This window comes from Mangifera indica, chromosome 6 (genome assembly GCF_011075055.1).
Source record: "Mangifera indica cultivar Alphonso chromosome 6, CATAS_Mindica_2.1, whole genome shotgun sequence".
NCBI lineage: Eukaryota > Viridiplantae > Streptophyta > Magnoliopsida > Sapindales > Anacardiaceae > Mangifera > Mangifera indica.
Window position 1 is genome coordinate 14853435 of NC_058142.1, and position 245201 is coordinate 15098635.

At 31.4% G+C, this 245201-nt stretch overlaps 7 protein-coding genes and 3 pseudogenes across 27 annotated transcripts; 6 read left to right on the forward strand and 4 right to left on the reverse strand.

Moving 5' to 3' along the window:
* Positions 1 to 26011: 26011 nt before the first annotated feature.
* Positions 26012 to 27283, forward strand: LOC123219699. The gene is made up of 2 exons (XM_044641689.1): positions 26012 to 26130; positions 26380 to 27283. The coding sequence occupies exons 1-2, from the start codon at positions 26012 to 26014 to the stop codon at positions 27281 to 27283; spliced, it is 1023 nt and encodes a 340-aa protein (XP_044497624.1).
* A 15328-nt stretch (positions 27284 to 42611) lies between these two features.
* On the forward strand, positions 42612 to 190214 carry LOC123218328 (pentatricopeptide repeat-containing protein At1g30610, chloroplastic-like). Of its 2 annotated transcripts, none has more exons than XM_044639747.1 (9): positions 42612 to 44286; positions 45672 to 45863; positions 88934 to 89015; positions 89119 to 89310; positions 90419 to 90532; positions 91382 to 91547; positions 91626 to 91783; positions 188983 to 189414; positions 189732 to 190214. In XM_044639747.1, the coding sequence occupies exons 1-9, from the start codon at positions 43202 to 43204 to the stop codon at positions 189813 to 189815; spliced, it is 2505 nt and encodes an 834-aa protein (XP_044495682.1). In that variant the 5' UTR covers positions 42612 to 43201; the 3' UTR covers positions 189816 to 190214. The 2 variants fall into 2 exon arrangements, with proteins under 2 accessions (XP_044495682.1, XP_044495683.1); XM_044639748.1 differs by lacking the exons at positions 90419 to 90532; positions 91382 to 91547; positions 91626 to 91783 and adding exons at positions 104945 to 105058; positions 188029 to 188119; positions 188198 to 188355 and having other exon boundaries at positions 189175 to 189414.
* LOC123218323 (putative disease resistance protein At3g14460) lies at positions 60356 to 66414 on the reverse strand. Of its 2 annotated transcripts, none has more exons than XM_044639733.1 (5): positions 62065 to 66414; positions 61936 to 61975; positions 61655 to 61772; positions 60958 to 61005; positions 60356 to 60597 (listed from the first exon to the last, which is right to left on the reverse strand). In XM_044639733.1, exon 1 carries the CDS (start codon positions 66262 to 66264, stop codon positions 62134 to 62136), a length of 4131 nt encoding a protein of 1376 aa, XP_044495668.1. In that variant the 5' UTR covers positions 66265 to 66414; the 3' UTR covers positions 60356 to 60597; positions 60958 to 61005; positions 61655 to 61772; positions 61936 to 61975; positions 62065 to 62133. The 2 variants fall into 2 exon arrangements, with proteins under 2 accessions (XP_044495668.1, XP_044495669.1); XM_044639734.1 differs by having other exon boundaries at positions 61655 to 61775.
* LOC123218322 (putative disease resistance RPP13-like protein 1) lies at positions 60356 to 198253 on the reverse strand. Of its 19 annotated transcripts, none has more exons than XM_044639731.1 (7): positions 196689 to 198253; positions 111603 to 111642; positions 111389 to 111478; positions 111023 to 111118; positions 110754 to 110943; positions 110570 to 110651; positions 110107 to 110480 (listed from the first exon to the last, which is right to left on the reverse strand). In XM_044639731.1, the coding sequence occupies exons 1-3, from the start codon at positions 198097 to 198099 to the stop codon at positions 111460 to 111462; spliced, it is 1470 nt and encodes a 489-aa protein (XP_044495666.1). In that variant the 5' UTR covers positions 198100 to 198253; the 3' UTR covers positions 110107 to 110480; positions 110570 to 110651; positions 110754 to 110943; positions 111023 to 111118; positions 111389 to 111459. The 19 variants fall into 19 exon arrangements, 18 of the variants coding, with proteins under 18 accessions (XP_044495654.1, XP_044495666.1, XP_044495667.1 ...); XM_044639732.1 differs by having other exon boundaries at positions 111023 to 111084; positions 111361 to 111478; XM_044639727.1 differs by having other exon boundaries at positions 111389 to 111481.
* On the forward strand, positions 106868 to 107723 carry LOC123218334 (pentatricopeptide repeat-containing protein At1g30610, chloroplastic-like). The gene is made up of 2 exons (XM_044639758.1): positions 106868 to 107211; positions 107522 to 107723. The coding sequence occupies exons 1-2, from the start codon at positions 106987 to 106989 to the stop codon at positions 107603 to 107605; spliced, it is 309 nt and encodes a 102-aa protein (XP_044495693.1). The 5' UTR covers positions 106868 to 106986; the 3' UTR covers positions 107606 to 107723.
* On the forward strand, positions 144721 to 145683 carry LOC123218332. The gene is made up of 2 exons (XM_044639750.1): positions 144721 to 144912; positions 145021 to 145683. The coding sequence occupies exons 1-2, from the start codon at positions 144758 to 144760 to the stop codon at positions 145634 to 145636; spliced, it is 771 nt and encodes a 256-aa protein (XP_044495685.1). The 5' UTR covers positions 144721 to 144757; the 3' UTR covers positions 145637 to 145683.
* Positions 171887 to 175279, reverse strand: LOC123218329 (annotated as a pseudogene).
* LOC123218330 lies at positions 181015 to 184296 on the forward strand. The gene is made up of 2 exons (XM_044639749.1): positions 181015 to 182715; positions 184115 to 184296. The coding sequence occupies exon 1, from the start codon at positions 181276 to 181278 to the stop codon at positions 182146 to 182148; it is 873 nt and encodes a 290-aa protein (XP_044495684.1). The 5' UTR covers positions 181015 to 181275; the 3' UTR covers positions 182149 to 182715; positions 184115 to 184296.
* Positions 198254 to 226304: 28051 nt separating the features above from the next.
* LOC123219700 lies at positions 226305 to 228018 on the forward strand (annotated as a pseudogene).
* A 4721-nt stretch (positions 228019 to 232739) lies between these two features.
* LOC123217970 lies at positions 232740 to 239609 on the reverse strand (annotated as a pseudogene).
* Between the last annotated feature and the right edge of the window lie 5592 nt (positions 239610 to 245201).

Consider the following 245201-nt stretch of genomic DNA (forward strand, 5'->3'; position numbering starts at 1 on the left):
TTACACGTAAGTAATTAATCGATGAAATACTACGATAAATGTTGAGAAATTAAATAAGGGTATTTTTGGAATGAAAAAGTCAATTTGCTTAAAAAGGTAAAACGTATGAATTGCTGCCGAAAAATGTTTAAACGGGAAAGCGACTGCCTATTTTAATTAATATCCCCAAAGAACTGCATTATAATATTATATATAACACCAATAATTTTTTAAATTGGTACATAAATATTCAGTCTTGATTTTTCTAGAATCCTGACTCATTTCTTTATCCTGTAATATTGTTTGTCCTATTTATTCAGTTGACAATCCTTCAGTGATACTATATATTAGGTTGAATAAATTTGATAAAGTTATTTACTAGTCCATGGAAAAACCTAGGAGTGTGTATAATTTAATTTAAACTATAAAATCATATTAAACTATTTAAAAATTATAATTTAGTTTGATTTGATTTGATTTGTAGAATAGTTTGGTTTAAATTGATAATTTTTTTAAAAGTAGTTTTCAGTTTAGATTATAGTTTGAGTGATTTTTAAACTATAAACTGTATTTTTTTAAAATACATATATATGATAAAAATTTTCAGTAAACAATTAGGTATACAATGCATTTTTTCATATTTATTTTGTTATTTTATTTGCATATGTATTGTATGCATATTTCTTATGTTTATATTATATTATATAAAATTACAAATTTATTAAATAATATATATTTAGAAATGAATGATTTTAATAGGTTCAAACTGTAATTCAAACCAAACCAAACTACATTTTTTACTTTGACTTGGTTTAGTTTGAAATTTAAAACGGTTTGGTTTGAAAATTTTTCAAACCGTTTTTTCAATTTGATTTGAAAAAGCTTTTAAACTTAGAAAAACTTGAATAGATTTGACATGTGACTGCACAATCTTTGCTCTGCCAACTCTCAATTAAATACTCAGTTATACAATAACATACTATCTAGTATTTAAATGCACATAATTTTATTATATTAATAGAAGCTGTGTGGACTCCACAGCCACATGGTGGACATTAGTTGTTTGATCAATTGATGAGTGGATGTCACATTCATATGCATCATTTTATTTTAAAACAGAAATTAAGCGACCTAATATGATTCAACATCATACCATACGGCATAAATTCATTAATTAATATATGAGAAGACTACAGAAATGTCACCGGGTTAGTGGAAATTGAATTTTCAAACCTTTTGTGACCTGGTTTAATCTTAATCTTCCCATGGCCACTCCAACCACCAAATAAGAAGAATAATAAAACCATACATACAATTTTTTTTTTATATATTTTAAGCATATAAATAATATATATTATTATATGATTAAATAATTCAAAATTAAAAATAAAATAACATTTAATTCATTATGACATATTATAAATATATCCAAATTATATGCTAAAAGTAAACTCAACCCTCCATCTTTACTTGGTTTCTACCTTAATTTTTTCTTTTTTTTTCTTTTTATATATCTTTTTCCTAACACCAATATAGATTGCCTCCATTATTATTTTAATTTTATTTCTTCTCTAGTTTTTCTGTAATTATTGATTATTATTGTAATTATTTTGTTATCAAGTCTGTCTCCGACAAGTGATAAAAGTATTTATATAAATAAGATAATATATTCGTCTTGCATCGTCTTACATTCAAGATTCTCTATATAATAATGGAAAATAAGATTGATTTTCAACATGGGTGTTTTTATCTTAGTGATTTACATTTTCCGCCCAAAGTTTGACATCAAAACACTTCTTCATCTCTGGAATGCATAACTCACACATTTAACTTTTTTAAGGTTTTGAATGGAACATGTGATTTATATATTTTGTGGGTGGAAAAGTGCTTCAGGAGAAACTTTTAGTGAGAAATATAGATCACTCTTTTTTTCAAAAGAGAACAAATTATTTTTAGGTTCATAGAAAAACTTAAAGGAATTTGATTAGATAGTTGTAACCTTATAATCGGATAACAATATTTAGATATATCAAACTATTATTTTTTATTAAATAAATCAAATTTTTTTTTTATTGAATAGAGTAAATTTTTAAAATTTTCCCATTAGAGAGACCAAATTTTCAAATATATCTATTAAAAGAATTAAATTTTTATTTATTTTTATTGATTAATTAATTAATGATGTCATATTCATATGCATAATTTTGCTTTAAAATAGAAATTAAGCAACGTAATATGAATTGAACATTTTGTTATATATATTAATTAATTAATGGATGTAACATTAATATGCAGAATTGTGCTTTAAAATATAAAGTAAGCCACCTAATATGGTTGAACATTATATTTTATATATATATATATATATATATATATATATATATATATATATATATATATATATATATATATATAAATTAAGGCTAAATGACTGATTTGACCCATGTTTGATACATTAATAATTTCATCTGTTAACTTTTAAAAATTTTAAAGTTAAAAAAATTTAATAAAAAAAAGTAGTAAAATAAATTTAAATGTAAAACTTCTTTTTAAACGTATAAAAAACTTGTTTATTTTTACCAAACCTGCCAAATTTGGGCAGCTGAAAATTGTTGTAATGCTTATAGGAGAATGAAATAGTTAAGGTCAAAGGAGTTATTTCCACCCAAAGTTTCATGTTTTCTTAAAATTTTACTTATTAAGTTTCTTAAAATTTTATTTATTAAATTTTGAAAACCTAAAATCTTACCTATTAACAGTTTAAATTGACGAAAATAGCTAGTGTGAAGGGTAATAAAGGAAAACCGCTTCTTTGCTTCTTCTTTGTAAAACGCTTTTCGTTTATTAAAATGAAGCATTTAATATTCCTTTTAATAAACATTAGTTTATCAAAATGAAGCTAAAAAGGAAGGCTTTTTTACATTATTTCGTTGTTCCATCACACGTGGCACGATGTTTTACATCCTGCGATATTTTGGTGCGTTGGGCAAAATGAATTGGCAAGTCATGGGAGGAACGTTGACGTGAGAGATGACATCTTGGATAAATTAATTAATTTTATATAATATAAATTTTAATTTTTATACTTATAAATTTAATTTATATCTAAAGATAAGTTAAATACCGAGTGTAATATTTTAAATTATTTTTTAAATATAAATAATAATATATCCAATCAAAAAATTAGTTAAATTAAGTAATAAATCTAATAACTTAAATAATTATATTTGAGTAAGGTTATTAAAAATTTAAATTAAAAAGAGTATTATATTTAATAAATATATTGTAAATAAGTTATATATAAATATAAAAAATTAAATTTTAATATAAATTAATTAATTTAGTATAATATACATTTTAATATTTATTTTTTAAGATTAAATATATATTCCCATATCAACTCTTAATAATTAGCGAAGAGAAATTGGTTACTTTTCTCTAATAGCGCTGAAAAATTGAACTCAAGATAAAATATTTTAAAATGATCATGCGGGGACCGGTCAAATAATTAATTTATTTTCACTACTAATATCAACTCTTTCCTTTGACATTAAAATGTGAATATATTATTTTAATATTTTAATATTTTTATTTACTTAATACCTCATTTAATATTTTGATATATTATTTTATATTAAAATAATTTTATATATTTTTAATATTTTATTTAAAATTTTTATACATTGTTTAATATTAAAATACTTTTATATTTTTTTAACATTTCATTTAATTTCTTATATTTATCTAATTATTTATTTAACATTATCGTATATTATCTTGTAATAAAATGTCTCTAGATATTCTTAACATTTTATTTGAAATTTTTATACATTATTTAATATGCCCTTATATTAAAATTAAATTTTAATATAAATTAATTAATTTAGTATAATATAAATTTTAATATTTATTTTTTAAGATTAAATATATATTCCCATAAATAACACGTGTTTAATACGTGTGCTGTAGAACAAAATACGAACGACTTTTTTAAAAATCGGCAGAGTCCGTGTCAGTCCTCTTTAATGCGCTATAATTTTCACATCGACGGTTGGAATTCTTTTGAAAAACATCAACGGCTCAGAATCAGGTTTGAATGTTTTAACCAATAAAATTGCGACACCCGGAGGACTACTTTGCCATTTCATGCTCAAATTTGAAAAATCTAGAAAAAAAAACGTTGTTTATTCGTTTGATGACGAATGAGAAAACGCCACGTATTTTGATTTTAAACAAGGTTCAATGTAATGAAACGAAGGCTTTTGCCTTTTATTTTCCTTTTTCCATGGCCTTCTGAGAGAGAGTTTTACTCCGAAATTTTGTATTCCTAAAGTTGTGAAACAATTGGTGAACTGTTTACAATGACGGCTAAGGCGATGACTTCAAAAACACAAACAACATTATTTAATGACATTAAATTATTTAATTAGAGCATATCTACTTAATTTATATTGAATTATTTAATTAATACATTAAATTAATAATTTAAATTTAAAGGTTTTTTAGTCATTTATCTGAACATGGTAAAATAGTTAATTAAATTAAAAGATATTTTGATCATTTTACTACATATAAGATAAAACAGTCATTTAATTAAACCTTATATCAAGAGAAAGTGTTTAAGTTAATGATTGATGGGTGGGATTTTTAATATTAAAAGTTAATAGGTAGAACTTTAATTATAAAACATCAAACCTTCCACGGGAATAAGTACCTTATATCAAGAGAAAGTGTTTAAGTTAATGATTGACTGGTGGGATTTTTAATTTTATAAATTAATGAGTAGAACTTTAATAAAACATCAAACCTTCGGTGGGACCAAGTCCTTTGGCCGATAGTTAATGCTGGGCGGATAATGAAAAAAATCTGAAAAGAGGAAGAGAAAATACTGTTCCTGAGACTTCTGATGATGAGAAGACTGAGGCTTTTGAAAGTGAGTCTGAAGACGATGTGTAGAAACGCAAAAGAAATTCAGATACCCCAATTAAAAAGGAATCTACCGCAAAGCTAGGACCAAGAAAATTACAGTTGCTTGTAAGTCCAGTCCATCACCGAAAAGATCATCAATGAAAGCATTATCTAAAGAATCTAAGGCTGATGAAGTCAGTGATACTAGCCAAAACGTTTTCTCAAGAAAGAAGAAAAATGAAAAGGTCACCAAGGAAAGCACTATCTAAAGAATCTAAGGCTGATGAAGTCCAGTCCATCACCGAAAAGATAATGTTTATACATGTTTCATATTTATATTCATATTCATACATAATTCATACACAAATTCAAGTTTATGTTCATACATAAATTATTAATATCATCTTGTACCGACAAAATAATCATTTTGACCATTAACAACTAATGGATGAGATGAGAGGTCTCCATTCTTAATTCTTTTTTTGAAGAATAATTTTTATTTAAGAATCAAGTTAATCATCGGAAACAAATACATTAATTATATGATTAATAATTTGTAAACCTTAATTAATGCACACAAAACTCTAATAAAAAGTAATATTTCCTAAATAAAATCTGATTTTAATTATACTGACATTTTCCTTTGGCTTCACCGTCACCTTCCATAGAGAGAGACGGAGAAGGAGAGAGAATAATTGCACAAAGCATGCGACTTGATACAAATGTGGAAGGGGCCACCTTGTCTTTGCAATTTTGGTTTTAAATTGCGCCTGACTCATTATGCAGTCAGTCAGTCAGTAAGTTCTCTCCAATCTCCCCCATGGGAATCCCACCAACCTTGACAAATAATTTTTCTGTTTTATATTTCCCATTAATTCATATTTTATTTATTTATTATTTTATGGTAATTATTTCAATCCCAATTAATTATCTAAAATCACATGTTAATAGTAGTTTTCGTTATTTAATTATAATTTGAACAACACAGTCTCATTTGCATAGAATAAAATTTTTGATTAAGTATTATTTTATTTTTAATTTAAAATTATTTAATTATATGATAATATATTATTTATATATTTAAATTATATATAAAAAATATATACATATAATTTTATTGAGTTAAAAAAAATTGTCCAACTTAATCTAATATATTAATATTTCATTTTAATGTCTATAAATTAAACTGATTAAGAGGTGTCATGAGAATTTCCAAACTTAAATTTTCCGTAACTTGTTTAGCACGAGTTTTGACTAATTGGAGCAGCTCCAATTCATCATATATAGATTTCTTGATTCTATAATAAATATGTTAGAATTTACATTAAACGTAAATGGGTAATTAATTAAAAATATGATCAAAAGATTATAATTGGACGAAATCATCTATTTTTATAATATTTCTTTGACCATGTCAAAACTCACATACATCTCACAAATAGAGCATTTTATCTCAAATACCAACTTTTTGCTGTCAAATTTGACTTTTTTTTTTTTCAATTTGTCATAAAAAATATGAAAAAATGTTCATAAATCATTCATCTACATCTTTTATTGCTTATGATGTAGAGATTTACATGAGTCTGTATTGAAAATGGTTAGGAGAAACCATAAATGTCACCGGAGTAGTGGAAATTGAATTTTCAAACCTTTTGTGACCTGTTTTAACCTTTTATGCCCTGTTATTTGCATTGACGCTGCTTTCCTTAAAGGTCGATATCTGGGGCGTTTATTTATTGCGGTGGCTCTTGATGGTAATAATCAGATATATCCTATTGGTTTCGGTGTCGGCAAAAAAGAAGATCACGACACGTGGTGTTGGTTTCTTATGAGAATTAAAGAATGCATCCCTGACCTCTCTGAGCTTGTAATAATCTCAGATCGACATCATGTTATCTACTCGGCAATGGCTGAAGTCTTTCCAGATATCCACCATGGATGTTGTTGTCATCATCTTCTGTGTAACATGCGGACAAAGTATAAACGAGACTCAAAGGTATAGTGTAAACAAGTAATTAAATTTATAACAGTTTATCTTTTTCATACATTTTGCTTATACTGAGTTTTCATATTTTTTACCATTTTAAAGGTTGCAGATGCATATTGGAAAGCCGCAAAATCATACACAGAATTTGAATTTGGTTCGATGATGCAATCCCTTGCCTCAATGAACCCCCAAGCCGGAGCTTATCTACGGGATGTCAGATTTGAGCGTTGGAGTAGAGCATACTTTCCAGGACATCGATACAACATCATGACCACAAATATTGTTGAGTCATTTAATGCCCTTGTCAGACATGCACGGGACCTACCTATAACCATGCTCTTGGAGTTTATTCGTGGTACCATGCAACGATGGTTTTACGATAGGAGAACCCATGCAAGTAAGTATCAAATCGATATTAATTAAAAGTTGTCTCATGTACTTTTTTCCACTTTGTTAATCATATTACCAAATGTGTTCTTAATATTTTTTTCAAATTACAGATGAATGTCATAACTTTCTTATCCCTTGGGCAGAAGAGAAGATCAGCAATCGTCTATCAAAGTCTGCAAGTCTGGAGGTTCGATCGATTACACCTACTCAGTATCAGGTTGTTGGATTTGGTGAAATGTCTTACACGTGTAGAAAGTTTCAGCTTTCATGTATTCCGTGCAAGCATGCCATTGTCGTTGCATGACATATGAGACTCACGAATGTGCACGCATGGGTTCATCCATTCTTCCGCACCGACATTTACCGTGTAATATATCAGGAACCGATCAATCCTCTTGGAAATCAATCTGATTGGTTACACTCACCAGAAGACAGAGTTATATTACCCCCCGTCCTTGATAGTCGTCGTTCAGGTTATCCATCCAACAGAAATAGACGTCCATCGCAAGGAGAAATTGTTACACTGAGGATTTGCAGTCGTTGCCATAAACCGGGGCACACACGAACCCAATGTAAATCCCTAACACCGGTCCCGAGCTCTGCCCCGCAGCGTTCATCTACAAAAGGCAAAAGAACGAGATATTGACATGTTTATACTCAATTTTGTTTGTTATATGATTCTTCATTGTTGTACTTTGGTTTTATGTAACCGATGTATTTTTATTATTGTTTCAAACGTGTAATTGTATTGTCATTTGATGTAATAAATTTAGTGTTTCGTATGAGTTATTTCAGTATTACTTTATTTCCTCTAATTGTTTCAAGTGTTTAAATTTTTGACTAATCATACGTTTTTATTGTTTTTTCATGACAAGATTATTTAAAAAATGAAATCAAATACGATACATATCCATATATAACCACAGATAAAGTATATCATACACATATGCACATACAATAAATATATACATCTAAACATAGGAAGAACGATAAATATATATCCGTGAGCTACTCGATACAGTGAAAATACAACAGCGCCGCTAATCGTCGACGCATAGAGGTAGACGACTCTCGGGAAAAATCGTAGCTCCGTGACAACGCCAAACACTTAAAAAATCGTAACATAAACACACCATAGTCACCGGAGCCCAATCCCTGCTGAGGGACATCCGATGCTCGATGCAAAGTGAGGGGATCACATCGTGGAGTCCTCTTAGAAGCTGTCTAAAAACTCGTCGCCTCTAATAACGCGAGAATAAATGTCATATACGATCGCATGCGCTACTCAAGAGTCCCTATTAATTCATTATTTCATTCAACAAAATCATACACATTATTCGATTTATGCTACCTTCTCCATGTATGCGGGAGGAGGTTTAACTGGAGAATCCTGAATCAAGGTCAAGTCAACAGCGTGTGCTCCGTCGACAGACTGCATAATTATATATTAAAACATCTTAGTGACATATATTTATCAATTATATTTATTTAGTAATTATAATTGACAAACCTCAATGTGAATGGTCTCAGAAACATTTTCCTGGAAGTCCTCCTCCTGTGAACTAATATCCACAAGCTTTTTGGTCGAGCTCGGGATATCAGCAAGTAACCATAGTCGCTCGTCCTGAAAAAGAGACAAAACTAAATTTAAAAAAATATATAATATTAAAGACAAATTGATCAATGATATTTCTTAAATCCCCATAACCTGAACTTCCGGGGAAGGTGTTCGGAGATAACCCTCGATCGATGATATATCAATGTCGAGTCCCTATATGCATTAAAAGGAAAAAATGGTAAATGATATTTAATATAAAATATCATATGAATAATAATTTTCATACCTCCAGTGGACGATCTAAAGCGATAAGAGATCCGATCGGTTGGCCTTCATGACGAAGACCCTATACAAATATATACCATGAATTAATCGATAATAAAATAGTATTAAAAATTAAGTTATAATGATAAGTGACATACCTCAGATCAGATCGGTGAAGTCACTGAAGGGTCAACCGGTGTCTCATCATGTCGACTACCCTAAGATAAAAGTAATATTAAATCTATTCAGTGTCATTTTATATATAACGATATTGTAATATCATAACAACATTGGGCCATTAAATGTAAATTTGAAATTACATACGTACCTCATGTGACTGATGAGATGGCATTGCGATATCAATGAGGGAGGTCGTCCCAATAACGTCGTCCCTCTCCTGTACAAATGTAATAATAGTTGTCAGAATAATAACACTGTAGACATTTTATATAAGTAATAAATTAGAAGTAGTTTTACAACCTCAGCGACGGGGCTGGATATGTACGTGTGACAATGTCCTCCAAACGAGTCATACGATCCTCTAATCGAGTCATCTGGAAAGAGATATCATCACGTAATCGAGTCATCTGAGAAGAGATATCATCATGAAAACTCGATATCTCACGTAAAATCATAGCACCCCAATGCGCAAATGTAGCATCTAATATAAAAATATTAGGTGATATAAATGGGGGACACTGCTCGGTGGCATGATGGGTAGTGCAGTCCTCCACTCCAGGATGCTCTTCCACGCTAGGGTGGTCCTCTACTCCAGGATGGTCTGTCGTCCATGGGCTCTAAACAACAGGGAAACATATAGACTGCTCCATAACAAGAGGCTAAATAGGCTCCTCATGTGTCTCAAAAGTCTCGACGGGAACATCTGAAGGTCCCGAGGATGGAGAAGCCTCGTCTCTAGTCATGGTCAGAACCGAAGAAGGAATCAGCATCAGGTAAACCGGTGTACTCACGAATCTCAGCGTACCACAATAAACCCTCTTCGATCGCTGATGGACGAAAAGAGAATGTGACATCCTCCTAATGATGAAGATATATAAGTCAAAATAATTGTAACATATAATGAATTAATCGACTTATTAATTAACTAGTACATACTGGATTACCAGTGAAAATACGACCTATATGAGTCCAACCAGGGACATCTCGCGTACGCCACCTCAACATCCATGGGGACGAATAGGGATTGACAAGGTCAATCCAATCGTGTAACGTCTCTAGAGTCTCATATATCCAATACTGCAATATAATCATTTACGATATAAATAAATCAATTTATATTTTTGTCAATTAATATATAAAAATAATAATGTAAAACTTACCTGAAATGCAAAAGGAAATCCGTAAAGGTTGTATTTACGGTTTCAGGCATCCGTCTGGAACAGACTCTCTCACTCGCCTGTGACATAGAATCGTATGTCATCTGCCACATAGCAACGCCCCAAGGGTAGGAATTAAAACCGTCCAAATGATCAACTAATTGTAAGTAATCCGTGGACACCTTCTTTCGTCGATTATTCTCCAACAAAACCATGTGAAGAATATACAACAAGGCTATCTTGACAGCATCAATATCGTCATCCCCCCATGGCCTCGACAAGAAAACACGCTCTATGTCATGATATTACACCTTCGGACAACCACAAAAGTACGTATCCCTGATCCTATGTCAGGAGGAGCGAGGAATATATGAAGAAACATCAGTCTGTCGGCTAAACGAAAGCCCTGTCACCAACACAAGCTCAAACAGGCTAAATCTTACATCAACCCCGTTAACCCTAAACCAAAACTCATCTCTGGCAAAGGGTGGATGTAGCTGTCGTAGTAGAAATGCATGAACCAATATCCTAGAGAATTTGGTTTCAGGTAAACGATAGAGAGACCCGAAACATGTCCTCTCAAATAGTCGTAGTTGACCCAGGGTCAATGTAAAAGAAATCTGAGATAATGCGGTACGCTGTGCACGAGATATCGCATCTGCACGGAAGTGTCTGGACTCGTCAGGGATGCGTAGCTCGCTGTCAACCCGTCTTCTTTTGCGAGAAATATCCTGTAACAATTTTAAAAATTTGTTAGACATTCATAAAAATAAATATTTAAACAAATGTATTAGTGGAAAAAACATAAAAAGATGAAAAATACCAAATAATCAAAAAGGAAATGACAAAACTTAACAAATAAGAACTGAAATTCGAATTCTATACGTTCAAATACCCTAGAATGCTAACAATCGAAAAATCGATCGAAAATAAAAAAATATGAATCAAGATATCCTGAAATGATGAAAATCAGAAAAAACGAAACTGAAATTCGAATTCTATACTTTGAAATACCTTAATATGACAATAATCGAAAAATCGTTCGAAAATCTTGAAAATACGAGTCGATATATCATGAAATGGTGAAATTCAAAAAAACGGAACTGAAATTCAAATTCTATACGTTGAAATACCTTAAAGTGACGATAATCAAAAAATCATTCGAAAATCTTAAAAATACGAATCGATATATCCTGAAATGGTGAAATTCGGAAAAACGAAACTGAAATTCAAATTCTATACATTGAAATATCTTAAAGTGACGATAATCGAAAAATCGATCAAAAATCTTGAAAATACAAATTAATATATCCTGAAATGGTGAAATTCGAAAAAACTGAACTGAAATTCAAATTCTATACATTGAAATACCTTAAAGTGACGATAATTGAAAAATCGTTCGGAGATCTTGAAAATACGAATCGATATATCCTGAAATGATGAAATTCGAAAAAACGAAACTGAAATTCGAATTCTATACGTTAAAATACCTTAAAGTCATGATAATCGAAAAATCATTCGGAAATCTTGAAAATACGAATTGATATATCCTAAAATGGTGAAATTCGAAAAAACGGAACTGAAATTCGAATTTTATACGTTGAAATACCTTAAAGTGATGATAATCGAAAAATCGAATGAAAATCTTGAAAATACGAATCGATATATCCTGAAATGGTGAAATTTGAAAACATTGAACTGAAATTCGAATTCTATACGTTGAAATACCTTAAAGTGACGATAATAAAAAAATCGTTCGAAAATCTTAAAAATATGAATCGATATATCCTAAAATGGTGAAATTCGGTAAAATGGAACTGAAATTCAAATTCTATACGTTGAAATACCTTAAAGTGACGATAATCGAAAAATCGATCGAAAATCTTGAAAATAGGAATCGATATATCCTGAAATGGTGAAATTTGAAAAAATTGAACTGAAATTCGAATTCTATACGTTGAAATACCTTAAAGTGACGATAATAAAAAAATCGTTCGAAAATCTTAAAAATATGAATCGATATATCCTAAAATGGTGAAATTCGGTAAAACGGAACTGAAATTCAAATTCTATACATTGAAATACCTTAAAGTGACGATAATCGAAAAATCGATCGAAAATCTTGAAAATACGAATCGATATATCCTGAAATGGTGAAATTCGGAAAAACTAAACTGAAATTCGAATTCTATGCGTTGAAATACCTTAAAATGAAGATAATCGAGAAATCGTTCAGAGATCTTGAAAATACGAATCGATATATCCTGAAATGGTGAAATTCGAAAAAACGGAACTGAAATTTGAATTTTATACGTTGAAATACCTTAAAGTCACGATAATCGAAAAATCGTTCAGAAATCTTGAAAATACGAATTGATATATCCTAAAATGGTGAAATTTGAAAAAACGGAATTGAAATTCGAATTCTATACGTTTAAATACCTTAAAGTAACGATAATCGAAAAATCGAATGGAAATCTTGAAAATACGAATCGATATATCCTGAAATGGTGAAATTCGGAAAAATTGAACTGAAATTCTAATTCTATACGTTGAAATACCTTAAAGTGACGATAATCGAAAAATCGTTCGGAAATCTTAAAAATACGAATCGATATATCTTAAAATGGTAAAATTCGAAAAAACGGAACTGAAATTCGAATTCTAAAAGTTGAAATACCTTAAAGTGATGATAATCGAAAAATCGATCGGAAATCTTGAAAATACGAATCGATATATCCTGAAATGGTGAAATTCGAAAAAACAGAACTAAAATTCGAATTCTAAAAGTTGAAACGGCGAAATTTGAAAAAACGAAAATGAAATTCGAAATCTATACGATAAAATAACATAGAATGTGAACAGTCGAAAAATTGTTAGATAATTTGAAAAGAAGACTCGATTTATCCTAACACAGGAAAAATCGAAAAAACGGATTTGAAATTTGAACTCTATCAGTTGAAATACCTATGAATGTCGCTAACCGAAAAATCATTTGAAAATTTGAAAAAAACGAATCGATATATCATAAAAAGACAAAATACGGAAAAACGCAACTGAAATTCAAAAACACGAATCAATATATCCTATAAACGAAAAAATCGAAATATTAAGTTGAAATTACGTCATTACATCGTAAATTATGTCAAAAAATACCAAAATTCAAAAACTCGAATCTCAAATTTGAAAATTACATATGGAAAAACCCTAAAACAGAAAAAACAAATATAAAATTCGAAAACTACACGATCAAAAACCCTAGATAAGAAAATTCTCAATTTACCCCTCATGAAAATTCCTTAATTGAAAAAGTCCACTATTATATGACAAATTTCAAAAAAAAAAAACCGTTGTGTTCTAACGAATCTCATCCCGCTCCCCAACATTTTAAAAAAGCCACTTTACCCCCCACTAACCCATGGTCAATGCAGCTGTCGTGGGATAAATCGTTTGTCGTGGGAAACGTTGTTCCCACGGCAAGACTGCCGATCCTTTCGGCAGCCATTTTCGGCCAAATTTTGGTCGTTTCGACCTCCGATTTTCACATAAATCAAATCTATACGTTGTATAACACAAAACCCCTTAATCAATTCAACGAAAACAACCAAGAATCGAAACATTTTAAGCATTGTTCAAACCGTAAACCCTAAAATTTCAAACCCAAAAATCTCAATCAAATCTCAATAATATGAGCAATAACTTGATCCAAATAAGATTACGGGAGATATACTAACCTTCTTTGCCATTTGCGGTTGCCGGAAAGCAAGAAAATCGGCAGAAATGACGTTCGCCGTGGGATTGCCGTGGGACGTGGGAAGCTTTGGAATTTTCTTTGAATTACACAGTGAAAATCGAAAGATTGCCATGGGAAGAAATGAAATTTTTCTGTACTTATAAAGAGGGGCAGTTTCATAATTTTTCCTTTCCCACGATTACGTGGGAAATTTCATAAAAACCCGACATGGGCTAAGGATTTCCCCGACACCCCAATATTTTAAAAAAGCCACTTTACCCCCCCCCCCCCCAACCATGGTCAATGCAGCTGCCGTGGGATAAATCGTTTGCCATGGGAAACGTTGTTCCCACGGCAAGACTGCCGATCCTTTCGGTAGCCATTTTTGACCAAATTTTGGTCGTTTCGGCCTCCGATTTTCACATAAATCAAATCTACACGTTGTATAACACAAAACCCCTCAATCAATTCAACGAAAACAACCAAGAATCAAAACATTTTAAGCATTGTTCAAACCGTAAACCTTAAAATTTCAAACCCAAAATCTCAATCAAATCTCAATAATATGAGCAATAATTTGATCCAAACAAGATTACGGGAGATATACTAACCTTCTTTGCTATTTGCGATTGTCGGAAAGCAAGAAAATCGGCGAAAATGATGTTTGACCGTGAGATGACCGTGGGAAGTGATGAAATTTACTGTGTTTATATATGGGGGTAGTTTCGTCATTTCACAAAATCTAGGCATTTTTGCTTAAACCTGAATTTTTTGAGCAATTTCGCTTAGACCCCCTTAATTTTGCCTATTTTTAATAATTTCCCTTGTATTAATGGAAGCCATGTGGAATCCACAATCACGTGGACTTCACCCTACTTTTGTTTTTTTATAACTTTTTTTCCTAACACCAATAAAAGCTGTGGTTTTGTTTATGGCCAAATGACTATTTCCCACCTAAGGTTTGATGTTTTCTCAAGTTTTCACCCTTTAACTATAAAAACATCAAACACCCACCCATGGCCGATTAGATTTAACAAAACTCTAACGGTGGTAAGAATAAAATCGTCATTTTTACTATAATATTAAAAATAAACTAAAATAGAATCTAATTTTGCCCTCCTAAACTTTAAAAACTAAAATTTTCCCCCAACCTAAGTTTTAAAAAATCACAGTTTCACTCTAGGGTTTTGTTTTAAAATCTTCGGCTCTATTGCCGACGGCCTCTCCCTCCCGAAGCATCTTCTCCTTCCGGCGATCTCTTTCCTCTCATTTGGATGCTCGATTGGAGTCGAATAAGCCGTGAAAGACGAAGAACTTCGTCGGGGAAGACAAATCTTCATCTTCCCAGACGAAGACGAGACGACTCGTCGTCCTCTGGGAAGACGATTTCTCTTCCTAGACGACTTCTCTCTGTGTCGGATGCATAGTGCAAGAGTTGGGGGGGCCGTCGGTGAAAGAGAAACCGTCGGGAGGGGAAGACGGTCGGTGATGGCGCAGGAGAAAGCGAAAGGGTTTGGAAATAAACCCTAGGGGGGAAATGCGATATTTTCAAACTTAGCTTAGGGAAAAAAATGTTAGTTTTTAAACTTTTAGGGGGAAAAATACGATTAAATTTATCACCGTTAGGGTTTTATTAAATCTAACTGATTATAGGTAAGTATTTAGTATTTTCATAATTAAATGATGAAAACACGAGAAAACATCAACTTTGGGTGAGAAATAGTCGTTTGGCCTTTCTTTATCGATATATATATATATATATATATATATATATATATATATATATATATATATATATATATATATATATATATATATATATAACATCTCTCTCCAATTCATAACTCTACTCATCAAATAAAAAGAAACTCAAACATCTTATGTTAACTTGATCGTAATTCCAATTTCAATCTTTTATTTTATAGGATTTTATTAGACCAATTAGGATTGCCTTCCTTATTATTTTATTTTATTTTTACTCTATTTTTCCATAAATATTGAATATCATTGTCGTTATTTTGCCATCAATTCTTCTCCACGTATATAACTAGGTATTTTTATAAATAAAATAACATATTCATTGCATCATCTTATTTTCAACACTAAAATACACTGCATCAAATATTTAATTTAAAGACTAAATATTCAGAGATTATTTTAATTTTATCTTATAATATTACTTTTAAAGATAAAATATTTTATCCTGTAATAATTATTTTAGTGTTAAAGTTAAGATTTATTTTTAAAATATTTTTAGTTTCATTCTAAAATGATAATTTTAAGGATAATTTTATTTTTATCCCACAATATAGGATTTATCTTTAAGAACAATTTTAATTTCGCCTCAGAATGAGAATTTTAGTATATAAAATTTTAATTTCATCCCCAAAACTTAAAATTCATTTTTAGGGATATTTTTAGTTTCATCTTATATTATAATTTAAGGGTTTTGTCCTAAAAGACTTAGACTTTACTTTTGGTGACAATTTTAAATTTATCCTAAAATGATAATTTTATAGACATTTCTTTTTTGTCCTAAAATGATAATTTTAAGAAACAAAATTTTAATTTTGTCCCTGAAAACTTAGAATTCATTTTTAAAGACATTTTTAGTTTCGTCTTAAAATGATAATTTTAGGAAAAATTTTATTTTTCTCTCTGAACGATAATTTTACTTAGATTTTCTTTTTAAAGACATTTTCAGTTTCATTCTAGAATAATAATTTTAATAATGATTTTATTTTTACTCCAAAATGGTAAATAAATGATTTTATTATGATTTCAATATTGTCCCAAACTGATCATTTAGGGGATGAAACTTTAATTTCATCCAACAAAATTTAACATTTATATTTAGGGATGATTTTAGTTTTGTTTTGGAATGAACATTTTAGTGTTAATTTCATTCACCAAAATTAAGGGTGAAAATAAAAATCTCTAAATGATGGTTTTAGCTCTGACTATAATAATGAAAATTAACTGATGAATGAATATTTAGGTTTTCGAAAATTAGTAGGGTCACTTTGGATTTTCACTATATTTTGGGTGGTAATAAGTCTTTTGGCCAAAAACAAATGATTAAGATTAAAAGGAAGATGAAAACCCACTTTTGGAGTCCACAAGCCATGTGATTGTGGAGTCCACACGGTTTCCATTAATACATATCATTATCGTGTGGACTCTACAACCACATGGTGTGTGACACCAAAACTGGGTCTTCATCTTCCTTTTAATTTTAATCATTTGTTTTTGGCCAAAAGACTTATTCCCACCCAAGAAGTTCAAATTAAGAGGTTCGACTCATTTTAAACGAATTCAAATTAAACTCAAATCGAATTATTTTTTATTCAAGTCAAACTCGAGTCAGTCAGATAATACTATAGAGTTTTTGTAATTCTTTTGTAAAAATTATTTTTGTCAGTTCATCTGTGTGAACATTCTCCTAGGTCCTCATGTATGATCAACTTCTACGAGAATATGGAAGTTGCTATCGTGTATGAACTTGAAGATTTCCTAATCAATAAGTTGGTAGGTCTTCTTATTGCTCTATTGTAACTTTTATATGAGCTTCAAACTAGTTGGGGCATATTAGTCCTTTTTGTCTTATTTCTAAAAGACTTACATAACATAAGAATTTTCTTTGGAGAAATTTTCATACTTTGAATATGTGAATATTGAGTTTTTGATGGAGATAAAAGGTTGAGTTTTTCAAAAATTAGTAGGGTCACTTTGGATTTTCACTATACCTTGGGTGGGAATAAGTCTTTTGGCCAAAAACAAATAATTAAAATTAAAAGAAAGATGAAGACCCACTTTTGGAGTCCACACGCCATGTGATTGTGGAGTCCACACGGTTTCCATTAATACATATCATTATCGTGTGGACTCCACAACCACATGGTGTGTGACTTCAAAATTGGGTCTTCATTTTCGTCTTAATTTTAATGTTTTGTTTTTTTATCAAACAACTTATTTGTATTCTTTAACTAAAAAATTATAGTGAAATTTCAAAACTTTCAAAAATTTGATTTAAACATGTAGTTTATATATTTCTTAATTAATCCTCATATTTAAAGTTAGAAAATAAAAAATAAGACTTAAAACTCATACTTTATTTACATTTCTAGTGGTAATTAAAGTGTATGTACAAACTGATATATTAACATATGATTAAATAATTTAAATGTTTATCGTAAAAATTTTTTTTTAAATAAATAATTGTATTACATAATTAGAGAATGGATCAAAGGATTTATTCCCACCCAAGGTTGGTTGAATTTTCAAATTATTATTTGTTAAATATTAAAACCTCATTTTATGGTGTGGGGTGTACGGTGCACCTGCAACACAGCTGTGCATCGTTATTCACTTTCTGAAGGGTGTTAACAGGCCAGTCCGTACACCAGCCTGGCCTCCACCATCCATTAATGTGGATCAATCAACTGATCCAAATCTAATTTACCCATAAGCCCGCATGAGGTTGTCCAGTTTGCAACAATTGTACGTCTTTGTTACATGGGGCAATTGAGTTGTTTGTGTATTTACGGATTAGAATACGCTGGAACTTGATCATGATGTAATTTTGGGTTTTCTACTAAAATTACAGCGTCTTCTACTAAAACTATTAAGTTTGGGTTTATCCATGGCAGACTAACCCGATGTAATTTTGCTAATGATATGTTTTTTCTTTTAAATAAATATAGGGAATAAAATGACGACTCAAATCCGTTAATATCAAGTTTGATTAACTAAAATTAACTAAAAGTAGCCCAAATTCGATATAAATAAAAAAATAGTTTAGTTTGAATTTATAGTTCGAATCTATAGTTCGAATCTATAGCTCGAGCTCACAATTTATTAACAAAACGATATTATTTTATCCAATAATAGATAAAAAGATGTGATTTGACAATTATTTGACATAATCTGAATTGGGTTATGAACAAAATTTGAACCAAATTATAACATCTTTTGACTTATGAGTTGAACTCTCTCTAGCGTAAATTCAACTTGATTGTAAAAATGAGTTAACCTTTTCAACTTAAACAAATTTGAGTTAAGCTGAATAGAGTCGAGTTTATTTTCAAGATCGAGCTAGACCAATTTTGGTCAAATAAAAAAATTTGTATAATAATTATATTTTTTCTACATGCAATATTATGCGTATACACTTTTGAACACACAAGTGAATATATATGTGATGTATCATCATATGATTACATATTATTTTATATTTAATTCAAAGTTATTTAATCACGAAATAACACATTATATATGTTAACATTTAATACATAAGAAGCTTAGTGGATGGTTAATGTTTCAATCTTTCTACCTTGTGTAAGACCATATCTTTGTGGTTTATTATATTGCAACGAGTAATTTATATTTTTTCATCCAAAGTTTGATCTTAAAACACTTTTTCACCCCTAATTAACATAAATAACAATTTTCCATCCAAAAACAAACATAAATAACATTTTTGTATCCAAAATTAAACTCTGTTAATGAAATAACATATTTTAAGTAAAATTACCATTTTACACATACTATTTTAATTTTGAAAGTTATCATATAACCCTAAATTATATAAAAAGTGTCTTATTTTCATTTTTTTACCTTACAATTTCTTTTTCTTTTCCTATAAATAAAGATGACTTTATCGTAAAATCGTATAATAAAGAGTAAATTATAATTTTTTTTTAAAATATTAGGGATTTATCTTTAAGAAATAAAGATGACTTTAAGAATAATTTTATTAGGATTTATCTTTAAGAAAAATTTTAATTTCGTCTCAGAATAAGAATTTTAGTATACAAAATTTTAATTTCATTCTCCAAAACTTAGGATTCATTTTTAGAGATATTTTTAATTTCATCTTATATTATAATTTTAGAGTTTCGTCCTAAAAGACTTAGAATTTACTTTTGGTGACAATTTTAAATTCATCCCAAAATGATAATTTTAGAGACATTTCTTTTTTGTCCTAAAATTATAATTTTAAGAAACAAAATTTTAATTTTGTCCCTAGAAACTTAGAATTCATTTTTAAAGATATTTTTAGTTTCATCTTAAAATGATAATTTTAGGAAAAATTTTATTTTTCTCTCAAAATGATAATTTTACTTAGATTTTCTTTTTAAAGACATTTTTAGTTTCATTGTAGAATAATAATTTTAATGACAATTTTATTTTTACTCCAAAATGGTAAATAAATGGTTTTATTATGATTTCAATACTGTCCCAAATTGATCATTTAGGGGATGAAACTTTAATTTCATCCAACAAAATTTAATATTTATATTTAGGGATGATTTTAGTTTTGTTTTGATTTGAACATTTTAGTGCTAATTTCATCCACCAAAATTAAGGGTGAAAATAAAAATTTTTAAATAATGGTTTTACCCGGATTATAATAACCAAAATTAACTTGGGTTTTAAAAAATTAGTAGGGTCACTTAATATTTTCACTATACTTTGAGTGAGAATAAGTGTTTTGGCCAAAAACAAAATATTAAGATTAAAAGGAAGACGAAGACCCACTTTTGGAGTCCACACGCCATGTGATTGTGGAGTCCACACGATTTCCATTATTACATATCATTGTAGTGTGGACTCCACAACCACATGGTGTGACTCCAAAACTGGGTCTTCATTTTCGTCTTAATTTTAATGTTTTGTTTTTTTATCAAACAGCTTATTTGTATTCTTTAACTAAAAAATTATAGTGAAATTTCAAAACTTTCAAAAATCTAATGTAAACATGTAGTTTATATATTTCTTAATTAGTCCTCATATTTAAAGTTTAAAAACATGATTTGAAACTTGTACTTTATTTACATTTCTAGTGGTAATTAAAGTATATATACAAATTGATATATTAACATATGATTATATAATTTAAATGTTTATCGTAAAAATTCTCTTTTGAACAGATAATTGTATTACTTAATTAGAGAAGGGGTCAAATGACATATTCCCACCCAAGGTTTGTTGAATTCTCAAATTATTATCTGTTAAATATTAAAAACTCAAACTCTCTCGTAAACTATTAAAATTAATTCAATCAATTAGTTATAGGGGTAAAATAGTTATTTAACTAATATATTAAAATAATAAAAATTTATCTCATTTTCCTAATGGTTTAGAACACTAATAATTTCCCTTGGGATTAAGTTTTGAAAAATTGCATTTTCCTCTTAGGGTTTCATTTTCAACCTACTTTTCTCCGGTGACTAGAATTCGATCATGACCTCTCTTCTCTACTGATTAACTCCCTTCAATTATGTCTCCCATTGCCATCTTTGTCTCAACGCAAAAACAAATCATTCTGAATTTAAAAAGAGCTTGAGATTTTGAACTGGGACCATCGATCAATCTAATCAATTAGTGTCAAAGAGAGACAAGAAACTTAGACCACCGAGAAAAATGTTGGCACTAACGAAGAGAGTCAGACATTGTGCAAGAACTAAAAGGAAAAAATGGCACAAAATTGGACAAATAGAAGACACGACAACAACGAGATAGGAGGAAGTCGTATCATGAAGGTGTCAAAAGGGAGCTCGAATGCTGAAAAGAAAGAGAGGTTGATCTCGGTTGAATCTCAGGTAGAGAAAGACATCAAAGATGGAGGAAGAAGGCCATTGAAAAACAATAAGGAAACTGAACCAGATCAAGGGAAAACTGAAAATTCCAAAGGCTATGGGGTGAAGCAAAGAAGAAAAAAGAAGAGGGGGTCAATTGTAAAATTGCAAAACTATAAATAAGAAACCCTAAATGCCTCGGGGGAAATTGCAGGTTTTCAAACCTAAAAATAAATTAGGTTTTTTTTGGGGGGAAGTCGCCTTAGGAGATTGGCCAAATTTTAGACATTATATGACTTATCAATTGACCCCCTCTTCTTTTTTCTTAAACATACAATTGTACATCATTGAAATATATATTTATAAATTTACTCCCAAATATATGATTATACACTGTTAATATTTTTATTTATATTTGTATCAATAAAAAAATTAATTATTTTTAATTAAAACAAATATAAATTTAGTAAAAAATTATTTGATAAATTTAAGAGTCAAATTTAAAGATGGGACCTCGTTTGCAGTAATGTAAGTAGATTCTTTTATGACTTTATGTTGTTATAGTATTATATATATTAAATAATAAAATAATAAAATTGATGATTATATCAACAGTACTTTTAGTACATACCAATTAATTATTAATGTTTTAAATAAAATTGGATAGGTTAACTCTCATTGGTTTCTAGTAGTTTGATTGATTTATTCAGACAATCTATTGATTTATTATTAAAATGTTATATATTTTTTAAATAAAATTAAATATTTATTATATTTTTAAATATAAAACATATAAAATGTAAGAATCGTATTTTTAAATATATTAATTAAATAATTAATACTTCGTTATATAGATAAAACATTAATACTAAATTAATTATTAATTTAATTAAAATCTTATAAATTATAATTTTTTAAAATTTTAATAAGACAAAAATTATGTAAAATTATGTAAGCCTGATTTTGTTAGTTTTAAATAGTTTTTCTGGTTCAACAGATATATTGAACTTGATCGAATTTTTAATAAGATAATTTATATATATATTGATTAGATCGGATTATAGATTGTTCATGGTTTAATTGGTCAAACTAGCCATATCGGTCTAATTTAAAAAACACTATTAATTATAGTAATTGTCTTTAAGAGATCATTTAAGAGGGAAGAAAGAAATCTCTATGTATAAATGGTCATAAGTTCAAATTTTTTTCGGTGACATATTAAAAACAAATTCTTAACTTATTTGATTCAAATGGTTATAAAATTAATCATTAGACTTGAGATTTGACATATTTAGTATGATTAATCTAACTCTAATGGGATTTCTCAATTAAAAAAAAGTAATAATTATGGTAATTAGTTGATTATAATAAAAAATATTTAGAAACTATTTTATATTATTTTAAAAATAATTAAATATAAATTAATCTTATATTTAATTAAACTAATATAAAGAAAGTATGTATTCTTTTATTTTTTTACAATTTTTATTTTATTAATATATTAAATATTTTAATATTGTCTAATTATAAAATTAATTAATTAATTTTTAATTATTATTATTCTATATTTATTTATTATTTTAATTAAATATAGATTAATCATATCATAAAAATTAATAAATATAAAATTATAATAAAATTAAAATTGTAATAATAATTATTTAATATTTAAAACGAAAGTGGCGCATTTTCTTTATTTGTTTGTTATATTATTTTTTAATTAAAAATTAATAAAAAAATTTATTACCGGATAAATTGAATAAGATAAGGTAATTAATAAAAAAAAATGCTGCACCAGGGATTCCATTTCAATGCAAAACGCCATCTCCGAATGATATTGGATGCCTCAGAAGCTGGAAGGGTATGTTTATGATTTCCTCTCTAAAAATAATTTCATTTTGACCCATAACTTTTGTTGCGGCGTATTTAAAGCTGCTGCGACGGGTTTCACACACCGATATGCCCTACTTCAGCAACATTTGACTCACACGTGGGGCCATTGTGGCCAATATTTTTAACTGATTTACGGTTCGATTAATTCAATCGATTCAACCGATTTGTTTAACCTATTATTAAATTATAATAAATTTATTATATAATATCAAACATTTAACATATATTTTAAACATAAACCATATGAAAGTAATTAAAAAAAATTTGTACAATTATTAATAACATGAAAGAATATTTACTCTTTAAAACATAAAGTTCAATTCATTAAAAGAAAAAAAACTCAAAAAATAGAATAGAAAATAAAATTAAGGGTTAGGGTAATAAGACCTTGTTGAATCCGATTCTATCAGCTTTAACTAGTTCATCAGGTTTGATTGGGTTTTATATCAAACTAAGTTTTAGTGAAAACTGGATTGAACTATGGGTCGGTTCTAGGTTGAACCAATTGAACCAATTGATTTAGTCCAGTTTTGAAAACATTGATTAAGACGAATGTCTCTAACTTTGTGATATAATTGTCACGATGGCATTTGGTGTTACTAATTTTTCCCTACCAAGTAGGTTGAACAGATAAATCTTGGAACACAATGGTTTGACCTACAACCACCACACTAATTAACTCAGAGTTTTACTAATCATAATAAAAACTCAAATTCATTCATTCTCTTTGAAAGTTCTAACATTCCATCATTTTCACTAACTTCTGGGTCAGTGTTGCTGAAATTTGAAACCATAATACAATTCAGAAAATTTCTTTATTCTGGATTGTGAGTTTTCTGCATTTTTATTTTTTCCTTTTCGACCTCAAATAGAAGCAATGACATCATTGTTCTTGCTATTTCTGTTGGGAGGTAAAGCTATGGGAAACAACTTGGAACATCTTGCGTAGGCGAACTGGAACCCCAACCTCCCCTCATCAAAGAAAGGTTTTGCATCTCTATCGAGAAAGAAGACTACATTTCTGCTCTTTCTTGTATATCCACTAATCCAGTTTGTGATCTGTTGGGGTTTTCCAAGAGTGCATGGTTGAATTTATTCAAGGAAAATTCTCAAGGTTTTGAGGATGATTGTCACAGCCCGATTATTCACGCCAGCCCAATGGAGGTTCATTTGGCCCAATTCCCACATTTGGGTCAGCCCCATTCAAGCAGCCATGAGCCCAGCCAAAGTCAAGTGCCCGCACAGCCCACTTGCTCAAGCCATCTTACAACAGAAAGGGACTTAAGCCTACCATCCGCCAGCAGGGCAGTCATGCAGCAAAGGTGCAGCAGAGCAATGATGCAGACCTGTGAGCAGCAGACTCAGCAGGCATGCAGGCACCATGCAGCAGGCTTTGCAGATGGACTGCCATGATGCAGAAGACTCTGCAGCTAGACAGCCATGCAGGCAGGATACAACAGACTCTGCAGCTGGGCACCCATGCATGCAGTGGACAGAGCAGAATGCAGGAGCCTGCCCAAATAGGAAGAATAGCTTGTACTGCCATATATTGTACATACCAATGTAATTTGGCATCTTGTGTACCCCTTTGCCTATATAAAGGCCTCACTTGTACAACTCAAGACACTTAAGCAATACAAAGTATTTTCCAGCATATTGTGTTTCTCCTCTCCTACCTTTCTGAGTTCATTTGCTTGTACGTTTTGGGACTGATTTTGTGCTTCCGCACATCTGCATAATATTTCCGCACCTTGGGACATTAGGCTGACTTAGCGCACATAGCCGCTAAGTGCCGCACAGGACCTTTACGAAAATATAAGCCTGTGACAAGTGGTATCAGAGCTGCATCCGAAGATGATGAGTTCTGGAGAAATCGTTCACGAAGGCCGTGAGAAGGAAAGGAAGGCACCCGACACCAGAAAGCAACGCAAGGACAAGTCACGGGACACCTTTGCTGACATGAACGCCAGGCTCGCAAGGTTAGAGCTGGCTTTCGGAGACAAATTTGACCAAGTGGGGGAACTTGGTGAGCGCACTGAGAAACTCGAAGGCAACCAGGAGGAGTTACACGAGGAAATGTAAAGCGCGCTCAACGTCATTGCCGAATCATGTCTAACTCAAGGTAACCAACTAAAAGACTCTCTCCTTGCTACTATTGATGCTTTGCGTGGTGAGGTTGCAGCTTTAACGGAGAAAGTTGCAACACTGGAAACTGGGTTGGTGGAGGTGCAAGGCGACTGGGCAGTTTGCAAGATGGTTGTAGCACGTGGATAAGCCAGTACTGTGCAAATGACGCCAAAACTTTCCAAGGCCGACGTGCCCAAACCGAAGGCGTACAAAGGGACCAGAAACGCGAAGGAAATAGATAATTTCCTATGGGGCATGGAGCAGTTTTTCCGCGCTACCGGTGTTGAGGCGGACACCGATAAAGTTGACCACGCTGCACTTTACCTCGACGACACTGCTATGGTCTGGTGGCGTCGAAGGCATGCTGAAATGCAGTGAGGCGGCAACAGTATTGCAACTTGGGACGAGTTCAAGGGTGAACTAAAGCGGCAGTTCTACCCCGAAAATGCTGAACATGAGGCTAAAGCCAAACTCCGTCGACTCACGCACAGAGGTAACGTGAGAGAGTATATCAAAGAGTTTTCCGAATTATTGTTAGAGATCAATAACTTTCCCGACAGCGAAGCTCTGTTTTGCTTCATGGATGGACTACAACCGTGGGCCAAAGTCGAGATCCAATGAAGAGGAGCTCAAGATCTCAATGCTGCCATAGCCATTGCCGAGTCACTCGTAGAATACCGAAAACCAGAAAAGAGCAAAGACCCAAGGCATGGTAAGAGTAGAAGCGGAGACCGCCACCATTATAAGGAGGGACCCCGAGACCACAACAAGCACAAAGGCAAGGCCGTTCAAAAAGATCAAAGGGACCAACAGGACAAAGGACATTGGAGAGGACCACCAAAATGCTTCTTGTGTGACGGGGAGCACTTTGTCAGGGAGTGCCCAAAGAGGAGTAGACTAGCAGCCCTTGTGGAGGACCGTCCAGACCCGCAACCACAACAAGAAGCCCGTGTAGGTTCACTACAGATTTTGAGCGCCATCAAAGCCAAGGTAGATGTGCCAAAATCTGAGAAGTTGGGGCGACTTTACACGACAGCTCAGATCGGGGACCAAGAGGTGCGTGTCCTCGTGGACACGGGAGCATCCCACAACTTCATGGAACAAAAGAAAGATGACCAATTAGGCCTCCGATATGAGCAGGGACAAGGATGGCTTAAAGCAGTCAACTCCGCACCCAAGGCAACGTACGACATTGCACAGGGAGTGCGCGTGCGTTTGGGTGAATGGTCAGGTATACTTGATTTTTCTGTTGTTCCCATGGATGATCACTCCATTGTGCTTGGCATGGAGTTTATGGATCAGGTCAAGGCAGTGCCCGTTCCCTTCGCCAACACCATGATGATTCTGGACGCGGGAAACCCAGCATGGTGCCACTTTCACGCGAAGGAGCGCTCATGGCCAAGACCCTTTCAGCCTTACAATTCACGAAAGGACTCAAGAGAGCCGAGCCTACCTTCCTTACCACCCTCAAGGAGGAATCATATTCGGAACCAACAGACTTGCCTGCGGACATCCAAGACACTTTGAAAGAGTTCAAAGACGTCATGGCGCCAGAATTGCCTAAGCAATTGCCGCCGTAACGGGTGGTTGATCACCACATTGAGCTGGAGCCAGGGACCAAACCACCCGCTGTTGTACCTTACCGAATGGCACCTCCTGAGCTGGAGGAATTGAGGAAGCAACTCAAGGAGATGCTTGACGCCGGGTTCATTCAACCATCAAAGGCACCATATGGAGCACCAGTGCTGTTTCAAAAGAAGCACGACGGATCCCTCAGGTTATGTATTGACTATCGAGCTCTCAACCGCATCACCGTCAAGAACAAATATCCAATCCCCCTCATTGCTGACCTTTTCGACCAGCTTGGAGATGCCCGCTGGTTCACCAAGTTAGACTTACGGTCTGGATACTACCAAGTCAGAATAGCTCAAGAAGATGTGCCCAAAACGACGTGTGTTACCAGGTATGGGTCGTTCAAATTTTCTGTAATGCCCTTCGGCCTCACCAAATCCCCTGCAACCTTCTGCACTCTCATGAACAAAGTATTTCAGCCCTTTCTTGACCGTTTTGTTGTAGTATACTTGGATGATATTGTTGTGTACAGCAAGACACTGTCCGAGCACATCCAACATCTTAGACAGATTTTTCAAGTGCTACGGGACAATCAACTCTATGTCAAGAAGGAGGAATGCATCTTTGCGTAGAAGGAAGTGAGCTTTTTGGGACATATTATTGGCGCTGGGACATTACGCATGGACAAAGCCAAGATACAGGCCATTCATGACTGGGCAGCACCGAAAACCATACCTGAGCTGAGACGTTTTTGGGGCTTGTAAATTACTACCGCAAGTTCATCAAGAGCTATTCAGCCAAGACAGCACCCCTGACCGACCTACTGAAGAAGGGGCGTATATGAGACTGGAGTGATAAATGTCAGAGAGCATTTCACTCCTTGAAGCAAGCCGTGACTGAGGAACCCGTGCTTGCGCTTCCAGACCATTCGAAAGCTTTCGAAATACATACTGATGCTTCTGATTTTGCTATAAGTGGTGTTTTGATGCAGGAGGGACATACTTTGCCTTTGAAAACAGAAAATTGAATGAAACCGAGCACCGCTATACTGTCCAGGAAAAGGAGATGACAACCGTGGTGCACTGTCTACACACGTGGCGACACTACTTGTTGGGTTCCAAGTTCGCGGTCAAAACCGACAATATAGCCACAAGCTATTTCCTCAAGCAGAAAAAGCTCACGCCTAAACAGATTCGATGGCAAGCCTTGTCAGCCGAGTTCGATTTCGTGATGGAGTACAAACCGGGCAAGGCCAACTTGGTAGCAGATGCATTGAGCAGAAGAGCTGAGCTTGCTGCCTTCACAATGCCGCAATCCCCCATGGTGGACAGGATCAAGGAAGGAATCCAACATGACCCCCAAGCCAAGAGTTTGTGTGAATTGGCAAGCCAAGGGAAGACCCGAAGGTTTTGGCTACGGGACGGTCTATTGCACACCAAGGGACAGAGGTTGTACGTGCCAAGATGGGGCGGACTGAGGAAAGAGATCATCAAAGAGTGCCATGATTCTACATGGGCAGGACACCCAGGATCGCAACGCACCCGAGCACTTATTGAGCATTCGTATTATTGGCCACAGATGCGGGATGAAGTGGACCTTTACGTGAAGACTTGTCTTGTGTGCCAACAAGATAAAAATGAGCAGAACCATCCAGCCGGTTTACTACAGCCCTTAGCCATCCCCGAGAGACCATGGGAGAGTGTCTCAATGGACTTCATCATAGGTTTCCTGAAGGTGGAAGGATGCAGTAAGGTCCTAGTCGTGGTGGACAGGTTCAGTAAGTATGCCGTCTTCATCCCCGTACCATATAATATTGATGGGCACGACACTGCCCAACTTTTCTTCCGACACGTAGTGAAGTATTGGGGACTACCGAGGACCATCGTGAGCGACAGAGACACCCGATTTACAGGTCATTTCTGGACTGAATTGTTTAAAATTTTGGGGTCCACCCTCAACTTCTCTACTACCTTTCACCCTCAAAGTGACGGGCAAACCGAGCGCATCAACGCTTTGCTGGAAATGTATTTGTGCCACTACGTGAGCGCTAACCAGAAAGATTGGGTTAAGTTGTTGGACATTGCCCAATTTTCATACAATCTACAGAAGAGTGAATCCACGGGGACCAGCCCCTTTGAGCTTGCAACCGGGGGACAACCCGTAACACCACAAACGTGGGCTACCTCATATGAAGGCAAAGCTCCAAAAGCCTTCCAGTTCACCAAAGTATGGCAAGAAAAGGCAGAATTGGCAAGATCGTGCTTGACCCGAGCAGCCAAGAAAATGAAGAAGTGGGCAGACAAGAAGAGAAAGCCACGGGAGTTTGAAGCAGGAGACTTAGTGTTAGTAAAACTTCTTCCTCACTTGTCTAAACGCACTGAACATTTGCACAAGGGACTGCTTCGAAGGTATGAAGGGCCATTTCCCATTGAATCTCGAATTGCACCGAATGCTTACCGGGTGAAGCTTCCTCCCTACTTAGAGCTTCACCCCACTTTTCATGTTAGCTTCTTGAAGCCTTTCTATCCGGACAAGCAAGACCCCAATCGAAGTGAGTCAAGTCGAGCACCCACAGCCATCATCGCTTCCCATGAGCGGGAAGTTGAGGAAATCTTAGCCCACAGGTTCAAGCCAAGAAAAGGGACACACCCGGGGCATCGAGAGTACTTAATTAAATGGAAGGGACTTTCAGATGCCGAAGCAAGTTGGGAATCAGAACTTGACCTATGGCAATTTCGGGACACGATTGAAGAGTTCCATCGAGGGCTACTCCAACGCAATGAGGGCATTGCGGGATTGAGTGGGGGAGGGTGTCATAGCCCGATTATTCATGCCAGCCCAATGGAGGTTCATTTGGCCCAATTCCCACATTTGGGTCAGCCCCATTCAAGCAGCCATGAGCCTAGCCAAAGTCAAGTGCCAGCACAGCCCACTTGCTCAAGCCATCTTACAACAGAAAGGGACTTAAGCCTACCATCCGCCAGCAGGGCAGTCATGCAGCAAAGGTGCAGCAGAGCAATGATGCAGACCTGTGAGCAGCAGACTCAGCAGGCATGCATGCACCATGCAGCAGGCTTTGCAGATGGACTGCCATGATGCAGAAGACTCTGCAGCTGGACAGCCATGCAGGCAGGATACAACAGACTCTGCAGCTAGGCACCCATGCATGCAGTGGACAGAGCAGAATGCAGGAGCCTGCCCAAATAAGAAGAATAGCTTGTACTGCCATATATTGTACATACCAATGTAATTTGGCATCTTGTGTACCCCTTTGCCTATATAAAGGCCTCACTTGTACAGCTCAAGACACTTAAGCAATACAAAGTATTTTCCAACATATTGTGTTTCTCCTCTCCTACCTTTCTGAGTTCATTTGCTTGTACGTTTTGGGACTGATTTTGTGCTTCTGCACATCCGCATAACATTTCTGCACCTTGGGACATTAGGTTGACTTAGCGCACATAGCCGCTAAGTGCCGCATAGGACCTTTACGAAAATATAAGCCTGTGACATGATACTCTTGTTCACTTATTAAACGAGGCAAATATCCAAACCACTAGAATTAGGATTGGATTCAGTTCAAGTTTGAAATGAGTTTTACTTAAATGAGTCTGAGTAGGGAAAATGAACCTTGAATTCAAACTAAACAGAGGTTGTGTTCGACTCACATCATTGAAAAAAATTAAAGGGACCGACGTTATTTAAGGGAGCTGAGGCAAACATCTCATGCAAACCTAAGCCAAGTCCGACTTGTTCACAGGAACTAGAGCTAGGTGTAAGTTGATCACGAACTCTTAAATCGCTATGCTCAATGAGCTCGAGCCAAAAACAAACCGAGCCTACTTAAAAATGAGTTTCACTCTGTTTATGCTTGACTCAGTTAAAATACAACCCTAACTAGAATAGACTTAGCGGTATTGCATATCTAATATCCTCCTGTAAAAAATTTTTTAGGACTCACACCAAAGATCCTAAAATGATAGCTAGACAGACTCTTAATGTAGGTGGCTGAATTTTTTTTTTTTGATTGTGTGTTTCAATAAGAATATTGTATAAATATATTCAATTAGTTATTCAATCAGGAGAATGAATTGTATTGAAAAGCCTTCAAATAAGTCTAGAATTTATGAGCAATCAACATGAAATTTATGTTTATTTGTTTCAATAATGTTTTTGAAATGAGCACTAATGTTATGTGTATGACCCCAAGGGTTAACAAAACTGATAAAACATTAGAACTTCTAAGGTAAAGACCTAGGGCTCGAGCCTTTTTTACGCTTGTGAAACCTTGACTTACTTGGTGCAATAGTATCCGTCCAACAAATATAGGCCTCGATTATAAAAAAAAAGTTATGTGCACACACTTTTGAGTATACAATATATTATTATGTGACTAGATAACACTTAATTATATGATAACACATCTAATTATATACTCAAAAATAGGTACACATAGTTATATTATTTCAAAATATAAAAACTACGTTTATTGAATTAAAAAAAACACTTCTTCAAAAGTGTATGTATAGCATATGTTCTTTTGTGATGACTTATAAACTAACTTATTTTAAAGTAACTATATGTGATGTAATCGAGTTGAGTTGATTTGAATAATGTTTGGTTAAAGTTTGACTCTAAGATATTAAGGCAAAGCTTGAGTTCAATCAATTGAAAAGTTTTTAACTCAAGTTTGAAATAGAAACAATTGACTCAAATTTGGTTTGAGGTTGACTAAAAAATTATTGTTAAAATTCCAAAATTTTCAAAAAATATAATTTAAAATTTTTACTTTATATATTTACTAATTACCTATTATATTTAAAGTTAGAAAATATGAATTTAGAATTTTATTTGTGTACAAGATTTGATAATTTCAGTTTTTTATTACATTTTTAGTGGGTACTAAGATATTTTTACAAAATAATATATCATAATGTAATTAAATAATCTAGATATTTACTTTATTTTAATTTAATTTTACTTAACCATATAATAAAATATTAGTTTAAAATTTACAGATTATATATAAAATATTATCATAAAAAGTATTGCATTCTATAATTAGAGGAGGAATAAGCTAATGGGCTCAATAATGGGCCGGGCCTTCTGTCTCAGTGGTGTCCCTCTTAATCATGTCTTCTGTGTTTTAATCAAACTTTGATTTTTTTATCATTTTCTTAGGATTATATTTTTAAATTCATGGAAACAACAATCCTAGATATTCAAAATTTGAAAATTTCAAATTAATATTATGAAAAATATTGTTACATATTTCAGAAACGTATCATGAGTACATGATTTTAAGAATTAATGAGGGCCAAGAAACTACTGCAATGGAAAAGCTTGACTTATTAGAAAATTCACAAAAAATTCCATGCATTAAAATAGGTGGGGCAAGTATGGAGCAAAGTAACCATTCAATTAGGCAGGATTTCTATAAATGATGAATGCAGGACCTCATGATGGATGCACAAGACGATCATATATGCCTTTGATTAAGCACCTAAGAAGGCTCTGCCACTCTCCAAACAACATCAGTTTTATGAAGAATTTTAATTAGAATTGTAGAGGAGCTAGAAATGATAAGTTCATTTGTGTTTTAAAGAATTATCTAATGGAGTATTCACATTAATTTATTATTTACAATTTACACTTAAAGTATTATTGTAAAATTTGTCTTCTAAACAGATAATTGTATTATCTAATTAGAGGAGGAGGAATAAGCTAATGGGCCCAAGAATGGGTTGGGCCTTCTTTTCTCAGTGGTGTTCTTTTCTCAGTGGTGTTCTTTTCTCTACTTTAATCAAACTTTAATTTTCCTATCATTTTTCTAGGGTCATATTTGCAAATTCATGGAAACAATAATTTTGACAGTTTAAAATTCAAAATTTCCAAATTAATATTATCAAAAGTATATTATGAATACATGGTTTTGAGATAGGGTGGGATTTAATCCGATAGAGTTGGAATAAAATCCAGCTTTAGATTGACTTAAATATTAAAAAAATTAGCTTTGTATCAATTTAAGACTAACAATTTAAGACTTGAATTTGGTTTAAAAATAATTTAATTTTAGATTTAATTCAAATTTAATCAAAATCTAATATGATTCGAATTTGGTTATTTTATAAAAACAAACCCTAACTCGAAGTCAAGTAATTCCATCATTGATATTTCAAATCCTTGACTTGCCCTTGAAAGCAAGCCTTTGCATTGTCTTTCTACATGCAACAAACAAATACCTAAGTAACAATCAACTATGACTCACTCTCTTGTCATACTCAAAAATTTTTCTTCTTGCTCACCATACGTCTCCTCGAGGAGTAGTCATCAACAAAATTTAAAGCTCGTGTTTTGATGTGCAGGTAGATATTCCACAATTAGAGAATGTATTTTCCTATTTGGTATCCTTTTTATGTTATCTATCCACTATGAAAATATATAGTTTTTTACCTTATTAATCTTAAACATCTTTTAATATAACTGTTTAAAAAATTAATGTTTGAATTTTAATTTCAAATTATAATAATATTGTAACCATCCCATAAATATAAAAGATTACTAATTAAAAAAAGAGAAACATAAAAGAACATATATAGATACTAGACATTTTATCCATGTTTTGGATCCATTCTGCATTAACTCTAAATTAGGTGATGAAACCTTCAAACCCAATAATGTTTTGTTGTGGTTCTTCAACAAAAACTATATGTATAAGATTTTTATAAAAACTTTGTGCCCACATGTTACATGCTCTAAATATGTGTTGTTTTCTTGTTTAGTTTATGTATATATTTTAATATATTCAGTAATTCAATTTCGGGTGTACAAAATTATAATTGCTGCCAAATTTGGGTGTAAAAGTGATTTAGCTTTAATTGTTCGACAATTTTGTTGGACCAGAAACAAATCCACGATTGTTATCGTCTTAGTAATTTTGTATATTTATTTTGAAGTTTTTGTGTTTTCTTGTCTATTTGATTGAATAAAAAGTTTTGACAGGCATTTTCTTGAATCGGGGCTTTGGTTGCGTAATTGAATCTCGAATCATATCATCCTTCGGTCTGCATATCATTAAACTACTGCAGTTTCAAAGCTGATAAAATCAGTTTTTGAAATTGTTGTTTTATTGATTATGTTTAAATCACAAGGATGATTTGATTAAGGAAGGCACCCTCGTGCAAGCATAAGCTTAATAGTTTGTGGTTGCAAGTCAGTTACTAATCGTGGTGTTGTATTTACACATTGTTCTGGGTTTAGCTATGAGTGCCAGAGTTAGATCATGTCTATTTTTTGAATCAGTGCATAATTTTATGCTTAGATGTTTTTGGCTGTCGAGTAAATTTTAAACGAGAACTTCAAAATTTCTTGGCTGGCCCGAAGGGGGCCTGGGGCCTTGTATGTGCGTTTACCACTGCTACTTTTTAAGATTCTGTCTTTACTGAAAAGGAAAATTCATGGGCTGTGTCACTAGGAAGTCTTCTTTTTATGATTCCACTGAATTATTTATGGGATATAAAGTGTAGTACTTTCCCTCTTTACTTTTTTTCTATAAGCTTTTTGTTGGTAAGCATGCCAATTTTTCTGAAATATTCTAGGGGAGAATCTCATCTGTGATTTCTGGTTTTTAGGATCGAATGGCTAGAATTGTTTGATGAATTTGAGGAGTGGCACATGATGCAGTCAAGTAAATCTTTCATTTCTGTTTTGAAACTCAACCAACATTGCTCTTAGTTAATAGCACGATCTGATTTCACCATTTGTGGGCCTGCTTGGAAATTGGGAGGCTGGCTTACTGTTCATATGGACAATGGAATAGTGGTTGCATTCCCATGCAACCTCTTTTAAGTTATAGATCTATCATTATTTTAACCTTATTTTGTATAAATAATAACTGTTATTAACTAATTTCCAAACTGTCAATTTTCAGGAGCACTACTGTGTTGCTTATGCAATCAATGATGCCATGGAAAGTCCATTGTCATAAAATGAAATTTTAAGTATTGGCTAAAGGAATATAAACAATCTTCCCTGCAGCATACACCGTTTCATTTGTCTGGTCCACCTGTAAAACCTCTTTAGCCTTAATTTTAGCTATTTTATTTAGTGGGATTAATACAAAAGTTAACTTTCACCGGAAATAAAGTACCCTGAAGATCTAATAGCTGAAATCATTGAAGCATACACCGAAAATTATTGAAGCATACGGTGGAAGAAGGCTGTTCCTTCATCAACTTTTTTTTGGTAAATGCATAGAAGGTGGCAGTTTCTTTATGTATTCACTTTCAAGATCCAGGGTTTCCAGTTCAGAAATTCGGTTATTGTTTTGTCACGTGTCGAGGCAACATCACATGCGCCTCCACATGCTGAAGTAGTGCATGCATGTGTGCTCACGTGCCGAGATTGAGTCACACGAGTTGCCACTTGCTGAAAATATATTCTTACGTGCTTCCATGCGCTCACACACATCGATCAACATGATGGTTAGCCTTTGACTATTCATCAGTTAATTGACCCGGATAGGTGTTGACCGGTTTAGGTGGAACTTGGTTGACTAGTTGATGGACGGGGTTTTGACCAACAGGTTCGACAATCAGGTTTTTCCAACTTGATTTTGACTCGAATTATATGATGAACCTTAGAATTTTGTCCATCAAATCGACCATCTTCTGATGACGAGACCATAGGGCTTTTATAACCTATAAGTCGACCATCCTTCTCGCATCAATGGAGCTACAAAAGTTACCGAATTCCGACGATACGGTGCTTGAACGACGTTGCATGGGTCATAATTTTTTACTTTGAATTTGTCGATTTAGACAAAATTTGATGCATTTTTTCAATTCAAGACATGCAATACAATTTCTAACAACAATCCAACATGTTTCCCATTATTTGACTGAATTTAATTGGTGCCTAAAATTTGAATTTAAATATAATTCAATCACAAATTGAAATTTCAGATTATAAAAATCACATAATGCAAAATATAATTCATAGAAAACATGGTATATACGTAACCTAGGTTTTATACCAATGTTGGAAACACTTATGCTAAAAATCAATAGTCTATGAATTACAATAAATAGAAAGTTGCATACCTGAATTTGAGTTCCGACAAGGCCCCATTCAAATACAACGTGAGATGTTGACATTAGTCGTTTCCATGACACCATTTGCATCATGTGTTGCATTTCATCGGGAGATAGGATCTCTTTGCCATATGGTTTCTGGTTCTATGTTTTTGTTTTTCCCTGGAGAAGAAGCAAATATTATTCTATTAAAAAATAATAACGTGTCTTATCTTTGGGGAGGTAGTTTAGACTTTAAATAACAGTCTGACTATCAATAATTACTCTTGATAGTTAAAGTAAACCGGGTCAGATCGACCCATCATGGGTGGACTCAGACTCAATAATTACCTTTGTTGAACCCATCCAGACATACTCTTTGAAATAGCAACTCAAGCCATGGGAAATTGCATTTGAAATTTGAAGTTGAAACGGTGAAGGGGAATGCTTGTACAATGTGGCATATAGTCATGAAAGCTCAAATTTTGAGAAGAAGAGAGAGGGAGGGATTTGCTAGAAAAGTGGGAAGCAACTTTTTTCTTTATTAGTATTCTTCAGTAAATTTGAACGGGAAACTAAGTGGGCCAGAGGCCAATACAACAATCTGGTTTTGTGTTACAGGGTCCCACAAGGTTTTTCTTTGTTAAGAAAATTTTCTCTAAAAAGAGTATTAGTTAAAAGAGATTAAATAGTAATTTAATAAATTATCGTTTAATAGTTATATTATTTTATTTGATTTAAATATTTTTGAGTTTTATTATTCTAAAATTTTTTTAATGTTGTCTGTTATATTAATTAAAAATGAGATCATTTATACCAAAAAAAATTAATAAATAAAAATATAGTTATAATAAATTCAAGATTATCTTGATAATCTTTTAATATCTAAGATGAAAGTGGTAATTATTATCTTTTATATTATCTACCATATCACCATTGATAATAAAACATTACCGCAATATTTTATTACTTATAAACTAAACAAAGTAATGTAAGTAATAAAATATAGATTCTCATAGTAATCTTAATAAATTCAAAGTTATCTTGGTAATCTTTTAATACTTAAGATAGAGGTAGTAATCAGATTACTTTTTATATTACTTACCATATCACCATTGGTAATAAAAGATTATCACAATATTTTATTACTTATAATCTAAACAAAGTAATGTAAGTAATAAAAGATAAATTTTATAGTAATCTTAATAAATTCAAAGTTATCTTGGTAATCTTTTAATACCTAAGGTAGATGTAGTAATCAGATTACCTTTTATATTACCTACCATATCACCATTGGTAATAAAAGATTACCGTAATATTTTATTATTTATAAATTAAATAAAGTAATGTAAGTAATAAAAAATAGATTACCATAGTAATCTTTATAAACTTTTAACTAAACCCCCCCCCCCCCCCCCCCCCCAAGGAGTAATTTTATTATCATTTTCACCTTGGGTATTAAAAGATTATTAAGGTAATCTTGATTTTATTATAACTATATCTTTATTTATTAATTTTTTAAGACAAAAATAATCTCATTTGCAATTAATATCACATATAATATAAAAAATATTTTAGAATAATTAAACCCAAAGGGATTTAAATAAAATAATGTATTAATATTTTTTTATTACCTCTAACCAAATACAATAATTATTTATATCCACCAACTTTTGCCAAATTTTATTAAATAGAGTAATAATTTATACTCAGTAATCTTCAAGGTAATATATTTTTAAGGCAATTTTCAATTTCGATAATAAAACATTCTTCAAATCAAATGCTCCTAAATATGTTTTTTTTTCAAATTTAAATCTAATTTGGGTTAAAAATTTTAAAATGATATATTAATATTAATTTTTTTTTATAAAACTAATATTAATTACTTTGGTAATTTATAAAGGCCAAATGACTTATTCCCACTCAACGTTTATCGTATTTTCAAACTTTAATCTATAAAATTTTAAAAACTCAAATACTTATCCATCTGTTAAATTTTGTAGTTAGTGTCAAAAGTAAAATTGTTATTTATGAATTTTATTTAAAGATAGAAAAATTTATTCTTTTTATCCCCTTTATTTTTTAAAACCAATATTTTTTCTCTAGTTTAGTTTTAAAAAGTTAAATTGTAACCCTCACCATCTAGGTTTCCATATTTTAAAGTTAACAGTGGCCCCCTCGAAGTTTAAATATTGCATTTACACCTCAAAAAAATGCATTATCTCTTTCTAATGATCGTTCTTTCTGACAATTCACTCCAACATGTCCATTGGCAACCTTTCTCTCTCCCTAGCGGTTTCTCAGATTGAAAATCGCTTGTTGTTCAACCAAAATGGTTGGATGATATTGCATAGATTTGTGTAACGAATCTATCATCGGTTAATGCATAGATCTATTGAACAACATCGCATGAATCTGTTCATCATCTGACCATCTGTGTGTTGGTCTACACATAGATCCATTGCACAAATCTGTGCAACAGATCACACATATTTGTGTAATGTCGTCCAACCATTTTGGTTGAACAATAGGTTGTTTTTGTGTGAAAAAACCACTGGGGAGGGAGAGAGGTTGCCAACGGATGTGTCAGAGTGAATTACTAGGAAGAACGATCGTAAAAAAAAAAAAAAGAGAATGCTTTTTTTTGGGGCTATAAGTGCGATTTTTTGAACTTTGAGGAGGGCAACTGTTAGCCTTAAAATATGAAAACCTTAGATGGTGGGGTGAAAAAGTAACTTTATAAAATTAAGCTTAGGGAAAATTGTTTGTTTTCAAAATTGAGGTGGAAGATGGGAGTAAATTTTTCTTTTTTAAAATAAAACCCATAAATGATGATTCTACCCTTGATATTAACTACAAATTTAACAGATAGATAAACATTTGAATTTTTAAATCTTTGTGAGTTAAAGTTTGAATATACACTAAACTTTAGGTGGGAATAAATCTTTTAGCCATTTATAAGTTATGATACAATTTGGGCATAGATATCTTTTTAGAATTGTTTTGCGGTTAGATTTTTTCCTAGTAAAACTAGAGGAGTACCTCAAACAAACTAAAGAAACATCTAATTGTTTTATAGGGATTGACCAATTTGTTGACTCAAAAAGTCATTATGCTCTTATTTTGATGATAACAAAGTAATATATTTCTAAATATATTGACTAATGGCTTTACTTAAGTGTGAGTTTAGATTACAAGAATTTACCTAATACACTTAAAGGAGTTTAAAGATGGAAATAAAATGCAAGACTCAAGTGAAAAATTCTTGAAGATTTGAAGAAAAGCTCAACTTTATGTAGATATATTTGTAATTTGGAGCATTCGTTTTGATTAGAATATTTATTTGCATGTGATAGCTCACTTAAAAACTTATTTTCATATCTTTCACATTTTGAGTTAAAATGTTGTTTTTCAAATTTATTGGGTTAAGCCAACTTTTTAATGAAAATTTATTAACTCATTTAAAATGATGAAGTTTTGTGAACTACATTTTCATATTTCAAAGTTGGTTTTGAAAGAATTTTCAAATATGGGTTAAATTGTCACTTTTAAAAGGTTTAGTGCAAATTATAAGTTTTCAAAAATTCAGGGGGTAAAATGTAATATAATTTAGTTGACCGAATTTGACCAATCAAATTCTTCGATGGCAATTTCTGATTATCCAGAAGCCATACATTTTCATTTTCAAAAATTCGGTAGACTGAATTAAATTTGATCGACCAAATTTTGCTTTGCATTTTTTAATGGCTAGTGTTACGAAGACTCCACGAAAGTGCCTTGTTACATTCGGTTGATCGAATTATATCCGGTCGATAGAATTTTACGTTTTCTGAAAAAACTAAAACGACTAATTTTTGTGCACAATGATAACTTTCCTCATTTTCGCCTATATAAACCCAATCAAATTCATTTGTAAAAGATTTTTGCCATCAATAACTTTCATATATTTGAAAACAAATTAATTTTGAGCTATTCACTTATAAATTCTCTTCTCGATTCAAAACCCTTGTTCATGTACTTTGTATTTTCATTTGCATTGGGTTGTATTAAGCTTAAACTTTCATATATATTCTTTGAGAGAGATTATATTCCGAATCCATACTAAAATTCGCATTATAAAATAGTAAGGTTTACTCTTGGAAAGATTAAAATTTTTTTTTGTGAGAGAAATTGAGTTCTAGCATTTGTAAAGATTAATAACACCTTGGAAGCTATTTTATTGTGAAGAAAAGTTTAGTTGAATTTTTTGTCAACCAAGAATTAGTGGAATACTCTAAGTTAGATAGCTTGGAGTAATAAACGTAGATCGGGTTGTGTCAAACCACTATATATAACATGTTTGATTTTCTCTTCTCTTAAACTTTTATTTTATATTATGTTCTTTTGCTTATATTGATTATTTAAAATATTTTTGTCATTCTCATAAATTATATTAAAAATAGACAATATTCATTGATTTAAATAAATTGATTAAATTCTTTAATTTGGTAAATATTGTTTTAAATTGCTTAATTCATCTTTTCTCTTAGGCCATTTGATCTTTTACAAATATGATAACAATGATTATATATGTCACTTTACCTGTTAAATAATTTAAAAAATAGGTTAAAAAATAGCAAGAGCAAGTTTGATAATTTCAATTATTTTCATGATCTCCAACATAACTCTTTCATCTTCTATTTTCACAATAAAACCCGTTTTAATCCTGTCTCTTATTTTACAAGAAAACAATTATCTCCTATTATTGTAAGATGGTACAATGAATTGATTTTCTTAAATATCTAAATGCAATATAATTGTATAAGATTCTAACCATGCATTTGGTTCAAGTTTTTAATTGAAAAAAGTTAAAAATTACAACAAATATAAGTTATTTGAAAGAGTATTGGGTATTTAATTATGACTATATTCAATAAATTTGATATATACAAATAAATATTAGGGTTGTTCAAAACTGGTTAACCGAACCGTTTTGCCAATTTTTTGAACCAAATCAAATTTTCAGTTTGGAAAAAATCATGAACCGAAACTGAATCGATTTAAAGATTAACCGATTTTGAACCGAATTGAAAATATCAATTAACCGAACCGAAATTTTGGTTAACTGATTTTTGAACCGAATTTCAAAAAATTATCATATTTTATTATTTTTTTCTAATTTTTTGAAAATTATTCAATATTCTATTAATATTTTATTCAATTTTTATTCAATTTTTTAAAAACCGGTTCGGTTCGGTTAACCGGTTTTGAAAATTAAACAAACCAATAACCAAATCGAAAATTCAGTTTATATATATTTTTGAACTGGTATCCGAACAGACTTTTCAAATAACCTATTTTTTAGTTCGGTTTTTGGTTTAAAAATCGATTCAATTCAGATATCGGATAATTTTGAATACCCCTAATAAATATTATGTTTGATTGATAATAATAAAATAATATTGATGTATTATTTAACTTAAATTTCTTTAAAAGATTACTGACAGTAGTTAGTATTATTTACGGTTAAACTAACATATTTTATACAAAGGTATATATTTTAAGTATATTTTAAAATATTATCTATATTAATTATATATTAAGATCCTTTCATATTTATAAAATTTGAAATTAAATAATTAAATTATTTTTCAAATTATTATCTTATTGTGAATATATTTTTTTTCAAAGTATTTATGAAATTACTTATTACTTCAATTGAAAACTAGATATTTTTGTCTTAAAATTTTTTATGAGTAAAATATAAAATTAATATTATTTGATAATCTTTTACTAATTAAAATAGAATGATAATTAGATTACTCGTATAATTATTCACATTCTCTTATCATATGAGTAATGTAACATATATATATTTTGAGTATATAAAATAGATGTACAGATAATATATTATTATATAATTAAATTCAATTATATGATAATATATCATTTATATATTTATTTTATATATTTAAAATATATACATATAATTTTATTAATCCGATCAATATAAGACAATATAGAGATAAAGATATGAAATAATTCAACAAGAAAATTTTTCTTAAAATATTATAAGATTGTAACCCTCCAACGTCGTTAGTTCATAAATTGCATGGTTTCTAACAGTCCACTAATTCAGAAGGATTTATTACTTCCAAAATATCAGGGGGATTGTGATAGTGCAACAAGACCTAGGGGTATAACTGATATTAAAATTAATTTGGGAAAACAAAAAATCTGACGGATGGAGATCACTGAATTTCGCTCTCACACCAACATGCCTATCGGTCAATAAGCAGTCTAAAGAGTGGCTGCTCTAATCTCTCAAACCTGAGTAGAAATTCCGAGGCAAAGCTGGAAGCTGTGGAATTTATTCCCTGTAAGTTTCTTTGGAGACCAAAGTTTGAAATTTTTGTTGGGGTAGTTTGTGTAATTTGAATTTTGTTCAGATATGTGAAATCTAGTAAGTAGTAGTTGAAATTGACTTTAATTTGAGTGTTTTGTAGTTTAAACCGAAATGGGTTTGTTAATTATGATGAATGGCCAAATCGGTATTTCTCGTTTTGGAAAAAATGAGACTTTTACTTTAGATTATAGGTGTCAAGGGTTCCCATTATTGAAATCTTGCAAACCCCTTTTTGTTGCTCATTTGAAGAGTAAGAATGTGAAAAGGGCTTAAAGTGTTGTTGTGAGGAAGAGTTGTTGTGGGAGAATTTATGCTGTGGTGAAAGAAGATTCTGATAAGAGGGTGGTTGGAAGTGAAGGTGGGGCTCTTGAGAATGAGTTTGAGTTTAAGTCGTCTTTTAGTGAGTATTTGAAGGCTATGGAGTCAGTTAAAAGTAACCAAGGGATGCAACAAGCTAGTAAGTTTGGTAGAGATAGAATGAGGGATGCTTTAAAGGGAAAGTATATGTCAAAAACAGTGTCTTTGGGGAGAGATGATGAAAAGGTTAAATTGATGGATGAAAAAGCGATTTCGAAAAATGTTGGGTGTGAAGAGTTGGGTAAGTTTCATCATGACAGGAACATAATTAGAAAGACAAAGGATAAATTCAGTGGCAACGAGAGCTGGGTAGATGCGAAGGTGAAGAGGACATTGAAAGGGGAGATTGGAAGTAGAACATGGTTGCATTATCAAAATAATACTGTAGATCCAGAGTTAAAAGACTCTTATGCTTTGAAGGGAAAGTATATGTCAAAAACAACATCTTTGGGGAGAGATGATGAAAATGTTAAATTGATGGATGAAAAAGTGATTTCGGAAGATGTCAAGTGTGAAGAGTTGGGTAGAAATGGTGATGGAGTAGCTTGGGGTGAAGGTGCAGACAGAGGTAAGCTTCATTGTGAGGGGAGTGTAATTAGAAAGTCAAAGGATAAATTTAGTGGCAATGAGAGCTGGGTAGATGTGAAGGTGAAGAGGACATTGAAAGGAGAGACAGGAGGTACAAGATGGTCGCGTTATCAAAATAATACCGTAGAACCAGAGTTACAAGATTCTTATTCTGATGATGGTAAAAAGCTACAGAAAGCACAAGATAATCCTATGGTATTGCTCGATGATAACGAGAATGCTAGTAGTGGTAATATAACAGCAGGCCTAGTTCAGGGCAAAATTTCCTCAGAAATGTTTGGAACAAAAGGGGAAAACTTTGAAAATGACAAAGTTGTTGCTAGAAGCCATGTTGTGAGGAATCACATCCGAGTTCAGGAAACTATTGATGGTGAATATTGGCAGAGGAGTGAAAAATTAACTTATAGCAGAAGGTACATCCCTGAAAAAGATAATGACAGAAGTTGGGAGATGGAAAGAGCTACCTTCAAGTTTGTGGAAGAAGGAAATGATTTTATGGACAAGCCAAGAGTTGCACGGGTGGATATGGAGGAGAGAATTCAGAAACTAGCGAGGCAGTACGTAATCTAAGCACTTTGTCTTCTTTGTTATTTCATTTCTGAGCTTAATATCTCTTCATTCATTATGCTTCAACTTTTTTTAAGATGTGCAACATATTTGATAGTTCATCAATGTGACTTATGGCGTGGTTGTACCCTTTTGTTGGTGTAGATATGTGTTCTGAATAACAATGGTATGGTTAGCTGGTTTTTAGGTCCTATGGTAAGTCGGGTATTGGTCTTGTGCATCATGTGAACCTAGTCATCTCTATATGTTTAGATTACAAAGCATATGCCTAGGCCTTTAGTAAGAAACAAAATTACTTGGCTGTTTTACCAGGGTATACATCTGGTTAGGAAAGAAGTTTGTGACCTCTTCACGTTAGTCTTTTTAATGTTGTTGCCACTTGCCAGGCAGAGAAGATCCTTGGGACCATGGGATTTGCATTATGAAGCATATATTTATGGTTGAATAAGAAGTAATATTAGTAGATACAAAATAGGATCAAGTATAATGGAATTGTATCGAGTCAGAAAAGTGGAGGGAGACCTATCATTCTTGCAATTGAAGACACCTTCTTTTACTTCATAATCAGCTTTAACATCTGTGATTAAAGCCTTGAGTGCCATGAAAAAGTTGATGTTTACTCTTCACTCCATGCGTGGATCAATCATCTGTGTGTATAAAAAACTAATTAACTAGGGCAATATCCAACCCTTCCAGGCATCTTGAAGGAAGTACACAAAGATGGGGCACAGAGCACTAGAAATATGGTCTCTGGCTGGGTTCTAGCCTTGTGCGTAATGTACGGGGAATCTCTTAATGTTAGATTAAAAGAAAAGAATCTCGTAATGTTGGATTAATAGAAAAACAAAAGCTTCCTTTCATGTAGAAGTCCAATGTAGTGGGAATATGGTTGCATTTCTCTGTGGTATCTGCAATTGTATCATTTATGTCATACTAAATTGGGATGAAAGATTACAGTCCAAGAAATTTCACTCTATTCTTGTAACTAGTCTCTGTAGGTTACTTAAAACTGCATTAAAGGGAATCCATGTCACATTTATGTCAATCCTGAGAGATTGGCATGAAATTATGGGCTAATTAGTAAGAGTTTAAATGAATTTGCGACTAATACTGTACTATGTTTTAAGAAGCAAATTACTCTTTGAGGAATCAGAATGTCATAGAATCCATGTTACATTTACTATTCTAAAATGTCAACAAATGTTACATAGAAGACATTAAAACACCAGTAGTAAGGATACAATACCTCACTGAATGAATGTACAAGAAACCTCGGTTGACAATTTTTCTTGTAATTTACCTTTGTTGATATTTCTTTTCAATTGCAAATTTAACAAATTACTGTTGCTATTTAAGCTAAATTATTGTTTAACAGGTTAAATGGTGCAGATATTGATGTGCCGGAGTGGATGTTCTCTAAGATGATGCGGAGTGCAAGGATCAGGTTTTCAGATAATTCAATATTGAGGGTTATCCAGATATTGGGTAAATTGAGAAACTGGAGGCGGGTTCTTCAAGTAATTGAGTGGCTGCAGATGCGAGAACGCTTCAAATCCCACAGGCTCAAGTAATGACATTTTCCTATCGTCTTTCTTCTGCTCAATTTTAATAAATACTGGTTTAGTCTGCATTATAAACTCAGGTTTTTGGGTCTATATGGTCTTGCTGTGCTAAGTGTGTCAGAATTTTGAAAGAAGTTAGATCTCACGTTAGAAATTTCTGCCTAAGAACAATACTTTGATTTTTCGCCATCAGTCCTAGCTGATATTCATTGTACATTGCCTGACACTTCATGATCATTTTGTAAAAACATTTTTCTTGGTAGATTCATTTACACAACTACACTTAATGTACTTGGAAAGGCAAGGAGACCTGTGGAGGCACTCAATGTATTTCATGCAATGCAGGTAATGCCCGTTAATTGTATGTATGTGGCATGCACCTGCTCATGAAACTCTTTAACAATGAATGAAAGCTTTACCAACCCATTTAGTCTTTTCTTCTTTGCAGCAACAAATGTCCTCATATCCAGACTTGGTGGCTTATCACAGCATTGCTGTCACTCTGGGACAGGCTGGCCATATTAGGGAACTTTTTGATGTGATAGATACCATGCGATCTCTTCCCAAGAAAAAGTTCAGAACTGGAATACATGAGGGATGGGACCCACGACTGGAACCTGATATTGTTGTCTACAATGCGGTGAGTAATAATCAGACAACCATTACTAATCCTGTTGGTGAGATAGTGGGCTCTAACAACCGTACATGTTATTTTATGACCTATCTTCAAGATTGATGATGGTCTCATTCGATCAAATCTCAACTAATTTGGTTTCCTTACGTCATTTCCATGTGTATGCCAGCATTGTTTAACACAGTTTGTGAATGTGTAAGATAAATATCACAGCTATTTAAAAAATTGTTAAACCTACCAACTGATGATATTATTTTAATATTCCATAACTACCAAGGTTGTAGCAATTTATATATCCCCAATTTATTTGATGAATTCATAAGAATGATAGGAGAATCTCTGGATAATAGGAAAAAGGAAAAATAACAGAATAATATATGGTTCTTGTCAATGAAGAAATAATCATTTTGCACTCTTCAGATGTCAAATCTGAGTCAATTTGGAATCTGAAAGTTTTTCTACATAGATACTGAGTTGATTTTATGAAAATAAGAAGTGAATGTGATAATATTTCATAATGGTTAAGCCTGCATAGTAATAATACGAACATTATAGTTTTTGACATGATAAGCCTCTTCTCAAAAACTGCTGGATGAAAAGGTCCTTTCTTTACTACACTTTTCTTGGCTTGAAGTATCAAAAGTAAAGCTTGTTAACTTTACCATGCATATTAGAGACCAATATCTGAGGAAATTTTTTGCAAAGCTAGTTTGGGATTGGTTTTGTGCTCACTTGTCCCTGAAAGAAATCTATGGGAGACCTAAACTAAGCTGATATAATTTATGCACTATGTTAATAGTGCTTGCATATTTATTACGTCAGTCATTGCTGCTGTTCCTCCCAATGACTATTGATCATGTTATCAAGGATGGTTCTGTGCCTTGATAGTTGAAATGCTTATTCAAAGAGATGCAGATTGTAGTATTTCTATTTGGATACTCAGATATACTATATGTGAAAACTTTTAACGTAATGCTGAAATGTATATGTCTTGTGTATTTCAAGGTCTTAAATGCTTGTGTCAAGCGGAAAAACTGGGAAGGAGCATTTTGGGTTTTGCAGCAAATAAAAGAAAAAGGTCAGAAGCCTTCTGCTTCAACATATGGACTGGTTATGGAGGTAATAGTCTTCAGGTGTCTCTCTAACTGCTGTTGTTCTATTATCTCTTATTTATTTAAGTAGTTATATGCTCCAGTAATGGCTTAATGTATATGTTACATTGTAGTGAATAAAAACAGGTAATTAAGAGGGTTTTCTTTTAAAATATATTTTCAGCATGGAAATACAAATCCTTTTACAATCTTCATTCACGAGAGTACTTAATCACTGCTTCCCATAAGCGGGAAGTTGAGGAAATCTTAGCCCACAGGTTCAAGCCAAGAAAAGGGACACACCCAGGTCACGGAGAGTACTTAATCAAGTGGAAGGGACTTTCGGATGCCGAAGCAAGTTGGGAAGCAGAACTTGACCTATGGCAATTTCGGGACACGATTGAGGAATTCCATCGAGGGTTACTCCAACGCAATGAGGGCATTGCAGGATTGAGTGGGGGAGGGTGTCACAGCCCGATTATTCACGTCAGCCCAATGGAGGTTCATTTGGCCCAATTCCCACACTTGGGTCAGCCCCATTAACACAGCCATGAGTCCAGCCACAGTCATGTGCCAGCACAGCCCACTTGCTCAAGCCATCTTACAGCAGAAAGGGACATAAGCCTGCCATCCGCCAGCAGGGCAGTCATGCAGTCAAGGTGCAGCAGAGCAGTGATGCAGACCTGTGAGCAGCAGACTCAGCAGGCATGCAGGCACCATGCAGCAGGCTTTGCAGCTGGACAGCCTTGATGCAGAAGACTCTGCAGCTGGACAGCCATGCGGGCAGGATACAGCAGACCCTGCGGCTGAGCACCCATGCATGAAGTGGACAGAGCAGCATGCATGCAGAATGCAGAAGCCTGCCCTCCTAGGAAGAATAGCTTGTGCTGTCATATATTGTACATACCAATGTAATTTGGCATTTTGTGTACCCCTTTGCCTATATAAAGGCCTCACTTGTACAGCTCAAGACACTTAAGCAATACAAAGTATTTTTCCAGCATATTGTGTTTCTCCTCTCCTACCTTTCTGAGTTCTTTGCTTTGTACGTTTTGGGACTGATTTGGTGCTTCCGCACATCCTCATAACATTTCCACACCTTGGGACATTAGGCTGACTTAGCGCATATAGCCGCTAAATGCTGCACAAGACCTTTACGAAAATATAAGCCTGTGACAAATGGTATTAGAGCTAGACCATCACGATGCTGCAGAGCAAAAAGAGACCTTCACACAAACAACAGGCGGCAGTGCATGGGCATGTGAAAAGCCTGATGTTAAGAAGCAAATACCAAGAATACATCATGCCATAACGAGGGGGTGCACCAAGTGGAAGACAAGGGTCTTTCAGGGTATCAACCGCTCATGACACGACGAGGGGATGTCGCGCTTGATAGGGGGTCGAGTGTCCCTTTAGCCAATAATGGGGGACACTCATTGTGTGGTCTGATGCGGCCAGTAGCCACCAACTGGGGGTATTATGCTTGCTGAGTAGAGCACGAGGGCGTGCTCCATTTTTAGTGGGGGAGGGTTTGTCACGGGCTCAAGTTGGGAGCCGTGGCAGGGCTTTGGGCAGCTATGAGGTGATGGCGATCAAGGGAATGAGTATGTGCGATCATTGGGTTCGGAAGGCAATATCTGCTATTGGGAGTGCTCCAGCCACGTGGCATGCACAATGTTGTCTCACTCCAGCATTGAAGAGGGGACTAGGCCAACCCTGCACAAACCAGTCGGGAGCTGGAGCCGCTCTCCTAATGAGTCCAAGGCAGGACGAAACCAGTGATTCGATGCCATAATATGGGCGCATGCAAGGTTGATCCTCGAGACGGTCCATCGAGGATGCCGCACAGGCTAGTTAAGGGAATTAGCCCTGTGACATTAGCTGAAATTTCTGGTGGTCATAATTCTACAAATTTGGTTTAATTCTTGCATCTTAACTGTACTCTTATTATTCAACAATACCTTGAAACTCCAAACAATCACTCTTCACAAAGTGTATACATTTAAAGAGGAGAATATGAACAGATCCATTTTCTTTGGATAAAGAAACTGCTTCCGTTGTGGTGCCTTTGGAAGTTTGTGATATGGTTTTGGTTGTTCAGCTTAGACTGAGTAAGGGAAATTTGTCTCTCACTTCACTCTCAAACAAAGTCATCAAAACATAAATTAAAATATCCTATTTCTTATTTCCTTTTGTTGATTTTGAATATCTAATTTTGTAGATTGGAAATAACTCAAATTAAATCTTGAGTCAAATTTATGCGGGATTGCATCATCCCTCAATTTATAAATTAAATCAAATTGATTTTTTTTAATTTAGATTTAATTCAATTTCAAAAATAAATTAACTATTTTAATTTGTATTTAACTTAAATTTAAATTAAATCAAAATTAGTCAAATCAATTTTTCACATCAAAATAATTCAGTTCAAATCCAATTTAAGCGAGGCTACGTCTAGACTCTTTATGCTCGGAAAATAGTAGCAAGATTAATGGGTCTATTCTCCTCGCCCGAAGCCAGCAGGGTCAGAAAGAAAAAGCCCATTAGCAAGTTCACAGCTCGTAGCATCACTCTGACCGGAAGCTGTGGAATTCATTCCTTGTAAGTTTCTTTGGAGACCAAAGTTTTAAATTTTTGTTGGGGTAGTTTGTGTAATTTGAATTTTCTTCAGATATGTGAAAGCTAGTAGGTAGTAGTTGTAATTGACTTTAATTAATTTGAGTGTTTTGTAGTTTAAGCCAAAATGGGGTTGTTAATTAGGACAAATGGCCAAATGCGTATTTCTAGTTTCGGAAAAAATGAAACTTTTACCTTAGACTATAGGTGTCAAGGGTTTCCATCTTGTTTGAAGAGTAAGAATGTGAAGAGGGTTAGAATTGTTGTTGTGGGAGAATTTATGCTATGGTGAAAGAAGAGTTTGATAACAGGGTGGTTGGAAGTGAAGGTGGGGTTATTGAGAATGAGTTTGAGTTTAAGCCATCTTTTAGTGAGTATTTGAAGGCTATGGAGTCGGTTAAAAGTGACCGTGGGATCCAACAAGCTAGTAAGTTGGGTAGAGATAGAATGAGGGATGCTTTGAAGGGAAAGTATATGTCAAAAACAGTGTCTTTGGGGAGAGATGGTGAAAAGGTTATTTCTGAGGATGTTGGGTGTGAAGACTTGGGTGGAAATGGTGATGGAGTAGCTCGGGGTTAAGTTGCGGATAGAGGTGAGTTTCATCGTGAGGGGAGTGTAATTAGAAAATCAAAGGATAAATTTAGTCGCAATGAGAGCTGGGTAGATGGGAAGGTGAAGAGGACAATGAAAAGGGAGATAGAAGGTAGAAGATAGTCACGTTATCAAAATAATACTGTAGAGCCAAAGTTTAAAGACTCTTATGCTTTAAGGCGAAAGTATATGTCAAAAACAGCGTTTTTGGGGAGAGATGATGAAACGGTTAAACTGATGGATGAAAAAGTGATTTTGGAAGATGTTAGGTGTGAGGAGTTGGGTGGAAATGGTGATGGTGTAGCTCGAGTTGAAGGTGTAAACAGGGGTAAGTTTCATCGTGAGGGAAGTGTAATTAGAAAGTCAAAGGATAAATTTAGTGGCAGTGAGAGCTGGGTACATGCAAAAGTGAAGAGGACATGAAATGGGAGATGGAAGGTAGAAGATGGTTGTGTTATCAAAATAATACTGTAGAGTCAGAGTTAAAAGACTCATATTCTGATAAAGACAAAAAGTTTCAGAAGGCACGAGATAATCCTGTGGTATTGCTCGATGATAACTGGAGTGCCGGTACTGGTAATATAAAAGCAGGCCTACTTCATGGCAAAATTTCCTCAGAAATGTTTGGAACAAAGGGGAAAACTTTGGAAAGGACAAAATTGCTGCTAGAAGCCATGTCATGAGGAATCACATCCAAGTTCAGAAAACACTAATGGTGAATATTGATAGAGGAGTGAAAAATTAACTAATAGCAGAAAGTAACTTTCCTGAAAAATCGGTTCAAGCCTCTGTCACGCTTGTCAAACTTTAAAAAAATTACTTACAAAAAAAAAATTCCTTAAAAGAGACAATGACAGAAGTTGGGAGATGGAAAGTGCTGCCTTCAAGTTTGTGGAAGAAGGAAATGATTTTATGGACAAGCCAAGAGTTCCATGGGTGGATATGGAGGAGAGAATTCAGGAATCAGCAAGGCAGTATGTGATCTATGCACATTGTCTTCTTGTTTATTTCATTTCTAAGCTTAATATCTCTTTATTCATTATGCTTCAACTTTATTTAAGATTTGCAACATGTTTGATAGTTCATCAATGTGACTTATGGCGTGGTAGTACCCTTTTGTTGGTGTAGATTTGTGTTGAGAATAACAATGGTATAGTTAGCTTGTTCTCAGGTGTTATGGTCAGACAGACAATTTGCATTGGTGATATACTCATTCATGAGCACTTCCATTGGCCTTGTGCATCATGTGAACCTAAACATCTTTATACGTTTAGATTACAAAGCCTATGCTTAGGCCTTGAGTAAGAAATAAAATTACTTGGCTGTATTACCAGGGTATACATCTGATTAAGAAACAAGTTTGTGGCCTCTTCACATTAGTCTTTTTAATGTTGTTGCCACTTGCCAGGCAGAGAAGATCCTTGGAACCATGGGAACGTGGGACTTGCATTATGTAGCATATATTTATGGGTGAATAAGAAGTAAAATTACTAGATACAGAATAAGATCAAGTAGAATGGAATTGTCTCGAGGCAGGAAAGTGGAAGGAAACTTATCTTTCTTTCAATTGAAGACACCATCTTTTACTTAATAATCAGCTTTCACATCTGTGATTGAAGCCTTAAGTGCCATGAAAAAGTTGATGTTAACTGTTTACTTCATGCTCAGATCAATTATCTGGGTACATAAAAAGACTAATTAACTAGGGCCATACCCAACCCTTCCAGGCATCTTGAAGGAAGTACTAGAATATTGTCTACTAGCTGGGTTCTAGCCTTGTGAGTAATGTTCTAGGAATCCTTAATATTAGATTAATAGAAAAACAAAAGCTTCCTTTCGTGTAGAAGTCCAGTGTAGTGGAAATATGGTTGCAATCCTCTGTGGTATCTGCAACTGTCTTACTTATAGCATTCTAAATTGGGATGAAAGATCACGGTCCAAGAAATCTCCATTCTATCCTTATAACTGGTCTCTACAGGTTACTTAAAACTGCATTAAAAGGTGAAAGAAGAAAACTTATAGAAAATGGAGAAAAGTCGAAGGAAAGAAATGGGGAGGGAGAGAGGGTTAAAAAAATAAAGTTGTAACAGCTGACATTTATGAAATGGTTGTAACAGTTGGCTAAAAAAATTTTGAAAATAGGGATGGGTTAGGTAGTGGCAGGAGGCGGAGAAATGAAAACAGTACTTTGAAAAAAAAAAAAATATATATATATATATATTTAGTTAAAAATATATATATTAAAAAAATTCTCACATTAAGAAATAGGGGGCTTTCAAGGAAAGAGAAACGTTAAGATTAGGATATTTGTTCTCAAACTATAAAATAGTTTTATTATAAAAAGAGTGCTTAGGTTTCAAAGAGGGAAGGAAAAAAAATTAGGGTTTCTAGTTTTGAGGGCAGCCACTCTGACTGAATGTGGGAGGTTTTCGATGCCTCAAACAGTTGGAAAATAGGAGGCTTCAGACTTCTTGAATTGTTCGGATTGAGAGGCCTCAAATTCCTCAAATTATCTAAATTATCTTTGTAACCCCCTATTAATGAAATCATTTTCATTTCATTTTTTTTTAATTGAATAAGGGTTGGGTTCCTAACAAACAGGTTAAATGGTGCAGATATTGATGTGCCTGAGTGGATGTTCTCTAAGATAATGCGGAGTGCAAGGATCAAGTTTTCAGATCATTTTATATTGAGGGTTAGCCAGATGTTGGGTAAATTGGGAAACTGGAGGCGGGTTCTACAAGTAATTGAGTGGCTGCAGATGCGAGAATGCTGCAAATCCCACAGGCTCAAGTAATTACATTTTCCTATCTTCTTTCTTCTGCACAATTTTGCAACTCCTGCATAATTTTGCAAAGCAGAGGTTTAGTCTGCATTATAAACTCAGGTTTTTGGGTCTATATGGTCTTGCTGTGCCAAGTGTGTCAGAATTTTGAAAGAAGTAAGATCTCAAGTTAGAAACATCTGCCTATGAACAATACTTTGGTTTTGCACTATCAGTCCGAACTCATATTTATTGTATATTGCCTGAAACTCTTGTAGTACTTGAGAAATTCAAGATCATTGTGTATAAACATTTATTTACTATACTTACTCTTGATATAGATTCATTTACACAACTGCACGTAATCTACTTGGAGGCACTCAACTTATTTCATGCAATGCAGGTAATGCCCATTAATTGTATGCATGTGGCATGCACCTGCTCATGAAACTCAGTAATAAAGAATGAAAGCTTTACCAATCCATTTAGTCTTTTCTTCTTTGCAGCATCAAATGTCCTCTTATCCAAACTTGGTGGCTTATCACAGCATTGCTGTCACTCTGGGACAGGCTGGGCATATTAGGGAACTTTTTGATGTAGTAGATACCATGCAATCTCTTCTCAAGAAAAGTTCAGAACTGGAATACATAAGGGATGGGACCCACGACTGAAACCTGATATTGTTGTCTACAATGCGGTGAGTAATAATCAGACAGCCATTACAAATCCTGATGGCGAGATAGTGGGCTCTAACAACTATGCATGTTATTTTATGACCCATCTTCATGATTGATGATGGTCACTTGCTCAAACCTCAATTAATTTCTGGATAATAGGAAAAAGAAATGATAATAGAATAATATATGTTTATTGTCAATGATGAAATAAGCATTTTGCACTCTTCAGATGTCAAATCTGAATCAGTTTGGTTTCTGAAAGTTTTTCTGCATGGATACTGAGTTGATTTTATGAAAATACGAAGTGAACGTGATAATATTTCATAACTGTTAAAACCGCTTATTAATAATTTATTATTGTTTATGACATGATAAGCCTCTTCTCAAAACCTGCTGGATGAAAAGTCCTTTCTTTGCTACACTTCTCTTGACTTGAAACATCAAAAGTAAAGCTTTTTAACTTTCCCATGCATATTAGAGACCAATACCTGAGGAAAACTTTTGTAATGCTAGTTTGGGTTGGTTTTGTGCTCAGTTGTCCCCGAAAGAGATCTTTGGGAGACCTAAACCCAGCTGATATAATTTACATATTTTATGAACAGTGCTTTCAGGTTTTGCACTTGCATATTTTTAATGTCAGCCATTGCTGTAGTTATTCCCAACGACTATCGATTGCATTATCAAGGATGGTTCTGTGCCTTGATAGTTGAAATGCTTATTCAAAGAAATGCAGACTGTAGTATTTCTATTTGGATACACAGATATACTATATGTGAAAACTTTTAACATAACGCTGACATGTAGATGTCTTGTGTTTTTCAAGGTCTTAAATGCTTGTGTCAAGCGGAAAAATTGGGAAGGAGCATTTTGGGTTTTGCAGCAAATAAAAGAAAAAGGTCAGAAGCCTTCTGCTTCAACATATGGACTGGTTATGGAGGTTGCAGTCTTCTAGTATCTCTCTAACTGCTGTTTATTATCTCTTATTTATTTAAAGTAGTCATATGCTTTAGTGATAGTTTAATGTATTTGTTACAGTGTAGTGAATAAAAAAGGGTAATTAAGTGGGCTTTTTTTTTTTTAATTTTCAACTTGGAAATACATATCCTTTTATGACCTTCATTCTACATTTTTGTTTAGAAAATTGCAATGTAACGTATTTTAGTAATTTTCTTTTTTGAAGATGTAAAATGTAAGAATGTAACAGAAAGGAAAATTTTAGAGCCATTGTTTACTGTTCGCTTAAAACACACCCTCAAAATTTTTTAATCATGCTCAGCTTCATTATCCTAGCGAAAAGGCCTTTCTCATCTCTTTCATAGTCTTTGTTGAAATATATGCTTGTTCAGCATGGACTTTTACATTTTTATATTTACAAATTGATATTTTCTGTTGGAATTTTATTTATGAAGTTTTTCTGATTTACAAATATGTATCCAATCTTGCAGTTATGAAAGAATTAGGGATTTTGAACATTAATGATAACAGAAAAAGTGATTTAGGTTCGAGATGGGACTGTGTATCAAAACAATGTAGGCAAATAACAAGTCTTGGACAATTATTGTTATTTGTTCCTTCAAAACTCTTATTATAATGTTTCTTGGAGAATATTATTTGGTGATATAATCTTGGATCATGATATATTTATCTATGTCTCTGTGTGTATTTAATTGTGAATCATGCAATATGTTTCCACCTGTCAAAGCGTCTTTTTGAGCAGTTTTGTGACTTTTGTCTCATAGTAGTAACATAATTCGAGGAACTGATCATAGGCTAGCTTGGTTTTCTTCGGCTTTAGTCATTTCAATTGCATCAATCATCAGGAAAATGTGACAATTTATTACTGGCAATATTTTTGCATATGCAGGTGATGTTGGCATTTGGAAAGTACAACTTGGTGCATGATTTTTTCAGGGAAGTGCAGAAGTCTTTTATTCCAAATGCTTTAGTATATAAAGGTATTTCAGTGATCTGACCTGTTTCTGCATGCAATTACGTGCAATTTTTACAAATGGCTCTCCGTTATATGCCGTTCTTGTGAATACTCTTTGGAGAGAAGGTAAAATAGATGAGGCTGTTTTGGCTGTTCAAGGCATGGAAAGTAGAGGAACTGTGGGTTCAACAACTCTTTATTATGACCTTGCAAGATGTCTTTGTAGTGTGGAAGGTGGCAGGAAGCACTAACGTGGGTAGATATGTCACAGGCTAAAATTTCCGAGTTGCTTGTGCGGCATCCCTAATACTGTCTACTAGAGGATCAACTTTCCATATACCCATATTATAGTTTAGGATCATTGATTTCATCCTACCTTGGTCTTATGGGGGTAGCGGCTCTAGCTTCCAACTAACTTACAAGAATGGTCTAATCTCCCTTCAATGCACCCCCTGCTACATTGTGTATGTCTCGTGGCTAGAGTGTCCTGAACAAATAAAAACACACCCACGAAATCAACAACTATGCACACTTTTTCTTAAGTATGTCCATCAACAATGTCTACCCAAGCCCTTGTCATACTCACTAATCTTGAGCTGTGACATTAGGTTTCAATCTTTCTACCATGTGTAAGATTATATCTCTGTGGTTTATTATGTTACAACTATATAAGATCACGACACGAAGCTGATCTGCTGACCTTACAATGGAAATGTAGACATTTTTATTTTTTGATTTATGACTTAACTTGGTTCTTTCCTTTTAAGAATAGAAAATATATTAAGGTCGCAAACAAGCCTTTGGTGGTAACTTATACTGGATTAATTCAAGCTTGTCTGGACTCTGGGATCATTGAAAACGCTGCAGAGATCTTCAACCAAATGAAGGGCTTCCGCTTTCCCAATCTAGTTGCTTGCAACATAATGTTGAAAGCTTATCTGGAAAATGGTTTCTTTGAGGAAGCAAAGAAGCTCTTCCAGAAGGGGGCCTGATAACAGGGGTCTAGTGGTACCGGATATCTGCACATTCAACACCATGTTAGATGCATGCATTGCGGAGAAGAGATGGGATGACCTTGAGCATGTATATAAAAAAAGGTTGCAGCATGGATTCCATTTCAATGCAAAACGCCATATCCAAATGATATTGGATGCTTAAGAGCTGGAAGGGTATGTTCTGAGTTCTTCTCTTAAAATTAATTTCATTTCGAGTGCTTATTTATACCTGCTGCAATGGGTTTCACACACCAATATGCCATACTTGGACACTGTTTGACTAACTCATGTAGAGCCATTGAGACGAATGTCTCCGAATTTGTGATATAATTGTCTTGATGGCATCTGTTGTTGCTGATTTCTGTAATCATAATACAATTCAAAAAATTTCTTCATTCTGGATTGCGAGTTTTCTGTTTTTTTTTTTTTTTTCATTTTTGCCCTCCATCAAAGTTATGAAATCACTGTTTCGTGCTATTTCTGCTGGCAGGTAGAGCTACTGGAAACAACTTGGAAGCACCTTGTGCAGGTGAACCAGATACAAAAGCAATTTGATATATCATCAAGTTATTTAGTAATTTACTCTTTTGTAATTCAAAATTTTTTTATCATGTGATAATATATTAATTTATTTGTATCCGTCAATAATAACTGTTTGCATATGAAGTATTAGTATATAATATTGTCTTTTGAATGATAAAATGTATTAACCGAGTAATTAAAATGAAATTTATAAATAATTCTTTTTCAGCTTCTTAAGAAGTTGTTAAAATGAAAGTATACGTTAGTATTAAGATCTTCAAATATTATTGAGATTTTATTTTAAGAATTATAGTGATGAAAATGACAGAAATAAATCAATAAAATAAATTATAATTTTCATAAATCGTATCGAACCTATAGGTTGTGTGTGGAGGGTATTATGATCCAGCTTATGGGCTCATTGAAAAAATAAAAATAAATGTATAATCTTGAGGGTTGACCTTTTAAAAGCCTATGGAGGCATAGTCTAAAGGGTCATGGATAGTGTCTAAAGCCTTATCATATCGCATGTTGGCACAACATGACTAATGGATATAGCAAGCCACCCTAAATTCGGTTTGGGATGGCCATGACCATGTCTAGTTGTATTATATAATTAGAGAGGAATAAGTTAATGGGTTTAACAATGGGCCGCATCTAGTTGTATTCTATAATTAGAGAGGAATGAGGCAATAGACCCAACAATAGGTCGAGTCTACTTTCTCAGTGATGTCCCTTTCCCTCTTTTTTTCTCTTTAAGAATGTTTTTTTTGTCTTGTCACCTTCAACCATGCCATCTTGTGTTTTAATCAAACCTTAATTTTTCTATTGTTTTCTTAGGGCAACAATTTTAACTAATCAAAATTTTAAAAATTAAAATTATCACTATGTATTATTAAATATATTGTCGAATATTTTTAAAATATACTATATGCTTACGTGGTTATAATATGAGTACAACTTTTTTTCTATCTATAATGCAAGGTAGGGTAGGATATAATTCAGGTTGACCCAAATAATATCTAGCTCAAGATTAACTCAAATTTAAAATAATCAACTTCACCTTCCTTGCATTTTTATATGTTTAGGTCATTTGTTATTTCATGTTTCACTCTCCTGTACAATTCAAATTATAATTTTGATTTCGTCTCCTCTCTTTTTTTATGTCTAAAGCTTTTTTCCTCTTCAGAGTGTTTAAACTCATCTCTCCTCTATTTTCAGCTTCTCCAATATCGGAGAATGCTTGAAAAATCAATTTTGTCAAAATATACACGGTTTATTTAGTTATTGGTTGATTGATCAAATTTGTTGAATGTGCATCTTATTGTAGCTAAAAAGTTGTATTTTTACTATTTTCTTAAAGAAATATAGATTGTATTTTTTTTTTTAGAATTTATTATTTATGAAAAAACCTTTATATTTTTAAATTTATACGTTTTTTCATGTTTCTATTTCCTATATTTTTAAAAAAATAAGTTTTAGCATTTTCGTTTCTACATTATGGCATTTTTGTTCCCATGCTACCTAGCTTGCAGGATATTTACTTGAATCATATTTGGAGCACTAGTTGCAAAGCTTGTTATGCCATAGTGCTTTTAACACTATTAAAATGGTAATGACTCAATGACAAGTCAACTAGACATTGTTTATCCTACCAACAATATTAATTGTTTACCTTTCCAATGATAGAGCATTCACCTTGCTAGCAATACTCCAGTGTCACTGTGCATCAGCTCGAGCTCGAGCTACATATTATTGTTTCGATCAGAACTTGAGCAAACTTGAGCCACTCATAGGTTTGGTTCAGTTCAGATCAAATCCACCCCCCTACACATAAGATGTTTTCACAAGTATTTATTATCATTATGAATCCTCATAATTCATGTATATGGCTAGATGTTTTATACCATCGTGTCATGTGGGTCTATTACATTCTTGGTGCATGATCGTAATTTGCTTAATATATGTCTAGTATAGTGATGAGAATTTGTTCGACATTGAAATACTGATGACACAGTATAGAGGTTTTATTAGCTTCATTTTTAGGAAGATTGATTGAATTAACTTGCACCAATTTCTTTTCTGTAAATCATGTTGTTTGAGTTGTATGTTCCTGTGAAAAATGAAACCTGTAGTTGTGGATCGGTCAAATTGGGATTATTTTGTAAATTTAAATGCTTTTTTCTCCTTTGCCTTCCTAATTTTTGTTTGCAAAGGGAAGGTTCTCAATAGCTGAAGTGTGATCTGAACGCAGAGCATAACTTTTTATGAATACTTCATGTAAACTCATTCAAGTTATTGATACACTAGACCTTGAAATTTCTGATGGTCATAGTTCTACAAATTTGGTTTAACTCTTACATCTCTACTAGATTTTTATTTTTTAAAAATTAAGTTAGATTGATTATTTGAAGAGGATAATATGAACAGATCAATTTTCTTCGGATAAAGAAACTGCTTCTGTTGTGGTGCCTATGGAAGTCTGTGATATGGTTTTGGTTGTTCAGCTTTGATTAATTAAGGGAAATTTGTCTCTCACTTCACTCTCAAGCAAAGTCATCAAAACACAAATTAAGTGCAGAAAGTAAAGAAGACAGAAGGATTTTTACATGGTTCAGCTAAGATATATCTTAGCCTACATCCATGGGACCATGTCCGCCAAATCAAATCAAAAAGCTAAAATTCAATTATCAATTACAAAGTTGAAATCAAACACATAATGCAAAGACTTACCTTTTACTAAATTCCTTTTTAAAGTCACTTATTTCCAGTTGTTAATACCCATATCAAAAATACATCGAGTATCTTGTTCAGGTTGTTCAAACTCCTCTTGAACTTTAAGTTGAAATCCTTTCATTTGTTGGTCTTGAACTTCCTTCAAGTACCAACCATAGAGTTGTATCTCCCGATATGAACAATCTAGCCAACCAGTAAGAGATAGAGTAGAAAATTAGAGAACAAAAACACAAAACAAACTACCCAAAATAACAGATGACCTAAGTACAAAAAAAACTTACTCGAATTTAAGTAAGAGACAAATTGCATATTTAAGTCAAAAAGAATTCAAATGAACGCTTATATATAATTTCAACAATACACCTAGACAATAAATAACAATTTTGAATACAAATAAAGAAGATGAAAGTTGCACTTAAATGGAAAATCAACATCTAGATGATCACACAAAATGCAATCATGTCCATACATATGGCATAATAATTGTGTGCATATCAAAACAAGATGTGAACAACAAAAGTTCACAGTTTGTTAAATTCTTACAGCCTACATATGCCGCTCAGTTGCCACAATTTTTCAGCCTTCAAATTCCTGCTATCATCACAATACGCTTCTGGTGCAATGGTGTGACAATAAGATTTATTACATATCCAGGAAGCCCTCTATGAAATTTTGGAATTTTTGAACCATAATCACTTTCAATCCACCCCAACCACGAAGTGGACCGATCATCCTATGAAGGAATTTAAGCGAATATATGTATTAATAACTGCAAAATATTGGATTTTGAATTGAAAACTTTCTTCAATTACCTTTTTATGCAGAAAAATAAAAAAAGCTGAAAAATCCTTCGAGGTAAAAACATGAGCGAACTTCTGCCTCCAATTGTTTCTCCATCTCAATTACTTTTTTACCTTAAAGGAATTTAAAAAAGGAATTTTTTAAAACCAAGGTGCTATGGACGTGTATTATATTATTTACGTAAGAGAAAATAAAGATTGATGCAAAATTTCAAATCAAAAAATTGAATCTGCCTCTATATATATATATATATATATATATATATATATATATGTATGTATGTATAGCTAAGCAAATAAGCAAATGGAGGATATTTACCAAATTTGCTTACATGAAGTTGGAGAAGGAAAATTTACTAAGTTTATGAAGGAACTTTAGCAGATATATGTTTCAATAATTGCAAATATTGGAATTTGAATTGAGAACTTTCTTCAATTACCTTTTTGTGCACCAAAAAAAGCTGAAAATTCCTTTTAAGGTAAAAACATGAGCAAACATTTAGTATCCTAATAGACTACTCCTCCAACTTTGAATTCAATCAACGCTTCACTTGCTTCCTGCTATAGAAAACATAAAATTCAGGCAGAGCACTTGCTCCAAGAGACTAAACATGATCTTATCTATTTGGATATATATATATATCCATAATTACACATTATATGTATTAAAATCATTATTATTGAAGTTAATTTTTTAATAAATACAAGATGCTCAAACTACCTGCCCACTGTGGTTGTCTCCTTGATGTGACGATGATCATCTGGCAAGTTAAAATAAGAGTAACTTAACTTAAGACACTGGATAGAAAATACATTATCAATATAAAAAGCTATGGATAAAACCACACACCTTCAATTGAATGAAACAGAGATGATTATCTGACTTCATGCTTTGATTGAAATTAATTGAAACCAATTCTTACTCCTTTGAATTGAAGAGAAGTTCTCCGTCGATGCTAACTCTAGGGATGTGAGCAATCTTTGAGCAATACTTCCCTTTACCTCTCCTCCATTGTTTTTTTATCAATGGACAGTTGTAAATATCTAATTCCAGAAGTGAGGGTGGCAGGCTTGTGAGGGATTTGAGCTTTGAGCAATCGAAAATCCCCAAAGCTTGAAGAGAAGTATGATTTCTCAGGCATGCAATTGATTTGAGCTCTGGGCATTTAACAACATACAATCTTTCAAGGGTGTTTTGGCTTCCAAAACCTGGAATTGATTTGATCTTTGGGCAATTGTCAATACCGAAGTATTCAAGTGATACAAGGCTTAGTAGGTCTGGAATTGAGTTGAGATTTGAATTATGAATTCTCAAACTCTTAAGAGAGGTGAGTGTGCCCAAGTTTGAAATAGATTTGAACGGTGCCAAATTAGAGATGATCAAACATTCGAGAGAAAGGGGCATTCGCTGGTCCTCTGATAGAATCAACTCCGGATCTTCAAATCCACTTATCCTAAGTTCTTTAAGAGAGGTGAGTTTGTGCAATCCCCATCTAATTAGCGTCTTACCCATTTCGACATCTCCAAAGATATCGAAAGAGGTTAGACTAGTTGGAATAACTTCAATCGGCAAAGACATCGAACTACTTCTTATCACTAACCTTTCAAGACTAGTAAGATTTTGTATGCCGAACAAATCAAGATTTTGAAGATCATATAAATACATACTTTTAAGACACGATGTACTGTGAAATGCCTCTTCTATTGACTTCAGTCTTGGACAATTCCAAATATGGAGGTCTTCAAGTTTTTCATATACGCACCTACTTCTTGAAGATAATGTTGTCAGATTTATACAGTCTCTAACGACTAGGCTTTTGAGTGTGTTAGACAACAATCCTTGTGATGATAAATGCGTGAGAGATTCGCAACTGTCAATCTCTAAAGACTCAAGAAGAGTAAAATTGATACCTTCCAAATGTTGTAATTTCTTACACCTTGATATCTCCAGTTGTTTTAGTGACCAAGGCAGAGTGTTTCTAGCAATGAATAATAAAGAATCACATAGCCAAATTGCCAACCTTTTGATGTTGTTTTGCTTCAATCTTTTTGGTAAAGATTTTAGAGCCTCGCAATTGGTAATCTCAAGATCACTCAAATTAGGAAGAAAGATGGCGTTTAGAAATGAGACAGTACAACTTTTTATACTTAAGCTTGTAACATAGGTGAGGCTATGACTCGATTTTATCAACTTCTCTACACAATTGAAATTTTGACTCAACCAATTTTCATCCTCTAAATCTGCAATATTTTGAAGAGATTCAGACTTGAAGGACATGATCTCATCAGTACAACTACTAGTAGGCACCACTTCCTTACACTCATTGATTCTGAAACTAGCGAGCTTTGGAAAACTTGAGAATGAAACCATCAACTTTGCACACTTCTCAATCACAAGGTTTTCTAGTGAAGGAAAATCATCATGCAAATCTATAGTAAGTTCAGGACATTTAATAATTGAAAGCTCACGAAGTTTAGGAAATCTCTCAACCTTCTCATTTTTCCCTTTTGTGTCCCAATATCGACATTTTTGTAAATCCTGAAAACAAAGAATCTCCAATGAATTGAAAGGACTTTGCATGTCTATTCTTTCAAGTTTTGGCATGTTTATAATTTTTAACACTTTAAGTGAGCTCAATAGGCTTTGAGAAGGCAAGCTTGTGCAATTTTCACAATTTTCTAAGCTAAGGACCATCAATTTAGAGAGTGATGATGAAGTGCTTAACCAAGATGAAAATTTTAAACCACCATAGGATCTAATTGTTAGTTCTTCTAGATGGCTATGAGGTTTCAACATCTCAAGAACATCTTTTTCTTCTCCCTCATTTCGTGGGACATCAAATTGAGACCCCCACTCTAATGACAACACTTTTAAATCTCTTTTGTTGTTTAATATAAACCCACATGTTTGCTTTGCATTTTCTAATTTTGAAATGCAAAGCTCACCCTTAAGAAATTCTAAGCTCTCCAAATCTTCTAAATTGGAACTCGATTCTTTGCCAACTATAAAATTAGATAACATTTGGAGATTTTTCAATTTCTTTATTTTGGATGGCATTTCTTCCAATGAATTCCGACCACTTATATCAAGATGATATAGATTGGTTAAATATCTTATGTTAGAAGGTAACTTCATGAGATAAGAACATCTTTTTAAAAGCAAAGTTTGCAAGTTCAATAAAGAACATGTTGATTCAGGCAAACATTTAATCTTTGTGTAAGAAAAGTTTAGATACCTTAGATGCATCAAATCTCCAATTGAATCAGGTAAATGAGTGATGTTGTACTGTTTAAAAGACAGTACTCTCAACTTCTTTAATTGTGGCAACAAATCAAAAATAACCTTAGCACTTATATATTGTTGACCGTAATTGGAAGACCTCATGAATATTGGCAAGAATGTTCTTAGACTCTTAAGTTTCTCCAAACCTCTAAATCTCTCTTCTCCATCTCTTTCACAAGGAATATAAGAAAAATGGCGAATCCTTTCAATACATTCCGGTAGCTTGATAAGGGCTTGCTCGGAACTTAAATTGAATTCTTTAGAAACAGATTCAGCTAGATTATGAACAAGGTCATGCATTACATATGTAGAATCATAATTACTTGATTTTTGAAAAAGTGACCTTGAACATAAATCACGAAAATACTGACCTGTCTTATCCAGTTGCCCATCAGTTGGTTGAACGATACCTTCTGCCATCCACAAAAGTACAAGTTCCTCCTCCTTAAACCCATAGTCTTCCGGAAAAATCGCACAATAAGCGAAACATCTTTTTAAATGAGGAGGGAGATAAAGATAACTTAACTTTAATACAGGAAGAACATCATTTTCATATGAATTCCATATTTTGCTGTCCAGTAATTTTTCCCAAGTATCAGTCGACTCGAAGAATAGGAGACCACCGAGGGTCATTGCTGACAGAGGCAGGCCACTACACCTTTCAGCGACCTTTTCATAAATTGTCTCTGTAATTTGACCTGTATAAGCAGTCCTACCAGTCGCAAGTGCATGCTCCTGAAACAAGGATTTACAAGCTTCATTGGATAAAAGCGGTAAATGATAAGTACTATCCGAGCATCTTATTGTTATTGCAACATTTTCATGGCGTGTTGTGACGATCATCGTGCTTCCGGGTGCGCCAGCTTTGAAAGGAGACGTTAGCTTTTCCCAGTAGTTGTATTTCTTCACCTCCCAAACATCGTCTAATACTATCAAGAATTTTTTCCCACTCACTGCCTTTTGCAGTTCAACTTGCACTCCATTTAAATCACTTGGAATGGAGAACGTGGGCCCTTTTAATGACCCAAGGAGACTCTTTGAGATAGTTAAAATATCGAAATTGGTTGAAACACAGACCCAAGCCTTTTCCTCAAACTTGAAGCCTTCCGGTTCCTTGTGATTGTACACGTCTCGAGCAATTGTAGTCTTGCCAATCCCTCCCATGCCGACTATGGCTATCACTCGAAAGTTGTTACCACAAGGTAGATCGCTTTTCACCATCGCAAGTAGTTTGGCTTTATCTTCATCTCTGCCATGAACAAATTTTTCAGGTGGCACGCTTGAAGTTTCCTCTGGTCTTTGCAGTGTGACATCACTTGATGTTACCACAGGAAGGTCTTTCATCAATAATCTTTGCTGGCGGAGTTGTTCCAACCGATTATTGATCTCTTTGATCTTGGGGCCAATTAAGGGGCCAGGAAAATTAGTAGGGAGGAACCTCAATAGCCTGCGAGAGCTTGCCTGTTGTTCTACCTTGAGTCTGCGTCGCAAAGCTTCATAGGCAAACTCATCCAGCACGTCTTCAGCATCATAAGCCCAGTGTTGAAGATTGACAAGCCACTCTTTTAAGGGCCCATCCCTCAGTTGTATGTCTTTTGCACTGTCAAGCAGATCTTTAATCATTCCCAACTTTGTTTTGAGCTCATCAAGGTCTGAATCTACCCCTCCAACAAGTTGCCTGGCAAATCCCCGCACCTCATCAGACCCCAATACATGAAACAACCTCTCGAAGAGTTGAGAGACAAGGGGGTCAATCAAAAAAGCCATGGAAGAAAGGAATTAGGATTATTACAACAGGAGAATTACAGATGAATATGAGCGCAATTGGCCAAGAGAAATTGGTTACTTTTCTCTAGTAGAGCTGAAAAACTGAACTCAAGATACAAGAAGTGAGAGGTCTAGCTGGCTAAAATATTTTAGAACCAGTCATAAAAAAAGTTATTTTCAACAAGTCAAATTATTAATTTATTTTCAACAAGTTAGGTGGGAGGATGTGGAATTCAACCATTGATATATTAATAAAGAAAACCCACAATAAAAAAAGCAAGATGATTATTTTGGAGTCTACGCGCCATGTGATTGTGGACTCCACATGGTTTCCATTTATGCATTTCATTGCCGTGTGGAGTCCACAACCACATGGTGTGAGGACAATAGTTATATTTATATTATAAATAAGTATTGAATGATTAAACCAATTAATCAAATTGTATATTTAAATGAATACTTATTAAAATTAAAAGTTAAAAAGAAATTAAACTTTTTATTTAAATAAAAAATTTTAAATGATAATTTTATTCTTAATTATAATAATTAAAAATAGTGGATGAATGAATATTAAAATTTTCAAAAATTAATAAAAATCACTTTAATTTTTCACAATATGTGAATGAGAATAAGTCTTTTGTCCAAAAACAAAAAATTAAGATTAAAAGAAAGATGAAAATCCACTTTTGGAGTTCACACAACCATGTGATTGTAGAGTCCACATGCCTTCCATCAATACAATAAAATTATGATGGTGGGGTTTACATGGCTTCCATTAGTAAATATCATATAATATGAAATTTAATGTATGATTCAAAAAAATTAATTTTTTTATACAAAATATAACACATGATGTGTATTAATGGAAGTCGTGTGGACTCCACGACCACATAGCATGTGACTCCAAAACTGGATCTTCATCTTCCTCTTAATCTTAATCTTTTGTTTTTTTATCAAACAACTTATTCGTGCTCTTTAACTAAAAAATTATAGTGAAATTCCAAAACTTTAAAAAATCTGATTTAAACATGTAGTTTATATATTTATTAATTAGTCTCGTATTTAAAGTTAGAAAATAAAAAATAAGATTGAAACTTATACTTTATTTACATTTCTAGTGGTAATTAAAGTGTATATATAAACTGATATATTAACATATGATTAGATGATTTAAATGTTTATTGTAAAAATTCTCTTTTGAATAGATAATTGTATTATATAATTATCTGAAAAGGTCAAACAAATTATTTCCACCCAAGGTTTGTTAAATTCCCAAATTAGTATTAGTTAAACATTAAAATTTTATCTCATTTCCTCCATGATTTAGAAAACTAATAATTTGCCCTAAAATTAAGTTTTAAAAAATCACATTCTCCCCCTAGGGTTTCATTTTCAACCTACTTTTCTCTAGTGACCAGAATTTGGCCATGACCTCTCTTCTCTATTGCATAACTCCATTCGATCATGTCTTTTATCGCCATCTTCATCTCTAGACGAAAATGAATCATTCTTAATTTAAAAATAGCATGAGATTTTGAATTGAGATCATCGATTAATCTAATCAATTAGTGCTGAAGAGAGACCAAAAACTAGGACCATCGAGAAAGATGTTCATGCAAGCGAAGAGAGTCAGACATTGTGTGAGAACCAGGAGGAAAGTATGGCACAAAATTGGAGAGACAGAAAGCACGACAATGACAAGACAACAGGAAATCATATCATGAAGGCATCGGAAGGGAGCTCGAATGCTAGAGAGAAAGAGAGGTTGACGTTGGCTAAATCTCAAGTAGAGAAGGACACCAGAGATAGAGGAAGAAGGCCATCAAAAAACAATAAGGAAACTAAACCAGATCGAGGGAGAATTGAAAATTCCAAAAGGCTATAGGGTGACACAAAGAAGAAAAAAGAAAAAGGGGGTCAGTTGTAAAATTGCAAAAGTATAAATAGGAAACCCTAAATGCTTGAAACGGGGAATTGCAGGTTTTCAAACCTAAAAAAAATTAGGTTTTTTTAGGGAAAAATTATTAGTTTTTAGACTTTAGGGGAAAAAGAGATAAAATTTTAAAACTAACAGATTTTTTTAACTTTTTCAACTGACGGATAGATATTTGAGTTTTTAAAAGTTTTTTTTTGTTAACCTAGGACCTTGCCAAATTTTGTTGGATTGATAAATCTAGGATACAATACTCGAACCCACAACCATTGTGTTAGGTAAATCAAAATTTTACAAATATGACAGAGGCTCAAATCTAAGCCTTCACCTTATACATTCTAATACTCCACAAGTTTTATTAACTCTTGGAGTCCAATTTTTGAAAGTAAGTAAGTAAGAATTTGGAAAAAAAAATAAACCTTGGATGTGAATAAGTCATTTGGCTTTAGAGAAGGAGGAACAAGTTTTCTCCCAGGGCTTAGCCTTCTTTTTCAGTGGTGTCCTTTTCTCTTAAGGATCACAATTGTGATTAAACATAAATTTTATATAATTAATATCAGAACATCATAACTAATGAATGATTTGTTGTATTGATTATCGACTAAGTTAAGGGATCCAAATTTTTAATTACGATCATATTATCAAATTATAATATTTTTCATTATTAAAATATATTATGATATTTTAAACTATCCTTTCAAAAGATTCTTCACACTAGAAATGAAAGTAAATTAAATTAAATTAAATAAATGTAATGGCAAAGAAAAAGTAATAGTAAAATAGACAATTGCATAATTGTGGTTCTCATATTCAGAAGTCTTTGTATGAGGATTGACCTAATTAAAAAAAAAGTCTTTTCAAATTAATTTAAATTATGAAGTTTGACAATTTGTCATGGCAGCCTTTGGAGATAGGCCTAATTTTCGATATTATATGACTTGTCAATAAGCCGCACTATTAATGTGGATATTAATTAGAATGTAATTCATGCACTGATCAATTGATATTAACAAGTATTAATGGATTGATATATTATTATGTGAATAAATAATTTTTTATTTTATGATACTCTTTTTTCTCTGAAAAATAATTGTTTTAGATTTGATTTAAACTATAGTTAACTCCTATTTGAGTTTAGTCTAATTAGAATTCATCTCTACTGATGACTTTCGAATCCATGAAGTATCAATTTTTTGTTGAATGCACTTTGAGTAAAAATGGTGAGCGGTAAATCCTAAACCCACGAAACAATAGTTTCCTTGACAAATGTTCGAGTTAATAAGAAAATAGTTTATATGTCACTATTCTAATATGTGATTTAAGTATTTATTTAATATTTAATTCAAAATTACTCTATCACTTAATAACATATTAAATTGTTTTTATGTAAAACATTATTGTTGAGAAGTAATGGTGTATTCGAATCGAGCTAATTTAAGCTCGAAAAAGTCTAAAATGAACTCAACTTAGGTGAGTTTGAGCCTAGAGGTTTTATATTGTCAGACTCGAGTTTGTGTAGTGTTCAACTAACTAAGCTAGAGAATCTGAAAAAATTTAATTTAAATATACTAAAACAATATTGTTTTGATTTATATCTATTATAACAACATTATTTTGATTTGTATCTATTATAACAATATCATTTTAACTAATATGTATCAAAATAATACTGTTTTAGTCGATTTTGGCTTGACATGATAATGTGAACCAAACTCAAATTCAACTTCTCTCAAATTGAGTTAAACTTGAATTGGTTCAAAGAAAATTTGCTGAGTTTTAAGTTAAGTTGAACTCATATTGACTCAAATTCAAGCTTAGGTCGGCTTGAACTTGATCTCCTAACAAGAAGTCAACACAAACATGGGTAAACCATATTAATTAGAAAGATGTCTTCAGCGAAGTGATCATGCCCACCTTCAATATACAATGTGACAACTTACCTTATAATTATTTGCAAATCAATTCTTATTATAAAGGCCAAAAGATTTACTCCCACCCAAAGTTTAGTGTATTCTCAAATTTCTATCTACAAAATTTCAAAAACTCAAATACTGCATTTTCTATTAAAATTCTTAGTTAAAGTTAAAGATAAAAATATTAAAAAAAATAAAATTTTTTGAATCCCTCCAACCTCCCCCACCCCCCTTTTTTTTAGTTTAAAAATCTAGCAATTTCCCTTTAGTCAAAGTTTAAACCCCATAGGGTTTGTATTTTTTCCAATGTCTTCTCTGACAATGGGAGTTCGCCTTTCCACCCATCTTTCATCGATGGATGAATTAAAGAAGAAAGATGGGTTACAATCACTTCCATTGATGTCTCGCTTTGTTGCTCTTGGATGATGACTAGATGATACTTGCTTCATCACCGACAAGATCTATGGATCTATCACCCTTCTTTCTTCTTCGACTGCTAATGGAAGATGGGTGGGAACGCCAACTCCGGATGCCAGAGAAGACACTAAAAAAATGCAAGCCCTAAGGGAAAATGGATACTTTTTCAAACTTTAAGTAGAAGAAATTATTAGATTTTTAAACTAAAAAAGGAAATGTAATAAAATTTAAGTTTTTTAAATATTTTTAAATAAATAACATTATTACTGTTAACTCTAACTAAAAATTTTAATAGAATGATAAGTATTGAAATTTTTAAAATTGTACAAATAAGAGTTTAAAAATAAACAATACCTTGAGTAGGAATAAATCTGTTGACCTATTATAAAAATCATGTTAGAGAGAGCAGATAACAGTGACATGAAACCCATTTGAAAAATAAAATACAATAAAATTATTTGAATTTTATTTATATATTTTTATAAGGAAATAAAACTATATTTAAGCTTTTTTAATAATTTATTAGGTCCTAATCGGACTAAATAAAGATTTTGTACATATAATTATTTTATTTATCTATAAGGCTAAAAGACTTATTCCCACACAAAGTTTGATGCATTAACAGAATCTGTTAATAAAAAGGGTATACAAGTAAATTTATGTGCTTAAAAGTTGAGTTGCTGAAAAAGCGAAAAAAAAAAGTGAAAAAATATTTGTTTTTCCAGGAAACTGGCATGCAATTAATGTGGGTCGCTGGAAACAGGAAATTTTTTACGTAATCCGTTTTGGTTGCGACACTTGGCAACTAAGAAGTGTTTTTTGACGCGTTATTAAATCAAACGCGCTCAGGGAGTTTAAGCCAATAGAATTTTGACACATGAAGGGTCTTTTAGTCATTTCATGAAAATTAATATAAATCTTTTATTTATATATTTTTTTATTTTTTAATGTTTTAGCCAATAGAATGTTAACACATGAAGGGTCTTTAGTCATTTTACTGAGCGATCATTTCTGCGTGAGTGCGAGCGAAAATGGGTGAAGGGACATTCTTCGTATATTTACCAAGAAAAGAAGCACAAAAGATGGGAATGAGAGATTATACAATAATGATTTGAACACTGGATCAGATTAAATGGTTTAATCAATTGAATTGAAAATCGATTTTAAATTCAGTTTAATTAATATAAAAATTAGTTTTATTATTGATTCGATCAAATCCGATTAAAAATTGGGTTTCATCGGATGAACGGGGTCAAAACTATATTTAACTTTTGAATTTTTTTTAAATTTTAATTATTTTTGAATAATTTGATTATTTTTTATTATTCTTCGATTGAACCAGTGAGACAACTGATTCAATCACAGGTCTGATTTTAAAAACATTGTTATATAAACACATAACGGAATGGTGGAAAGGCATTAGTGAGGTCTCGTGGAATGGCTCAACCATATGGTCTTGAAGGAAGCAATAGTCGCAACTAGAATTAGATTCAAACCGAACTAGTTTAGACTCAAAAGCAAACTCGGTTTAATTTGGTCTAATTTGAATTTTCTTACTTCAAATATGAACTAAATATAGTTATTAATATCTTACGATACGATACAATATAGATAAAAAACAATATATATCATGATATATATTATAATTGATACATTATAGTGAACGTATTGTATAATACAATAAATGTATCATATAATACGATACATATTACCAATATAAATCAATACACTTTTTAGAGAAATGATGATGTAATAGAGGTGTATGTAAAAATTTTTAAATTTGCAAAGGTGTTTGTAATGTTTTTCAAAATGATGATATGTTAATTATATTTTTTTACTATTTTATTAATATTTTTATTATTTTATTTTTTAAAAGTTGTATCATACAATACGATATTTGATATACAATATGTAAAATTAGATTTTTCATATACAAGTCAACAACCATAGAACCGAGTTCGAACTAAAAGATTTAACTCATTTTAAATGAATTCAAATTAAATTCAAATCGAACTATTTTTTATTCCAATTAAACTCGAATTGACCATATAATACTATAGATTTTCCAAAATTCTTTTGTGAAAATTTTTTTGTCAGCTCCTCTGAGTGAACATTCTTCTAGGTCCTCATGTTTGTGAACTTCCGCGAGCACATAGCAATTGCTAACGTGTGTGAACTTGAAAATTTCCTACTCAATAAGTTGGTAGGCTTCTTATTGCTCTATTGTAACTTTCACTTGAACTTCAAACTAGTGGGGGCATATTGGTCCTTTTTGTCTCTCTTATGAAAGACTTACATAACATAAGAATCTTCTTTTGAGAAATTTCCATATTTTAAATAGACGAATATTGAGTTTTTTATGGAGATAAAAGGTTGAAACTTAATTGGTATGCAAAAAAGACAATTTTAAAATCACATAAAATTGGATACAATTTATGAGACCACATTGTATCCTTATTTTTAACCTCCATATATTTCTTTAGATTGACCTTTTCCCCCTCAAAGTCTAGTAAATCTGTATTTATTTCTATAGGGCAAAGTAAGTGGGAAGTTGAATCATTTAAGATGACCTTTTGAGATTGAATCCTTCACCTTGTTTTTTTTTTTTCTATCATGTTGTTGGGAGTCAGTTAAGAATTAATGTGGACAACTGAGTGGTTAATAGTGATCTCATAATTTTGTAGCTACAATTTGTGGTGTGATTTGAGATATGACTAGCTTGATGCAGAGGCTAAAAAAATTGAGCACACTATTATATGTATATATTTATATAGATAATATGTTATTATATTTTCAACAAAGCTCTTCGTCTTTCTGACTTGAATAGCCAATCAGAGGAAAGAGAGATGTCGGGAGAGACATTACCGGAGGAAGAGGAAGCATTGGGAGGGAAAGACTATTCGCGATAGTGTCAAGAATTGAAAATTTTTGGGGATTATTGGAAATTTAAAAAAAAATTGGGGTATTTTCTAAATTTTTAAAATATCAGTCTACATCTAATAGTTTCAAAAAAAACATCTACACCCCCAAAGAATTGAGCATAGTATAACAAATAATGAGTGTTAATTTATGATAAAATTATTATTTTATCTTTACACTATTAGTTTTCTTAACGAAGTTTGATTTTGAATTAAAAAATATTATTTATATCAACTAGCGCTAAAAGAGTGTTTGCAGTTCAATGCGTGCATGAGAGAATGTTATTCACTCTATTTCAACTAAATAAGACCATGACACGAAACTGATCCATTGTCGTTACAATAGAAATATAGTACATTTTATTTTCTTATTTATGACTTAACTTTAAATCACATAGTACGTGGTTCTTTCCTTTTTCAGACAGAGAAGATATGTAAGGTTGAGCCACTGGAAACAACTTGGAAGCAACTCACCCAGGTGAAAGAAATTGGGTACATATAATTTTCTTATTTTAAAATATTGAAACTATGTATATTAAGTAAAAAAAGAAAAAACGCACTTCTTCAAAAGCAAATGTAAAGTGTATTAGGGGAGTAATTGAGTGACTATACATATAAATGGTGGGTATTAGGGGTGTACTCGAGTCGAGTTGATTTGAATAATATTTGACTCAAGTTTGACTTTAAGATATTAAAACAAAGTTTGAGTTCATTGAATTAGAAAGTTTTTGGCTCAAACTCAGCTTGAGTTTAGTTAAAAAATTATAGTTAAAACTCTAAAACTTTCGAAAACATAATTTAAGTCCTATAATTTATATATTTATTAATTATCACTTGTATTTAAAGTTAGAAAATAAGAATTTAGGGTTCTGTGTATAAGATTTGAAACTTTCAATTTGTTTATGTTTCTAATAGATATTACGTATGTACAAACTAGCGTTTTATCATGTGAGTAAGTGATTTAAATATTTATTTTATCTCTAATTTAATTTATTTAATAATATAATAATATATTAATTTACTTTAATATTTATAATTTATTCAAGTATTATTATAAAAATCATCATTTAAACAAGTAATTGTATTCTATAATTAGAGGAGGAATATACTAGTGGACTCTACAATGGCTCAAGTCTTCTTTGTCAATGGTGTCCCTCTCTCTTGGGGTGGAAAATTTCTTCGTCTTGTTCATCTCAACCATGCCATTTACGTTTTAATCAAACTTTAATTTTTCTATCATTTTCCTATGGTTATATTTGTAAATTCATTAGAAACAATAATTTTGACAATTTAAAAATCAAAATTCTCAAATTAATATTATCAAAAATATACTATGAATGCATGGTCTTGAGATAACGTTAGATTCAATTTAATTGAGCTTAAATAAAATCTAATTTGAGATTGAATAATATTAATTTAAAACTGATCATTTGAAATTTTAATTTACTTAAATATAATTTAATTTTAAATTTAATTTAAATCAAATCAAACTTTAATTAATACAATTATATATAATTTTTATGTACAAATAATAATGTATTATAATATAATTGAGTATTATTTTATTTTTAATTTTAGAGAAACAACCATCTATAGAACTGACAATCAATAGTGAATTTAGGATTTTCGCTAAAAAATGTTGTTATGGGTGGATATGAATTGAATTAAATCGAGTTTAAATATTTTTTTAATTTAAACTTAATTCAAATAAAAAATAGTTAAATTTGAGTTTAATTTAAGTTTGTTGAGCCAGTATTTATAATGGTTCGAATTCACTTAAATGAAAATGATTTGACTGAATTTAATTTGATTCCTACTCAAATTTATGGTTAGAATTACCAGTTTCAATTCGTGATTCAATTCTATCAAATTAATAAGTTGAATTTATGGTTAATTGGTACAACGATATTATTTTATTTAAATATTATGCAAAACCATCAATTCAAATTGAACTGAACAATGAATTCAAATAACAAATTCAATCTATTGATTCAAGCCATAAATTTGAATCAAATCGAGTCATACATCTTTTAGCTCGACTTTGACTCGATTTCATAAACGAGTCAAATCTTTTTGTTCAAATTCAAATTAAACAAATCTGGACCAAACTAAACCAAATTGACTTGACTTTTGAGATAGAGTTAGCTCGGTTTAGATCTAATCGTACCTCTACGATTATGTTATTATTTATCATATTAAATAGTGGTAAAAGAGAATGTTCTATATGTAAAAAAATATAAATTTAAATTTTTTATAATATATAAAGAATTAAACTTTTGATTTATCTAATTCAATGATTAATCTAATTTAGATAGAGTTGTTCATTATCAAAAAAATAAAATAAAACTTAATTCAAAATCAGTTTATTTTATTCAAATTTATATTTAAATTTAAATAAATAGACATTATCCTGTTGATGCGGAGAAAAGAGAGATGAGGTTAGATTTACCAATGAGCACTCAATATGTGGATGACACATAGGGGGCGTTTGGTTTGGGTAATGTTTGATTACTAAAATAGAAAGATTACCTTGAAGATAGATTACTTATAAGATTACTGGGTATAAATGATTACTATGTTTGATAAAATTTGATATGTATAAATAATTATTGTGTTTGGTTAAAAGTAATAAAAGATTACTAGTAAATTATTTTATTTAAATGCCCTTGAATATAATTATTTTTAAATATTTTTTATATTATTTGTCATATTAATTAAACATAAATTTATTTTTATCTTAAAAAATTAATAAATAATAATTTTTCTATAATAAACTCAAGATTACCCCAGTAATCTTTAAATACCTAAGGTGAAGGTGGTAATCAGATTACCACCTATATTACCTGTCACATCAGTATTGGTAATAGAAGATTACTGTAATCTTTTATTACTGACAAACCAAATAAGGAAATAAAAAATAGATTATCAAGGTAATCTATCTTACCGCCAACCAAACGCACCCATAGAGTTAAGTTAGTTGTGCCACATATTGAATTTCTCTCCACTATGGAGCTTTAATTTTCAACGATGTAGCCGGCTGCCTGCTCCTGTCCCACTCTTCAAACAGACGCCAGCCAACTATTTTACTCGCAACACTAAGGACTGCTGCTATGCCAACTTAACTAACATTTTCTCACAACGTTTCAATAAATATAATATTGCATATATAAACATTGATGCTTATAGATGTAAACAAACTAATCTATTACCATATAATTAGTTGATTTAATTATATATTTTATTTTTAATTAAAAATTATAAAATAATACATTAATTTATCTGTATTCATTAGTATTCATATGTTTATATATGAAATATTATTCTAGATCATATTGGGTAACTCAAAAATAAAATTTAAAGGTTAAATGATAAAATTCAAAGGGGAACAAATAAAATTTAAGAGTTATTTGCAAATTTTTCAAATTCAATGGAGATCAACTAAAAATTTAAAAACTTCCAAAGATAACTAAAAACTTAGTTAACCCCCTTGACCCTACCGGGGTCCCTCCTTGATTTCGGTGTGAGACTAGTTTGATTTAAAATTTTTCAATCTCATTATCTAACTTTTGAGGTATGTATAGTTTAAATAATATTTTATTATAAAAAATAAAAGATTATCACAAAAATAAAGTACCTAAATATTATTGAGTCTAAATTGTTTATATGTTTGATAAAATTGATAAATATAAATAATTTTTTATGTTTGGTTTAAGGTAATAAAATAACATAAAATATATTTTATTTTACTTATTATATTATATTTGAAAATAAGAGAATTTTGCTCTTAGAAAATTAATATATAAGAGTAAAATTGTAATAAAATTAAGATTATTTTGATAATATTTTAATATATAATATAGAGATAGTAAACATATCACTTTTTATATTACTTATCATATTACTATTGATAATAAAAAATTATCTTTTATATGAGCATTGACCTAATTTAAATTATCCTTTCAAAAGATTCTTCACAATAAAAATTGAAATTACAAAAAAAAAAAAAATGGAATGAGGATTGGAAATTAATAGTAAAATAGACAATTGTATAATTGTAGTCACCAAATTCAGAAGTCTTTGTATGAGCATTGACCTATTTAAAAAAGAAAAAAAAAAGTCTTTACCAAGTAATTTAAATTTCCAAGTCTGACAATTTGTCATAGCAGCCCTTCACCCTAATTTTAGATATTATTTGATGGGAAATTGAAATTTTTAGTATTATTTTATTTCGTCTATATAAAATTATCATCTATCCTAAAACTTTTACAAATATATCATAATAGTATTCATTTTCCCTAAAATACCTCTCTTCAATCTTTCATACACAAATTCTCTCTCTTCTTCTTTGTAACTTTTTTCTCTCTTCTTTCTCTTCTTCCAAAGTGATAAAAGAATCATTCTCTCTTTTCCCTCATCTTCAAAAACAAAAGCAAGAAGGAAAAAACTGAATTCTTCAGATTAAGAATTCTGCTAAGTGAGAATTAAAAAAAAAGAACAACCCACAAAAAAACTCAACTGGAAAAAAATGACCATAAAAAAAGTTTAAGAAATGACCATCGAAGAAGATTACATTCAGTAAGATTTAACTGAAAAAAAAATTAATATTTAAAGATTAAAACTAAAAAAAAAATTTACGTTTAATAAAAAAAAAAACATTGACGTGAAATTCTGAGAATAAAGGTTGGCGTTTCCGCTAACCTTTGGCTACTCCAAGGAAAGTTTATAAAAGGTGGGCCCACTCTATATTACAATAACACCAACTTTCTTATTCCAACAGTTTTAGTTTATAAAAGATGGACCCACCTAAATTAATGCTAACAAGCCAACTATTTCCGCCAATCTTTATAATAATAAATATAATATTATATTATAATATATAATTATATTACATAATATTATAATATATTATATATATTATTATAATATATTATATAATATAATTATAATTATATAATTATATTATAATATTATATAATATAATATAATTATATAATATTATATATTATAATATATATAAATTATATTATATTATATTATATATTATATTATATTAAATATAAAATATTATTACAATATTATATATATAATATAATATATTACACTGTTGTGGTATAATATATATAATAATATTATTATATTATAAAATTATTATAATATTATTATATTATAAAAGGTTGACGTGTTTTAATATTTATGGGTTGGCGTGCGTTAACCCTTCCACTGCTTTAATATTTATAGATTGGCGTACGCCAACCCTTCGCCTATTTTTTAATAGTATAGGTTGGCGACGCCAACCTTTAAAAATTAAAAAAAATGTTAATTTTTTTTAGTTAAAAATTTAATTTTTTTTAAGTTAAATTTTTAAATATTAATTTTTTATTTTTTTCAGTTAAATACTACTACATCATTTGCTCTGATCGTTATTTTTTATAAGGTATATATAGTGGATATATTTGAGTTTTTATTGATAGTTTTTTTTTTAAATCTTTACTTTGAAAAATTCTTAATATGAAAAATTCAATTTTTTCCTTCTTATTTTTGTTTTTGAAGATGAGAAAGAAGTGAGAGTGATTCCTTTATCACTTTGAAATAAGAGGAAGAAGAGAAAAAAAAATTATAGAGAAGAAAAGAGAGAATTTATGTATAAAAAATTGAAGAAGGATATTTTAGAGAAGGTAAGTACTGTTATGATATATTTATGAAAACTTTAGGATAGATGATAATTTTATATACACAAAATAAAATAATGCTAAAAATTTTAATTTCCCTTATTTGACTTGTCAATAAGTCACCCATTCCATGTAGAGAATAACTGGATTTAGAATTCATGAGGTAATCAATGGATACTAACCGACAAATATGAATGGGTGGATGCAAGGTTTGAAAAGCCTGATCGGACCAGCCGGTCCAATAGGAAGGACCCAGAACTGGGAACTGTGGCGGCTTTTTAAATTGGAAAACCCGTTTTTTACACTTATCGGATTGGACTGCAGCTGGACCGGTGGTCCATTACTGGTTTACGGTCTAGTCCGGTTGATTAAGTCAACCGGCCCATGGAAAAGTCAAATTTTGGTTTTAAAGTTTAAATCCGATAAAGAGCTCCCAGCATGGTGGACTGAAACAAAAAACGTGGGGTATGGAGATAAAAAGGATGCTCCATGGTGGCCTGAGCTCAAAACTCCGAGAGATTTAATCGAAATCGTGACAGCCATCGCCTGGGTGGCCTCCAGTCACCACGCATCCGTGAACTTCGGGCAGTATCCATACGCCGGCTACTTCTCAAACAGGCCAAACATTGCCAGAATCGACATGCCCACAGAAGACAACTCCGAAGAAGGCTGGAAATTCTTAATGGAGAAGCCTGAAGTTGTGCTGATGAGATGCTTTCCTTCTCAGGTGCAGGCGGCAACGGTGATGACGGTACTGGATGTGCTCTCGATTCACTCTCCGGACGAGGAGTATTTGGGACAGCTGGCGGAGCCGGGGTGGGAGGAGGACCCAGTTGTGAAAAGCGCTTTGAGAAGTTTAATGGGAGGTTGAAGGAGTTTGAGGGAACTGTTGATGAGAGGAGCACGAACAAGGAGCTGAAGAACAGGAATGGAGCTGGGATTTTGCCTTATGAGGTGTTGAAGCCGTTTTCCGATTCTGGTGCACCGGAAAAGGAGTTCCATATAGCATTTCTATCTAGAGTTGAGTTGAAAGGAAAAAAACACTGGAAGAGGAATAATCAATGTGTTTAATTTGTGTGCAATATATTATTATTCAATAGCCGATCTAGATATATAATACAAAGTAGTGATGGGATGCAGTGTTTTTACCCTTAAAATATGTGTTCTTTTGCAGGTGAAGCCCCCTTCTCCAAAATCTTAGGGCTTTGATGATGGCTTCTGCTACCTTCCATGCCAGCTCCAGTGGTAAATGCAGTAGATAGGCTTTGCTTTTTTCCTGCTGTAAAGGATGCTTCAGAAATTTCCAGAGTGCATATTATCCAGTCTGCAGCAAGCACTCCTGCTCTGCTCCAGTGTTCCAGTGTTCTCCTGGTTGTTGTCTCTTCATTCTACTCCAGTTCTCCAGTGTTGCAATGGTGCAACTCTCTCCTGGTTGCTGTAGTTTCCAGAAAATTGCAAATTGTCTGGTTTTTACAAAACACTAAAATTCCATTCTTTGACGGGTCACAATGGTCCAATTGGTTTGATCGAAACCAGTACTCAAAACGGTTTTTGTCTTGATCTGATTCTGAAAACCTTTAGTTGATGTATCATTATATAATTGAATGATATTTCTTTTTTAAAAAAAAAAAAATTCTTCTTCGTTAGTAATTCGAACAAGTTGAGATTAATTTTGAATTAATTATTTTAGATTGGAGTCAAGTTTGAAATAACCTTTATTCAGATTCATTTTGGTTGAAATCCACCTCTAATGATAACTTGCAAATCCATGAGACATCAATTGTTTGGTGAATGCACTTCTGAAGTTAAAAATTGTGAGTGATAACTCTGGGACCCATGAAACATTAGTTGCTTGGATGAATGTTCGATTCAATATGAACTTTAGATTAAGGTAGAAATGATAGTATGAGTGAATAGTAATAGTTGACATGTCATTATGTGATGAAATAATTCAATTATTTACTTAATTTATAATTCAAAATCATTCAGTCATATTATGATATGTCAAATTGCTTGTATTTATTAGCATCCAGTTGTTTGTAATAAAACAATCTTATTGAGAAGGGTTGACTTAGCTCGAGCTTGATTACTAGCTATACTTGAAAGAACATGAAAAAAACTTGATTTAGTAGCAAGCTCGAGTCTAAAGGTTTTATATTATCGAGTTTAAGTCTAGAGAGTGTTCGGATGGCTAAGTTCATGAGTCTTGAAAATTCAATTCAAATAAAATAAAAACAATATCATTTTGGTCGATTTTGACTCGATTCGATACTATAATTGAACTCAAGTTCAACTCTCTTAAAATCAAATCAAGCTCGAATTGGATTAAAAAGAACTTCTTGAGTTCCAGTGTAAGCCAAACTTGAGCTCAAATTGACTTAATTTCAAAAGTTAACACTAGAATGGGTAAAGCATATAAATCATAGAGATGAGTTGGCAAATTAATAAAAATAAAAATAATAAAAATATTTGAATTTCATTTATACATTTTATACAAAGAAATGAAACTATTTTAAATTTTTTTTTTATGATTTATTGTGTCCTAGTTGGACTTAAATATAGAATTTGTATACATAATTAATTTTTAATCGATAATAGTTATTCTTTTTATAAACAAATATTAATTTATCTGTTAATTAAACTAAATATAAAATCAATTTATGATAAAATATGAATAATGATGTACCACAATTTAATTTTCTTATAATAAGGGGTATTGCAATTATTTTATTATATTAGTAAAATAATAAATATATAATTTATTTGAAAACAAAATTTAGGAAAATTAAATTAATTACCCATTTTGCCTCTTATTAAGCAAAAATCCTCACTTTTCACCATATCTATATAAACCCTCTCACTCTCACTCTCATTATATGCACTTCTCATACTCATTTTCATTTTTATTTTTACTCAATATCAATTACTGCAGGTTCGTTTAAAAGTAAGAAGTTTTTATTTTAAATTCGAGTCGAAAAAGTCAATTCGTGAAAAAAAGTTATTTATACGAATCTTAACTCAAAACTTAATTTTTTTTTTTTTAAATCTAGTTCGTATGTCATATAAAAGGGATATTTAAATATTTTGTAATAATTTAGGGGTTAAATAAATGTTAGAAAAATATTGAGGCAATTTGATAGTACACAATGTAGGAAAGATTTAAATAAAATATTAAGAATAGATAAATGTATTTCGATACAAGATAATATATGAGAGTGTTAAATGAGATGTTAGATAATTATAGAGAGTAAATAAATAATTAAGAAAATATGAGAGTATTTTGATATTAAACATTATAAGACAGTTTTAAATAATGGTGATCGTGGTGCCTTTTAATGACCCAAGGAGACTCTTTGAGATAGTTAAATTATCGAAATTGATTGAAACGCATACCCAAGCTTTTTCCACAAACTTGAAGCCTTCCGGTTCCTTGTGATTGTACACCTCTCGAGCAATTGTCGTCTTGCCAATCCCTGCCATGCCGACTACGGCTATCACTCGAAAGTTGTTACCACAAGGTAGATTGCTTTTCACCATCGCAAATAGTTTGGCTTTATCTTCAGCTCTGCCATAAACAAAATTTTCAGATTGCACGCTTGAACTTTCGTCTGGTCTTTGCAGTGTGACATTACTTGATGTTACTCCAGAAAGCTCTTGCATACCCGATCTTTGCTGGCGGAGTTTTTCCAACAGATAATTGATCTTTTTGATCTTGGAGCCAATTTTAACATTGAACCAGGGGCCAGGAAAATTAGTAGGGAGGAACCTCGATCCGTTGCGAGAGCTTGCCTGCTGTTTTTCCTTGAGTCTGCGTCGCAAAGCTTCATAGGCAAACTCATCCAGCACGTCTTCTGCATCATAAGCCCAGTGTTGAAGATTGTCAAGCCACTCTTTTAAGATCCCATCCGTCAGTCGTATGTCTTCTGCACGGTCAAGCAGATTTTCAATCATTCTCAACTTTGTTGTGAGCTCTTCTAGCTCTGAATCTACCCGTCCAACAAGTTGCTTGGCAAATCCCCGCACTTCATCAGACCCCAATATTTGAAACAACCTCTTGAAAAGTTGAGAGACAAAGGGATCAACCATAAATGCCATGGAAGAATGGAATTAGGATTATTCCAAGAGAATTACAAATGAATATGAGCGCAATTAGCTAAGAGAAACTGGTTACTTTTCTCAAATAGAGCTGAAAAATTGAACTCAAGGTAAAATATTTTAAAATGATCATGTGGGGACCGGTCAAATAATTAATTTATTTTCACTATTAATATCTACTTTTTCCTCCCACTGTTTGATATTAAAATAGTATATATTATTTTAATATTTTTATTTATTTAATATTTTATTTAACACTCTCATATATTATCTTGTATCAAAATAGTTCTATATATTTTTAACATTTCATTTAAAACTTTCATACATTGTTTAATATTAAAATACCCTTATATTTTTCTAATATTTTATTTAACCTCTTATATTTATCTAATTTTTCATTTAACATTTTCGTATGTTATCTTGTATCAAAATGTTTCTAGATATTCTTAACATTTCATTTGAAACCTTCATACATTGTTTAATATGCCCTTATATTTTTCTAATAATTTTTTAACCTCCTATATTTATCTAACATTTCATTTAACACCCTCATATATTATCTTGTATCAAAATATCCCTATATTTTTCTAATATTTCATTTAAAATCTTCACATATTGTTTAATATCATAATGCCACTCAAATTTTCTATCATTTTTTAATCCCCTAATATATTATCAAATATCCAAAAACCTCATTTATATAATATAAAAACTAGATTTAACAAATAAAATTAAGTTTTGAGTTAAAATTTGTATAAATACATTGTTTTTATGAATTAATTTTTTTATTCAAATTTAAAAGTATGAATTTTTTTCATTTTGAGTGAACTAATAGTATCAAATATTGAGTAAAAATAAAAGTAATAATGAGAGTTTGAATGATGTGAGAAATTTATGAAAGTGAGAGTTTATATAGAAGTGATGAACGACAGTTTTGATATTTAAAAAAAAAATTTGAACATTTTTGTTTTAAGTTTTGAAAATGGGGCATTTTTGCTTAAGAAATGAAAATTTTGGCATTTTTGCTTAGTTTAGGGTAAGATGGGATATTTAATTTGTTTCCACTATTTTCAACCAGTTAGGGAGGAGGATGAATACACGTTTCATTGATTGCCTACAAATAATTCTTCAAAGAACTGCATTAGAATATGTAACACCAATCATTTTTTAAATTGGTACATAAATATTTAGTCTTGATTTTTCTAGAATCCTAACTCATTTCTTTATCCTGTGATATTATTTATCTTATTCATTCAGCTGACAATTCTTGGGTGATACTATATACTAGATTGAATGAGCTCAAAAAAGTTATTTATTGGTCCATGGAAAAACTTAGGGGTTTGTATAATTTGGTTTAAATTATAGTTTTATTTATAAAATAGTTTGCTTTAGATTAATAATTTTTTTAAAAGTAGTTTTCAGTTTGGGTTGTGGTTTGTTTCATTTTTAAACTGTAAACTGTATTTTTTAAAATACATATACATGACAAAAGTTTTTAATAAGTAATTAGGTATATGACTTATTTTTTTATATTTATTTTGTTATTTTATTTGCATATGTATTGTATATATATTTCTTATGTTTATATTATATTATATAAAATTATAATTTTATTAAATAATATATATTTAGAAAAAAATGATTTTAATAAGTTCAAACCAAATTAAATCAAACTGTATTTTTTTAGTTTGACTTGGTTTAGTTTGAAATTTAAAACAGTTTGGTTTGAAAAATTTTTAAACTGTTTTTTAAATTTGGTTTGAAAAAGCTTTCAAACTGAAAAAAACTTGAATAGATTTGACTTGTGACCGCACAATCTTTGCTTTGCCAACTTGCAATTGAATACTCAATTATACAATAATACATCATCTAATATTTGAATACGCATAATTTTATTATATTAATAGAAGCTGCGTGGACTCCACAGCCACATGGTGGATTGATTAATTGATGAGTGGATGTCACATTCATGTGCATCATTTTGTTTTAAAATACAAATTAAGCAACCTAATATGATTCAACATCATATCATACGGCATAAATTCATTAATTAATTTATGAGTAAGACTAAAGAAATGTGACGGGGTTAGTGGAAATTGAATTTTCAAACCTTTTGTGACATGGTTTAATCTTAATCTTCCCATGGCCACTCCAACCACCAAATAAAAAAAAAAAATAAAACTATATATACACATTTTTTTATATAATTTATGTATATAAATAATATATATTATTATATGATTAAATGATTTTAAATTAAAAATAAAATAATATTTAATTTCTTATGACATATTATAAATATATCCAAATTATATGTTAAAAGTTTGTGTACGTAATAATACTCTAAAAGTAAACTCAACCCTCCATCTTTACTTGGTTTCTACCTTAATTTTTTGTCTTTTGTTTGTTTTTTTTATGACTTTTTCCTAACACCAATATAGATTGCCTCCATTATCATTTTAATTTTATTTCTTCTCTAGGTTTTCTCTAATTATTGATTATTATTGTAATTATTTTGTTATCATGTTATAAGGTATTTACATAAATAAGATAATATATTCGTCCTGCATCTTCTTACATTCAAGGTTCTCTATATGATAATGGAAAATGAGATTGATTTTCAACATGCGTGTTTTATCTTAGTGACTTACATTTTTCCGCCCAAAGTTTGACATTCAAACACTTCTTCATCCCTGGAATGCACAAATCACACATTTAACTTTTTTAAGGTTTTTAATGAATCATGTGATTTATACATTTTGTGGATGGAAAAGTGTTTTAAAAGAAACTTTTAGTGAGAAATATAAATCACTCTTTTTTTTTTTAAGAGAACAAATTATTTTTAGGTCTATAGGAAAACTTAAAGGAATTTGGCTAGATAGTTGTGATTTTGCAGTCGGATAACAATACTAAAAAATATTAAACTATCATTTTTTATTAAATAAACCAAACTTTATTTTTCTTCCTATTAAATGGACTAAATTTTTCAAATTTTCTCATTAAAGAGACCAAATTTTCAAATATGTCTATTGAAGGAACTAAATTTTCATTTTTTTAATTAAAAAGACAAAACTTCTACTATTTTCTACGGAAGATAAAAAGCTAGTTTCTTTATTTTTAAAATAAAATAAAAAAATAATCCTAAATGTGTTTGTTTAGTAAAATTAATGGGAAATGTTGAAAGTTTGTTCTTTGTAGAAAAGGAACGTAAAAGTTTGACTTCTTTAATTTAAAAAAAAAAATGAAAGTTCAATTCCTTTGATTAAAAAAAAACAAGTTCGGTCTTTTTTATTAAAAAAATATGATATTTGACACCTCTAAGTATTATTATCCTTTACAATAATAATAGAAGTCGTGTGGACTTTAACATCACATAGTGAATAGTAGTTAATATTATAATTATAATTAAATTATATGTATAAATTTAAATATAAATAATAATATATTAATATTGTTTGTACTTAAATTTATATTCATGGGTTCTATCCATAATGCTACTCTCACAATTAAGCAACCTAACATAATTGAACATTATATTTTATATATATATAAATAAATTAAGGCCAACTAACTGTTTTCACCCAATGTTTGATGCATTGATTATTTCGTCGGTTTAACTTTTAAAAATTTTAAAATTAATAAAATTTACTAGAAAAAATAATAATAAAATAAATTTAAATGTAAAATTTTTTTTAAACGTATAAAAAAATTGTTTATTTTTACCAAACCTGCCAAATTTGGGCGGCTGAAAATTGTTATAAAGCTCAACGGAAATTTTTAAAAAACCATACCCATCAACAGTTAAATTTTATTTATTAAATTTTAAAAATTTAATAAATTGTTGTAAAACGGCTGAAAATTGTTATAAGTTTATCAAAATTTTATTTATTAAATTTTAAAAATTTAAAATCATACCCATTAACAGTTAAAATTGACAAAAATAGCTAGTGAGAAGGGTAATAAAGGAAACCGCTTCTTTGCTTCTTCTTTGTAAAACGCTTTTCGTTTATTAAAGGGAATCATTTAATGCGAGCAATAAAATATTCCTTTTAAGAACATTAGTTTATTAAAATGAAGCAATAAAGGACGGCTTTTTTACGTTATTTCGTTTTTCCATGACACGTGGCACGATATTTTACATCCTGCGATATTTTGCTGCGTTGGGCAAAATGAATTGGCAAGTCATGCGAGGTTACACCTGGATTCAAATTAATTAATTTTATGAAATATAAATTTTAATTTTTATATTTATAAATTTAATTTATATTTTGATATAATATTAAAACATAAATTGGTTATCGGATGAAACAGTTTAAAATATTTTTAAATATAAATAATAATATATCTAAATAAAAAATTAATTAAATCAAACAATAAATTTAATAACTTTAATAATTATATTTAAATAAAGATGTTAAAAATTTAAATATAAAAAGAGAATTTTATATTTAATAAATATAATATAAGTAGATAATATATAAATATAAAAAATTAAATCTTACCATAAATAAATTAATTTTATATAATATAAATTTCAAAAATTATTTTTCAGATTAAATATGTACCCCCAACACGTAACATATGTTGACTACGTGTGCTGCAGAACAAAATACGAACGACTTTTTGAAAAATTGGCAGAGTCCGCGTCAGTCCTCTTTGATGCGCTATAATTTCACATCGACGGTTGGAAGCTTTTTGAAAAAAATCAACGGTTCAGAATCACGTTTGAATGTTTTCACCAATAAAGTTGCGACACCTGGACGACTACTTTGCCATTTCAAGCTGAAATTTGAAAAATCGCGAAAAAAAAGTTGTTTATTCATTTGATGACGAATGAGAAAACGCCACGTATTATGATTTTAAACAAAGTTCAATATAACGAACGAAGTCTTTTGCCCTTTATTTTCCTTTTTCCATGGCCTTCTGAGAGAGAGTTTTGCTCTGAAATTTTTTATTCCTAAAGTTGTGAAACAATTGGTGAATTGTTTACAATGACGGCTAAGACGATGACGATGATGACAACTTCAAAAACACAAACAACATTATTTAATGACATATTTTTAAGTTTCTGAAAGTAGCTTAGTTATTGCTGGGCGGATAATGGAAAAATCTGAACAGAGGAAGAGAAAATACTGTTCCCGAGACTTCTGATGAGAAGAAGCCTGAGGCTTTTGAAAGTGAGGACAAAAGTGAGTCTGAAGATGAATCAGAAGACGATGTGTAGAAACGCAAAAGAAATTCAGATGCCCCAATTAAAAAGGAATCTAGTGGAAAAGCTAGGACCAAGAAAATTACAGTTGATTGTAAGTCCAGTCCATGACCGAAAAGATCACCAAAGAAAGCACCATCTAAAGAATCCAAGGCTGATGAAGTCAGTGATACTAGCCAAAAGGTTTTCTCAAGAAAGAAGAAAAATGAAAAGGTCACCAAGGAAAAGTCTTCAACTCCGACAAAAACTACTTGCAAGGAAAAATCTATTTACTTAGATCAAATCGATTGCACAGAATACAGAACTCAACACCCATTCCATGACCTAGAATAAAAAGATGAAAGTACAAATTCTGTCATGTAAACTATGTGTTGAAGATTAATTTGCACTTTTCTCACGTTAGAAACTTCTGCCTAAGAACAATACTTTGATTTTTCGCCATCAGTCCTAGCTGATATTCATTGTATGTTGCCTGACACTTCATGATCATTTTGTGAAAACATTTTTCTTGGTAGATTCATTTACACAACTGCACTTAATGTACTTGGAAAGGCAAGGAGACCTGTGGAGGCACTCAATGTATTTCATGCAATGCAGGTAATGCCTGTTAATTGTATGTATGTGGCATGCACCTGCTCATGAAACTCTGTAACAAAGAATGAAAGCTTTAACAACCCATTTAGTCTTTTCTTCTTTGCAGCAACAAATGTCCTCATATCCAGACTTGGTGGCTTATCACAGCATTGCTGTCACTCTGGGACAGGCTGGCCATATTAGGGAACTTTTTGATGTGATAGATACCATGCGATCTCTTCCCAAGAAAAAGTTCAGAACTGGAATACATGAGGGATGGGACCCACGACTGAAACCTGATATTGTTGTCTACAATGCGGTGAGTAATAATCAGACAACCATTACTAATCCTGTTGGCGAGATAGTGGGCTCTAACAACTGTACATGTTATTTTATGACCCATCTTCATGATTGATGATGGCCTCACTCGAGCAAATCTCAACTAATTTGGTTTCCTTAAGTCGTTTCCATGTTAATGCTAGCATTGTTTAACACAGTTTGTGAATGTGTAAGATAAATATCATAGCTATTTAAGAAATTGTTAAACTTGCCAACTGAGAATATTATTTTAATGTTTGACAATACCAATTGCATAATATTATCAATCTGAACTGAAGGGTTAGGTTGAGCGGTTTTAAACGAAGGATTTAGCATTCAAGTCCTTGTGATATCATATCCCACATGGTCCATAGCTACCAAGGTTGTAGCAATTTATATATCCCCAGTTTATTTGATGAATTCATAAGAATGATAGGAGAATCTCTGGATAATAGGAAAAAGGAAAGATAATAGAATAATATATGTTTCTTGTCAATGAAGAAATAATCATTTTGCCCCCTTCAGATGTCAAATCTGAATCAATTTGGAATCTGAAAGTTTTTCTACATAGATAATGAGTTGATTTTATGAAAATAGGAAGTGAATGTGATAATATTTCATAATGGTTAAGCCTGCATAGTAATAATATGAACATTATAGTTTATGCCATGATAAGCCTCTTCTCAAAAACTGCTGGATGAAAAGGTCCTTTCTTTCCTACACTTTTCTTGGCTTGAAGTGTGAAAAGTAAGGCTTGTTAACTTTACCAGGCACTTTAGAGACCAGTATCTGGGGAAATTTTTTGCAAAGCTAGTTTGGGATTGGTTTTGTGCTCACTTGTCCCTGAAAGAAATCTATGGGAGACCTAAACTAAGCTGATATAATTTATGCATTATATTAATAGTGCTTGCATATTTATTATGTCAGTTATTGCTGCCATTCCTCCCAATGACTATTGATCATATTATCAAGGATGGTTCTGTGCCTTGATAGTTGAAATGCTTATTCAAAGAGATGCAGATTGTAGTATTTCTATTTGGATACTCAGATATACTATATGTGAAAACTTTTACGTAATGCTGAGATGTATATGTCTTGTGTATTTCAAGGTCTTAAATGGTTGTGTCAAGCGGAAAAACTGGGAAGGAGTATTTTGGGTTTTGCAGCAAATAAAAGAAAAAGGTCAGAAGCCTTCTGCTTCAACATATGGACTGGTTATGGAGGTAATAGTCTTCAAGTGTCTCTCTAACTGCTGTTGTTCTATTATCTCTTATTTATTTAAGTAGTTATATGCTCCAGTAATGGTTTAACGTATATGTTTCATTGTAGTGAATAAAAACAAGTAATAAAGAGGGTTTTCTTTTAAAATATATTTTCAACATGGAAATACAAATCCTTTTACAATATTCATTCTTTGTTTTTGTTTAGAAAATTGCAATATAACTTATTTGAGTAAATTTCTTTTTGGAAGATGTAAAATGTAAGAACGTAATAGAAAGGAAAATTTTAGAGCCATAGTTTATTATTTGCTTAAAACCAAAGCTCAAAAATTTTTAATCATCCTTAGATTCATTACCCTGGTGAAAACGCCCTTCTCGTCACTTTCAGCTGTGCTGCGATGTAGTGTTTGATGAAATATATGCTTGTTTATTATCGAACTTTTACTTTTGTATGTTTACAAATTGATATTTCTGTTGGAATTTTATTTATGAAGTTTTCCTGATTTACAAATATGAATCTAACCTTGCAGTTATGAAAGAATTAGGGATTTTGAACATTAAAGAGAACAGAAAAAGTGATTTTAGGTTTGAGATGTGATTGTGTTTCAAAACAATGTGGGCAAATAACAAGTAATAATCTTCCTATAATTCTTGGACAATTATTGTTATTTGTTCATTCAAACCTCTTATCATGATATATTTATTTATATATCTGTGTGTATTTAATTGTGAATCATGCGGTATGTTTCCACTGAACTGCTACACCTGTCAAATAATCTTTTTGTGAAGTTTTGTTTCATAGTAGTAACATAATTTGAGGAACTGATCATAGGTTAGCTTGGTTTTCTTCAGCTTTACTCATTTCAATTGCGTCAATCATCAGGAAAATGTGACAATTTACATCCAACAATATTTTTGCGTAAGCAGGTGATGTTGGCATGTGGCAAGTACAACTTGGTGCATGAATTTTTCAGGAAAGTGCAGAAGTCCTTTATTCCAAGTGCTTTAGTATATAAAGGTATTTTGGTGATCTAACCTGTTTCTGCATGCTGTTACGTGCAATTTCATTTCATAATTGACTGTCCATTATATGCAGTTCTTGTGAATACTCTTTGGAGAGAAGGTAAAATAAATGAGGCTGTTTTGGCTGTTCAAGACATGGAAAAACAAGGAATTGTGGGTTCAGCTGCTCTTTATTATGACCTTGCAAGATGTCTTTGTAGTGCTGGGAGGTGCCAAGAAGCACTAATGCAGGTAGATATGTTGTATGCTACTCTGTTAGTTATACGTTTTTCTTTATTGCCTTTTATTGTCTCATTATATAGCTTTTTGACTTTGATAACTTCAATATGAATTCATAGATGTAATATTCGATTAGTGGGTACAAGTCGAAAGAACTCACACTCAAGAGAAACGTTGGTAATAAAGAAAGACTGCCTAAGTCATAAGATACGAATTGGTAATCAAGGTAGATCCGGGTCATTCTTTCACTATTCCAGCTATTCTCACACAAAAGTTTGACATGGATTTACAATTATTCCAATAAGATTTCTTACTTCTCATGGATTTTTTTGCCACTACACCAATGATTTGACTTTGCCAGAAAGGTTTTTACTATGAAAAGGACTTCAGGATACCCTGGCTCACAAACAATCCATTGAAAATTTTGTTATTCTTTCCAGAGTCAAAAGTTCGACAAGGAAAAGAACCTTTTCATATGGTGTTGAATTGATTTTCCAAACCAGTTTTGGGAACCATCACAGAATTTTGTAAGTCTTCCCTGTAAGTTGAAAATGCTTTAGTGTCTCTCCCTGGAGCCCAGACTGTGCCAACAGATCTAATCACCGTTAGAACTGAAGCATTTAGACCTAAATTTCATTAAGAACATGAGTTGCCTAGTTTTCGCGGCGAATTTAATTTCTGTAAATTATACAATCCTTATCAGCTATGACATACCGGATACCAAGTTTATGATTCCTGTATCATCACTAAGAAAAGCCCAAATGTTTTGCTACTTCTAATACATAAAAAGCTTTGTAGATGGTTAAGGTTTCAATCTTTCTCTCATGTCTAAGACTATACCTCTGTGGTTTATTATATTACAACTAAATAAGATTACAACATGAGGCTGATCCGTTGACCTTACAATCAAAATGAAGAAACAAGCAGAGCAATTTAATAACCTACATCAACTCTTAGGGCAACCAAAGAGATAAATTTGAAGAAACAAAGATAAATTTGAAACAAACAAAGATAATGAAGAAACAAAGATAAATTTGAAAGAAGCAACAAGGGGATTAGTATTTATAGTGGTTCAGCTATCAATTTGATAACCTACATCAACTCTTAGGGCAACCAAAGAGATTTCCATTAAAAATTCAGAAGAAAATTATGGTGAATATACGAAAGAAAAATACCCAACAAAACACCCAAGCTGCTCTTTCTCACAATGTCTTTTTCTTCTTTATCACTCCTCACCCTTATCTATCCATGCAATTAAAAGATTATTAATCAGGTGAATAACATTATCTCTCACCCAACTTATTTTAGATACTTTACTAAAAACTGACTTACAAAATAGATTTTTTTTCTTACCCTTTCAGTTGACTATTATGATAACATGGAGTCTCTTTTCACATTAAAAAAAAAGAGTTTTTAGTGGCGTTTTTATAATTTTTAGTGACATTTATAAATGACACTAATATTTTTACTGACATTAAGACAAATTTCGTTGAATCTAGTATCCCTAAAAGTTTTAACGACAATTATGTACAGTACCAGTATAAATACAAAATAAATGCCGGTAAAAGTTTAATAATATTTCGACATTTATTGGTGGCATTTAGAATTGCAATTAAATTAAATTTTCTTTTTTTTGAAAGTTAATTAACATACAATTTAGTGGCATTTGCAATTGCCGATAAAGAGTAAATACCATAATTTATACTAACATTTGCTATTGTAGCTAAAACGTGACTACCATAATTTACACCAATCTTTTGCAATTGTTATTAAAGAGCAACTATTATAATTTCTACTATCATTTATAATTGCTATTAAAAATTATTATCATAATTTATACTGAAGTTTGCAACTGCCATTAAAAAATAAAAAATATTCTTTTCTCGCCAATTATTATAGTATTTAATGATAATTGTAATTGCCATAAAAGTTCTAAAAATTAATCAATAAATTATTGTGATATTTATAATAGTCACAAAAGACTTTTTCTTTTGTCAATAATAGTCTTCTATATTATTTTTAATTATTGATAAAATATAAAATTAAACATACATACATACATACATATACATACATACATACATACATACATACATACATACATACATATATATATACAAAACTAACAATAAAGCTTTTGATTCAAACTTCAACTTTTTATTATAAATAACAAAAATTACACAAGGTCAAAAACATACAAAATTTTAAGTTCCTCAAAAATAAATTTTGTCTAATAAAAAACAAAAACAACATTATTATCAATCTTACTAAACTCTAATAATTGATTAAATATAGCTTTAAATGATTAATCAATTCATACTATGTTTAATTGATTAATTACTTTATTAATTTGACACACTCTCTAATTTGTTCATGAGTGACAAGTCTTAAATAGTAAAACTGATTAAATTCAAGCATTTAGATTATATATAATATCGAAGCAAGAAAAATCCAAGCTTGTGGTAGCGAGAAGCTGAACCAGAAGTAAACTTCCATCCAAAATAAGAATCCCCTGTCATTTGCTTCCACATAATTCGACTGCAAGATGCTTGCAATGATACCATCATCAAATCCTCTATATGGGGATAAGCTTCGCTTGAGGGTGAGGAAGCACAAAAACGCACTCCATGGTGTGTTTTTGTGTCCTCGAAACGTCCTAAAACTAGTACGAAATATTTTGGGGAAAATAAAAAAATTAAAACTCATTTTAGGAAAAGAAAAATCCCCGTCTCTGTCCCCTCCTAAAAGAAAAATCTCGTTTCCATCTCTTTTCTATCCCCGCAGGAAAAAATCTTCTCTCCATACCCGAAAAAAAATTTTTTTTTTACCTTTTAAACACAATATAAATATATTAAACAATATAATTAAATAAAATTAAAATTAACCCACTATTTCAAACATCACAAATATAATATATTAACTATTTTAATATATACAATAAAAACTTAAATAAATTTGAAAAACATAAATAATTTAAAACTATAAAAAATATATTAGTATTTTAAATAAATATATTAATATAAAGGGATGGAGATGGGGGCGGGGAGGGGACGGGGTGGGGCGAGGCAGGGAAATGACATATGTATCCCCATCCCCGATTGCAAAGATTTTTTTGATCCCCGTATCGGGGAATCCCCTTCTTGTTACCGTCAGGGCCCCTAAAGTTGGGCTCAAATTGTCATCCTTAAATGCAACCATTAAACAAAGTAATTAAACCAATAAAAAATTAATGCATAATTGGTGCAACAGTTGAAATGCTTTACATTTGTAAGCAAATACCATAATCAACAATATTGTGCTTTAGAATATTCGATCATGCATATAACAATAGCACTTACAAAAGACTTATTCTCACACAAAGTTTAGTATATTCTCGAACTTTCACCTTTAACGTTTTAAAAATCTAAAGTACCACCTTTCAATTGTTACGGTTAAGAAAAACTATTAATATCAAGGTATAGTTGTCATTATGCTCTATCAAATCAACCTCATTTTAAACTGATTTAATATTTAAAAATAAAATATTATCCATTTAGTTGCACCCTTTTAGGGTTTCTTTTTTACTTGTTGTATAGCCACCCCACAACTATACCATCTTTATCTTGTCGGCTCCTTTTTCTCCCCTTGTGGCTGTGTGAGAGGATATTTGCTCTCGCTCATTTTTCTAGTGTTGTCGACTTTCTCTTTTGGTGGTTGACCTTTCTCCTTCACTATAACAACTGTTTTTTCTTTCTATTCGAAATTTCTCCAACAATGGACTCTTCTTCCATCGACTGTTGCCTTTTTGTGAAGTGGTGCTCTCTGACACTCTCTCTCACTCTCAACCGCTGTGCTGGTGCTGGTGCTCAAAGACTCAAAGTTGTTTTTGATTTTTTAAGTCTGCTCAAAGGCTCATAAACTTGTAAATCTCTTGATGTTGAATTTTTTGTATAGGTTTTTTTTTTATAATGCTTTCTCTTGAATTTTATCTTTTTAGGATCTTAGAGAGGCTTTTAATGTAATTTAGTTCAAATATTTAACCTATAATACAAATTTATATGGGTAATTTATTGTTAATTATATTGTCTAAATTTTCATTTTAACATAGGGGTAATTTAGTCATTTAAACCTTAAACTAATAGAATGCATGGACAGAATTGGATGCTGGGTGGCATTTTGGGCTTTTAAAACATTACAGGTGGGACATGGGTATACACTAAGCCTTGGGTGGGAACAAGTGTTTTGGCCTTTGACAAGTACAAGATGTTTAAACTACCTGGTGAAATTGCTACTTAAGACACAGGATAAAACAAACTTGTCAATATAAAAACTATAGATATAACGATAAACTTGAGTCTTTTTTATCTAGCCATTATTGATTTTTTTTTTTAATTTTAGAGCCAATTTTAACATTGAGCAAGGGCCAGAAAAATGAAAAGGGAGGAACCTCATTCTGTTGCAAGAGCTTGCCTGCTATTCTAACTTGAGTTTGCGTCACAAAGCTGCTCTTTTAAGGCCCCATCTGTCAATTACATGTCTTCTACACGGTCAAGCAGATTTTCAATCATTCTCAACTTTGTTTTGAGCTCTTCTAGCTATGAATCTACCACTCCAATACATGAAAATCTACAGCAGAATAACTAGCTAGTGGTTGAAATTCATTGAAAGAAATGTTATCCGGAAAAAAGGAATTGAAAACTATTAGATGTTATCTAATTTTATAGTAGGTAAAGAATCGTGTTTTAATTTAGGAGAATTGAAGAACTTAAATTTTCTTAAAGGTAACTTACATACTATCATGTAATTAAGATTATTTAATTTTTTATCTAATCTCTAATTTAAAAATTATCTAATTATATGATAACACATCAATTTTTTAATATCTGTTAGTAGTTATCTATTATTACATGTAGTATTGCTCACAACAAAAGCTTTTCAAAATTTTTGAAGATAACATAAAGCTCTCATCATTAAGTTAATAATAAAACTACGTGTATAAATAATGATTATTAATTTATATACTAACGATGATATATAACTATGTATTCATTGTTAGTGATTTTATAATACAGATAAAATATTATTCAATTATATAATTAAATTATTATTAATACATAAATTAATAATTACATAATGACACAATATTGTTATTACAAAAGTTAGTATTTGCATAATAACATGCTATCATTAATATATAAAATAACGTAATAGCTCATAATTATTGGTTGGTTAATTATTTATGGATTGGGGGGCTTAGGGTTTGTTAATTTGACAAATAGTCAAATGGGTATTTCTAGTTTTGGACAAAAACAAGACTATCACTAAAGAATATAGGTGTCAAGACACATTTATTACTTTGTTCTACCTAGTGAGGATTTTTTTTTTGAGTTAAATTATTATTTTTTAGATTAAATTAATTATATTGAATAGAATAAATTTTAGATCCAACAACTGATTCTATAATCATTAAATTAGATAAATTAAAAGTTTAATTTTGATATATTATCAAAAAAGATTTAAACTTGTATTTTATTATATATAAACCTTTTCTCTTTTATCACTCAAACTATATTTCAAAAGTTACTTAATTAGAAAAATACGAGTCGATATATCAAAATACCCCCCAAATTTTAATAACATTTTTTTGACCCCTCAATTATCTATTCCTAAAATTTCATTGAGAAATTTATAATGCTCTTATAATGTTTAATATCAAAATACCCTCCTAATTTTAATAAAATTTCATTTAACCTCTTCTAGTGAGTGAGGAGGTTTATATAAATGAAGGGAAGGGTAATTTTAGTATTTTAGAAAAAGTCATGGGCATTTTTGCTTAGGAATAGTGAATTTGGGTATTTTTGCTTGAAAATAGTGACTTTAGGCATTTTTGCTTAGTGGGAGGGTATTTTGGCCATTTTTAATAATTTCCCTTAAATTATTGAGTTGTACAATGAATTATAAAGACAAGGAAATTAAATAATGAAGGCAAAATATAAATAGTTTGTCATCAGGTTAACGATGCAAAGTGTGCTGCAATTAATATATATATGTATGTTTGTCTTGTAAATACAATATTATAGATAAGTAAATGGTATCAAATTTTTTATATGTCATGCAGTTACTTTATTAAAATTTCTCCACAAAAATCAATAACATTAATGAACATTTGGTTTAAATAATATTTTATTATTAAAAATGAAATATTATCATAAATATATATTATTAGATATAAATTAAAAATTAGTAAATATAAATAATTATTATGTTTGGTTGGACATAATAAAATATTAGTAAAATATTATTTTACTTCAATAACTTTGGTATAATTATTATAAAATATTTTTCATATTACTTATGATATTAATTAAAAATAAAAGTATTTTTTAAAAAAATTAATAAATAAATGTAAATATATAACAAAATAAAAATTATTTTTATAATTTTTTAATATTTATGATAGAATTAGTTTATATTTTATGTTATCTGTCATATTATCATTGATAATAAAAAATTATTATAATATTTTATTACTATTAACTTAAACAAAATAATATAAATAATAAAAGATAAATTTTCGTAATAATATTTTTGTCCATTGAACCAAAAACCCCCTATTAAAGTAGAAATAGGTTTTTGGTAATCTAAACCATTTAAAAATATCTCATTACAAATCATTGTTTGTTCCTCTAGTTTTCTGTTCTCAATGGTATTTACCTTGCCTACTCCGTCTCCCCCGTTTATTCTATCCTAAACACAACTACACTAAGTTATGAACAATTTTTTCACAAATTTCAACTCAAAATCAAATTAATTTTTCATAACAACACAGATAACTTGAGTGATGTTAGCTTGGGATCCCCAAGAAGGAGGTCTTGGTTACAAGACTTGGCAAACTCATATTAAGAATAAATCTTAACTTACTTGATATAGTGATTGTAGAGTTGGTCACTAGATCCAAAATTTGATCTATTTAGTGTAGTCAATACAACCCCAAAAAGGAAGATTTTGCTTAATAAAGTTTATCTAGTGTAGTGGGTATAGAATCGATCATTAGATTCGAAATTTAACTTGTTTAATATGGTTAATACAAAATAAAAAAACATTTTTAAATATAAAAGTAACTACAAAACAACAAAAATTAAAGAAACAATGAGGTGAAATTGATCACTTAAATTAATCCTATCTTAATTTTTCTACCAAAGAGTTTAAAAGTGTGCATAATTTAGTTCAAATCATAAAATTAGATCAAATTACTTAAAAATTATGATTTGATTTTGTTTGGTTTGTAAAATGGTTTGGTTGATAAATTTTTAAAAAACAAATTTCAATTTAGGTTATAGTTTAGGTGATTTTTAAACCAAATCAAACAGTAAACTGTATTTTTTTAATTACATATATATAATTATATTTGATAGAACTTTTTAATAAATAATTAAATATACAATTTGCCTTTTTTTATATTTATTTCATCATTTTTTTTTACATGTATATGATATATATATTTCATATTTTATTTTATATGTTTATAGTATGTTCTAGAAAATTAAAATTTAATTAAATATATTTATGAATGAATGATTTAATAGGTTCAAATTGTAATATAAATTAAATCAAATCATATTTTTTTGATTTGATTTGAAACCTAAAATGATTTAGTTTAAAAATTTTTTAAACTAAATTTTTAGTTTGGTTTGAAAAAACTTTATAAAATTTAAAATTCAGGCTATGAATTCCATAGTTAAAAATTTAAAATCATAGCAAATCTGTTTGAAAGTTTTATAAAATTTTTAACCATGGAATTCATAGCCGGCTCAAATCAGAGTTCAATGCATGGAAGTTTTGCCCTTCCCACATCATTAGATTTTAAACTCAAATTCAGGCTCTACTCAAGCTACCTCTTTTTACGCCCCAAGAATTCTTACCCAAAGGCCTTGCAATTTTAACCCCAAAGGCCCGAAAATAGTAGTCAAATCAACTCGTAGCATAAATTAAATCAAAATTAGTCAAATCAGCTTTTCACATCAAAATAATTCAGTTAAGCGAGGCTAAATCTAGACTCTTTATGTCACAAAAATAGCAGCAAGATTAATGGGTCTATTCTCCTCACCCGAAGCCAGCAGGGTCCGAAAGAAAAAGCCCGTCACAGCTCGTAGCATTACTCTGGTTGGAAGCTGTGGAATTCATTCCTTGTAAGTTTCTTTGGAGACCAAAGTTTAAAATTTTTGTTGGGGTAGTTTGTGTAATTTGAATTTTCTTCAGATATGTGAAAGCTAGTAGGTAGTAGTTGAAATTGACTTTAATTAAATTGAGTGTTTTGTAGTTTAAGCCGAAATACGAAATGGGGTTGTTAAATTTGACGAATGGCCAAATGGGTATTTCTAGTTTTGGAAAAAATGAGACTTTTACTTTAGATTGCAGGTGTCAAGGGTTTCCCTTATTGAATTATTGGAAACACGCTTTTGGTGCAGGTTTGAAGAGTAAGAACGTGAAGAGGGTTAGAAGTGTTGTTGTTGGAGAATTTATGCTGTGGTGAAAGAAGAGTCTGATAAAAGGGCGGTTGGAAGTGAAGCTGGGGTTTTCGAGAATGAGTTAGAGTTTAAGCCATCTTTTAGTGAGTATTTGAACGCTATGGAGTTGATTAAAAGTGACCGTGGGATGCAACAAGCTAGTAAGTTGGGTAGAGATAGAATGAGGGATGCTTTGAAGGGAAAGTATATGTCAAAAACAGCGTCTTTGGGGAGAGATGGTGAAAAGGTTATTTCTGGGGATGTTGGGTGTGAAGACTTGGGTGGAAATGGTGATGGAGTAGCTCGGGGTTAAGTTGCGGATAGAGGTAAGTTTCATCGTGAGGGGAGTGTAATTAGAAAATCAAAGGATAAATTTAGTGGCAATGAGAGTTGGATAGATGCGAATGTGAAGAGGACAATGAAAAGGGAGATAGAAGGTAGAAGATAGTCACGTTATCAAAATAATACTGTAGAGCCAGAGTTAAAAGACTCTTATGCTTTGAGGGAAAAGTATATGTCAAAAACAACGTTTTTGGGGAGAGATGATGAAATGGTTAAACTGATGGATGAAAAAGTGATTTTGGAAGATGTTAGGTGTGAGGAGTTGGGTGGAAATGGTGATGGTGTAGCTCGGGGTGAAGGTGTAAACAGGGGTAAGTTTCATCGTGAGGGAAGCGTAATTAGAAAGTCAAAGGATAAATTTAGTGGCATTGAGAGCTGGGTACATGCAAAAGGGAAGAGGACATGAAAGGGGAGACAGAAGGTAGAAGATGGTTGTGTTATCAAAATAATACTGTAGAGTCAGAGTTAAAAGACTCATATTCTGATAAAGGTAAAAAGTTTCATAAGGCACGAGATAATCCTGTGGTATTGCTCAATGAAAACTGGAGTGCTGGTACTGGTAATATAAAAGCAGGCCTACTTCATGGCAAAATTTCCTCAGAAATGTTTGGAACAAAGGGGAAAACTTTGGAAAGGACAAAGCCATGTTGTGAGGAATCACATCCAAGTTCAGAAAACACTGATGGTGAATATTGATAGAGGAGTGAAAAATTAACTAATAGCAGAAAGTAACTTCCCTGAAAAATCGGTTCAAGCCTCTATCACGCTTGTAAAACTTTGAAAAAATTGCTTACAAAAAAAAAAATTCCTTAAAAAAGACAATGACAGAAGTTGGGAGATGGAAAGTGCTGCCTTTGAGTTTGTGGAAGAAGGAAATGATTTTATGGACAAGCCAAGAGTTCCATGGGTGGATATGGAGGAGAGAATTCAGGAATCAGCAAGGCAGTATGTGATCTATGCACATTGTCTTCTTGTTTATTTCATTTCTAAGCTTAATATCTCTTGATTCATTATGCTTCACCTTTATTTAAGATTTGCAACATGTTTGATAGTTCATCAATGTGACTTATGGCATGGTAGTACCCTTTTGTTGGTGTAGATCTGTGTTGAGAATAACAATGGTATAGTTAGCTTGTTCTCAGGTCTTATGGTCAGACAGGCAATTTGCATTGGTGATATACTCATTCATGAGCACTTCCATTGGCCTTGTGCATCATGTGAACCTAAACATCTTTATACGTTTAGATTACAAAGCCTATGCTTAGGCCTTGAGTAAGAAATAAAATTACTTGGCTGTATTACCAGGGTATACATCTGATTAAGAAAGAAGTTTGTGGCCTCTTCACATTAGTCTTTTTAATGTTGTTGCCACTTGCCAGGCAGAGAAGATCTTTGGAACCATGGGAACGTGGGACTTGCATTATGTAGCATATATTTATGGGTGAATAAGAAGTAAAATTACTAGATACCGAATAAGATCAAGTAGAATGGAATTGTATCGAGTCAGGAAAGTGGAAGGAGACTTATCCTTCTTTCAATTGAATACACCATCTTTTACTTCATAATCAGCTTTCACATCTGTGATTGAAGCCTTAAGTGCCATGAAAAAGTTGATGTTAACTGTTTACTTCATGCTTGGATCAATTATCTGGTACATAAAAAAACTAATTAACTAGGGCCATACCCAACCCTTCCAGGCATCTTGAAGGAAGTACTAGAATATTGTCTACTAGCTGGGTTCTAGCCTTGTGAGTAATGTTCTAGGAATCCTTAATATTAGATTAATAGAAAAACAAAAGCTTCCTTTCATGTAGAAGTCCAGTGTAGTGGAAATATGGTTGCAATCCTCTGTGGTATCTGCAATTGTCTTACTTATAGCATACTAAATTGGGATGAAAGATCACGGTCCAAGAAATCTCCGTTCTATCCTTATAACTGGTCTCTGCAGGTTACTTAAAACTGCATTAAAAGGTGAAAGAAGAAAACTTATAGAAAATGGAGAAAAGTCAAAGGGAAGAAATGGGGAGGGAGAGAGAGTTAAAAAAATAAAGTTGTAACAGCTGACATTTATGAAATGGTTGTAACAGTTGGCTAAAAAAATTTTGAAAGTAGGGACGGGTTAGGCAGTGGCAGGAGGCGGAGAAATGAAAAGTAAAAAAAGTGGGACAAAAGTGCAGAAAATAAGGGGAAAAAAGCTGTTTTTTGTAGCAGCTTTAAAAGACAAGTTAAAAAAAAAAAGTGGATAAAGATGAAAACAAGAGAAAATAACACAGAAAACATTACTTTGAAAAAATATATATATATATATATATATATATATCCAGTAAAAAATATATATATTAAAAAAAATTCTCACCTTGAGAAATAGGGGTTTTCAAGGAGAGAGAAATGTTAGGATTAGGATATTTGTTCTCAAACTATAAAATAGTTTTATTATAAAAAAGGTGTTTAGGTTTCAAAAAGGGAAGGAAAAAAAATTAGGGTGTCTAGTTTTGAGGGCAGCCACTTTGACTGGATGTGGGAGGTTTTCGATGCCTCAAACAGTTGGAAATAGGAGGCTCCAGACTCTCGAATTGTTCGGATTGAGAGGCCTCAAATTCCTCAAATTATCTAAATTATCTTTGTAACCCCCTATTAATGAAAGAATTTTCATTTCATTTTTTTTTAATTGAATAAGGGTTGGGTTCCTAACAAACAGGTTAAATGGTGCAGATATTGATGTGCCTGAGTGGACGTTCTCTAAGATAATGCGGAGTGCAAGGATCAAGTTTTCAGATCATTCTATATTGAGGGTTAGCCAGATATTGGGTAAATTGGGAAACTGGAGGTGGGTTCTACAAGTAATTGAGTGGCTGCAGATGTGAGAATGCTACAAATCCCACAGGCTCAAGTAATTTCATTTTCCTATCTTCTTTCTTTTGCACAATTTTGCAAAGCAGAGGTTTAGTCTGCATTATAAACTCTGGTTTTTTAGTCTATATGGTCTTGCTGTGCCAAGTGTGTCAGAATTTTGAAAGAAGTAAGATCTCAAGTTAGAAACTTCTGCCTATGAACAATACTTTGGTTTTGCACTATCAGTCCGAACTCATATTTATTGTATGTTGCCTGAAACTGTTGTATTACTTGAGAAATTCAAGATCATTGTGTATTAACATTTATTTACTATACTTACTCTTGATCTAGATTCATTTACACAACTGCACTTAATGTACTTGGAGGCACTCAATGTATTTCATGCAATGCAGGTAATGCCTATTAATTGTATGCATGTGGCATGCACCTGCTCATGAAACTCAGTAATAAAGAATGAAACCTTTACCAATCCATTTAGTCTTTTCTTCTTTGCAGCATCAAATGCCCTCATATCCAGACTTGGTGGCTTATCACAGCATTGTTGTCACTCTGGGACAGGCTGGGCATATTAGGGAACTTTTTGATGTAGTAGATACCATGCAATCTCTTCCCAAGAAAAAGTTCAGAACTGGAATACATAAGGGATGGGACCTACAACTGGAACCTGATAATGTTGTCTACAATGCGGTGAGTATTAATCAGACAGCCATTAGAAATCCTGATGGCGAGATAGTGGGCTCTAACAGCTATACATGTTATTTTATGACCCATCTTCATGATTGATGATGGTCACTTGCTCAAACCTCAATTAATTTCTGGATAATAGGAGAAAGAAATGATAATAGAATAATATATGTTTATTATCAATGACGAAATAAGCATTTTGCACTCTTCGGATGGCAAATCTGAATCAGTTTGGTTTCTGAAAATTTTTCTGCATGGATACTGAGTTGATTTTATGAAAATAGGAAGTGAACGTGATAATATTTCATAACTGTTAAAACTGCTTATTAATAATATATTATTGTTTCTGACATGATAAGCCTCTTCTCAAAACCTGCTAGATGAAAAAGTCCTTTCTTTGCTACACTTCTCTTGACTTGAAACATCAAAAGTAAAGCCTTTTAACTTTACCATGCGTATTAGAGACCAATACCTGAGGAAAACTTTTGTAATGCTAGTTTGGGTTGGTTTTGTGCTCAGTTGTCCCCGAAAGAGATCTTTGGGAGACCTAAACCCAGCTGATATAATTTACATATTTTATGAACAGTGCTTTCAGGTTTTGCACTTGCATATTTTTAATGTCAGCCATTGCTGTAGTTATTCCCAATGACTATTTGATTGCATTATCAAGGATGGTTCTGTGCCTTGATAGTTGAAATGCTTATTCAAAGAAATGCAGACTGTAGTATTTCTATTTGGATACTCAGATATACTATATGTGAAAACTTTTAACATAACGCTGACATGTAGATGTCTTGTGTTTTTCAAGGTCTTAAATGCTTGTGTCAAGCGGAAAAATTGGGAAGGAGCATTTTGGGTTTTGCAGCAAATAAAAGAAAAAGGTCAGAAGCCTTCTGCTTCAACATATGGACTGGTTATGGAGGTTGCAGTCTTCTAGTATCTCTCTAACTGCTGTTTATTATCTCTTATTTATTTAAAGTAGTCATATGCTTTAGTAATAGTTTAATGTATTTGTTACATCATAGTGAATAAAAAAGGGTAATTAAGTGGTTTTTTTTTTTTTTAATTTCAACTTGGAAATACATATCCTTTTATGACCTTCATTCTACATTTTTGTTTAGAAAATTGCAATGTAACTTATTTTAGTAATTTTCTTTTTTGAAGATGTAAAATGTAAGAATGTAACAGAAAGCCATTGTTTACTGTTTGCTTAAAACACACCCTCAAAATTTTTTAATCATGCTCAGCTTCATTATCCTAGCGAAAAGGCCTTTCTCATCTCTTTCATAGTCTTTGTTGAAATATATGCTTGTTCAGCATGGACTTTTACATTTTTATATTTACAAATTGATATTTTCTGTTGGAATTTTATTTATGAAGTTTTTCTGATTTACAAATATGTATCCAATCTTGCAGTTATGAAAGAATTAGGGATTTTGAACATTAATGATAACAGAAAAAGTGATTTAGGTTCGAGATGGGACTGTGTATCAAAACAATGTAGGCAAATAACAAGTCTTGGACAATTATTGTTATTTGTTCCTTCAAAACTCTTATTATAATGTTTCTTGGAGAATATTATTTGGTGATATAATCTTGGATCATGATATATTTATCTATATCTGTGTGTGTATTTAATTGTGAATCATGCAATATGTTTGCACCTGTCAAAGCGTCTTTTTGAGCAGTTTTGTGACTTTTGTCTCATAGTAGTAACATAATTCGAGGAACTGATCATAGGCTAGCTTGGTTTTCTTTGGCTTTAGTCATTTCAGTTGCATCAATCATCAGGAAAATGTGACAATTTATTACCGGCAATATTTTTGCATACGCATGTGATGTTGGCATTTGGAAAGTACAACTTGGTGCATGATTTTTTCAGGGAAGTGCAGAAGTCTTTTATTCCAAATGCTTTAGTATATAAAGGTATTTCAGTGATCTAACCTGTTTCTGCATGCAATTACGTGCAATTTCATTTTACAAATGGCTCTCCGTTATATGCCGTTCTTGTGAATACTCTTTGGAGAGAAGGTAAAATAGATGAGGCTGTTTTGGCTGTTCAAGGCATGGAAAGTAGAGGAACTGTGGGTTCAACTACCCTTTATTATGACCTTGCAAAATGTCTTTGTAGTGTGGAAGGTGGCAAGAAGCACTAATTCAGGTAGATATGTCACAGGCTAAAATTTCCGACTTGCTTGTGCGGCATCCCTAATACAGTCTACGAGAGGATCAACTTTCCATATGCCCATATTATAGTTTAGGGTCATTGATTTCGTCCTACCTTGGACTCGGGGGTAGCGGCTCTAGCTTCCAACTAATTTGTACAAGAGTGGTCTAATCTCCCTTCAATGCACCCCCTGCTACATTGTGTATGTCTTGTGGCTAGAGTGTCCTGAACAAATAACAACACACTCACGAAACCAACAACTACGCACACTTTTTCTTAAGTATGTCCATCAACCATGTCTACCCAAGCCCTCGTCACACTCACTAATCTTGAGCTGTGACATTAGGTTTCAATCTTTCTACCATGTGTAAGATCATATCTCTGTGGTTTATTATGTTACAACTATATAAGATCACGACACGAAGCTGATCTGCTGACCTTACAATGGAAATGTAGACATTTTTATTTTTTGATTTATGACTTAACTTGGTTCTTTCCTTTTAAGGATGGAAAAGATATTAAGGTCGCAGGCAAGCCTTTGGCGGTAACTTACACTGGATTAATTCAAGCTTGTCTGGACTCTGGGAACATTGAAAACGCTGCAGAGATCTTCAACCAAATGAAGGGCTTCCGCTTTCCCAATCTGGTTGCTTGCAACATAATGTTGAAAGCTTATCTGGAAAATGGTTTCTTTGAGGAAGCAAAGAAGCTCTTCCAGAAGGGGCCCTGATAACAGGGGTCTAGTGGTACCGGATATCTGCACATTCAACACCATGTTAGATGCATGCATTGCGGAGAAGAGATGGGATGACCTTGAGCATGTATATAAAAAAGTGTTGCAGCATGGATTCCATTTCAATGCAAAACGCCATATCCAAATGATATTGGATGCTTCAAGAGCTGGAAGGGTATGTTCTGAGTTCTCTTAAAATTAATTTCATTTCAAGTGCTTATTTATACCTGCTGCAATGGGTTGCACACACCAATATGCCAAACTTGGACACTGTTTGACTAACTCATGTAGAGCCATTGAGACGAATGTCTCCGAATTTGTGATATAATTGTCTTGATGGCATCTGTTGTTGCTGATTTCTGTAATCATAATACAATTTAGAAAATTTCTTCATTCTGGATTGCGAGTTTTCTGTTTTTTTTTTTTTCATTTTTGCCCTCCATCAAAGCTATGAAATCACTGTTTCCTGCTATTTCTGCTGGCAGGTAGAGCTACTGGAAACAACTTGGAAGCACCTTGTGCAGGTGAACCAGGTAGATAAGCAATTTGAAATATCATCAAGTCATTGAGTAATTTACTCTTGCAATTCAAAATTTTTTTATCATGTGATAATATGTTAATTTATTTGTATACGTCAATAATAACTGTTTGTATATGAAGTATTAGTATATAATATTGTCTTTTGAATGATAAAATGTATTAACCGAGTAATTAAAATGAAATTTATAAATAATTCTTTTTCAACTTCTTAAGTTGTCAAAATGAAAGTATATGTTAGTATTAAGATCTTCAAATATTATTGAGATTTTATTTTAAGAATTACAGCGATGAAAATGACAGAAATAAATAAATAAAATAAATTATAATTTTCATAAATCATATCGAACCTATAGGTTGTGTGCGGAGGGTATTAGGATCCAGCTTTTAGGTTCATTAAAAAAATAAAAATAAACATATAATATTGAGGGTTGACCTTTTAAAAGCCTATAGAGGCATAATCTAAAGGGTCATGGATAGTGTCCAGAGCCTTATCATATCGCATGTTGGCACAACATGACTAATGGATATAACAAGCCACGCTCAATTTGGTTTGGGATGGCCATGACCATGTCTAGTTGTATTCTATAATTAAAGAGGAATAAGTTAATAGGCTTAACAATGGGTCGAGTCTAGTTGTATTCTATAATTAGAGAGGAATGAGTTAATAGTCCCAACAATAGGTCGAGTGTACTTTCTCAGTGATGTCCCTTTCCCTCTTTTCTTCTCTTTAAGGATGTTTTCTTTGTCCTATCACCTTCAACCATGTCATCTTGTGTTTTAATCAAACCTTAATTTTTCTATCATTTTCTTAGGGCAACAATTTTAACTAATCAAAATTTTAAAAATTAAAATAATCACTATTTATTATTAAATATATTGTCGAATATTTTTAAAATATACTATATGCTTACATGGTTATAATATGAGTACAAATTTATTTCTATCTATAATCCAAGGTAGGGTAGGATATAATTCAGGTCGACCCAAATAATATCTAGCTCAAGATTAACTCAAATTTAAAATAATCAACTTCACCTTCCTTACATTTTTATATGTTTAGGTCATTTGTTATTTCATGTTTTACTCTCCTTTACAATTTCAAATTATAACTTTGATTTTGTCTCCTCTCTTTTTTTATGTCTAAAGCTTCTCTCCTCTTCAGTGTTTAAACTCGTCTCTTCTCTATTTTCCGCTTCTCCAATATCGGAGAATGCTTGAAAAATCGATTTTGTCAAAATATACATTGTTTATTAGTTGTCGGTTGATAGATCAAATTTGTTGAATATGCATCTTATTGTAGCTAAAAAGTTGTATTTTTATTATTTCTTAAAGAAATATAGATTGTTGTATTTTTTTTTTAATAGAATTTATTATTTATGGAAAAACCTTTATATTTTTATATTTATACGTTTTTTCATGTTTCTATTTCCTATATTTTTTAGAAAATAAGTTTTAGCATTTTTGTTTCTACATTGTGGCATTTTCGTTCCCATGCTACCTAGCTTGTAGGATATTTACTTGAATCATATTTGGAGCACTAGTTGCAAAGCTTGTCATGCCTTTGTGCTTTTAACACTATTAAAATGGTAATGACTCAATGACAAGTCAACTAGACATTGTTTATCTTACCAACAATATTAATTGTTCACCTTTCCAATGATAGAGCATTCACCTTGCTAGCAATACTCCAGTGTCACTGTGCATCAGCTCAAGCTCGAGCTACATATTATTGTTTCGATCAGAACTTGAGGAAACTTGAGCCACTCATAGGTTTGGTTCAGTTCAGATCAAATGCACCCTCTTACACATAAGATGTTTTCACAAGTATTTATTATCATTATGAATCCTCATAATTCATGTATATGGCTAGATGTTTTATACCATTGTGTCATGTGGGTCTATTACATTCTTGGTGCATGATCATAATTTGCTTAATATATGTCTAGTATAGTGATCAGAATTTATTCGACATTGAAATACTGATGACACAGTATAAATGTTTTATTAGCTTCATTTTTAGGAAGATTGATTGAATTAACTTGCACCAATTTCTTTTCTGTAAATCATGTTGTTTGAGTTGTATGTTCCTGTGAAAAATGAAACCTGTTGTTGTGGATCGGTCAAATTGGGATTATTTTGTAAATTTAAATGCTTTCTTCTCCTTTGCCTTCCTAATTTTTGTTTGCAAAGGGAAGGTTCTCAATAGTTGAAATGTGATCTGAATGCCAAGCATAACTTTTTATGAATACTTCATGTAAACTCATTCAAGTTATTGATACACTAGACCTTGAAGTTTCTGATGGTCATAGTTCTACAAATTTGGCTTAATTCTTACATCACTACTAGATTTTTATTTTTTAGAAATTAAGTTAGATTGATTATTTGAAGAGGATAATACGAACAGATCAATTTTCTTCGGATAAAGAAACTGCTTCTGTTGTGGTGCCTATGGAAGTCTGTGATATGGTTTTGGTTGTTCAGCTTTGATTAATTAAGGGAAATTTGTCTCTCACTTCACTCTCAAGCAAAGTCATCAAAACACAAATTAAGTGCAGAAAGTAAAGAAGACACAAGGATTTTTACATGGTTCAGCTAAGATATATCTTAGCCTACATCCATGGGACCATGTCCGGCTCAAATCAAATCACTAAGCTAAAATTCAATTGTCAATTACAAAGTTGAAATCAAACACATAATGCAAAGACTTACCTTTTACTGAATTACTTTTTAAAGTCACTTACTTTCAGTTGTTAATACCCATATCTGAAATACATAGAGTATCTTGTTCAGGTTGTTCAAACTCCGCTTGAACTTTAAGTTGAAATTCTTTCATTTGTTGGTCTTGAACTTCCTTCAAGTACCAACCATAGGGTTGTATCTCACGATATGAACAATCTAACAAACCTATAAGAGAAAGAGTAGAAAATTAGAGAACAAAAACACAAAACAACCTACCCAAAATAACAAATGATTTAAGCATAAAAAAAACTCACTCAAATTTCAGTAAGAGACCAGTTGTACATTTAAATCATGAAGAACTCAAATAATTGCTTGTATATGATTTCAACAATATATCTAGACAACAAATAACAATTTTGAATTCAGATAAAGAAGATGAAAGTTGCACTTGAATGGAAAATAAAAACAAGATGTGAACATAGTTTGCCAAATTCTTACAGCGGACATTTGCTGCTCTGTTGCCACAATTTTTCGGCCTTTAAATTCCTGCTATCACCACAATACGCTTCTGGTGCAATGGAGTGACAATAAGATTTATTACATATCCAGGAAGCCCTCTCTGAAATTTTGGAATTTTTGAACCATAATCACTTTCAATTCACCCCAACGACGAAGTGGATCGATCATCCTATGAAGGAATTTAAGCGAATATATGTATTAATAATTGCAAAATATTGGAATTTGAATTGAAAACTTTCTTCAATTACCTTTTTATGTCCATGAGCGAACTTCTGCCTCCAATTGTTTCTCCATCTCAATTACTTTTTTACTTTAAAGGAATTTAAAAAAGGGATTTTTTAAAACCAAGGTGCTATGGACGTGTATTATATTATTTACGTAAGAGAAAATAAAGATTGATGCAAAATTTCAAATCAAAAACTCTCTCTCTCTCTCTCTCTCTCTATATATATATATATATATATAGCTAAGCAAATGAGGGATATTTACCAAATTTGCTTACATGAAGTTGGAAGGAAAATTTAGCAGATATATGTTTCAATAATTGCAAATATTGGAATTTGAATTGAGAACTTTCTTCAATTACCTTTTTGTGCACCAAGAAAAGCTGAAAAATCCTTTTAAGGTAAAAACATGAGCGAACATTTAGTATCCTAATAGACTATTCCTCCAACTTTGAATTCAATCAACGCTTCACTTGCTTCCTGCTATAGAAAACATAAAATTCAGGCAGAGCACTTGTTCCAAGAGACTAAACATGATCTTATCTGTATTCAAATCATTATTATTGAAGTTAATTTTTTAATAAATACAAGATGCTCAAATTACCTGCCCACTGTGGTTGTCTCCTTGATGTGATGATGATCATCTGGTAAGTTAAAATAAGAGTAACTTAACTTAAGACACAGGATATAAAATACATTGTCAATATAAAAAGCTATGGATAAAACCACACGCCTTGAATTGAATGAAACAGAGATGATTATCTGACTTCATGCTTTGATTGCAATTAATTCAACTCAATTCTTACTCCTTTGAATTGAAGAGAACTTCTCCGTCGATTCTAACTCTAGGGATGTGAGCAATCTTTGAGCAATACTTCCCTTTACCTCTCCTCCAATGTTTTATTATCAATGGACATCCGCAAATTCTTAATTCCAGAAGTAAGGGTGGCGGGCTTCTGAGGGATTTGAGCTTTGGGCAATCTAAAATCCACAAGGTTTGAAGAGAAGTAAGATTTCTCAGGCATGAAACTGATTTGAGCTCTGGGCAATCGGAAATCCACAAGGTTTGAAGAGAAGTAAGATTTCTCAGGCATGCAACTGAAACGAGCTCTGGGCATCGAAAAACACGCAAGTCTTCAAGGGTGTAGTGGCTTCCAAAATCTGGAATTGATTTGATCTCTGGGCACTCCTTAATACTGAAGCTTTTAAGTGATACAAGGCTTCCTAGGTTTGGAATTGAGTTGAGATTTGAATTCCAAATGCGCAAACTCTTAAGAGAGGAGAGTGTGCCCAAGTCTAAAATAGATCTGAATGGTGTCAAAGTAGAGATGGTCAAATCTTCAAGAGAACGGGGCATTTGTTGGTCCTCTGATATAATCAACTCCGGATCTTCAAATCCACTTATCTGAAGTGTTTTAAGAGAGGTGAGTTTGTGCAATCCCCATCTAATTAGTGTCTTACTCATTTCAACATTTCCAATTATCTCGAGAGAGGTTAGGCTAGTTGAAATACCTTCAATTGGCAACGACATCGAACTATTTCTTATGTACAAATTTTGAAGACTAGTAAGATTCTGTATGCCGAACAAATCAAGATTTTGAAGACCATTTAAAAACATCCTTTTAAGACACGATGTACTGTGAAATGCCTCTTCTATTGACCTCAGCCTTGGACAATTCCAAATAGCGAGGACTTCAAGTTTTTTATATACGCCCCTGCTTCTTGGTGATAATGTTGTCAGATTTATACAACTTTGAATGACTAGGGTTTTGAGTGTGTTAGACAACAATCTTTGTGATGATAGATGCGTGAGAGATTCGCAACTATAAATCTGTAAGGATTCAAGAAGAGTAGAACTGATACCTTCCAAATGATGTAATTTCTTACACTCTGATATCTCCAGCTGTTTTAGTGACCGAGGCAGAGTGTTTCTAGCAATGAATAATAAAGAATGACAGTAGCTAATTGCCAACCTTTCTATGTTGTTTTGCTTCAATCTTTTCAGTAAAGATTTTAGAGCCTCACAATCGGAAATCTTAAGATCACTCAATTTAGGAAGAAAGATGGTGTTTAGAAATGAAATACTACAATTTGTTATACTTAAGCTTTTAACAGAGGTGAGGCTATGACTCCATTTTATTGTCTTCTCAACACAATTGAAATTTTGACTCAACCAATTTTCATACTTTGAATCTGCAATATTTGGAAGAGATTCAGACTTAAAGGACATTATCTCATCAATAGAACTACTAGTAGGCACCACTTTCTTACACTCATCAATTTTGAACACGGTGCACTTTGGAAAACTTGAGAATGAAACCATCAACTTTGCACACACATTAATCACAAGTTCTTCCAGTAAAGGAAGATGATCATGCAATTCCACAGTAAGTTCAGGACATTCAATAATTGAAAGCTCACGAAGTTTAGGAAATCTCTCAACCTTCTCATTTTCCCCTTTTGTGTCCCAATATTGACATTTTTGCAAATCCTGAAAACAAAGAATCTCCAATGAATTGAAAGGACTTTGCATGTCTATTCTTTCAAGTTTTGGCATGTTTATGATTTTTAACACTTTAAGGGAGCTCAATAGGCTTTGAGAAGGCAAGCTTGTGCAATTTTCACAATCTTCTAAGTTGAGGACCATCAATTTAGAGAGTGATGATGAAGTGCTTAACCAAGATGAAAATTCTAAACCACCATAGGATCTAATTGTTAGTTCTTCTAGATGGCTATAAGGTTTCAACATCTCAAGAACATCTTTTTCTTCTCCCTCATTTTGTGGGATATCAAATTGAGACCCCCACTCTAATGACAACACTTTTAAATCTCTTTTGTTGTTTAATATAAACCCACATGTTTGCTTTGCATTCTCTAAGTTTGAAATGCAAAGCTCACCTTTAAGAAAATTTAAGCTCTTCAAATCTTCTAAATTAGAACTCGATTCTTTGCCCACTATAAAATCAGATAACATTCGGAGATTTTTCAATTCCTTCATTCCGGATGGCATTTCTTTCAATGAATTCTGACCACTTATATCAAGATGATATAGATTGGTCAAATCTCTCAAGTTAGAAGGTAACTTCATGAGACAAGAACATTCTTTTAATAACAAAGTTTGCAAATTCAGTAAAGAGCATGTTGATTCAGGCAAACAGTTAATCCTGGTGTAAGAAAAGTTTAGATACCTTAGATGCATCAAATCTCCAATTGAATCAGGTAAATGAGTGATGCAGTACCGTTCAAAGGACAATACTCTCAACTTCTTTAATTGTGGCAACAAGTCAAAAATAACCTTAGCACTTATAAATTGTTCACCGTAATAGGAAGAGCTCATGAACAGCGGCAAGAATGTTCTTAGACTCCTAAGTTTTTCCAAGCCTCTGAATCTGTCTTCTCCCTCTATTCTATAAGGAATATAAGAAAAATGACGAATCCTTTCACTACATTCCGATAGCTTGATAATGACTTGCTCGGAGCTTAAATTGAATTCTTTAGAAACAGATTCAGCTAGATTATGAAGAAGGTCATGCATTACATATGTAGAATCATAATTACTTGACTTTTGAAAAAGTGACCTTGAATATAAATCACGAAAATACTGACTTGTCTCATCCAGTTGCCCATCAGTTGGTCGAACGATACCTTCTGCCATCCACAAAAGTACAAGTTCCTCCTCCTTGAACTCATAGTCTTCTGGAAAAATTGTGCAGTAAGCAAAACATCTTTTTAAATGAGGAGGGAGATAAAGATAACTTAACTTTAATACTGGGAGAGCATCATTTTCTTTAGAAGAATTCCATATTTTGCTGTCCAGTATTTCTTCCCAAGTATCAATCGACTTAGAGTGTAGAAGACCACCAAGGGTCTTTGCTGCCAAAGGCAGGCCACTACACCTTTTAAGGACCTTCTCATAAATTGTCTCTGTAATTTGGTCTGTATAAGCAGCTGTACCAGTTGGAAGTGCATGCTCCTGAAACAAGGATTTACAAGCTTCATTGGATAAACATGGTAAATGATAAGTATCCGAGCATCTTATTGTTTTTGCAACATTTTCATCGCGTGTTGTGACGATCATCGTGCTTCCGCGTGCACCAGTTTTGAAAGGAGACGTTAGCTTTTCCCAGTCGTTGTATTTCACCTTCCAAACATCATCTAATACTATCAAGAATTTTTTCCCACTTACTGCCTTTTGCAGTTCAACTTGCACTCCATTTAAATCACTAGGAATGGAGGACGTGGAGTCTTTTAATGACTGAAGGAGACTCTTTGAGATCGTTAAAATATCGAAATTGGTAGAAACACAGATCCAAGCGTTTTTCTTTAATTCGAAGCCTTCCGGTTCCTTGTGATTGTACACCTCTCGAGCAATTGTAGTCTTGCCGATCCCTCCCATGCCGACTATGGCTATCACTCGAAAGTTGTTACCACAAGGTGGATCGCTTTTCACCATCTCAACTAGTTTGGCTTTATCTTCATCTCTGCCATGGACAAATTTTTCAGGTGGCACGCTTGAAGTTTCCTCTGGTCTTTGCGGTGTGACATTACTTGGTGTTCCTACAGGAAGGTCTTTCATCAATAATCTTTGCTGGTGGAGTTGTTCCAACCGATTATTGATCTCTTTAATCTTGGAGCCAATTTTAACATTGAACAAGGGGCCAGGAAAATTAGCACAGAGGAACCTCGATCCGTTGCTAGAGCTTGCCTGCTGTTCTACCTTGAGTCTCCGTCGCAAAGCTTCATAGGAAAACTCATCCAGCACGTCTTCTGCATCATAAGCCCAGTGTTGAAGATCGTCAAGCCACTCTTTTAAGGGCCCATCCGTCAGTTGTATGTCTTCTGCACGGTCGAGCAGATTTTTAATCATTCTCAACTTTTTTTCGAGAGCTTCTAGCTCTGAATCTACCCCTCCAACAAGTTGCCTGGCAAATCCCCGCACCTCATCAGATCGCAATACATGAAGCAACCCCTCGAAGAGTTGAGAGACAAGGGGGTCAATCAAAAATGCCATGGAAGAAAGGAATTAGGATTATTAGAACAAGAGAATTACCGATGAATATGAGCGCAATTAGCCAAGAGAAATTGGTTACTTTTATCTAGTAGAGCTGAAAAACTGAACTCAAGATACGAGGAGTGAGAGGTCTAATGGAAGCCGTGTGGACTCCACAATCACATGGGGTGTGGACTCCGAAAGTGGGTCTTCACCTTCGTTTTAATCATAATCTTTTGTTTTTTGTTTTTTTTTTGTTGTGACTTTTTTCTAACACCGATAAAAGCTGTGGTTTTCTTCATTGATATATCAATGGTTGAATTCCACAGCATCCTACCTAATATATTTTAGAGCCAGCTAGACCTCTCACTTCCTGTGTCTCAGAGTTCAATTTTTCAGCACGATCAGAGAAAAGTAACCAATTTCTCTTGGCTAATTGCGCTCATAATTCTCCTGTTGTAGTAATCCTAATTCCCTTCTCCTCGTTTTCATTTTTCTATTTTATCGGTGAATAAAGTTGAAACATAAATGAATTTTTCTTGTTTATTTTTAAATGTAGGAAATTATGATCATGAACAATTTTATGTCAATTAAATAATATAGATAATGTCTTATTTTGTTAATAGTACTCATATTAATATGATATGATTAATTATAATTTTATCTTTAAATTATTTTATTTGTTTAAATTAAAACGTCATGTAAAGTAGTTTTAATATTTAAAAGTTTATAAGATGTTTAATTATTCATCTTTTATCATATATATATATATATATATATATATATATATATATATATATATATATATATATATATATCAAATATCTCTCTTCAATTCATAACTCTACTCACCAAATAAAAAGAAACTCAAACCTCTTATATTAACTTCATCTTAATCCCAATTTCAATCTTTTACTTTATGGAATTTTATTAGACCAATTAGGATTGCCTCCCCTATTATTTTATTTTATTTCTGCTCTATTTTTCCGTAAATATTGAATATCATTATCGTTATTTTGCAATCAATTCTTCTCCATGTATATAACTAGGTATTTTTATAAATAAAATAACATCTTCATTGCATCATCTTATTTTCAACACTAAAGTATAATACATCAAATATTTAATTTAAAGACAAAATATTTAGAGATGATTTTAATTTTATCTTATAATATTATTTTTAGAGATAAAGTTTTCATTTTATCCCAAAATGATTATTTTTGCATTAAACTTAAAATTTATTTTTTAGAACATTTTTAGTTTCATTTCAAAATGATAATTTTAGAGACAATTTTATTTTTGTCTCATAATCTAGGATTTATTTTTATGAATAATTTTAGTTTTGTCCCAAAATAATAATTTTAGTGGACGAAATTTTAATTTCATCCCCCAAAACTTAGGATTCATTTTTAGAGATATTTTTATTTTCATCCCAAATTATAATTTTAGGGTTTCGTCCTAAAAAACTTAGGATTTACTTTTGGTGACAATTTTAATTTCATCCCAAAATGATAATTTCAAGGGATGAAATTTTAATTTTGTTCCCAAAAACTTAGGATTCATTTTTAGAGATATTTTTTGTTCCATCTTAAAATGATAATTTTAGAGACAAATTTATTTTTGTCTCATAATGATAATTTTACTTAGATTTTGTTTTTAAAGACATTTTTAGTTTCATCCCAGAATAATAATTTTAATGATGATTTTATTTTTATTCCAAAATGGTAAATAAATGATTTTATTATGATTTCAATATTGTCCCAAATTGATCATTTAGGGGATGAAACTTTAATTTCGTCCAACAAAATTTAAAATTTATATTTAGGGATCATTTTAGTTTTGCTTTGGAATGAACATTTTAAAGCTAATTTCATCCATCAAAATTAAGGGTGAAAATAAAAAACTCTAAATGATGATTTTATCCCTAGTTGTAACAACAAAAATTAACGGATTGATAGATATTTAGGTTTTCAAAAGTTAATAAAAATCACTTTGAATTTTCACTATACCTTAGGTGGGAATAAATCTTTTGGCCTAAAACAAAAGGTTAAGATTAAAAGGAAGATGAAGACTCACTTTTGGAGTTCGCACGCCAATTGTGGAGTCCACACGGTTTCCATTAATACTTATCATTGTCGTGTGGACTCCACAACCACATGGCGTGTACTCCAAAACTAGGTCTTCATCTTCATTTTAATCTTAATCTTTTGTTTTTTTTTTATCAAACAGCTTATTCATGTTCTTTAGCTAAAAAATTACAATGAAATTCCAAAACTTTCAAAAATCTAGTTTAAATATGTAGTTTATATATTTATTCATTAGTCCTTGTATTTAAAAAAATAAAAAATAAGATTTGAAACTTATACTTTATTTACATTTCTAGTGGTAATTAAAGTTTATGTATAAACTAATATGTTAACATATGATTTAAAGGTTTATTGTAAAATTCTCTTTTGAATAGATAATTGTATTACATAATTAGAGAAGGGGTCAAAGGACTTATTCCCACCACGGTTTGCTGAATTTCCAAATTAGTATTTGTTAAATATTAAAAACTCAAATTGTCACCAGTAGACTATTAAAATTAACTGAATCAGTTAGTTCTAGATAGACCTGGCCACGGTTCATGAACCGCCAGTTTTCGGTTCGAAAACATAAGGACCCTGAACCGAAACCGTAACAGAACGGTTCGTACACGGTTCGGAACCGTCGGTTCCGGTTCATGGCCTCGTTTCGGAACTGACGGTTTCGATTCGAAATCGATATTGAACAGTCAATTCTAATACATGATCTTGATTTAATTTTTAAATTATTAATTACAATAATTGAAAATTAAAAGAAAGGCTTGGACTTAATTACAATAAATAAAATTAATTATATAAATAAATTATATGATTAATTATAAAAGATAATAAATAAATAATAAATAAAATTAATTATAGAAATAAATTCTATAATTAATTATGAATTGTATAAAAAAAATTGAAATTGAAATTAATAAAAAATTAAGAAAGAATTTAATTAAATTTAATAAAATTTGATTGAATTGAAAGATTGAAAGAGTATTAAGAGTTTAAAGAATGAGAATGAGAGTTTTAAGGATTGAGTGAGAGAGTGGAGAGACTGAAATTTGAGAGAATAGAATTTGAAGGGATATATATAGGAAAAAACTTTTTTGAAAAAAATTAAAAATAGGAGGGTGAATTGAGATTCAAAGAAATTGTAGGTCCCCTGCAATTTTCCCTTCAAGCCAACGGTTCCCTGCGCAGGAAACCGTTGGCTTTTTTAAAAAAATTCAAAAAAAATTCAAAAAAAATTCAAATTTTTTCGGTTTAGCACAGTAAACTACCGGTTCATAAACCAGGTGTGAACCGGCGGTCTCACGGTTCCAATTTATGTAAACTGAAACCGAACCGTAGAACCCCAGTTTTGGTTCCGATTCAATCCGGTTCTAGGTCTGCTGGTTCCGGTTTTGGTTTTAGGCGGGCCGGTTTCGGTCCGATTCATGGGCCAAACCGGCCCGTGGCCAGGTCTAGTTCTAGGGGTAAAATAGTGATTTAACTAATATATTAAAATAATAAAAATTTATCTCATTTCCCACATGGTTTAGAAAACTAATAATTTCTCCTAGGATTAAGTTTTGAAAAATCACATTTTCCCCCTATGGTTTCATTTTCAACCTACTTTTCTCCAATGATCAAAATTCGGTGATGACCTTTCTTCTTCGTTGCCTAACTCCATTTGATTATGTCTCCTATTGCCATCTTCGTCTCTAAATGAAAATGAATCATTCTTAATTTAAAAAGAGCTTGAGATTTTGAACTGAGACCATTGATCAATCTAATCAATTACTGTCGAAGAGAGACCAAAAACTTGAACCACCAAGAAAGATGTTGGTACCAACGAAGAGAGTTAGACATTGTGTGAGAACCAGGAGGAAAGCATGGCACAAAATTAGAGAGATAGAAGACGCAACAATGACGAGACAGGAGGAAGTTGTATCATGAAGGCATCAGAAGGGAGCTCGAACGTTGGAGAGAAAGAGAGGTTGACGTCAACTGAATCTTAGGTAGAGAAAAGGACATTAGAGATGGAGGAAGAGAGTCATCGAAAAATGATAAGGAAACTGAACTAGATCAAAAGAAAACTAAAAATTCCAAAAGGCTATATGGTGACGCAAAGAAAAAAAAAAGAGGGGGTTAGTGTAAAATTGCAAACCTATAAATAGGAAACCCTAAATGCTTGGCGGGAAATTGTAGATTTTCAAACCTGAAAAAAAATTAGGTTTTTTTTGGCAGGGATTGTTAGTTTTTAAAGTTTAGGAGGGAAAGGAATAAAATTTTAAAACTAACGGATTTTGTAAACTTTATCAAATAACAAATAGGTATTTGAATTTTTGAAAATTTTTTTTAATTAACCTGGGACCCTGCTAGTATTTTGTTAGATTGATAAACTTGAAATACAATGATTAGACTCACAATTACTGTATCAGGTAAATCAAAGTTTTATAAGTATGACAGAGGCTCGAACTCAACCTTGTAAGTTCTAATACTTCACCAATTTTACTAACTCTTGAGGTCTAATTATTTTAAAATTAATAAATAAAAATTTGGAAAAAGAATAAACCTTGAATGGGAATAAGTCTTTCGCCTTTAGAGAAGAAGGAAAAAGTTTTCTCTTAGGGCTTAGCCTTCTTTTTAGTGGTGTCCCTTTCTCTTAAGGATCATAATTGTTATTAAGCATTAACTTTATATAATTAATATCAGAAGATCATAACTAATAAATGACTTGTTGTATTGACTATGAACTAAGTAAAGTGATCCAAATCTTTAATTACAATCGTATTGTCAAATTATAATATTTTTCATTATTAATATGTATTATGACATTTTAAACTATCCTTCCAAAAGATTCTTCACACTAGTAATGAAAATAACTTAAATTAAATTAAAAAATGTAATGACAAAGAAAAAGTAATAGTAAGATAGACACTTGCCTAAATGTGGTCCCCGAATTCAAAAGTCTTTGTATGAGCCTCGACCTAATTTTTTTTTTTAAAAGTCTTTACAAATTAATTTAAATTACCAAGTTTGACAATTTGTCGTAGCAACCTTAGGAGATTGGCCTAATTTTAGACATTATATGACTTATCAATAAGTCACACTATTAATGTAGATATTAATTAGAATATAATTCATGCACTAATCAATTGATATTAACAAGTATTAATAGACTGATATATTATTATGCGAATGAATAATTTTTTATTTTATAATACTCTTTTTTCCTCTAAAAAATAAGTTTTTTTTATTTGACTTAAGTTACAATTAACTTTTATTTGAGTTTAATTCAATTAGAATTCATCTCTATTGATGACTTTCAAATTCATAAGACATCAGTTTTTTGTTGAATGCACTTTGAGTAAAAATGGTGAGTCATAAATCCTAAACCCACGAAACAATAGTTGCCTTGACAAATGTTCGAGTTAATAAGAAAATAGTTGACATGTCATTATTTTGATATGTGATTTAAGTATTTATTTAATCTCTAATTCAAAATTACTCACTCACTTAATAATATATTAAATTGTTTTTATTTAAAACACTATTGTTGAGAAGTAAATGTGTATTCAAATCAAGTTGGTTTGAGCTCGAAAATGTTTGAAATGAGCTCAACTTAGGTGAGCTTGAGCCTAAAGGTTTTATATTGTCAAGCTTGAGTTTGTGTGGTGCTCAACTAATTAAGCTCACAAATCTAGAAAAATTTGATTCAAATATACTAAAACAACATTATTTTGATTTATATCTATTATAACAACATCGTTTTGATTTGTATCCATTATAACAATATCGTTTTGACTAATATGTATCAAAATGATACTGTTTTAGTCAATTTTGGCTTGACTTGATAATGTGAACCAAACTCAAATTCAACTTCCCTCAAGTTGAGCTAAACTCGAACTGGTTTAAAGTAAACATGTTGAGTTTTAAGCTAAGTTGAACTCGAACTGACTCAAATTCAAGTTTAGATTGGCTTGAACTCGAACTCCTAACAAGAAGTCAACACCAACATAGGTAAACCATATAATTTAAAGAGATGTCTTGGGCAAATTGATCATACCCACCTTCAATATACATTGTAACAACTAACCTTGTAATTATTTGCAAATCAATTCTTATTATAAAGGCAAAAAGACTTATTCCCACCCAAAGTTTAGTATATTCTCAAATTCCTATCCGCAAAATTTTAAAAACTTAAATATTGACCTTTCTATTAAAATTCTCAATAAGGGTTAAGGGTAGAAATACTTAAAAAAATAAAAATTTTTCACATCCCCCCTTCGTTTAAAAACCTAGCAATTTCCCCTCAGCCAAAGTTTGAACCCCTTAGGGTTTGCATTTTTTTCCAATGTCTTCTCCGATGATCACAGTCTGCCTTTCCACCCATCTTTTGTTGATGGACGAATTGAAGAAGGAAGACAGGTCACGATCGCTTCCATTGATGTCTCACTTTGTCGCTCTCAGATGATGATTGGATGATGCTCACTTCGTCACTGACAAGATCTGTGGATCTATTGCCTTTCCTTCTTCTTCTGTTGTTGGCAGAAGATGGGTGGGAAGGTTGACTCCAGTCACTAGAGAAGACACTAAAAAAATGCAAACTCTAGGGGGAAATAGACACTTTTTCAAACTTTGGGTAGAGAAAATTGTTAAATTTTTAAACTAAGGGGGCAATGTGATAAAATTTTAGTTTTTTAAATATTTTAAACTAAATAACATTGTTACTCTTAATCCTAACTATGACTTTTAATAGAATTGTGAGTATTAGAGTTTTTAAAATTTTATGACTAAAAGTATGAGAATAAACAATACCTTGAGTAGGAATAAATCTTTTGACCTATTATAAAATCATGTTAAAAAAAGCAAGTAACAGTGACATAAAACTCATCGGAAAAACAAAATTACAATAAAATTATTTGAATTTTATTTATATATTTATTATAAAGAAATAAAACTATATTTATGCTTTTTTATGATTTATTAGGTCCTAATCGGACTTAAATAAAGATTTTGTACACATAATTATTTTATCTATAATAAGACTAAAACACTTGTTCCCACCCAAAGTTTGATGTATTGACAAGTCCTATATATTAAGTTTTAAAAACCCAAAATATCACTCATCATTAGTTAATGTTAATAGATTCTGTTAGGAAAAAGGGTATATAAGTAAATTTATGTGCTTAAAAGTTGAGTTGCTGAAAAAGCGTGAAAAAGTGAAAAAATATTTGTTTTTTGGGGAAATTGGCATGCAATTAATTAGTTTTGGTTGCGACACTTGGCAACTAAATCAAACGCGTTCAGGGAGTTTAAGCCAATAGAATTTTGACACATGAAGGGTCTTTAGTAATTTCACTGAGCGATTGGTCTTGTGCGAGTGCCAGGTTACTATGTTGTGTGTGAAAATGGGCGAAGGGACATTCGACGTATATTTATGAAGAAAAGAAGCATGAAAGATGGCAATGAGAGATTATACATGCAAACTCATAACGGAATGGTGGAAAGGCATTAGTGAAGTCTCCTGAAATAGGTCAACCATATGGTCTAGAAGGATGCAGTAATTGCAGCTAGAGTTAGATTTAAATTGAACTAATTCAGACTCAAAAGCTGACTGAGTTTAATTTAATCTAATTTGAATTCGTTTACTTCGAATATGAACTGAGTATAGTTATCAATATTTTACCATACGATATAGATGAAACACAATATATATCATGATATATATTATAATTGATATGATATAATAAACGTATCGTGTAATATAGTAAATATATCATACGATACGATATATATTACTAATATAAATCGATACACTTTTTAGAGAAAATAATAATGTAGTAGAGATGTATGTAAAAATTTTAAAATTTTTAGAGGTGTTTGTGATGTTTTCCAAAATGATGACATGTTAATTATATTTTTTTATTATTTTATTTATTAAAAGTTGAATTATACAATATGATACTCGATATATAATATCTAAAATTAGGTTTTTGATATATAATTCAACAACCATAAAATTGAGTTCAAATTAAAAAGTTCAACTCATTTTAAACGAATTCAAACTAAACTCAAATTGAATTATTTTTTATTCAAGTCAAACTTGAGTCAGTCAGATAATACTATGGAGTTTCTGTAATTCTTTTGTGAAAATTATTTTTGTCAATTCATTTGTGTGAACATTTCCTATGTCCTCATGTATGATCAACTTATGCAAGAACATGGAAGTTGCTAATGTGTGTGAACTTGAAGATTTCTTAATCAATAAGTTGGTAGGTCTTCTTATTGCTCTATTGTAACTTTTACATGAGCTTCAAACTAGTGGGGGCATATTGGTCCTTTTTGTCTTATTTCTGAAAGACTTACATAACATAAGAATCTTTTTTGGAGAAATTTTCATACTTTGAATTTGCGAATATTGAGTTTTTGATGGAGATAAAAGGTTGAAACTTAAACTAATATGCAAAAAAGACAATTTCAAAATAATTTAAAATTGACGTATTTATGAGACCACATTGCATCTTATTTTTAAGCTCCATATATTTCTTTAGTTGACCTTTTCCCCCCTCAAGGTCAAGTAAATCTGTATTTCTTTCTATAGGACAAAGTAAGTGGAAAGTTGGATCATTTAAGACGATCCTTTGAGATTGAATTCTTCACCTTGTTATTTGTTTTTATCTTATTGTTAGGAGTCAGTTAAGAATTAATGTTGACAACTGAGTGGTTAATAGTGATCTGGTGATTTTGTAGCTACAATTTGTGGTATGATTTGAGATACGACTAGCTTGACAGCTCGATGCAAAGGCTAAAAAAATTGAGCGCACTACTATATGTACATATTTACATAGATAATATGTTATTATCTTCTCGATGAAGCTTTTCGTCTTTCTAACTTGAATAGCCGATCGAAGGAGAGAGAGATGTCGAGAGAGACATCGCCGAAGGGAGAGGCTGCTGGAGATGTTGATGGGAATTGAAAACTAAACCATAGGGGAAAAATGTTGTTTTTTAAAACTTGGTTTAGGAGTGAAATTATTAAGTTTTAGAGTTTAGTGGAGGAAAAAAGATAAAATTTCAGCTTATTTTTAATATTATAGATAAAATGATGATTTTATCTTTAAAACTAAAAGAGTTAATTGTCTATAGGTAGATAAATGAGTTTTTCAAAATTAAATGTGAAAATTTGAAATAACAACATACTTTGAGTGAGAATAAGTCTTGTGGCCCTTTTTTTTAATAAAAAAAGGTTAAAAGATATTATAAGAAAATTTTTGACAGTAGAATAAAATCTCTGTAGTTAGTCAATGAGATATGGTTAGTCTGCTTCCAATTTTATGCAATTTCATGTTGGTAATTTATTGATAATTGTTTAAATTTCATTTTTAAAACAAAGGTTATTACATTAAAAAAAGACTAAATTAATAATTTATATTTATTTATATAATTAAATAATTTAAATAAATTAATTAATTAAAGAGGATATTTTGGTTGTTATATTAAAAAATAGTAAATGAGTCATTTAAATTTTAAACTAATAGAAGATATTAACATTTTGAGTTTTTGAAATTTAAAGAGTAAGACTTTGTTGATATATCAAACATTGTGTAGGAATAAGTCTTTTGGCCTATCAATAATATTTACTCTTTGTATTAACAAATATTAAATTATGTTTTAATTAAAATAAAATAAAAAATGATTTTATGATAAATGTTAATAATTAAATACCTAAATATTAAGCTTTTTTACAGTAAAAAGTATTATAATTATTTTATTATATTAACAAAATAATAAATATATAATTTAATTTACTATATTTTTATAATGGAAACATTATTATCAATAGAGAACAAATAATGGATTTTTTTTTAATTTTTTATATGAATAATGTAAATAATAATTTTAAACAGTTAGCATCGGAGCATTTTTCCTTTATAAAATTGTTTTAATATTTATATTATTACCTGCATAAAAATCATAACCAAACACAAAATTAATCTTACTAATTATGACACAATGCCAAATATTTATTTCCTACCCGAGCTTTTGTAAATTAATATATTTCCACTCATTAAATTAAAACAAAACTAATTTTTTATTTATACGTCAAAATCAATTGTTAATTTTAACTATAAAAAAGTATTTATGTCATTTTTGTTTGACTGGTTGTAAACAATATTATGGGGATGTAAATATTCTTTTTTAAACTTATTAGGGTAAATAGATAGTTTTTATCTTATTTCAAAAGATATTATGTTCACCCTGATATACTTTGAAGGATTCTATAACCCAAATATATTTTAGGAGGTTCTTTTCATTCAATATTTTGGGTTCTGCAACTTTTTGTTTTAGAGGAGAGGAAAGTAACCAAAAATGCGTAATATTTTTAACACAGGCCATTTTGGACATTTGTATATATGTCTAGCTGTTTTTTAACTACTCTTCCAATTACTCAATTGCTTTCAGCTTATACCAAGTTAGTTATTTTGCAATTAGGTCGGGTTACTCTGTCATGAATAAACCCAAACTTAATAGTTTTAGTAGTAACACAATTTTGCTAATGATATCATTTAATACATAAGAAGCTTAGTGCACGGTTAATGTTTCAATCTTTCTACATTGTGTAAGACCATATCTTTGTGGTTTATTATATTGCAACGAGTAATTTATATTTTTTTCATCCAAGGTTTGACCTTAAAACACTGTTCACCCCTAATTAACATAAATAACAATTTTCCATTCAAAAACAAGTATTAATAACACTTTTCTATCCAAAATTAAACTATATTAATGAAACAACAATACTGTAAGTAAAATTACTATTTTACACATACTATTTTAATTTTCAAAGTTATCATATAACCCTAAATTATATAAAAAGTGTCTTATTTTCATTTTTTTACCCTTACAATTTCTTTTTCTTTTCCTATAAATAAAGATGTTTTTGTCGTAAAATCGTATAATAAGGAGTAAATCATAATTTTTTAAAATATTAGGGATTTTTTTGAAAAATTTTGGGCGTTCTTGGAAATTTCAAAAATTTGTAATATTTTCTAAATTTTTAAAATATCATCTACATCTAATTAGTTTCAAAAATAACATCTACACCCCTAAAGAATTGAGCATAATACAACAAATTATGAATGTTAATTTATGATAAAATTACTATTTTGGCTTTACACTATCAGTTTTTTTAATGGAGTTTGATTTTTTATTAAAAAATGTTATTTATACCAATTAGGGGTAGAAGAGTGTTTGTAGGTCAACTCTTCGGTGAGAAAATGTTATTTACTCTATTTCAACTAAATAAGACCATGTCACGAGGCTGATCCGTTGACTTTACAATGGAAATGTAGTATATTTTATTTCCTTATTTATAATTTAACTTTAGATCACATAGTAAGTGGTTCTTTCCTTTTTCAGATAGAGAAGATAGGTAAGGTAGAGCGATTGGAAATAACTTGGAAGCACCTTGCTTAGATGAAAGAAATTGGATACACGTAGTTTTATTATTTTAAAATATAGAAACTATGTATATTAAGTAAAAAATATACACTTCTTCAAAAGTAAATGTATAGTGTATTAGGGGAGTAATTGAGAGACCCATGAAACAATAGTTGCCTAGACGAATGCTCGATTCAATATGAACTTTAGATTAAGATATAAATGATAGTAAGAGTGAATAGTAATAGTTAATATGTCATTATATGATTAAATGATTCAATTATTTACTTAATTTATAATTCAACATTATTCAATTACATTATGATATATCAAATTACTTGTATTTATTAGCATCCAATTGTTTGTAATAAAACATTATGATATGTCAATTTCAAAATTCAACACCAGAATGCGTAAACCATTTTTAAAATTTGAATTTTATTTATACATTTTTTGCCAGGAAATGAAACTATTTTTAAAATTTTTTTTAATGATTTATTGTGTCCTAACTGGACTTAAATACATAATTTGTATGCATAATTAATTTTTAATCAATAATATTTATTCTTTTTGTAAACAAATACTAATTTATCTGTTAATTAAAATAAATATAAAATCAATTTATGATAAAATATGAATAATGATATACCAAAATTTAATTTTCTTATAATAAGGGGTATTGCAATTATTTTATTATATTAGTAAATAATAAATATATGATTTATTTTAAAACAAAATTTAAGATCTAATATAACATATTTTGTTATAGATTTATATATATATATATATATATATATATATATATATATATATATATATATATATATATATATATATATATATACATAATTTTATCTAATAAATAAAATTAAATTAACGATAAAGAAACAATTATGATATATAAATAAAATTTTCAAAAAGTCAGCATCCGGGCTTTTTTTTTATAATATTGTTTAAGTACATATTATATCACCTAAATAAAATAAAAAATGACCACAAAATTAGTCTTATTAATTATAATAAAAGGCTAAATGACTATCTCCCACAGAAAGTGTGATGAAATTGCACATTCTCTATTTTAAGTTTGAATAAACTAATTTGTTACCCATCTATCAAAATCAACAATTAGTTTTAATGATCAAAGGGTATTTATGTCATTTTTATTAGAGTGAATTGTGAACAATATAATGGAGATGTAAATGTTATTCTTTTGAAAACTTAATAGGACAAATGAATATTTTTTCCATCTTGTTTTGAAAAATATTATATTTACATTCATATATTTTAATTTTTATAGTTTGTAATATAATATTTGTAATTTTAATTTGTTATGTTTAATTCAGTTCTTTGGAAGTGTAAAAATTAAAATATATTTTTAAAACACAACAATTTTAATTTATTGTATTTTATTAAATCCTTTTTTAAAACTGTTGGAGAATATATAACATTTCAAAGTTTTTTTAAATTTCAAAACAGCACTTATAATTTTTATTAATATCCTTAATATTTTTAACAATTATAATTTCCCTTAAACATACAATTGTACATCATTGAAATATATATTTATAAATTTACTCACAAATATATGATTATACACTGTTAATATTTTTATTTATATTTGTATCAATAAAAAAATTAATTATTTTTAATTAAAATAAATATAAATATAGTAAAAAATTATTTGATAAATTTAAGAGTCAAATTTTAAAGATGAGACCTCATTTACAGTAATGTAAGTAGATTCTTTTGTGGTTTTATGTTGTTATAGTATTATATATATTAAATAATAAAATAATCAAATTGATGATTATATAAACAGTACTTTTAGTACATACCAATTAATTATTAATGGTTAACTCTCATTGATTTCTAGTAGTTTGATTGATTTATTCAGGTAATCTATTGATTTATTATTAAAATGTTATATTTTTTTTAAATAAAATTAAATATTTATTATATTTTTTAAATATAAAACATATAGAATGTAAGAATCATAATTTTAAATATATTAATTAAATAATTAATAATTCGTTATATAGATAAAAATTAATACTAAATTAATTATTAATTTAATTAAAATCTTATAAATTAGAACTTTTTAAAGTTTTAATAAGATAAAAATTATGTAAGTATGATTTTGTTAGTTTTAAATAGTTTTTTTGATTTAATAGATTTATTGAATTTAATCAAATTTTTAATAAGATAATTTTTATTTATTGATTAGATCGGATTATAGATTATTCATGGTTTAATTGGTCAAACCGGCCAGATTAGTTTGATTTTAAAAACACTATTAGTTATAGTAATTGTCTTTAAGAGATAGTTTAAGTGGTAAAAAAGAAATTTTCATATATAAAAGGTCATAAGTTCAAATTTTTTTTAATGACATACTAAAAGCAAACTCTTAACTTATCGAATTCATTAGTTATAAAATTAATCATTAGACTTAAAATTTGACGTATATAGTATGATTAATCTTACTCTAATGGGATTTCTCAATAAAAAAAAAGTAATAATTACAATAATTAGTTGATTATAATAAAAAATATTTAGAAATTATTTTATATTATTTTGAAAATAATTAAATATAAATTAATCTTATATTTAATTAAACTAATATAAAGAAAGTATGTATTCTTTTATTTTTTTATAATTTTTATTTTATTAGTATATTAACTATTTTAATATTGTCTAATTATAAAATTAATTAATGAATTTATAATTATTATTATTCTATATTTATTTATTATTTTAATTAAAAATAGATTCATCATATCATAAAAATTAATAAATATAAAATTATAATAAAATTAAAATTGCAATAATTATTATTTAATATTTAAAATGAAAGTGGGGCATTTTCTTTTTTTGTTTGTTATATTATTATTTTTAATTAAAAATTAATAAAATTTTGTATTATCTGATAAATTGAATAAGATAAGGTAATTAATAAAAAAATTGCTGCACCAGGGGACGCCATTTCAACGCAAAACGCCATCACCGAATGATATTGGATGCTTCAGGAGCTGGAAGGGTATATTTATGGTTTCTTCTCTCAAAATAATTTCATTTCGAGTGATAATTTTTGTTGCTGCGACGGGTTTCACACACCAATATGCCCTACTTCAACACAATGTGACTCACACGCGGAGCCATTGTGGCCAATATTTTTAAAATCAGATTTGTACAATTAATAATAATAATAAAGAATATTTACTCTTTAAAACATAAAATTTCGATTGAATAAAAGCAAAAAAAGAAAAAAAAAACCCTCAAAAAATAGAATAGAAATTAAAATTAAGGGTTTGGATAATAAGACTTTGTTAAATCCGATTCCGTTAGCTTTGACTAGTTCACCAAGTTTGATCGGATTTTAATCGAACCAATTTTTAATAAGAACTGATTGACTTGTGGGTCGGTTTTAGGGTGAACCAATTGATTTAGTCTGGTCTTGAAAACATTGATTAAGATGAATGTCTTCAACTTTGTGATATAATTGTCATAATGACATTTGGTGTTGCTGATTTTTCCTTGCCGAGTAGGTTGAACAGATAAATTTTGGAACACAATGGTCTAACCTACACCCACCACATCAATTAAATCAGAGTTTCACTAATCATGATAAAGACTTAAACTCATTCATTTTTTTTGAAAGTTCTAATATTCCATTATTTTCACTAACCTCTCTGGGTTAGTGTCACTGAAATTTGAAACCATAATACAATTCAGAAAATTTCTTTATTCTGGATTGTGAGTTTTCTGTTTTTTTTATTTTTTCCTTTTCAGCCTCAAATAGAAGCAATGAAATCATTGTTCTTGCTATTTCTGTTGGTAGGTAGAGCTACGAGAAACAACTTGGAACACCTTGCGCAGGCGAACCGTAACCCCAACCTCCTCTCATCAAAGAAAGGTTTTGCATCTCTCTCAAGAAAGAAGACTACATTTCTGCTCTTTCTTGTATAACCAGTAATCCAGTTTGTGATCTGCCGGAGTTTTCCAAGAGTGCATGGTTGAATTTATTCAAAGAAAATTCTCAAGGTTTTGAGGATGATACTCTTGTTCACTTAATATATGAGGCGAATATCCAAATCGCTAGAATTAGGATTGGATTCGAAGCAAGTTTGTTTAAGTTTAAAACGAGTTTTGCTCAAATGAGTCCGAGTGCGAACATGAGGTAAACAAATATGAGCTAGGGAGTAGTAGAGAAAATGAACCTAAATTCGCACCTGAATAGAGGCTATGTTTGGCTCACATTATTAAAAAAAAATTAAAATGACCAACGTCATTTAAGAGAGTTAAGTCGAATATCTTGTGCGAAGCCGAGCCAAGTTTGACTTATTCACAGGAACCAAAGCTAGGTGTACGCCAATCACAAACTCTTAAATCGCTAAACAAGCTTAACACAAATTAGTTATTCATTTAGTTAACAAGAATATTGCATAAATATTTTCAATTAGTTATTCAGTCTAGAGAATGAATTGTATTGAAAAGCCTTCAAATAAGTCCTAAATTTATGAGTAATCAACATATTTTTTAGTATACAATGTGTTATTATGTGATTAGATAATATTCAGTTATGTATCCAATTAAATACTCAAAAATAAATATGCAAAATTATATTGTTTCAAAATATAAAAACTATGTTTATTGAATAAAAAAAAAAAAAACTTATGCTCTTTTGTGATGACTTATAATAATAAACTAACTTATTTTAGAGTAACCAGATGTGATGTAATTGAGTTGAGTTAATTTAAATAATATTTGGTTAAAGTTTGACTCTAAGATATTAAAGCAAAGTTTGAGTTCAATGAATTGAAAAGTTTTTAACTTGAGTTTGAAATAGAAACAATTGACTCAAATTTAGTTCAAGTTTAACTAAAAAATTATAGTTAAAATTCCAAAATTTTCAAAAAAAAAATTAAATTATATAATTTATATATTTATTAATTACCTGTGGTATTTAAAGTTATAAAATATGAATTTAGGGTTTTGTTTGTGTACAAAATTTGATCATTTCAGTTTTTTTTTACATTTCTTGTGGGTACTAATATATATTTACAAAATAACATATTATGATGTAATAAGATCTGATAATCTAGACATTTACTTTATTTTAATTTAATTTTACTTAACCATATAATAAAATGTTAGTTTAAAAATTACAGTTTATATATAAAATATTACCTTAAAAAGTGTTTTTAAGTAAATAATTGTATTCTATAATTAGAGGAGAAATAAACTAATGGGCTAAACAATGGGTTTAGCCTTCTTTCTCCCTGGTCTCTCTTTCCCTTGTTAGGGCAGAAGTTTTCTTTGTCTATTTCCTTTCAACCATGTCTTTTATGTTTTAATCAAACTTTGATTTTTCTATCATTTTCCTGGGGCTATATTTGTAAATTTATGGAAACAACAATTTTGAATATTCAAAATTTAAAATTTTCAAATTAATATTATGAAAAATATTGTTACATATTTCAAAAATGTATCATGAGTATATGGTTTTAAGATAGGTTTGGATTCAATTTGATTGAGTTTGGACAAACTCTAATTCAAGATTGACTCAATTTTAAAAGAATTAGTGTAATATCAATTTAAAACCGACAATTTGAAAATTGAATTTTGTTTGAAAATAATTTAATTTTGAATTCAATTTAAATTGAATCAAACCTAATATAATTCAAACTAAATTTATTTTATAAAATAATAAAACTATGTGTATACACTTTTAAATATATAGTTACATATGCAGATGATATGTTATCATATAATTATATGATTTTGAATTAAAAATAAAATAACACCTAATTATATGATGACATGTGTACTAACAAAATGTGTGCATAGATGGAGTCATCGAATTTGAATTCAGTGCTAGCAATGAGAGACCATATATTAGTATGTGTCAACCAATCAAGAGTGGTTGATTCCATTGAAGAGAATGAGTCTAGTTCTTGAAGCATAAAAAACATAAATCTTGATGGTATTTTGCCCTCGGGATAGTGCTTCATGGAAATTTTTGCAAAATGGTTAGAATAGAAAAGATAACATTGGTTTAGTGGAAACGGATGAGGATCTTTTGTGTGAGGGTGACTTGGTTAGAGACTTGGGAGATAGAGAGGATTATTATGTTGTTTCAAACAACAATAGTGAGGAAGAACTCCAAGATCCGACAGAGGAGAGAATTTGGCCTACCATTCTTCTCTCCAGGGAAGAATAGCCATGCACAAACCATGGAGACATTCTCTTATTTATCAAATTAATAGGAAAGACTATTAGGTACAAATTCCTTATCAACCGTCTCCCAAGTTTATGGGAACTTGTGAATTCATTGGATGTGTTAGATATAGGCAATGATTTCTCCATTTCTGGACTAGGCTCAAAGAATGACTATAGACAATCTAATGTCTCTAAAATTTATCCAAATGACTGAATAGATGATAAACTAAGAGAGAGTGGTACAAGAAAAGTACTCCATAGGGTGCCGCTTTTATCGAACAATGCCACGGAAAGAATTAATGAGGGCCAAGAAACTACCGCAATGGAAAAGGTTGATTCCATAAGAATTGTAGAGGGGCTGGAAATTTTAAGTTCATCCGTGCTTTAAAGAATTATCTAATGGAGTATTCATATTAATTTATTATTTACAATTTGTACTTAAAAGTATTATTGTAAAATTCGTCTTCTGAAAAGGTGATTGCATTACATAATTAGAGAATCAGGAATAAGCTAGTGGGCTGAAGAATGGGCCGGGTCTTTTTTCCTCAGTGGTGTTCTTTTCTCTGCTTTAATCAAACTTTAATTTTTCTATCATTTTCTAGAGGTCATATTTGTAAATTCATATAAACAACAATTTTGACAATTCAACATTCAAAAATTTCAAATTAATATTATAAAAAAATATGTTATGCATACATGGGTTTGACATAGGATTGGATTTAATCCAATTGAATATGAGTAAAATCCAACTTAAAATTAACTTAAATATAAAAAAAAATCAGCTTCATTTCAAGTTAAAAATTGACACTTTGAGACTTGAATTTGGTTTTAAAATAATTTAATTTTGAATTCAATTTAAATCAAATCAAAGTCTACTATGATTCGAATTTGGTTTATTTTATAAAAACAAACCTTAACTCGAAGTCAAGTAAATCCATCACTGATCCCTCAAATCCTCAACTGTGACTTGGCTTGCCCTTGAAAGCTAGCCTTTGCATTGCCATTTCACATGTAACAAACCTATGTAAGTAACAATCAACTATAACTCACTCTCCTGTCATATTCTAAAATTTTTCTTCCTACTCACCATACATCTCCTAGAGAAGTAGCCATCGACATAACTGGAAACTCGTGTTTTAATATGCAGATAGATATTCCTCAATTAGAGAATGTGTTTTGCTATTTGGTATCCCTTTTATGTTTTCTATCCACAATGAAAATATATAGTTTACTACCTTATTAATCTTAAACATCTTTAATATAACTATTTAAAAAGTTAAAGCTAGAATTTTAATTTCAAATTATAATAATATTGTAACCATCCTAAATATAGAAGAATGTGTATAGATACTAAATATTTTATCCATGTTTTGGATCCATTTTGTATTAACACTGAATTAGGTGATGAAATCTTCAAACCCAACAGTTTTATCGGAGGATTCTCTCTCTACTAGTCAAGTCTTCCCCATGATGCTATATATTTATAACTACTACAATTTCATACGTATCATTTTTAGATTTTAATATTTTTTATTTATTCTTTTATATTTTAATTTTATTCCACCTTAACCTTCCTAAATTTGATCTCTAAGTCTATGTTGGAAGCAACTGATTTGAGAATAGTATACACATGAAAAGTCTATGAATTGAGATGAAAGAGTAATATAAATGGGTAGAGGAGCGGTCGATCCAGACCAAGTATTTCAAGATCAATTTTTTTATTCAAATTCAAATAAGTTTGAATAATTCAGATAAAATGTAATAAATGGATGCAATCCGGATGATGAGGAGAAGAAGAAAGAGAAATGAGGTTTGATTTACCAATGGACACTCAAAATGTAGATGACATGGAGTTCAGTTAGATTGAATTTCTTTGTACTGTGAAGCTTTAATTTTTAACTGTATAATTGGCTGCCTTGTCATGTCCCTCTCTTCAAACATCATGAAAATGAATTGACAACTATTTTACTCACAACAGAAAGGTTGGTCAAAGGGGCGACTATGACTACAAAGATTGGATCTCTCTTCTCTTCATTTTGATGCCAACTTACCTAACGTTCTCTCATAACATTTCAATAAATTTGGCTTCATTTTGGGTGTCCCTATGTTACCTCGATCCGCTAAATTCTAGTCATAACAATCTTTTGTTGACAGTATTGGCTTGTCATTCGTTAAAAAATACAATTTTGGTTCCCTGAACCAAATTGGATCAAAATTGAATAAGATAATTTAAACAGTTAGACTAGATGAAAAATCGGATTTGATCCGATCAATATAAAAAATCAAATCAGGTTTGAACAGTTAAAAAATTCATTATTAAGATGAGAACTCAAGACCTCATCTATCATTTTTAATAATATATATCATCATACTAAATTTATTTAATGATAAATTATATAAAATTGTTTTAATGATTATTTTTAAATAGTTATCCACTCTTACCACTAGTCAAACAGTCCGATCGTGATTGCCGATTAAACCAAATTGCCCCTTTCACTAGATAAACATTTGATTCAGTTTTGAAAACATTGGTTGATAATGGGTTTTTTTTTTTTTTTGAATGAGTAATACTGCATGAAAAATCAGTGGATATTAACAGATATAAATAAATTAATATGTTATAATGTGATTGAGTGACTTAATTATTTATTTTATCTCTAATTAAAAATTACTAAATCGCATAATAATATATTAGTTTGTATTCGTTACTCATATGTTTATACATGAAGTAATATTCTGGTGTGAGACTTATATGATTTAAAGGTTTTTTTTGGTTAAGTTATATGATTTTAAAGTTGTTCAATCTCAATATTTAGTTGTTGGGGTACAATTCTCCTAAAGTTTGTATCGATATCATTCTGATGGGGATTAAACATAAATTTGATATAATAATTAATATGAGATATCATAACTAATGAATGGTTCATTATACTGAAATTATATTATTTTTCATTATCAATATATATTATGATATTTTAAATTATCCTTCCAAAAGATTCTTCACACTAAAAATGGGAAAAAATTAAAATTAAACAAATTGTCAGTGAATGCTCAAAACAGGGGCTTCGTCAAGGTATACACTTTTATTTGGTTTCTGTTGATAGATCAAGTTTATTAAATACACACATTATTGTAGTTAAAAGGTAGTTGTATTTTTTTAAATAAAATTTGGTGTTTTAAAAAATCCTTAATTTTTTTTTATTTATACGATTTCCACGTTTCTATTTCTTATATTTTTGAGAAAATAAGTTTCAATGTACCCATTTTCACGTTTATGCGTTTCTATTCCCATGCTACATAGTTTGCAGGACATTTACTTGAATCACATTTGTAGTACTGGCTGCAAAACTTGTAATGCCTCAGTATTTTCAACAACATTAAAATGGTAGTGGCTCAATAAAAAGCTAACCAGTGACTACTTATCCCGCTGACAATGTTAATTGTTCACCTCTCCGTTGATAGAGTGTTCACCTCATCAATGACATCTAGTGTCACTGTGCATCAGCTCTGTTGCATTGCCTTTGGAAGTTTGTGATATGAATTTGATTGTTCAGCTTATATTGAGTAGGGGAAATTCATCTCTCACTTCACTCTTAAACAAAGCCATCAAAACATAAATTAAGTGCAAAAAGTAAAGAAGACAGGAGGATTTTTACATGGTTCAGCTAAGATATGTCTTAGCCTATATCCATGGGACCATGTCCGACTCAAATCAAATGAGTGAGTTAAAACTCAAATGTCAGTTACAAAGTTGAAATTAAACACACAACACAAAGACTTTCTTTTTACTAAATCACTTTTTAAACTAACCTACTTCCAATAGCTAATACCCATATCTGAAATATATGAGTATCTATTTAAGTTGTTGAGTCTCCCCTTGTACTTTAAGTTGAAATCCTTTCAATTGTTACGTTTGAACTTCCTTTAAGTACCAACCATAAAGTTGTATCACACAATATAAACAACCTAGCAAACCTGAAAGAGAGTAGAAAATCAGAGAACAAAAACACAAAACAAGCTACACAAAATAACAAATTACCTAAGCACAAAAAAACTCACTTAAATTTCAGTGCGAGACAAGTTGTATATTTAGGTCAAGAGGAACTTAGGTGAACACCTGTATATGACCTCAACAATATACCTAAACAACAAATAACAACTTTGAATAAGTTGAAGGTTGCACTTAAATGGAAAATCAACATCCATCTGTTCACACAAAACGCAATCATGTCCACACATACTACATAATATGTGTGTGCCAATCAAAACAAGATGTGAACAACAAAAGTTCATAGCTTGCCAAATTCTTACAGCCTACAGTTGCTGCTTTGTCGCGACAATTTTTACTGTTATCATCACAATATGTTCTTGGTGCAATGGTGTGACAATAAGATTTACATATCCAGCAAGCCCTGTCTGAAAAAGGTTCAAGAACAGAATAGCTCTTCATCTCCAGAAGTTCAAGAGATGTGATATTGGAGATTTTTGCACTCTCTGATTCTACAAAAAAGACGTGAGCTTGTCATGCTACAGAGATTTCATAACTCACTCAAGAATTGCTTATCCAAGCTGAAATAGTCATAGGGTTGTATATAGTAACTTATCACAAGCAACATCACTTCCTTTTTTTCATGTTAAAAATGCTGCCTTAATTCTTTACTGGTAACAAGGACTGCAAGACATTTTTCCTGTCTTTCAACAAAGGTGATACTCGGTTCATTGGAATTTGAATTGAAACTGAAATGATTTGCTATCATGAAGATTATGAAGGAACTTAAGCGAATATATGTTTCAATAATTGCATACATTGGAATTTGAATTGAGAACTTTCTTCAATTACCTTTTTATGCACCAAAAAAAGCTGAAAAGCCCTTGCAGGAAAAACATGAGCGATGTTTTAGCTTCATGTTTTAAGTATTCTTGTATCCTAATAGACTACTCCAACTTTGAATTTAATCAATGCTTCACATGCTTCCTGCTATAGAAAACATAAAATTCAGGCAAAGCACTTGCTTCAAGAGAGTAAACACGGGGCAGAAAGTTGTAGAATGAAGAAATGTAGGGCTGCTGTACCACAAAATCTTCATATTGTCATCATAATTTATTGGAATAACGACATATAATTTATTGAGAATTATGTTATGATAACAAACCTGGATTTGAATGAGATACAAAATAGTTTGAATTTCTGCCTCCAATTGTTTCTTCATCTCAATGGTGGATATGTAACAAATCTAAATCTTTCGTACAAAGTTATGATAACATAACAGAGTGCCATTGTTGTTGTCTCCTTGATGATCATCTGGCAAGTTAAAATAAGACACAAGATAAAAATTACTTTGTCAATGCAAAAAGCTATGGATAAAACGACAAACCTTGAATGAAACGGAGATGATTATCTGACTCCATGCATTGAATGCAATTAATTCAAATCGATTCTTCCTCCTTTGAATTGAAGACAATTTTTCATCGATTTGAACTTTAGGGATGTGAGCAATCTTTGAGCAATACTTCCCTTTACTTCTCCTCTAATGTTTTTTTATCAATGGACATCTGTCAATTTTTAATTGCAAAAGTGAGAGTGGCGGGCTTGTGAGGGATTTGAGCTTTGGGCAATCAAAAATCCTCAAAGTTTGAAGAGAAGTAAGATTTCTCAGGCATGCAACTGATTCGAGCTCTGGGCATTCTGAAATATGCAATTCCTCAAAGGTGTAGTGGCTTCCAAAACCTGGAATTGATTTGATCTTTGGGCATTTCTCAATACTGAAGCTTTTAAGTGATACCAGGCTTCCTAAGTCTAGAATTGAGTTGAGATTTGAATTCAGAATTATCAATCTCTCAAGAGAGGTGAATGTGCCCAACTCTGAAATAGATTTCAACAGTGCCTAATTAGAAATGATCAAATCTTCAAGAGAAAGGGACATTCGTTGGTCCTCCAATAGAATCAACCCAGGATCTTCAAATCCACCTATCCAAAAACTTTTAAGAGAGTTGAGTTTGTGCAATCCCCATCTAATTAGTGCCTTACCCATTTCAACATCGATCATGATACGGAGATGGATTATGCTAGTTGGAATGCCTTCTTCTATCGGCAATGACACCGAACTTCTTATTATCTTTAAGTCTTGAAGACTAGTAAGATTCTGTATGCCAAACGAATCAAGATTTTGAAGACCAGCTAAATACATACTTTTAAGACGCGAACTATTGTGAAATGCCTCTTTTATTGACTTCAGCCTTGGACAATTCCAAATATTGAGGTGTTCAAGTGTTTTATGTACACACCAGCTTCTTGGTGACAATGTTGTGAGATTTATACAGTTTGCAATGTCTAGTTGTTTGAGTGTATTAGGCAACAATCCTTGTGTTGATAGGTGCATAAAAGATTCACAACTTTCAATAATTAAATACTCAAGAACAGTAGAATTGATACCCTCCAAATGTTGTAATTTCTTACACCTTAATATCTCAAGCCATTTTAGTGACCAAGGTAGAGCGTTTCTAGCAATGAATAATAAAGAATCACACTGACAAATTATCAATCTTTCTATGTTGTTTTGCTTCAATCTTTTCAGTAAAAATTTTAAAGTATCGCAATTTGTAATCTCTAGATCAGTCAAATTAGGAAGAAAGATCATTTAGAAATGAAATGCTACAACTTCTTATACTTAACCTTTAATAGAGGTGAGGCTATGACTCCATTTTATTGGCTTCTCAACACAACTAAAATTTTGACTTAACCAATTTTTATACTCTGAATTTGCAATATTTGGAAAAGATTTAGATATAAAGGACATGATCTCATCAGTAGAACTACTAGTAGACATCACTTCCTTACACTCATTAATCCTGAAAATGGTGAGCTTTGGAAAACTTGAGAATGAAACCATCCACTTTGCACACTTCTTAATGACAAGTTCTTCCAGTCAAGGAAGATGATCATGCAATTCCATAGTAAGTTCAGGACATTCAATAATTGAGAGCTTACAAAGTTTAGGAAATCTCTCAACATTTTCATTTTCCCCTTTTGTGTCCCAATAATGACATTTTTGTAAATCCTGAAAACAAAGAATCTCCAATGAATTGAAAGGTCTTCGCATGTCTATTCTTTCCAGTTTTGGCATCCTTATGATTTTTAACTCTTTAAGTGAGTTCAATAGGCTTTGTGAAGGCAATCTTATCCAATTTTCACAATTTTCTAAACTAAGGACTATTAATTTAGAGAGTGATGACAAGGTGCTTAACCAAGATGGAAATTCTGAACCACCATAGAATCTAATTGTTACTTTTTCGAGATTACTATAAGGTTTCAACATCTCAAGAACATCTTTTTTGTCTCTTTCTTCTCATGAGCCATCAAATTGAGACCCCCACTCTAATAACAACACTTTCAAATCTTTCTTGTTGTTTAATATTAGGCCACCTATTTGCTTTACATTTTTCACATTCTCTAATTTTGAAATGCAAAGCTCACCTTTAAGAAAATTTAAGTTCTTCAAATCTTCTAAATTGGAACTTGATTATTTGCCTACTATAAAATTAGATAACATTTGAAGAATTTTCAATTCCTTTATTCCAGATGGCATTTCTTTCAATGAATTTTGACCACTTATATCAAGATGATATAGGTTGGTCAAATATCTTAAGTTAGAAGGTAACTTCATAAGATAAGAAAATTCTTCTAATAACAAAGTTTGCAAGTTTAGTAAAGAGCAAGTTGATTTAGGCAAACATTTGATCATAGTGTAAGAAAAATTTAGATATCTTAGATGCATTAAATCTTCAATTGAATTAGGTAAATGAGTGATGTGGTACCATTGAAAGGATAATACTCTCAACTTCTTTAATTATGGCAACAAATAAAACATAACCTTAGCGCTTATAAATTTTGTATTGTAATGGAAAGACCCTATGAATAGCGGCAAGAAAGTTCTTAGACTCCTAAGTTTTTCCAAGCCTGTAAATCTCTTTTCTCTCTCTATTTGACAAGGAATATAAAAATAATGGCAAATCCTTTCAATATGTTTTGGTAGCTTGAAAATGGCTTGCTCAGAACTTAAATTGAATTCTGTAAATATAGATTCAGCTAGATTATGGACAAGGTCATGCATTACATATGTGGAATCATAATTATTTGATTTTTGAAAAAGCGACCTTGAACATAAGTCACGAAAATATTGACCTGTCTCATCCAGATGCTCATCAGTTGATTGAATGACACCTTCAGCCATCCACAAAAGTATAAGTTCCTCCTCCTTAAATTCGTAGTTTTTTGGAAAAATTGCATAATATGCGAAACATCTATTTAAATGAGAAGGGAGATAAAGATAACTTTAATACTGGGAGAATATCGATTTCTTTAGATGAATTCCATATTTTGTTGTCTAGTATTTTTTCCCAAGTATCAATAGACTTAAGAGTGTAGAAAACCCCCGAGGGTTTTTGCTGCCAGAGGCACGCCACTACACCTTTCAACAACCTTTTCATAAATTGTCTCTTTAAATTGATCTGTATAAGCAGCCGTACCAGTTGCAAGTGCGTGCTCCTGAAAGTTTCAAAAGCACGGAAACGCACAGTAGTGTGCGTTTCAACGAATCCGAAACGTTTCGGTTTCCGAAACGGCCCGAAACTGGTACGAAACGTTTCGGGGCCGTTTCGGTAATTTCAAATAAAAGGGAAACGCGTTTCTTAACCTAAAGAGTTTCCTATACATACCAGGATTCTGAAAGTGCATCCTAAACGGATTCTAAAAAGATTTTCAAAATAAATAACAAAAATTCTGGGCGTCTTCTCTTTTTGCTGTCAATCTCCTTTGCCGTCAATCTGCTGGATGTTTTCTTCTTCTGCTGGGGGTCTTCTTCTCTTCTTTGCTGTCCAGGCGTCTTCTTCTTCTCTGAAACACTGGCTGGAAGAAACAATCTCTGTGAAAAAAGTAAGAGTTTTTTTTCCCTTCTATTCTGCTGCGTCTTCCAGATTTTGTTAGCTTTCGAAGATTTGTTTGTTTCCCAACACTTTTTTTTATTAATCTAATAAAACATATATTAAATTATTATATATACTAGTCTGCCTTTTGCTCAAAGTAAATTATAATCCATTAGCCTTTGCCGTCAATGCATGCTTTCTTCCAGATGTGTCAACCTCAACCTTGGAATTCTAATTTATTATAAAATATATTTTAAAACATTAAATTATTTGCTCTATTCCCCCTAATATATATATATATATATATATATATATATATATATATATATATATATATCAATGTAATTTGATTAATTTTTGCAATATATATATATATCATGAATATAATTTGTAATTATAATTCATAATTTATTTTATTAATAATTATTGAATATTTGATTTTATATAATTTAATCGAATAATTTTATAGTTTGTAATTTAGTTATTTTTGTTTAATTTGAATATTATTTATAGATAAAAGTTTTCCTATAATTAAATTGATTTATTTATGTTTCCAATTTGTGTTTTTATTTCAGTTGTGTAGTAAGCTGCCAAGAAGAATAGTCGGTGATTTATGTGATTTGGTTGATTTTTTTGATAAATTCTAGCAAATTGTTGGTGATACTGAATTTGAGTTAATCATTAATGGATTCTGCTACTGGTAAGGAAAATTCAAATTCTAAAAGTAGTAGTAGTAGTGTGGGTTCTGCAAAAAAGAATAATGATGAAGACCAAAATCCATTGTGGAAATATGTCACAAAAATTGAGAAACTTGGAGAATCAGGGGGTACATGCAAATGGGTTTGTAATTTTTGTCAGAAAGAAAGACAAGGGACTTATACTAGAGTTAAAGCTCACCTATTAAAAATTACGGGGAAAGGAATTGGTGCTTGTTCTAAAGTGAAATTTGAAGATTTAGTAGAAATGAGAAAATTAGATGATGAAGCTACCAATAAGGTTTATAATTCTCAACCTAAGGAAGTGTCATTGCCTAGTAGTACTACTAATATAAATCAATCATTGTCTTTATCCTTACCGTTACCGAGTGGGTCAAATCTTTTTTTAAAGAAGAGAAAAGTTGATGATTCTCTTATTGCTAAATCTTTTGACATACAAACTAGAGCTCAATTAGATGAGAAAATTGCTAGAATGTTTTACACTGGTGGTCTCCCTTTTAATTTTGCTAGGAATCCAAACTATATTAGTGCATTTTCATTTGCAGCTAATCATTCATTGAGTGGTTATGTGCCTCCTGGGTACAATAAATTAAGAACTACACTACTTCAGCAAGAGAAAACAAATGTGGAAAGGTTATTGGAACCTATTAAAAGCACTTGGATGGAAAAAGGGGTTAGTATTGTTAGTGATGGATGGAGTGACCCACAAAGGAGACCTTTAATTAACTTCATGGTAGTTTGTGAATCAGGCCCGATGTTTATTAAAGCTGTTAATTGTGCAGGTGAAGTTAAAGATAAATATTTCATTGCTAATTTATTGAAGGAGATAATTGATGAGGTTGGTCATCAAAAAGTAGTTCAAGTAATAACTGATAATGCTAAAAATTGTAAAGGTGCTGGGGAAATCATTGAAGGTATGTTTCCACATATTTATTGGACTCCATGTGTTGTGCATACTTTGAATCTAGCTTTGAAAAATATATGTGCAGCTAAAAATGTGGAATCTAATCAAGAGACATATGATGAATGTCATTGGATAACTGATGTTTATGGTGATGTTCTGGTAATTAAAAACTTCATAATGAACCATTCAATGCGATTGGCTATGTTTAATCGATTTAGTCCTTTGAAATTACTTTCAGTTGCAGACACTCGTTTTGCTTCTGTTGTTGTTATGCTCAAAAGATTTAAATTAATTAAGGGTGCTCTAGAATCAATGATTGTAAGTGAACAATGGGGACAATATAGAGAAGATGATCAAGGCAAAGCAAGATTTGTTCGTGATAAGGTGTTGGATGAGAATTGGTGGGCGAAGGTCAATTACATTTTTGCTTTTACTGCACCGATTTATGATATGATTCGAATGTGTGATACAAATAAGTCATGTCTTCATTTGATTTATGAGAATTGAGATTCTATGATTGAAAAAGTTAAATCAGTTATTTATGAACATGAAGGAAAGTTTTCTACCCAAGATTCTCCTTTCTATTCAGTGATCTATAGTATTCTTTATGATCGTTGGGCAAAAAGTAATACTCCACTCCATTGTCTAGCTCATTCATTGAATCCAAGGTAAATATTTAATTGAATTATATATTTCTTTCATACTTATTTGATATATTTATTTATTAAATTGGGTATTAATTTGTTAACTATTTGGTATATTTATTATTTGTGAAGGTTTTATAGTGAACAATGGCTTGAAGGAGGTGAAGGTAGAGTGCCTCCTCATATGGATGGGGAAGTATCTATTGAGAGGAACAAATGTTTTAGAAGGATCTTTTCTGAAGATGAGCGTTTTAAAGCATTGGATGAGTATGCTAACTTCTCTCTCAAAAGTGGACCGTTTGAAGATCCTGATTCAATTGGTGCTAGATTTAATACAGAACCGATGAAGTGGTGGGCATGTTTTGGTTCAAATGCTCCATTGCTTCAAAAGTTAGCATTCAGAGTACTTGGACAACCTAGTTCCTCCTCTTGTTGTGAAAGAAATTGGAGTACTTATTCTTTCATTCATTCCATTAGAAGGAATAAATTAATTCCAAAACGTGCAGAAGATTTGGTTTTTGTTCATAACAATCTTCGTTTATTGTCAAGGGTTAACTCTAAGTATTATGATGGTAAGGAGAAGATGTGGGATGTTGGTGGAGATGACTTTGGGAGTATGGAAGATGTGGGAGTTCTTCAATTAGCCAACCTGTCATTAGATGAACCAGAATTGGAGTCTGTTTTTTTCGATGAAGATGCAAATGACATAATGGATAAGGAGAATGATCAAATAGAGAAAATACAATAAATATTTTACTATTTTTTAAATTTTTTATTATATTTTATTTGATGACTTTGATATTGACCATTGGAAATTATTATTTTGATGAAATAATATTGAGTTTGTAGGTTGATTTATTTACATTGTGATAAAATATATTGATTTATATACATGTTTATTTTCCATTTTAAAAGATGAATATATAAGTGTTGATTTAATTTATACATACATGTTTCAAGAACTTGAATTTGTAATTTATTTTTGGTACAAAATTATTTTGTTATATGTTATTTTAAATTGATTGGAAAAAATCAATTGTTGTATTTTTTTAATTAAAATATAGGTTATTGTATTTTTTATAAAAATTTCATATTTATAAAAAAAACCCTATATTTTTTATATTTATACGTTTCCCCACGTTTCCGTTTCCTACTTTTTTAAGGAAATACGTTTCCACGTTTCCGTTTCCACGTTTCCACGTTTCCACGTTTCCGTTTCCGTGCTACCTAGCCTGAAACAAAGATTTACAAACTTCATTGGATAAAAGCGGTAGATGATAAGTACCATCCGAGCATCTTATTGTTTTTGCAACACTTTCATGGCGTGTTGTGACGATCATCGTGCTTCCGGTTGCACCAGCTTTGAAAGGAGACGTTAGCTTTTCCCAGTTGTTGTGTTTCACCTCCTAAACATCGTCTAATACTATCAAGAATTTTTTTCCACTCACTGCCTTTTGCAGTTCAACTTGCACTCCATTTAAATCACTTGGGATGGAGAACGCGGTGCCTTTTAATGACCCAAGGAGACTATTTGAGATAGTTAAAATATTGAAATTGATTGAAACACAGAACCAAGCTTTTTCCACAAACTTGAAGCCTTCCGGTTCCGTGTGATTGTACACCTCTTGAGCAATTGTCGTCTTGCCAATCCCTCCCATGCCAACTACGGCTATCACTCGAAAGTTGTTACCACAAGGTAGATCGCTTTTCACCATCGCAAGTAGTTTGGTTTTATCTTCAGCTCTGCCATAAACAAAATTTTCAGATTAACCATACAAAAATTGATTCACTTTGATTATGTGCACTTTAATGTTTATAGTTTGCATAATTAAAGTTTACAACATAATTTGGAGTTCATGTCAAATTAGAGTTTTGATCCATTCACTTTGATTTAATGCCATTTAGATGTGTTTCACAAGACATGAACAAATATGCTTATGCATATAAATACATGAAGTTTGTGTCAAATAGGCTAGTTGAGTTGAGTTGAGTTGGGTCATAAGAGATGACTGAGGAGGGCTGGGCTAGGTAGCCAGCTCATGTTAGAAATTGGGCTGAGCCCAAGATGCAAAACCATGCGTGAGAGATGAATGTTTTTCCCAAAGGTTCTTGGAGATTCAACGAGATAAACATCAATCAACAACATAATGCTACAAAAATTACAAATAGAAAATATAAAATAATGAAATTATTTTTGTTCGAGCCACCGAAAAAAAAAAAGTTCAGATGACAAAAGTAAAGTAACTGATCAACCTATGAAATGTTCATCTCTCTCACTCAAAGTTTCTATTTCTGAGCTTGATGCACTGCAAGCGTGACATCTGTGTAGAAGAAGGGAAGTAATGTACAACCAATGGAGCTCCAGAAGACGATGATTTTGATTTGCTTTTAAAATTTTCCTTGGAAGAAACTTTCATCCCCAGATCATCATTATTATCCGAAACTCGTGCTGACTCCGAAGAAGGCATGAAACAGCTTAAAAACACAGACAACACTGCCATTTTTTATTTCACTTTTAGTGGAGGGGATTAGAATTAGAAGCAACTCAAGCAGTTTAATTTGGTTATGGATAAAAGTTTCAGGTAACACGTTGAGCAAATTTATAAGCAGATGGTTGGTAACTCTGAAGTTTCTGCGAATGGCAAGAAAAGAGCCTCGTGGTGGGGCCGTGGCTGCTTTGAATGGGTTAGAATTATTTGCATTTAGACCATACATGATGCTGGAACATCGACGAGTTTATCAGAACTTTTGACCACCAGATGAGTTTAATAGACTACCTGACAACAACAAATATATTTCCAAATCAAACTTCAAAAACGTGTTGTTGAATTGGTAATGAAATTTCCCACTTCCCAACGAGGAAAGTGCAGTAAATTTTCAGTTTGCATGTCCCACCAATTGAGGGAAAAAAAAAACGTGTGGCTTTGATTGGGTTATAATCAGACGCGAAAAAGCAACTTGTTTGAAAATAAGAAACTACGAGGGGCGCTCCAAGAGTTTCTGGTTCTCTTTGGCGCGGAGCTGGTACAAATGAGAGCTTCCATTTGGCAAACCTTGACAGTGATTTAGACATTAAGCTGCGAAAGAATAGATTCCTTTCGGAAGTTCTGTTTCATCTTCTTGGATTTTAGCTTCTCAGTAACAAGTGCTTGCATCCATATATCCTACAAACATGAATACAAACTAACTGCCCAAAAAACTTTAAATAATTTGTCGTAGCCCAAATTGCAGAGACTGCATCAATTTTGCCATCCCTTATACTCGGATAGGACTCGACCTTATTGAGAGGCTGAAAAGTTGTGATTACTTTAACTGGGAACCCAACGGATGAGATGACCGTACTTGTAGAACATCTTTCATATTGGTTGTCAGTCTTCCATTTTCTGAAAGTACCATAATATAAATACAATAAGTTTCAAGCCTTAATTATCACCTTTAATTCGAAAGCGAGGTAGCTAGACCGAGTTAAATGAAACATTTTGCACGCGGCTACTCTGCTTTGACCCTGTGATTCATTCATGAATTGATTAGTTTCTGTGTCAATTAATTGCAGATCGCTCATAATCTAGTAATTTCTCCTGTTGCAATTGCAAGTTTCCATGTGATATAGCTGGTAAAGGTGTTATTTTATTAATTGAAGGCCTGTAAGTAGTTACATCGTTTCTTCTGCGTATAAATTTTGTTTGAGCAACAACAGAACACTTGTATTCTCTTTTAGTACAAAGGAACTAATTAAAAATATTATAATAATAATAACAATAACAAGAACAGTGCAAAAGTGGGAGAAATTACAGAACGACTATGTTTACAGAAGCCAGTGGGACTACGTATATATCAGGCTTCAGCGTGGAAGAATATTAGTACTTGTGGTAGATTACTCCATCAATTTTGGCTTAATTTATCACTTCTCTGTGAGCAAATGCGCTACTATACCAGCTCGCATGATTTGGCTTCTTTTATCCCACAAATTTATCTGCTTCAAAAGTTGGGTTGATATTCTGCATAATTACAAGCGAGACACGTAAGAATTAACAGGGAAGTAAGAAACTACAATAGGAGCGCCAGATGATTTTTTCGATGATTTGCTTTTGGGCTTAGAAGCTTTCACAGCATCATTATCAGCTACTCGAGATGATGAGGATGGAATGAAACAATTGAAGACAACAGAAAACAAAGCCATGATACTTAATTAATGTCTTCAACTGAAAATAAAACGAGCTTGATCTAACTTATGGAAAAGACCGGGCTGCTTATAAGTAAGAAGATAGCAAATATAAAATTGATTGATGAGAAGGCCAGGCATCAGAGAGTTGTTATTTATAGTGTGAAGAGAAATGGACATGGAATTGGATGGATGAACTTGTCGAGCAAGCCAAGAATTTTAAGCTGACTTACGAAAAGGACAGTAGATTAATAAATATCCAGGTATCTTCCGGAACACGTAATTGTGGGGCTGCTATGACCAGGCCCCATGTGGCGCCTTTGTCTGGCGATCATCTCCGACACCCGAGGACAGTGACGTGAGTCCGTACCCCTCACGGCTCCACTTAACAGAGTTTTATGCCAAATTACTATGCCCTTCTTTGCCTACTCATCCATAAAATTGAATTATTAAGCTTTTTTACACTGTTCTGTTTTTGTAAAAGCATGCATGTTGGATTTTGTAAATGGATAATTACAAGAGAATTACAAATGAATATGAGCGCAATTAGCGAAGAGAAATTGGTTACTTTTCTCTAATAGCGCTGAAAAATTGAACTCAAGATAAAATATTTTAAAATGATCATGCGGGGACCGGTCAAATAATTACTTTATTTTCACTACTAATATCAACTCTTTCCTTTGACATTAAAATGTGAATATATTATTTTAATATTTTAATTTTTTAATTTACCTAATACCTCATTTAACATTTTTATATATTATTTTATATCAAAATGGTTTTATATATTTTTAATATTTTATTTAAAACTTTCATACATTATTTAATATTAAAATATTCTTATATTTTTCTAACATTTCATTTAATTTCTTATATTTATCTAATTATTTATTTAACATTCTCGTATATTATCTTGTAACAAAATATCTCTAGATATTCTTAGTATTTTATTTGAAATTTTTATACATTATTTAATATGCCCTTATATTAAAATTAAATTTTAATATAAATTAATTAATTTAGTATAATATAAATTTTAATATTTATTTTTTAAGATTAAATATATATTCCCATAAGTAACATGTGTTTAATACGTGTGCTGTAGAACAAAATACGAACGACTTTTTTAAAAATCGGCAGAGTCCGTGTCAGTCCTCTTTAATGCGCTATAATTTTCACATCGACGGTTGGAATTCTTTTGAAAAACATCAACGGCTCAGAATCAGGTTTGAATGTTTTAACCAATAAAGTTGCGACACCCGGAGGACTACTTTGCCATTTCATGCTCAAATTTGAAAAATCTAGAAAAAAAAAGTTGTTTATTCGTTTGATGACGAATGAGAAAACGCCACGTATTCTGATTTTAAACAAGGTTCAATGTAATGAAACGAAGGCTTTTTCCTTTTATTTTCCTTTTTCCATGGCCTTCTGAGAGAGAGTTTTACTCCGAAATTTTGTATTCCTAAAGTTGTGAAACAATTGGTGAACTGTTTACAATGACGGCTAAGGCGATGACTTCAGACATTAAATTATCTAATTAGAGCATATCTACTTAGTTTATACTGAATTATTTAATTAATACATTAAATTAATAATTTAAATTTAAAAGTTTTTTAGCCATTTATCTGAAAATGGTAAAATAGTTAATTAAATTAAAAAATATTTTAATCATTTATCAAATATAAGGTAAAACGGTTATTTAAACCTTATATCAAGAGAAAGTATTTAAGTTAATGATTGAAGGGTGAGATTTTTAATTTTAAAAATTCATATTAATATATAATTTATGCATGAATTTAAGTTTATGTTCATACATGAATTACTAATATCATTCTGTATTGACGAAGTAATTATTTCAACCATTAACAGTTAATGGATAAGATGAGAGGTCTCTACTCTTAATTTTTTTCTTGAAGAATAATTTTCATTTAAGAATCAAGTTAATCATTGGTAACAAATACATTAATTATATGATTAATAATTTGTAAACCATAATTAATGTACACAAAACTCTAATAAAAAGTAATATTTCCTAAATAAAATCTGATTTTAATTATACTGACCTTTTCCTTTGGCTTCACCGTCACCTTCCATAGAGAGAGACGGAGAAGGAGAGAGAATAATCGCACAAAGCATGCGACTTGATACAAATCTGGAAGGGGCCACATTGGCTTTGCAATTTTGGTTTTAAATTGCGTCTGACTCATTCAGTCAGTCAGTCAGTAAGTTCTCTCCAATCTCCCCCATGGGAATCCCACCAACCTTGACAAATAATTTTTCTCTTTTATATTTCCCATTAATTCATATTTTATTTATTTATTATTTTATGGTAATTATTTCAATCCCAATTAATTATCTAAAAACGCATGTTAATAGTAGTTTTAGCTATTTAATTATATTTTGAACAACACAATCTCATTTGCACAGAACAAAATTTTTGATTAAGTATTATTTTATTTTTAATTTAAAATTATTTAATTATATGATAATATATTATTTATATATTTAAATTATATTAAAATATATATATATATATATATATATATATATATATATATAAAATTTTATTGATTTAAAAAAATTTGTTCAACTTAATCTAATATATGAATATTTCATTTTAATGTCTATAAATTAAACTGATTAAGAGGTGTCATGAGAATTTCCAAACGTAAATTTTCCCTAACTTGTTTAGCACGAGTTTTGACTAATTGGAGCAGCTCCAATTCATCATATATAGATTTCTTGATTCTATAATAAATATGTTAGAATTTGCATTAAACGTAAATGGGTAATTAATTAAAAATATTTGAAATTGATTACTATGACAGAGTTTATATATATATATATATATATATATATATATGATCAAAAGATTATAACTGGACGAAATCATCTATTTTTATAAAATTTCTTTGACCTGTCAAAAGTCACATACATCTCACAAATAGAGCATTTTATCTCACATGCCAACTTTTTGCTGTCAAATTTGACTTTTTTTTTTAATTTGTCATAAAAAATATGAAAAATGTTCATAAATCATTTATGATGTAGAGATTTACATGAGTCTGTATTGAAAATAGTGAGGAGAAACCATAAAAGTAATGATCTTGCAGTTCTAATAATTTTTTTTCTTTTGCAAAAATGAATGAAATGATCTTGCTTTTGCTGAGTTTTGTGAATGATTTTATGATTGAATGTGGTTAAAATCAATTAACAGTGAAGTTGGGAATGAAAACAATTAACAGTGAACTTGTATAATTAATCTCATTTTTGTTTAGGATTCATCCTGTATTCACACTAAATTGCTAGAGACTTAGAGCATCCTCCATGAATTAGGCTCTCCAGCGATGGACCTAACTATGTTAAAAAAAAAATAATGTGTATAACTTTATTTTTACATTTATTTTGTATTATTGTTGTGGATATCAAAGTATATTATCAAATCCTCGATAATATTATTCACAACAATGAATTGGGTGGTGAATGTCCTCATAAATAATATATGATTATAAAAATAATTTTTAAATTTTGAAAACACTAAAACTATAATTTTCTTTTTTTAATAGGGCTACCCTACTTTGGCAACAGCCGTCGCAAGCCCTTTGTCTACGGTCTATCAGGCTCATAAAATGTATAGTGAAAGGTAGTATGTTGGAAGCAATTGATTTGAAAATAGCCCCCCCATGGTGGCTTAGGTGGTAAAGAGTGTGAATCCAAACTGGAGAGTTTAGATTTAAGTCCTCGGTGGCATGGTTCTGCTCAGATTCTTCATTATATAAGAAAAAATTCAATTGAAAATAGTACAGACATGAAAGTCTATGAATTGAAATGAAAGAGTAATATAAATGGGTTAAAAAAGATAAAACTATGTGTATACATTTTTAATATATACTTTAAGTATGCAGATGATATGTCATCACATAAATAGATGATTTTAGATTAAAGATAGAGTAATATCTAATCATATGATGATACATCCTCTATGTGTTTAAATTGTATAATAAAAGTGTGCACATATAATATTACTAAAAAAAATAAATTGAAAATAGTAGACACATGAAAGTCGATAAATTGAAAATGAAAAAGTAATATAAACAGGTAGAGCTGGATTCAAAGAAGACTCAGTTCAACATCAGTTCATCTGATTCAACTTTAAATTCAAAAAATTCAGATCAAATTTAACGAGTGGATACTGTCTAAATGGGTATAGTTAGATTTGAATTAGCTTAGTGCGAACAAGACTCAAGTTCAAAATCAGTTCGTTTGATTTAAATTCAAATCAAATTATTTCTTGCATTCAAATGGAGTACTCCAACTATGAATTCAATCAACAGTCCACTTGCTTCGTGCTCTAGAAAACATAATATTGAAAAATGAAAACAAGAAGAAAATACAGAACATGAATAAGTTTACTCTAAATCAGGGTTTTAATCTATCAACTTGTATCTCACTGAAAAAATTGCAAAATTAATCATAAAATTCAGTGACAGTAAATTTTTTAAAGAATAAAAAATTAAAAGGTATTTTATTGAATTTTTTTTTTTAAAAATACCACAATATATGCTTAAATGACCTGACCAAAGTGCCACTGTGCAGTCTCTACTTGATAATCATCTGACGTATAAAAATAGAGTAACATTATCTTCCAAGTATAAGTTCGTTTGGCATGCAGGCCTTCTCTGAGAAGCTGCTTTCCTGCAACATTTACCTTCTCGGCAACTGATTCAATTTTGTATAAATTAAATAAGACCAATCAGCCCTAATCCACAATATTTATGCATAAATTATAAAATATTGCCTTAAAACTTTAGAATTATAAGAATACTTGAAACGTTTTGCAATCCAAAAATTTGAACTTTAAGCTGAAATCCTTTCGTCTGCTGGTCTTGAAGTCTTGAACTCCCTTCAAGGACCAACCATAGAATCGTTTGAAAGAGAAAGAGTAGAAAACCGGAGAACAAAAAACGCAGAACAAGCCACACAAAATAACAAGCACAAAAAAAACTCACTCAAATTTCAGTCCACGCATATAGCATGATACATATGTGCACGTCAAAACAAGACGTGAACACAAATGTTCATTGTTTGCCAAATTCTAACAGCCTACATTTACTGCTCTGTTGCCACAGCCCTCTCTGAAAAAGGTTCAAGAACAGGATAGCTTTTCGTCTCCAGAAGTTCAAGAGATGTGACATTGGAGATTTTCGCACCCTCTGATTCTGCAGTAAAGACGTGAGCTTTCATCTTACAGAGGTCTCATAACTCCTCAAGAACTGCTTCTTACATAAAAGATTAATTCTTAATGGAATTTAAGCGAACATATGTTTCAATAATTGCAAATTTTGGATTTCTTCAATTACATTTTTATGCTAAAAAATCCTTTGAGATTAAAACTCCGAATTTTTGAATCCACTTATTGAAAGTCTTTGAGAGAGGTGAGTTTGTGCAACCCCATCTAATTAGTGTCTTACACTACAAAAAAATAGTCTTTAGCAACGGAAATAGCAAGAGGATGGATATCTGGCTGTGATAAATACTATTTTAATGATTTTAACAATTAATTATTTATTCCCTCATTGAAATAAAATAAAATTACTTTTACCAATGGACTTATAAATTTCTCACTAAAAAACTAACAAACCTATTATTATTGGTAGGGTTGGATTCAAACTGAGTTAATTCAATCTTATAAATTGATTCAATTCGATTTGATTATATTTGAATTTGTTTAACTCAAATTCAAATTGAGCTCAAACCCCAAGCTCGTTTTAAAAAATCAAGCTGAACTCAAACTAAAAGGAGTTTAACTTGGTTCAACTCATCAGTCAGAAGATGGCTTGATTCTGTTCAAATTTTGTTGATGACTCGATTCAAGTTATGTCAAGTAATTCTCAAAACAATATTGTTTTATTCATGATTGGAAAAAAAAATGTCGTTTTTTAATGAACTACAAAGTAAAGCCATGAATTTAAATCATAGATTCGAGCCATGAACTCAAGTCGAACATGAACTGAACCTTTTTTATTTGAGTTAAACTCGGTCTATTTTAATTTTGGCTTCATGATCTAGAGCCAAACTCAAATCATATTATTTTGCTTTATAAACGAACTTGAACTAAGAGATGTTCAGGTTTGGCTTGGATCATACCTTATGTTATTGGTTTATGCTTCAAAACGATATCATTTGATACTACTCCGAACATCATCTATTTTGATTTAAAATTAAAAAAAATAAAAATAAAGTGTGAATACAAAAACAAAATGTCATTTTCAAGGTCCGTAACATTTCTCCAATCGACTATCCAGTTTCCACTTTCCAGCTCCAATCCAGTCTCTCCCAACCGAAAGCATTATATTGAAAGAATCGGAAATCATGATTCTTTCCTGAAATCATTCCCTGCAATCCTCAGATTTCCTTTCAAGATGTTGATTGTGAAGAATATTTGCAATGACTAGTTTACAATCCAAAAGATAATTATTTCTCGTTATCCACCATATTTCCTTATTATTATTATTTTTTAAACCTTTGTAATGAGTATAGTCTGTATGTTCATATTCTTGTATATATATTGTACTATTCTCATGGAAACAGATACAAAGAAAAATATATATATATCATTCTTCTCATATTTTTTTAATAGTATTAGAGCAGTGTTAAACTATTTCGACAAGGAAACTGTTTAATCGTAGCTGCAAAGAATTATGGCATCCACGAGCAAGGTCGGAAAAGCTCCCCATGATCAATTGAGCAATTCAGATAGGCCAAGAGATCAACTAGTCACGCATTTGCTCAAGGGAACCAACTATTCACCATGGAGAAGAGTTGTTACGAATGCACTCATATCTAGGCACAAGATGGTCTTCGTTGATGGAAGGCTTCCTAAACTAGTGAAAGGAGATCTAGATGAGGAAGACTAGATTATCTGAAATTCCATGGTGATGTCTTGGATACTTAATTCCTTGAATGAAGCATCACATGACAATGTCATATATCATGATACAACTCAAGCAATATGGACAGAATTGGAAGAAAGATTTTCTCAAAGTAGTGGTCAAAGGATTCAAGAAATTAAGAGAGAATTAAGCAATACCCGACAAAGAGACACGAGCATCTCTGCATATTATACAAAGATGAAGAATTTATGGGAGCACTTAGGCACTTTTTCTAAGCCTCACAAGGTTAAATGCAAGGGGTGCACACGCAGTGTAGTGTAGCTACAAAAGAAAACGAGGAAGAAAGGCTTATTCATTTAGGATTGAACGAGACATATGACATCATTAGATCAAACCTTCTTGGCAAGGACCCTCTACCAAGTCTTCCGAATGCCTATTCGCTTCTACATTTCACAACCAAAAAGGTGAAGATCAAGGAAAAAGGCTTAAATGTGACCACTGTCCGAAGATTGGACACGTAAAAGAAAATTGTTCTAACTTGGTGGGTTATCCACCTAATTGGCAAGGAAAGAAGAAAGAAAAGTATGTAACTAATGCAGTCGCAATAGAGGAGAAGGAGTTAGTTCACATGACCTTCTCACAAGAACGATAAATTCAACTTTTGGCTTTATTAGCAAAAGAAAATAATGCTGAGGCTGCTGTAAACTTCATTGGTAACTCTAAAACTAAATGGATTCTTGATAGTGGTGAATTCGATCATATAGTTTGTGGTGCATCATATCAATCTCATACAAAATTGGTTTTTCCTGTTAAAGTAACTCTGCCAAATGGACATAAATTTAAAGTACATTTAGTTGGGAATGCAGATATAACTAAAGCAATAACTCTAAAAGATGCTTTATGTTTGTTGGGAAGAAAACAATCAAACTAACAAGACCAAAATCAAACTTTCACTTTCTTCATTAAACTATGTAGCAACAAATTATCAACCAAAATATAATTACTCAAATAAACCAATCCATTATATCCAAAATAATGGTACACAATTTTTAGTCTACGAATGGGTGCACAATCCTCTAAATCAACAAAACATGCAATAACACAACTGCAAAAAAAAAAAAAAAAAAAAAAAAATATCATAAAGAACAAATCTGCACCATCCAAATTAAAACACCATACATGCCTAAAATACTCTTAAAATTTGAAAACAATCCAACGATAGACAAAATAGAAAAAGAAGTTTTTCTAAGAGTTGTTTAAATAGAACTGCAACACATAATCAACCATGTTTCAACATAGATAATAGGTTACTTAAAAAACAAAACGTGATCTCCACTGTTTAAAATAAAGAACAATAAGTCTTATACCAAAAACTAAAAATTAGAGCAATCCAACGGTGAAATTAAAAAACTATGAAAATTTCTTATAGACACCCACTGATGATCCAAGACAGTGGTTTTCTCTTTTTTTTCTCTCATATTTTCTGACTTTTGTGTGTTATGAATATATATATGTCTACTGAACTTTATTTTGCCCTAATTTATGAATATAGTGGGTTAGACTTTTAACATGAAACAAATTGGGTTTTCTCCATATAGAAAGAGATCCAAAAGCCCAACCATGTTTACCAAATTTTAATTGCAATTTAATCTTTGTTGGTAAACTAACAAAGGATTTGAATTGTTCGGTTTTATTTCTACCTAATAAGTGTGTGCTACAAGACCTTGCGACCAGTAAAATTGTAGGAGAAGGAATCCTCAAGGAAGGTTTTTATCATTTAAATAAGGAGACTTAAGTTAGTGTAGCAAAAACTACTCAAAAAGTTGAACTTTTCCATCGAAGATTAGGAGATATTTCTTTTTCAAAAATGCAAGCTTCTTTTGATATTTTTGTTTCAACTAAATAATTGGGGCTTTGTAATGTGTGTCACCAGGCAAAACAATGTCAAACTAAGTTTCTAATTAGTAATAACCAAGTTAAAGAAAATTTTGAACTTATTCATATTGATATATGGGTTCCATACAATACACAAACACATGATGGTTATTCTTATTTTTTTAATGCTTGTTAATGATTTTTCAAGGGCAACATGGGTATATCTCATGAAGAATAGGGCTGAAGCACCAACATTGTTTAGACAATTTGTAAAATGATCCGAACTTGGTTTGAAAAACAAGTGAAAGTCATTAGATCAGATAATACCACAAAACTAGTTCCAGGTAATTTTAGAGAATTTGTCCTCAGTGAAGGAATACTACACCAAACATCATGTTTGCACACTCCACAACAATATGAGGTAGTTGAAAGAAAACACAAACACCTCCTTGAGGTCACATGAGCCCTGAAGTTTCAATCCAATGTACCACTTTGTTATTGGGCTAAGTATATTCTAACTGCTAATTTCCTAATAAATTTGATGCCCACACTAAAACTTGAAGGGAAATCACCACATGAAGTGTTATATAATTAATAAAAAACCCTCATATGACCATCTAAGAGTTTTTGGTTGCCTTTGCTACACATATAACAAACCCAAGACGTTAGATAAATTCAAACCTAGAGGATATTGTTGTGCCTTTTTGAGGTACATCCTAGGAAACAAAGGATACAAAGTGCTTGAGATGCAAACTAAAAGGATCACTGAGTCTCAAGGTGTAGTGTTCTATGAAGGCTTGTTTCCATTTATACACAACACACAAGAAGACAATAACAAGAGCACAACTATCCTACCTCAATTCAAATTTAGTTCTAGCTTGGCAATCCTTCAAAAGAGATATTCAATTCTACACACTTGGCAACTGACATATGATTTAGTTCTAGCTTAAGGGCGGCTATTGAAAGAATTGGACATCATGATTCTTTCTTGGAATCATTCCTTGCAATCCTCATATTTCCTTTCAAGATGTTGATTGTGAAGAATATTTGCAATGGGTTGTTTACAATCCAAAAGATATTTATTTCTCCTTATCAATCATATTTCCTTATTTTGTTTTCTTCACCATTGTAATGATTATAGTTTGTATTTCCATATTCTTGTTGCCCAAAAAAAATATACATATAGAGAAGAAAGAAGAGAAATTTTCTACATACTTTATTCATCAACTAAAAGCCTTTAAATAGATTGTACAGTAAAAGTTGGTAACTAGAAAATAGACACTAAAATGAATATGGACAAGAATTTAGGAACAACTAAACCACTACTTTAAACAAACTTAAATAGCCATTAATCCACTACTTTAAACAAACCTAAATAACCACTAACCCACTACTTTAAACATGGAGAAGTGGTTTGCAAATATTTTAGGATCACTAAAACACACAAAAATAACTTTCTAAAAACTAGGACACACTATCCACTTTATTAGCACACACTACAAACTTTATCGACATCCATTACACACCTACTAGTTATTAAATTATTATCCAATAATCCCTCCATTAAACTAATGTTTATAACATTAGTTTAATTCAACATAACAAACCCTCCCTTAAATTGAAATTTCAGTTAGGACAACTTTAAGTAACTTCCTAAGTTTCTAAAATGCATCCAACTTAAAAGGCCTTTGTAAATATGTTAGCAACTTGATCTTCACTTTTGCGATAGACAATATCAATAATTTCTTTACTTTTGAGATCTCATAACAAGTGAAATCTTACATCAATATCTTTGTTTCTCCAATACAAAACAAGATTCTTTAATAGTTTTATAGCTGAGTTGTTCTTACAATATATGAGAAGAGTAATAATATGTGCAGAACTTTTTTGTACAACTTTGTGCACAAATAACAATGAGTCACCATGTGATTGAATAGTTAAAAATTAAAGATAAACCAATACCCATTTACAGGGTAACACATCATTGTTTGTGCACGTAGTTTTATTGATATGAGAATAGGTCCTTGCTTGAAATGAACCTCCTTAAGGATATTTCATAGCCAAATTACTTGAGAAGCATGTGCTGCTACAACTACAAATTTGACTTCTATGGTTGACGAATTAACTATTGGTTGTTTCTTGGAAAACCATAAAACAACTCCTAATCCTAGCATAAAAACATAACCTAAAGTGTTTTTTCCGTTAGTTGGATCTCTAGCATAGTTACTATCTGTAAAACCAAATAAATTTGATTTTTCATCTTTCTTGTAAAACAACCCATAATCATCTGTACCATGTAAATATTTGAGAATTCTTTTTGTAGCTAAAAGGCGCATTTCCTTTGGACATTCCATGTATCTATTTATGAGACTTACTACATACATGATATTAGGTCGTGTTGCAATAAGATGCATCAAGGTTTCCACAATTTGCTTGTAAAAAGTGTTGTCCACCTTTCTTCCTTCAAAATCTTTCAAAAGCTTCAGACCAAAGTCAGTTGGTGTAGAGACAAAATTACAATTCTTCATCTAAAACCTGTCTAAAGTCTCTTGAACATATTTCTTTTGGAAAATAAAAATTTGAGCATAAATGATTATACAACTAGAACAATTTGGAAATGATTTTGTTCTTAGAAAAGTGAAACTAAGGAAAAGAAAAAAATGAAAAATAATATAACATTAGATAAAAACCTTTAAGGTGTACGAATTTGTGGAGTTTCATGATTCATTTTCTAGTGTAAGTGCAACTAATGACTATGTGATTAGAAGTGATAGATCAAACCTGATGCAGAAATGCATTTGTGTGCAAAAAGCAATCATGGCATGCTAGAACTTCATTAGTCGCAAATGCATGGACATTATTTAATGATTAATGTTCACAATATTTTCTGATTTACACTGTGAACGTGGAGAACATGTGAGGAAATTTTAGGGATTTCTGGGCGTAAAAAAATCTTCATGTTTATGCACTGTAGCTTTTATGTCAAAGTTGTATTTTGTATCTTCTAATGTATTGTTTTGTTTCAATTTTTTACGGTGCTTTGATTTATTAGTAAACTTGATTTGTACCTTATAAAAATTTGAGGTGGGATAAACTGCAAGATGTCATTCCTCCAGAGATTGGTGAACTTAAAAAATTGACTCATCTGTGAGCACTTTTTCATTTTTGTAGGGTTTAAAAATATACTCTCTCCCTCACTTTTCTTTTTGTGTTGACTCATCTATCTATTTGCATTTGTGTGAATCTGGAAGTAAATTTTGAAATGCCTTCAGGCCCCTGAGCTTCAATAATTTAAGGGTGAAATTCTTAAAGAGCTTCACTGCCCGTTCAATTGGGGTTATTCCACCAGAGATGGGGACCTCACAAAACCTTAATTAGACATTTGTCATATTTTACTTTTCTTTGTTGTAGTTTTCTATTAGAATGTTTCTTGTGTATCTCACTCTTGCTCCGTGTATATAGTTATTATCTAGTCTACATTTCAGCTACTTTCAATTTATTTGCTAGCTGAAAAATATCTTTACGTTTTTAGGGATGTTTTAGCAATCATTTATGGACTCATCTGATTTGATGGAAGCTTTCCAGTATTATGCAACTTGTAGGAAAATTGATTGTTTCAAATCATTTACATCACATAGTTACAGGTTGAATCAAACTTCCATAATTATTCCTAATATGTAGCTACTTGAATTGTAAATATTTAATTGGAGGAGTTACCATACAACTAGCAAACTTGACTAATCTGGAAATTCTGCAAGTTGAACTATCTTGTGCATGCTATAGCTTAGGATACTTTTTCTTATAACTTTTATTTATCTATTCCAATGTCATGGAATCTACTTAGTTTGTCATTTGTATCTTCACATGTATTTACTGTACAACAAAATAGTTGGAGTAATACCATCAATACTTGTTAAATAAAACATTTATTCTTCCATTGGTTTGATTTTGATTGGATCTGATTCATATATTTTCTCATTCGATCTAATGTTGATTTGATTTAATTCTGACTGATTTGATTTGATCTGATTTTAATTTAATTTGATATGATACTGATTTAGTATATATTATTTTTTTCTTTTTCATAGGATTTGGATTCCTTTTCCAATTACATTGTAATATTATAAATTATACAATATTTCATCAATAATATTTATTCAATTTATAAACCAACACATAATTCTTTATGGTATTAGAATGGTTAATATCTTCTGTACCGTTCAATTTTGATTTTTTTTTCTCCCTCCTAACTTCATATTTTTCAAGTTTGAAAAGTCGTTCTCCCTTTCTCAACATAGGGTTTCATCTTCTCATCTTTTTCTCCTTTGTAGCCACCCTCCCAGGGTTTTGTAAAATTTTAGCTTTACTCCTTTTTAGTTTTCAATTTGCAAACTCCTTTTTGGTGCCTACTTCATTCATCTCTAGCATCATCTTCTGCCTAAGACCATCTTGTCATTAGTCTTGCTTCCTCTCCAATGCTCAAGCTCCATTTCAATGCCCTCATGAACATAACCCCCCCCCCCCCAAAGACATCATCATTGTGCCCTTTGTTTCACTTGTTTTTGCATTGTGTTCAAGCACAATGTCTATGTTCTTTTCCCTAACGACAATATCTCTCTTTGTCATTCACATTTCGAGTCTCTTTGTTGATTGTTTTTGGTTCACCAAACCTGCATTCTTTGCTCATTTTTGGTTTGTTGGTCTCTTTGTCATCCATGTTTCAACTCATTTTTGGCAAAGCTTCGACTATTCACTAGTTCTCTCAATGGCTGACTCGAAGACGACTTCAATTTTAGCACCTCCTAGTAGTCTTCCCCCTGGTTTCTCTCTATCAACAATCTTTGTCTACACCACAAATCGTGGCCTTCCAATGGTTGCTAACTCCTCTTCTTTTTTTGTCATCTCTTTAGCAAAGTTTAGTCAGGTGTCGTTAGGTTTACAAGATCAAACGTCATGTTGATAAGTTTGTTGAGTGGTAAAAGGCTCGTTTGGTTGCCACGAATTTTCACTAATAAGTTGGTATGGATGTTGCTAAAACATTCAGTCCTGTTGTCAAGTGGACTACTATCCATACAATTCTTGCTCTCTCCACCATGTATGACTGGCCACTATGTCAACTTAATGTCAAGAATGTCTTTCTTCAAGGGTATCTCACTAAAGAAATATTCATGGAACAACTTCTCAATTTCATAGACCTTGGTCAACCATCTCATGTTTGTCATCTTATTATAGCTATATATATGGCCTTAAATAGGTGTCTCGAGCATGGTGCCATTAGATGTACTTTTTTTTTACTTCACTATGGGTTTATCAGTAGCCGGTCTGATCCCTCATTGTTCATTCATTGTACATCCACCTCAGTTGTGATTCGACTTGTTTATGTGAATGATTTGATTGTTATTGGTTCTGATGCATCAACTATTATAGATTGTGTTTCTACCTTATGCTTTACTTTGCTTGTTAAGATCTGGGTACCCTCGGTTTCTTCCTTGGTATGTAAGTCATTAGAAAGTCTGCCACTTTACATCTATCTCAACATTGCTACATGGTATATATGCTTCAACGCTTCCAACTTGACTCATGCGCTCCTTATGCTACTTCTTTTGTTAGTTCCAAGATGATGTTCTAATTCTAGATGTTACATTCTACTAAAGCATGGTTGATGGCCTTTAGTGTCTTACTCTCACCCAACCTAATATCACCTTTGTTGTGAATCAAGTTGCTCAATGACTATCTGTTTCTACTTATAGAGACAGGCGTAGAGTTAAACGCAATATTCGGTATATTAAGTGCACCTTGCTTTGTGGTCTCACTTTTCATTGTGATTTTAGTCTTCATCTCCTTTCCTATTCAAATGCTAACTGGGTTGTTGATGTTTCAACCTGACACTCTATCACTAGTAGTTGTGTTTTTCTTGATTGCAACCTTGTTTGTTGAACCGCTAAGAAACATACTAATGTGTTTTGCTCTACTGTAAAGTTGGAGTATCGTGCCCTCACACATGTGATTGTTGATGTTCGGTGGTTTAGTTACCTTTTACGGGAGCTCAAGATTCCTCTACACTCATCTCCATTTATGCTTTGTGATAATTAGTCTACTCTACAACATGATTATTAATCATTTGTTTCATGCTCACACTCGACATATTGACAACAATCTGCATTTCATTTATGAGTTGGATGCTCGTAGGGCTATTCTACTTCGACAGTTTCCTATAATCTCTTAGCTTGCAAATATATTTACCAAAGGTTTGTCTCATAAGTGTTTTCCCTCTTTGTGTCTTTTATTATGGTTTTGTGAGCTTTCGCTACAATTGCAGGAGAATGTTATATAAAACATTTATTTTTCCCATTTGGGCTGACTCTAATTGAATCTGATTCATATATTTTCCCTTTTGATTTGATTTTGATTTTGATTGATCTGATTTGATATGATTTTGTGTATATTATTTTTCTTATTTTATAGGATTATAATTTTTTTTTCAGATTACATTATAAGTACTATAAATTGTACAATATTTCGTCAATAATATTTCGTTCACGTTATAACCCAACTCATAATTCTTTGACACTTGCCCACATTCCTAGATTAACATACTTATATTAGTTTCATATTCAAGTTTGGACTTCTTGTCTTTTTTTCTTTATAGAATATGGTTCAGAAACTAGATTAAATTATCTTTAGTTCTTCCTTGAAATAAAATCCTGTTAATGTGTGTGTATGATAGATTACATTTTCCAGAATTAAGTGTTGGATATATTTTTCCTCTTTCTACATTTGTTTTTTCATCATTTGGAAGATTGGCACTTTCGTACCATGATTATTCGGTAACTGCTCCCTGAATAATGGCAGCCAAACTTAGTGTTTATGGTGGCTACCCACATTTGTCAAAACTTAATCCTTGTTAGGCATCATGCTTTCTATTGAAATCCCTTGCCGTTCACATCCCTCAAAACTCAATTCTTATTAGGAATCATGCTTACCGGTTGTTTTTCCCTATTTATCATTTCAAATATTTATATGGAACACTTTATTGTTTCAGCTGCTTGGGATATGATAAGAGGATTGAAGAACTTAACCACAAGGTTTATACACCATTTGACATTAATAATCATGTAGTGCACGCACATCCATTGCACTAAAGCAAGCAAAAAATATTTGAACAATTTTATGTGAACTAATTAAAATTATTATTCAAATTTATGCAGATGACACAACTTCAAAGTGAACTTGAAGAGTTGGAACATGAACATAAGCGACAATTGTCTGAAGTAGAAGCACCGGATGCCATAAAAGAGGAAAGAAAGCTGTAAATAGTATGTTCTACAAGTTATTTTAATTCTTTTTTATGTAAAAGATTGCTGTGGCAACAGGTGTATACACTGATTTGTCCCGAAGTTGATTACGATAGTGTCAGAGACAGGTCCTCCTAACAAAGCCAAGGATTTTGAAGGTGGCCATCTTTTTTATTTTAAATAACAGAGTTAGAATCAGTCTTAATTGTAGTTCAATTTTTTATAGCAACTTCTTGACGTAGAGCATGGTGTGCCTTTGGATGCTTTCTTGAAGAGTGCACTTATTGATTTATCCTTAAGTGCAGCGATGTGAAAATGGCATGCAAGATTTTTAACCTGAGCTCCACAAGTGATGTTGAAATGTGCACAGCAATGCTTTCTGGCTTTGTACTTAATGGGATGAACAATGATGCTTTAAAGAAATTTAGGTTTTTAATTCAAGAAAAAAAGAGTCCAAATGCTGTAACCCTAGCAAGTATATTACCAGCAATAGCTGGTTTGGCTGCTCTGAAATTAGGAAAGGAATTACATGGCAACATCCTGAAGAATGGGCTTGATAGGAAATGCCAAGTAGGAAGTGCAATTGCATACATGTATGCAAAGTGTGGAAGACTGGATCTTGATCATAAAATTTTTGGAGGAATGTTAGAAAAGGATGTTATTTGTTGGAATTCAATGATCACAAGTTGTTCCCAGAATGGCAGACCAGAGAAGGCTATTGACGTTTTTCGTCAAATGTGTTTGGAAGGAATGAAATATGACCATGTGAGCATATCAGCTACTCTTTCTGCTTGTGCAAACTTACCTGCCCTGCATTTTGGGAAAGAAATTCATGGTTTCATGATCAAAGGTTCTTGCTGTTCTGATCTCTCCCTTGAGGGTGCATTGATAGACATGTATGCTAAATGTGGAAAGTTGGATTTTTCCTGTGCTGTGTTTGACGTGATGCGGGGGAAGAATGAAATGGCATGGAATAACATCATTGCTGCTTATGGAAGCCATGGATGCCTTAAGGAATCTCGTCCTCTTTTCCGTGAAATGTTGGAAAATAAAATTCAACCTGACCATGTCACCTTTCTGGCGATAATCTCTGCTCGTGCTCATGCTAGCCAAGTTGATGATGGAATATGGTATCCATTGCATGAACCAAGAATAAGGTATCCCAGCTCATCTAGAGCATTATGCATGCATGGTAGATTTGTTTGGGCGTGTAGGTCATTTGGATAAAGCATTTGAAACTATAAATAGTATGCCATTTTCACCAGATGCAGGTGTGTGGGAATATTGCTTGGAGCATGTCGGGTCCATGGCAATGTTGAGCTAGCTGAATTAGCTTCAAAACATCTTTCTAATTTGAACCCGCAAAACTCTGGCTACTATGTGTTGCTTTCAATATACAAGCCGATGTCGGACAGTGGGGAAATGTGCTTAAGATAAGACATATGATGAAAGAAAGAGTTGAAAAGGTTCTAGGGTATAGCTGGATTGAGTTTAACAATACAACCCATATGTTTGTCACTGTCGATGAAAGTCACCCTGAGTCTACTCAGATTTATAAATTACTGAAGAATCTTCTTACTGAAATGAGAAAAGAGGGTTATGTTCCTCAACCCTATCTTCCAATGCATCCACAAACCTTGAAGTTGTGATTACTGGGGAATGACAACTTCTTCTCCTCTTCTGGTCACTAAAGTAATGTTTTTCCTTCAAATTGAGGTACTGCACATCCATCTAGGCAAACCATATTTTTTTCATTTATAAACTTGTAAATTCTATGTTCAACTATAATATTATGTTGAAAATATATATAAATTTTGTTCAGATTCTTTTATCTCAGCAAACATGAGATCTGGTCCTATTAATATAAATTAACCTTTAGGAACATGAAAAGAACTAACAAAAATTGATAACAACTAAGATCACATGTAATGGGATTTTTCAAGCCAAGTTAGATAATGGATTCAACTTAAACAAATTTTCTAAGTATATAAGAATAACTGTGTTGTCAATAATTAGATTAAAAGTGAATTTGAGCTAAGCTGAGCCAAACCCAAACAATGGCCAATTCGAGTTTGGCTCAAATCTAGAATGGCTAATTTGAGCTTGAGCTCAATTTGCTTGATTTGGTGAATAATAATGCTAGAAAAGGTGAACATTAATGCTAAAGAAGGAGAAAAATCATTAGAGAAGAAAAAAAATCATTGGTGAGGCGAGATCTAACAAAAGTGTCAATTCCAAGCTCAGCTCGAGCTCAACTAGATGAAAGTCCTTCAGCTCGAGTTTGACTCATGTGAGTCAAATCGTGAGCCAAGCCTAAGCCAGTTTGGTTCGAATCTACTCTTAAGTTAAATACTCGGGTTGATAATCTTGACCCAAACAAATCTAAGGAAAATAAGAGGTAATTTAGTAAACTAAGTGTTTGGTTCAAAGTTCAACTTAAGTTGACAAAGGTGATTAGATTCCTTAAAGGATTAGATGAAAACTTCTAGTGAATGATACAAACATTCATGCACCTAAACTCTTACCTCTTAAACTTATTCTAATGCTTTACAGAACAGAGTTGTTTGAAGTCAATAGAAAAACGTTTAACATTGCCAAATGAATTATTGAACAACTTTCTTGGCTGCTGGATTAAATTAGAAGAACAATAAGCATTTGTAACACATTTTGAATCTGATACTTGAGCTTACGTACGATAACCTCACTCATTCTTAATTGAGCTTTCTTCAGGAATCTTTGTTCATATTTCTTCTGGCATTTCATTCGCTGCGTGATGAATTTGATTATTGCAGTAAGAAATAAATAATTGTTGGCTTGTTGGCATTACTTCTGCATCTTCCTGTTGTTAACATATCTTGAGCTATAATACTTGTTTGTGATTCTATTTGTATGGACACAAATGCATATTCTGAGACACTATGCTGAATCTTTTTCACATTTCTCATTTCTATATAGTAAATTCTAAAGATTCATTGAAAAAGTCAGCTTTAATATGTGGTGTGTAAGGTAGATGTGTCAAATGGGTTGAATTGACCTAATACGATGACACGCCACTCATTGGTGTCATTATCTCTATATACTACATGAAACAATACATCATTTAGGCAATGTTGGTTGGGATATAACTCTTAATTTTATCAACATGCTTGCGTCAACCTCGTCTTACTGCATGCATCAACCCTAGTTTAGAAAGAAAAACTAAAAGCAACAGAAAATCACTGAAAATCCTAATGTGGTTTGCCCACAAATCACATCTTAAACAATAGAAAATAATATGATACAAACCTAATTTGTATAGATGAGTAGGTTTGAGTATCTTAATAAAAAAACAAAAAAACTAGAACTAGAATTGATCAATTTCTAGAAATAGGAACCAGGTCGGGTAATCGATCGGGTCTCTTAAATATATTGTCATATCTAATTCTCAAGTTGGTTTTGATTCTTTGTGGATGGAATCAAAATTGGCTAATTCTACAAAAATTGGAATTAAAACCTATTTAGTATTGCTCGATTCCAAGTAGAAATTGAAATTGAAAGTCTAGTACCAAACAATTTTGGTTCCAAGTGGGTCTTTTACTCACCCCTACTAGTTTGCATCTTGGACTAGACCAACCCAAAACTCTCTAGATATGAAAAATCTTTCTTTCACCAATCTATGCAAAGGAAGCAAGTTGTATGTGATTATTGGAAGAAAAACTTGGTCCCCAAGAAAGCTCAAGTCTTTCTCTATCACTTCTTCGTTGAGAAAATTGTTGAAAATGAAACTGATAATGGCCCTTAAAAGGTCTTGGTCTTGGTATAATTAAAGCCAAGTTGTGGCTGCAAAAAGATGTCTCTAAAGCAAGTAACACCTGCTTGGGAAAATCAGGTCTTATCTTGAAATGGGGTTTTCATCATGTAATCAACCATAACAGTGGTATTAATGATTGATTACTAATCAAAATTTTGTTCTTTGATTGAGATTTTCTTAATTAGCTAGCTAGCATAAATGGAAATCATGGTGTTGATGGTGACACATAAATTATTTGGCACTATTGTTATACCAAAACATACTTGAATGTGGTGTTTTAAACCTTGAAATGGTCTTTGTCACTCCAATCCGTCCAATCAAGACTTAGTGGTCAATTTATTCTAAATTAATCATTTCATAATATATCATCTAAATATTTAATTGGATAAGTATGTATAATATAATTGTTCTCCTAAACTAATTGTGTTATCTGATTACTTGATGCTCATACAAATTGGCCTTGAAATTAACCAAGTAAATTAAAGAACACTTAACCTTTGTGTATGAAGAGATGATTGGTGAACCTAGGGGTAGATTCGAATCGAGTCAAGTCAAATTCGAGCTCAACTCAATTTGTATGGAACTGAGCTTGAGCTCAAACTCGTTTCAAATAAGCGTGAACTCAAACTCGTTTCAAATAAGCTCGAGCTTGACTCGTTTCAAAAGAGCAGAACTTGAGTTTGAATCTAGCTTTTTAACTAACTTGTTATTAAAATAATGTTATTTTAATACATATTAATCAAAATAATATCATTTTGTATCAAAATTTTTAACTCATGAATTTGATGAGTTAAACACTTTAAACTCAAGTTTAAAAATATTCAACTTTTAAACTTAAATTTAAGTTTAAACTTATTTGAATTTAACTTATTTTGAACTCATTCAAATTAAATTTGAGCTCAAACTCTGTTCAAAGTTTACCCCAGATAACCCAAAATGAGAACTCTTCAGAATATTTTTGGGCGTGGAAGATACACCTGTCACACTGTCCTTTTACTGCATGTACATCCCAACAAGGAAAAGTAAGGTGCTCATGACACGACTTACAAAAATTAAAAATATAAATATATAATTAATGTTTGATGGATTGACCCCTTAAAAAGATTTATAAAGCCAGAACTCAGGGGTTTGGACCATCCTATGAACCTTTTTGACAAATCGGCATAGCTCATAATTTCATGAGTCTTGGTCTGGTAAGGCTTATGGGCCCCAAGGTTGCACCAAATAAGATATATTATGGCCCGATTTGGTTTACAGACATGTCTCTTCCCAACACTATTTTGAAAACAGAGTAAATTTATCGGTTTAACCCATTAAACTAAAAATTAACTTTAAATCTAGTCTAATTAATATTAAAATATAGCTTACTTATTAATTCTATCAAACTTAATTAAAATTAGTAAATCAGATAAATTGGTTAAAATTGGTAAAACCAAGTTAGACAAAATTTAAAGTATTTTTAAAAATTTTAATTATTTTTGAGTAATTTGATTAGTTTATATTAGATTAGATAAATTTCTAAAGATCTGTAAAGAAAACATAAGTTCAAAAATAAAATAAAAAAATCTCATAACCATTGAAATGTTTTCTATAGACAATAATTTGTAAAATTGTATTTTTTTTCTATATCATGGGATAGAGATAATTTTTCATCTAATTATTTTATTAAAGTTAGGTGAACAATTATCACTATTTAGAAATGATATGTTATAATAATTATAGGTTTGGATATTAAATTTATTTTTTAATAAATTTTTAAACAAAATATATTGACTAATATGATATTATTTAAAAAATTTATTATAATTTAATACTAAATTGAACTAATTGAACTATAAACCAGTAAGATAGCTAATTCAATCACTGTTTTGATTTTAAAAATATTATTTTCCAATTAACTTGTGTTTTTCTTTTTGGTATTTAATTCATTTTTTTTTGTTTTTATTTATTTATTTATTTATTTTAATTATTAACACATAACAAATCTTCCTTTGATCCAAAAACACAACAGTGTAGTCAACACAAGCGCAAACACTAATGTTTTGATATTTGGACTTGGCTGACCGTGGATTAATTTGAAAATTCTATTAGAACAACAAAAATATCCTTCTAAATAAAATAATAATTATAAATGTATTACACAATTCAGTTGGGCCAATTTGAGTAATTCAACCTAGGGTCAAAGCATATATTATAACGTCCACATGACAAGCATAACAACTTTTGGGATTTCAATTCTTAACCAAATTAGGTTTTTTATTAAATCTCATTCGTATTTTATATATAATGATGGTAAGCAAAATTATTTTAAATACTATTTTTAATGTTAATTCAAACATTAACCCAATTCAAGTTGACTACATCTACGGGAATGAAAATATTACTTTTAGGGTGAGTTTTTTGTGAACAATCACAATTACAAGAACATTTTTACAAAGTGGTCAGAAAGTCGTGATGGGCATAACGTAACCCTCAATATCATAGTTATATTTATTGTAATCCTATATACCAAAAATTACTCCGTATTGGACATAAGCATTATTAGACAAATTACACAAATTTGTACTATTCTAAGTGAATGATTTTGATTTTTAATTTCCTTTTTTCATTTGATTTGTTTTCTAACAACATAACTGTCACACTTACGACATTTACAGATCAAAGTAATGTTTTGATGTCAAAAAAACTGGTATCTATAACAAAACCCCCTTGCATGATACCCAATTTGATATCATTTGTATATATAAAACTTACTGAGATAGCAAGCCAAAATATATTTCATGAATAAAACTATATGTATAAATAAATTATATAGATTTATCTATATTGACGTGATAACATATGATTCAGTGATATAATTATTTGTTTTTTTCTCTCATCGCAAATTTACCCAATCATGTATTATCACATCAATTTGTATAGATAAATAATAAGATTTATTTGTATATATAATATTACTTATTTTTAATCTACTATCCCTTATTTACTTTTTGTTAAAATGGTGAGCAATATTGCCAAGTTCCTCAAATGCATGCATTGTTTCTGCATCAAATCCTCCTGCAAACTGCATCAAAAATTGAAGAAATCAATCAATCATTCTTCTTCATGATCAACCAAAAACCATATTTTTCTGAAACATTTAAGACTGTTCATGATCTATCAACAGTAGACTTATATCACTTAAAACTGTTCAATTTTACAAATTTCTGAAACATTTTACAAAAGCTTTTATATATTTATGTGGAGTCAGAAGCATCAAGTTATTTATGCAACAAACCTGATGAATTCTGAAAGCAAATCTTACTCCTTGACGAAGCATATAGTCCATTGCAGGATCCTTTTCCAATCCAGTCTTTGACTGAAGGTCCATACCAACCCTCTTCATATATTTCTTAGCCAACTTGACTGAGCCAAACTTTATCTGAATTCAGGAAGTGCTCAATGATAAATGGACTAAATTCTTTGGAATTACAAGTAAATATTTTCTCTAGCCTACGCTGACTATCCCAAAATTTCATCCAGATATCTGGTTTTACCTTGTTAATGATTCCATTGTCAAGCATCCAATTTGTAGGAATTTTGAACTCCTTGCAATTTTGCACAAGGGATTCTCTCATCCGGAGCAGGTTGTAAACAGTTCTGTCCATCCTGGCAGTAGAAATCAGAAACAATTATGAGCAAGAGAGATTTAATAGAGTAAAATAATTTTTGGAGAGCCGATCCATTTGCCTAGAGAAAATTGATCTTACTTCTCAGACAAGGCAACCATTTTCTTTAGTGCCATATCACAAGGCACTCTCGGATCATCCTTGTAATAAGACACTTCAGTCTCTAGTTTCTTGAGATCTCTATACCCGAAAGCTGCCTCGCACAATGTGTCAGCTTTCTTCTCTGGCCGATCAAAGTGCTTTAGAACTGCCCTTTCATCCACCGATTGGTAATATGCAAACATGATTATCAGGGACAGTAAAGATTTGGCTGTTCTTTCTTATGGTAATATATTTTCTAGGATACAATTAGAATCTCCTATTACTTAGAATAGAATCAAAGTTATTCCTAATCAAGACATCAGCTATTGCAATGAGTACATGAGAATCATTATAATTTGCTGACAAAGTTCTATAAATTGAAGTGCTTACTAGTAGGAGTTCAATCAACTTACAAGGAAGCAAAGTTCATCATCAAGCCACTTCACAAATGCCACAACATCTTCAATGTTCTAATAAATTGCCTTGTTCACCTCCCTTATTAATGACTTCACAAATTCTCCTTGTGTGGCAACATCAACCTTTATCTACACATAACAAATGACAATGACAATATATAAGGATTGCAAGCAATGCCAAAACTCGAAGATTTTTAAACAAATTTGTTGTAATAATTGTTTATACTACAACATAGATGGATAAGAAGACAAGAAAATAGCATTTGGCCTCATAATAACAATTTGAATTTCCATCCAACTTTCTATGAGACTTCATAATCCCAAAGCCTTTTGCCCTTACCTATTCAAATATCAAACTGCATATAGGATTCAGGAGCTCAACCAAATTATCCAAGTAAAGTTCAAAATTATATGATATAGTTAATGATGTCATATTAACAATGCATAAATACTTACTACAAGCAAATGAGAGGACCGGTTTTCAATTTCACCAATTATGTTGCTACGAAAATTTGCTACATCCGGGGCCTTAGAGATGCCTCCATTTGAGGAGTCTTTTCTAGAATCTCTCTTCATAAGTGAGTGGTAAAACTCAACTACTTGTGGAGCTCTCTGCACCACCTCAGTAGTACTCCTCACTAAGAACTTTGGAGAAGGTGGCGGAGGAGGCAAAGGTGGAGGCGGTGGAAGTAAAGAAATTTGAGCTGAACCTTCCTCTTTAGGCCAAGAGGAGCTGAACCTTCGCAAATCTCTTTTCTTGATATTATTCACTTGCAAGCAGTTTTCAGAAAGTTGTTGGGATCTTTGAAATATACCAAGTTCATACTTTTGAGAAGCTAGTAAATCTTTTTCCCTTTCCATGTCTTTTGTATACATAAAGCCATCAAATTGCATTTTGATCCACTTATAGAGTGTCTTCTTCTAGGACTTCTTTCTTCCTCTAATTGGACCAAAGTCTTATCTAAAAGATTATCAGGACAGTCTAAGCTTGGTACTTCCTCACCAGAATTAGGCCATTTCTTCAACTTTTTAATCAAATTTAGCCTCTTACCAACACTATATTCCAAGTATTTATTGTTTTGAGAAGGTTGAAAACTAACAATTTCACACATACTCTCAGCCGAATCAAGGCTTGATGGTTTTTCTATTGAACCCGAATTGCACAACTCATCCCTCAAACATGAATTGACCCACCTAAGGTATCCCAGCTCTTCAACCTCATTTAATCTACTCATCTGTAGACCTTCAACTTGTTTACACAAATCTTCATTTGTGTGCTTTAGCAGAGATGACTCTGTCTTGATCTTCACAATGATGTCGCTCTAAATGACCACCATAACCCAAACCAAGTCAATGAAACAAAAAAAATAAAACAACACAACTCTCTACAATTAATAATTTCGGTAATTAAGATAATGCAACATGAAATTCAACAAACAATCAGTTAGTCACATTCATATACCTCAAAGCTTTAGCAAGAGAAGTTAGTTGAGACCATAGAAGAAAGTTTGCAAGCAAGATTCCTCTTCTGCATCTGCAACTCTTTATTCAATCTTCTCAACTCAACCACTTCCATCCTCAAATTCTTTGAACTTGATCCTACCATCAGATTTTCTCCCTCATTTTTCTCAACAATCAAACTCAATTGCTCGGCTAAACTTGTTTTCTCTTCTTCCAACAATCTAACTCTCTGAACAAGCTCATCAGCCTCAGTTTTCTTCACTTCTAGCTCTCTCTCAATCTCCAAAATCTTTGGACTCCTTTTCAACTCCAACAACTCTGCTTATAAGTTAAACTCTCTCTCTTTAGATTCTTGAAGCAAGGTCCTCAAATTATCCAACTCAAGAAATAAGTCACATGACCTTGAAGATTGTCTCTTGTGACTTTAATATGAATGTGGATGAATTTCAGTTGGGTTCACCGAGCAAGACAAGTCTCCTATTAACAATCTTTTTACTCGCAATGAAACAATTGAGCCCTTTTGGCTGCTGACATCCGAGTTTGATAAAGGAAGCTTCTTGCTCACAACAATTGTGCTTTGCAATTTACTTTTCTTATCAGCTGTGAACCCTTTAACTATGTTTGACCCCCATGAAGCCCGAGGTTTTGAATGATTAACACCTCTGTTTTTGCCACTTTGAGGCTTATTGGATCTTGGTTTTGGTCAGTAGACTTCACCGTTTTGGTTTGATTTTGATTTTCCCCTCTCATTTTGAAGAAAGTGCATAAACTTCAAACTCAGAATTCCCTAAAACTGCAAGAACAAAAATAACTCGACTAAACCCAGAAACAAAAAAGAATTTTTCAAAAATCTAAAAAACAGAAATTCTATAAAAGCTCAAGCTTGAGTACAGAATTACACAAATTTCAAACTCAAAACTATCTAAAACAGCAAGAAAAATCTAAACAAACTTGCCTGAAACAAAAAAAAAACCAGAAACAAAAAGGGATTCTCCAAAAATCTGAAAGAGAAGCTCAAACTTTAAAAGCTCAATCTTCAGTACAGAATTACACAAATTTCTAACTTAAAACTATCTAAAACTGCAAGAAAAATAAAAACAAACTCACCTGACACAAAAAACCCAAAAACAGAATGTGATTGTCCAACAATCTGAAACAGAAACTTAAACTGTAAAACCTTCAGGTTGATTACCTTTATTGAACCTATCAAAACATACTTTCCGAAACAGCAACTCAAGCCATGGGAAATTTAGCTTTCGTATGGAGAAAAGGGAGAAAGCCCATCAAAGAAATTGTGTTTGAAATTTGAAGTTGAAACGGTGATGGGGAATGCTTCTATAACATCGCGTATCATGAAAGCTCGACTTTTGAGAAGAAGAGAGAGCGAGGGATTTGTCAGAAAAGTGGGAAGCAACCTTTTTCTTCATTAATATTTTTCAATAAAATTTGAATTTTTGAATTTGAATGGGAAACTGAGAAAGCCTGGGGCTAATACCATGGATTTAAAAACCGGATCGGACTGGTAGATTTATCCGGTCAGACCGTGAACCGGGATGTAGATGGTTACTGTAGAAAATAGAATGGTTTTAAGTTTGAATCGGATTAGACTGCGGTCGAACCTCTGGTTCGCATCTGAACCATGGTCGAACCTCTGGTTCGCATCTGAACCATGGTCGAACCTCTAATTCGCATCTGAACCATGGTCCAACCTGGTTTGCTAGGTTCCCGGTTCAAGGTTTCCTATAAAATAACCCTTTAATGTTTTTTCTTCTTTCTTGCTTCAGACGCAGAGGGAGAGTTGCTGCAGGCAACAATTTACTTTGCTGCTCAGAAATTCAAAGTCTATTCACTGATTTTTTCCCGACGACGGTTTATACACCTCTGTTGATGACGACGACAACGCTGAGGGTGTTGGTTTCAATCGTAGTCTCACAATTCACACAGATAAAAAACCCAATTTCCTGTGAAAAGAAAAGGTATATAGACACAAAGAGAGAGAGTACCTTCTGTGAAAATTTTGAAATAGAATTTTATGGCGTCAGAGAAGAAGTTTAATTGGTAACAAGTCTTAGAGTGGAAGTGATGGTCTGATCACATTAATTTTGATAGAATTCTTAGAAACCCTAACTTTACCCGTTTAACCTTTTAAATTAACAACAATTACAACAATAACTGTGGATTGAAAAACATAATTATATAATATATAAATATATTCATATTTATTTACGTAACATAAAATTTAGTATGTAAAATACATATAATTAGATATAATTTTTTATAGTTTATTACATAAAATTAGAATTCCGATTGAACTGGCCGATCCAAATGGTTTGACCAATCCGATCAGAACTAATATCCAAAACGATTTTTACTCCACTCTGGTTTTAAAAACCCTAGCTAATACAACGGTCACGTTCTGTATTATGGAATCCCACAAGTTTTCCCTTCGTGAAGAAAGTTTATTATAAAAGGTCGTTTAGTTAAATAAGATTAAAGATTATTTTAATTATTTTTTTATTAATTAAATTATTTTGTTCGATTTATAAGTAATAAAATATTTTAATAATATTCATTATCAATTATGATATAACATATAATATAAAAGGTATTAAAAGATTAATAAGATAATCTTGATTTTATTATAACTATATCCTTATTTGTTTATTTTTTGGTCAAATAACTATTTTTCACCCAAGGTTTGGTACAAACTCACTTTTTCACTTGATAACTTTCAAAATTTCAAATACATATCTTTTTGTTAAATTTTTTGTTACTGTTAGAAGTAGAATCATTATTTAATAAAAATATTTTAAAAACTATAAATTCATCACATTTTACTCTCATAAGTTTTAAAAACTAATAATTTTACCCCACCTTTCCCCACCTAAGGTTTGAAAAATCAACATTTCCCTCTTAGGGTTTTTGCTGCAACTGTTGGCGGCTAGAGATGACAGTGATGATAACATTCTCCCTCCTTCCCAGCTTTTCTCTCAACTACCATCTATTTTCGACCATCATCAGTCGTCACTAGTCGACGCATGAAGAGACTCAAATTTAGGTCTCTTTGTTAAGCGATAAAAAGATCTCAGTCTCTTCGTCGTGCGTTAGCCAGTGATGACCAATAATGGTAAAAAATGGACGGTGGCTGAGAGATAAGTAGAGATAGGGAGAGAATATCATTGTTACTGTCGTCTCCGATCACTAACGGCTACTGCAAAACCCTAAAGGGAGAAATTTTGATTTTTCAAACCTTGGGTGGGGAAAGGTGGGGTAAAATTATTAGTTTTCAATTCTAGTGGGGTAAAATGTTAGTTTTTAAACCTGGTGGGGGTAAAATGTGATGTATTTATATTTTTAATATTTTTATTAAATAATAATTTTATCCCTAACAGTAATAGTAAAATTTAACAAAATAGAAGATATTTGGATTTTCAAAAATTATTGGATGGAAAAATGAGTTTGCATTAGACCTTGGGTAGGAAATAGTATTTTAACTTAATTTAGAAAAAATTAGGGCTAGACTCAAATAGAGTCCGTTCGAGCTTGAGCTCGAACTCAGTTGAAACAAGCCCAAAATGAGCTAGCCCTATACGAGCTTGGTTGAGCTCGAGCTACTTGTCAAATTTTTTAATTAAAATTTTTGATACAAAACGATATCGTTTTGACCAATATGTATTAAAATGAGTCAAGTTCGAGTTTGGCTTCCACGAGCTCGAACTTGAGCTTAGCTATATGTAAACCGAGCCGAGCTTAAGCTCTGCTTGACTCGAATCTAGCCCTAGAAAAAATAATCTTATTTTCAATTAATATAATAAATAATACAAAAATATTTTAAAATAATTATATCTGATGGTATTTAAATAAAATAATGTATTAGTATTTTTTTATTATCTCTAACCAAAAGCAATAATTATTTATACTTATTAATTTTTATTAAATATAATAATAATTCATATTAAGTAATCTTCAAGGTAATATTCTAATTTTGGTAATAAAATATTTTCCAAACCAAATGTTTCTTAAATGTGTTTTTTTTTTTAAATTTAAGTCTAATCCGGGTTAAAATTTTTAAAATGATATATTAATGTTAATTTTTTTAAATAAAACTAACATTAATTACTTTGATAAATTTATAAAGGCCAAAAGACTTATTCCCACTTAAGATTTAGTGTATTTTCGAATTTTCACTTGTAAAGTTTTAAAAATTCAAATACTTATCTATTTGTTAAATTTTACAATTAATGTCAGAAATAAAATCATTATTTATGGATTTTATTTAAAGAAAGAAAATTTATTCTCTTTGTTCATCTTAGTTTTGAAAACTAACAATTTTTCTCTAACTTGTTTTAAAATATTAAATTTTCACTCTAACCATCTAGGGTTTCCATATTTTAAGGTTAATGCTAGCCCCCTCAAAGTTTAAATATTACACTTATACCCTTAAAAAATGCATTCTCCATTTTCAATGACTATTTTTTTCAATGATTCACTCTAACATATCCACCAACACCCTTTCTCTCTCCCTAGTGGTTTCTCAAATTAAAAATCACCTATCATCCGATCGAAATTGTCAGACGATATTGCATAGATTTGTGCAACGGATCTGTGCATTTACCAATACATAGATCAACCAAACAACGTCACACAAATCTGCTTGTCATCTGACTATTTATGTGTCGGTCTACAATAGAACCATTGCACAAATTTGTGCAACAAATCACATGAATTTGAGTGATGTTGTCTGATTAGTTCGATTGAACAACCGATGGTTTCCATGTCAAGAAACCACCAAGAAAGGAAAACGGGTGCTAATGGATGCGTTAGAGTGAATCGCTAAAAAGAATAGTTATCAAAAAGAGAGAATACATTTTTTGGGGTAAGTGTAATTTTTGAAATTTGACGGGGATAGCTGTTAACCTTAAAGTATAAAAACCCTAGATAGTGGGAGTAAAAAAATAACTTTTTAAAACTAAGTTAGGGAAAATTGTTTATTTTTAAAACTAAGATGAGAGAAGGGAATAAATCTTTCATTTTTAAAATAAAATCTATAAATGATGATTCTTTCTTTGACATCAATTGCAAATTTAACAGATATATTGAATTTTTAAACCTTTTTAGGTAAAATTTTGGATATACATCAAACGTTGGGTGGGAATAATCTTTTAGCCATTTATAAATTATAATACAATTTTAGCACATATGTCTTTTTAGAGTTGTTATGCCATTAGATTTTTTTCCTAGTAAAAATAGAAGAGTGCCACAAACCAATTAAAGAAACATCTAATTGTTTCATAGAGAATGACTTAAAACCTTTCATCTATTATTTTTCATGATCAAGTTTGATAGTTTCAGATGTTTTTATGATCTCCAACATAACTCTTTCATCTATTATTTTCAAAAGAAAACCTTTTATCGCTATCTTTTATTTTATGAGATAACAATTATCTTCTACCATTGCAAGGTGATACAATGAATTGATTTTCTTAAATATCTAAATGCAATGTAATTGTATAAGATTCTAACCATGCATTTGGTTCAAGTCTTTTATTGAAAAAATTAAAAATTACAACAAATATAAATTATTTGAAAGATTGTTAGGTATTTAATTATGACTATATTTGATAAATTTGATATATATAAATAAATATTGTATTTAATTTACAGTAACAAAATAATACTGATATATTATTTAACTTAAATTTCTTTAAAAAATTATTGATTCAGTATTATTTATGATTAAACTAACATATTTTATACAAAAGTATTTATTTTGAGTATATTCTAAAGTATTATCTATATTAATTATATATTTGTATCCTTTCATATTGATAAAATTTGAAATTAATTAATACAATTATTTTATCAAATTATCATGTTATTGTGAATATATTTTTTCCAAAGTATTTGTGAAATTACTTATTATTTCAATTGAAAATCAAACATTTTTGTCCTAAAATTTGTCATGAATAAAGATAAAATTGTAATAAAATTAATATTATTTGGTAATCTTTTACTAATTAAGCTGAAACAATAATTAGATTACTCGTATAATTATTCACATTCTCTTATCATATAAGAGTAATACAATATATATATGTTTTGAGTAAATAAATTACATATATAAATAATATGTCATTATATAATTAAATTTAATTATATGAGAATATATTATTTATATACATATTTTATATATTCAAAATATATACATATAATTTTATTTATCTTATAGATAAGATAATACAAAGATAAAAGATATTAAATAAGTCAACAAGAAATGTTTTCGTAAAATTTTATAAGTTGTAACCCCCATCATCATCGTCAGTTCATAAATTGCGTAGTTTACGAACAGCCCATTAATTTAGAAGGAATTATTACATCCAAAATATGGGGGGGAATTGTTGATATTACAACATAATCTAGGGATATTACTGATATTAAAATAAATTTGGGAAAACGAAAAATCTGACGGATGGATATCACTGAATTGCTCTCTCACACACACCAACTTACTTGTCGCTCCATAAACAGTCTAAAGAGTGGATGCTCCAATCTCTTAAACCCGAGTGAAAATTCTGAGGCAAAGCTGGAAGCTGTTGCATTTATTCCCTGTAAGTTTCTTTGGAGACCAAAGTTTGAAATTTTTGTCGGGGTAGTTTGTGTAATTTGAATTTTGTTCAGATATGTGAAAGCTAGTAAGTAGTAGTTGAAATTGACTTTAATTTGAGTGTTTTGTAGTTTAAACCGAAATGGGGTTGTTAATTATGATGAATGGCCAAATGGGTATTTCTAGTTTTGTAAAAAATGAGACTTTTACCTTAGATTATTGGTGTCAAGGGTTTCCATTATTGAAATCTTGCAAACCCCTTTTTGGTGCTCATTTGAAGAGTAAGAATCTGAAAAGGGTTAGATGTGTTGTTGTGAGGAAGAGTTGTTGTGGGAGAATTTATGCTGTGGTGAAAGAACAGTCTGATAAGAGGGTGCTTGGAAGTGAAGGTGGGGCTATTGAGAATGAGTTTGAGTTTAAGCCATCTTTTAGTGAGTATTTGAAGTCTATGGAGTCAGTTAAAAGTAACCAAGGGATGCAACAAGCTAGTAAGTTGGGTAGAGATAGAATGAGGGATGCTTTAAAGGGAAAGTATATGTCAAAAACAGTGTCTTTGGGGAGAGATGATGAAACAGTTAAATTGATGGATAAAAAAGCAATTTCAAAAGATGTTGGGTGTGAAGAGTTGGATGGAAATGGTGATGGAGTAGGTCTGGGTGAAGGTGCCGATAGAGGTGAGTTTCATCATGAGGGGAACGTAATTAGAAAGACAAAGGATAAATTTAGTGGCAACAAGAGCTGGGTAGATGCGAAGGTGAAGAGGACATTGAAAGGGGAGATAGATGGTAGAAGAGGGTTGCATTATCAAAATAATACTATGGAGCCAGAGTTAAAAGGCTCTTATGCTTTGAAGGGAAAGTATATGTCAAAAATAGCAGCTTTGGGGAGAGATGATGAAAAGTTTAAATTGATGGATCAGAAAGTGATTTCGGAAGATGTTAGGTGTGAAGAGTTGGGTAGAAATGGTGATGGAGTAGCTCGGGGTGAAGGTGCGGACAGAGGTAAGTTTCATTGAGAGGGGAGATTAATTAGAAAGTCAAAGGATAAATTTAGTGGCAATGAGAGCTGGGTAGATGTGAAGGTGAAGAGGACATTGAAAGGAGAGACAACAGTTAGAAGATGGTCACGTTATCAAAATAATACTATAGAACCAGAGTTAAAAGACTGTTATTCTGATAAGGGTAAAAAGTTATAGAAAGCACGAGATAATCCTGTGGTATTGCTTGATGATAGTCGGAGTGCTAGTAGTGGTAATATAACAGCAGACCTAGTTCATGGCAAAATTTCCTCAGAAATGTTTGAAACAAAAGGGGAAAACTTTGAAAAGGACAAAGTTGCTGCTAGAAGCCATGTTGTGAGGAATCACATCCAAGTTCAGAAAACTACTGATGGTGAATATCGGCAGAGGAGTGAAAAATTAACTTATAGCAGAAAGTGCTTCCCTGAAAAAGATGATGACAGAAGTTGGGAGATGGAAAAAGCTGCCTTCAAGTTTGTGGAAGAAGGAAATGATTTTATGGACAAGCCAAGAGTTGCACGGGTGCATATGGAGGAGAGAATTCAGAAACTAGCAAGGCAGTATGTAAGCTAAGCACTTTTTCTTCTTTGTTATTTCATTTCTGAGGTTAATATCTCTTCATTCATTATGCGTCACCTTTTCTTGAGATGTGCAACGTATTTGATGGTTCATCAATGTGACTTATGGCATGGTTGTACCCTTTTGTTGGTGTAGATTTGTGTTCTGAATAACAATGGTAAAGTTAGCTTGTTTTTAGGTCCTATAGTAAGTCAGGTATTGGCCTTGTGCATCATGTGAACCTAGTCATCTCTATACATTTAGATTACAAAGCATATGCTTAGGCCTTTAGTGAGAAATAAAATTACTTGGCTGTTTTACCAGGGTATACATCTGGTTAAGAAAGAGGTTTGTGACCTCTTCACATTAGTCTTTTTAATGTTGTTGCCACATGCCAGCTAGAGAAGATCCTTGGGACTATAGGACTTGCATTATGAATCATATATTTATGGCTGAATAAGAAGTAATATAAGTAGATACAGAATAGGATCAAGTAAAACGGAATTGTATCGAGTCAGAAAAGTGGAGGGAGACCTATCCTTCTTGCAATTGAAGACACCGTCTTTTACTTCATAATCAGCTTTAACATCTGTGATTGAAGCCTTCAGTGCCATGAAAAAGTTGATGTTTACTCTTCACTCCGTGCTTGGATCAATCATCTGGGTGCATAAAAAACTAATTAACTAGGGCAATATCCAACCCTTCCAGGCATCTTGAAGGAAGTACACAAATGGGGCACAGGGCACTAGAAATATGGTCTACTGGCTGGGTTCTAGCCTTGTACGTAATGTACTGGGAATCTCTTAATGTTAGATTAATAGAAAGGAATCTCTTGATGTTAGATTAATAGAAAAACAAAAGCTTCCTTTCATGTAGAGGTCCAATCTAGTGGGAATATGGTTGCATCTCTCTGTGCTATCTGCAATTGTATCATTTATGTCATACTAAATTGGGATCAAAGTTTACGGTCCAAGAAATCTCCACTCTATCCTTGTAACTGGTTTCTGCAGGTTACTTAAAACTGCATCAAAAGGAATCCATGTCACATTTATGTCAATCCTGAGATTGGCATGAAATTATGGGCTAATTAGTAAGAGTATAAATGAATTTGCTACTAATACTGTACTATGTTTTAAGAAGCAAATTACTCTTTGATGAATCAGAATGTCATAGAATTCTTGTTACATTTACTATTCTAAAATGTCAACAAATGTTACATAGAAAGCATTAAAGCACTAGTAGTAAGGATACAATACCTCACTGAATGAATGTACATGAAACCTCAGTTGAAAATTTTTCTTGTAATTTATCTTTCTTTGCCTTTGTGTGATTTACCTTTGTTGACATTTCTTTTCAATTGCAAATTTAACAAATTACTGTTGCTATTTGATGCGTACCTGGGCAGAGCCTCACTTCAGCCAAGTCACCTCCAAACAATATCTCACAACAACTCAAGCACACGTCAACAAGCAATACACAACAATGGTTTTTCCAGCAAATAAGCAGAAACATGTATCAATGGAAGGAATGGAAAATATGTATTGTATTGACTGATATTCAATAAAGTTACATAATCATTTCTCAATACAATGACTATTTCCCAGCTAATACATATGGCAAATTACAGATTCCAGAACTTGAACTAACTTCTCAAAACCTCACAAAAAACACAAAAGTACAGTAGTGGCTCAACTGTCCATGCTCAGCTTCCAAGAGGCTGGCACTCTCCCTTCAGTCTTCCTGTTTCTTTCCCATACCCCCTTGCTCTCACACCTGCTCCCCTTTTTCTCTTTTTCCTCAGCTAATCCTTTCTTCTTTTCCCGTAATGTTGTGCCACGTATCCCTTTCTCCTGTTGCTTACTTATTAGTAAAGTAATGGTCATTTGATCACCCTGTTTGCTGCCAAGTGTTTTCTTCTTTTTATTTTCTCTTTTCCTGCAAGAGATATAAACATTAGTCCTAACACTATTTAAGCTAAATTATTGTTTGACAGGTTAAATGGTGCAGATATTGATGTGCCTGAGTGAATGTTCTCTAAGATGATGCGGAGTGCGAGGATCACATTTTCAGATCATTCTATATTGAGGGTTATCCAGATATTGGGTAAATTGGGAAACCGGAGGCGGGTTCTACGAGTAATTGAGTGGCTGCAGATGTGAGAACGCTGCAAATCCCACAGGCTCAAGTAATGATGTTTTCCTATCTTCTTTCTTCTGCTCAATTTTAAAAGTACAGGTTTAGTCTGCATTATAAACTCAGGTTTTTGGGTCTATATGGTCTTGCTGTGCTAAGTTGTCAGAATTTTGAAAGAAGTTAGATCTCACGTTGGAAACTTCTGCCTAAGAACAATTCTTTGATTTTTCACCATCAGTCCTAACTGATATTCATTGTATATTGCCTGACACTCTTTAATTAATTCAGAAATTCATGATCATTTTGTAAAAACATTTTTTCACTATATTTCCTCTTGGTAGATTCATTTAAACGACTGCAATTAATGTACTTGGAAAGGCAAGGAGACCTGTGGAGGCATTCAATGTATTTCATGCAATGCAGGTAATGCCTGTTAATTGTTTGTATGTGGCGCGCACCTTCTCAGGAATCTCTGTAACAAAGAATGAAAGCTTTACCAACCCATTTAGTCTTTTCTTCTTTGCAGCAACAAATGTCCTCATATCTAGACTTGGTGGCTTATCACAGCATTGCTGTCACTCTGGGACAGGCTGGGCATGTTAGGGAACTTTTTGATGTGATAGATACCATGCGATCTCTTCCCAAGAAAAAGTTCAGAACTGGAATGCATGAGGGATGGGACCCACAACTGGAACCTGATATTGTTGTCTATAATGCGGTGAGTAATAATTAGACAGCCATTTCTAATCCTGTTGGCGATATAGTGGACTCTAACAACTGTACATGTTATTTTATGACCCATCTTCATGATTGATGATGATCTCACTCGATCAAATCTCAATTAATTTGGTTTCCTTAAGTTTTTTCCATGTTGATGTCAGCATTGTTCTACACAACTTGTGAATGTATAAGATAAATATCACAGTTATTTAGGAAATTGTTAAACCTGCCAACTGATAATATTATTTTAATGTTTGACAATACCAATTGCATAATATTATCAATCTGATCTGAAGGGTTAGGTTGAGTGGTTTTTAACAAAGGATTCAGACATTCAATTCCCTGTGATATCATATCCCATATGGTCCATAACTACCAAGGTTGTAGCAGTTTATTTGATGAACTCATAAGAATGATAGGAGAATCTCTGGATAATAGGAAAAAGGAAAGACAATAGAATAATATATGTTTCTTGTCAATGATGAAATAATCATTTTGCACTCTTCAGATGTCAAATCTGAATCAATTTGGATTCTGAAAGTTTTTCTACATAGATACTGAGTTGATTTTATGAAAATAGGAAGTGAATGTGATAATATTTCGTAATTGTTAAACCTGCATATTAATAATTCGAACATTATAGTTTATGACATGATAAGCCTCTTCTCAAAAACTGCTGGATGAAAAGGTTCTTTCTTTGCTACACTTTTCTTGACTTGAAGCATCAAAAGTAAAGCTTGTTAACTTTACCATGCATATTAGAGATCAATATCCGAGGAAATTTTTTGCAATGCTAGTTTGGGATTGGTTTTGTGCTCACTTGTCCCTAAAAGAAATCTATGGGGGACCTAAACTAAGCTGATATAATTGACATATTATAGAAATAGTGCTTGCATGTTTATTATATCAGTCATTGCTGCTGTTCCTCCTCATTGACTATTGATTGCATTATCAAGGATGGTTCTTTGCCTTGATAGTTGAAATGCTTATTCAAAGAGATGCAGATTGTAGTATTTCTATTTGGATACTCAGGTATACTATATGTGAAAACTTTTAACATAATTCTGAGATGTATATGTCTTGTGTCTTTCAAGGTCTTAAATGCTTGTGTCAAGCGGAAAAGCTGAAAGGAGCATTTTGGGTTTTGCAGCAAATAAAAGAAAAAGGTCAGAAGCCTTCTGCTTCAACATATGGACTCGTTATGGAGGTAATAGTCTTCAAGTGTCTCTCTAACTGCTGTTGTTTTATTATCTCTTATTTATTTAGGCAGTTATATGCTCCAGTAATAGTTTAATGTATATGTTACATTGGAGTGAATGCAAGCAGGTAATTAAGTGTTTTTTTATTTTTATATTTTCAACATGGAAATACAAATCCTTTTATGATCTTCATTCTTCATTTTTTGTTTAGAAAATTGCAATATAACTTATTTGAGTAATTTTCTTTTTTCAAGATGTAAAATGTAAGAATGTAACAGGAAGGAAAATTTTAGAGCCATTGTTTATTATTTGCTTGCAAGCAAAGCTCAAAATTTTTGAATCATGCTTACATTCATTATCCTAGCTAAAAGGTCTTTCACGTCACTTCAGCTGTGTTGCGATATAGTCTTTGTTGAAATATATGCTTGTTTATTATCAGACTTTCACTTTTGTATGTTCACAAATTGATATTTTCTGTTGGAATTTTATTCATGAAGTTTTTCTGATTTACAAATATGTATCCAACCTTGCAGTTAAGAAAGAATTAGGGATTTTGAACATTAATGAGAAGAGAAAAAGAGATTTTAGGTTTGAGATGTGATTGTGTTTCAAAACAATGTGGGCAAATAACAAGTAATAATCTTCCTATAATTCTTGGACAATTATTGTTATTTTTTCCTTCAAACCTCTTATTATAATGTTTCTTGGCGCATATTATTTGGTGATATAATCATGGATCATGATATATTTAATTATAAGAGCTGGACCATCTCATATTCAACTAAAACAAAAAATTAAAACACAAAAACATCATAAACTAAACTATTTCATTAATCAAAAGATTACAAAAATAAACCAAATAATTTGAAGAATTCGAGGAGTTTGGGGCTTCCCATTTTTCAGTCATTTGAGGCGCCAAAGACCTCCTTGAATCAGCTAAGATTGGCTGTCAAATAACAAAACCCTATTATTTTTCCTCCCCCTCTTTTGAAACCTAAAGAGCATATTTATAATTGAGACTTACCATTGGATTGAGGACAAGTGTCATAATCCTTACAGTATTTAATTGTGAATCATGCAATATGTTTCCACTGAACTGCTACACCTGTCAAGTAATCTTTTTGTGAAGTTTTGTTTCATAGTAGTAACATAATTTGAGGAACCGATCATAGGTTAGCTTGGTTTTCTTCAGCTTTAGTCATTTCAATTGTGTCAATCATCAGGAAAATGTGACAATTTATATCCAACAATATTTTTGCATAAGCAGGTGATGTTGGCATGTGGCAAGTACAACTTGGTGCATGAATTTTTCAAGAAAGTGCAGAAGTCTTTTATTCCAAATGCTTTAGTATATAAAGGTATTTCAGCGATCTAACCTGTTTCTGCATGCTGTTATGTGCAATTTCTTTTCACAAATGACTGTCCGTTATATGCAGTTCTTGTGAATATTCTTTGGAGAGAAGGTAAAATAGATGAGGCTGTTTTGGCTGTTCAAGACATGGAAAGACAAGGAATTGTGGGCTCAGCTGCTCTTTATTATGACCTTGCAAGATGTCTTTGTAGTGCCGGAAGGTGCCAAGAAGCACTAATGCAGGTAGATATGTCATATGCTACTCTGTTTGTTGTACGTTTTTCTTTATTGCCTTTTATTGTCTCATTATATAGCTTTTTGACTTTGATAACTTCAATATGAATTCATGGATATAATATTCGATTAGTGGGTAAAAGTTGAAAGAACTCACACTCAAGAAATGTTGGTAATAAAGGCAGACTGCCTAAGTCATAAGATATGAATTAGTAATCAAGGTAGATCCGGGTCATTCTTTCACTATTCCAGCTATTCTCATGCAAAAGTTTGACATGGATTTACCATTATTCCAATAAGATTTCTTACTTGTCATGGATTTTTTTGCCACTAAGCCAATAATTTGACTTTGCCAGAAAAGTTTTTACTATGAAAAGGACTTCAGAATACTGGATACGAAGTTTATGATTCCTGTATCATCACTAAGCAAAGCCCAAATGTTTTGCTACTTCTAATACATAAAATGCTTAGTACATGGTTAAGGTTTCTATCTTTCTATCATGTGTAAGACTATATCTCTCTGGTTTATTATATTACAACTAAATAAGATTACAACATGTGGTTGATGTGTTGACCTTTCAATGGAAATGTAGACACTTTTATTTTATTTTTTGACATGGTTCATTCCTTCTATAGATAGAGAAGATATGTAAGGTGGCAAACAAGCCTTTGGTGGTAACTTATACTGGATTAATTCAAGCTTGTTTGGACTCTGGGAACATTGAAAATGCTGCTGAGATATTCAACCAAATGAAGGATTTCTGCTCTCTGAATCTTGTTACTTGCAACATAATGCTGAAAGCTTATCTGGAAAATGGTTTCTTTCAGGAAGCAAAGAAGCTCTTCCAGCAGATGTCTGAAGATAGCAGCCATTATAGCCAGGAAACTGATAACAGGGGTCAAGTGGTACCGGATATCTACACGCTCAACACCATGTTAGATGCATGCATTGTGGAGAATAGATGGGATGAGCTTGAACATGTATTTAAAAAAATGCTGCAGCATGGATTCCATTTCAATGCAAAACGCCATGTCCGAAAGAAATTGGATGCTTCAAGAGCTGGAAGGGTATAGTCTGAGTTCTTCTCATAAAATTAATTTCATTTCAAGTGCTTATTTATATACCTGCTGCAATGGGTTTCACAGACCGATACGCCATACTTGGACACCATTCGACTAAGTCATGTAGAGCCATTCAGACGAATGTCTCCAAATTTGTGATATAATTGTCTTGATGGCATCTGTTGTTGTTGATTTCTGTAATTATAATACAATTCAGAAAATTTCTTTATTCTCGATTGCGAGTTTTCTTTGTTTTTTTAAAAATCATTTTTGCCCTCCATAGAAGCTATGAAATCACTGTTTCTTGTTATTTCTGCTGACAGGTAGAGCTACTGGAAACAACTTGGAAGCACCTTGCACAGGTGAACCGGGTACCCCCATCTCCTCTCATCAAAGAGCGGTTTTGAATCTTTGTCGAGAAAGAAGACTACATTTCTGCTCTTGTATAACCAGTCATCCAGTTAGTGATCTACTAGAGTTTTCCAAGATTGCATGGATGAATTTATTCAAGGAAAATTCTCAAGGTTTGAAGGACAATACTCTTGTTCACTTAATACACAAGGCAAGTATCCGAACCACTGGAATTGATTCAATGAATTCAGTTTTGCATAATCTTATATCATCCTGTAAAGAATTTTTGAGGACTCACACCAGAGCTCCTAAAATTATAGGTAGACAAACTCTTAATGCAGGTGCCTGAAACATGGAAATATATATATATATATATTTATATGTAACAATAAAGCATGAATTGATGTCACCTTATCAAGTGATTTAATAATTCATTAACATGTACATTCATTGAAACGAGACAAGTTTTAGATATTGAAATAATATTGTAATTACTGTACATAACCTTGTTTTGTGTATGATCATTTACTATATTGATTTGACACACTCTCTAATTCGTTCATGAGTGACAAGTCTTAAAAGATAAAACTAATTAACTTCAAGCATTTAGATTATGATATATAATATCAAAGCAAGAAAAGTACAAACTTTTGGTAGTGAGAAGCTGAACCAGAAGTAAACTTCCATCCAAAATAAGAATCCTCTGTCATTTGCTTCCACATAATTGGACTGCAAGATGCCCGCAATGAGACCATCACCAGATCCTCTTATATGGGGATTAACTTCACTTGCAGGTTAGAAAGCACAAAAATGCACCCCATGTGCATTTCTGAGTTTTCAAAGCACCCCAAAATTGGTACGAAATGTTTTGAGAAAAATAAAAAAATTTGAAACACATTTTAGGAAAAGAAATTATTTTCTTTGTTTTTTAATCAATTTCATGTTTACTCTTTTCAATTTCAAGCTTTAACTCTGATTTCATTTCCTCTCCTCTCCGGCATATGAAGCCTCCCTCCTCTCCAGTGTATTTAAACTCATCTCCTATCTATTTCCAACTTTTCTAACTATCGGTGAATGCGTGAAAAATCAATTTTATTAAGATATATACTGTTTATTTGGTTGTTGGTTAATACACCAAGTTTGTTGAGTGTACACCTTATTGTAGCTAAAAAGTTATTGTATTTTTTCTATTTTTTAAAGAAATATAGGCAGTTGTATTTTTTTTAAATAAAATTTGGTATTTATTTATAAGAAATATTGGTGTTTGTATTTTTTTTTATAAGAAAATCTTATATATCCTTTTTATATTATATTTTCCAAAATTTTTTCCTATATTTTGAGAAAATAAGTTTCAGTATTTTCGTTTCCATGTTTCTTTCCCATGCTACGTAGCTTGCAAGACATTTACTTGAATCACATTTGGAGAACTAGTTACAATGCGTGTCATGCCTCAATGCTTTCAACACCATTAAAACGGTAATGACTCAATAACAAGCCAACTGGATACTATTTATCTTGTTGATAACATTAATTGTTCACCTTTCCATTGATAGAGTGTTCACCTCGTCAATAACACTCCGGTGTCACTATGCATCAATTCAAATGAGTTCAAATTTGAGCTCGAGTTAGATATTATGGATTTGATCGGAGTTCGAGCCACTCACAGATTTGATTTAGTTTAGATCAAATCCACCCCCTACACTTAAGATGTTCTCACAACTATTTATAATCATTATGAATCCTCATAATTCATGCATGTGGCCAGATGTTTTACACCATCGTGTCATGTGGGTCTATTACAATCTTGGTGTATGATCTTAATTTGCTTAATGTATGTGTAGTATAGGGATGAGAATTTGTTTGACATTGCAATACAGGTGACACAGTATAGATGCTTTATTAGCTTCATTTACGAAGATTAATTGAGTTAACTTGCATCAATTTCTTTTCTGTAAATCATGTTGTCTGAGTTGTATGTTCTTGTGAAAAATGAAATCTTTAGTTGTCGATTGGTCAGATTGGGACTATTTTGTAAACTTAAACACTTTCTTCTCCTGTGCCTTCCTAATTTTTTTTTGCAAAGGGAAGGTTCTCAATAGCTGAAGTGTGATCTGAATGCAGAGCATAACCTTTTATGAATACTTCATGTAAACTCATTCTAGTTATTGATACACTAGACCTTGAAGTTTCTGATGGTCATAGTTCTACAAATTTTGTTTAATTCTTGCATCTCTACTAGATTTTTTTTTTTCAAAAAATTAAGTTAGATTGATTATTTGAAGGGGATGATATGAACAGATCAATTTTCTTTGGATACAAAAACTGCTTCTGTTGTGGTGCCTATGGAATTCTGTGATATGGTTTTGGTTGCTCGGCTTAGATTGATTAACGGAAATTTGTCTCTCACTTCACTCTCAAACAAAGTCATGAAAACACAAATTAAGTGCAGAAAGTAAAGAAGACAGAAGGATTTTTACATGGTTCAGCTAAGATATATCTTAGCCTACATCCATGGGACCATGTCCGGCTCAAATCAAATCACTAAGCTAAAACTCAATTGTCAGTTACAAAGTTAAAATTAAACACATAATGGAAAACTTTCTTCTTACTAAATTACTTTTTAAACTCACTTACTTTCAGAAGCTAATACCCATGTTTGAAGTACATTGAATATCTCGTTCAAGTTATTCAAGCTCTTCTTGAACTTTAAGTTGAAATCCTTTTATTTTTTGGTTTTGAATTTCCTTCAAGTACCAACCATAAAGTTGTATCTCACGATATGAACAACCTAACAAACCTGCAAGAGAAAGAGTAGAAAATTAGAGAACAAAAACGCAAAACAAGTTACCCAAAATAACAAATGACCTAAGCACAAAAAAAACTCACTCAAATTTAAGTAGGAGACAAGTTGCATATTTAGGTCAAGAAGAACTCAAATGAATGCTTGTATATAATTTCAACAATACACTTAGACAACAAATAACAATTTTGAATAAAGATAAAGAAGATGAAAGTTGCACGTAAATGGAAAATCAACATCCAGATGATCACACAAAATGCAATCATGTCCACACATGTAGAATAATAATTGTGTGCACATCAAAACAAGATGTGAACAACAAAAGTTCATAGCTTGTCAAATTCTTACAGCCTACATATGCCGCTCTGTTGCCACAATTTTTCAGCCTTCAAATTCCTGCTATCATCACAATACGATTATGGTGCAATGGTGTGACAATAAGATTTACATATCCAGGAAGCCCTCTCTGAAATTTTGGAATTTTTGAACCATAATCACTTTCAATCCACCCCAACGACAAAATGGACCTAAAAGAAACCCAAATCTGGTAACCAAAGATTTTGAAAGATTAATAATTGCAAAATATTGGAATTTGAATTGAAAACTTTCTTCAATTACCTTTTTATGCAGAAAAAAAAAAACTGAAAAATCCTTCGAGGTAAAAACATGAGCGAACTTCTGCCTCCAATTGTTTCTCCATCTCAATTACTTTTTTACCTTAAAGGAATTTAAAAAAGGAATTTTTTAAAACCAAGGTGCTATGGACGTGTATTATATTATTTACGTAAGAGAAAATAAAGATTGATGCAAAATTTCAAATCAAAAATTGAATCTGCCTCTCTCTCTCTCTCTCTCTCTCTCTCTATATATATATATATATATATATATATATAGTTTATGAAGGAACTTTAGCAGATATATGTTTCAATAATTGCAAATATTGGAATTTGAATTGAGAACTTTCTTCAATTACCTTTTTGTGCACCAAAAAAAGCTGAAAAATCCTTTTAAGGTAAAAACATGAGCAAACATTTAGTATCCTAATAGACTACTCCTCCAACTTTGAATTCAATCAGCGCTTCACTTGCTTCCTGCTATAGAAAACATAAAATTCAGGCACAGCACTTGTTCCAAGAGACTAAACATAATCTTATCTATTTGGATTTATATCCATAATTACACATTATATGTATTCAAATCATTATTATTGAAGTTAATTTTTTAATAAATACAACATGCTCAAACTACCTGCCCACTGTGGTTGTCTCCTCGATGTGATGATGATCATCTGGCAAGTTAAAATAAGAGTAACTTAACTTAAGACACAGGATATAAAATACATTGTCAATATAAAAAGCTATGGATAAAATCACACACCTTAAATTGGTCTTCAATTCTCCCTCCTTTGAATTGAAGACCAATTTTTCATCAATTTCAACTCTAGGGATGTGAGCAATCTTTGAGCAATACTTCCCTTTACCTCTCCTCCAATGTTTTTTTATCAATGGACATCTGCTAATATCTAATTCTAGAAGTGAGGGTGGCAGGCTTGTGAGGGATTTGAGCTTTGGGCAATTGAAAATATCCAAGGTTTGAAGAGAAGTAAGATTTCTCAGGCATGGAACTGATTTGAGCTTTGGGCAATCGAGAATCCACAAATCTTCAAGGGTGTAGTGGCTTCCAAAACCTGGAATTGATTTGATCTTTGGGCAATTGCTAATACTGAAGCTTTTAAGTGATACAAGGCTTCCTAGGTCTGGAATTGAGTTGACATTTGAATTTTGAATTTCCAATCTCTTAAGAGAGGTGAGTGTGCCCAAGTCTGAAATTGATCTAAATGGTGCCAAATTAGAAATGGTCAAATCTTGAAGAGAAAGAGGCATTCGTTGTTCCTCTGATAGAATCAACTCCAGATCTTCAAATCCACTTATCCGAAGTGTTTTAAGAGTGGTGAGTTTGTGCAATCCCCATTTAATTAGTGCCTTACTCATTTCGACATCTCCAATGATATGAAGATAGGTTAGGCTAGTTGGAATCCCTTCAATTGGCAATGACATCGAACTATTTATTATGTCTAAATCTTGAAGACTAGTAAGATTCTGTATGCCGAACAAATCAAGATTTTGATAAAGAAAAAACATACTTTTAAGACATGATGTACTGTGAAATGCCTCTTCTATTGACTTCAACCTCGGACATTTCCCAATATAGAGGGATTCAAGTTTTTTAAGTTGGCACCTGCTTCTTGACGATAATGTTGTGAGATTTATACAATCATAAATGTCCAGTTGTTTGAGTGTGTTAGGCAGCAATCCTTGTGATGATAGATGCGTGAGAGATTCACGACTTCTAATCTCTAAGGACTCAAGAAGAGTAGAACTGATACCTTCCAAATGTTGTAATTTCTTACAACTTGATATCTCCAGCTGTTTTAGTGACCAAGGCAGAGTGTTTCTGGCAATGAATAATAAAGAATCACATTGCCAAATTGCCAACCTTTCTATGTTGTTTTGCTTCAATCTTTTCGGCAAAGATTTTAGAGTCTCGCAATTGATAATATCAAGATCACTCAAATTAGGAAGGAAGATGGTGTTTAGAAATGAAATACTACAACTTTTTATACTTAAGCTTTTAACATAGGTGAGGCTATGACTCCATTTTATTGGCTTCTCTACACAATTGAAATTTTGACTCAACCAATTTTCATCCTCTAAATCTGCAATATTTTGAAGAAATTCAGACTTGAAGGATATGATCTCATCAGTAGAACTACTAGTAGGCACCACTTCCTTACACTCATTGATTCTGAAACTAGCGAGCTTTGGAAAACTTGAGAATGAAACCATAAACTTTGCACACTTCTCAATCACAAGTTTTTCTAGTGAAGGAAGACGATCATGCAATTCTACGGTAAGTTCAGGACATTTAATAATTGAAACCTCACGAAGTTTAGGAAATCTCTCAACCTTCTCATTTTCCCCTTTTGTGTCCCAATATCGACATTTTTGCAAATCCTGAAAACAAAGAATCTCTAATGAATTGAAAGGACTTTGCATGTCTATTCTTTCCAATTTTGGCATCCCTATGATGTTTAACTCTTTAAGTGAGCTTAATAGGCTTTGAGAAGGCAAGCTTGTGCAATTTTTACAATTTTCTAAGCTGAGGACCATCAATTTAGAGAGTGATGATGAAATGCTTAACCAAGATGAAAATTCTAAACCACCATAGGATCTAATTGTTAGTTCTTCTAGATGGCTATGAGGTTTCAACATCTCAAGAACATATTTTTCTTCTCCCTCTTCTCGTGGGACACCAAATTGAGACTCCCACTCTAATGACAACACTTTTAAATCATTTTTGTTGTTTAATATAAATCCACCTATTTGCTTTGCATTCTCTAATTTTGAAATGCAAAGCTCACCTTTAAGAAAATTTAAGCTCTTCAAATCTTCTAAATTGGAACTCGATTCTTTGCCCACTATAAAATCAGATAACATTCGGAGATTTTTCAATTCCTTCATTCCGGATGGCATTTCTTTCAATGAATTCCGACCACTTATATCAAGATGATATAAATTGGTCAAATATCTCATGTTAGAAGGTAACTTCTTGAGACAAGAACAATGTTTTAATAGCAAAGTTTGCAAGTTCAATAAAGAGCATGTTGATTCAGGCAAACATTTAATCCCAGTGTGAGAAAAGTTTAGATACCTTAGATGCATCAAATCTCCAATTGAATCAGGTAAGTGAGTGATGTTGTACCAATCAAAAGACAATACTCTCAACTTCTTTAATTTTGGCAACAAATAAAAAATAACCTTAGCACTTATAAATCGTTCACCATAAAAGGAAGACCTCCTGAATAATGGCAAGAATGTTCTTAGACTCCTAAGTTTCTCCAAGCCTCTAAATCTCTCTTCTCCCTCTCTTCGACAAGGAATATAAGAAAAATGGCGAATCCTTTCAATACATTCCGGTAGCCTGATAAGGGCTTGCTTGGAATGTAAATTGAATTCTTTAGAAACAGATTCAGCTAGATTATGAACAAGATCATGCATTACATATGTAGAATCATAATTACTTGATTTTTGAAAAAATGACCTTGAACATAAATCACGAAAATATTGACCTGTCTTATCCAGTTGCTTATCAGTTGGTTGAACGATACCTTCTGCCATCCACAAAAGTACAAGTTCCTCCTCCTTAAACTCATAGTCTTCGGGAAAAATCGCACAGTAAGCAAAACATCTTTTTAAATGAGCAGGGAGATAAAGATAACTTAACTTTAATACAGGAAGAACATCATTTTCATATGAATTCCATATTTTGCTGTCCAGTAATTTTTCCCAAGTATCAGTCGACTCAAAGAATAGGAGACCACCGAGGGTCTTTACTGCCAGAGGCAGGCCACTACACCTTTCAACGACCTTTTCATAAATTGTCTCTGTAATTTGATCCGTATCAGCAGCTGTACCAGGTGCAAGTGCATGCTCCTGAAACAAGGATTTACAAGCTTCATTGGATAAAAGCGGTAAATGATAAGTACTATCCGAGCATCTTATTGTTTTCGCAACACTTTCATTGCGTGTTGTGACGATCATCGTGCTTCCGGGTGCACCAACTTTGAAAGGAGACGTTAGCTCTTCCCAGTCGCTGTATTTCTTCACCTCCCAAACATCGTCTAATACAATCAAGAATTTCTTCCCACTTACTGCCTTTTGCAGTTCAACTTGCACTCTATTTAAATCACTTGGAGTGGAGGACGTGGAGTCTTTTAATGACTGAAGGAGACTCTCTGAGATAGTTAAAATATCGAAATTGGTTGAAACACAGACCCAAGCCTTTTCCTCAAACTGGAAGCCTTCCGGTTCCTTGTGATTGTACACGTCTCGAGCAATTGTAGTCTTGCCAATCCCTCCCATGCCGACTATGGCTATCACTCGAAAGTTGTTACCACAAGGTGGATCGCTTTTCACCATCGCAACTAGTTTGGCTTTATCTTCAGCTCTGCCATAAACAAATTTTTCAGGTGCCACGCTTGAAGTTTCCTTTGGTCTTTGCGGTGTGATATTACTTGAAGTTACTACAGGAAGGTCTTTCATCAATAATCTTTGCTGGTGGAGTTGTTCCAACCGATTATTGATCTTTTTGATCTTGGAGCCAATTTTAACATTGAACAAGGGGCCAGGAAAATTAGCGCAGAGGAACCTCGATCCGTTGCTAGAGCTTGCCTGCTGTTCTACCTTGAGTCTGCGTCTCAAAGCTTCATAGGCAAACTCATCCAGCAGGTCTTCTGCATCATAAGCCCAGTGTTGAAGATTGACAAGCCACTTTTTTAAGGCCGGATCCATCAGTTGTATGTCTTCTGCACGGTCAAGCAGAGCTTTATTAATCATTTCCAACTTTGTATTGAGCTCATCTAGCTCTGAATCTACCCCTCCAACAAGTTGCCTGGCAAATCCCCGCAACTCATCAGACCCCAATATATCAAACAACCGCTTGAAGAGTTGAGAGACAAGGGGCTCAACCAAAAATTCCATGGAAGAAAGGAATTAGGATTATTAGAACAAGAGAGTTACAGATGAATATGAGCGCAATTAGCCAAGAGAAATTGGTTACTTTTATCTAGTAGAGCTGAAAAACTGAACGTGTGGGAACCAGTCAAATAATTAAATTTATTTTCAACAAGTTTGGTAGGAGAACACATTTCATTGCCGTGTGAAGAGCACACGAGATATTTAATTATTCATCTTTTCTCATAGATAAATGATATCTAATATCTTTCTCAAATTCATAACTCCACCCACCAAATAAAAAAAAGTCTGCTAACTCGATTTTAATCTCAATCTCAATCTTTTGTTTTTTAGAACTTTACTAGACAAATTAGGATTACCTCCCTTATTATTTTATTTTATTTTTACTCTATTCCTCTATAAATATCGAATATCATTTTCATTATTTTGTGATCAATTCTTTCTCCAACGGATATAATTAAGTATTTTTATAAATAAAATAACATATTCATTGCATCATCTTATTTTCAACACTAAAGCACACTACATCAAATATTTAATTTAAAGACAAAATATTTAGAGATGATTTTAATTTTATCTTATAATTTTACTTTTAGAGATAAAATTTTTATTTTATCCCAAAATAATTATTTTAGGGTTAAACTTAAATTTTATTTTTAAGAACATTTTTAGTTTCATTCTAAAATGATAATTTTATGGACAATTTTATTTTTGTCCCACAATGTATGATTTATTTTTAGAAACAATTTTAATTTCATCCCAGAATGATAATTTTAGTAGACAAAATTTTAATTTCATCCCCAAAACTTAGGATTCAATTTTTAGAGATATTTTTAGTTTCATCTTGTATTATAATTTTAGGGTTTTGTCCTAAAAAACTTAAAATTTACTTTTGGTGACAATTTTAATTTCATCCCAAAATGATTATTTTAGAGAGATTTCTTTTCTGTCTCAAAATGATAATTTTAGAAAACAAAATTTTAATTTTGTCCCCAAAAACTTAGAATTCATTTTTAAAGACATTTTTAGTTTTGTCTTAAAATGATAATTTTATGGATAATTTTATTTTTGTCTCAGAATGATAATTTTACTTAAATTTTCTTTTTAAAGACATTTTTAGTTTCATCCCAGAATAATATTTTTAGTAGCGATTTTAGTTTTATTCCAAAATGGTAAATAAATGATTTTATTATGATTTCAATATTGTCCCAAATTGATCATTTAGGGGATGAAACTTTAATTTCATCCAACAAAATTTAACATTTATATTTAGGGATGATTTTAGTTTTGTTTTGGAATGAACATTTTAGCGCTAATTTCATCCACCAAAATTAAGGGTGAAAATAAAAATCCCTAAATGATGATTTTATCCCTGACTATAACAACCAAAATTAATGGATGAGTAAATATTTGAGTTTTCTAAAGTTAATAAAAGTCACTTTGAATTTTAATTATACCTTAGGTGGAAATAAGTCTTGTGGCCAAAAACAAAAGATTAAGATTAAAAGGAAGATGAAGACCCACTTTTGGAGTCCACACGCTATGTGATTGTGGAGTCCACACGGTTTCCATTAATACATATCATTGCCATGTGGACTCCACAACCACATGGCCTATGACTCCAAAACTGGATCTTCATCTTCATCTTAATCTTAATCTTTTGTTTTTTTTATCAAATAGTTTATTCATGTTCTTTAACTAAAAAATTATAGTAAAATTCCAAAACTCTCAAAAATCTAATTTAAACATTTAGTTTATATATTTATTAATTAGTCCCGCATTTAAAGTTAGAAAATAAAAAATAAGGTTTGAAACTTATACTTTATTTACATTTCTAGTGGTAATTAAAGTGTATATATAAAGTGATATGTTAACATATGATTATATGATTTAAATATTTATTGTAAAAATTCTCTTTTAAACAGATAATTGTATTACATAATTAGAGAAGGGGTCAAACGATTTATTCCCACCCAAGGTTTGTTAAATTCCCAAATAAGTATTCGTTAAGTATTAAAAACTCAAACTCTCACCTGTGGATTGTTAAAATTAATTGAATCAATTAGCTCTACGGGCAAAATAGTCATTTAATTAATATATTAAAATAATAAAAATTTATCTCATTTCCTCCATGGTTTAGAAAAACCAATAATTTCCCTTAGGATTAAGTTTTGAAAAATCACATTTTCCCCTTAGGGTTTCATTTTCAACTTACTTTTCTCTAGTGACTGGAATTCGGCTATGGCCTTTCTTTTCCTTTGCCTAACTCCATTCGATTGTGTTTCCTATCGCCATCTTCATCTCTAGACAAAAAAGAATCATTTTTAATTTAAAAAGATCTTGAGATTTTGAATGGGGACCATCAATCAATCTAATCAATTAGTGTCGAAGAGAGACCAAAAACTTGAACCACCAAGATAGATGCTTGCGCCAGCAAAGAGAGTCAAACGTTGTGCGAGAACCAAGAGGAAAGCATGGCACAAAATTGGAGAGATAAAAGACACAACAATGACAAGATAGTAGGAAGTCATATCATGAAGGCTTTGGAAGGGAGCTCGAGCGCTAGATAGAAAGATAGGTTGACGTTGGCTGAATCTCAGGTAGAGAAGGACACTAGAGATGGAGGTCGCCAAAAAACGATAAGGAAACTGAACTAGATCGAGGGAAAACTGAAAATTCTAGAAGGCTATGGGGTGACGCAAAGAAGAAAAAAAGAAAAGGGGGTTAGTTGTAAAATTGCAAAACTACAAATAGGAAACAATAGCTCTTGAGGGGAAAATTGTAGGTTTTCAAACCTGAAAACAATTAGGTTTTTTTAGGGGGAGTTGTTAGTTTTTAAAGTTTAGGGGGGAAATAAGACAAAATTTTAAAACTAACGAATTTTGTTAACTTTATCGATTAACGGATAGGTATTTCAGTTTTTGAAAAATTTTTTTGTTAACCTGGGACTTTGCCCGTCTTTGTTGGATTGGTAAACCTAGGATATAGTGATCGAACCCATAATTATTATACTAGATAAATCAAAATTTCACAAGTGTTGTAGAGACTCAAACCCAAACCTTCATCTTGTAAGTTTTAATACTCAACTGGTTTTACGAACTCTTGGAGTTCACTTTTTGAAAGTTAGTAAGTAAGAATTTGGAAAAAGAATAAACCTTGGATGTGAATAAGTCATTTGGCCTTAGAGAAAAAGGAATAAGTTTTCTCTTAGAGTTTACCCTTCTTTTTCAATAGTGTCCCTTTTTCTTAAGGATCATAATTGTGATTAAGAATAAACTTCATATAATTACTATCAGAATATCTCAACTAATGAAAGACTTGTTGTATTGATTATTGACTAAGTTAAGAGAACCAGATCTTTAATTACAATCGTATTATCAAATTATAATATTTTTTATTATTAATATGTATTATGATATTTTAAACTATCCTTCCAAAAGATTCTTCACACTAGAAATGAAAATAAATTAAATTAAATAAAAAAAATGTAATGACAGAGAAAAAGTAATAGTAAAATAGACACTTGCATAATTGTGCCCCAAATTCAAAATTCTTTGTATGAGCATTGACCTAATTAAAAGAAAAGAATTACTCTATCACTTAATAACATATTAAATTGTTTTTATGTAAAATATTACTGTTGAGAAATAAAGGTGTATTCGAATCGAGCTAGCTTAAACTTGAAAAAGTCTGAAATAAACTTAACTTAGGTGAGTTTGAGCCTAAAGGTTTTCTATTGTCAAGCTCGAGTTTGTGTAGTGTTCAACAAACTAAGCTCACGAATCTCAAAAAATTTGATTCAAATATACTAAAACAACATCATTTTGATTTATATCTATCTATTATAACAACATCATTTTAATTTGTATTTATTATAACAATATCTTTTTGACTAATGTGTATCAAAATAATATTGTTTTAGTCGATTTTGGCTTGATTTGATAATGTGAACCAAACTAAAATTCAACTCCTCTCAAGTTGAGCTAAACTTGAATTGGTTCAAAAAAAAAATTGCTGAGTTTTAAGCTAAGTTGAACTCATACTAACTCAAATTTAAGCTTAGATCGGCTTGAACTTGAGCTCCTAACAAGAAGTCAACACCAACATGGGTAAACCATATAAATGAGAGAGATGTCTTTGGCGAATTGATCATGCCTACCTTCAATATACAATGTGACAACTTACCTTATAATTATTTGCAAATCAATTCTTATTATAGAGGCCAAAAGACTTACTCCCACCCAAAGTTTAGTGTATTCTCAAATTCCTATCCATAAAATTTTAAAAACTCACACACTGATTTTTTATTAAAATTCTCAACTAGGGTTAAGGGTAAAAATATTGAAAAAACTAAAATTTTTCATATCCCCCCCTTAATTTAAAAATCTAGAAATTTTTCCTCAGCCAAAGTTTGAACCCCCTAGGGTTTGCATTTTTTCCAATGCTTCTCCAAAGATCGAAGTGTGCCTTTCCACCCATCTTCCATCAATGGACAATTTGATCGCTTCCATCAATGTCTCACTTTGTCACTCTCGGACGATGATTGGATTATGCTCAGTTCATCATCGACAAGATCTGTGGATCTATCGCCCTTCCTTCTTCTTCGGCTATTGACGAAAGATGGGTGGGAAGGCCAACTCCGGTTGCCAGAGAAGACACTAAAAAAAATGCAAGGTTTATGGGGGAAATGAATACTTTTTCAAACTTTGGATAAAGGAAATTGTTAGATTTTTAAACTAAATGGGAAATATGATAAAATTTTAGTTTTTTAAATATTTTTAACTAAATAACATTTTTACCCTTAACCCTGACTAAAAATTTTAATAGAATGGTAAGTATTGGGGTTTTTAAAATTTTACGAATAAGAGTCTAAGAATAAACAATACCTTGAGTAGGAATAAATCTTTTGACCTATTATAAAATCATGTTAGAGAAGGCAGGTAACAGTGACATGAAATTCATTGAAAAAATAAAATACAATAAAATTATTTGAATTTTATTTATATATTTTTATAATGAAATAAAACTATGTCTATGCTTTTTTATGATTTATTAGGTCCTAATGGGACTTAAATATGTTACATATCTGGTGGATTTTCCACCACATGCGGTAAATGTTGACAAAAGCATAGGAATGCATTAATTTGCTTGGAAAATTGGCTTGGAATTTTGACTGTAATTTTAGCCATTTTCTTTGACTAATGGGGCAGCCAAATGTCTATAAATAGCCCCCCTCTCCTCACTTCAGATTTATTCTTCTTTTTCTTATCTTCATCCAGATATGAAATAAAATTCTCTCAGTTGCTTTCTCTCCTTCTCAATTCTTCTTTAATTATTTATCTTTTTATTAAATTTATAACACGTTATCAGCACGATCAGAGCAGGTATATAATATCTTATTATTATGTCGTTATGCTGCTTAAATATTATAAATATGGATATCCCAGTTGTGATGTCCCAATTGACTTTTAATTTCTGTTATAATTTTTCTCTTATAATTGTACAATATTTGCAACCTGAAGTTTGCAAAATTATAAATCTGAACCTGAAGTCCTGAAACTCTTGAATCTAGACCTGAAGTCTGGAATATCATAAATCTGAACCTGAAGTTGTGAATTCTATTTGTAACTTGAAGTTTACAAAATTATGAATCTGGACCTGTAGTCCTGAATATCATAAATCTGGATCTGAAATCCTGAATATCATTCGTAACCCGAAGTTTACGAAATTATAAATTTGTGACCTAAAGTCATAAATATTACTTGTAACCTGAAGTTTACAAAACCAAGAATCTGGACTGGAAGTCCTGATATTATTTAAATGTTTATTTTTATTGTATTCCATTTATTTGAATATTTATTTATTCGCACATTTATTTATTTGAATAGTTATTTTTATTTATATCCGATTTACAACCTGAAGCTTGTAAAATCGTGAGAAAATCATATGTATGAGCCCAAAGTCCCGAGTTTTACGATTTACAACCTGAAGCTTGTAAAATCATGAAAATATATATATGGGCCCGAAGTCCCAAGTTTTACGATTTGCAACCTGAAGTTTATAAAATCATGAAAATACATATATATGGGCCGGAAGTCCCAAGTTTCATCAAAATCTTTATAATGATATCACCTTTGCAACCTGAAGTTTGCATAAAGTGTGAAAAATATGGACTTGAAGTCCAAAACATAATCAGAATACGTATTATAAGATTCTGAATACTAATTACAAAACCAGGAGTTTTGTAAATATGAGATAATATATGGACCTGAAGCTTCCAAAATTAATCCCAATAATTCTCCTACAAAATCAGCTATTTTGTAAATATAAGATAATATTTGAATCTGAAGTTTCAAAGATTAACTCATATATATTGTCTACAAAACCAGAAGTTTTGTAAATATAACAATAATTGAACCTGAAGTTCCTAGAATTTGTGAGTCTTGAAAAACTAACTAAATAAAATATCCCAGAAGGACAAATACAAGACTATTATATTTTGGCATCATATCCCTGAAGGATTGCAAGCCGAAATATGAATACAATGACTCTATATTTAGTATAACTCTGTAATATTCAGAATCTTTTCCTAAGTAAAATATTCCTCACATTTTATTTTTGATCCTGTAGTAGCAATATCAGAAAAGAAATTCTGAATTAATATTTTCTTGTTCTACATCGTTCCCTGAAGTGAACGCACACAATTCTTAAGAAAAAGAAATTTTTCTTATCTTTAGCATTAATCGAAGCTAAAGTAACTACCATATCAGGATCAATTGATCTGATAGAAGGCTCCAGAAAAGCCACAATTATGTTAAATAATGGGACCAAATTAAGCATCAATGATGCATTATATTAAAGTAGATCCAGAAGAAATCTATTGAGTTTTAAAGATATAAGAAAAAATGGTTATCATCTTGAAACCATGAGTGAAAATCGTGTAGAATTCATCTGTATAACTAGTAATGCCTCCGGAAGAAGGCTTATACTAGAAAAATTGCCTGCTTTATCATCTGGATTATATTGTACAATCATAAAGGCAATTGAAACCTACGTAGTATCGAACCAAAAGTTCGTTGATCCAAAAGCATTTATGTTTTGGCATGATCGTTTAGGCCACCCAGGATCTACAATGATGCGTAGGATTATTGAAAATTCACATGGACATACATTACAAAATCATAAAATTTTATTGTCCAGTAAACAATTTTGCACCGCCTGTTCTCAAGGCAAATTAGTAATAAGACCATCTCCCTCCAAAATTGGAGGTGAATCCCCATCATTCCTGCAAAGGATTCAAGGGGATATATGTGGACCCATTCATCCACCAAGTGGGCCATTTCGTTATTTTATGGTCTTAATTGATGCATCTGCAGGATGGTCTCATGTTTGTTTATTGCCTACTTAAAATATTGTATTTGTTAAACTGTTAGCACAAATTATCAAATTAAAAGCACATTTCGCAGATTATTCAGTCAAGTCAATACGGCTAGATAATGCTGGTGAATTTACATCCAAAATATTTGATGATTATTGCATGTCAATGGGGATTGAGGTTGAACATCCAGTCCCGCATGTCCATACACAGAATGGATTAGTTGAGTCTCTTATCAAACGACTCCAGGTAATTGCACACACTTTATTATTGAAAAGTCAATTACCTACTTCTATGTGGGGACATGCTATATTACATGCTGCAGCGTTAATTTGCTTGCGACCTTCTTCTTATCATCAATATTCTCCCCTACAATTGGTTCTTGGTTTCCAACCTAATGTATCTCATTTGAGAATATTTGGGTGTGTTGTATATGTCCCTATTGCATCCCCTCAACACACAAAAATGGGACCCCAACGTCGTTTGGGAATATATGTTGGATATAATTCACCATCCATTATCAGGTACCTGGAACCATTAAGAGGTGATCTTTTTACTGCACGATTTACAGATTGTCACTTTGATGAGACAACTTTCCCGTCTTTAGGGGAAAAGAAAATGCCTCCTAAAGTTAGGCATGAACTTACTTGGTATATACCTACCATGTCTCATTTAGATCCTCGCACATCCCAAAGTGAAACTGAAGTGCAAAGGATAGTACGATTACAAATTATTGCTAACCAAATGCCTGATGCATTTGTTGATATGGCAAAAGTGACAAGATCACATATTCCAACTGCTAATACACCAGCAAGAATCAATATGACTGCTGAACAGTCTATTCGAGCCGTGACTGATTCATCTACCTCATGCCAGAAGCGTGGTAGACCTGTTGGATCGAAGGACACTGTTCCTCGAAAAAGAAAGGCAAATAATCAAATAAATATTCCTCCAGAAGAGGTTATGGTCCCTAAAGAGACTCAAGCCCCTGAAGTGGCACAAGTCCCTGAAGTGGCACAAACCCCTGAAGTGGTACAAAATCCTAAAGAACAGGAAAATGAGAATATTGAAATATCTTTAAATTATGCTCATACACGAGAAATGTGGAATCGTGAAACCATTATAATTGATGATATATTCTCATTTGCAGTAGCTACTGAAATTTTGAATGATGATGATTTTGAACCACGTACTGTGGCTGAGTGCAAACAAAGACATGATTGGCCTAAATGGGAAAAAGCAATTCAAACAGAATTAGCTTCCCTAGCAAAACGTCAAGTGTTTGGGCCTGTAGTTCCAACACCTCAAGACGTACAACCCGTTGGATATAAATGGGTATTTGTGAGAAAAAGAAATGAGAAAAATGAAATTGCTAGATATAAAGTCAGGCTTGTAGCCTAAGGCTTTTCCCAAAGGCCCGGTATAGACTTTGATGAAACATATGCACCTGTAATGGATATAATCACATTCAGGTATTTAATCAGTTTAACAATCTCTGAAGGATTGGATATGCTTCTAATGGACGTAGTTACTGCTTATTTGTATGGAAATTTAGACACTGAAATTTATATGAAACTCCCTAAAGGATACAAATTGTCTGAAGCAAAAAGGGTCAATTCAAGAGGCTTGTACTCAATTAAATTACAACGATCATTGTACAGATTAAAACAATCTGAACGTATGTGGTACAATCACCTCAGTGAATATTTGAAAAAAGAGGGCTATATGAATGACCCTATATGTCTATGTGTCTTTATCAAAAGCTCAAAATCGGGATTTGCTATTATAGCAATTTATGTTGATGACATGAATTTAATTGGGACTCCTGAAGAGCTCTCAAAAACTGTTGAATATCTGAAAAAAGAATTTGAAATGAAGGATTTGGGGAAAACAAGATATTGTCTCGGCCTGCAGATCGAGCACAATTCAAATGGAATACTTATCCATCAATCAGCGTATATTGAAAAATTATTAAAACGCTTTAATATGGATAAGACTTATCCTTTAAGCACCCCAATGGTTGTTCAGTCTCTTGATCCAAAAAAGGACCCGTTTCGTCCTAAAGAAGAAGATGAAAAGATACTTGGTCCTGAAGTACCATATCTTAATGCCATTGGAGCCTTATTATATTTGGCCCAATGCACGAGACCGGATATATCCTTTGTAGTTAATTTATTGGCCCGATTTAGCTCTGCACCAATCCGTCGTCACTGGAACGGAATCAAACATATACTCTGTTACTTATGTGGAACTAGAGATTTGAGATTATTCTATTCTGTCAAATCCCCTAAAAATCCTAGTTTGGTTGGATATACAGATACTGGTTATCTTTCTGACCCCCATAAGGCCCGTTCACAAACGGGATATGTTTTTACTTATAATGACACAACTATATCATGACGCTCCACCAAACAAACTTTGGTTGCAACTTCTTCAAATCATTCAGAAATTTTAGCTCTCCATGAAGCCAGCCGAGAATATTTATGGTTACGGTCTGTCATCCATCATATCTGAAATGCATGCAATCTTCCTTCTACAACAGACACTCCTTCCATATTATATGAAGACAATGCAGCATGTATAGCTCAAATTAGAGGTGGCTACATCAAAGGAGACAGAACCAAACATATCTTACCGAAGTTCTTTTACACTCATGAGCTCCAGCAGAATAAAAAGATTGATGTCAAGCAAATCAGATCCAGTGAGAATCTTGCAGATTTGTTCACTAAGACACTACCGACATCAACATTTGAGAAGTTAGTGAATAACATCAGTATGCAGTGGCTCAATAAGCAACCAAGTTAATCCTATTATAAATAGGGGGAGCATTCATCAGGCAAAATTTTGAAGTTTATCTAATATTGGACAAAAAGGTGCACTGTACTCTTTTTTCCTTCACTAGGTTTTGTCCCACTGGGTTTTCCTAGTAAGGTTTTTAACGAGGTAGTTTAAGCAAGTCCAACGCCAACTTACAAGACATTTAATAATTATATTCCTTTGTTTTGGTTTTTATCCCATTGGGTTTTTCCTTAGCAAGGTTAATATAATTATCTGTAAGTGGTGAAAATTCAAGGGGGAGTGTTACATATCTGGTGGATTTTCCACCACATGCGGTAAATGTTGACAAAAGCATGGGAATGCATTAATTTGCTTGGAAAATTGGCTTGGAATTTTGACTGTAATTTTAGCCATTTTCTTTGACTAATGGGGCAGCCAAATGTCTATAAATAGCCCCCCTCTCCTCACTTCAGGTTTATTCTTCTTTTTCTTATCTTCATCCGGATATGAAATAAAATTCTCTCAGTTGCTTTCTCTCCTTCTCAATTCTTCTTTAATTATTTATCTTTTTATTAAATTTATAACAAAATAAAGATTTTGTACACATAATTATTTTATTTATCAATAAGGCTAAAAGACTTGTTCCCTCCCAAAGTTTGATGTACTAACAGAATCTGTTAGAAAAAAGGGTATACAAGTAAATTTATGTGCTTAAAAGTTGAGCTGCTGAAAAAAAGAAAAAAAAAAGTCAAAAAATATTTGTTTTTTCAGGGAACTGGCATGCAATTAATGTGGGTGCCTGGAAACAGGAAAATATTTTACATAATCCGTTTTGGTTGCGACGCTTGGCAACTAAGAAGTCTTTTTTGACGCGTTATTAAATCTAACGCGATTCAGGTTTTTTAGTCATTTCATGAGAATTAATATAAATCTTTTATATATATTTTTTTTTTTGTTTTTTAACTTATTAAGCCAATAGAGTTTTGACACATGAAGGGTCTTCAATCATTGAATTGAGCGATCGTTCTTGCGTAAGTGCAAGCGAAAATGGGCGAAGGGACGTTCGTCATATATTTATGAAGAAAAGAAGCACAAAAGATGGGAATGAGAGATTATACAATAATGATTTTAAAATCGAATTGGATTAGTTAAGTTCAGTTTGATTAATATAAAAAATTGGTTTTATTATTAACTTGATCAAACCCTATTAAAAATTAGATTTGACTAGATGACATGTCAAAATTAAGTTTGACTTTTGACTTGTTTTAAATTTTAATTATTTTTGATTATTTTTATTATCCTCCGATTGAACCAGTCGAACCATGAATCAGTGAAACAACCAGTTCGATCACTAGTCCAATTTTAAAAACATTCTCGTGCAAACTCATGATGGAATGGTGGAAAGGCATTAGTGAGGTCTCGTGGAATGGCTCAACCATATGGTCTGGAGGGAAGCAATAGCTGCAATTAGAGTTAGATTCAAACCGAGCTAGTTTAGGCTCAAAACCTAACTCGGTTTAATTCGGTCTAATTCAAATTTATTTACTTCGAATATGAACTTAGTATAGTTATCAATATCTTACAATATGATACAATACAGATAAAAAATAATATGTATCATGATATATATTATAATTGATACGATATAATAAATATATCGTACAATACAGTAAATGTATCATACGATACGATATGATACATATTCCTAATATGAATCGATACACTTTTTAGAGAAAATGATGATGTAGTAAGAGTGTATATGAAAATTTTTAAATTTTCAAAGGTGTTTGCGATATTTTTCAAAATGATGACATGTTAATTATATTTTTTTACTATTTTATTGATATTTTTATTATTTTATTTCTTAAAAGTTGTATAATACAATATGATACTTGATATATAATATGTAAAATTAAGTTTTTGATATACAATTCAACAACCATAGAACCGAGTTTAAATTAAGAGGTTTAGCTCATTTTAAACGAATTCAAATTAAACTATTTTTTATTCTAATTAAACTCGAATCGGCCATATAATACTATAGAGTTTCCATAATTCTTTTGTGAAAATTTTTTTTGTCGGATCCTCTGTGTGAATATTCTCTTAGGTCCTCATGTGTGTGAACTTATGCAAGAACATGCCAGTTGCTAACGAGTGTGAACTTGAAGATTTCCTAGTCAATAAGTTGGTAGGTCTTCTTATTGCTCTATTGTAACTTTTACATGAGCTTCAAACTAGTGGGGGCATATTGGTCCTTTTCTCTCACTTATGAAAGACTTACATAACATAAGAATCTTCTTTTGAGAAATTTCCATATTTTGAATATGGGAATATTGAGTTTTCTATGGAGATAAAAGGTTTAAACTTAAACTGGTATGCAAAAAAGACAATTTCATCTGCGTATTGCTACCATTTATGAGACCACATTGTATCCTTATTTCTAAACTCCAAATATTTCTTTAGATTGACCTTTTCCCCCTCAAGGTCTAGTAAATCTGTATTTCTTTCTATAGGGCAAAGTAAGTGGAAAGTTTGATCATTTAAGATAATCATTTGAGATTAAATCTTTCACCTTGTTTTTTTTTTTTTAATCTTATTGTTATGAGTCAGTTAAGAATCAATGTGGACAACTGAGTGGTTAATAGTGATATCGTAATTTTGTAGGTACAATTTGCGGTGTGATTTGAGATACGACTAGCTTGATAGCTTGATGCAGAGGCTAAAAAAATTGAGTGCACTATTATATGTACATATTTACATAGATAATATGTTATTATCTTCTCGACGAAGTTCTTCGTTTTTCTGACTTAAATAGTCTATTAGAGGAGAGAGAGATGTCAGAAAGAGATATTACTAGAGGAAGAGGACGTATCAGGAGGGCAAGACTGTCGACGATAGTGTCAGGAGTTGAAAATTTTTGGGCATTATTGGAAATTTAAAAAAATTGGGGTATTTTCTAAATTTTTAAAATGTTAGTCTACATCTAATTGTTTCAAAAATAACATCTACGCCCCCAAAGAATTGAGCATAGTATGGCAAATTAGGAGTGTTAATTTATGATAAAATTATTATTTTGTCTTTACATTATTAGTTTTTTTTAACGGAGTTTTATTTTGGATTAAAAAATATTATTTATACTAACTAGAGTTAGAAGAGTGTTTACACTATTAGAAAATTTTTATTTACTCTATTTCAACTAAATAAGACCATGACACGAAGCTGATCCGTTAACCTTACAATAGAAATGTAGTACATTTTATTTCCTTATTTATGACTTAACTTTAAATCACATAGTAAATGGTTCTTTCCTTTTTCAGACAGAGAAGATATGTAAGGCAGACCCACTGGAAACAACTTGGAAGCACCTTGCCTAGGTGAAAGAAATTGGGTATACATAATTTTATTATTTTAAAATATCAAAACTATCAATATTAAGTTTAAAAAAAAAACACACACTTCTTCAGAAGTAAATGTATAATATATTAGGGGAGTAATTGAGTGACTATACATATAAATGGTGGGTATTAGGGGTGTACTCAAATCGAATTAATTTAAATAATATTTGACTCAAGTTTGATTTTAAGATATTAAGACAATGTTTGAATTTGATTAAAAAATTATAGTTAAAACTCTAAAACTTTCGAAAACATAATTTAAACTTTATAATTTATATATTTATTAATTATCACTTGTATTTAAAGTTAGAAAATAAGAATTTAGGGTTTTGTGTATAAAATTTGAAACTTCCAATTTGTTTATGTTTCAAATGAATACTGCGTATGTACAAACTGACATATTATCATGTGATTAAGTAATTTAAATATTTATTTTATCTCTAATTTAATTTTATTTAATTATATAATAATATATTAATTTACTTTAATATTTATAATTTATTCACGAAGTATTATTATAAAAATCGTCATTTAAACAAGTAATTGTATTATATAATTAAAGGAGGAATATACTAGTGGGTTCTACAATGGGCAAATCTTCTTTGTCAATGGTGTTTTTTTTCTTAGGGTGAAAGTTTTCTTTGTCTTGTTCCTCTCAACCATGTCGTCTACTTTTAACCAAACTTTAATTTTTCTATGGTTATATTTGTAAATTTATCAAAAACAATAATTTTGACGATTTAAAAATCAAAATTCTCAAATTAATATTATAAAAAAATGTACTATGAATGCATAGTCATAAGATACAGTTAGATTCAATCTGATTGAGTTTGAATAAAATCTAATTTGAAATTAAATAATATCAGTTTAAAACTAATCTTTTGAAATTTTAGTTTAGTTTAAATATAATATAATTTAAATCAAATCAAACTATAATAAAATTATGTATATAATTTTTATGCATAAATAATAATGTATCATCATATAATTAGATATTATTTTATTTTTAATTTTTAATTATCTAATCATATAATAATATATTATTATTTATATATAAAATTACATCCATAATATTACTTAACTTTAATACAATTAGAATTCGATTTATTTTATAAGAATAAACCTTAGCTTGAAGTCAAGTAATTCAATCACTGGTCATTAATGTCTATTTATATATATATTTTTTTCTCATTGAAGTATCCATTCTTGCCTTGCAAATCGACAATGACTATCACTTTGACACGTAAAAACGTGTTTACCCACTTGACGTTTTTAATTCTCCCTTTAAACTTTTCAATTTTTGCATTGGCTATACAGCTTGACTTGCCCTTGAAAGCTACCCTACTAGCCTTTGCCTTGCCATTCCACACATTACAAACACACATTTATCTAAGTACCAATCAGTCATAACTTACTCTCCTAATGTCATACTTTAAAATTTTGGAGAAATAACCATCTAGAGAACTAACAATCAATAGTGAATTTAGGATTTTTGCTAAGGACAGTTATCACATATAGGTATGAATTGAATTAAATGGAGTTTAAGTGCTCTTAAATTCAAATTTAATTTAAATAAAAAATAATTAAATTTAAGTTTAATTTAAATTTGCTAAACCAATATTGATAGTGACTTGAATTCACTTAAATAAAAAAATAATTTAATTCAATTTAATTTGATTTTTACTCAAATTTATCGCTAGGATCCGGGCTCTTTTTTTTTAATATTGTTTCAGTACATATTATATCACCCAAGTAAAATAAAAAATGACCACAAAATTATACTTATTAATTATAATAAAAGGCTAAATGACTGTTTCCCACCGAAAGTGTGATGAAATGACACATTCTCTATTTTAAGTTTGAATAAACTAATTTGTTACCCATCTATCAAAATCAATAATTAGTTTTAACGATTAAAGGGTATTTATGTCATTTTCATTAGAGTGAATTGTGAACAATATAATAGAGACGTAAATGTTATTCTTTTGAAAACTTAATAGGGCAAATGAAAATTTTTTCCATTTTATTTCGAAAAATATTATATTTATATTCATATATTTTTAAAATATATTTTAATTTTTACAGTTTGTAATATGATATTTGCAATTTTAATTTGTTGTGTTTAGTTCAGTTATTTATAAGTGTAAAAATTAAAATATATTTTTAAAACATAACAGTTCTAATTTATTGTATTTTATTCAATCCTTTTTTAAAACTGTTGGAGAATATATAACATTTCAAAGTTTTTTTAAATTTCAAAACACCACTTAAAATTTTTATTAAAATCCTTAATATTTTAACAATTATAATTTACCTTAAACATACAATTGTACATCATTGAAATATATATTTATAAATTTACTCACAAATATATGATTATACCCTGTTAATATTTTTATTTATATTTGTATCAATAAAAAAATTAATTATTTTTAATTAAAACAAATATAAATATAGTAAAAAATTATTTGATAAATTTAAGAGTCAAATTTAAAGATGGGACCTTGTTTACAATCACGTAAGTAGATTCTTTTGTAGCTTTATGTTGTTATAGTATTATATATATTAAATAATAAAATTGATGATTATATAAACAGTACTTTTAGTACATACCAATTAATTATTAATGTTTTAAATAAAACTGGATAGGTTAACTCTCATTGGTTTCTAGTAGTTTGATTGATTTATTCAAGTAATCTATTGATTTATTATTAAGATGTTATATATTTTTTAAATAAAATTAAATATTTATTATATTTTTAAATATAAAACATATAGAATGTAAGAATCATATTTTTAAATATATTAATTAAATAATTAATACTTCGTTATATAGATTAAAATTAATACTAAATTAATTATTAATTTAATTAAAATCTTATAAATTATAACTTTTTAAAGTTTTAATAAGATAAAAATTATGTAAACCTGATTTTGTTAGTCTTAAATAGTTTTTTTGATTTAACAGATTTATTAAATTTAATCGAATTTTTAATAAGATAATTTTTATATATTGATTAGATCGGATTATAGATTGTTCATGGTTTAATTGGTCAAACTGGCTAGATTAGTCTAATTTTAAAAACACTATTAGTTATAGTAATTGTCTTTGAGAGATAGTTTAAGTGGTAAAAAAGAAATCTCTATGTATAAAAGGTCATAAGTTCAAATTTTTTTCAATGACATACTAAAAGCAAACTCTTAACTTATCTGATTCAGTAAGTTATAAAATTAATCATTAAACTTAAGATTTAACATATTCATTATGATTAATCTAACTCGAATGAGATTTTGCAATTAAAAAACGTGATAATTACAATAATTAGTTTATTATAATAAAAAAATATTTAGAAACTATTTTGTATTATTTTAAAAATAATTAAATATAAATTAATCTTATATTTAATTAAACTAATATAAAGAAAGTATTTATTCCTTTATATATTTTTTTATAATTTTTAATTTTATTAATATATTAAATATTTTAATATTGTCTAATTATGAAATTAATTAATTAATTTTTAATTATTATTATTCTATATTTATTTATTATTTTAATTAAAAATAGATTAATCATATCATAAAAATTAATAAATAAAATTAAAATTGTAATAATAATAATTTAATATTTAAAATGAAAGTGGCGCATTTTCTTTATTTGTTTGTTATATTATTATTTTTAATTAAAAATTAATAAAATCTTTTTTATTACCCGATAAATTGAATAAGATAAGGTAATTAATAAAAAAAATGCTGCACCAGGGGATTCCATTTCAACGCAAAACGCCATCACCAAATGATATTGGATGCTCCAGGAGCTGGAAGGGTATATTTATGATTTTTTCTTTTAAAATTAGAATTCGATTTTAAAAGAATATTACTTAACTTTAATACGATTAGAATTCGATTTATTTTATAAGAATAAACCCTAGCTTGAAGTCAAGTAATTCAATTACTGGTCCTCAATGTCTATTTATATATATTTTTTTCTCTCATTGAAGTATCCATTCTTGCCTCGCAAATCCACAATGACTATGATTTTGACATGTAAAAACGTGTTTACCCACTGGACGTCTTTAATTCTCCCTTTAAACTTTTCAATTTTTGCATTGACTACAGCTTGACTTGCCCTTGAAAGCTACCCTACTAGCCTTTGCTTTGCCATTCCACACGTAACAAACACACATTTATCTAAGTACCAATCAATCATAACTTACTCTCCTAATGTCATACTTTAAAATTTTGGAGAAATAACCATCCAGAGAACTGACAATCAATAGTGAATTTAGGATTTCAAGTGCTCTTAAATTTAAAATTTTGGAGAAATAACCATCCAGAGGACAGTTATCACATATGGGTATGAATTGAATTAAATGGAGTTCAAGTGCTCTTAAATTCAAATTTAATTTAAATAAAAAATAATTAAATTTAACTTTAATTTAAATTTGTTAAACTAATATTGATGGTGACTTGAATTCACTTAAATAAAAAATAATTTAACTCAATTTAATTTGATTTTTACTTAAATTTATGGTTAGGATTAGTAGTTTCAATTCGTGACTCAATTCTATTGAATTGATAATTTGAATTTATGATTCATTGGTAAAATGATGTTATTTTATCTAAATAATATACAAAATCATCAATTTAAGTTGAAATGAGCCATGAATTCAAACCATAAATTCAATCAATCGATTCAAACGATAAATTTAAGTCTAATTTGAGCTGAATTAAGTCATATACCTTTTAACTGGAGTTCAATTCGGTTTTATAATTGAGCCAAATCTTTTTGTTCAAATTCAAATTAAACGAATCTGAATCAAATTAAATCGAGTTAAGTCGACTTCTAAGATAGAATTAGCTTGGTTTAGATATAATCATGCTCTATGGCTGCATCATTATTTATCGAATCAAATAGTGGTAAAAAAAATATTCTATATATAAGAGAATATAAATTTAAATTTTTTATGATATATGAATATTTAAACTTTTGATTTATTTAATTAAATGATTAATCTGATTTAAATAAAGTTGCTTGTTACCAAAAAATAAAATAAAACCCAATTCAAAATCAGTTTATTTCATTCAAATTTATATTTAAATTTAAATTAATAGACATAATCTTGTTGACGGGGAGAAGAAGAGAGAGATAAGGTTTGATTCACCTAATATGTGGATGACACGTGGAGTTAAGTTAGTTATCCCACGTCTTGAATTTCTGTCGGCTTTAATTTTCAACTGTGTAACCGGCTGCCTTGTCCGGCCCCTCTTTTCAGACACTATGAAATGAAATAAAAATGGAGGCCAACTATTTTACTCACAACACAAAGGTTGGTAAAGAGTGCTGCCATGCCTACGTCGATTGCATCTCTCCTCTCGTCAATTCAATGCCAACTAACCGAACATTTTCTCACAACGTTTCAATAAATTTTGCTTTATTTAGGGTGTCGGTAATGTTACCAACCTTATCAAAAGTTTGTACAGTTTTTTTAAAAATAATATTTTTTATATATATAAACATTTATACTAACAGGTACAAACAAGTTAATTTATTAGTATATAATTAATTGGTTTAATTATTTTTTTATTTTTAACTAAAAATTATAAAATAATTCATTAATTTGTTTATATTCGTTAGTACTCATATATTTATACATGAGATATTATTCTAGCTCATTTTGACTAGCCTAAAAATAAAATTTAAAGGTTAAATAATAAAATTTAAAGGGGTACAAATAAAATTTAAGAGTTATATCTGTAAAATTTTCAAATTCAATGAAGATCAACTAAAATTTTAAAGGAGATTGAATGAAAATTTAAGGTCTATATCTAAAAACTTCCAAAGATAAGGGGAACTAGCTAACCCCCTTAACCCTACCTGGGTCTTATTTAAATTATATGCTTGTTTTGATACCAAGCTTCTGAACGCAGAGTACATGAAACTAAACTTTTGTTTCACCTTATTTCAGCATCAAAGTGGGTCTGCTTCACCTTTTTCGTCACTTCTTATAGAAGAAGGGAAATGTGGAATAGTATAGAATAGAGGAAGAACATAAAGAAATGTACATTGGTTCCACTAATCGGTTTCAAAAAATCATTACTCAGTCTTCCAATAAAAAAATCAATTTTCTTAAACATCCAAATAAATATCCAAATTAGTTTTCTGGTTATCCATTATCTTAATTATATTACATATATTTATTTTTAAATATATATAAAATTAAAATTAAAAATAAAATAATATTGTTCGGTTGGTTATCTGTTTTTGTAAAATCACTTTTACCCATAATTCCAAAGGGTTAAATTCTACACCACCCACAGGCGGTGGGGGGTAGATATGACATTTCACAGACGTGTAGTCGTTGGGCTTGCAGTGGGCGTGCAAATAAAAGTTGAACAAGAACAATATTTTGGACAGCCTTTTGTATTTATTTATTTATTTATTCACTTTATAACCCCACCAACCTACTTCATTTTGGTTTCCCAAAAAACATGTAAAGGAAAAGGTATCCGATTCCTCTCTCTCTTTACTTTTCAATTTCATGCTTACAATGATCTCATTTTTCTGATTTTGATCTATTTATCCACTAGGGTTTAGCCGATAATCAAGCTTTTGGATTTCTACAGTCAAAAGTTATTATTCTCTGTTTACTAATCAAGAATATGAAAAAAAAATTACTTCAATTTATTTATAAGAAAACATTTTATATTTATATTAATCATCATACGTCTCTTTGAATATATTACAATACTTTTTTTAAGAGATTATTACATCCCTTTTCAAAACAATTATGAATATATTTTCGGCAAAGGATTTATTCCCACCCAAGGTTTGAATATATTACAATTCCTTAAATTCTTATTATTAACTTTCAAAAACCTAAATATTTATTATTTTGTTAAAATTTATTATTATAATTAAGAATAAAAATATTATTTAATTAAAAATTTTTTAATTTTTAATTTTCCAATCTTTGATTCAGTAATTAGTAGTACAAACAAACACAAGAGATGGCAGTCAATGCCAGATTATTGAGCTCCGGAAAAGGAAATACGGATTACTTCCAACCTAATTAATACAGAGCCATGTCAAAAAATGTGAGGCTGGGGTTTTGAATCAACTTGTACAGTGTACCATGCAATTAAAGAGGAGAAGAAATGATTATGAAAGAACAATCTTGCCACCGTAAACAAAACCACAACACTAGGCCTACGAGTTGAAGAGAATTTCACTCTCCTCTCTTTAAACTTCTCCAATAAATTAAAATAAATATAAAATAATTTAAATATAATTGAGATTTCAAATTAGTTCAAGATATTTTTGTAATTTCAATGAAATAAGAATATATTAAAAATTAATATATGTATTAATTGTTCAATACAATTTTGTTATTTCCTTAAAAATGACAAATTAAAAAATTACAATAAACCAAACCATTATCATCAAAGGAAGTGAATGATGAGCGAGCAAATGAACTTTTCAAAACTTCAAGGGTGAACAAATCATTTCATCAAAGTCGGGGGGAAAATTGTTAAGAAACCTTCTGTCTATACAAGCAATTTTGAAGTTACAGGTGCCGCCTGCTGGACTGTAACCTTCCAAAACTTTGTTCAAAAATGCATTTCCCCAGGCCCCAATAGTTTCACGGTAAGGTCAATCTAGCGCATAATTATATCAAACTCAGTTTTAAATAAGATAATTTTTATATATAGATTGAATTTGATTATAGATTAGTTCATAGTTTAACCGATCAATTTGGTTAAATTGGTGTAATTTTAAAAATACTATTAATTATAGTAATTGCCTCTTAGAGATAGTTTAAGTGGTAAAAAAGAAATCTCTACGTATAAAAAGTTGCAAGTTCAAGTATTTTTTTTTTTATGATATACTAATAATAAACTCTTAATTTATCTAGTTCAGTGATTATAAAATCAGTTATTGAACTGAGATTTGATATATTCAATATGATTAATCTAACTTGAATGAGATTTCCCAATAAAAAAAAGCAATAATTACAGTAATAGGTTGATTATAATAAGAAAATATTTAGAAACTATTTTATATTATTTTAAAAATAATTAAATGTAAATTAATCTTATATTTAATTAAACTAATATAAAGAAAGTATTTATTCTTTTATATATATTTTTATAATTTTTATTTTATTAATATATTAAATATTTTAATATTGTCTAACTATAAAATTAATTAATGAAATTTTAATTATTATTATTCTATATTTATTTATTATTTTAATTAAAAATAGATTAATCATATCATAAAAATTAATAAAATTATAATTATAATAAAATTAAAATTGTAATAATAATGATTTAATATTTAAAATGAAAGTGGGGCATATTCTTTATTTGTTTGTTATATTATTATTTTTAATTAAAAATTAATAAATTTTTTTATTATCTGATAAATTGAATAAGATAAGGTAATTAATAAAAAAAAATGCTGCGCCAGGGGATTCCATTTCAACGCAAAACGCCATCGCCAAATGATATTGGATGCTTCAGGAGCTGGAAGGGTATTCTTATGGTTCCTTCTCTCAAAATAATTTCGTTTCGAGCGATAATTTTTGTTGCTGCGACGGGTTTCACACACAATTTGACTCACACGAGCGATAATTCTTATGGCCAATATTTTTAAAATAAGATCTGTCATTAAATTATTTGTCTAACTGATCTATAATTCAATTAGTTTAACTAATTTGTTTAACCTATCATCAAATTATAATAAATTTATTATATAATATCAAACATTTAACATATATTTTAAATATAAACTATATAAAGTCATTAAAAGCAAATTTATACAATTATTATTAATAATAAAGAATATTTACTCTTTAAAACATAAATTTCAATTCATTAAAAGCAAAAAAAAAAAAAAAAAACCCTCAAAAAATATAATAGAAATTAAAATTTAGAGTTTGGGTAATAAGACTTTGTTAAACTTGATTCTGTCAACGTTGATCGGCTCACCAGGTTTGATCAGGTTTTATATCAAACCAAGTTTTAGTAAAAATCAGATTGAACTGTGGGTCGATTTTAGGTTGAACTAATTGATTCAATCCAGTTTTGAAAACATTGATTAAGACGAATATCTCCAACTTTGTGATATGATTGTCATGATAACATTTAGTGTTATTGATTTTTTCCTATCGGGTAGGTTGAATAGATAAATCTTGAAACACAATAGTTTGACCTACAACTACCAGACTAATTAAATTAGAGTTTTACTAATCATGATAAAGACTCGAACTCATTCCTTCTCTTTGAAAATTCTAATATTCCATCATTTTCACTCACTTCTGGGTCAGTGTTGCTGAAATTTGAAACCATAATACAATTCAAAAAATTTCTTTATTCTGGATTGTGGGTTTTCTGCTTTTTTATTTTTTCCTTTTCGGCCTCAAATAGAAGCAATGAAATCATTGTTCTTGCTATTTTTGTTGGTAGGTAGAGCTACGGGAAACAACTTGGAACACCTTGCGCAGGCGAACCGTAACCCCCACCTCCTCTTATCAAAGAAAGGTTTTGCATCTCTCTCGAGAAAGCAGACTACATTTCTGCTCTTTCTTGTATAACCAATCATCCAATTTGTGATCTGTCAAAGTTTTCCAAGAGTGCATAGTTGAATTTATTCAAGGAAGATTCTCAAGGTTTTGAGGATGATACTCTTGTTCACTTAATACATGAGGAGAATATCCAAATCACCAGAATTAGGATTGGATTCGAAGCGAGTTTTTAAGCTTGAAATAAGTTTTGTTCAAATAAGTCCGAGTACGAACATGAGGTAAACGAATATGAGCTAGGGAGTAGTAGAGAAAATGAACCCAAATTCGAACCTGAATAGAGGTCATGCTTGACTCACATTATTAAAAAAAATTAAAAGGACCGACATCATTTAAGAGAGCTAAGCAGAACATCTTGTGCGAAGCCGAGCCAAGTTCGACTTGTTCACACGAACCAAAGCTAGGTGTAAGCCGATCATAAACTCTTAAATCGCTAAACGAGTTTAACACGAATTGATGTTTCCCTATACTCAATGAGCCCAAGCTGAAAACAAGCCAAACCCACTTAAAAACGAGCTTCATTTTGTTCAAGCTCGATTCAGTTTGAATACAACCCTAACTAGAATAGACTCAACAGTATTGCATATCTAATATCATCCTGTAAGAAATTTTTTAGGACTCACACCAGAGCTCCTAAAATGATAGCCAGACAGACTCCTGATGCAGGTGCCCAAATTTTTTTTTTTTGTTTTGATCGTGTGCTTCAATAAGAATATTGTACAAATATATTCAATTAGTTATTCAGTCAGGAGAATGGATTGTAATGAAAAGCCTTCAAATAAGTCCTGAATTTATGAGCAATCAACATGGAAATTATGTTTATTTGTTTCAATAATGTTTTTGAAATGAATATTAATGCTATGTACATACATTTTTTAGTATATAATGTGTTATTATGAGATTAGATAATATTCAATTATATAATAATATATCATCTATATATCTAATTAGATACTCAAAAATAGGTATGCATAATTATATTGTTTCAAAATATAAAAACTATGTTTATTGAATAAAAAAATAAAAAAATACATATGCTCTTTTGTGATGACTTATAGTAATAAACTATCTTATTTTAGAGTAACCATATGTGATGAAATCGAGTTGAGTTAATTTAAATAATATTTGGTTAAAGTTTGATTCTAAGATATTAAAGCAAAGTTTGAGTTCAATGAATTGAAAAGTTTTTAACTTGAGTTTGAAATATAAACAATTAAATTAAATTTAGTTCAAGTTTAACTAAAAAATTATAGTTAGAATTCCAAAATTTTCAAAAAAATTAATTTAAATTATGTAATTTATATATGTATTAATTACCGGTGATATTTAAAGTTAGAAAATAAAAATTTAGGGTTTTGTTTGTGCACAAGCTTGATAATTTCAGTTTTTTTTTTTTTTAACATTTCTAGTGGGTACTAACATATCTTTACAAAACATTTTATGATGTAACTGGATAATCTAGACATTTACTTTAATTAAATTTAATTTTAATTAACCTTATAATAAAATATTAGTTTAAAATTTATAGTTTATATATAAAATATTGTCGTAAAAAGTGTCTTTTAAGCAGATAATTGTATTCTATAATTAGAGGAGGAATAAACTAATGGACTCAATAATGCGCTGAGCCTTCTTTCTCAGTGGTGTCCCTTTCCCTTATTAGGGCAAAAGTTTTCTTTGTCTACTTCCTCTCAACCATGTCTTCTGCATTTTAATCAAACTTTGATTTTTCTATCATTTTCCTAGGGTTATATTTGTAAATTCACGGAAACAACAATTTTGAATATTCAAAATTTATAAATTTCAAATTAATATTATCAAAAATATTGTTACATATTTCAAAAATGTATCATGGGTATAGGGTTTTAAGATAGGGTTGGATTAAATTTGATTGAGTTTGGACAAACTCTAATTTGAGATTGACTCAATTTTAAAAGAATCAGTGTAATATCAATTTAAAACCGACAATTTGAAAATTAAATTTTGTTGAAAATAATTTAATTTTAAATTCAATTTAAATTGAATCAAACTATAACATAATTCGAACTAAATTTATTTTACAAAACAATAAAACTATGTGTATACATTTTTAAATATACAATTACATATACAGATGATATGTTATCATGTAATTATATGATTTTGAATTAAAAATAAAATAATATCCAATCACATGATGACATGTGTACTAACAAAATGTGTGCATAGATGGAGTCGCCAAATTTGAAATTAGTGCTAGTAATGAGAGATGATATATTAGTATGTGTCAACCAATCAAGAGTGGTTGATTCCAATGAGTCTAGTTCTTGAAGCACAAAAAAGGTAAATTTTGATGGTATTTTGCCCTTGAGACAATTCTTTGTGGAGATTTTTGCAAAATGGTTAGAACAGAAAAGATAACGTTAGTTTAGTGGAAATGGATGAAGATCTTTGCTGTGAGGGTGACTTGGTTGGAGACTTGGGAGATAGAGAGAATGATCATGTCGTCTCAAATAACAATAGTGAGAAAGAACTCCAAGATTTCAACAGAGGAGAGAATTTGCCCTACCATTCTTCTTCTAGGGAGGAATGGCCATGCACAAACCATGGAGACATTCTCTCATTATCAAATTAATAGGAAAGACTATTGGATACAAATTCCTTATCAACCGTCTCCAAAGTTTATGGAAACTTGTGAATTCATTGGATGTGTTAGATATAGGCAATGATTTCTCCATAGACAATCTAATGTCTAAAATTTATCCAATTGACTGAATAGATGATAAACTAAGAGACAGTGGTACAAGAAAAGTACGCAATAGGGTGCCGCTTTTGTCGAACAATGCCATGGAAAGAATTAATGAGAGCCAAGAAACAACCGCAATGGAAAATGTGGCTGGAAATTATAGTTCATCTGCGTTTTAAAGAATTATCTAATGGAGCATTCACATTAATTTATTATTTACAATTTGTACTTAAAGCATTATTGTAAAATTCATCTTTTGAACAGATAATTGTATAATTAGAGAATGAGGAATAAGCTAATGGGCTGAAGAATGGGCCGAGCTTTTATTTTTTTGTAAGTGGTGCTCTTTTCTCTGCTTTAATTTTTCTATCATTTTCCAGGAGCCATATTTGTAAATTCACGGAAACAACAATTTTGACAATTCAAAATTTTCAAATTAATACCATAAAAAAATATGTTATGCATACATGGGTTTGACATAGGATTGGATTTAATCCAATTGAATCTAAATAAAATCTGATTTGAAATTGACTCAAATATAAAAATATCAGCTTTATATCAAGTTTAAAATGACACTTTGAGACTTGAATTTGGTTTAAAAATAATCTAATTTTAAATTCAATTTAAATCGAATCAAAGTCTACTATGATTCAAATTTGGTTTATTTTATAAAAACAACCCTTAACTTGAAGTCAAGTAAATCTATCATTGATCCCTCAAATCCTCAACTGTGACTTGGCTTGCCCTTAGAAGCTAGCCTTTGCATTGCCATTTCAAACGGAACAAACCTATCTAAGTAACAATCAACTATAACTCACTCTCCTGTCGTACTCTTAAATTTTTCTTCCTATTCACCATACATCTCCTAGAGAAGTAGCCATTGACATAACTGAAAGCTCGTATTTTAATATGCAGATAGATATTCCTCAATTAGAGAACATGTTTTGCTATTTGGTATCCTTTTTATGTTATCTATCCACAATGAAAATACATAGTTTACTACCTTATTAATCTTAAACATCTTTAATATAACTATTTAAAAAGTTAAAACTTGAATTTTAATTTCGAATTATAATAATATTGTAACCATCATAAATATATGTTTTGCTCTAGTGTAGAGTTGGAATATCATGCCCTCACACATGTGATTGTTGATGTTCGGTGGTTTAGTTACCTTTTACGAGAGCTCAAGATTCCTCTACACATCTCCATTTATGCTTTGTAATAATTAGTCTACTCTGCACATGATTATCAATCATTTGTTTCATGCTCACACTTGGCATATTGACAACAATCTACATTTTATTTATGAGTTGGATGCTTGTAGGGCTATTCTACTTCGACATTTTCCTATAATCTCTCAGCTTACAGATATATTTACCGAAGGTTTGTCTCGTAAGTGCTTTCCTTTGTGTCTTTTATTGTGGCTCCGTGAGCTTCCGCTGCAATTGTGGGAGAGTGTTATATAAAACATTTATTTTTCCTATTTGGTCTGACTCTTATTGAATCTGATTCATATATTTTCCCATTTGGTATGATTCTAATTTGATTTGATTTTGATTTATCTAATTTGATTCAATTTTGTGTATATTATTTTTCTTATTTTGTAGGATTAATTTTTTTTTCAGATTATATTATAAGTACTATAAATTGTACAATATTTCGTCAATAATATTTCATTCACGTTATAACCCAACTCATAATTCTTTGACACTTGCCCACATTCCTAGATTAACATACTTATATTAGTTTCATGTTCGAGTTTGGACATCTTGTCTTTTTTGCTTTATAGAATATGGTACAGAAACTAGATTAAATTATCTTTAGTTCTTCCTTGAAATAAAATCCTGTTAATGTGTGAGTATGATAGATTACATTTTCCAGAATTAAATGTTGGATACATTTTTCCTCTTTCTATATTTGCTTTTTCATCATATGGAAGATTGGCACTTTCGTACCATGATTATACGGTAATTGCTCCCTGAATAATGACAGCCAAACTTAGTGTTTATAGTGGCTACCCACATTAGTCAAAACTTAATCCTTGTTAGGCATCATGCTGTCTATTGAAATCCCTTGCCGTTCACATCCCTCAAAACTCAATTCTTATGAGGAATCATGCTTACCGGTTGTTTTTCCTCATTTATCATTTCAAATATTTATGTGGAACACTTCATTGTTTCAGCTGCTTGGGATATGATAAGAGGATTGAAGAACTTAACCACAAGGTTTATACACCATTTGACATTAATAATCATATTGTGCACGCACATCCATTGCACTAAAGCAAGCAAAAAATATTTGAACAATTTTATGTGAACTAATTAACATTATTATTCAAGTTTATGCAGATGACACGACTTCAAAGTGAACTTGAAGAGTTGGAACAGGAACATAAGCGACAATTGTCTGAAGTAGAAGCACCGGATGCCATAAAAGAGGAAAGAAAGCTGTAAATAGTATGTTCTACAAGTTATTTTAGTTCTTTTTCATGTAAAAGATTGTTGTGGCAACAGGTGTATTTACTGATTTGTCCCGAAGTTGGTTACGATAGTAGCAGAGACAGGTCCTCCTAACAAAGTCAAGGATTTTGAAGGTGGCCATCTTTTTTATTGTAAATAGCAGAGTTAGAATCAATCTTAATTGTAGTTCAAGTTTTTATAGCAACTCTTGACGTGGAGCATGGTGTGCGTTTGGATGCTTTCTTGAAGAGTGCACTTATTGATTTATACTTAAGTGCAGCGATGTGAGAATGGCATGCAAGATTTTTAACCTGAGCTCCACAAGTGATGTTGCAATGTGCACAGCAATGCTTTCTAGCTTTGTACTTAAAGAAATTTAGGTTTTTAATTCATGAAAAAAAGAGTCCAAATGCTGTAACCCTAGCAAGTATATTACCAGCAATAGCTGGTTTGGCTGCTCTGAAATTGGGAAAGGAATTACATGGTAACATCCTGAAGAACGGGCTTGATAGGAAATGCCCAGTAGGAAGTGCAATTGCAGACATGTATGCAAAGTGGGGAGGACTGGATCTTGATCATAAAATTTTTGGAGGAATGTTAAAAAAGGATGTTATTTGTTGGAATTCAATTATCACAAGTTGTTCCCAGAATGGCAGACCAGAGAAGGCTATTGACGTTTTTTGTCAAATGTGTTTGGAAGGAATGAAATATGACCATGTGAGCAGATCAGCTGCTCTTTCTGCTTGTGCAAACTTACCTGCACTGCATTTTGGGAAAGAAATTCATGGTTTCATGATCAAAGGTTCTTGCCGTTCTGATCTCTTCGTTGAGGGTGCATTGATAGACATGTATGCTAAATGTGGAAAGTTGGATTTTTCCTGTGCTGTGTTTGACATGATGCGGGGGAAGAATGAAATGGCATGGAATAGCATCATTGCTGTTTATGGAAGCCATGGATGTCTTAAGGAATCTCTTGCTCTTTTCCGTGAAATGTTGGAAAATAAAATTCAGCCTGACCATGTCACCTTTCTGGCGATAATCTCTGCCTGTGCTCATGCTAGCCAAGTTGATGATGGAATATGGTATCCATTGCATGACCCAAGAATATGGTATCCCAGCCCATCTAGAGCATTATGCATGCATGGTAGATTTGTTTGGGCGTGTAGGTCGTTTGGATAAAGCATTTGAAACTATAAATAGTATGCCATTTTCACCAGATGCAGGTGTATGGGAATATTGCTTGGAGCATGTCGGGTCCATGGCAATGTTGAGCTAGCTGAATTAGCTTCAAAACATCTTTCTGATTTGAACCCGCAAAACTCTGGCTACTATGTGTTGCTTTCAAATATACATGCTGATGTCAGACAGTGGGGAAATGTGCTTAAGATAAGACATATGATGAAAGAAAGAGTTGAAAAGGTTCTAGGGTATAGCTGGATTGAGTTTAACAATACAACCCATATATTCGTCACTGCCGATGAAAGCCACCCTGAGTTTGCTCAAATCTATACATTGCTGAAGAATCTTCTTACTGAAATGAGAAAAACAGGGTTATGTTCCTCAACCCTATCTTCCAATGCATCCACAAACCTTGAAGTTGTGATTACTGGGGAATGACTTCTTCTCTTCTGGTCACCAAAGTAATGTTTTTCCTCAAATTGAGGTATTGCACATCCATCTAGGCAAACCACATTTTGAGCTGTGTTCTCAATAAATAGATTAAAAGTGAATTTGAGCTGAGCTGAACCAAACCCAAACAATGGCCAGTTCGAGTTTGGCTCGAATCTAGAATGGTTAATTTGAGCTTGAGCTCAATTTGCTTGATTTGGTGAATAATAATGCTAGAAAAGGTGAACATTAATGCCAAAGAAGGAGAAAAATCATTGGAGAAGAAAAAACAAATCGTTGGTGAGGCGAGATCCGACACAAGTGTCAATTCCAAGCTGAGCTAGAACTCAACTAGATGAAAGTCCTTTAGCTCGAGTTTGACTCATGTGAGCCAAATCGTAAGTCGACTAGCTTGGTTTGAATCTACGCTTAAGTTAAATACTCGGGTTGATAATCTTGACCCAAACAAATCTAAGGAAAATAAGAGGTAATTTAGTAAACTAAGTGTTTGGTTGAAAGTTCAACTTAAGTTGACAAAGGTGATTAGATTCCTTAAAGGATTAGGTGAAAACCTCTAGTGAATGATACAAACATTCATGCACCTAAACTCTTACCTCCTAAACTTATTCTAATGCTTTACGGAACAGAGTTGTTTGAAGTCAATAGAAAAACATTTAATATTGCCAAATGAATTATTGAACAACTTTCTTGGCTGCTGGATTAAATTAGAAGAACAATAAGCATTTGTAACACAGTTTGAATCTGATACTTGAGCTTACGTACGATAACCTCACTCATTCTTAATTGAGCTTTCTTCAGGAATCTTTGTGCATATTTCTTCTGGCATTTCATTCGCTGTGTGATGAATTTGATTATTGCAGTAAGAAATAAATAATTGTTGGTTTGTTGTCATTACTTCTGCATCTTCCTGTTGTTAACATATCTTGAGTTATAATACTTGTTTGTGATTCGATTTGTATGGACATAAATACATATTCTGAGACACTATGCTGAATCTTTTTTCACATTTCTCATTTCTATATAGTAAATTCTAAAGATTCATTGAGAAAGTCAGCTTTAAAATGTGGTGTGTGAGGTAGAGATGTCATATGGGTTGAATTGACCTGATATGATGACACACCACTCATTGGTGTTATTATCTGTACACACTACATGAAACAATACATCATTTAGGCCATGTTGGTTGGGATATAACTCCTAATTTTATCAACATGCTTGCGTCAACTTGTCGTATTGCATGCATCAACCCTAATTTAGAAAGAAAACTAAAAGCAACAAAAAATCATTCAAAATCCTAACATGGTTCACCCACAAATCACATCTTAAACAATAGAAAGCAATACGACACAAACCTAATTTGTACAAAAGAGTAGGTTTGAGTATCTTAATAAAAAAACAAAGAACTAGAACTGGAATTAATCGATTTCTAGAAATAGGAACCAAGTCAGGTAATCGATCGGGTATCTTAAATATATTGTCATATCTAGTTCTCAAGTTGGTTTTGATTCTTTGTGGATGGAATCAGAATTGGCTAATTCTACAAAAATTGGAACTAAAACCTATTTAGTGTTGCACAATTCCAAGTAGAAATTGAAATTGAAAGTCTAGTACCAAACAATTTTGGTTCCAAGTGGGTCTTTTACTCACCGCTACTAGTTTGCATCTTGGACTAGACCAACCCAAAACTCTCTAGATATGAAAAATCTTTCTTTCACCAATCTATGCAAACGAAGCAAGTTGTATGTGAATATTGGAAGAAAAGCTTGGTCCCCACGAAAGCTCAAGTCTTTCTCTATAACTTCTTTGTTGAGAAAATTGTTGAAAATGAAACTGATAATGGCCCTTCAAAGGTCTTGGTCTTGGTATAATTAAAGCCAAGTTGTGGCTGCAAAAAGATTAATAAATCAAAATTTTGTTCTTTGATTGAGATTTTCTTAATTAGCTAGCTAGCATAAATGGAAATCATGGTGTTGATGGTGACACATAAATTATTTGGCACTATTGTTACACCAAAACATACTTGAATGTGGTGTTTTAAACCTTGAAATGGTGTCTGTCACTCCAATCAGTTCAATTAAGATATAATGGTTAATTTATTCTAAATTAATTATATAACAATATATTATCTAAATATTTAATTAAATAAATATATATAATATTATTGTTCTCCTAAATTATTTATGTTATCTGATTACTTGATGCTTATACAAATTGAGCCATAAATTAACCAAGTAAATTAGAGAACACTTAACCTTTGTGTATGAAGAGTTGATTGGTGAACCTAGGGTTGGATTCGAGACAGGTCAAGTCGAGCTTGAGCTCAACTCGATTTGTATGGAACTGAGCTTGAGTTCAAGCGTGTTTCAAATAAGCTTGAGCTTGACTCATTTCAAAAGAGCAGAACTTAAGCTCAAATCTAACTTTTTAACTAACTCGTTATTAAAATAATGTCGCTTTAATATATATTGATCAAAATAATATCGTTTTGTATCAAAATTTTTAACTTATAAATTTTATGAGTTAAACACTCTAAACTCAAGTTCGAAAATATTAAACTTTTAAACTTGAATTTAAGTTTAAACTTATTTGAATTTAGCTTATTTTAAACTCATTTAAATTAAATCTAAGCTCAAATTCAATTCAAAGCTTACCCCAGGTAAACCAAATTGAGAACTCTTCAGAATATTTTTGGGCGTGGAAGATGCACCAGTAACACTATCCTTTTACTGCATGTACATCCCAACAGGGAAAAGTAAGATGCTCATGACACTGACTTACAAAAAAAAAAAAATATAAATATATAATTAATATTTGATGGATTGACCCCTTAAAAAGATTTATAAAGCCAGAACTCAGGGGTTTGGACCATGCTATGAACCTTTTTGACCAATCGGCATAGCTCATAATTTCATGAGTCTTGGTCTGGTAAGGCTTATGGGCCCCAAGGTTGCACCAAATAAGATATAATATGCCCGATTTGGTTTACAGACATGTCTCTTCCCAACACTATTTTGAAAACAGAGTAAATTTATCGGTTTAATCAATTAAACTACAAATTAACTTTAAATCTAATCTAATTAATATTAAAATATAATTTATTTATTGATTCTATCAAACTTAGTTAAAATTAGTGAATCAGATAAACCGGTTAAAATCAGTAAAATCAAGGTAGACAAAATTTAGAATATTTTTAAAAATTTTAATTATTTTTAAATAATTTAATTAGTTTATATTAAATTAGATTAATTTCTAAAGGTCTGTAAGAAAAACATAAATTCAAAAAAAAAATAAAAAAAAAAATCTCATAACCATTGAAATGTTTTCTATAGACAATAATTTGTAAATTTTTTTTTTTTCTGTATCATGAGATAGAGACATTTTTTTCATCTAATTATTTTATTAAAGTTAGATGAACAATTGTCACTACTTAAAAATAATATGTTTTAATAATTATAGGTTTGGGTATTTAATTTATTTTTAATAAATTTTTAAACAAAATATATTGATTACTATGATATTATTTAAAAAATTCATTATAATTTAATAATAAATTGAACCAATTAAAGTAAAACAACTAATTCAATCACCATTTCGATTTTAAAAATATTGTTTTCCAATTAACTTGTGTTTTTCTTTTTGGTATTTAATTCGTTTTTTTAAATTTATTTATTTATTTTAATTATTAACATATAACAAATCTTCATTTGATCCAAAAACACAACATTGTAGTCAACACAAGCCCAAACACTAATGTTTTGATGTTTGGACTTGGCTGACCGTGGATTAATTTGAAAATTCTATTAGAATAACAAAAATATCCTTCTAAATAAAATAATAATTATAAATGTATTACACACTTCAGTTGGGCCAATTTGAGTAATTCATCCTAGGGTCAAAGCATATATGATAACATCCACATGACAAGGATAACAACTTTTGGGATTTGAATTCTTAACCAAATTAGGTTTTTTATTAAATCTCATTCATATTTTATATATAATGATGGTAAGCAAAATTATTTTAAATACTATTTTTAATGTTAATTCAAACATTAACCCAATTCAAGTTGACTACATCTACGGGAATGAAAATATTACTTTTAGGGTGAGTTTTTTGTGAACAATCACAATTACAAGAACATTTTTACAAAGTGGTCAGAAAGTCGTGATGGGCATAATGTAACCCTCAATATCATAGTTATATTTATTGTAATCCTATACACCAAAAATTACTCCGTATTGGACATAAGCATTATTAGACGAATTACACAAATTTGTACTATTCTAAGTGAATGATTTTGATTTCTAATTTCCTTTTTTCATTTGATTTGTTTTCTGACAACATAACTGTCACACTTATGACATTTATAGATCAAAGTAATGTTTTCATATCACAAAAACTGGTATCTACAACAAAACCCCCATGCATGATACCCAATTTGATATCATTTGTATATATGAAATTTATTGAGATAGCAAGCCAAAATATTTTTCAGGAATAAAACTATATGTACAAGCAAATTATATAAATTTTTCTATATTAACGTGATAACATATGATTAAGTGATATAATTATTTGTTTTTTCTCTCACCTCAAATTTACCCAATCATGTATTATTACATCAATTTGTATAGATAAATAATAAGATTTATTTGTATATGTAGTAATACTTATTTTTCATCTACTATCTCTTATTTACTTTTTGTTAAAATGGTGAGCAATATTGCCAAGTTCCTCAAATGCATGCATTGTTTCTGCATCAAATCCTCCGGCAAACTGCATCAAAAATTGAAGAAATCAATTAATCGTTCTTCTTCATGATCAACCAAAAACCATATTTTTCTGAAACATTTAACACTGTTCATGATCTATCAACAGTAGACTTATATCACTTAAGAATGTTCAATTTTACAAATTTCTGAAACATTTTACAAAAGTTTTTATATATTTATGTGGAGTCAGAAGCATCAAGTTATTTATGCAACAAACCTGATGAATTCTGAAAGCAAATCTTACTCCTTGACGAAGCATATGGTCCATTGCAGGATCCTTTTCTAATCCAGTCTTTGACTGAAGTTCCATAGCAACCCTCTTCACATATTTCTTAGCCAACTTGACTGAGCCAAACTTTATCTGAATTCAGGAAGTGCTCAATGATAAATGGACTAAATTCTTCGGAATTACAAGTAAATATTTTCTCTAGCCTACGTTGACTATCCCAAAATTTCATCCAGATATCTGGTTTTACCTTGCTAATGATTCCATTGTCAAGCATCCAATCTGTAGGAATTTTGAACTCCTTGCAATTTTGCACAAGGGATTCTCTCATCCGGAGAAGGTTGTAGACAATTCTGTCCATCCTGGCAGTAGAAATCAGAAACAATTATGAACAAGAGAGATTTACAAGTAAAAATTATTTTACTCTTGGATCATCCTTGTAATATTACAAGTAAGATTTGCTCAAGGCACTCTTAGATCATCCTTGTAATATGACACTCAGTCTCTAGTTTCTTGAGATCTCTATACCCGAAAGCTGCCTCGCACAATGTGTCAGCTTTCTTCTCTGGCCGATCAAAGTGCTTTAGAACTGCCCTTTCATCCACCTATTGGTAATATGCAAACATGATTATCAGGGACAGTAAAGATTTGGTTGTTCTTTCTTATGGTAATATATTTACTAAGATACAATTAGAATCTCCTATTACTCAGAATAGAATCAAAGTTATTCCTAATCAGGACATCAACTATTGCAATGAGAACATGAGAATCATTATAATTTGCTGACAAAGTTCTATAAATTGAAGTGCTTACTAGTAGGAGTTCAATCAACTTATGTTAGGGCTCGGGTCTACGTGAAGAGGAAAAGAAGAGGAAGAAGGGCGACCTTGAAGGAGCAAATCTGAAATTCAACAGAAGGCATTGATGACAATAACAGAAAGCAGGATAGTGGAGCGGAAGGCAGCAGTCCAAAAGCTGTGAGTGATAATATTGGTAGCAATATTAGTAAACAGCCGAGGGGGACTCCAGGTGGCAGCATTCCAGTGGTGGAGAGGATAACAGACACGCAGCAAAAGATTAGGAGTATGCTGGAAGAGATAGAGGCTGTGAATACAGGGGACGCTGAATTGGCATTTGAGGATTGGTTGGGCATCAGCAAGGAGTCCAGAAATAAGGAGCTGATAGAGGAAGCAAGCAAGTAAGGAAAAAGAATGAAATAGAGTGAGGGAGAGTCCCAACCTCTCGAAAGCTGGTGGGTGTAGGGTTTTGTTGTGTTTTGCTTGAGGTACCTGTTTGGTCTTCACGGTGGGAAGGTTATTGCCCTAGTTTGAGTATTACTTGTTGGTTAAATTCCAGTGGAGTTGTTTTTTTGTGTTGATATGGATGATAGATGTACAATGTAATCAAACTCTTCTTTTAATGAAATGTTTCAGTAAAAGTTTATTGTTCTCCTGTTACGTTTATTTGAATACTTCACTGTTACATCAGAAGGGAAAACAAAACAAATCCTCAATGCACGATAGACTCAGCCTGGAATTCCTTTCTCCACCGTATTAGCAGGAAAGGAAAAGCATCTGAGTAGCTGCTGCTGCCTCCAGGTACCTAACACTTGGTATCAGAGCATGACCAGGATGGAGAGTCGAGTAGAGAGAATGGAAAAGGATTTGACAGAGGTTCATGAGAGGTTGGCGAGAATAGGCAGCCGACTGAAAGGTATGGACCTGAACGTAAGAGAAAAACTGAGTGACACCCAAGTAAGGCTGGAAGGGTTGGAGAATGGCATGAAAGTCATGAAGGGGTACCTTCGGGACCTCAAAAAAGTCATGATCAGAAAAGATAGAGGTGACAAGGGGAAGGCGTCGATGGGTCCTGGGCCATCCACGACTCCAGTTGCGAATCACAATAATGCAACTCCAACTGAAAAGAAACCGACTCCTATCCGCAACCCATCACCTAGGGTGGAGGTAGAAGAAGGGGGTGAGGAAACGTCCGAGATTGGATAGGAGGAAGCTGACTGCTTCAGAGGCTTGCGTCGAGACGTCCAGTTCTGACGCTGGACCTACCGTTATTTGTAGGGGAACAAGTCTTGGAGTGGTTAGAGAAAGTTGAGTGTTACTTCTACGTAAATAAGATCTAGGAAAGGGAAAGACTGACGGCTGTGGGAGTCTACATGGAAGAAGCAACTTTCCACTGGTTCAGGTGTAGAAGAAGACGACAGCCGTTTGCTAGTTGGGAAGACTTCCAAATTGCAACTCTCAAAAGGTTTAGGTTAGACGATGAGTGGATGGCTCAAGAGGAGTTGTTTGCCATCTGACTATCGAAATCGGTCCATGAATACTGATGTCGATTCGAGCTGTTGTCGACGGAGGTCGAAGAGTTGTCCGAAAACGCACTGACTGTGATCTTTATGAATGGGCTTCCGAATGAACTCAGGGAGGAAGTGCGGCTGTTTTGTCCATCATCTCTAGAGGAAACCATGGAAAGGGCGTAAGAGATCGAGTGGAAGAATACGCTGATAAAAAACAGAGGAGAAGGAGGAGCCCGACCCTGAGAGGCTCTACCCGAGGACCCATATAACTTTAGGCCCAATTCGGTACTCGCCCCCCCAGAGCGCGATCCAGCCCGCACATACGACCGACCCATCTCAGCTCTCATATATTAAGCCCAACGCTCAACCCCACCCAGCCCAAACATGTAAACTAACTGCCCAACGGCCAATCTGACTCCTGTTCCAATGCTCGGCCCATCTCGCCCCGTTTTAAACTTGTAACCATTTGCTCAAACTAGGTCGAAGAATGCGTTTCCATATGCAAACGCGGCCTCTTCATCGAGAGTTCCGAATCCCTCTGTCGCTTTGTCCTCGGTTCAACGAAGGGATAGCAGCATAAGAGGCTAACCGATGATGAGTACCGTTCGAAGATCGAGAAGGGCCTGTACTTCAGGTGCGATCAAAAATATACCCCTGGGCACCAGTGTCGATTCTGACAGCTCCGAATAATGATCGCCTATGAACAAGAGGCTGCAGAGGACGGAGAAGAGGAAGAGAAGGAAAACAAACCAGAGGTTATGGAGCTGGAGGCAAGCTTAAATTCAAGCTCTGTGGTGGGACTCGACTCCCCGAAGACGATGAAGTTTACTGGGTTTATCAAGGGGAAGCAAGTGCTAATCTTACCGGACAACGGGGCAACGCACAACTTCATCTCTAATCAAGTAGTGAACGACTTGAAAATTCCAGTCCAGCCGACTACCTTTGCTGTGATATTAGGGGATAGTAGGAAGGTCACAAGAGTTGGGAAGTGCCGAGGAGTGAAGCTAACTGTGCAAGGGGTGCAAATAATTCAAGACTTCTTACCGTTCAAATTAGGAGGGGTAGATGTGATACTCGAGATTGACTGGCTGAGCAGACTTGGGGAAGTGAAAACCAACTGGGAAAACAGACCATGAGATTTGAGTGGAATGGGCAGAGAGCGGAATTGAAAGGGGATGTTTCGCTATCCAGGTTGGAGACTACAGTAGAGACATTGCTTAAATTGTTGGCGTAGGGAAATGAGGGATTGTGTCTGTGCACCAAAGGGGACAAGGAAATGATCGCGATGGATGAAGGGAGCATTCAAGCCGAATTGGTCCTATTACTTAGGGAATTTGAAGACTTGTTCACCGAACCACACGACCTACCGCCAAAAAGAGACTGGGACCACGCCATCCGACTGGTGGAAAGAGCCCAACCACCCAACGTAAGACCTTACTGCTACCCGTATTTTCAGAAGAACGAGATGGAAAGAATCATTAAGGAAATGTTATCGGCAGGGATAATCCGAACCAGCGTAAGTCCGTTCTCTAGTCCAGTTCTACTAGTGAGAAAAAAAGACGGAAGCTGAAGATTTTGCGTTGATTATAGGGCTCTGAACGGGGTGACAGTCCCCGATAAATTTCTGATCCCAACAATAGACGAACTTCTGAATGAACTGGAAGGGGTTGGAATTTTCAATAAGCTGGACCTCTGCTCAAGGTATCATCAAATCAGAATCAGGGAAGCTGACATAGAAAAGACCGTCTTCCAAACGCACGATGGGCACTACGAATTCCTAGTTATGCCATTCGGATTATCAAATGCACCAGCAACGTTCTAGAGCTTGATGAATATTTGAATACTTCACTGTTACATCAGAAGGGAAAACAAAACAAATCATCAATGCACGATAGACTTAGCCTGGAATTCCTTTCTCCACTACATTAGTAGAAGGGGAAAAGCATCTGAGTAGCTGCTGCAGCCTCTAGGTACCTAACAACTTACAAGGAAGCAAAGTTCATCATCAAGCCACTTCACAAATGCCACAACATCTTCAATGTTCTGATAAATTACCTTGTTCACCTCTCTTATTAATGACTTCACAAATTCTCCTTGTGTGGCAACATCAGCCTTTATCTACACATAACAAATGACAATGACAATATATAAGGATTGCGAGCAATGCCAAAACTTGAAAAGTTTTAAACAAATTTTTTGTAATAATTGTTTATACTACAACATAGACGGATAAGAAGACAAGAAAATAACATTTGGCCTCATAATAACAATTTGAATTTCCATTCAACTTTCTATGAGACTTCATGATCCCAAAGCCTTTTGCCTTTACTTATTCAGATATCAAACTACATATAGGATTCAGGAGCTCAACCAAATTATCTAAGTTCAAAATTATATGATATAGTTAATGATGTCATATTAACAATGCATAAATACTTACTCCAAGCAAATGAGAGGACCGGTTTTCAATTTCACCAATCATGTTGCTACGAACATTTGCTATATCCAGGGCCTTAGAGATGCCTCCATTTGAGGAGTCTTTTGTAGAATCTCTCTTCATAAGTGAGTGGTAAAACTCAACCACTTGCAAAGCTTTCTATACCACCTCAGTAGTACTCCTCACTGAGAACTTTGAAAGAGGTGGCGGAGGAGGCAAAGGTGGAGGTTGTGGAGGTAGAGAAATTTGAGCCGAACCTTTCTCTTTAGGCCCATTGGATATAGAACAAGAAGGCCTTGAAGGGCGATTGGTACGCGCAAATCTTTTTTCTTGATATTATTCACTTGCAAGCAGTCTTCAGAAAGTTGTTGGGATTTTTGAAATATACCAAGATCATACTTTTGAGAAGCTAGTAAATCTTTTTCCCTTTCCATGTCTTTTGTATATATAAAGCCATCAGATTGCCTACTCATACTTAGAGTCAACTCTTTCGCACTGTAATTTGATCCACTCATAAAGTGTCTTCTTCTAGGACTTCTTTCTTCCTCTAATTGGACCAAAGTCTTATATAAAAGAATATCAGGGTAGTCTAAGCTTGGTACTTCCTTACCAGAATTAGGCCATTTCTTCAACTTTCTAATCAAATTTAGCCTCTTGCCAACACTATATTCCAAGCATTTATTGTTTTGAGAAGGCTGAAAACTAACAATTTCACACATACTATCAGTTGAATCAGGGCTCGATGTTTTTTCTATTGAACCCAAATTGCACAACTCATCCCTCAAACATGAATTGACCCACCTAAGGTATCCAAGCTCTTCAACCTCATTTAATCTACTCATCTGTAGACCTTCAACTTGTTTACACAAATCTTTATTTGTGTGCTTTAGCAGAGATGACTCTGTCTTGATCTTCACAATGATATTACTCTAAATGACCACCATAACCGTAAACCAAGTCAATGAAACAAAAAAAATCAAATAACACAACTCCCTACAATTAATAATTTTGGTAATTAAGATAATGCAACATGAAATTCAACAAACAATCAGTTAGTCACATTCATATACCTCAAAAGCTTTAGCAAGAAAAGTTAGTTGAGACTCCATAGAAGAGAGTTTGCAAGCAAGATTCCTCTTCTGCAGCTGCAACTCTTTATTCAATCTTCTCAACTCAACCACTTCCATCCTCAAATTCTTTGAACTTGATCCTACCATCAGATTTTCTCCCTCATTTTTCTCAACAATCAAACTCAATTGCTTGACTAAACTCGTTTTCTCTTCTTCCAACAATCTAACTCTCTGAACAAGCTCATCAGCCTTAGTTTTCTTCACTTCTAGCTCTCTCTCAATCTCTAAAATCTTTGGACTCCTTTTCAACTCCAACAACTCTGTCTGTAATTTAAACTCTCTCTCTTTAGATTCTTGAAGTAAGGTCCTCAAACTATCCAACTCAAAAAATAAGTCACATGACCCTAAAAATTGTCTCCCGTGACTTTAATATGAATGTGGATGAATTTGAGTTGGGTTCACCGAGCAAGACAAGTCTCCTATTAACAATCTTTTTATTCACAATGAAACAATTGAGCCCTTTTGGCTGCTAACATCCGAGTTTGATAAAGGAAGCTTCTTGCTCACAACAATTGTGCTTTGCAATTTAGTTTTCTTATCAGCTGTGAACCCTTTAACTATGTTTGACCCCCATAAAGCCCGAGGTTTTGAATGATTAACACCTCTATTTTTGCCGCTTTAAGGTTTATTGGAGCTTGGTTTTGGTCAATAGACTTCACCGTTTTGGTTTGATTTTGATTTTCCTCTCTCATTTTGAAGAAAGTACACAAACTTCAAACTCAGAATCCCCTAAAACTGTAAGAACAAAAATAACTCGACTAAAACAAAAACCCAGAAACAAAAAGGAATTTTTCAAAAATCTAAAAAACAGAAAATCTATAAAAGCTCAAGCTTGAGTACAGAATTACACAAATTTCAAATTCAAAACTATCTAAAACAGCAAGAAAAATGTAAACAAACTTGCCTGAAACAAAAGAAAAAACCAGAAACAAAAAGGGATTCTCCAAAAATATGAAAGAAAAGCTCAAACTTTAAAAGCTCAAACTTTAGCTCAATCTTCAGTACAGAATTACACATATTTCTAACTTAAAACTATCTAAAATTGCAAGAAAAATAAAAACAAACTCACCTGACACAAAAAACCCAGAAACAAAATGTGATTGTCCAACAATCTGAAACAGAAACTTAAACTGTAAAACCTTCAGGTTGATTACCTTTGTTGAACCTATCAAAACATACTCTCCGAAACAGTAACTCAAGCCATGGGAAATTTAGCTTTCATATGGAGAATAGGGAGAGAGCCCATCAAAGAAATTGTATTTGAAATTTGAAGTTGAAATGGTGAAGGGGAATGCTTCTATAACACGGCGTAGAGTCATGAAAGCTCAAATTTTGAGAAGAAGAGAGAGCGAGGGATTTGTCAGAAAAGTGGGAAGCAGCCTTTTTCTTCATTAATATTTTTCAATAAAATTTGAATTTTTGAATTTGAATGGGAAACTAAGAGATCCTAGGGGTAATACCACGGATTTAAAAATCGGATCGGATCGATCGATTCATCCAATCAAACTGTGAACCAAAATGTAGATGGATACTGTAGAAAACAGAATAGTTTTAAGTTTGAAATCAGATTAGACCGTGGTCGAACCTCCGATTTGCATCTGAACCATAGTCCAACCTCTGATTCCATCTGAACCGAAGTCCAACCCGGTTTGCTAGGTTCCCGGTTCAAGGTTTCATATAAAAGAACCCTTTAATGTTTTTTCTTCTTTCTTGCTTCAGACGCAAAGCGAGAGTTGTTGTAGGCGACAATTTACTTTGCTGCTTAGAAATTCAAAGTTCGTTCATTGATCTTTTGCTGACACCAGTTTATAGACGTCTATCGATGTCGATGACGACGACGCTGAGGATGTTGGTATCAATCGCAGGCTCATAATTCACACAGATAAAAAACCTAATTCGCAGTGAAAAGAAAAGGTATATATATAGAGAGAGAGTACCTTCTATGAAAATTTTGAAATAGAATTTTATGGCGTCAGAGAAGAAGTTTAATTGGTAACAAGTCTTAGAGTGGAAGTGATGGTCTGATCACATTAATTTTGATAGAATTCTCAGAAACCCTAACTCTATCGGTTTAACCTTTTAAATTAACAACAATTACAACAATAACCGTGGATTGAAAAACCTAATTATATAATATATAAAGATATACATATTTATTTGCTTAACATAAAATTTAGTATGTAAAATATATATAATTAGATATAATTTTTTATAGTTTATTACATAAAACTATAATTCTGGTATAACTAGCCGATCCAAATGGTCTAACTGATCTGATCAGAACTAATATCCAAAACGATTTTTACTCCGATCTAGTTTAAAAAACCCTAGCTAATACAACAGCTGGGTTCTGTATTATGGAGTCCCACAAGTTTTCCCTCCGTTAAGAAAGTTTATTATAAAAGGTCATTTAATTAAATAAGATTAAAGATTATTTTGATTATTTTTTATTAATTAAATTATTTTGTTTGATTTATAAGTAATAAAAGATTTTAGTAATATTTATTATCAATTATGATGTAACATATAATATAAAATGTATTAAAAGATTAATAAGATAGTCTTGATTTTATTATAACTATATCCTTATTTGTTTATTTTTTGGTCAAATAACTATTTTTCACCCACGGTTTGGTACAAACTCATTTTTTCACTTGATAACTTTAAAAAATCCAAATATATATCTTTTTATTAAATTTTATTGTTACTGTTAGAGGTAGAATTATTATTTAATAAAAAAATTTTAAAAACTATAAATTCATCACATTTTACTCCCATCAGCTTTAAAAACTAATAATTTTACCCTACCTTTCCCCACCTAAGGTTTGAAAAATCAACATTTCCCTCTTAGGGTTTTTGTTGTAATTGTTGGCGACTGGAGATGACAGTGATGATAACATTCTCCCTCCTTCCCAGCTTTTCTCTCAACTACCATCTATTTTCGACCATCATCAGTCGTCACCAGTCGACACATGAAGAGACTCAAATCTAGGTCTCTTTGTTGAGTGATAAAAAGATCTCGGTCTCTTCGTCGTGCGTTAGCCAGTGATGACCAATGATGGTAAAAAATGGATGATGGCTGAGAGATAAGTAGAGATAGGGAGAGAATATCGTTGTTACTGTCGTCTCCGATCACTAACGGCTACTGCAAAAACCTTAAGAGAGAAATTTTGATTTTTCAAACCTTAGGCGGGGAAAGGTGGGGTGAAATTATTAGTTTTCAATTCTGGTGGGGTAAAATGTTAGTTTTTAAACCTGGTGGGGGTAAAATGTGATGTATTTATATTTTAAATATTTTTATTAAATAATAATTTTTTTCGTAACAGTAATAGTGAAATTTAACAAAATAGTAGATATTTGGATTTTCAAAAATTATTGGATGGAAAAATGAGTTTGCATCAGATCTTGGGTAGGAAATAGTATTTTAACTTAATTTAGAAAAAAATAGGGCTAGACTCAAACAGAGCCCGTTCGAGCTTGAGCTCGAGCTTGGTTGAAGCAAGCCCAAAATGAGCTAGCCGTATACGAGCTTGGTTGAAACAAGCCCAAAATGAGCTAGCCGTATATGAGCTTGGTTGAGCTCGAGCTATTTGTCAAATTTTCCAATTAAAATTTTTGATACAAAACGACATCGTTTTAACTAATATGTATTGAAATGAGTCGAGTTCGAGCTTGGCTTCCACGAGCTTGAACTTGAGCTTAGCTATATGTAAACTGAGCCGAGCTCAAGCTCTGCTCGGCTTGAATCTAGCCCTAGAAAAAATAATCTTATTTTCAATTAATATAATAAATAATATAAAAATATTTTAAAATAATTATATCTGAGAGTATTTAAATAAAATAATATATTAGTATTTTTTTATTATCTTTAACCAAAAGCAATAATTATTTATACTTATTAATTTTTATTAAATATAATAATAATTCATATTAAGTAATCTTCAAGGTAATATTCTAATTTTGGTAATAAAATATTTCCTAAACCAAATGTCTCTTAAGTTTGTTTTTTTTTTTTAATTTAAGTCTAATTCGGGTTAAAATTTTTAAAATGATATATTAATGTTAATTTTTTTAAATAAAACTAATATTAATTACTTTGATAAATTTATAAAGGCCAAAAGACTTATTCCCACTTAAGATTTAGTGTATTTTCGAATTTTCACTTGTAAAGTTTTAAAAACTTAAATACTTATCTGTTTGTTAAATTTTACAATTAATGTCAGAAATAAAATCGTTATTTATGGATTTTATTTAAAGAAAGAAAATTTATTCCCTTTGTCCACCTTAGTTTTGAAAACTAACAATTTTTCTCTAACTTAGTTTTAAAATATTAAATTTTCACTCTAACCATCTAGGGTTTCCATATTTTAAGGTTAATGCTAGCCCCCTCAAAGTTTAAATATTACACTTATACCCTTAAAAAATGCATTCTCCATTTTCAATGACTATTTTTTTCAATGATTCACTCTAACACATCCACCAACACCCTTTCTCTCTCCCTAGTGGTTTCTCAGATTAAAAACCACTTGTCATCCGATCAAAATTGTCATACGATGTTGCATAGATTTGTGCGATGGATCTATGCATTGACCAATGCATAGATCAACCAAACAACGTCACACAAATTTGTTTGTCATCTGACTATTGTGCGTCAGTCTACACATAGATCCATTGCACAAATCTGTGCAACGAATCACATGAATTTGAGTGATGTTGTCTGATTAGTTCGATTGAACAACCGGTGGTTTCCATGCCAAGAAACCACCAAGAAGGGAAAACGGGTGCTAATGGATGCGTTAGAGTGAATCGCTAAAAAGAATAGTTATCAAAAAGAGAGAATGCATTTTTTAGGGTAAGTGTAATTTTTGAACTTTGACAGGGGTAACTGTTAACCTTAAAGTATAAAAGCCCTAGATAGTGGGAGTAAAAAAATAACTTTTTAAAACTAAGTTAGGGGAACTTGTTTATTTTTAAAACTAAGATGAGAGAAGGGAATAAATCTTTCATTTTTAAAATAAAATCTATAAATGATGATTCTTTCTTTGACATCAATTGCAAATTTAACAGATATATTGAATTTTTATACCTTTATAGGTAAAATTTTGAATATACATCAAACGTTGGGTGGGAATAAGTCTTTTAGCCATTTATAAATTATAATACAATTTTAGCACATTTGTCTTTTTAGAGTTGTTATGCTGTTAGATTTTTTCCTAGTAAAAATAGAAGAGTGACACAAACCAACTAAAGAAACATCTAACCGTTTCATAAAGAATGACTTAAAACCTTTCATCTATTATTTTTCATGATCAAGTTTGATAGTTTCATATGTTTTCATGATCTCCAACATAACTCTTTCATCTATTATTTTTACAAGAAAACCTTTCATCGCTATATTTTATTTTACGAGATAACAATTATCTTCTACCATTGCAAGGTGATACAATGAATTGATTTTCTTAAATATCTAAATGCAATGTAATTGTATAAGATTCTAACCATGCATTTGGTTCAAGTCTTTTATTGAAAAAATTAAAAATTACAACAAGTATAAATTATTTGAAAGATTGTTAAGTATTTAATTATGACTATATTTGATAAATTTGACATATATAAATAAATATTGTATTTAATTTACAGTAACAAAATAATACTGATTTATTATTTAACTTAAATTTCTTTAAAAAATTATTGATTCAGTATTATTTATGATTAAACTAACATATTTTATACAAAAGTATTTATTTTGAGTATATTCTAAAGTATTATCTATATTAATTATATATTTGTATCCTTTCATATTGATAAAATTTGAAATTAATTAATACAATTATTTTATCAAATTATCATGTTATTGTGAATATATTTTTTCCAAAGCATTTGTGAAATTACTTATTATTTCAATTGAAAATCAAACATTTTTGTCCTAAAATTTGTCATGAATAAAGATAAAATTGTAATAAAATTAATATTATTTGGTAATCTTTTACTAGTTAAGCTGAAACAATAATTAGATTACTCGTATAATTATTCACATTCTCTTATCATATAAGAGTAATGCTATATATATATGTTTTGAGTAAATAAATTACGTATATAAATAATATGTTATTATATAATTAAATTTAATTATATGAGAATATATTATTTATATACTTATTTTATATATTCAAAATATATACATATAATTTTATTCATCTTATAGATAAGATAATACAAAGATAAAAGATATTAAATAAGCCAACAAGAAATGTTTTCGTAAAATTTTATAAGTTGTAACCCCC

Bases quoted from the DNA above. Each gene is read 5' to 3' on its own strand.
- LOC123218334 (XM_044639758.1), top strand. From the start codon at position 106,987: ATGGTTTCTTTGAGGAAGCAAAGAAGCTCTTCCAGAAGGGGCCCTGAT. The intron at 107,212-107,521 runs GTATGTTCTGAG...TTCTGCTGGCAG, and splicing joins ATGCTTCAAGAGCTGGAAGG to GTAGAGCTACTGGAAACAAC.
- LOC123218322 (XM_044639719.1), bottom strand. From the start codon at position 116,009: ATGGCATTTTTGATTGACCCCCTTGTCTCTCAACTCTTCGAGGGGTTG.
- LOC123218328 (XM_044639747.1), top strand. From the start codon at position 43,202: ATGGAGTCAGTTAAAAGTAACCAAGGGATGCAACAAGCTAGTAAGTTT. The intron at 44,287-45,671 runs GTACGTAATCTA...ATTGTTTAACAG, and splicing joins ATTCAGAAACTAGCGAGGCA to GTTAAATGGTGCAGATATTG. The intron at 89,016-89,118 runs GTAATGCCTGTT...TCTTCTTTGCAG, and splicing joins ATGTATTTCATGCAATGCAG to CAACAAATGTCCTCATATCC.
- LOC123218323 (XM_044639733.1), bottom strand. From the start codon at position 66,264: ATGGCTTTTTTGATTGACCCCCTTGTCTCTCAACTCTTCGAGAGGTTG.
- LOC123218330 (XM_044639749.1), top strand. From the start codon at position 181,276: ATGGGGTTGTTAATTATGATGAATGGCCAAATGGGTATTTCTAGTTTT.
- LOC123218332 (XM_044639750.1), top strand. From the start codon at position 144,758: ATGATTGAAAAAGTTAAATCAGTTATTTATGAACATGAAGGAAAGTTT. The intron at 144,913-145,020 runs GTAAATATTTAA...TTATTTGTGAAG, and splicing joins GCTCATTCATTGAATCCAAG to GTTTTATAGTGAACAATGGC.
- LOC123219699 (XM_044641689.1), top strand. From the start codon at position 26,012: ATGGAGCAGTTTTTCCGCGCTACCGGTGTTGAGGCGGACACCGATAAA. The intron at 26,131-26,379 runs GTGAGGCGGCAA...GATCCAATGAAG, and splicing joins CGAAGGCATGCTGAAATGCA to AGGAGCTCAAGATCTCAATG.